General features: G+C 49.9%; 11 protein-coding genes, 1 long non-coding RNA gene and 2 pseudogenes across 33 annotated transcripts; 5 read left to right on the top strand and 9 right to left on the bottom strand.

Moving 5' to 3' along the window:
- Positions 1–879: 879 nt before the first annotated feature.
- LOC113911977 lies at positions 880–11,485 on the bottom strand. 2 transcript variants are annotated; one of them, XR_003516652.2, is made up of 4 exons: positions 11,076–11,485; positions 9,679–10,240; positions 8,982–9,154; positions 880–945 (listed from the first exon to the last, which is right to left on the bottom strand). It is a non-coding gene; the product is annotated as an uncharacterized LOC113911977 (long non-coding RNA). The 2 variants fall into 2 exon arrangements; XR_003516654.2 differs by having other exon boundaries at positions 10,114–10,240.
- Positions 11,486–11,592: 107 nt separating this feature from the next.
- ZNF683 (zinc finger protein 683) lies at positions 11,593–22,036 on the top strand. Its single transcript, XM_027618109.1, is given in 9 exon segments — positions 11,593–12,047; positions 14,337–14,405; positions 15,020–15,140; positions 15,773–15,977; positions 17,404–18,056; positions 19,575–19,703; positions 20,740–20,878; positions 20,881–20,940; positions 20,943–22,036. Coding segments are annotated over 9 exon segments (1,566 nt in total). The 5' UTR covers positions 11,593–11,964; the 3' UTR covers positions 21,050–22,036.
- An 815-nt stretch (positions 22,037–22,851) lies between these two features.
- On the top strand, positions 22,852–49,232 carry CRYBG2 (crystallin beta-gamma domain containing 2). Its single transcript, XM_027610688.2, is given in 25 exon segments — positions 22,852–23,023; positions 25,095–25,164; positions 26,732–27,423; positions 31,965–33,186; positions 33,189–34,592; positions 35,037–35,084; positions 35,161–35,273; positions 35,437–35,566; positions 37,443–37,582; positions 38,409–38,535; positions 38,779–38,814; positions 39,149–39,229; positions 39,231–39,275; positions 39,277–39,287; positions 39,447–39,573; positions 39,880–40,019; positions 40,117–40,243; positions 40,456–40,488; positions 40,584–40,696; positions 43,854–43,983; positions 45,294–45,433; positions 45,793–45,916; positions 47,462–47,620; positions 48,789–48,948; positions 49,056–49,232. Coding segments are annotated over 25 exon segments (5,577 nt in total). The 5' UTR covers positions 22,852–22,907; the 3' UTR covers positions 49,145–49,232.
- Positions 49,233–62,444: 13,212 nt separating this feature from the next.
- On the top strand, positions 62,445–62,917 carry LOC113937020 (annotated as a pseudogene).
- Positions 62,918–65,416: 2,499 nt separating this feature from the next.
- UBXN11 (UBX domain protein 11) lies at positions 65,417–86,594 on the top strand. 8 transcript variants are annotated; one of them, XM_027615845.1, is made up of 15 exons: positions 65,417–65,520; positions 69,524–69,629; positions 70,420–70,445; positions 71,073–71,171; positions 73,344–73,444; positions 73,936–73,990; positions 74,451–74,524; positions 76,759–76,885; positions 82,936–83,150; positions 83,459–83,536; positions 84,503–84,620; positions 84,751–84,854; positions 86,049–86,122; positions 86,197–86,337; positions 86,418–86,594. In XM_027615845.1, the coding sequence occupies exons 2-15, from the start codon at positions 69,559–69,561 to the stop codon at positions 86,584–86,586; spliced, it is 1,452 nt and encodes a 483-aa protein (XP_027471646.1). In that variant the 5' UTR covers positions 65,417–65,520; positions 69,524–69,558; the 3' UTR covers positions 86,587–86,594. The 8 variants fall into 8 exon arrangements, with proteins under 8 accessions (XP_027471646.1, XP_027471477.1, XP_027471565.1 ...); XM_027615676.1 differs by having other exon boundaries at positions 70,980–71,171; XM_027615764.1 differs by having other exon boundaries at positions 70,417–70,445.
- A 715-nt stretch (positions 86,595–87,309) lies between these two features.
- Positions 87,310–88,868, bottom strand: SH3BGRL3 (SH3 domain binding glutamate rich protein like 3). Its single transcript, XM_027612293.2, has 3 exons — positions 88,693–88,868; positions 87,866–88,033; positions 87,310–87,742 (listed from the first exon to the last, which is right to left on the bottom strand). The coding sequence occupies exons 1-3, from the start codon at positions 88,738–88,740 to the stop codon at positions 87,677–87,679; spliced, it is 282 nt and encodes a 93-aa protein (XP_027468094.1). The 5' UTR covers positions 88,741–88,868; the 3' UTR covers positions 87,310–87,676.
- A 1,162-nt stretch (positions 88,869–90,030) lies between these two features.
- On the bottom strand, positions 90,031–123,021 carry CEP85 (centrosomal protein 85). Of its 4 annotated transcripts, XM_027576833.2 has the most exons (15): positions 122,887–123,021; positions 116,574–116,649; positions 112,653–112,805; positions 106,119–106,435; positions 105,741–105,848; positions 104,794–104,927; positions 104,250–104,367; positions 103,090–103,275; positions 98,713–98,865; positions 98,336–98,487; positions 97,103–97,217; positions 96,160–96,210; positions 93,588–93,695; positions 92,199–92,424; positions 90,031–91,751 (listed from the first exon to the last, which is right to left on the bottom strand). In XM_027576833.2, the coding sequence occupies exons 2-15, from the start codon at positions 116,626–116,628 to the stop codon at positions 91,591–91,593; spliced, it is 2,037 nt and encodes a 678-aa protein (XP_027432634.1). In that variant the 5' UTR covers positions 116,629–116,649; positions 122,887–123,021; the 3' UTR covers positions 90,031–91,590. The 4 variants fall into 4 exon arrangements, with proteins under 4 accessions (XP_027432634.1, XP_027432613.1, XP_027432622.1 ...); XM_027576812.2 differs by having other exon boundaries at positions 105,741–106,435; XM_027576821.2 differs by lacking the exon at positions 112,653–112,805 and having other exon boundaries at positions 105,741–106,435.
- A 1,296-nt stretch (positions 123,022–124,317) lies between these two features.
- Positions 124,318–124,789, bottom strand: LOC113913287 (annotated as a pseudogene).
- Positions 124,790–144,661: 19,872 nt separating this feature from the next.
- CATSPER4 (cation channel sperm associated 4) lies at positions 144,662–158,669 on the bottom strand. Of its 3 annotated transcripts, XM_027625576.2 has the most exons (11): positions 158,538–158,669; positions 158,360–158,434; positions 157,786–157,929; positions 152,663–152,764; positions 149,894–149,991; positions 149,600–149,720; positions 149,245–149,378; positions 147,496–147,670; positions 146,497–146,708; positions 145,962–146,127; positions 144,662–145,308 (listed from the first exon to the last, which is right to left on the bottom strand). In XM_027625576.2, the coding sequence occupies exons 1-11, from the start codon at positions 158,604–158,606 to the stop codon at positions 145,255–145,257; spliced, it is 1,350 nt and encodes a 449-aa protein (XP_027481377.1). In that variant the 5' UTR covers positions 158,607–158,669; the 3' UTR covers positions 144,662–145,254. The 3 variants fall into 3 exon arrangements, with proteins under 3 accessions (XP_027481377.1, XP_027481393.1, XP_027481384.1); XM_027625592.1 differs by lacking the exon at positions 144,662–145,308 and having other exon boundaries at positions 145,986–146,127; positions 146,488–146,708; XM_027625583.1 differs by lacking the exon at positions 144,662–145,308 and having other exon boundaries at positions 146,004–146,127; positions 146,465–146,708.
- A 753-nt stretch (positions 158,670–159,422) lies between these two features.
- CNKSR1 (connector enhancer of kinase suppressor of Ras 1) lies at positions 159,423–168,884 on the bottom strand. 5 transcript variants are annotated; one of them, XM_027578731.2, is made up of 21 exons: positions 168,731–168,881; positions 166,701–166,858; positions 166,415–166,596; positions 165,723–165,807; positions 165,363–165,404; positions 165,163–165,267; positions 164,557–164,616; positions 164,377–164,445; positions 163,933–164,034; positions 163,781–163,851; positions 163,628–163,701; positions 163,367–163,473; positions 163,259–163,289; positions 162,760–162,932; positions 161,604–161,677; positions 161,373–161,444; positions 161,033–161,106; positions 160,796–160,857; positions 160,614–160,713; positions 160,349–160,530; positions 159,423–160,091 (listed from the first exon to the last, which is right to left on the bottom strand). In XM_027578731.2, exons 1-21 carry the CDS (start codon positions 168,780–168,782, stop codon positions 159,822–159,824), a joined length of 2,145 nt encoding a protein of 714 aa, XP_027434532.1. In that variant the 5' UTR covers positions 168,783–168,881; the 3' UTR covers positions 159,423–159,821. The 5 variants fall into 5 exon arrangements, with proteins under 5 accessions (XP_027434532.1, XP_035583287.1, XP_027434540.1 ...); XM_035727394.1 differs by having other exon boundaries at positions 164,377–164,616; positions 168,731–168,883; XM_027578739.2 differs by lacking the exon at positions 164,557–164,616 and having other exon boundaries at positions 168,731–168,882.
- Positions 168,885–175,629: 6,745 nt separating this feature from the next.
- Positions 175,630–176,608, bottom strand: ZNF593 (zinc finger protein 593). The gene is made up of 3 exons (XM_027578770.1): positions 176,318–176,608; positions 176,019–176,081; positions 175,630–175,927 (listed from the first exon to the last, which is right to left on the bottom strand). The coding sequence occupies exons 1-3, from the start codon at positions 176,515–176,517 to the stop codon at positions 175,786–175,788; spliced, it is 405 nt and encodes a 134-aa protein (XP_027434571.1). The 5' UTR covers positions 176,518–176,608; the 3' UTR covers positions 175,630–175,785.
- A 1,405-nt stretch (positions 176,609–178,013) lies between these two features.
- C4H1orf232 (chromosome 4 C1orf232 homolog) lies at positions 178,014–181,105 on the top strand. 2 transcript variants are annotated; one of them, XM_027574653.2, is made up of 4 exons: positions 178,014–178,097; positions 179,052–179,135; positions 179,223–179,320; positions 180,733–181,105. In XM_027574653.2, exons 1-4 carry the CDS (start codon positions 178,014–178,016, stop codon positions 181,031–181,033), a joined length of 567 nt encoding a protein of 188 aa, XP_027430454.2. In that variant the 3' UTR covers positions 181,034–181,105. The 2 variants fall into 2 exon arrangements, 1 of the variants encoding a protein (XP_027430454.2); XR_003516596.2 differs by lacking the exons at positions 178,014–178,097; positions 179,052–179,135; positions 179,223–179,320 and adding an exon at positions 180,393–180,445 and having other exon boundaries at positions 180,733–180,998.
- A 416-nt stretch (positions 181,106–181,521) lies between these two features.
- On the bottom strand, positions 181,522–185,395 carry FAM110D (family with sequence similarity 110 member D). 4 transcript variants are annotated; one of them, XM_027614679.2, is made up of 2 exons: positions 184,763–185,257; positions 181,522–183,499 (listed from the first exon to the last, which is right to left on the bottom strand). In XM_027614679.2, the coding sequence occupies exons 1-2, from the start codon at positions 184,790–184,792 to the stop codon at positions 182,546–182,548; spliced, it is 984 nt and encodes a 327-aa protein (XP_027470480.2). In that variant the 5' UTR covers positions 184,793–185,257; the 3' UTR covers positions 181,522–182,545. The 4 variants fall into 4 exon arrangements, with proteins under 4 accessions (XP_027470480.2, XP_027470488.2, XP_027470494.2 ...); XM_027614687.2 differs by lacking the exon at positions 184,763–185,257 and adding an exon at positions 185,303–185,395 and having other exon boundaries at positions 181,523–183,499; XM_027614693.2 differs by lacking the exon at positions 184,763–185,257 and adding an exon at positions 183,721–183,929 and having other exon boundaries at positions 181,523–183,499.
- Positions 185,396–201,619: 16,224 nt separating this feature from the next.
- PDIK1L (PDLIM1 interacting kinase 1 like) lies at positions 201,620–216,018 on the bottom strand. The gene is given in 4 exon segments (XM_027576799.2): positions 201,620–205,673; positions 211,551–211,852; positions 214,473–214,581; positions 214,583–216,018. Coding segments are annotated over 4 exon segments (1,290 nt in total). The 5' UTR covers positions 214,721–216,018; the 3' UTR covers positions 201,620–204,932.
- Positions 216,019–230,528: the final 14,510 nt, after the last annotated feature.

Genomic DNA, 230,528 nt, shown 5'->3' with positions numbered 1-230,528 from the left:
TGAGGCCTCTGCACCTTTCAGAGGAAGGAAGGGTTCCGGCTGAATGAGCAGAACTGAATTAGCCTAAGTGTGCTAGGAGGAAGGCTGGAAGACAGGCAGTGAAGTTGGGGGAGGCTGCAGGTAGCAGTTAGCCAGGAGTTCTGGAAGCAGTGTCCAGGGCTGGACCCGTAGCAGAGGACAGGGTGGAGGGCACTGAGAGAGGCAGACTGCTGGGAGATGGGAAGAAGCTTTGCACTAGGCTTGGGGAGATTCATGGACGAGGCTGCATGTTGGAGGCCCCATATTAAACTCCTGATTTAATGTAAGACACAGAGCTCACCCTGTGGGGCCTCCTCATCTCAAAGGGAGACCAGGACACGACCATCTAAGAACTCCTAGTCAGATGGGGGAGACACAGACCCCACTCTTGGGGATCTCACACCCTGATCTTCTCACCACTAACCTTGCCCCCTCCTCCTCATTCTGTTCCCTGATACCCCTCCAAATGTGATTGGGCCTTCAGACCCTTGGCTCGTCCCCCATCTGTCCAGGAGGCCTTGCAATCTTGCACCAGGCGACATTTCTTTCTTTTTTTTTTTTTAAAAGATTTTATTTATTTGACAGACAGCAAGAGAGGGAACACAAGCAGGGGGAGTGGGAGAGGGAGAAGCAGGCTTCCCGCAGAGCAGGGAGCCAGATGCGGGGCTCGATCCCAGGACCCTGGGACCATGACCTGAGCCAAAGGCAGATGCTTAACGACTGAGCCACCCAGGTGCGTCACCAGGCACATTTCTTAAAAACAGCCTCTTTTTCACTCAGCGTCTGGGGGTTTCCTGGAAATGGGGTGGTGCTGAGTCTGCTTCAAAGTGGCCAGGCGTTATTTTGGAAGGTGACAACTTCCTCCTGTCTACCACAGCCCCCTTCTGAAGCCTCCACACCTTCCAGCACCCACAGCGGCTCTGACAGCTGACAGGAGGAACCACAGCACAGAAGCTGAGTCAGTCTGCTCAGGAAGGCCACAGGCGGCGGGGGGGGGGGGGGGGGGGGGGGGGGGGGGTTTGGGGAGCTAAGTCCCTGCTTGGCATGCCCAAGTGGGCACAAGGTGGGAGTGCTGGACCAGCAGGTTCTGATGCCACAAAAGCAGTCACATCGCCAGAGAGTCCTCTGCCCAGGAATCTGTCTCTACGGGGCGCTGAGCAGCAGATCCCCGGAGACAGGCATGAGCCTCTCTTCTTTGCATCCATTTTAAGGCATGGAAACTAAAGAAATGACTTGAAAAAGCTCCCAGAACAAGTCAGTGACAGAATTAGGCTAGCACCCAGATTTCCCACTCTGTCCTGTATCTTCTTTTCACAATCCCAGTGATCCTTGGTTAGGAATCCATGGAATACAGAATTTTCTAAAATGTTTTTTGATACTTCAGGTAGTATTCTATTTATTTTTATTTTTATTTTTTATTTTTTATTTTTATCATGGAGTATTCTAAAATATAATCAAGGTTAGTGATATTTTTTCCCTTTTAAAATTTATTGGAAAAACATGTCTGTAATAAAAACGAAACACATTTCTATGATTGGCCTTGCTGTGCCATAATCCTTGCCTTTAAATGGTACGCCATGCCCAAGCATTGTGCATGCCCCAACTGTAATGGCAGAAATCCCTCACCACACTCTCTCCAAGGCCCCCCGCTTCCCATGGCTTGCCCCCAGGCAGTGACTGAGCAGGCAAGGACTGAAAGCCAGGGCCATCTTGGGAGACAAGGGAGTCCTCTGATGGGCAACTTTGGATTGAGGACACCCACTTGACTCTGCTAAAACTTTCTTAGAATTGCACCACAGTCTAAGACTTTTCCTGCCCAACCTACCTACCTTCCTTCCTTTCTTCCTTCCTTCCTTCCTTCCTTCTTCTGTCCTCCATCCGGGTCTCACTGGCGCCATCTTCAGCCGGCTTCCTCCAGCTCCTTACCCGTTTTCTCTTGCAAGTCTTTCCCCCAATAAATCTATCCCACATTTAATCCCCTCTTGACATTTGCTTCTGGGAAGACCCGAACTAACACATCACTAACACGTCAAGAATTCCTACAAGCTTCATGAGCTTTTCCCCGATGCAGAAACACATTGTTTCATTTCAACAAATATTTCTTCACTTTCATCTTAATGCATTCTCCAGCCACATACTGAATTGCATTTAAGATATTTGGTCATTTTACTGTGTCTTGCAACCAGTCTTATAGTTTCAGTGACTGTGGTACTCCATGCTTACTGTCTATTCAAAATAGGGATACATTTTTTTATCATTTTTTAAAAAGATTTTATTTATTTATATTAAGAGAGAGAGCACAAGCACAGGGGAGGGGCAGAGGGAGAGGGAGAAGCAGAAGCAGACTCCCTGCTGATCAGGGAGCCCTACTCGGGACTCCATCCCAGGACTGTGGGATCATGACCTGGGCCGATTAACCAACTGAGCCACCCAGGTGCCCCCATTTTTTATCATTTCTTGTAGCAGTTAATTTTTGACACCTATTGTTTTGTGAGAGACTGGGATGTCTCCTTTAATCTGGAGGTCATGACCTCCTGGTAGTGTTCTAATATATTACTTTATGAGTGTCCTATGGGAAATGAGTTTGTGAAGAACTGGCCCAAACATCTGGAACATGTATACCTTCTCAGTTCCTGACACTGCTCGGGGCAATGGGCTTTAGCTTCCTCTGGCTGAGGGCAGGCAGAGTCCAGCATTGCCATAATCCCCAGGGAACAAGTCTTCCAGAATCTGTGCCTGCCCACCCTGTGCGGAAAAGAGGATCTTCAGTTTTGTCAGCTACCTTGTGTTGACCTCTTTGGTTTTCTTTGACGTGTTAAGAATGACCAAATCTAGGGGCACATGGGTGGCTCAGATGGTTAAGTGTCTGCCTTCGGCTCAGGTCATCATCCCAGGGTCCTCGGATCGAGCCCCGTGTCCAGCTCCTGGCTCAGTGGGGAGCCTGCTTCTCCTTCTCCCTCAGCCTCTCTGCCTGCTCATGCGCTGTCTCTATCTCTGTGTCTCAAATGAATAAATAAAATCTTTTAAAAATAAAAAAATAAAATAAAATAAATAGAAATCTTTAAAAAAATTTTTTTAAAAAAGAAAAGAATGACCAAATCTAGAGGTGATAATACCATTGGATACCTTGGGGTTTTGATCAAGATGAGTTGGGTTTTTGTTTTGTTTTGTTTTGTTTTGTTGTGTTTTTTAAGTAGTCTCCACGCCCAGTGTGGGGCTTGAACTTATGACCCTGAGATCAAGAGTCATATGCTCCCCTGACTGAGCCAGCCAGGCTCCGAGGAGAATATTTTTGAGTTAACTCAAAAATTTGTTTGTTTGTTTGTTTTTTTAGAGAGACAGTTCGCACGGGAGCGGGGTGGGAGAGGGAGAGAGAATATCAAGCAGGCTCCATGCCCAGCACGAGCCCGACATGGAGCTCAATCTCACAACCCTGAGATCATGACCTGAGCTGAAATCAAGAGTCAGACACTTAACTGACTGAGCCACCCAGGTGCACCTCAAAAGATTTTTGCTGTGAATGGTGTCTTTAAATTTCTCTCATATATTTTCCAAGGTGTTTTCACAAATTGCTCATTTAGTTCTTAAAAAGACTGTGATTCTTAGAGTATAGTCTCTGGAGTTAGGCCTGGGTTCAAATTCTAGCTTGTTATGTAAACTTGGGTCAATCATTTAAAATCTCTGAACCTTATTTGCTTTTCCAAGGAATAGAGATGCCATCTCCTCTGGCAGGATGAAGTGAGGTCATGTACATTAGTCGTGGGTGGGGCAGGGGCTGCCTCAACAAGGCCTCACAGGCTAAACCAGGGGGTCTGGGAAGCCACTGAACATTGAGTCGTTAGTGACACAGAGAGCTGGCCTTGTCTGATGTGGATGGGCAGAAGTAAAGCTCCCTGCTCTGTATTCCCTCAACGCTTTCTCTGTCTCATAAAGCTCTTCATTATTATCCCTTATTGTGGTCTTTTCTACCCAGATGGGGAGATTTGGGGCGGCCAGAAGTTGTGGAGTCTACTGAGGTTCAGATGTAGTGGGCTGACATGAGTCCAGGGAGCCTTTGTGTACAAGGACTGCCCCCAGGAGGATGAAATGGCCAAGACACTGAGCCACTGGGTCTGATAGGCCAGCAAGCCTACTTGTCGGAGCTGAAGGAGCTGCTACCATGAGGGGCTCTGATATATCAGGGAGCAAGCAGTGCTGTGTTTCTCCCCTTTGTTGACAGAGGGGCACCCAAGTATGAGAGGGATATTCTTCCCATTACTGAGAGCACAACATGGCTTTGGTATGGTAGGCATGAATTGTTGGCTCAGTGATTGGGGAGCCGCAGGAGACAGTGTCCTTGGCTTCCCATGGAGATAACTGGTGGCATCCCGCAGGTGGCATGTTTGGGACCCCACAAGGCCATCCCCAAAACTTCTCAGAAATAATCCCCCTGACAGTTTCCATTCATCCAGCCTTTTTTCTGGGCAAAGGGCTGGGTTAAGCACTTTCCATGCACAGCCTGCTACAACCTTTGTAACAACCCCAAGACTTAGATCTGTTACTAGTCCTGTTTTGCAGATCAGGAAACTAAAGCTAAGACATGCAGAGAACTTGCTCAAGGTGAAAGCTAGTGTGGCAGAGATGTGATTTGAACTCAGTCTGGTTGACTCTGGGGCCTTGGGCTATTTACCAAAATACTGAATTACCTACCCTGAGGAGAAATAACTGAGGGAGATTTCAAGGTTGGCTGTAGTGCCTTGCTCACCTCGCTGGGCTATTATGAGATTAACAGGCTATGACGGGCATGAAAGCATCTGTAAGGGGTCAAGCCCTAGAAGGGATTATTGTGTCCCTTGAAAGAAGAACAAGAGATGCAGGAACCCAGAAGAGCTAAGCTCTCCTGCCTCCAAGCCTCTGCCTAGAACTCTTCCTCCTCTTTGCCTGCTTCATTTATTCATTCAACATAAATTGATTGAGATTCACACCAGAAAAAAAAAAAAAGCCTCAAATCTTGACCCTGGGCCCTGAGCAGACACTGTTGCAAAAATGGCTGACCTCTTCACTTTTATCTTCCAAATTTTGCCCAAATGTATGTAGAGCAGAACCATATTCACACACGCAGGTCCTAACTGCAAGGGAGTCTGGGAAATGTAGTTTTTTTTTTTTCATGTTCTACCTGTGTCCACCTGTGCAGTACAGGAAGGCAGGCTGGGAGGAAGCAAGGGCTACGCCACCATTTCCACCACCATTTCTGCCAGTGCAGAGTTTGTGCATTGAATTATTTTGTCCGGGACCTGCTCTTGCTCACATACCCTTAGACTGATGGTGTGGGGATGCTGACATGCAGGTTTTAATGGAGACTTCATTAAGGACTCATTTCTTGGAGCTGCCATTCCCGCAGGAGGCATTTATGGGAAACTCTGAGAAGATGTCTCAATGTCAGGAAAACAAGAATATATTCATTTTTTTTTCTTTTTCTTAACAGCTCTAAGATATAATACATTTTGCAATTCATCCATTTAAAGTGTGCAATTCAGTGGTTTTTAGTATATCCGCAGAGTTGTGCAACCACCACGATCTATTTTAGAACATCCTCATCACTGAAAGTAGACTCTCCCCATTTGCCCCCAAAGCCCCCTGCCCTAGGCAACCACTAATCTACTTTCTGTCTCCATAGATTTGCTTGTTCTGGACATTTCACATAAATGGAATTGTATGTCAGCTTTGTGACTGGCTTCTTTCTTTCATTTAACATAATGTTTTCAGTGTTCGTATTGTAGCATTTCCATGAAGGAAATACTTCATTCCTTTTTATGGACGAAGAATATCCCATTGTATGAATATACCACATTTTGTTTATCTGTTCATCAGTTCATGGATGTTTGGGTCGTTTTACAACTAATGCTGCTATGAAAATTTGTGTATAAGTTGTTGTATGGACATATGTTTTCAATTCTCTTAGGTGTATATGTCTAAGTAGAAATGCTGGGTCATATGGTAACTGTTTAACTTTATGAAAAACACCAAACTGTTTTACACAGTGGCTGCACCATTTTGCATTCCCACCAGTAATGTATAAGGATTCTGATTTCTCCACATTGAGCCAAGATTTGTCTTTTATATATACTAATATCATATATTTTTAAATTTATTTTTTATTTTTTATTATTTTTAAAATTTTTAAATTGAAAAACATTTTCTTTTTCTTTCTTTTTCTTTTCTTCTTTCTTTCTTCTTTTTTCTTTCTTTCTTTCTTTCTTTCTTTCTTTCTTTCTTTCCTTCCTTCCTTCTTTTTTTTAAAGATTTTATCCATTTATTTGACAGAGAGAGACAGAGCAAGAGAGGGAACACAAGCACGGGGAGTGGGAGAAGGAGAAGCAGGCTTCCCGCCGAGCAGTGAGCCTGATGCGGGGCTTAATCCCAGGACCCTAGGATCATGACCTCAGCTAAAGGCAGATACTTAATGACTGAGCCACCCAGGCACCCCTATTTTTTTATTATGTTATGTTAATCACCATACATTACATCATTAGTTTTTGATGTAGTGTTCCATGATTCATTGTTTGCGTATAACACCCAGTGCTCCATGCAGAACGTGCCCTCTTTTATACCCATCACCAGGCTAGCCCATCCCCCCACCCCCTCCCCTCTAGAACCCTCAGTTTGTTTTTCAGAGTCCATAGTCTCATGGTTGTCTCCCCCTCTGCTTCCCCCCCTTTATTCTTCCCTTCCTGCTATCTCTCTTCTTTTTTTTTTTTTTTAACATATAATGTATTATTTGTTTCAGAGGTACAGGTCTGTGATTCAACAGTCTTACACAATTCACAGCGGTCACCATAGCACATACCCTCCCCAATGTCTATCACCCAGCCGCCCCATCCCTCCCACCCCCCACCACTCCAGCAACCCTCAGTTTGTTTCCTGAGATTAAGAATTCTTCCTATCAGTGAGGTCATATGATACACATCTTTCTCTTGATTGACTTATTTCGCTCAGCATAATACCCTCCAGTTCCGTCCACGTTGTTGCAAATGGCAAGATTTCATTCCTTTTGACGGCTGCATAATATTCCATTGTATGTATATACCACATCTTCTTTATCCATTCATCTGTCTATGGACATCTTGGCTCTTTCCACAGTTTGGCTATTGTGGACATTGCTGCTATAAACATTGGGTCAGGCACCCCTATTTTTTATTCTTTAAAGATTTATTTCTTTTAGAGAGAGAGAAAGCACAAGCAAGAGGGGCAAAGGGAGAGGGAGAGAGAATCTCAAGCAGACTTCCCATTGAGCACAGAACCTGATACAGGGTTTGATCTCACAACCCCCAGATCACAATATGAGCTACAACCAAGAGTCGGACGCTCAACTCACTGCACCACCAGGAGCCCCTATATATGTATATTTTAAAGTAATCTCTATACCCAATGTGGGGCTTGAGCTCACAACCCCGAGATCAAGAGTCAGATGCTCTACTGACTGAGCCAGGCAGGGTCCCCTTATTATATATATATTTTTAAATTGCAACCATCTTGGGGCACCTGTGTGGCTCAATCAGTTAAGCCTCTGACTCTTGATTTTGGCTCAGGTCGTGATCCCAGGGTTGTGAGATCCTGCCCTGGCACTGGGCCCCCATGCGAGGTGTGGAGGCTGCTTGGGATTCTCTCTCTCTCTCTCTGTGCCCCTCTCCCTCTTTAAAAAAAAAAAAGGGGGGGAGGCACGTGGGTGGTGCAGTCAGTTAAGTGTCAGACGCTTGGTTTTGGCTGGGGTTGTGGTCTTGGGGTCGTGAGATCAAGCCCTGAGTCGGGCTCCATGCTGAGTGCAGGGTTTACTTGAGATTCTCTCTCCCTTGCCCTCTGCCCCTCCTGCTCGTGCTCTCTCTCTCTAAAATAAATAGATTTTTTTTAGGATTTTATTTATTTATTTGACAGAGAGAAATATAGCAAGATAGGGAACACAAGCAGGGGAGTGGGAGAGGGAGAGGCAGCTTCCCCTGAGCAGGGAGCCTGATGCGGGGCTTGATCCCAGGACCCTGCGATCATGACCTGAGCCGAAAGCAGATGCCCAATGACTGAGCCACCGAGGCGCCCTATCCATTCATCTGTTGATGGACATCTGAGCTCCTTTATTTTTGCTACTGTAAATAGTAGGTAAACTAGACTTTATAAAATTAAAAACCTTTGTGCTTCGAAGGATTCCACCAAGAAAGGAAAGAGTAGCTATAATAAAAAATAAAAGTAAAATAAGTGTTGGCAAAGTTTTGAGAAATTGTAACACTCAGACATTGTCGGTGGGAATGCAAAATGGTGCAGCTGCTGTGGAAAACAGTTCAGTAGTTTCTCAAAATGTTAAACAAAAAACTACTATATGACCCAGAAGTTCCCCTTCTAGGCATATACCCCAAAGAACTGAAAATAGGTGTTCAAGCAAGCACCTGTATATACATGTTCATAGGAGCATTAGGATGGTTGTAATTTTTAAAAAATATAAATAAGGGAACCTGGCTGGCTCAGTCCATAGAGCATCTGGTTTCTCTTACTCTACATGTTGCCAACACTTGTCTTTCATATAATAATATATATATATATATATATATATAATATATATATATGTATATACATACATTTTTAAAAAGTAATCTCTAGGGGCACCTGGGTGGCTCAGTTGGTTAAGTGACTGCCTTCGGCTCAGGTCATGATCCTGGAGTTCCCGGGATCGAGTCCCGCATCGGGCTCCCTGCTCAGCAGGGAGTCTGCTTCTCCCTCTGACCCTCCCCCTCTCATGTGCTCTCTCTCTCTCTGTCTCTCATTCTCTCTCAAATAAATAAATAAAATCCCCCCCCAAAAAAGTCATCTCTATACCCAGTGTGGGGCTCAAACTCATGGACCTGAGATCAAGAATCGGATGGGGATATTAGTAATTCTTAACATAAAAGATTTTTTTTAATAAAAAAATAAAAAATATAAAAGATTTTTTTTTTTACCTTGAAAGATTTTGAGGAAGATTAAATGAGATGATTGTCAAGAGGCTTAGCATGTAGGAGTCACTCAGTAAATGTACCCCTTGCTTTTTCCTGGCTGCACAGTATTTTGTTGCATGGATGCACATAATTCCTCTGATAGTGGACATATAGGTGGAATTCAGTTGTTCCATTTCCTGCAAGGGTGCAAAGGACATCCATGTGCACAGTAGGTAGCGTTGTGTAGTGGTTAAGAGTCTATCAGCCCTGCTGGATTTGAATCCAGTGTGTGTGACCTTTTTTTTCGCCTCCTATTCTCTTGGAATGGTTAAGATGAGGGGATGGGTGGGATGACCTCGGATGTCGTTTGAAGACATCTCTTAATTTTGTGCCCAGGATTAGAAGGTCACAGGTGGGTGCAGGGGAAGATGCAAGAGTCTTGAGGCCCGCTCTGCAGATGTGAAAGCTGGTGCACCCTATCTCAGGATCTCCTCGCCCTAGGGTGTGAAGCCAAAATGAACTCATTGCATTTGACAGACTGTTCACGGAGATGAGATAAGTGGGTGTCAGGCAGGGGGAAGGAGGTGTCAACCGCAGAGCAAGTGAGGTGAGAGCATGGAGCTCCCCACCCTTAACCCTGTCCAGAGTCATAGCCCACACTGCTGCTTAACCCTCTAAACCAAAGACAGTCCCAGATCCCCTCCTGACCTGGATTCCTTACCTGCTGTCCTTCTAAAGTATCCAGGCAACAGAGCTCCAGGACCCATGAACTGAGCCAGCCTGGAGCTCAGCTGGTTGGCCTCAAGGTTGGAGGTGGCCATGGTTGTGGGTTGAAACTTTTGAGGTTTTTAAAGAGGAAGTAGGGCATTTGCCTGTGGTTCCATCGTTTCTCCCCCTTACTGCCTGAGCCAGCCTTATACCCCTGGCTCTACTTTGCTTCCCAAAGTAGAGTGTGCCTGTTCTACTAATAATAAGTCCTGAGACTTGCATCCCACTTTCTATTTCAGCAACATCCAACAAGTCTGTGAATTTCCAAGGTCTAGGTCATATTCCCATGGGCTATATTCCCAGCGACCAGTCCAATGCCTGAGACATAGTTCTCATAGTCCTGAAGGGAATCCAGACTCTGCTGTACCACACTTGTGGCTCTTTTTACCTCTTCAAGGTGCCCCCCTAGCAATTCTTCCTTGAGCTCTCCTTCCTCTCTGGGACACGGCATTCCCAACCTGGGTCATGTGATCTTGAGTCAGTCATTTTCTTTCTGCGAGTTTCAGTTTTCTTGCCTGTAAAACAGGAATAAAAGCATTCATCTTGGAGGCTCATTGTGCTGATTGAGTTGAGCAAAACATGTTGAAACGCTTTGCAGGGTTCCTGGCACATGGTAAGTGCCCAAATGCCAAAAGCTATAATTACTGTGGTGTGAAGACTGGCATGGGGGCAGGACAGCATTGGGTGAGTGCGGTGGTCTCCAACTAGGGGCTAAAGAATAAAACGGAATGTAGTTAATCTTTCCAAGTGTGAGGCTCAAATTCTGGTCTTCCAAAGTGAGCCAGGAACATTCATCACAACTTTAATACTATTAGGAAGCTGACTTGCAGATACTTGCCTAACTAAGCAAAGATTGATGTACAATATTAATATTAACCCACATTTGTCAAGTGCTTGCTTTGGGCCAGGCACTGTTCTAAGAGCTTTACATGAATTAACTTGAGGAATTCTCAAAAGAACCCTGTGAAGCAAGTACTCTTATTATCCTCATTTGACAGAAGAGGAAAGAGGCACAGTGAGGTTAAGTGACTTGCCATAAGGTCACAGAGCTGGGATTAAGTCCAGCAGAGCAAATATTCTTAATCACTCCGCATATTACTTCCGTATGGGGGTTTTTTCCAGTCTTGCATGGAACAGGGAAAAACTGGGAGTCCACAATACAGGAATGCCACATAGTTTGTCCATCCCTGCAGAGGAATACTATGTAGTCAGGAAAAAGCAAGAGGCAGCTGTGTATGTTCTGCATGAAATGATGGCCACAGTAGACTGTTGGGTAGAGAGAGCGCTGCACAACAGTATTTGCATCGTGTAATCCTATTACATAAAAAGAAAATGAAAACGTTCACTTACTTGTTTGTAGGTTCATAGGTAAACGTCTGGAAGGATAAACACTAAACTATTCACACTGGCCACGGGGAAATTGTGAGGGGGGAGCTTCCATTTTTGTCTTTTTATTCACTGCTGTTTGAAATGTTTACCATTAGTATGTTTTATTTTGTCATTAACAGAAAGAGGAAGAAAATAAGTGTGCATGAGCCGGGAGCCTGACGAACTCTGTCCAGCCCTCCAGCTCTTGTCAGAGTCCTCTCTGGTGTCTCCCACTGACCCTGGAATCATAGGCCCCAAATCCTATTTCCCCTCCACAAGCACTTCCCCAAACTCCCTCTGCTCCCTGAGGGCTTGGCTTGGCCTGGGTCTCTCATCTGGGTCCAGGCATCTACCCAGGTTCCCTGGCGAGGAGGCTGTCATCCTCTGCCTGTGCCACCCACCCCAGGGATGTCAGATGTGGTGACATCACAGTTGGGCTAATGACATCATAGTGGACCCGGAGGCTGACAGGACAGAAGACCTAGCAGGGCTCAGGAGATGGGAGCAAGGAAGGGATTGGCAGGTAGAAGCTGTTTAGGGCGGGAACTTGAGGGACTGTGTCCTCAGCCTGCCTCCCAGGACATTCCTAGCTGGGCCTTTCAGGGATTGGAGATCCAGAAATCTCCAAGACCACTTCCCTTTTTGTTTCTAACCAAGAGGTTGTCCAGACTTTTTTGAGAATTGGGAGCAGAGTGTGATGCCAGGAGGGGGTGGAGTTGGCAGGTGGGAGATGGAAGCCAACCGTGTGTGTGACTCCTCCTCGGGAGGTGAGACTAGGGCCTTCTGTGGGTGCCCCCCTGTGATTCCAGCAAGGCGGTAGGGGAGGCAGGCTTGTGGCCTTGGAGGCTGGGAGGGCTCCAGCTTTGGGCGCATGGAGTTTGGGTGGATCAAGACTGCAAGGGGTGCTGCAAGCTCCTCCATGAATCTGGGAAAGGCAGGAAGCTGTCTGTACAGGTAACTAACCACTCAGATCCTTGGCTCTTCCAGCCTGAATCCTGTTGCTTCATCTTCTGTTCTGGGCATATATTATGTAGGATTCTTTGTTTAAGCTATAGAAACCCTTTCAGGAGGATTTAGGAAAATTAAGTCCATTTTGAGGCGCCTGGGTGGCTCAGTCGTTAAGCATCTGCCTTCAGCTCAGATCATGATCCCAGGGTCCTGAGATCAAGCCCCAAATCGGGCTCCCTCCTCCGCGGGAAGCCTGCTTCTCCCTCTCTCACTTCCCCTGCTTGTGTTCCCTCTCTCACTGTGTCTCTCTGTCAAATAAATAAAATCTTAAAAAAGAAAAGAAAGAAAGAAAGAAAGAAAGAAAGAAGAAAGAAAGAAAGAAAAAGAAGAAAGAAAGAAAGAAAGAAAAAAGAAAAAAGAAAGAAAGAAAGAAAAAAGAAAAGAAAGAAAAGAAAGAAAGAAAGAAAGAAAAGTAAGTCTGTTTAAAAGTTGTTGAGGAAACTCCCAGAATGTCTGGAAAGGCTGCAGAGGCAGGCCTGGAGAACAGGCTGGATCAGAGGAAGCTGGGAGCCCCCAGGACCACACGCCTCAGGACCAGCCCCGAGAGGATTCTGCCACCTCCTCTGAACCCCTTTCTCTCCTCTGCTGCCCTGGAAGCCGATGTGGCATCATGTGCAGAGTGGAGTCTCCACGGACCTGCCACTTCAGGGCCACTGACTTCTGATCCTGTCTGGATAGGGGTATCCAGTTGGCCCAGTCGATGTCATATGTCTGCATCATGTGCTTGGATAGGGAGGTCGGAATTAAGTGTGTGGCCACTGTGACTTTTATTTTCATTATTTTTTTAAAGATTTTATTGTATTTTATTTTTTGGCTTTTATAGTGGGAGGTGCCTTCTGCCTCCCTGTAGACTCACGTGGGGGGAAGCTCCACAAGCTGGGCATCCAGAAAACCCAACAGATGTCTGCACAGGAAACAAAAATGAGTAGACAGGGGTCCCTGTCCTTGAGACACTCCCAGACATGCAGGAGTCAGTTATGTGGGAAGATAATTATGATAGGAAGTGAAGGCAGCCATAGTGGAGGTGATCAGCAGCCAGGGCCGGGGTTGGCAGAGAAACACTGATAACACGGCTCCGGCCCATGTCGGAGAGTCCAGGATGTCCCCGTGTGCTCCAGGCCACCTAGATGTAATGGCTGGGTGGAGTTTGATGACTAGTTGGGGCTGTCACACTGGGCCAGACTGTGTGACACAGACACACACCAACTGGGCAGAATTCGAGTCTCCAGAAATGGTGCACCTTTTCTTGCTCACAGAAGTAATGAAATTGCTTGGCCTAAAAAGCTGCTTCCTGGCTAATGGAGCTTCTCTGTTGATATCTCGTCATGCCCTACAAGCATTTTGCAATGTCCTTGAAGTACCTCTTGTCCCTGCTGGGGCCTCAATGCTGTATCTGGATTAGAGAAAGGGATTCTCGGGATAGGCAGACCAGAGTTGGGACAAGAAAGAGGAAGGTGTATTTGCTGCTTCGTGGGCTTCTGCTCTGTGAGACCAGATTCCTACTCTCTTCTCTGCTTCACCCCATGTCCTTCTGTGTTGCCTGCTCTGTGTCTGTGCCCGTTCCAGTCCCTGCATCACCATCACTGTCTTTGCTGTCATCATCATTGCCTGTCTCTATCTCGGCTGGGCCCCCATCTCCAGAGGGACCCCAGCTCCAGCCTTTCAGCCCTGCTCTGTCCCTCTTGGACTCAGCCATCTGGGTTCTCTGAGAACCAGACACAGCAACCCCCACCCCACCCCACCCCACCTCCACACACTGACATTCCAGTAGCCCCAGTTCATGGTGGTCCAAAATCAGCACATTGTCCTGTGGAGTTGTCACAGCTGGTGGGCAGCTTCCTCTCATCAGGTCTTGCAGGGCCCCCTGCCTTCCTGTCTACCCCCTTCTTCCTATTTGAAGTGGCAACTTCAAATGTAACACCTTCCTGTCATCTCTCATACTCACTGGGGCCCCAGCCACAGTGACTGTCCGCCTGCCCACCTCCTTGCATCCTCCAGAGGGAAGCTGTGCAGAGCCAGGTGAAGAGCCTCATGCAGGCAGGTGAAGGGCCTCTGCTGGGCAGGGCTGGGAGGAGTCAGGGAAGAGAAAAAGGAGACCGGGTTTTGTAAGGCCAAGATACTCCAGTGAATGTGCTAGGGCCCCAGGGGCGCTTGAGAAGGAGAGGAGAGGAGAACGGGAAGGAACCGTGGGCACTTGGTTGAGCTGAGGTGGTCCCTGTGTTGTGTGGCTTTCAGTGAAAGAAGGTGGAGAAGCGGGGTGCTAACTGAGCAGACAGCAAAGGAATCAGGGCATCTTCCTGTCAGGCAAGTCAGGGGACCCAGAGGGTTCTTGGCCTACTCTCTCAGACTGTCCCTGGTGAGGGAGCTGAGCCTGGGCAGTCTGGGTGGCACCACCCTAGGGCTTCCTCAGCTGCCCAGAAAAGCTGTGTGGATGATCGAGGGTGCAGGAGCACCCCTTGATGGGGGGGGGGCTGTGGTTGGCAGAGTCATGGAGGCGAAGTCCCTCCCAGCATGGAAGGGAGTGGCTTCTCAATTCCTGGTGTCCTCCAGGAAATCTGGAATGTTCCTTCAGGTCTCTGAGCTCACTTAGAAGTAACCTCCATGAGGACCTTCCTCTCTCTCCTCTTCCCTAGGGATGATGATAAGGCCAGCTCTGCTCCTCCCCTGACTGTCTCCATTCAACCCTCTTCTGGCACCTACCCAGAGGGCATCACTGGCCTCTAAATGTCAGGACCGAGTCCTTCCCACATCAGCCTGTCCAGCCCTCGTGTTTTGCAGACAGGGAAACTGAGGCGAGGAGGGGCAGTGACTGGCTCAAGGTCACATGATGGTTTAGTGGAAGGGTCAGCTCTAGAAGCCAGGCTCCTATTTGGAGGTCCTTCACTGCTCACCGGTGACTGACCTGTCTTCCCAGGTAGCAGGGGCATGAAGGGGGAATCTGCTCCAGACTTGAACTGTTGCCACAAGGCTAAGGCTCTGAGGAGTACAGGGGGCTCCCTGTCCTGCAGCCTGGACTTCCAGCTCTGCCCAGGTGACCAGGTAAGGAGGGATCTCAGCCCCATCTTTGAGGTCAGCCCGATTATGGAAGGGAGAGGATGTCAGGATGAAGTGGGGGAAAATATTTAGGGACCAGATGCCCATTGTCCCCTGGTCCTGAGCAACCCTATCCCACCCAGCAGTTTGCGGGGATGTGCCCTTGAGGTGCCAGAGACCCTCTCTCATGCCCCAGGGGTCAGAGTCCGCCTGCGGGGCATCAGAAGGGATAGGGCCTGTAGGACGCCTTCGCTCAAACCATGGCCTGGGCCCTAGGGAGGGGAACCCAGGGCTATCTTGGAGGGCTTATAGTCTTTGATGAGGATTTTCTCCGAGTTCATCTTGGCTCCATTCGAAACACAGCTGATGGTCTGAGACCCAGCGGGACCAGGACAGTCAGGAAGGGAGGGTATGTGAGGGGTTCTGGAGGGTAGGGGAGGGCAATCCTGGGATGGGCATGAAAGTCCCTGAGGAAAGAAATTTGTGACTGAGGGATGGGGAAGCCATTTGAGTGGCAGACGTGGAGGGCGGCTTTTAGCTTCTCCTCTCCTTTGGAAATCAAACTGGAGCTGGGACCAACCCAGGGACACAGGTGCCCCAGGCTCCCACCCCCAAGCCCCTTGCCTCCTGCCCTCCAGGTCTTCTCAGCTTGCACGCCACTCTCCGACACAGTGGATGCCCATGGCTCATCATGTCCCAGCTGGCTGTACCCCTTGCCCCTGGCACCAGCCAGGTCTGCCTTGCTGACCTGTCCCCAGGGCCTGGACCTATATCTGTGCACCCTGCAGCCGACACCACCGAGCACAGCCCCACAGAGTCTTAGACGTGATGTCTTGAGCACAAGTAAGCCCAGGGCAGAGGACTGCACCTGGATGGAGGCCGGAGGCGGGAGAGGACTCTTAGTTTCCAGGACAGGAAAGGGAGGGGACCAGTGTCACCAGTGAGAACAGAGCCTTACACTTTGGCTTGGAGTCCTGGCCTTGGTCCGGGATGGGTGGGGGGGGGTGGGTTTCAGGGCAACCCCTAAGCCACAGGAGGTGGGCAGGGGCTTTCTCGGGTAGGGAGATCTGGAGTAGGTGTAGCCAAAGTCCCGGGCATTGAGGATGGTGCTTTGGCTGCCTAGAATGTGTGAGCTGGAGGGGTCCTTATAAGATAGGGGCGCTGACTGGGAGCCAGCGATCGGAGGGCGGAGTCCTGGTTCTGCTCTTTCTGGCTCTGCGACTTCGGCCACATCACTGAGTCCCGTTTCTTCTTCCAGGTGAGTAGGATCTGTTCTAGATTTGTTGCTTTGTAATGCACCGTTTCCTTACACACTTGTGGCCTCCTGGAGGGCGGGAACTATGTGGCCACGTCAGCACGGAGCGCAGAGTGAAGCGGTTCAGTGAGGTTGGTGGAGTGAATAAATGAGGATTCAAGCAGACAGTCTACTTTGTGGCATTTTTTCTTTTTAGTATCTCACTTTACATCCCTCCTGGCTTATCTCCCCCCTCCCTGGCTGTTGCATCTCCACTTCCCTTGCTAGCTCTTCCCTACTTACCTCCTAAATATCCCCACGCTCTGAACTCAGTCCAGAGCCTTCTGCCCGCCCCTGCTTTGGTCTCCTCTCTCCTCTGCTTTCCCTCCTCTCCTCTCTTGGCCACTTCAGGGAGAGTGGCACAGTCTTGATAGGACTTCCTGCAATCAGGGCCACCGTCTATGCTTGTGCTATTTGCTGCCATACCTACCGAGCCTTTTGAATGTGGCTCGTGTGAGTGAGGAGCTGAATTTTTTATCGTACTTATTTTAACTAATTGAAATGGGATCACATGTGTCAAGTGACCACCAATTTTGGACACAGCAGATCTAGCTCACCCTTAGGTGGTCTCATCAGGCAGGGCTCCTGGCACTGAAATGTATGTCTTCAGCTTGGATGTCTCCTTTAAACTCCAAACCAACCAACCAACCAACCAACCAACCAACCAACCAACCAACCAAACTCCAGACCAATTCATCCAGCTGCCTACTTGACTTTTCCACCTGGGTGTCTAAAAAGCTTCTCGAATCATTTTCTCTCCCTAAAATTGTTGAGCGCTGCATAAACACTAGCTGCTTTTGTCGGCAAGTGCAGACCAGGGAGGCTCAGAGAGGGACAACGCCTGCCCGGGTCATCCAGCAGGCTTGCAGGCTAGAGCACTCCCCCACCCCGAGCTCGCTAGCGGCCCGGTTAGATGGGGAACAGAACTTTCCCCCAGGCTGCAGGGCCCTGACCAGTGTTTCTTTTCCTGCTCAGAGCACCAGCCACCAGGGCTGCAGGCCGGCTCCACTGATGAGAAACTCATGGCCAAGTACCGTGCGAGCAGGGACAAGAGGGGAAGCCAGCAGGAAAGAGCCAGCGAGGGGGCCCTCCGCCCATCATTCTCTCCTCACAGCGGCTCTTTGCCAACCCCCTGCTCCTGCCCACTGCCCACTCCCATCTCCAAAGAACTCCCATTCTCCCTCCACTCCTTCTATCCTGAGTACCCACTTCTGCCTCCACCGCACCTGTTCACCTATGGGGCCCTACCTTTTGTCCAATATCCCCTTCTCTTCATGCTGCCCCCAGGCCCTTCCTACCCCAACATGGCTATGCCCAGCTTGCTGATGAGTATCAATGAGCCCGGGCACCCTACTGCCCAGAGGGAGACACTGTATCCTTACCCAGGGGCCTCCCAAGCCTCTGGCCAAAGCCAACCTTCCCAGGCCCAGAGTCAAGGTCCTGGAGCTGCCAGGACCCACTCCCCAGGGCCAAAGAGCGTGGGCAGGGCGGCTCCAGCAAGGCGGGCGTCTGCGGGCTCCCGGCCAGGCACCACAGCTCTGCCTTACCCACTGAAGAAAGAGAACGGCAAGATCCTGTACGACTGCAACGTGTGCAGCAAGAACTTCGGACAGCTCTCCAACCTCAAGGTATCTGCCTCCCGGGCTCCGCTGGCTCCCCAAAGCAGCCTTCCATGACCCCCTCCTACCCTGCTTCCAGAATCAAGGACCTGAAAGCCGGAGCAACTCCTGGGCAACCCCTAGGCTGTGATCTGGGATGGTTCGCTTGGCCCCTCACTGTCATTTTGCAGAGAGGAGATGCAGGACAAGATGGCCACCAAAGTCCTCTCCACCCTAAGAGACTGTCTCTGGGGGCATCTCATTTCAGTCAAAAATGGGGAAACTGAAGGAAAGGTTTGCCTGAGGTCACTTTGATTTCACGGTGAAGTTAGGCCTTGATAGTAGCCTCTCAATGTCGAGTGCAAAGCCCTTTCCTGAACAACCATCTTTCTAGATCCCCAGTTAAGCCTCCTCTTGCTTATTTGTTTGAAGGTCCAGTGGGGGAGATGGGTAGATTTTAGTGAGTCTAGGTCACAGACCTGACAACCAGCCTTTTTCACATGGGATCCTACAAAGCAGCGTGTTGCTGTTGGTGTCATCATCCACACCGCCCAGCGGGAGCACCCGGGCCCACCTCTCTGTGTCAGCAAAGATGGGGATCTATGCACATGTTGGCAACACTGAAGTTGAGGAAAAGTTATGGTTGTTGAGGAACGGCCCTTCGGGGTCCTCCAGGGTGTGCATTCTTAAGCTTTAATGAGATTCAAACCTGGAGAGCTAGGAAACATGCAGATTCCTAGGTCCCAGCCCCAGAGATTTTGATTCAGCTAGTCCGGGGCAGGACCTGCGAATCTGCATTTTTCGCATGCTCCCAGGTGGTGCTGATGCTGCTGGTCTGTGGACCACACTTTTTTTTCAAGATTATTTATTTTAGGGGGCGCCTGGGTGGCTCAGTTGGTTAAGCGTCTGCCTTCGGCTCAAGTCATGATCCTGGGGTCCCGGGATCAAGCCCGGCATTGGGGGGGGTGTCCCTCTTCAGCGGGGAGCCTGCTTCTCCATCTCCTTCTACCTCTTCCCTCTGCTCATGCTCACTCTCTCTCAAATAAATAAATGTGTGTGTTTTTTTAAAGATTATTTATTCTAGAGAGAGAGTGAGAGAGAGCAGGGGGAAGGGGCAGAGGGAGAGGGGGAGAGAGTCCAGGCCAACTCTGAGCTAAGCATGGAGCCCGACGCGGGGCTTGATCTCACAACCCTGAGATCACGACCTGAGCTGAAGCCAAGAGTTGGTCGCTTAACCGACTGAGCCACCCAGGCGCCCCTGTGGACAACACTTTGCGCAGCACTGCTCAGGATATCTATACATGGGCTATCCCTTACCTAGCCTTCTGACCACTGTCACCTCCCCTCCCACGGGGCACCAGAAAGAGTGAGGGTAACTTGGAGAATGGAAGAGAGGCCCTGAGGGCAGTGATAGGGTAGCAAGGGGATTGAGAATCCTTGATGCGAAACAGGGGTCCTGTGGGATTGTGGGGAGAGATTTGGACAGGATCCCAGGCCCTGCTGGAGGGTTCTGGGCAGTTGGCAGCCTTTCTCCCACACCTGGCTCAGGTCCATCTGCGTGTGCACAGTGGGGAGCGCCCATTCCAGTGTGCCCTGTGCCAGAAGAGCTTCACCCAGCTCGCCCACCTGCAGAAGCACCACTTAGTGCACACTGGGGAGCGGCCCCATGAATGCCTGGTGAGAGCCTACTTCCCCTCCCCTGTCCTCCTGCAGGCTGGTGAGTAGTTCCAGGCCCCTGGACAGATGGCCCCTGTAGCCTCCATTCACCAACGCTCCTGAGCAAGTGGAGACGGGACTGGAGGCAAGGGTGGAGGCAGGGAGGGAGGTGAAGGGAGGTAAAAATGACCTGTCAGCCTGGAAGGGCCAGAATGTGAGACTGGAGGTCCCGCCCCAGGCCTGGAGTGAGGAATAGAGATGTACGTCTACGGGAGGAAGATGATAAAGCTGGGGAGTCCTGGAGAGTGGATACCCGTAACCTGCTCCCCAGGGTTGCTGGAGAAGTAAAGGGCCTCGTGTGTGCAAAGTACACAAACACCACAGATAACAGCTCGATGTTAGCTCCTTCTCCCTTTGAGTCTTGCTACATCCCTTGGGAGGTCAGAACAGCAGGAATTCTTTCCCCAGTTTATAGAGGCAGACATGAGAGAAGCATCGTGGTTCTAAGTCTGGGCTACTCGGGTTCAAATCTCAGTTCTCCCTCCAACTTGTGTGACCTTTGGCTAGTGGCTCTCCTCCGCTGAGCCTCTGCTTTCTCACTGTAATAGAGGAGTTATACTAGGACTTAGTCCTCCTTCTCCAGGGTCCCGGGGAAGACTCTGTGAGACCAATTCCTGGCATGCGGCAGCTCCCAGTAAATGTTAATTACGCCCACGAAAGCTGTAGGCCCATGCTTAAGGGTCCTATCTGATGATCTCATTCAGTCCATCATACCTCTGAGGTTAGGGATTAATAGTCACATGTTACCAATAAGGAGAACGAGGCTCAGACAGGAGATGGCACCTATGCAAGGTCACACAGGGAGTAAGAAACAGGATACTAACCCAGGTCTCCCTGGGTCCCAGGGAGAAATCATCAGGGAAATCTTCTGGGCCAGCGTTACAGGCAGGTGGTGTGGGGGGAGGGGTGCCGGGGGCGGGGGCGGGGGAGGGGGTTGGAGCAGAGATCCTGAGCCAGCCCGGTGGGCGGAGCTGACACCAGTGCCCATTCCCACCAGATGTGCCACAAACGCTTCAGCAACTCCAGCAACCTCAAGACCCACCTGCGCCTGCACTCGGGGACCCGGCCCTTCTGGTGCAGTGTCTGTCCCCGGCGCTTCACCCAGCATGTTCACCTGAAGTTGCACCACCGCCTGCATGGCCTTGTGGCCTAGCACACACCCACCTGCCCTTGGCGTCTCTTGCCTGCCTTGCCCGATGGCAAGCCTAGATCTTGCAGCGCTGCCATCGGAGAGGCAGACGGGCTGGGGTTTGGAAAAGGTCAAGGTGTCCTTGGCATCTGGGGGAAAGTATGGGCAGCCAGCCTGAGCCCTGGTGCCAGGACTGCCCCGGGGAGGGGGCAGGAGCCGAGCAATTAAAGGATTTTCTCTATGGCGAGTTGAGGCCTCCCAGACTTCAGCAGTGGCGGGGGAGCGGGGAGGGAGGAAGCAACTGTGTATCTGTCAGACTTCACACATTACCTAGAAGCAGGTCAGAGAACCCAGCCAGGGAGAGCTTGTGATGCCCGCTCACGGGGTGGGTGCTTGCAGCCATCCACATCAGCTGGATTTGGGTCCTTCTCCGTGTCTGGGACTTGACCCTCCCATCTCAGCTTGCCAATGGATAGTCCAGCCTTCCAGGTCTCCGCATGGTGCAGACTACACTGCCAAGCACTGGGCACACTGCTCTCTTTCCTGAGCAGATGTTCCAGCACCTGCCCAGATGTATGTCTGCTGCTTCCCACCACCTTCCTGTCTCACAGCTCCTAGGAAGCCAGTGTGCCTCCTTAGCTGGTACTCCTTGCCATGGTCAGGTAGGTGGCGTGTGCTTCTCCCTCTGTACATGCCAGGATCTGAGCCCCCCCGTTGGGGGTAGAGGGGCAGGAACACAAGGTCAATGTCCATTCATGACTCAGAAACACGAGGTCGTCCTGTGTGCCAGGACCACTCACCACAGAAGGCAAAGGGCTAAGGAGGTAGGAGTCCACAGAAGGCGTAGAGGCCCTACGAGGAGTATAGGGAAGAACTGGCAAAGAGAAACTGAGGAACTAGGACCCTCCTAGTGACCTTTCTCCCTGCAGTCCCAGAGGATCCCCTCAGATGTGCAAGGTATTCTGCACCCCCGGGGAATCGAGAGTTAGCATCAGGTGGGAAAGGGTATTTACTGCCTGGGAAGCAGGAGACCCAGGTTATAATCACAATAAACAGTAGCTATTATTAAATAATAATAGCTGGCCGGGGCGCCTGGGTAGCTCAGTTGGTTAAGCCACTGTCTTCGGCTCAGGTCACGATCCTGGAGTCCCAGGATCGAGCCCCGCAGCATCGGGCTCCCTGCTCAGCAGGAAGTCTGCTTCTCCCTCTGACCCTCCTCCCTCTCATGCTCTCTGTCTCTCATTCTCTCTCTCTCAAATAAATAAAATTTAAAAAAAATAAATAAAATTATTAAATATTAATGGCTGGCCAGCTTCCAGCAGGGGCCTCCATTCGCGCCCCCAGGGGTTTGAAAGCGACTTCGCCACCCGGGGACTGGGAGAGCTTCGCGCTGTGTCGGACGCTCTCCAGGAGCGCGCGAGTACTCTCAGGAGCCCACCGCGGCGGGGCAACGGCGGGGTCGGCTTCGGCCTCTCCCGTCCCCTAATCAAGGTCCGGGTTTAAAGCCCACACCGTCACCCCTTTGGCCCTGCGCCAGAGGCCAACCCCTCGGGCTAGGCCCCATCCACTCGACAAGACCATGCCCCCTCGTGTCTTGACCTCGCCCCCGCGTTCTAGCCCCTCCTCCTCGGGGGGAGAGACGACCCTCGTTCAGCCCCGCGTCCGGCCCCCCGCTCGCCCGAGTTTCCCCTTTCCTGCCCACCTCGTGCAAGGCCAGCTTGGGGGCCACTCGCCCCCGGTGTGCCCCTGGAGCCTCCCGAGACCTAAAGAAGTAGCGCGGACCTTGCCGAGAGCACGGCAAGAGCGGGGAGGAGAAGTGGGGCACAGGCGGAGCGACCCCTGCAGAACGCACCCCGTGTCCTGGGGCAAGGGCCGCCTCTGGGTCAGTCCCCCGCCCGCACGGACTGCGGGCGGGGCCGCTGTTTGTTCAAGCGGGCGGGCCGGAGAAGGCGTTTCTCTGCTGAGGAGCGGATCCGGGTGGCCCTCGTGGCCCCGGAGCGCTGTGGTGCCCGGGAGCCCGGGGCCTTGCCCTGCCCATGGCCGAGGGGCACGGGAGTCTGGGGGTGCGCCTGGCCCGCGGCTTGGCGAGACTAGGGCTCCGGAGGGAGCGCCGGGGGAAGCGGACCCCGGAGGAGGCCAGAGCCCGGGATAGGTGAGGGGGATGGAGGAGGGCTGCAGGGGCGCCCCTGGACCCTAGGGGTGAGTGTGTGTGTGTGTGTGTGTGTGTGTATGTGTGTGTGTGTTAGAGGGTAGTGGATGTTCAAAAAAGCGTGTATGAGTGTCGGAGAACATAAAAATATACGTGTCAGTGTACCACGATTTTGGATATATGAATGTGAACATGGTCTTTAGAAAGTACCTGTGCTCTTTTGAAACTTTGGAATAACTTTTGCAATTCCCGAAGTCAGGCGACGGCCCGTGGATAATGATTTCCTCTCCAGAGCCAGTTTAAGGGCAAACGTAGGAGCTGCCCCTGCCCCTGTGGACTTTGTCACGTCACAGGCCAGTTTCCCTCTGGTCTGCATTCCCTTTGTCGTGAGCATGACAGGCACCTGCTTTGTCAGAGACGGCGCTGCGTTTGCCCTCAGATGCCACGGGGCCGGTTTCCCCTGTCATCCCAGACTGTAGTAACAATAAACCTTTATGTGCCCCTTGCATCGTGCCTTACCTGGATTACCTCATTTAATCCTCATAGCAGCTCCATGAGGCAGGTAGTTCATGTGATTCAGTTGTGGAAACGGAGGCTCAGACAGGTGAAGTCACCTGCCCAGTCACACAGCTGGGAAGTGGTGGGGGCGGGGTTAGAGCTTAAGCAGTGGGACTCCAGAGCCCGGGTCCTGAAGCACTGGGCTGCTCTCTTGCCTGGGGAGATTTCAGGACCGCCAGCCAGGGGGCCAGACTTCCGTCCTCACCCTAGGTGCCCCTGGCCTGGTCACCTTGAACAAATTGCTTCCTCTCTCTGAGCCCACTCACTGATAGCTACTGTCTAAGTGGAAGGAAAAAGGCTGTGGATGGCAAAGCTGAATGGCTGGGAGGGGGCTAGTGAAGAGGCCCCCAGTGGCTCACAGGCCCTGTATCTGAAAAGAGCATGGAATGTGCTCACAGGCACCGGGTGTTATGTGTCTGTGTAGTTACCAGGCAATTTGTTCTGATCTTATCATGACACAGCTGTCTTTAGCAGCCCTGGGAGGGGTGGGGTACCTGAGGCCTGGGCTGGTGCAGAGGGAGAGGAGGGGTTTGTACTGCTCTCTCACACCAAAGGGGGAAGAGAGGGGAGGGCCTAGCCACCCTGGAAAGCCTGGAAGCCTGGGTGCCCCAGGGGGTTACCCACACCCTGCCACTGCCCTGCCCGCCCCCACCTGGAAGCCACGCCCTCTCCCATTACCCGGTCCGGCAGGAACCTGCCCTATAGGCCCCAGTGGCACTGCCCCTCCCTTTCCCCACTTGAGAGGAGGCAGGGTTGGCATGCTGGTGAGTCAGGGGTTGGGAGGACAGGGGAGGGACTGTGCATGCTCATGGGTCAGCGTGATGATACATCCCATGCGCGCACTTGTACTGGGTTCTCACCAGATGTGGTAATGGGACTCCAGCACTAAGGCACAGGCCTCTCTGAGCCCTGCTGATTGCCTTGGTGGGGGGGGGGGCGGGGAAGGGGGGGTAGGCGGTCAAGGCACTTTTCCCCATATTGCCCCCATTAGTGCCACGATGTCCAACCAGCCTTTGGAATGGGACGGTCCTAGTGCCTAACTCCCAGGCTCACCAGCTGTGTGACTCCAGGCAAGTCACTTCACCTTTCTGGGCCTCAATTTCCTTATCTGAAAAATAGGGACATAATATCCACCTTCTAGGATTATTGTGAAGCTTAAAGGAGATCACGTGAGCGCCATACCTAAGGCTAAGCCTGGCGCTGGGAGGGCCTCAGCAAATGGCAGGCTTTGGAATTATTGAGGCGCTGTTCTTTTTCTATATTCTGGTCCTGCTACAGACCTAGTCCCCACTCTTGTCTCAAGCTCATCTCCTGTCTCTTTCTCTCTTTTGGGGAGTAGACAGCTGGGGGAGGGAGCAGAGGGGAGGCTGCTGCATAGACCTTGCCCCACTCCTAAGGTTTCAGGAGCTCGTCCTGCCTATGTGCCCTGAGAGAAGTAGGGGAGGGCCCCAGGGTCCAGTCTGAGGGTGGGAGGGGAAGAGGCTACTTCACTCCTTTCCCTATGCTTCCTTCCCAGGCCCTGGGGTGGCCGGAGCTGCCCTGACCTAGCCCAGGGCCTGGGCAGCACCAGCAATGTCAGCCTCAAGGTAAGAGAGAATCGGAAGGGGTGGGAGGGGAGGGTGGGGGGTCAGAAGCTCTGGGAGCGGCTGGGCCGGCCCTGAGAACCCTGACTTACAAGTTAGGCACCTGGAGCTCTCTAATCCTCCCTCTGCCACTGATTCACTGTGTGACCCTGCGGAGATCACTCCCCACTTCAGTTTCCCTATCTGCAAAATGGGGACAAGAATGCCGCTCAGAGTTGTTGTGAGAAGGAAAGTCATGGCTGGAGGACATCCAGCAAGGGGCCTAGATGCTCCAGAAGCCTGAGCTTCCTACTCAGTGCCTATGCCCAGGAGCCCCCTTTCTGCACTCCCTCCTTTAGCTTGACCTTGTCTCCTCTCTGGACCCTTTTCCCCACTTCCTGGCACGGAGCCCCAGCGGTGAAGCTGGGCGGTGGTTTAACCTTCTGGCCACAGTTTTCCCATCTTCAGTGGGGACTTGAGCCATGGCTTGAACGGTAACAGGGCGTCCTCCCTTTGGAGGAGCAGAAGGCCTCCTCTGGCGGTGGCTCAAGCAGCCATGTGTCTGTGGTCCTGAATACCATTAGTAATTACACGCATTTAATTGAGTACTCATTATGTGCTGGTTCCTCTGCACGGCTTATCTCATACCATCTTCGCAGCACTCCCAGGAAGCAGGTGCTGTTATTATCATACCCATTTTACACACGAGGAAACTGAGATTGTGGCTAGGAGGTAGCAGAGCTGTGATTTGAGCCTGGGTTGCCTGGCTCCAGGCCCCCATATTAATCATGGTGCCCTCCTGTCTCTTGAGGTATTTGGTCCCTGGGGAGCAAGAGGCTGCACCTATTTCACAGATGAGTAAATCGAGGTATTTGGGATCAAGGGCCCCTGCTAGGATTTTGACCCCAGACTTGGCTCCTCTATTGCCAAGGACACAAACCTGTCCCTGAAAATTAGTGGTTTGGGAGCAGTGTCCGTATGGCCCTCTCCCCTCACTCCCACAGCCAGGCTGGGCTCCAGGGGAAGATAGCAGATGGAGGTAGGTTTGTCCCACTTTCAGGGGAACCCTCTTCCCTGGATCCCTCATGGCCCAGGTGCATCTCTATGCCCAGGTGCCTCCCAGGCGTGCTTGGGAATCTCAGGCTGCGAGGGTCCTGGGGTGGCGGGGGTTGGCTACAGGCTCTCTGGAAGCCTGGAGTGGGCAGAGGCCATAGACACTCGTACCAGGCACGTCCATGCAGCCCCTAATCCCCAGAGAAGCTGCTGCCAAAGGGCCAGAGGACTGTGGATGCCTGGGAAGGTGGCAGTTGGCCTGAGAGTTGAGCCCTCACTGAGTGACTTTAGTCGAGTCGGTGTCCTCTCTGGGCCTCACTTCCCTCATATGCAGAATGGAAGGCGGTAAGTGAAATGCTGAGCGCCTTCCCAGAGCTCTACCCTTTGTCCAGTTCTCGTGGCCCTTAGGGCAGCTCTGCTTGGTGTCAGAGCCCCGTTCAGCTTCTGCTGTGCCCAGGAGGGCAGTCAAGGGTGATGAGGGTGCTTGGAGGGTAGGGAGAAGTGCTGTCACCAGTCCCCTGCCTCTGCTTTCCCTTAGGCCCAATCCCACAGCTGCTCAGAATGGGACCTTTGGGCAGGGAGCCGTGGTTCCTGGCTTTGGAGGAGACGACACAGCTCAGGGCAGCCCCCTCAGCCCCTGGGGCGCCTACAGAGGCCAGCTGTGGGCAGTGCCTCTGACCTGGCCAACTATGTCTCCGTGGGACTGGAGAGCCCCTCATGCCCGGTGCCAGCTCCTGGAAGTTTGGAGCAAGGAACCCCAGGCTGCACTTGCCTGCAACCCCCAGGCACTGACCCCGAGGTGCCTGTGAGGCCTGAGCCACCAGGCAACCTGGAAAACCTGCTGCCCCGCCCAGCATCCTTCCCCACGGCAGCGCGGGCAAAGGGCAAGGCTGTCACACCAGGGCCAGCCCTGCCACATCCAGCCCGGACCCTACACCAGTGTCCCTCTGCCAGGAGGACCCGCTACCACATCACTGTCACCCTCCAGGGGCACCGGCAGGCACCTGGGGAGGTGGGTGGGGAACCTAAACCGGCCCAACCAGCTCTCCACCCCTGCGGCCCTGAGGAATCCAGGGGCTGGCAGGATCCTCCCCAGGGGCCCCGCCCCGTCACGGGGTGCCCGACAGACCTGCCCCCGGAGCCCCGGCTGAGCGCCCCGACGCATCAAGAGGCCACAGCCCAGCAACAGGAGCGCTGGGCCCACTGGACGCCCGGGTCCCCACACAGACAGTGAGTAGAGGTCGGTCCCCACATGGGGCGACAGCGGGAGGGGAAACTGGCCTGGCCGCCCCCTCTTGGGTTTCTGCCTGGTTTCTGGGCTTTTCCCACTCAAGGCCCATTCATTCAGCTCCCTGAGCATGAGCTGACTCTGCCATCTCCTGCCCCCCTGCTCTGTGCTCCTCTCCCTCCCCTCAGCCACAGGCTACCTCCCAGGGACTATTGCCACTCTTCTCCTCTGTCCACCTGAGGAGAGGGATAGCCTGTCATGGAGGGGGTGGGGGAGGGTCACCTTCTCCTCAGCAATACCCCCCACAGACCCAGCCTGGGAATAGGTGCCCAGCCAAAGGGCTGGGTGTCCTGGGAAAGCTGGAGTGGCAGAGGCCATAGACACTGCTTAACCTCTCTGGGCCTTGAGTTGTTGAGTAGATTTGCAGGTGGAGGTGAGGAAGGAGGAGGTGGTCATAGGACATGCTTTGAACTCCAGGGAGTTGGGCCACCCAAATAGCAGGGATGCTTGTTACTAACGCCTTAGTCGCAGCAATAATGACCCCACCTGGCCCTTGGGTGGTGACCACAGGAACAGGCACGAGGTTCCCAAGCCTCAGTTTTTATTTGCGTTGAAATGACTCTCCTGGATCTGCCTGGTAGGCCCAGAGGTAGAAGGGTGGGTCCCCTAGAACTCATTGAGGAGGGGGTTATGTCTCTAGGGCCACCAGGAAGGGGCACTGGGGCTCAAAGAGGGCTCTGAAAAGTTCCTAATGATGATGGTGGTGGCTGTCATTTCTCGCTTGGTTTTTCGTTTTGTTTTGTTTTTTTTTAAGATTTTATTTATTTATTGACGGGCAGGGGGGCATAAGCAAGGGGAGCTGCAGGCAGAGGGAGAGGGAGAAGCAGGCTCCCTGCTGAGTAGGGAGCCCGACACAATGCAGGACTCCATCCCAGGATCATGGGATCATGACCTGAGCTGAAGGCAGATGCTTAACTGACTGAGCCACCCGGGGCCCCATGGCTTGTTTTCTAAGCATAATTCCTTTTATTTTTATTGTTTTAAAAGATTTATTTATTTATTTTAAAGAGAGCGAGAAAGAGAGAGAGAGAGAGCAAGCATGCTTATATAGGAGGGAGGGGCAGAGGGCGAGGGAGAGAGAGATTCTCAAAGCTGACTCCCTACTGAGCACAGAGCTGGATCCCACAACCCTGAGATCATGACCTGAGCCAAAACCAAGAGTCAGAAGCTTAACCTACTGTACTACCCGGGTGCCCCCTAAGCATAATTCTTTTAAATCCTCAGAAAGCCCCATGAAGCAGGACTAATCTCGTTGCCTGCCCCCATTGCAATAGGGAAACTAAGGCTCAGGGAGGTCATATCACTTGCCCAAAGTCAGCTAGAAAGTGAAGGAAGGGGTCAGAACTTGAACCTGGATGCTTGTGCTCTGAGCACCACTTTCTCCTGCCTCTCCCAGAGGCCTTGCTGGCCCTGTGCCGTCCGTGGAGGGTTGAGTGGTTGCTGTACAGGGTTTTCAGTGACCCCGTGGAGATGGATTTGGCAGCATCAGGAATGCCCAGGCCCCGGAGCAGGAGTCGGGGTATGTCATCCTGTCGCAAGAAAGAGAGAGAGGTGAGGCCCAGGCTGGCTCAGGGACCTTCTCGGGTGCCCCAGCTGGGAGAGCAGAGAGAGGGAAGGTGGACAGAGGAGACAGGCCTTGGAGAGGAGAAGGAAGAAGCAGCAGGTTTAGCTGAGGGGACTCAGGCGCGACCTGCCGCTCCCTGGCTATTTTGGGACAAGGTAGCTAATGACAGACTCTGGCTGGAGGCGAGGGGCTCACTTAGGCCGGAAGCCGACCTCCGGGGATATCATCCCTTCTGTGACCCCTTTCTGGGGGAAGCATTCCTGGGTCAGGATTGGCCGAGGTTGGGGGGGCGGGGAGGTAGGGCACAGTCGGGGCTGCCCGTGGGGCTGTGTAAGACGCGCATGCGTTCACGTGTGTGTTTGAGGGCAGGCGGCTTTCACGAGGAGGAGGACTGCGAGTTGACCGTGTGTATTGTGAATGTGGACATGTGTCACTGTGTCTGTGTGTTTCTGGGTGTGTGTGTATGTGTGACTCGTGTGTCCCCTGGGTCTCTGAGCGTGTGTCACTGTGTCTGACCGAGTCTGTGTAGGTGTGCGCTGGGTTGGTGCCCGTGTGGCGCGGTGGGCCCGCGCCGGGGTCCGTCTTGGTGTCAGTGTGTGCCTTTGTGATGCAGCATGTGTTTGTGAGCCTGTGGGCCTGTGGACTGGTTTGGCCTAGTTTGGGGGTGACTCACAGGTAAGCGGGGAGAATCCAGGACTTGTTGGGTTAGACCACGCTTTTTCCCACACTCCCCCCGCCCCCTCCTCAGCCTCTCCCTTTCCCGGCCCCACACACCTTGTTTGGAGGTCAGAGTCACCCTGCCAACAGATCCATTTCTGGTCTGGGGCCCTGAGGAAGAAAGGGCGCTGGGAATGAGGACTTCTGCTAGCCTAGGAGAGGCGTCCTGGGCCATTGGGGTGTGTCTTCAGAGCAAGGACGAAAGGGAGTGCTATGAGCAGGCAGATTCCAGCGTAGTTTGAAGAACACTCTAGCAGTCATGACCCTCCAGGGATAGGACAGGTCAGCTGTCAAATGGTGACCTCTGTATCCGCAGAAGTGTGCAAGCAGAAGCCAATGACCACGTGTTTATGGAATGAGTGACTGTCAGGAGTGTTGTTCAGGGGCTGGGCTGGCTTGAGAAAGGCGTGGAATTTTGATGGCTGGGCGGTCATTTACAGTATCTGATCTGATGACCGATGGCTTCCTTTGAAGCTCTTCTTGTTGCTTTGCCAAAACCAAGGGGGCCTTCCAAATGTGGTTCCTGTTTTTAGGTCCAGTTCTTTGGACCCCTGGACTCCTAGGATACCACCTTTGGGTGAACCAAACCAGGGCCCAGCACATCACTTAACACAATTAGCCCTGAATGAACGAATCAGTCAATCAATTAATCGATGACTTAGAACCCAGGCTCTGCCACTTAATGCCCTTGGGGGCAGGGAATCTCAGTGAAATCCTAGTTATTATTATTATTGCAGAAATAAAGAGGAGACTCAGTAGGGGGCTCAGTGAGCAGGTGAAGTTCCTTGGCAGTAGTCCCAGCAAGCAGGACAAGGTTCTGTTGGAAGAAAAGGGGCTCCTTAGTGAGGATGGGAGGGGGTCGTGGCCTCGGGCAAAGGGCTCTGATCTAGAGCCACAGGTGTCTGGTTGTGTCCTGCTCTCAGGAATTCTGGTCTGGGGAAAGGTTTGGGATTCATGTCAGCTCCCTACCTTCCCCCCACGAAGGGCTTTTCCAGGGCCACTCAGACCCTGTCAGAGCTCCCAAGGTTCCGGAGTCAAGTCAGGCTTCCCTGGGCCTCAGCCCCTTTCATCTCTGTTCCTCGTAAAATCTGAGTCACTGCTAGGGCCACAGAGCAGGATCAAAGTTCTGGGTTCCACCAGCTTCTCAGGAGAGAAGAAGATAGACATGGGGGAGGGGAGGTGGGGACAGGGGTGCATTTCTGGCCTTAACTTCCCTTATAAGTGGCCTGGGGGCTGCCTCTTGGAGAGGCGTGGCCCTGAAGACAGGCTCGACCCGAGGCTGAGGATGAACAGCCTGACCTCTTGGGTCCTTGGGATCTCAGAATAGGATTGTCCTGGTCAGCACAGCCTGGAAGTTGGAGTGGGGGCTGGGTGGTCCCTCCAGGACTACTATGGCCCCCTTTAAAAGTAAACCTCCAAACCATAGAGTCTTGGTTCACCAGATAATTATTACATTAGGGAGTTTAGTACGGTGGTCCAGTGCTTAGGGTTGGGGGTCAAGTCTTGCGTCTGCCACTGTGTGATTCTGGTCAAGTTTCTTAACCTCTCTGAGCCTTTTTTGTCCTCATCTACAAAATGGGAATGTTTGTTTATAATTGATTCCTTGAGGTATCAAATGCATGGGATTCTTCTGAAGATTCAGAAGGACAATGGACAGAAAGCAGTTAGCGAGGTGCCCGGCCCATGAAGCTTGAAGGGGAGAAGTGGCTGGCCCAAGGTCATCCAGCTAGGAAGCGATCGGGTCAGGGAAACTCAGCGTTGCCGGAAGCCACAGCCCATCTTTCCTTCCCTTCCCTTATCATGGTCATGATCAGGGTCAGAACAGTCGCCTGGTTTTCTAGTTTTTGGCTTCTGGAGGACTAGACCCAGGGCTCCTTGGGCAGAGTTACAGCCCCATCCATAGACCAGTGAGTCCAACCCATAGGCTTTTTTGCTCTCTTCCTTCTCTCTCCTTCCAGGCTCAGGCCTCAGCTTCACCCCTTGAAGGACCCTGGCATTGGGGGTCGTCTGAAAGTGGGGAGATGGTGGGAGAGCTGCGAGCAGCATGCCCATTTTACAGATGAAGAAACAAAGGTCCAGAAAGTCAAATGAGTTGCCTGGGGTGACCGAGCCTGAGCTTGGCAGGGGTCATTACTCTGTACTGCCGAGAGCCACCCTCCCCACCCCCTGACCCTATCTCTCTTCTTCTGGCAACATCTGCAGGGAGCTGAAGCGCAGGGAGCTGAGGACACCTCAGGACAGGTTGCTGGGGCCCAACATGGAGGAGGCATGCGGGCCCCCGGCTCAGGCTGAGGCCCCAGTGGTGAGCACCATGCTGATGTGGCGGCAGCCGCCCCCTGCCCAAGAAGAGATGAAACACCGTTTTCACAAGGTGTCCCTGGTGTCGGGGGAGCAGACAGAAGGCCCCTGGGGGGAGATGTTTGAGTACAGCCACTGTCAAGAGGAAGTCAATGGCTTTGCAACACGGGAAGAAACGACTGTAAATTACCAGGGACCCCGGGATGGGTCCAGCTCCAAGAGCTGTCAGAGCCATGGGCCCATCTTTTCTAAGAAGTACACGCTACTCCCTAAGGAGAAAAGGCCAGTGGGAAGGCTGAAGGAGGCCGGAGGCCAGGGTGATGGCAGCCCCCCAGAGCCCAGGACTGAGCCAACACACCCGGGAGCCGTGGCCAGGACTGAGATTTTGGTGCCCCTGCCTGGGCCCCGTGAGCCAAGCCCCCACCCAGGTGTCAGTCTCATCAGCGGGAGCCCCCGGATCCTTGAGGAACGTCGGGTGACACGCACCGTGCAGACCACCGTGGTGGTGGGAGGGCACGTGGAGCGACGGGTGAACAGCTCTGTGACCATGGGGCCGGTGCCGTCGGGTGAGGCCCTGCCGAGGGGCCGCAATGTTGTTCGTGCCATACGGGCGGTGGTGGTGAACCCCCAGGCTGAGGGCTCACCAAGCCGCAGTCAAGCCCGGGAGCTGCTAAGTAGCCTTGTGCCTGCTGAGCGTAGCCCCCCTGCCAGCCGGCTTCCCAGGCCTGTGGCTGTTGTGCCAAGGAGTCCGGGTCTGGGCGGCGGCACAGGGGTTGTGGGCTCAGGGCAGCTCCCTGAGACAGAGATGGCAGAGCCAAAGGACAAACCTGCTGTGGTCCCTGCACGCATCCCAGAGGATGTTCACCCACCTCAGAACCAGGATGTCCCTGCAGCTCACCCAGACCAAGCCCAGAGCAGAGCCCCAGATTCCAGAGCCCATGGGGTCCTAAGGGTGCAGGGAGCCTCCAGCCCCACCCAGCCCCCTCTCCAGATTTCTCAGGGCCATGCACTGTCACCCTCCTCTCCCAGACGCCAGACCCGTACCCCCTCCCTGGACCCAGTCCGCCCCCCAGAGCAGCCTGCAGTGCCCACTCACCCCAGGACCCAGCTCACTGTCAAGCCCAGGGACCCCTGGCCCTGCCCTCTGTAAAAAGGGAAGGGTTCACAGATCCCTCTCCCGCCACCATCCTGCCCGAGGTGAAGAGCGAGGTGGTTGTTACAGTCCCTGGACAGCCTCTTCCTCCATCCTCTACAAGAAGGAAGGCAGTGCCAAGCTCAGGAGGGCTTTCTGCTCCATCCTCCCCAAGGAATAAGTTTGTTCAGGACTCTGAAAATGTCCCTATCTTCTCCCTCAACCAGGAAGAGGTAGCGCAGGGCCCTGGTGTCCAGGCTGACCCATCCCCCACCCAGAAGGAGGTTGTGCAGGGCCCTGGTGCTCCTGCCGCCTCATCCCCCAAGCCAACCAAGGTTGTCCAGGTCCCAGAAGGCAGCCCTAGCACCCAAAAAGAGGCTGTCCACAGTACTAACGGCGGCCTTGCTTCTTCTCTCAGCAAGGACAAGGCTGTTCGAGGCCTGACTGCTTCCACTATCCCATCACCCCAAAAGGAAGAGGCTGTTGAGGGCTCTGAAGTGAGCCCCATCTCATCTCCCACCCAAAAAGAGGTTGTCCAGGGTTCTGGTGCTTTTGCTGCCCCATCTCCCACCCAGAAAGTGGCCATCCAGGATGCTGCTCCTCTCCCTGCCCCCTCCTCAGGGGGCAAGGTGTCCCCCAGCCCAGGAGGCCCACCTGCTCCAGCGCTGATGGGAGTAGAGGCCGGCCTGGAGTCCCAGCTTGTCCCTGACTCCACCGAGGGCAAGATGCTCCCAGAGACATCCAGGGAGGAGGAGCTGGCCCTGGCTGCTGACCTGGAGATTTTCCTGGACACTCTGCGGGGCATGGAGCCCCCCGAGATCCTCCGCACTCACCGGCTGCCACGAGCCCCCCGCTCCTCCTACCTGGCTATGTATGCTACGCTGCCCGCCATCGAGGAGGACCAGCCCGGACCAGGGGTGCTGGGACCCAGCCCCCAGGAGGCACCCACACTAGAAGACAAAGAGGGGGAGGAAGAGGGGGAGGAAGAACCAGAGAACCCCTACCTAAGCGACGATGAGAAGCTCCAACGCAGACAGGAGAAAGCCAGGTCCAGCCCCTCCTGGGACTCTCGCCCTGCGAGGCCCCCCCAGGTCTCTTGTTCTCCTCTGGAGATGATGAAGAAACATGTAGCAGATGCCAAGGGCCCCCACCTAGAGCTGGGGCCAGAGTGGCAAGCAGGGGGCAGGCCCCCTTCCCGTCTTGGAGGCAGCCTTCTCTTCGGTGGTCTGGTGCCCACCACGCAGGAGGCCCCCGCCTCGGAACCACTGGGCACAAAACTATCAGCTCTGCCACCCCACATGACACCGGGGCTCAGGAAGGTGCCAGGACAGCTGCCCCTGCTGTGCAGCGAAAGGCCACTGTTGGAGAAGCCTGCTTGTGCCCGGCCCCCGGAGGGGTGGGTGAGTAAGGCCTTCGATGAGCAAGGGAGGGCTCCTGGCCTCACCTGGGGCAGGGTTTGGATGATATGAGGATCGTGGCACTGGGAAGAGAGTGTCCAGAAGCCAGAGGCTTGGGTCTGATGTCTAGTTCAGTGTGATCTTATACAAGCTACATCTTTCTGGGCCTCAGTTTCCCTATTCACACCGCAGAAGGCTTGTGATGTGGAGTCCAAAGGGCTTAGTGGCTCTGATCTCTTGGAAGCTGGGGAAGGGGAGTGATAGGCATTCACCCCCTGGAATGGGGTGATGAGGTTCCTGGAGGTTGGTGACATTCTCTGTGGGCCAGCTCTTTGGGAGTGGAGGCCAATAGGGAACATGTGGGATCCTTGGAATGACAGGTTGTAGGGAGGCAGTAAGGAGTCCACACAAAAAAGTAAGACTTTTTATCACCTCCCTCCATGCCAGAGCCCAGCATTGAAGACCCAGGGCAAGCCGAACATCAGGCCTGGAAAGGTAAGGCGGCGGGAGGCCATGGGGGAGGCAGGGAGCTGGGCACAAGGCCTGAGGATTCCCTCTGCGTCCTCTCCAGATGATCCTCTTCTCAGAGCCTGCCTGCCAAGGCAGCAGCAGGGAGGTCTGGGAAGACATTGCCGACACCTCCGGCTGGGCCCGCGTGGCCTCCGTAAGGGTGGTTCGAGGCTGGTGAGTGCTGACTGCCAAGGCGAGGCAGGGGGCTGCTTGTGGACCTGGGGGATGTCAGGGTGGTGAGAAGTACCTAGGCCAACCTGGCAGAAACCCCCTCAGCCACCCTGCTTTGTGGCTACCTCCTCTCCCCACCAGTGACCCTGGGTCTCTGTGCCCACAGCTGGATGCTCTACGAAGAGCCAGAGTTCCGGGGCCGGAAGCTGGCCGTGCCTGAAGGAGATGCGGATTTAGGAGTCTCGGGGCCAGCGTGGAGCACCCAAGGCATTGGCTCCCTGAGGCGGGTTGTCTGCGTGAGTGGTTGGGAGTGGGCGCCAGATGTTGCCCTGTCTTCCCCAGGCTCCAGGCCCTGAGGAGGGGGACAGCCCCAGGTGCCTGGAGTCGGAATGGCCGGAGAGCTCATAGGGGTGAGGAGCCTGAAGGGGGCTTACTATGGATTCCTGACCTCAGAGCCCAAACCTGTGGAAGAAAGGAGTTCTGGGTGTGCTCGGCCTGGCTTGGGGACACAGGGAGCAGACAGAGGCCCAAGCCCCAGCTTGGGAGAGCAGCCTGCGGAAAATTTGAGCGGGACTTGGACACGGGTTCAGTTAGAGCAACAGAAATGGCTGGGAGCGAGGCTGTGGGTGCCGGCCCCCGCCCCCCGCCCCCGCCCCGGGCCCAGGATCTCAGGCCCAGGGTCAGACCCAAGGTGCTACGATGTTTGTTCATTTGCTCACAGATACTGGTTAATGTCTGCTGTGTGCCAGGCACCATGCCAGGCAGTGGGTGGGTGGAGGAGACCTGCTCTCTGCCCTGCAGGACTCGTGGTCAAGCTAGGGTATGAGGGTGGGACTTGAAGCAGGAAAAGCATATAATCAGATTAGGGATTTATAAACATTCCTCTGGCTGCCAGGAGGAGAAATCCAGGACTCAGGAAGACCAGGCAGGGCTGTGATTTCCAGGTGAGGGGCACATCTGAATTTGAAGGGAGAGGTGTGTGGTTTGAAAAGGCACAGTCAACATGATAGTTTCATATCTGTAAAGTGGGAAAAAACAATACTGTTTTCGTACCACAGATTTACAAAACTACCAAATTAAGCTTGACAAAACCGTCTTGGCCACTAGGGAGAAGAGAAAGCCCTAACTCTAAAAGCAGGGCCTATCAGACTTTTTTTTTTTTTTAATTAAAGTACATATAACTCCAAGACGGAGCTGTTGCAATCCTCCTGGTAAAAGGGCGAGAGCTGACGAGTCTTAACCAGGGCAGTGGCCCAGCTATGCCAAGGAGGGAATGGTTTTGAAAGCCTCTCCAGAAATACACAAATGTTTGTGGACAGTTTAGTGTGAGTTTCTCACAATAAATTCATCTTCATGTAGGAAGTAATGAGATAGAAGAGAAAAAACGAGAGCTCTGAAGTCAGGCGACCCTAGTTTCATTTCATTCATTCCGCATGGATTGGGGGTGCCGAGCGTGTGCCTAGGCTCGTGGGAGGTGCTGGTTGCAACAGTGAACAAAAATTACATTGCTCTGTTCTTTGCCCTGCTACGTCCAGGCTTTGTGCCCTCAGGCAGGCCGCCTAACTTCGATGAGCCTCACTTTCCTAGCCTGTGAATGGAGTAAGAATGCCCATTGGGAGGGCCAACTGAGACAGAGTAGAACATGCCCTTAGCGCAGTGCCTTGCACTCAGTAGGGGCTTCATAAGCGTTTGCCGAAGGAGCGAGGGAATGAAATGATCTTAGCGGGAGAGAAACACTCAGAATGCCGAGAGGATCCTCTGCTGCCCGGGGTGAGATGCAGGTAGGAGCCAGTCTGGACTAGGGCAGGAATTGTTTACAAAGGAAGAGTCAAAGTTAGACTCAGGAAAGAGCTGTCCACCCTCTTCATCTCTGGGTTGGATTATCAGGCTACCCAGAGGCAAGGCGAACGGCGTATGGCACTTGGCAGACTCCTGCTGCGAACTTTGGTCACAGGTACCAAAGGTCGAGCACCAAAGAGATGGCTTTTCTCAGGCTTGTCTGGCGCACCTTGCGGAGAACATTCCAGTCACCCTCTGGCTTCTGTGGAGATGGCCACAAAGGTCTCCCAGGAGTGCCCTGCTGGACAGTCTTGGGAAAGCAGTTAGGGCGGGGGTGGGGGGTAGTCTCTGAGGGGGGCTGTTTACGCTCCCTTTTCCACCTCTCTCCTGCAGGACTACATTAGCCCAGAGATCATCTTGTACTCTGAAGAGGGCCTCAAGGGGGAGCAAGTGAAGCTAACGGATGCCTTGGAGGACTCCCAGGACCCGGAGAGGCCCCTGCAGGTGGCATCTGCCACTGTCTCTGCAGGACTGTGAGTCAGGGCAATTCTGGAATCCCTTCATTTAACATTCATTGTGCTGGGTGCTGGGGACACAGAGGTGACAGGACACAACTCCTGCCCTCAAGAAGTGCTTAGTCTACTGGAGGGGACGTGCAAGTATGAAGGCAGTGGTGATCAGAGTCCCGGGATTGGGGAGCACAGAAAAGCACCAAACCAACCCGAGGTCAGAGAAGCCATCCTGGAGGAGGAGACACCTCAGCTGGGATGAGGTGGCTGCAGAAGAATCTCAGCATAATGAGAGCAGGGCATGAGGGACTTTCTATGTTTTGTTCACTACTCTCTCCCTGATGCCTGAAGCAGGGACTGGCATGGGGTAGGTGCCCCTAAATATTTGTTAACTGAATGGGGAAGATCTAGCAGACGGAACAGCACCCGCAAAGGCCCAGAGATGAGAGATCTAAGACTTGAAAGTTCAGTCTGGCCCAGGAAAGCAGCAGGTGGGGAGATGTGAGGGCCAGGAGTATAGCAGCAGGACAGATCAAAGGGCCTCGGTGCAGCTGGACTATATTGTGGGGCTAACGGGGAACTACTGGGGGCCCCTAAGCAGGTATGTGTGCAGGAAAGAACTCTCCAGCTGTGAGAAATTAGAGCGCGCCAGGCCAGAGGAAGGGGGATGGATGGAGTGAGTGGTTACTGCAAGAGATTATGGGGGTCTGAAATATCCTCCAGCGTTGACTTGATGGGGGCTTCTTCCCCTAAACCTTCTTCTCCCCTCTAAACCTTCCCCCCATCCACCAATCTGTGTCCCTGGGTATCTGGGCTACAGCTGCCTTTCTGCCTCCTCCCCCCCCACCAGGTGGTTGCTGTACCCCAAACCCTTCTTTGAAGACACTCCCTGCATCCTGGAGCCTGGAGAGTACCCCACCTCAGAGGCCTGGGGTACATCAGACCCCAGGGTGGGCTCCTTGAAGCCCATGCGACTGGTAAGGGGCAAGTGGTCACAAGTTACCTCGTCCTGCAGGTTGGGGGAAGAGGCAGGGCCTGGGGGCCTCCTGCTGAGAATGGGATCTGGGAGAGGGGGAATTAGCCCAAGGGCTGGGGCAGAGGGAAGACAGGGGGTTGGCCATTTTCAGGGGTCTCAGGATCAAGTAAATCCTGGATTACCAGCCCCATCTGTCTTCTTCCTTTACCTCTGGGCTGGTGTCTCAGCTCTGTCTCCTCTGCAGGGCTGCCCGAGTGTGGAGAAGCCAGGGGAGCCCAAGGTAAGAGTCTGCGCTGCAGGGTCAAAGAGGGCCTTTGGGTGGGATGTGAATGTGCGTGTGGCTCTCATAGCCTGGACCAGAAGACAGGGGAGGAGAGTGCTGGGGAACAGAAGCTGGGTTTGGGAGGGTGGAATCCTATGGGCTCACTGGGAACTGGCTTTTGGTGTGTAAGGAGGTTAGAGGTAAGAGAAGAGACAGGAGTTACCTAAGAGAATGGAGCTTAGTGAGAGTGGGAGGACTTAGCTCTGGGGCCAACTATCCCTGGGCAGGGCCTCCCTGGGCTGGCTGGGTGTGTTTCAGTCCAGATGGCTCCCCACCACCCTCTTTCCCCCAGGTTGTGGTTTATGAGGCCACAGGCTTTCAGGGCCAGAGCTGGGAAGTGAGCAGAGACATCTACAACCTTCAGCAGCCAGAGGGACAGCCAGAGCCCCCACCTGGCCTCTGTGGGGTCCCTGCGAGTTTCTTGGGGGCTGGTGAGGACTCTGAAACTTTTCTCTTACTTCATCCTCCCTTCTGGCCTCTACAATGGAGGTTGGGGAATGGCCCGGGCTGCCTAAGGGTGGGGGCAGCTGTCTTACACATCCGTGGGCCTTCCTGAACAAGTCTGTTTGTCTGCCTCCGCCTTCCCCCAGCTGGGTGGGCTACCAGAAGGCAGGCTTCCGGGGCCACCAGTATCTGCTGGAGGAGGGGGAGTATGCTGATTGGTCACACTGGGGAGGCTTTGACGAGAGGCTGACCTCCCTGCGGGTCATCCGGACGGTAAGCAAGGGCAATTGGGCCATCCCTCTGCCTGTGGCCACAGCCAGACATCCCCCCCCGCCCCAGCCCCCCCCCCCCCCGCAAGTACAATCTGTTGAGGGAAGAGTTTGTGTCCTCTTTCCCAGTTCTCCAGGGCACCTGGAAGTGTTCCCTGAGGTCTTGCCCCTTGCCTTCGGACTGCTCTTCCCCAGTCCACACTGATCGCCTCACTGCAAAGTCCCCTGGTGGGCTGCGTCCCCGGGGTCTGGGCACTCCCAGGGATTTCCGTGGGTGGGCAGGAGAGACCTGACTATCCCTGGGGCCCAGGACTTTGGGGAGCCGGCCGTGGTGCTGTTTGAGGCCATGGACTTCGAGGGGCATGGCGTGGAGGTGAGAGAGGCATTGCCGGACGTGGAGCTGGCGCGACACGGCCCCCACACGCAGGCCATCCACGTGCTCAGCGGCGTGTGAGTGACCCAGGCTCCGGGAGCGAGGCGGGCCAGGAGCGGTTTCCTCGGAGGAGCCGGCTCCGCCCCGCTAACCCGGGCCCCGCCCTCCCTGCAGGTGGGTGGCCTATCAGAAGGTGGGCTTCTCCGGGGAGCAGTACGTGCTGGAGAAGGGCGTGTACCGCAACTGCGATGACTGGGGCGCGGGCAACAGCGCCCTCGCCTCGCTGCAGCCGATCCTGCAGGTGCGCGCCAGCCGCGGGGGGCGGGGCCCTGGGGGCGGGGCCCTGGAGCCTGGGCGGGGCTCACCGCTGCGGGGAGCGCGGGGGCGGGGCCTCTGAGAAGGGGCGGAGCTAACACGGGCCTGAGCGATGGGATTGCTGTGGAAAGAGTTGGGAAACTGAGACTAGAGGCTGGCACCCTCCTTAAGTCGCAAACCTTTGGGCCCTCCCTCCAGGTCGGCGAGCACAATCTGCACTTTGTCTCAAAGGTAAGGAGCTGGTGCGGGGCCTGTCTCCTCTTCCCTATTCTCTCTGTCTCACTCCATCGCTCTCCGTTCTCAGCTCTTCTTGTCTCTACCTGCAGATTCAGCTTTTCTCCGGCCCCGACTTCCTGGGCGACCACATCTCCTTCGAGGATGACCAGACCTCCCTGCCCGCCTGCTTCCAGGTCCAGTCTTGCCGTGTCCACGGGGGCAGGTGAGGACGTGGGGGAGGCGAGAGGCGGGGCGCACCTGCCGCACCTGCCCGGAGCGCTTAACTCAACTTGGAAATCCAGGCTGCTGGAAGGTCTTTCTTTGAAATGATTTCTTTCCTTCGGCTTCCTTGAGATGAGCTATTCTGTCCGGAATCATTCAATCTTAAAGGAAACCAAGCAAAATAAAGTTTTAATGGAAAACGTAAAACTTGTAGGTAGTATAGGATAAAGAACTCCAATCTTGTTTCATCTATCTCTCTGCCTTTTTTTTTTTTTTAGTGGAGCATTTAAAATCCCTGACCCAACATAAAATTTTACAGGTAAATACTTAAATATGTATCTCTAATAAGAAAAGACTGTCCCCAACCCACATAGCCATAATTTATTATCACAGCTAATAAACAGTGGTTTGTTAGTATTACCTAATACCCAGGCCATGTTCAGATTTCTCCCGTTGTCTTAAAAAAGTGCCTTTGTGAAATTGATTTGTTTTTCTCAGGATCCAAACAAGGTCCACACATTGCTTTTGGTCAGTTTGGTCTTTAATTTATAGCAGTTCCGCTCCTTTCTTTTTGTTTTATATCATTCATTTGCTTAAAGAAACCAGTAGGGGTGCCTGGGTGGCACAGTTGGTTAAGCCACGGACTCTTGGTTTTGCCTCAGGTCATGATCTCAGGGTGGTGAGATCGAGCCCCCCAGGAGCCCTGTGTCTGGCTCCATGCTGGGGGTAGAGCCTGCTTGAGATTCTCTCTCTTCCTCTCCTTCTGCGTCCCCCCTTCCCCCTCCCAAAAAAGAAAAGAAAACCAATAATTTGCCCTGTAAGTTTCCCATCTTCTGAATTTGGCTTATTGCTTTCTTCGGGTGCCTTTTTTCCCTTTGTGTCCGATATTTCCTGTAAACTGGTAGATCTGGAGACTTGATGAGATTCGGGGTGTTTTGTTCTGTTGGCAAGACTATATAGGTGGTATCCTGTACTTCTTACTACATTACCTCAGGCACATGCCTGGTTGTCCCACTTTTAATGATATCAAGATCCCTACATTGTAAGATATGCCATTTAAACAAAATAAGATTTGTCATTTACCTCTCACCTAATGGTATTAGCATACAGTGATGATAATTGCCTAGACCCTCTATTTCTTTAGAGGTTACAAAATGATGATTTTAAGATTTTTGGTATTCCTTCTACATATGTTGGCTGGAATACCTCTATAAGGAAGAGCTTTCCCTTTTCTATTATTTGTTTACCCAAAATGGTTTATACAAAAAAGGCAGTTTGATCCTTTCCCAAGGATCAGTTTCTCTTGATCAATTTTCAGAATAATTTCTGAATTGGTGCTCTAGCAACCTCTAGAGCTAATGAGATATTTTTTAAGTATTGTTATGAACTCATGGATTTCTATGTAATTGAAATGCCTCCGTCCATTGGAGTTACTATTCTTTTGTGTGCTCTAATCATTCTCTCTTTGACAAAGGGGAGCCCCTTCAAATTGTCTGCTTCTGATGTGACTCCAGTAGTTTTTTTTATAATTTCCTTGTTTTCCTGGTACAGTAAGTTGCTCCAGGATCATTTTGTACATTTTTGCCCTAAACTTGGATTTAATTATCTGCCAAGGGACTCCGATTCCAATGGTATTTAGATGGAAGCTGGATGTTTCCAAAAACTATAATACTAATATTACTAACAGTAAAAAGCAGTGAATGCTGTTTGAGATTTCTCTGTGGTTCTTTTTGTCCTCAGGACATTCACCAACATCCCACTTGGTATGTGCAGTTCAAAATATCATTTTTAAGACATTTGAAATAATACTTTTTGTTTGTATGGTTATGCCACCAACCTGATATACAGTTAGGTTCATTTATTTTATTTAATTTATTTAAATTTTTTGGAATACTTTCCATTTTTACTTAATTGTTTTTTAATTACATGACAAATTTACAGTGTCCCTGTCTTAGCTTGGGCTGCTGTAACAAAATATCATAGGCTGGAAGACTTAAACAACAGGAACTTATTTTGTCACAGTTCTAGAGGCTGGGAAGTCCAAGGTCAAGGTGCAGGCCCATTCTCGGCTCCCCGGCGAAGGCTCACGGCGAAGGCTCACTTCCTGGCTAGCAAATAGCTGCCTTCTTCCTGTGTCCCCATGTGGTGGAGAGAGCGCTCCTGTGTCTTCCTCTTGTACAGGGACAGTATACCCATCATGAGGCCTACCCTCCTGACCTCATCTGAACTTCCCAAAGGCCATCATATTTGAGGTTAGGACTTCAACATATGAATTTTGGGGAGACACATTCAGTCCAGAGCAGTTCCAAAGCTAAGTCAATCAGTAGGACCTATCTCTAGCCCTATGATCTTTTCCCCTCTCTCCCTCATAGGTAATCTTTTGTTTTTTCAGTGTTTAGGTAACTCATCCATTGTTTCTTTTTGAAAATATAAGGGAATATACTCTCATATATAAATTTGTATATAACTATAGAAACCAAATATATGTGTTGCCCCCTTCCCCCGTTTTCTTACACGAAAAGAAGCGTACTACAACCTGGCGAATACTAAAGACCACTGAATTGTACACTTTAAAGAATGAAGTTTATGGTATGTGCATTATATCTCAGTTTTTCAAAAGGGAAGCATACTATAAACACTGTTCTGCCCCTTGTTTGTTTTTCCTTAACCGTTTGGAGATCATTTTATATCCCTTTAAGAGCTCTTGCTCATTCCTTTTTACTGCTATGTTATTATACTCTACATTCTTAGTTTAATCAACTCTCCCCTGTTAATGGACATTTAGGCTGCTTCCACTCTGCAATGGCCACCAACACTGCACGGAGAACTTTGTGCATGTGCCATTTCAGGTTTTTGAAGGAGGTTTTGAGATTCCAAGAAATGGGATTGCTGAGTGATTATGCATAGAGTTTTGCTTCATATTACCAAATTTCCCTCCATAGGGGCAGTATGATTACATCCAGTCATTTCTGAAGGCTTGGCCTCAGTCTCTTGCTGCAGGGCCTGTTCATCCTTGACCTCCCATGGGCTAGTTGGGGGGGGGTTCACAATCAAGTCTGCCTCCACTCTGCCGCATCTCAGAAGGCCTGGCAGGCCAAGCACAGGATATGACAAGCTCAGATACCTCCTCACATCCCCCTACTCTTCCCCTTCCCCAGCTGGATCCTGTTTGATGAGAAGAACTTCGAGGGTGACCAACACATTCTCTCCGAGGGCGAGTTCCCCACTCTCACAGCCATGGGCTGCCTAGCCTCCACAGTCCTGGGCTCTCTCCAGAAGGTACCCCTGGTGAGTAACTTTGTCCAGGTCCAGGCAACCCCTGGGGCAGGAGGTGCTGCTGAGGGCATGCCGGGTACCGGGTCTCTTCTCACTGTTGGCTAGGCTGCTGGAGCTTGAAGCCAGTCATCGTCAGAACCACCCCAGGTCCCTCCGAGCCCGTGGCTTCAGAGGCAGTTTGACTTTACTAGAGATTTATTGAGCGCCCACCGTGACAGGTCCTGGGGATGCTGAAATAAGTCAGACACAGCCCTGCCTTCGAGGAACCCATGGCCACACTGACATAAAGATGACAAGGCAGTGGTGTGACCAGATATAGAGGTGGTCTGAGGACAGGAGGGACTAGCACCCAGGTGATCTGGGGGCAGGGGCCGGACTGCGGAGAGGGGCTTCCGTGTGGAAGGGAGCGGGACAGAGAGCTGGCTCCGCTGTGTGGGGAGTTCGGGTGGGTGGGGACAAGGCAGTAGGGTTGCCACTCCAGTAAGGGGCGGGGGGGGGGGGGGGGGGGGAGGATGGACCCTGGGCCAGGGAGGAGATGGAGGGAAGCGGCCTGGCCATAGTAAGGAACCGGAGTCTGGAGGAAGGGGTGGGCCAGGCACGGCAGCCCAGCAGACGGTGACCACCGAGCTCCAGGCAGTGTGTAAAAGGCTTCCCCTGCACTTAATCTGATGAGCTTTGTCACTGCCGTCAGCTCCCTTCTCCAGATGTGAAACGGAGGCACAGAGAGGCCGTGTGACTTGTTCCAGGCCCCAAAGGTGGTGACAGGCAGAGCTGAGTTCTCCCCGAGGCAGCCCAGCTGCAGAGTCCAAGCTTTACAAGTACACGTTGGGCTCTGCCGGCAGACAGACCTGGTTCTGAAGCCCAGCTCTAGGGACTTGAGCAAGTGGTTTGATCTTCTCCAGACTCAGTTCCCCTTCTGTTAAGCAGGGATGATAATAACAGCACCTACCTTACAGGGTTGTTGAGAAGTTATAGTGAGATCAGGTAAAGCACTTAGCACAGAATGCGGCGGGTGGTAAGCCCTGAATACATGAGAACCGCTATAATTACTGCTGTAATTACTACTCTTAGAAGCACCATTAACTGGCACTGGGAGGAGGTTTGAGGGGGCCATGGGGGGCCCACTCGGGCACATGCTGCATCTGAGAATCTGGGGGACACCCAGCTGCCAGTGTCCAGGAGTCCAGGGCCCTGTGGGGAGGAGCTCAGGAGGGAAGAGGGCCTGAAATACGGATCTGGGGATTGGAGTATCTGGAATTTGGGGCCGAGGTGGGGGCTGGGGCTCTCTCAGCCTCACCGCTTTTCCATGCCCCCGGCCCCAGCACTTTTCAGAGCCCTCCATTTTTCTGTATGGACTGGAGTGCTTTGAGGGGAAGGAGATCGAGCTGGACAGGGAGGTGCGCAGCCTGCAAGCCGAGGGCTTCAACAACCACGTGCTGTCCGTGCGGATCAGGGGGGGCGTGTGAGTGTGTTGGGGGAGCTCAAGGGCAGGGGCTGCTAGGGAGTGAGGGCTGGGTCCCTGGCCTCTTGCCCCTTTCCATTCCCTTCTACTCCCTGCCCCCAGCCAGGAGGGAGGGAGAGGGGCAGTGTGAGGAGGGCCTTGGACCCCAGCCTGGATCCTCCAGGACCCTCCTCTGCCCTGCAAATCCGAAATCCACTTCCCGGCCCCCCTCTCCTCCCTCGGGACCCTAACACCAGGCAGAGGAGTCTCAGCATGAGAGAAAAGGAGGTGGAGAATGTTCTGACATCTGTGCCTCTCCTCCACCTGTCTGTCTGTCTATCTGTCTTCCTCTCTGCATCTCCGGCACCTGCGGGGCCCAGCTGGGTGCTGTGTGAGCACAGTGACTTCCGGGGCCGCCAGTGGCTGGCGGGCAGCTGCGAAATCACCAGCTGGCTGACGTACAGTGGAACGCAGAGGGTGGGTTCCGTCTACCCCATCAAGCAGGTGCGTAGCGAGTCAGCTTGTGTGTCTGTGCCGGTCTGTTGGGCCGTGTGCGTCCCATGTTTCCCAAACTCAGCATTTGGGTACTTTTGTCACAATTTTACCACATCGTCGTTCCTCCTGAACCATTATCTACTTAATATTTTTCTCTAAACCAACTCACTTTTTCCCTTTATCCTTATGCCAGGGACTGATATCCATAAAATCATGGGTTTGATGTGTGTGTATGATTTTTCTTTAATTGGCATTATAATAAATACATTACCATTAAATTTTTAGCCATCTGTTTACCCACTTAGGACTAAAAATCATCACATGTGCCTCCCTCTGGGAAACACTGGAACACCTGGAAACACTTGGGTTTCTCCAGGTCTGAGAGCGCATGTCTGGACCTGCTTCTCACTTATGTACATGTGCGTTGATGTGGAGGCATGGCCATGGGGCGCGCGCACTCCCTCTCGGGGTGTTTCCGTGGCTGTGATGTTATTTGTATCCATGTGTCTGTGCTATGGAGGTGATGTGGTTGTGTGGGAGGTGTGTATATGACTACACGTGCCTGCTTTTGTGCCACTGTTGAGACAGCGTGTGTCCTTGTATGAGGATCTTTGTGTGGCCCCTAAATTCACAGACTCTTAGGACAGCATTGCTAGAAGAAAGGTTGGAGGTTATCTCTGGCCCCCACATTTACAGGTGGGGAAATAAAGGTCCACAGAAGTGGAAAAGGATTTGCTCTGCAATCTTGAGCAAGTACTGTACCTCCATGGACCTCTTTAAAATGGGGATAATGTAGGGGCCACCTGGCTGGCTCCGTCGGTAGAGCGTGCGACTCTTGATCTCAGGGTTGTGAGTTCGAGCCCCACGTTAGGTGTAGAGATTGCTTACAAAAAGCCCCCCCAAAAAAATCTTTAAAAAGAAATAAAATGGGGGATAACACATGTGATGGAGTTGTCTTGAGGACTGAAGATAAATAATGTCTGTAAAGCTCTTAGAACGATACTTGAGTGGGTAAGCACTCAGCACACGTTAGTGGTGGTTCTTCTATTATTACCATCACCACGATCCAAGACCTCTGGCTGATCTGTGGCAGAGCCTGGTCTGATTTGTGACAACGGGGTGTCTGCCCCACACCCGGGCCAGTGTTTTTCTTCAGCACGGGTGTGTGTGCGCATGTCTGTATACCTACCCAGGCAAACATGGGGTGTGGAGTCAGCTGGCAGGGGGGCTGCATGTGCATGGCTGCGTGTGTCTGTGGGTTTGTGGCTGCAGCAAACTTCTGCCCAACCACGTGGACCTGGGGCGTCTCTGCCAGTGTGTCCCTGTGCATGTGGCTGCGGGTGTCTGTGGTCATGGGTGTGCACCACGGATGCACCCCTGATACACGTGTGTGAGAGAAGAAGCAGGGCCAAGGAAGGCTTCAGGGCAGGAGGGAGGGCTTGGGGGGCTGGGGATACTTGTGGCTCCCGAGCTGAGGGTGTCGGGTGCCCAGCTGGGAGCATCCCTGCCCTGGGGACCTCTCACTCTCTGCTCCCCCTGCCCACCCCCCCCCAGCGCCGGGTTTATTTCCGCCTCTGGAATGCCGCACTGAGGGGATTCCTGGCGGTGCCAGACCACGTGGAGGACATGAAGGCAGGCCGTGTGGTGGTCTCCGAGCCCCAAGCGGGAGGCAGCTCCGTCTGGTACTACGAGCGTGGGCTGCTGAAGAACCAGGTACTGGTTGAGGGACTGGGACGGGAACACTAGAGCCCCAGGTACTCGAAGGTTCCCTGCGTGGGGAAGCAGGACCTGCCTTCGGGCCAGAGAGACAGAGAGAGACACACACCTACCAGGACCCTGGGGAGGTGGGGAAGACTGCGGGCTCTGCTCCCCTGGGCCGTGTGGGCTCTTCTCTGGGCCTCAGTTCCCCATCTGCAAAACGAGAGCATTGAACCAGATACTTCTAAGGGGACTCCCAGCTCTGATATCCTGGGACAGACCTTGGATCCTATTAATAAGGATAGATTCACTCCACGAACATTTCCCGAGCACCTGCCCTTCCGAAGCCACATCGTAGTGGGGGAGAGACAGAAACCATTTAAATGAGTAAAATACCTCAGTACGTTAGGGGACGAGAAGTGCATGAGAGGAAAAATCAATGAAAGGGAAACAAGGAGTATCAGTAGCTCTGACAAGGGGAGCCCTTCCTAAGAAGGTGGCATTTGAGGGAGGCAGCCATGTAGGTATCTGCAGGAAGCATGCTCCCCGCAGGGGGAACAGCAGCGGAAAGGCCCTGAGGTGGGAACCTGCCTGGCAACAGGACTAGCCGGCTCCCCTCACGGGAGGCAGTGAAGGGAGGGAGGGAGGGAAGTAGCAAGAGAGAGGAGGTCAGAAAGGTTACGGGGGTGTGGGTCTTTGTAGGCCACGGAAGGAGCTTTGCTTCTTACTTGAAACGAGAGAGAACCTGGCTCTGTGGCAGGTGCTGTGGTAAGCCCTCTACATGAATGCCTCGTATGATTCTCAGAGGGCACTATGGGGCAGGTCTTACTCTACTCTCTGTTTTATAGGTGAGGAAACTGGAGAACAGAGAAGTTAAGTAACAGGCTGAAAGTCACACAGGCAGTTAGTGTGTGGAAGCTTGTCTGACGCGAAGTCTTGTGCTTTGGGAGTCAGTCACAAGAGGCTTCCTGGAGGAGCTATTTTTCCAGAACTTTTATGGTTTTTCACATGGACTGCTTGCATCAGCCAGCACTCAGAGGTTCCCATCCCCAGGGACTCCAGTGCGCAGAAGGATCAAGAGATTTGCCGAGGGTCCCAGTCCCTGAGAGCCAGGATTCAAAGCTGGGTGTGTGTTAAGGGTGTCGGGTTTGGCCGAGTCCCTGATGACCTCCTGGGGCCTCAGGTGGCCCCTACCATGAGCCTGCAGGTGATCGGGCCCCCCAGCACAGGCTCCAAGGCGGTGCTGTGGGCTGAGAGCCGCCTGCCCCGCCAGACGTGGAGCATCAGTGAATCGGGCCACATCTGCAGCCAGATGTTTGAAGGCCGGATCCTAGATGTGAAGGGTAAGGGGGCCTGTATGTGGGAGAAGGCACCTGGGGGGGGGGGGCTGCAGCCAGTGGGGTCCTCAACAATCTCTGACCATCTCCCCATCTCTCACCCCTTCCCCCAGGCGGCCGGGGCTATGACCAGGACCATGCGGTGCTGTGGGAGCTGGCCAAGGACCGGGCGTCCCAGATCTGGACCGTCCATGTGCTCTGACCGCCCCATTCCCCAGCCCTGGAGGCTTTCCCTGGGATGGAATGTTTTTATAGGTTTTTTGTTGTTGTAACATAAAGCTGTTTTCTAATATGCTCCGAGGCGCCCTCATCTTTGTGCACCTTGATATTTGGGGATGGGGTGAGGATTTGTTCCCCTGCCTTCTTTGCCCTATACTTGCCCTCCTTTCCTCCCAGCTCTGGTTCTGGGGCTCAGGTGTAAGGCCTCCCTCGGCCACCAGAGGGAGCCCTGGGCCCAGACGAACTGAGGAGTGTGGTCTTTTATTGCTGTCACCCCAAATGATGGGTTCCAAGAGCCGGCTCTGAGCCAGGTCCAAATGGGTCCCCTGAGCTGTGGGGCACAAACAGAAGCCAACCCCCTTGGTACCTGCCCTCAGAGAACTCACAGGCTAGTGGAGGATTCCAACAGGTAGGGTGATACACTCAGTGGTAGGGTAGGAAGGGAAGTAGAAGGATGCACAGAGGAGGAACCTGAACCACTTAGGGGCACAGGGCAGGCCGCTGGGAGGAAGGGATGCTCAGCTGAGATGTGGAGGAGGGGAAGGAGTCAGCCAGGCTAGAGGGTGGCAGAGGAAAAGTGTTCTAGGGATGCAGATAAGTCGAGGGGTGAAGACTTGGAAGTTCAGTGTGAAGGAGTTGCAGCAGGCCAGGCAGGAGAGGTGAATGGGAGACACACCCCCAAGGACCTTGCCCACCAGCGTCCCTCTTAATTTCCCCCAACCCCGGTCTAAAGGCCCAAAGGTTTGGCATCTCAGGCAAAGAAGCCAGGACAGGGAGTCTGGGTTCTTAACCCAGCCTAGAAAAGGCAGGACATAGAAGAGGAACAGCTCCCTCCATCCCCCGATCTAGCAGGCACTTCTCAGCCCCTTGGTCAAGGTCCTCTAGGAAGAGACAGAGAAGCTCAAGGCCCCTGGGGCCTTCTATGGGGCTCCCTTCCCTCCTTGCAGCTCCCAGTACCCCCACTGCAGACCCAGGAGGCTAGAAGTGGTTAGAGCAGCTGTGTGTCCTTCCTGCCTTCTCAGCCTGGGTTCAGTGGGGTACAAGTGGACGGCCTCCTCTTCATCCTTCTCAGCACCCCTGGTGGACCAGTGTCCAGTGTCCGGTGAGGACAGGAGAGTGCCTGTGGGGCTGAGAGCCCAAGAGCCTGAGGGAGTGAGTCTCTGAGTCTGCCATTCTGAAGACACCCAGGTATAGGGTGAGGGACTCTCTGAGTTTCTGCAACTGGGGATGTCCAGGGGCAGGATGGGGGTGCGGGCCCTCTGGGACTGTCATTCCCAAAAACCCAGGGCTGGGTGAAGCACATGCAACTAAAGAGGCTGGCAGATTCTGGGCCATGTCCCTGCAAGGTGATCCTGAGGGGAGAGGCCTCCGCCCTGGGATTCTGGGGCGGGAACGCTAGGGTAGGAGCTCTCTGCTGCTACCTCTCCTGCTGATGGGGGCAAGGGAAGATCCTTGGTGCTGCTGCCAACCAGGCTTTTGGAGCCCAGCGATGTGCAGTGACCACACACAGGACCCCACTCCAAGTACATGACAACTTTATTCATCCCCAGCTGGGTGGCGCTTGCCCCTCCATAGCTCCAAGGCACTGCCTCTCAATTCCCACAGCCTGGGCATCTCTGGCATCAACCCCTCCCGGGGACGTGGTGGTGGTGGGGCGGGGGGGCTTCTCTTGCTAGTGATGGTGGCAGATGTCTAATGGGGCCCGGGGCTAGGGCAGAGGCATGTCACCTCAGCTGAGGTAGAAGAGCTGGATGAGGGTGTTGGCCAGGAAGAGAAAGACACTGCCACCGCCCAGGTTGCTGAGTGCTGGGGACACACTCTTGGGTTTCTTGGTGGTGGCAGCCGTGGTACCATTTCCCAGGACTCCAGTTTCTACCTGCAAGAGAAGTGGAGCAAGCTCAGGGGCTTTCGAAGCTCAGGTCATTTAGAGACCTAGTGCCCCTACCCTGATACAATAGTTCTCTGTTCTCTGTCCCCCGTGACCACGACTTCTGCCACAAGGTCCTGTGGGGACAGGACCTTCCTGCCTTGACACAGGCAGGGTCAAAGGCGGTCCCTCCCCTGCCTCCCATGGAAGCTTCCTCTCATCTCCGCCAAGCCACCAGCGCCTCTAGCATGTGGGAGACAGGAAACTGTGGTCTCAGCCCTTGACCTGACTAGCTGGGCTAGGGGCTTAGCCTCTCTGAGCCTGCTTCCTCATCTTCTGAAATGAGCCCATCACAGTCTTGAGGTCGTGTGAGACAGGGGTGGGGAGAAGAAACTGGCAAAGTGTGGGTGGGCGAGGAGGTGGGGAAGGTGTGACCTCTTGCCCGAGGAGATCGCCAGATGGTGATCAAACTGTTCTCAATGCTTGACCAGTCTACAAGTAAAGCTGCTCCTGATGGAGACGAAGCTGTTTTTGATGGTGATCAGGCTGTTCTTGATGCCTGATCAAGCTGTTCTTGATCTAGAACTTGATGGCTCTGGTCTCCTATGCGGACTAGCACCCTTAGGGCACATGGGATGCTCCCAAGCTGCCTCCTGGAATAGCAGTTGATTTTGAGACTCCAGCTGTTTCTGGAGTGGGAGATTTCTATCTTCTTTGCATTCCAGAACACACAGGCTTTTCTGCCTGGGGTGGTTCCCTGCTATCTCCAGGACCAGATCTGGCTCCCCTTGAACCTGTCCTTGCCCCTTCCCAACAGGGCCACTTCCCAGCTTCCCTGGGGATTGATGCCATCCTCGCTCTGAGCTGTCTCCCCAAGCCTCGTCATTCCTATTCCACATCACCCCCCCGTGGGCCTCACTGTGCCTGGCACCCTGCGAACGCTCCCCAGCCTCAAGCAGTCTGTGCCCAGCCAGAAGGGCTGGAATGCTGGGACCAGGCCCCCTGAGTCCTGGGTTCTCCTGCTGGGACCCTCTGTTCTCCTGGAAGAAGGCTGAATGCCCAGGAGCCTGCATTTCTTCCCTCCCCTACCAGGCAGGTCTGGGGAGTCCTGGGTGGTGGTGTCAGGGTGCTCCAAGGGGCTGTTCTTACCTGCATCAGAACCAGGAGACTGATGGTGAGTAGGAGGAAGAAGGAGCCCTTCATCTTTGGAGAATTTTGGTGGCTGTCTTGGTAGCAGCTTCTAGAGATGAGCGCAGGCTTGTCTGCAGGCCTCTTGGCTTGGCTGCTTTTGAACCAGGAGGCAGGGGAGGCGGGGTAGAAGCAGGAAGAAGGAGGGCCTATGGGTGTGGGGTGGGGTGCTTCTACCTTTCTACAGACCTCATGACTGAGGACACCAGGCCCTAGGTTCTAAGGCCCACTGTAGATGGTAGGTTCTGGATAGGGACTGAAGGAAGTGTCGGGATGGGAGGTGGGCAAACCAAGGGAGCCTCTGTGGGCTAGTGAGCAGGGCCCTGAGCTGGGCGTCTTGCAGAATGGGGAGTGAATCTTGGTCTAATTACCTATCCACCCTGAGACCTGGGCTAGCAACTGTGCCTCTCGGAATCTTTAACACCAAGAGCTGCCAGAGGATTAAATGCAATATAATTAAGAATATTGGAGCAGGGGATAGGAGCTAAAAAAGAGGCTGAGATAGGCTTAGGTTTCAAGGTAAGGTTGTAGCTGGCTCCACAGTTTCAGAATGAACGTTTGGGGACCATGAAAACTTAGGGTTAATAGATTTCTGCGAAATCAAAGGAGCACAGCTTTAGGAATCCGGAGACCTAACTTCTGGGTGAGCCCATTCCCTCCAGGCCTCAGGTTTCACCTTTCAAGTGAGAAGACTGGAGTGGATGATTATTTTAAGGCCTAGAATTTTGTGATTTGGATACAGAAAATAGCAGATGGGTAGTTTGTATTGCTGATCTTAACAATGAAACAGTTATTTGATCCAAAACGGGTTTATTCGGGAATAGAAGAGAATTGCAATTCAGGGCCAGCAAGCTACACCAAAACCCAGAGGCTAGCCCAACAAAGGAGAGAAACCTTATTTAACGGAGAAGGAGGAGGAAGCTGGGAGGAGTTGTTTTGAACAGAAGTCTAAAGGAGAGAAGGCGGCAAGTCCAGGGTGGTGGTTTCTCATTGGCTGAGCTGCTGGGGTGGTCTGCTTCCCTTTTCCTGTTGGGGCCTGTAACCGACAAGTCTTTCTGTAATTGAGGTTGGGTGATATGGCCTGAGAGCTCCCCTGCTGGCCTCTCCGCTCCATTTTAGTAAGGTTTCCTTTTCTTTCCACACTTCCCTCCTTGTGATCAAGATCTTTCTCCAAAAGCATCCCTGATCAAGAGTCCGGTTTTCCTAATTCAGTGACCTTTTGTCCCCCAGTGCCAGAAGGGGCCTTCCCTCGGGGTCATTTCCCAAATCAAGGAAATTGTACAGGTTGGAAATTCCCATTTGAGGAAGGAGGAGGGGAAGCAGGAGAACTATCAGGCACTTCCCACCTTTAGTTCACATTTATCAAGAACGTAGTATCGGAGATCATCTCCTTTTTGGCTATATCATTTTAGAAAGGTCTGGCAGGCAACAAGTACAGAATCAAAAGTAATACGACAATTCCAAAGATACAATTTGTGGTTCCAAACCAGGACCCTAGCCCTGAAAGTAGCCAACTGAAAAATATTGGCATTTATTCCAACATAGGGGAGAAAAGTTCCCCCTGTGGAGGCAAACCCCCAATGACCTATGCCTCCTGGAAGTGCCTTCTTAACTTGGCCATGAACGTAAAACAGTGAATACCGCAAGGGCCCTTTGAAAGAATTCACAGAGGGCATTTGTGAAGACACAGTGCAGGTATGACCATGAAGCAATAGTTGGTTAAATTTTTGCAAAACAGCAAAACTTCAAATATGTTTTTAAAACGGTATTCTTGGGGCGCCTGGGTGGCTCAGTGGTTAAGCGTCTGCCTTCGGCTCAGGTCATGTTCCCAAGGTCCTGGGATCGAGCCCCGCATCGGGCTCCCTGCTCACCTTCCCTTTCTCGCTGTCTCTCTCTCTCTGTCAAATAAATAAATAAAATCTTAAAAAAAACAAAAACCCACAGTATTCTTATCTCAAAAGGACTCTTTGACATGAAATGTGTTATCAGTAATATAGCTGGTAAGGCTGTAAATTCAGAAAATATGAATTTGGATAAGAATTCAGAGTCTGTTAAGAGTTCACATGAAAAAGAGAGACTTTTATGAATCCTGAACCTTCTAACAGGCCTAGTCTGGACATCTTGGCAACACTGTCGGATGTAGTCGGCTCAGACTCCGGGAAATCCTGACTTTCAGGTCACCAGGTGGTGGGCGGGTCCAATCAGGGTTTCGTGCTTTCCGAACTTGTGTCATGTGAATCCAAGAGTCTAGGCCCGGGAGTTTGGCTAGGAACACCTGAGAGGGGCCTTTCCCGCGAGGTTGAAAAGTCTTTCTGGAATGTCTCTTTTCCAATAGACAAAATCTCCAGGTTGCAGGGTATGGTGTTTAAGGTCTTCATCTCCCAAGAGCGCAAGATGAAAAGATTGCTCTACCAAAGCATGGTTATTCTATTTCTTTATTTATTTGTTTGCTTATTTAGAGAAGGTGGGGGGAGGGGCAGAGGGAGAGGGCGAGAGAGAATCTTAAGCAGGCTCCACACCCAGCATGGAGCCTGACCTGGGGCTAACAATCACAACCCTGAGATGGTGACCTGAGTCAAAATCAAGAGTTGGACACTTAACTGACTGAGACACCCAGGTGCACCAGCATGGTTATTATTTGTTTAATTTAATTTATATTCAATTAGTTAACATATAGTATATTATTAGTTTTAGAGGTAGAGTTCAGTGGCTGATCAGTTGCATAGAACACCCAGTGCTCATTACATCACATGCCCTCCTAAATGCCCATCACCCAGTTACCCCATCCCCCCACCCCCCTCCCCTCCAGCAACCCTCAGTTTGTTTCCTATAGTTAAGAGTCTTTTATGGTTTGTCTCCCTCTCTGATTTTGTCTTATTTTATTTTTCCCTCCCTTCCCCTATGATCCTGTTTTCTTTCTTAAATTCCTCATATGAGTGAAATCATATGATAACTGGCTTTCCCTAATTGACTCATTGCACTTAGCATAATACCTTCTAGTTCCATCCATGTCATTGCAAATGGTAAGATTTCATTTTTTTGATGCCTGAGTAATATTCCATTGTATGTATATATCACATCTTCTTTATCCATTCATTTTGTTGATGGACATCTGGGCTTTCCATAGTTTGGCTATTGTGAACATTGCTACTATAAACATTGGAGTGCAGGTGCCCCTTTGGATCACTACGCTTGTATCTTTTGGGTAAATACCTAGTAATGCCATTGCTGGGTCATAGGATAGCTCTATTTTAAACTTTTTGAGGAACCTCCATACTGTTTTCCAGAGTGGCTGCCCCAGCTTGCATTCCCACCAGCAGTGTAGGAGGGTTCCCCTTTCTCCACATCCTCACCAACATCTGTCATTTCCTGAGTCATTAATCTTCGCCATTCTGACTGGTGTGAGGTGATATCTCATTGTGGTTTTGATTTGTATTTTCCTGATGCCGAGTGATGTTGAGAATGTTTTATGTTTCCATTGGCCATTTATATGTCTTCTTTGGAGAAATGTCTGTTCATGTCTTCTGCCCATTTCTTGACTGGGTTATTTGTTTTTTGAGTGTTGAGTTTGATTAAGTTCTTTATAGATTTTGGATACTAGCCCTTCATCTGATAAGACATTTGCAAATATCTTCCCCATTCTGTCAGTTGTCTTTTGGTTTTGTCAACTGTTTCCTTTCCTGTGCAAAAGCTTTTTAGCTTGATGAAGTCCCAATAGTTCATTTTTGCCCTTGCTTCCCTTGCCTTTGGAGACGTGTCTAGAGAGAAGTTGCTGCAGCCAAGGTCACAGGGGTTGCTGCTTGTGTTCTCCTCTAGGATTTTGATGGATTCATGTCTCACATTTAGGTCTTTCATCCATTTTGAGTTTTTTTCTGTGTATGGTGTAAGAAAGTGGTCCAGTTTCATTCTTCTGCCTGCGGCTGTCCAATTTCCCCAACACCATTTGTTGAAGATATTCTTTTCTGCTTTGTCAAAGATTAGTTGACCATAGAGTTGAGGGTCCATTTCTGGGTTCTCTATTCTGTTCCACTGATCTATGTGTCTTTTTGGTGCCAGTACCACCCAGCGTGGTTATTTTTAATGGAAGAAATTACGCCTTTACCATATTGAAGTACAACTTCTTTTATTAATTGTGGGTCAAAGGAGGCAGGGGACAAGTGCATTGGACCTACTGTAACTATCTCAAAGGGTGAGAATCTATGTGTTCCCAAGGGGGTGGATCTGAGATTTAGAAGGAAAAATAGCAGTGCGTCAGGCCAAGGTATTTGGAGGGTTTCTACAAATTTGCCAATTGAGTTTTAATAGTGCCATGTTCGACTAGCCCTGAGGATTTAGGATGGCATGGACAATGAAAGTATTGCAAAACTGGCCAAACAGCACAGACTTGTCAAAGCACCTGCCCAGTAAAACGGGTTCCCCAATCACTATGATGTTCAGGAGGGGTTCCCCAGATAGGGATAATCTTTTCTAACAGAATTTTAGCCACAGAAGAGGCAATGGCCTGTCTACAAGGGAAGATTTCAATTCAGTGAGAAAACACACAAACCATGGGGGCACCTGGGTGGCTCAGTCATTAAGCATTTGCCTTTGGCTCAGGTCATGATCCCAGGGTCCTGGGATCGAGCCCCGCATCGGGCTCCCTGCTCAGCGGGAGGCCTGCTTCTCCCTCTCCCACTCCCCCTGCTTGTGTTCCCTCTCTCGCTGTGTCTCTCTCTGTCAAATAAATAAGTAAAATCTTTAAAAAAACCACACACAGACACACACACACACACACACACAAACACACACACAAAACAAAAAACACCCCACACAAATCACGACTAAAACATATTTATATTGACGAGACAGGGCAAGTGTCAAAACTCAAAGGTCCATTGGGCCATTCAAAGTGTCTGGGAGCAGTGCCAACAGATTGTATTTTGGATAGGTGGGGCAGGGGAGGTAGGCTCTATGGATTCTGCCAATATCAGTTGAAGATTTTGCCCATAAGAAGGGTGGTACCTGATCCAACAGGGACTAATGATCATTGTCCCCAGATTCAGCTATCGTGCCATTAGAAGTAGAGCAAATTTAAAAAGTCAAAACTCATTAATTCACTTGCTTAGCTATTTTGATGGCTACCGTCAAATTCTAGAATTATTTCCCCCTTTTGGGAGAAGGAAATTCTGGCATGGTAGTTCTCTCAAGAAATCTTGGCCTGGGCGCCTGGGTGGCTCAGTTGGTTAAGCGACTGCCTTTGGCTCAGGTCATGATCCTGGAGTCCCGGGATCGAGTCCCACATCGGGCTCCCTGCTCAGCAGGGAGTCTGCCTCTCCCTCTGACCCTCTTCCCTCTCGTGCTCTCTATCTCTCATTCTCTCTCTCAAATAAATAAACAAAATCTTAAAAAAAAAAAAAAGAAATCTTGGCCTGATGGGGTGCCTGGGTGCCTCAGTCCGTTGAGTGTCTTGATTTTGGCTCAGGTCCTGGTCTCAGGGTCATAGAATCAAGCCCTGCATTGGGCAGAGCAAGTCTGCTTGTTCCTGTACCTCTGCTCCTCCCCACACTTGTGCCCTCTCTCTCTCTCTCTCAAATAAATAAATAAATAAAATCTTAAAAATAAAATAGAAATCTTGGCCTAATAAATGAATAGAGACAGAAGAACTTCAGAGAAAAAGGTGTGTCTCTCAAAGAGGCAAAATGAAAGAGAATAGGTACAGAGGAACTTGTTGAGGTTTACTAGAGACCCCTCCATTTGAGCTGTTTAGTACTCCTTGCGCAGGGGACAGACTAATCTTTCTATCATTCCAGTTCTAGTGTATGTGCCGCCAAAGTGAGCAAACTGTTTTAGTGCCCCAAGGCAGGTGCTCTTTTATTGCAGTGGGGCTGAGCACTGATAGTGTAGGGCTGGTATCTCTGTAAGGACAGAGATTCACTCTCATTCTAGAGAGTGGTTACTCTGAGCTGATAGAGGAAGGACTGGGAAGAGCCTCTGTAGTTCCTCAGAGCCCCGACAGTGGGAATTGGGAGGACATTGGAAAGGCTGGCTAGGGGGCTAAAGATGCCGGGGGGCACTTGAGTTTGTAACCATCTTTTCTCCAATGTCCTGGCCCTTTGCAATAATAGCTGAAACTGGGACATTTTTTGGTCTTGTTTAGGGGTCTGATTTGCCAGAGTGGAAAATTAATTTTAGCAGTCTTTCTTTTAGGTGACTCATCCAGGGTGCAAGTGACCTGGTTTGCCAAATTAACTAAATCTGGAGTGGACAGTTTCCCATTCCATCCTGGTCCTTTTAACTGAAAGAGAAAGATCCTGGTTCAGCCCATTAATAAAGAAAGTCTCCCTGAGAGGATCCAGCATCTAAAGGAAGACCAGAGTTTTCTTTGAAAACAATGTGAAGTTGATTACGATCGTCATGAACAGGTTCATCAGACTTTTGTGTGCAAGCCTGAATTTTGTCCCAATTAAGAGGCTTGGGGAAAGCTATCACCATTGCTCAGTGGAGGTTTTCAGCAAGTATTCTAGCCATAAGTTAGGGGCTTGTTTTTTTTAAATCCTGTTCATGATATGCCCATCAGGCAAGTTTTAGCCAAGGTTTGGTCTGGTCCTCAGCAACAAACTAACTGATATAAATCTGAGAAACCAGGTTGGTAAGTTTGAATAGCTATTAGTTCTTCAGCAAACGTATGAGGGTCCTCAGTCAGTTTCATAAGAAACCCTTTAACTATGGCTCACAATTTGGCCTTCATCCAGGGAACAGAAGACATTGGGGGTTGTCTGAATCCTCAGAAGACTTAACTTTAAAGGGACTGTGTGTTTGGAAACAAAGGAAACGGGGGAGGGAAAAAGAGAGGACTCATAAGCCCTTTTATCTTTAGTTGTTTGTTTCCCTCAGTCCAGAAATTGTGCTTTGTAGAGAGGCAATTTTAGATTCCTGACAACATTTGGAAGCTTTAAAACAGCAAAAGAGGCATTTCATGTCATTTTGACAATTTCAGAACCATAGCTGTTCAATTCAGTTTTGAGAAAAGTAAGTTTGGGGTGATTGAAAGCTCCCCATAATGAGCATTTGTGTTCCAAATTACTTTTGATTAAGTGATCCATTTAGTTAGAAATGCACATGAAAAGGGACTGAAATTTTTAAACATAAAACCAGCTGGGGTGCCAGAAAGGGGGGATGCACTCTCAAAGCATTTTGATTACTGGGATCCCAGTTCTTACAGGCTTTTCTAGAGGGGGGAGAAAAAAATCCTAAACAGCATAGTTCCAATAGGAATAGCCCAGTTCCCCAAAGCATTCAAACCAAAAGCCAGACAAGTACTCTCAGAAAGGACAAATCCTTAAAACAGATCTTGAATAAAGCCTGGAGAGCACAAAACACAATGAGAGTGGAGCTCAAATTCCAGCAGAGACTCACCTTCAAGCTCCAGTGTCAGTAAGAAAGCAGCGAGCTCAGTGGTCACGGTGGGTACTGGCACCTGCTCGCTCACCAGCCTTGGAGTTGTTGGGCAGTGGGGAGGGGATAGGGTCGTCTCTGGATCCCACTTCTGACACCAGGTGATGTTAACCTTGAAAATAAAACTGTCAGTTATTTTACCAGCAAAAATGGGTTTATTTGGGCATAAGTAGAGAATTACACTTTAGGACAAACAACTTACAGCAAATACCATAGGCTAGTCCAACAAAGGAGAGAAACATTATTTTATGGAGAAGAAGGAAAAAGTTGGGAGGAGTTGTTTTGAACAAAAGTCCAATGAAGAAAAGCATGAGTTCAAGGTGGTGACAGTTTCTCATTGGCTGAGTTGTTGGAGTAGTTGTTTTCTTGTAGGAAATGCAATATACCCCTCTTCCTGTTAGGGCCTGTAATTGATGATTCTTTCCTGTGGACACTAATTTTCTTGGGGTCCGCAATTGACAATTCTTCCTGTAATTGGCCTTGAGTGATATGGCATGAGAGCTCCCCTTCTGGGCCTCCTGACTACATTTTAGTGAGGTTTCCCTTTATTAATTTTCACAGTATCAATCTAGGATGGATGGGAGGAGGGCTAGGGGAGAGACAAGCCGGTGACTAAACTGTAGCAGAAGGGATTTGGAGTGGGGATGGCCATGAAGTCCCAGGGAGGGGTGGAGGATGAGATAAATCACAAAGCTGCTTAGATGGTGCTCTATTCTTTATACATTCTCTCACTTTATTCTCTCAGTGGGGCTCTGCGATAGACTTTCTAATTATCTCCATTTTCCTGATGAAGAAACTGAGGCTTAGATATTAAGTGACCTGTCCAAGGGAGTAAATGGTGGAGCCAGCCTCATTTGAACTTGAACACAGGTCTATCTGAAGCCACAGCTATGTATGTAACCTCTGCGGCTGCCCTAGAAGTCACTGATTCCCTGCCCCTCTCCCTCTTCGAGGATCCAGTGGTTGTCCCTGAAGCCCAGCTCTAGCCTCACCCACTCACCCTTCCTTTGTCTATTTTGTGCCTCATTCGCATGCCAGGTAGTAAAAGAAAACCCCTCTACTTCCCTTCTATGGTTTTAAGCCTCCTGTTGCAAGCTTTAGAAAAACCTGGGTGGGCACTTAGGGGCCTCCATCCCCGGCTAAAAGGAAAGAAAGAAAAAAGAACTGAGAGTGAAAACTGGTGAGAGAAAGCCAGGAAGTGGGGAGGGAGGGGGCAGGAGTCTTGAGGCCCCTGGAGGGGTGTTGCTTCAGGAGAGAAGCAGGAGGAGCCCTCAATTACCTATCACTGGGGTCTAAGCCCTGGGAGGGAAGGGAAGGGGGTTGCTGCACATATTACAATATGGTCTGCCCTGCATCTTTCATCCCCACTAAGAGAGGGCTGTGATCTAACAGTACCACAGAGCACCTTAAGGTAAATCTTCCTCCACCCGTCCATCCATCTGCCCATCTACCCATCCATCCATTTCAGGCAATTTATTGACGCCTACTGTGTATCAGGCAAGATGAATGAGTGAGGGTCTCTTCACTTTAGTTCATAGTCTAAGAGGAAGACGTATACTGTAATAATCACAAAACTGAAGAAGAAATGCCATAATGGCAGCAGGACCATTAGAACGCAGAGTGTAATTCTGCTTGGGAGGAGTGGGCGTATTCATGGAGGAAGGAACACTTGAGCCAGTCCTTGAAGGATTAAGGGGGATTTTCCCAGGGGAAAAAGGCAAAGGTGGATGTTCTCACTGGAAGGAGAGGCCTGAACATAGGAGAGAGCATGATAGTTTCTGGAACACTGAGAAGGATGGAGGGCATCCTTCTGAAGGCCCTAAATGCCAGTCAAACTAGAGATGGTGGGGCATAAAAATGCATAAATCAGCCTTGATATGGGTGGGAAGAGGGGAAGATGGGAGAGATGGCCAGGGTTTTATTCTGAAAGGAATGTATGGACTTCAAGGACTTCTCTCTCCTTTATTATTTACCTTTCCCTCCTCAGCTGCTGGGACCCAATAAACTCTTTAACCCCAAAGGGGTCATAATTGATAAGGGTCTTTCAGGAAATGGCCTAAAAGCAGAGGACTCTGTCCATTCCCAAGAATAGAGACTTCCAGAATCAGCTAATGCCAGGTCTGGGGTCTACTTCCTCATCTTGCATGTGGGTAAACAGGCCCAGAGAGAGCCTTGGTCAGGACTTCCCTCCTCCCAGTCCAGAGTCGAGTGTCCCCCACCCCAGATGTCCAGAAGGAATTCTTGGAAGCTAGACAGAGTGGCCTCTAATGTCCTCCCAACACTCAAGTCCCATGTGAGCCTAGAGACCTTGCAAAGATTTCCAGCACCACCCAAGATGAGGGATAGTGAAATCTAAGAAAAATAACTATTAGGTGAGCTTAGAATCTAGTTTTGTTTCCATAACTTTGTTTCTGGAAAACACCTTTTTAAAATAAATAATGTGACAATGTTATGAGATTTAATTTGCACAATAATCCTATGAGGTAAGGGGTGCCTGGGTGGCTCAGTCGGTTAAGCCTTTGGCTCAGGTCATGATCCCAGGGTCCTGGGATCGAGCCCTGCGTTGGGCTCCCCTCTGTACAGGAAGCCTGCTTGTCCCTCTCCCTCTGCCCCTCCCCCCTGCTCATGTTCTCTCCCATTCTCTCTCTCAAATAAATAAATAAAATCTTTAAAAAAATAATCCTATGAGGTGGGTTCTATTAGTATCTCTATTTTATAGATAGGGAAACTGAGGCTAGTGAAGTAGCTTGAGCAAGAACAGCCAGCTACGGGGAGGCGACGCGCAGGAGGGAAGATGGAAGACTACCAGGCTGGCGAGGAGGCTGCTTTTGTTGTTGATGAAGTGAGCGACATTGTAAAAGAGGCTATGGAGAGCGCGATCCGCGGCAATGCCTATCAGCACAGCAAAGTCAAATCAGTGGACCACAAACGTCGTAGAACAAACTTTAAGCCAACTCACCAAGCTGGGAAAGCCATTTAAATACATCGTGACCTGTGTGATTATGCAGAAGAACGGAGCGGGCTTACACACGGCCAGTTCCTGCTTCTACACACGGACAGCTCTACTGATGGCTGCTGCACCGTGCGGTGGGAGAACAAGACCATGTACTGCCTCGTCAGCGCCTTCGGGCTGTCCATCTGAGCCTCCTGCGTCTGCGCGATCCTCCTCTCCCAGCGGCCAGTGGGGGTCCAGCGAACACCCTTCTCCTTCTCTTCAAGCGTTTGTCGTGGCAGCCACGACGTTGACGACGGCCAGGTGACTGCCCTGTTCTGGGAACAGCACAGCCACGTCCAAGGACGGTCACCCTAGGTGCTCAGGCCTGTGCCGCCACCCGTCTTAACTCTGTTTCTTTTCAAAGGTGCTAAAAACTGAAATCTGCTAGTTTAAAACTTTCTCTACTCTTTGGATGACTCAGATACACTAATTTTCCATACTTTATACTTTGGTTAGAATAATAAATAATTCCACTTAAAAAAAAAAAAAGAACAGCCAGCTACAAGTGACAGATCCCAGCTTTATAGACTTGGTAAGTTATGCTGACCCATAATATATCCTCGATAAATGATGGCTATAATTATTTTCCAAGTTTCTATGTGAAAATGTATACTTGTTTTATAATAAGGCTCTGACTTCTCCCAATAAATGTTTTTTTAAAAAACTAATAAAATGGCCTACCAGGGTAGAGGGCTCCCACCTCTCTCACATGAACTAGGTGTTTGTTGAGTGTCTGCTTCTCCAGGATCTTAGGCTGTGCTTCAGGTCCTGGGTAGGAGGGAGGTATGTGGTAAACCCTGATGCCCGGGTAAATGCCAATCCATGCTCCCCAGTCTTGCTGAGGAGGGAGGCAGTAGGCAGACCACAGCAGGGCTCATGAGGCCAGACCACCCCCTGCCCCCACCTCGCACGCTGTTGATCCTTGCTTACCTTCAAGAGCAGAATGAATATAAACAAGGTGACAATATAAAGTTGCTGACCGTGGCTCCAACCCCCCCAAAACACTTGGCCCAGCATAACCTAAAGGTTTCTCAACTCATGTATCTCAAGCCCCAGAAAGCCTCAGGGAGAAGCTCAGTGGCAAGAGGGCTCTCCCACCTCTCACTTCCAGTCACACTTTCCACCTGAACCCCTCCCTTCGGCAGTGGGCCTGTACCACCTGCCCCTTGGCCTATCTTTGCTTGCCTGTTTCGCCAAAGTGGGAACTTCTAGAAAGAGCACAGATTCTGGAGGCAGAGTTCTGGGGTTGAATCCACTTTTACTGATTACCTGCGTAGTCCTGAGCAAATCTCTTCACCTCTCTGAGCTTGTTTTCTCATCTGTAAACCTCATAATGTTGGCATCTGGCACTTGGAAGGCACTCATTAATTCGTAGCTCCCTTCAGCTTCCAAATGGTGTGTAAGGAATGCCTCAAGGAGCTGGCCCTCCCCTGACGGCAGTAGATTAGAAAGTCAAATGGTTATATTACAAAGTGCAGTCTGAGATATGCAAGAGTTTTGGTGGTTGAGCCCAGGTGTAAGGAAGTTGGTGCCTGAGAAGTCATCTATTTTTAGATCGTCACCGCTGAAAGGTTTTGAGATAATGATAAAGAGAGTTAAAAGCCGGAAATGTTTTTGAAAACTTGCTCTGGGGGGCGTCTGGGTGGCTCAGTTGGTTAAGCAACTGCCTTCGGCTCAGGTCGTTTTCCTGGAGTCCCGGGATCGAGTCCCACATCAGGCTCCCCGCTGAGCAGGGAGTCTGCTTCTCCCTGACCCTCCCCCCTCTCATGCTCTCTCCCTCCCTCTCTCTCTCATTCTCTCTTTCTCAAATAAATAAATAAAATCTGTTAAAAAAAAAAAACTTACTCTGTATGGGTGTTTGCTAGGTACTGTGAAAAATTATTTCATTTAATCCTCAGGGCAACCATGCGGGGTGGGTATTATACCCATTGTATGGATGAAGAAACTAAGGTTTGCTTGCTCAAGGACACACAAGTCAGGCGCCAGGACTCCCGAGGCCAAAGTCCATACTCTTAATTAAACTGCCTCTAGTTGATCTAACCTAACATCTTACTTTTTTAGATGAGGCTGGGGAGGGGAAATATCTCACTCAAAGTCAATGTCTTTTCAAAAAGCAAAGTGAGGGGCACTTGGGTGGCTCAGTCGTTAAGCGTTTGCCTTGGGCTCAGGTCATGATCCCAGAGTCCTGGGATCGAGCCCCACATCGGGCTCCCTGCTCAGCGGGAAGCCTGCTTCTCCCTCTCTCACTCCCCCTGCTTGTGTTTCCTCTCTCGCTGTGTCTCTTTCAAATAAATAAAAATCTTAAAAAAAAAAAAAAAAGGCAAAGGGAGTCTCACCTGAACTTTTACACAAAGGAATTAGGATTGGAGCATCCCTGTAAGGCGCCATCTGGTCAAGAAGTGAGCAGAGAAATTCGGATTTAGGAAACACTTATTAAGTGCTTGCATCATTTCAATTCATATTCAAAAAAAGCCCCCCGAGATGTGATGTACTGTACTGATCAGATGGGGAAACAAGAGACTCAGAGGTATAATCTCCCCCCAAATCAATTTTGCAAAAACGGCTGCACTGTCGGATTACACATTAAGGTTTCAGAGCCTTCATGAATCTAACTCCAGGTTCTTTCCTTTCTCGGGGTGGAGACTGGGGGCTATAAACGAACCCTCCATTTCCCTAGGCTCCGAAGGCGTTCACGGCGGTGGATTCTGGGATTTGCCGTATCCCGCGAAGAGTTTAGATTCGTGGGCCAATAGAATTCGAGCACGGGCGGTGGTTCCCTGCTGGGACCCTTGAGAAGCGCACGGGTCCTGGTCGCCCGGGAAACCGCGTGACAACAAGATGGCGGCGCCGCGGGACGGCTCCGTGGCCGTGCGTGGTGAGTCCCGGCTCAAACCTTTGCGGCCCCGGAGTCCCGCACGCAGGCTGGGGCCCTCGCCCCGAGAGCCCGAGGACCCGCGAGCCCCGCGGCCGGGGTGGCCCAGCAGGCTTCCGCGTCCTGGGAGCGGCTTCGGGCCCCCAGTCTACTGTGGCTACGCGAGGAGGCCGGAGGAGGCGACGCGGTTCCCAGGGAGGGGTTAGGTCGTGACTGAGGTCGCGTCGTGAGCGCTTCCAGCTGGAGATTGAGGGCTTGAAGGCGTGCAGCCGGCCGGGCCTTGTCGGCGCTGGAGAGCACTGGGGCCCGGCGTGGGTTGTGCGAATAGACCGAGTAGGTGTGCCGGAGGATGAATCAGTCAAGCACAGCCCTGACTTGGGTTCTAAAGATGGAGGGGCATGGGACCCAGCTTTCCTCGCAAAGCCCCGGCCTGAAGGGAAGACAGTCTAACCTTTATGAGTCTCCAGCCTGAGGGGGAGTCAATAGTTGGCCCCTGGAAGCCCCCATGTGAGGGGAGTAGACGTGGCTCTATCCTCAGCGCCCCCCCCCCCCCGCCGCCCGGGTCTGAGGGAGGAGGAGACAGTGCCGCGCTCAGGAGTCCCCAGACTGATAGGGAGATGCAGTCATCACCCCCAGGGGTCTCTTATCATCCATGGGAAAGTTAATCTGGAGACTGTGTTGGATTGGCCTGAAGTGAGACTAGAAACCGGGAAGCCACTTGGCGGCCATCGTGACAGCCCCAAGGAAGGGCAGGGAGAGCCCCACGAGGATGACCAAAGTGGGCATGGAAGGAAGTGTATGGGAGACACTGCAGAGTCTAACCTGCAAAGTCTGGCGATAGATGGGTTTAAGAGAGGAGGAAGGAGAGGAAAATGTTGTGGTTGGATGATGGGGTCCGCTAACGAAGGGGGAAGTGGGAGGAACTTAATTTGAGGGAAGGTGTTGGGTTTGGTTTGGGGACCAGGTCCCTTTTTTTTTTTTTCCTGTGATAGCTTTGTTGAGATAGAATTCCCATACTATTCACTTCAGCCCTTTGAAATATAAATTTCAACAGTTTTTAGGATATTCATGAAAGTTGTGCAACCATCACCACAATCAATTTACACATTTTCATCTGTCTAAAAAGAAACTCTGTACCCTTTAGCAACTACCCCCATTTACCTCCCAACAGCCTCCAGCCCTAGGCAACCACTAATCTATTTTCTGTCTCTAGATTTGTCCATTCTGACATTTTATATCAATGGGGTCATAACAATACGTGGTGTTTTGTGACTTTCCCTTAGCATAATGTTTTCGAGGCCCATTCATGTGGTGACCTGACTTCCATTTCTTTTTATTGCCACATACTACTCCACCTTGGTAAGGATATACCAGACTTCTTTATCTGTCCGTTGGCTGATGGACATTTGAGTTATTTCATATTATGAATAATGCTGCTGTGAACATGTAGACGAGTTTTTGTGTGGACATAAGTTTTCATTTCTTCTGGGTAGGTACCCAGGAGCAGAATTGCTGAGCCATAAAGTAACCTTTTGAGGAACTGCCAGACGGTTTTCCACCGCTGCCGCGCTGTTTTCCATTCCAGCTAAGGTTCCGATTTCCCCACCTCCTCACCAACACTTGTTAACCTCTGTGTTTTTTTAAACTAGTTTCTTCTGAGGGGTCGTTATGGTGATAAGAATTTGGAGATTGATTGTGGTGATGGTTTCACAACTCTGTGAATATACTCAAAACCACTGAATTGTCCTCTTTAAAAGGGTTAAGTATGTGAATTAGATCTCAATAAAGCTGTTTTTTTTAAAAGGTCAATACTGTGTGTTTCCATTTATGTCACATTCTTGAAGTAAGTAAACAGTAGTGGTTGCCAGGGGTGGGGGATGGTATGGGTGTGACCAGAAAGGGTTGGCATGAGGGCGATCCTCAGGATGAGGGAATCTCTGTGGTGGAGTAGTTCTTTACCTTGACTGCAGTTACCTGGAATGTCCATGTGGGTGACAAAGCATAAAAGGATACACAAATGTAGTGTCATTGTTGGGAGCAACTGGGTGAAGGGCACACAAATCCCCTCTGTACTATTTTCCTAATTTCCTGCGAATCTATAATAATTTAAAAATAAAAACTTAAAATATAACTAAAGAACAGACAAAAACAAAAAAAAGAGGAGTTCGCCCAACCAAAGGAAGGGTGCGGGTAGGAGCGGGGATGCCATTCCAGGAAGGGGTTCCAGGCCAGGAGAGCCACGTGTGCCAAGGCCTGTGCATTTGAGGCAGATCTGGCTCAAGTTGGGGGGGGGGATGGAGATGGGGGAGTGAGGTCAGGAGACGCAGGCAGGGACCTGATCATCTCTGTTATGGAAATTTGAATTTCTTTTCTCTGGGCGAGAAGGAGCCATTGGGAGCTTTTAGCAAGGAAGTGACATGTTAGCTTTATGTTTCCGAAGATCCCTCAGGGAACTTCGAAGTCCCCAGGCTGGAGACTGGTGCAGGGAACCAGGAGGGGCTGTCACACTTGGCCACACAAACCATGAGGATGCCTGGACAAGACAGCAGGGACAGGGGCAGACTAGGGGCAGATCGGGAAGGCCGATGGTGGGGGTGAGGACACGCTAGGCCTGGGGCATGAGTCCCAAACTCTGAATGAAGACAGAGAAGCTGCCTCCAGGTGGCACAGCTCCCCTTGCTGGGCAGCTTCAGGGGCAGGGGGAGGCCATGCCGTGCATTTTCAAAGGGCAGCTGCGTTGGATTTGTCCACAAAAAACTTGATTCAGGCCCTGATGGGGGTCTTTTGGTTCTAGGGTTTCTAGGTATTAGCCACATAATATACTTAATTCACTGAATAGAGTAGTGGCCTTTCATTCCATCCCTGATGTACCTTCATCTTTCCAGAAGGAAGAGAGAAGGAAGGGAACGAACATGTATGAGTGTCCTCGGTGTATAGTAACAAAAGCCACAACAGCCACATTAAAAAAAATTCTTCTAAGAGTTTATTTAATATATATATTTTTTATTTTTAAGTAATCTCTACACCCAACGTGGGGCTCACACTCACAACCCTGAGATCAAGAGTTGGAGGCTCCACCGGATTGAGCCAGCCAGGTGCCCCCACAATTCACTTTTTTTTTTTTAAAGATTTTATTTATTTATTTGTCAGAGAGAGAGAGCACAAGCATGGGGAGTGGCAGACAGAGGGAGAAGCAGACTCCGCCCTGAGCAGGGAGCCCGATGCGGGACTTGATCCCAGGACCCTGGGATCATGACCCGAGCTGAAGGCAGATGCCCAACTGACCGAGCCACGCACATGTCCCACACAGTTCACATTTTTAAGTGCTTCCTTTCAGCGTGACACTGAGCTATGTGCTTTATGTATGTTATCTCTGAATCCGCTTGATAACCCTACCTGTCTGGTACTATCACCATCCCTACTTTATATCAAAGGAAACCCAGGCACAGGTTAGCCTGGTGGACGGCAGAGCCTGTGCAGAGCCTGGGCTCTTGACCCTTCCACACGGACTGTGCCTTGGTCGCATGCTTCCCTTGGTTGCCCCTCTGTGGCTCTGAGAGTCAGAGTGACAGCTGGGTTCTTGTAGGAGGGGACGGGACACTTGAGCTTTGTGTCAACCAGCTCCGTGAAGGATGGATAAAAGCCCCAGGCCTTCTAGGTAGTCTTGTGTCCTGGCTCTAAGTTGGGAAAATCCTGGGCTCCTGGCCCACCTCTGTTCCCCCCACACACACACACCCATCGCCCTTGCCCAGCCAGGCCAGGGGCCTCCAGGATCAGAGCAGAGAGCAGGATATCCAGAGGATCAGGCCGACATCAGGCACAGGGATCCTGAGGCCAAGCTGCCTCCAGAAACCTCTACAGGGGCGGTGGGAAGAATTGAGGGGTGCTGCTCCCTGGACAGTCCTCCTTCCTAGGAAAAGAAACCAGGGAAGAAGATGTTTCCCTGGTCCTGAAGCCCTGGGTCCCCTCTCAGCCTGCAAGGACTGACTTCCTTCTTTCTTCTTAGGGAGTTCCTGACAGCTAGAGTCTAGAAGTAGAACTATGAGCTCCCCTTTGGCCTCCCTTGGCAAGACCCGAAGAGTCCCCCTGCAGTCAGAGCCTGTGAATCCAGGGTAAGGAACCCACCTCCGGGAGGGGGGGGGGTGGTGGCGGTGGGGGGTCTTTGTGTTCACGCCCCTGCCTCCTCTTGGCCCCTGTGGACTAGGAGAATGGCTCCTAGTGTCTCAGGGAAAAATTGAGGAGTCACATAGCCTTCCTGACCACCGTATCTTTCTCTGTATAAATTCTTCAGACAGAGAGGCTCCACAGCATGTCCGAGCGAACACGGGCTTGTGCCCTGTGCCAGGGGGTGTGCTGGGTGGGAGCGGCGCAGCCCCTGGGTACGCACTGTTCGGGTGTCCATTTGCCAACACCGATGGGCCGGCGCCACGTGCTGGGCCTTCAGTAAAGGGAATCCTTTTACATCTGTTTCGCGCTTTCATCCTTTTGAAGCATTTTTTTACCTCTCTCCTTGCTCTTCTGAACACCGCTTTGAGTCATTTGAAGGCCAGGGAGATCTAGGGCAGCTTTGCGACAGGCCTGGGGTCCCACAGCCATTTCAAAGCAGAGCTGGGGCTGGGCTCCTGGGCTCGGGAGCTCTTGTCTTCTGCCCAAACCTCTGCCCTTCACCCCTTCCCCGCCCTTCTCCGCTGGGATGAGGGGACACCCTGAAGCCTGTCCCTTGGCTCGCCCCAGTGCCAAGGATGGGTTTCGGGGAGGAGATAGCCTCGGGAGGCAGAGGCCCAGCCTCCATCTCGTTTAGGCTTGGCTGGGCACCTAGTGCCAGAGCCGCTCCCCTGATGACATTCCAGAGGGTCCTAACTTGTCTGTCTTCCTTTTCCTTCCTGCCCGGGTTCCCAGCAGGCGAGGGATAAAAATCTACGGAGATGGTAAGTGCAGGTTCTGGCCTCTGTCCCCCTCACCTCGCACCTGCGGGGTGTCCCCAGGGTCGTGCTGATGGAGAGAAGGAGCAGGCTGGTGGCCTCTTTCAGAACAGCTGGCCCGCCTGCAGCTGCCCACGCCTCCCTGAGGACAGGACTTGTGGCAGCTCCCTGATTCAGAGGCCCCGCGCCCTTAGCAGAGATGTCAGTGCTAACGTGGGAAGCCCACCACTCACTGTGGGCTTGGCCGGTGGGTGCCAAGAAGCCATGGGCGTCAGACCCCAGCTCTCCTTCCCCTGACAGCCTCCTCCAGCCCATTACCGCCTTTTCCCCCAGAAGCCCCATCCTCGCTTGGAGGCCCCGCCTCCTGCAGGCTCAGACCTTGCCATCCCAACCCCATTCTTGCTGCCACCGTGGGGCTGGCATCGGCTACTCAGGTCCTCCCGGAAGCCAGGCTGGGAGAATTGCAAGAAAGCCTGCTCTGGTTGGATCGTTGCTCCCTGACATCCCACTTGTTCTATCTGTATACACGTGGGGGTACAGAGTATAGGCTGCTTCATCCGGGCCAGAACCCAGGGTCCCAGTTTCCTCTGGGCCTCAGCCCCCGAACAGTGACCTGGGGATCCCTGTCTGCAGAAGACGAGGCGGACGTGCTGAATAACGGACTTGGCTCAGAAGAGAGGATCTCTGTCCCTTCCTGCTATGGCAGTGTAGGTGCCCCTGTGAGTAGACAAGGTGAGAACAGAGGCCTAAAGGGGTCTGGGTCCCCAGGAGCAGGAGAGGGTCTCAGAGAGGGGGCGAGGCCCAGAGAGGCATGGACCGACCCTTGCCTGCTATGGGTGAGCCCCCGGCCCCCAGACAGCCCTCCTTGCCTGGCCTGCACTGTCCCCAAAGGGCTGTGGTGACCCCGATATCAGAGGTGCCCAGATGGGGCTCACCCGGCAGCTTCCCAGAGGAGGGAGGGTGGAACGGGCCTGGGCACCGGGGAGACGTGGGCAGGTAGGGTCAGAGTCCTCTGCAAGCCCGGAGGAGCTGGGGATGAGCCTAGAAGTTTTCCCTAGCTGTGATAACCTTGGGTAAGCAACATTCTGTCTCTCTGCGTCCCATTTCCTCGTCTGTGAGGTGGGAGGCATTCCTCCACCCAACGCCTCTCCGCGTGATAGGACAGGGAATTGAGGTGGGAAAAGGAGACCAGAAGAGACTGACCCCACAGCCACTGAGGCACACAGTCAGGATCTCCTGCAGTGCAGCTGGGGACACTTTCGTTAGCAACCCCAGTAACTAGCTCCTCCCCTTAAGGAGCCATCCCATGCGCTCTCTGCCTCTTCCCTGGCGTCTGCCCCTCACCCACTCTCAGCCAGTGTCTGTCCCCACCGAGGTCACAAACAAGGACTTGCCTGTCCTGTCTCCCTTCTCTGCACAGCAGCATTCCACACGGGTCACCGTTCCCTCCTTCTCAGAGTGCCCTGGGCTCGTGGCCACCACGACACTGCTCTCTCGGATTTCTTCCTGCCTCCCAGGCTCTTTCCTCTCTTTGATCGCTCCTTCTTTTCCTCCCAGCTTCTCAGTGTGATGCTCCTCCCCTGGGTTCTCCCCCCCACCCCACCCGCCTCAGTGAGCTCATCCACGCTTTATGCACAGACCGGGTCCAGATGTCTGTATAGCCGTTACAGAGCTTTGACTACAAGGCAGAGAAAACCCTTACTCAGCTAGGATGAACATTGAGGAGGACTTGCTGTCCCGCATAGCACAAAGTCCAGGAGGCAGCTCCAGGGTTGTTAATCCGTCCACTCAAAGACATCATCGAAAGTCCAGGTTTCGGGGCTCAGTCAGTTAAGCGTGTGCCTTTGGTTCAGGTCATGATCTCAGAGTCCTGGGATCGAGCCCCAAGTCGGGCTCAGCAGGGAGTCTGCTTGTCCCTCTCCCACTGCCCCTGCCCCCCACTGTGCTCACTCTCTCTCTCGCTCTCTCAAATAAATAAATAAAATCTTTAAAAAAAAAAAGTTCAGGTTTCTCCATCTTTCCACTGAGCCATCCTTTGCATGTCGGCCCACATGGCTGCGTGGAGACCAGTGCAGATGCTGCTTCACGCACGGGGCAGCCTGCAGGGGAAGGAGAGGGCCCGTTCCTCCCTCTGTGCCTCTCTTGGTTTCTTTTCCCCAACTTTTTATTTTGAAGAATTTCTAACCTATAAAGAAATTAAAATAATCGTATAGTGAACACCCCTATGTCTGCCAATCTAGATGCAACCATGAGCGACATTTTGCCACTAATTTGCTTTCTCTCTATCCACATACACCTATGTATGAATGTAAATATATATATATTTTTGATGAACCATTTATAAGTCAATTTCAGATATCATGGCATTTCACCTCTGAATGCTTCAGTGAGCGTCTCCTCCGAATAAGGGAGCACATGCCCCCGGTATAGGGATGGCACCCAAGAATGCGGATGACTCGGCGATGCTCTCTGGCCCCTCTTCTGCGCTCAGATTTCCTGTGTTCCAAAATTAGCTCCTAGCTATTGTTTTTCCTGATCTAGGTTCTAATCTGGGTCATGCACTGCATTTGATTGTTACAACGCTAGAACAGTGTTCTTGCCTTTCTAAAAGGTGACACTACTCTTCTAGGAGTCCTCAGAGAGCCCACATGCAGCTCTGGGTGCTTGCTTGTCCTCCGTGCTGACTCGCTCCTCTATCCACAGTGTCCCCGTAAACCGAGGCGCTCTGTGGGGACAGCGCGCGCTGATACAGGCGAAGTATTTTGGACAGTCTCTATTATCTAAGTGGCAGCTACTATTACTACTCTTCTTTCTGCTTCTGGGGACCCCTGTCCCCTGCCACTGGACCCCCACACTTCAGCCTCTGCTCTAGGCCTGGGCTCCAGGACTTTGTCTGTTTGGCAGTCCCCGTGTTACATGACTCGGAGCTGGTGGCCACCTTGACCAGGAAGATGCGGGATCTGGAGCGGCAAGTGAGGTCTCAGACTGATGAGCTGCTGTCCAAGGTGGGACCCCGGCGGGGAGAGGGCCAGGGTCTGGTCTGAGGGGTGGAAGGGCCTAGGCTGGGGAGGCCAGTGAGTTTACTACTGCAATAGGCCAGGGCAGGTGGGTTCTAGAACCATCTGTCCCACTGAAGCTCCCAGTTCAAGGGCCAGGTATGGCCTGGAGCTGATCTGGGTCCCTGTGACCTTGAGCACAGAGGCTAAGGGTCTTCTGTATGGCTGAGTAAGGCCAGGAGCCTTGGACGAGGTGGTAGCAGTGGCTGCTGGCGCGGGGGTCCTTGGGGGTGCTCCCCGCCTCTCCTCGCCACAGTGGAACCACAAGGGTATCTGAGGGATAGGAGCAGTGGCTGTGCCAAAGGGGGGCAGGGGCAGGGTCTTTAAATTCCCCAGTGCCCCCCAGAGGCAAGAAGTTTGGGTCTTCCCATCTGGAAGGGGCTCCCTTGCGCTCTGAGAACCCCCGGGTCTTCCTGTCCCTCCTTGTCTGGCTGCTGCAGGATCGGAAGATACGGGCCCTGGAGGAAATGGTGCAGACCCTCCAGGAGCACCAGGGTAAGAGGCTCTCTCGGTGGGCTGGGCAGCCTTCCTGGGGCACCTCCCCTGGGCATCAGGGCTCCAAGAGCATCAAGCTGAGCCCTGTTGTGGGGCCTGGACAGCCGAGCCCAGAGGGTGGCCATGACACACCAGGACAGTGCCGTCCTCTGTGGGACTGAGTCCCCGGCGTGCGGACACAGCCCAGCCCTGAGCACCGGGCACGCCATCAAAAGTGTGGAGGACCACAGCCCCCTCAGGAGCCTCAGGGGCGTGAGGTTGGGGGGGGGTGGTCTCCTGAGGGTCCGGGCCTCCCCTCTCAAGGTCGCGGGAGAGGCCAAGAGGCAGTTTTCAGGGGGACCCCTCGAGTTCTCAAGGGGCAGCTTCTCCAAATGGCCCTGAGGGCAGGGCGGCGGGCAAGGCCGCAGGTGGTCTGGCCGCCTCCCTGCTGGGCCCCCACAGCGCTCCGGATCTTTCCCAGCAGGCCCGGTGCCGGAGCCACGGGAGCTGGCGACCACGTGCTTGCGGCTCCAGCGGCAGGTCCGCGAGATGGAGGTGAGGGAGGCGGCGGCCCAGAGCTCCCTGCGGAGCTGGCTCTCGGCCCCCCTCCCGGGTTTCCCGCCTCAGGACTGACCCAGTCGGAAGAGCCAGGGAGGGGTCTGGCGCCCTGACCCTGCCGGCCCCTGCCGTCCTCCTCGCTCTCGCCGGGAGCCTCTCCGCTCCAGCCACGGGCCTGCCTCTGGGTCTTTGGCCACCTCGAGCTCTTCCCACCTCAGGACCTTGGCCTATGCTGTTCCCTCTCCCTGAGAAGTTTGTTTTCCCCACCTTCCCCTGGCGAGTCTTCACTCATCCTCAGTCTCAAATCGGGGTGGGGGCCCTTCCCAGGGGGCCTCACTCTCCCCCGTGGGACTGGGAGCTCCACGGAGGCAGGGACCGCTCTCCTCCTCCTCATTGCTGCACAGCCAGGACCTAGGGTAGCTCCCGGCCCTGTGTGGTCACCGAATGGTCACGGCCATCCCCTGCCTCTGAACGTGGCGTCTCTACTCACCAGGTGCCACCCGTTGCCCCCACTGACGTACCCATTCACACAGCAGGACCTGAACTGTGGGGACCGTAGGCTCAAGGGAGGGTCCTGGGCACACAGGCCTCCTCAGTGCGCCCCCCGCCCCTGACGACTGCCCCCCGCCCCAGAAGCTCTTCCCTGGGTCTAACCTCCCCTTCTCCGCACAGAGCTGACTTCCAAAGCCCCATCCGGACTTAGGCCACAGAAGTAGCCCCCAAGCCACAGCTGTGGCCGAGGGCGCCCGCCTCCTGGGCCTGTTCTATACCTGGGGCTGCCTGAGCAGCCTGCTGAGGGTGCCAGCAGCCTGGGGGGCTTCTCTGAGTGGCTGCCACGGGGGCGGGGGGAGGGCCGTGCCCACAGCTTCAGGGCAGACGGTCACGGCTCCCTTGTTGGCGGCATTCACACACTGACTACTTCATTTTACTCACACAAAGCATCTCTGTGTGCCAGGCACCCTGCCAGGCGCTGGGAGGTAGATGTGGTCCCTGTCCTCGGGGCTGACAGGCTGGAGGGGACAGAGACATAAACAAGGACACAGATACACAAGGACAGAGCGTACGCTGAAATATTTAGATATTTAGATGGGTGACAGGATAGAGGCGAGCTGGAGTTTGGCCCACCCTGCAGGGTGGCAGCGGGCGGATCTGGAGGATGAGGGGGGACCCGGGAATGAGGATCAAGGCAGAAGAGATGCCAGGCTCCACGTCGTGCCACACAGACTTGCACGGGCGTGGATGGACAGCAAGAGGGAGGAGAGGCGGCAAGGGCCATCAGGGGGGCTCGTCCATCCGTCGTGCGGGGCTGGATTCCGTCCTCAAGGATAGGAGACCATGGGAAAGTTTGAGAGGCGTGGACGGGGAGGCTGGTGGAAGCGCAGTTTGAGTTGCCAGGGGCGGTGGCGGGGGCTTGAGCCAGAAGCTGGAGCAGAGTGGAGGGACTCGAGCCTGCGTTGCAGGTGGCGCTCAGAGGCCTGCAGGGGTCATGGCTGAGGCCCAGGTGGAGGGGGTGCCGTTGACTGAGACTGGAGATCTGGAGGGGCAGAGGTTTGGGAGGTGGGGACACGGAGTCATGGCCGTTAGAGATGAGTCCATGTTGAGACGCCTGCTAGATCTCTAAGCATGGACGGCTGGAAATGCGAAAGTGAGACGTGCCGAAGGGCTGACCACGGAAACCCGCTGGGTTTGGCACCGGGCAGGCCGTCGGTGGCTGCTCCTGAGCAGTTCCAGTCAGTTGTGAGATGGGGGCCAGTGGGAGTGGGTTCAGGACGGAAAGGGAGATGAGGAAGCAGCAACAGGAAGTGTAGACAAGTCAGAAGTTTTCCTGTGGCAGAGGGGATGGGAGGCCCAGCCCTGCAGAGGCTGCGTGTGGCTCACCGCGTCCTCTCCGTCCTGCACAGCCCGTGTCTCTGCCCCTCCTCCACTCAGGCCAGACACACTGCCATCAGGGCCACCTTCAGGGAGGTCCTCCTGGCCCCAGACACTGTGCTTTACGAACTCGATGTGAATGATCTTAACTGAGTCCTCCTCACACGCTTATGGGGCTCCAGGAGGTGAAGTGGCTTCCCGCGGTCGCAGCCGGGAAGCAGCCACGACCCTGGGGGTGCATCCCTTCTGCCCTGTGGGCCCTGGGAGCTGAGGCCTGAGGCTGGGCACCGGGAAGCTGCTGGCTGCTCCCTGAGGGGCTGAGCTGACCACGCCCCCCACATCTGCCCCTTCTTTCCATCCAGCGGTTCCTCGGTGACTATGGCCTGCAGTGGGTGGGCGAGACCGTGGACCAGGCGGACTCAGACGACCAGTCAGACTCAGAGGATGGCAAGAGGGACTGGATGACAACCAAGAAGTTCTGGAAACCAGGTAGAGTCGGGGGTCCGCCCCTGGACCCTCCTACAGAAGGAATTCTCCAGCACCACCCTGGGCTAGCAGCTGTCCAGAGGCAATGTCATTCGTGCCCCTGACCCAGGAGCAGGGAGGACATCAATGACCACCTGACCTGCCACCGCTTTCTTCCTCTGGTCTTGCCTCCGACCCTCTGCTTGCTCACCTTTCAAAGGCTCCAGAGACCCAGAGGTATGAGGTGTAAGAAGACCTCATTTGTCTCAGGCTCCATAGCTTACAAAATGTTGTCCAAAGTTTTTCAAGAACGAGTCCTCTGCTTTGGAAGCTGCCCTCAGTGCCAGGCTCGATCCCCTCTCTGCGTTCCTTGCTTGTAGCCAGGCCATTGACCTCTCCCTGTTTCTCCGGGACTCCCTCATTCTTTATTCTGAACTTGACTGCTCAGATCCAGAGGAATGCACCCCACAGATGAGGGGCCCTAGAACTGGCCGTTTCTGAAAGCCAGGTCCATTCTCTTCAAAGAACGGAGGTGGTTGCTCAGAAGGTACTTCTCCAGGCTCTGGAGCCAGTCAGACCTGGGTCCTCATCTCCATTCTACCTCCCGTTCCAGGTGGGACTTGGGCACGTGACTTCTGTTCTCTGAGCCTCTAGTCCCCATCAGTAAATGGGGGTGTGCTCTTCCTCGCAGAGTTGAAGGAGTCCGCGGGGTCGATGCGGAGCACCTGGCACTGACCTTGCATGTCATCGGCCCCACAAGTAGGGGCTTTTCTTGTTTTCCACAGGCAGGTGGCAGTGGCAGCCTCACAGGAGCGTGGATGAGCAGGGCTCCCGAGGGGAGTGTTTGGAAAATGACAATACGGTCTTGATTTCATAAGTTTCAAAACACGAGAGTCCCGCCTCCCATTCAGGCCTGACCTTTGGCAAGATCCCCCCAGATCTCAGGGCATGACTCCCTCACTGCTTTGCTCTAAAAACATCACTTCCCACTTGTACACCACTTGTAGCTCTCAGAACGTTTTCATACATAGCCTTGACATAGACCAGGGGTTGTTCCATTTTATAGATGGGAAACTGAGGCACTTAAGAAGTCTGGAGACTGCTGAGTGAAGGGGGCAAGACTTAGGGCCAAGAGCCCGTTTAGGAGGTGGTTCCTGTCATCCAGGCAGGAGATGAGATGATGTCCAGCGGAAAGGTGATCCTGGCAGGCACCACGAGGAAGGGCAGGGCAGATTTAGGAGGTGGAATCCGTGGTCTCAGTGACTGCATCAGGGAGCAGATAAGAGGAGTCAGGGATGGCCCTGGGACACCCCATCCTGGGTGGGAGGTGGAGCCCTGAAAGGTGACGTGCTCTAAGAATGTTCCAGGGTCTAGCGCCAGAGGTCTGTTGCCACTGCCGGCCGGAGGGCAGCCTTGCTCCTGGCTGGAGTGGTGGGGGCGGTGGGGGGGTGCCGCCCGGCCCCTTTGGGGGTCAGCCCAGATAGCTGGTTTCCGGACCTGGTTCAGTGGGCTCCTACCCTCTCTCTTCCGAAAACAGAGCAGCCCTCATTCTGCTTGTGTTGTTTGTTTATGCTCCGAATAAGCGGGCTCTGAAGCCAAGTGCTTCAAAGCTAAAGTAACGTGAAAACCACTCGGCCACACGCTCCCTCTGTGCATCCTTCTCTTGCTTTCTGCTTCTGGGGGCCCCAATTTAGTTCTTTTGCCAACTGAAGAACATGCTCTTCATTTCCAGCAGCTTTTCCTCCTGGCACCCCTTCTCTTGGCTTCTCCCCTCCCCCCACCTTTGTCCCCAGATGCCTGGCTGCTGCTGCCGCAGGGCCCTCAGGTGCACAAAGCCCGCCTCTTGCTGGCCCTGATACTCTGGCGCATTTCTCTGGCTCTCCCTCTGTTGGCGACCACTCCCCATGGGCCCCAGGGCCCCAGGCGGCCATGGAGCGTGGGCCGGAGCACCTGTATGTATGGGGCTAACCGGTCTAGAGCCAGGATTCTTGCCTTGGGGAGGAGGGTTCTCTGGCCCATGAAGGGGACCCAGCAAAGGGGAAGCCTTGTAAGGACTTGGCCTCAGGCTGGATCATTCACCCCTCCCCACCCTCCCCACCAGTTAACTGAGCATTAAATAGGATGCCAGGTGCTTCAGGGTATGCGGAGACTTGAAACGGACAGTCCTGCTCTGGTGCAACCCGTTGCCAGGTGCTGAGCCTCAGGGCTGAGAGCTCCTTGCTCCCCCTTCACTATCCCCTCAGAGCTTTCTGACACTCATCTCTGTCCTCTCTGAGCTCCTCCTCCCCCTTCCCTGCCCCCTGTGAACTCTTCCCCCTCCTCCCCATCCCCTCTGAGCTCCTCCCCCTCATCCCTGTCCCCTCTGAGCTCCTCCCCCTCATCCCTGTCCCCTCTGAGCTCCACGTCCTCATCTGTGAAATGTTTCATTTGATGCCCAGGCCACTGAGAGCATCGAATGCCGTAGTGCACATGGAGGTTCTCGCAGGCCACTGATGGTGGATGAACGATGACTGAGCTGTGGTTGCTTAGCCCCTGTCAGGCTGCAGAGTGCCTAGCACGTGTGCAGCATCGGTGGGGGTACCTGGGTGTCCAGGGCTGGACAGTCCAGCATGCTGGGACAACCCTCTGCACAGGATGAGGTAGGGCTGGGTGGCACAATACTCAACCGTGGGGGCCAGAGAATTGGCCGTGACCCTGGCAGTGACCAGACTCTCAGGGCCTGATTTCTTTCCACCAGCTCTGCTGAGAAGCAGAATGAATGTAGGTCCCCCAAGCAGGGCCAGGCTTGTGGACGTGTGGAGATAGCCGGTCTGTTTCCTGTCCAGCCTTTGCGTGAGGTGTGGGGACAGGCATGCTGGAGCCCCAGGGCACTAGCTTGGTATTCACAGCCGCAGGTGGCCCTTCCTGCAGGTGTGAGGAGCCAGCCCAGAGCAGGCCTACCACTCAGCTGCTGAGAGTGGCCGGGTCTGGCCCTCCTCTGGGCTCTGCGGCCTCTGCAGCGGTACCTAACCCCATGCCATTGTCACTGCTGTCACCCTGTCTCCTTCACTGAAGTACAAGCTTGAGGAAGGCAGGACTCTGGGTGTGGGCACAGCCATGATTGTCAGGGCCCAGCGGAGCTTGGACGCTCCAGACATACTAGTGCGATGGAGGGAGGGAGGAATGGATTCAGTATGTGCTTCTTGAGCACCCATTCTGGGCCAGGCCCAGGGCTGGATGTTCTAGCCTACATTCAAGGAGTGCCCACTGTGGTTGGAAAGACAAGCAACCAGAAAAGAACAACAGCCTGGAATTAGTGCCGCACTCTGGAGTGGGCCCAAGGGCTCTAGCTCAGGAGGCCGAGTCTCCGGGACAGGGGCTCCCAGCAAGGCCTCTCAGAGGAGGTGGTAGGTGAGCACCCTGTGCCAGTGGTGAGCGAGAGGGTGGGTTGTTACTGACAACCACCACCGTCTGCCAGGCACTTCCTCTGAGCCTCACAGTCACCTGTGAAGTGGGGACTTTTACTGTCCTCATTTTATAGAAGAGGAAGCCAAGGCCCAGAGAGGTTGGCCCACTTGTCCAGGATCACAAAGCTTGGAAGCAGTAGCCCTGGGAGGATGGCTCCAGAGAGTGATGGGGGAACAGGTTGATGAGAGGATGGGGAACCTGGGTTCTAGGAGTCTCAGGCTTTGGGCTAAGGAGCTTGGTCTTGATCTCCATGCCTCCCCAACTCCCCTTTTTAATAAACTCATGGGCACTCAAAGTTGGATGAGGCCTCAGAGATGATCTCTCCCCGCACCACACCCCTCCTTAGACAGGGACCCCAGGGAGCAGTGTCCGAAGGACCAACACCGAGAGGCAGCCTGCGTGGTCACTAAGAATAGAGGCGTAGGGTCACCTGGGCCCCGAAAGCTGCATGACCAGGGGCATGTCGCCTTACAAGGCCCCATCTCCTCATCTCTAAAACGGGAGCGCTAATACCTGCCTCTAGGTGCCCAGCACGCAGTAAACACTCACTGAGTCGTCCTTACAGTCAGTTCCCCCCGCTGGATCTTGCTGGATGGGATAAAGGTTCGTATTCTCTCCCATTCCATGGACGGGGGAGCTGCAGCTCAGAGAGGAAATGCCTCAGGAGACCTCTGACCTGCCTTATGCCATGTGACCTGGCCATGGGCCAGGCTTCTGTGGCACACTCCCCGCTCTGTGGTGCTGATGCCAGGCTTCCTGCCTTATTCTCGGGCCTGGTTTGCCCGGAGCTGCGGTTCTGTCTCCCGGGCCCCTGGTCTCCCTGCAGGCTACTGCCCCAGGCCCACCCCGCGTTGACTTCTCGATGCCTTAGCCCCACTAGCTGAGAGCCTCCAGGGCTGACTTTATCAGCAAACTTTTTCCCTCTAGCTGCTTCTTGGCATCCTCCCTGGGCTTCCACTTGCCCCTTCCACTGTCCACCACCCCATGTCCTTCAGCTCCCTGGAAAAGCCTTGGCTCCAGGATGCAGCCGGCTTGGCAGTCAGTGTATCTGAGTGGTCCCAGGGCAGCGTGGTGTGGTCTCCGGGGGCCCAGTCTTCTGACCTTTATAGGCCTCGCTTTTCCTGTCTGTAAGAACATAGGGGTAGGGGCAGGAGTTCAATGAGACGAGGTTTTCTGTTGTTATTTTTAGGTTTACCAGTGTGTTCGGAATGTAGTTCATTGTTAAAGAGAAAAGTGGCTTGATATTGTTCTGACTCATACTGGGGATGCCCAGGATGTTCTTTAAGTTCTTCTTGGGCACCTCAGGAACTCCAGGGGACCCCAGGAGGAGGTGGGGGGCAGGTGCCACCCCTACAACCTAGCAGATGTAGGGAAGGGAAGGGAGGTGTCCAGCTGGTTCCTTGAGCAGCCACAAAGGCAACAGGAAACCAAGCCACCCACATCTCTACTTCCTCGGCACAGCCACCACACCTCCAGAGCCACTGCCACTGCGAGGAAAGGAATTGGGCCCCCCGAGTCCTAACCCACATCCTGCCACATCTTGGCCGTCCTGGTACAAACAGGAGGTTTTGTAGAGTTATGCCCCAGGGGATGACTTACTTGGGAGCCAGGTCCCTTCAAGGACCGACAACGGGCCCCCGGCCTGTCCCCCTCCAGCATCACACCTGCCCTCCTGCCTTTCTGTTCTGGCGTCTGTTGTAACTGTCCCCGCCACCCCCTGAAGCTTAGGCACACCTGTGTGTGCAACACTTTTCAGAAGAGAAGGCCAAAGTGTCTGTCAGCTTCTCAACAGGGTGTGTGACCCAGAATTAGTTGCACAGGCCAAGGCCTGCCGCCTATCTGTTCCATCCAGCAGCTGTCCCAACAGCGCCCCCCCGCCCCCGACAGCCATGTGTCCCTGCCCCAGCCTCCCCTTCCTGATGGTGCGGGTGGGTGGGAGAAGCAGACTCGAGGGTCAGCCCCTCCTCTAATTTGCCAAGTGACCTGCGGCAGCTCATTTTTCATCTCTGTGGACCTCTTTCCTCGTGTGTAAAATGGAGATAAATGACTCCTGTGTCAGGGCCTCTGGGTTGGGCCGAGGTCCGTTTGTGCGAGGTAGAGTTGGTAACAATAGCGCACCGGGCGGAGTGCGTGCTTCGAGCTGGCCCTCCCGGTCACCGTCCTGGGCCCTCGTGCGGGGCGCTGTGGTGCACAGCCTTACATGACCAAGGTCACACAGGTGGAAGCTGAGGAGTTGGGGTTTGAACCCAGACAGATGATTCAGAGCTGACACAGGCCGAGCTGGGGTCGGATCCTGCTCCTGCTCCATTAGGAGCAGCCATTAGACTTCTCTAACCCGTGGTTTCCTCATCTGAAGAACGAGGGTGATCACAGCCCTGACGGCAAAGGGGTTGGTATGGGGAGAGTGGCGCAAGAGGTATTAGGGCCCAAGCATAAGGTGAGTGTTCAGTAAAAGGTAGCTGTTAGGTGGCGGTAGCTGTCTATCTGTCCCCGCCCCTGGCCGGGTGGCCGCTTTCGGAGATGCCAAGGCCACTGCTTAGCGTGGACGCCAGGGGCCATGGAAGTCAGGGCTGCTGGGGCACAGCTGCCATGAAGAGAGGCTCATGGGTGTTTATCTTCTTTGCCAGGGGACTCACTGGCGCCCCCCGAGGTGGACTTTGACAGGCTGCTGGCCAGCCTGAAGGATCTCAGCGAGCTGGTGGTAGACAGTGACACCCAGGTGACACCAATGCCCGGTGGAGCGCGGCTCCATGTCCTTGAGCCCATCCCCCTGAAGCTCTATCGGAATGGCCTCATGATGTTCGATGGGCCCTTCCGGCCCTTCCATGACCCCTCCACACAGGTAGGAGTGGTGGGGAGGGGGGGCGGGCAGGCCGCTCTGGTGGCCTTGCCCCGCCCTCACTCACCCTTAGCTGGAGATGGGCGGGGGGGGGGGGGGCGCAGCCCAACCCGCCCTCCACAGGTACCCAAGCCCACGTGCAACTTGCAGAGCGCACCCCCAACCCCGCCCAAGTCCTGGGGCCCTGAAAATGTCCAGAGGGTGATCCCCTGGGTAAAGCCAGGGCTCAGGGCCCGCCGGCCAGGCAGGAAGCAGGGCAGGAGGCACCGCACAGGTCCAGCCGGGCCTCACTCGTCCAACCCCTGCCACAGCGCTGCCTCCGAGACATTCTGGATGGCTTCTTCCCCTCAGAGCTCCAGCGGCTGTACCCCGATGGGGTCCCCTTTAAGGTGATGGGCTGCTCCTCAAACCACCCTGTGTGAGGAGCTCGGAGAGGGTGGGGATAAACAGCTTCCTCGGGCATCACCCGGTCTGAGGTGGGAAGCCACTACCCACCTGCGGGAGCCCCAGTCTGGTGACGTCTGGGAGGAGGGTGAGCCTCTGCCAGCCTGGCTGAGGGAGCAGGGAGGCTGCTGGGGCCACAGTTGCTCCGTTAGCCAGGGCGGCGGCCCGAGGCTAAGCAGCCGGCAGTGCCCCCTGCTGGCACCCTAAAGGCACAGGCTTCAGCCTTGCAGGGCCACTGCCCTCCCCATCCAGGACACCTTGACGGCCTGGGGTTCCCGAGGTGCTCTGCAGAAGTGGCCTGGCTTGCCCCAGAGGCTCCTGAAGCCACCTAATGGGAGTGGCAGGCAGTGCTACGGGGGGCAGATGTTGGGACTGAAGGACAGGGCATGAGCCAGCCCCCTGCGGCCAGGGGTGGGGCGAGGTGAGAGGAGCCGCGCGGTGGCGGGAGCTCGCGAGCAGCATCCCCGAGGCGTGCGTCATACCACAGCAAGGGCATGCGAGGGGGTGTGCACCGCCACCACCTGGGCTTGGAAACCGTGTGAGTCATGACTGGGGGCGTCTGAGACAGGCCATGCCCTCTCCTAACACCCTGGTCCCTTGTTTCCTGGCTGTTCCTGAGAGGGGCTGTCTGGGAGGATGTCAGGACAGCGGCTCCAGCTGACATGGTGAGGGGTGTTACAGGAACCGGGCCCAGGTGGGGGACAGTAGCGTGAACTGCAGCTCTCCGGCCCTCTTGGGGGCCTCGGTTTCTTTATCTGTAAAATGGGGATTACACCAGACTGTCCCTTGAGCCTATTCCTGGTGGGGGTGGGGGTGGGGCACGGGGAGGCCTCGGTTTGAGCGAGCAAGTGTAGGGTGGAGCCCAGGGCTGAAGGTCTAGGCCCACCGCTGTCGCCCTTCCTTCTTGACAGGTGAGTGATCTGCGCTATCGGGTCTACCCAGAGAATGGGCTGGACCCGTTCCCAGGTGAGGGCCGCGTGGTGGGCCGACAGAGGATTCACAAGCCGCTGGACAGGATGGAGCGCCCAGGTGAGCTTGGCCCTGAGGCTGAGCCCAGTGGTGGGGCACTGTGCAGGACAGGCTCCCGTGGCCTCCTCCACCCATCACCCATCACTCACAGTCCCTCCCCTGGCCAAGGCTCCGAATGCACTCCCTGCAGGCTCCAGGATGACTGCTGAGAAGTTTCTGAACAGGCTTCCCAAATTTGTGATCCGGAAAGGCGAGGTGATTGATATCCGGGGGCCCATCCGGGACACCTTGCAGGTGAGGCCAGCGCTAGCTCCCCCAGCCTTCCTGGGTTCCCTGGCCCAACCTACAAGAGCAGTGGCTTGTCTGGAGACTCAGGCTCAAGGGGCTGCTGAGGAGGGCCTGGATGGAGAGATGAGGCTCTCAGGGGAGTTCCGCCATCTCCTGAAAACAATCTGGGGAGGGCTCTGGGCTGGCACCCAGAGAGGGGCTGGGTTGGCAACCATGTGGCGGTAAGAGGGGGAAAGTCGGAGTCTAGGGCAGGGGTGAGCCCACGGCCTGGGCCACCTCCTTGAGGTCCAGACCAGAATACCCAATTTAGTCCTGGATCCCCCTTCCTGGCCCTTAGAACACATCATCCTCCCTCCTCCCTCCCCATCCTGCTGCTCCTCCCCCATCTTCACCTGTGAAAGGTACCAAACCTCAGTTGCCTACCACTCTGCCTCCTTCACTCCACATTGCCAAGTCCTGTCTGATCTGTCCATCTCTAGCACTCCTCCCGAATCAGTCTCTTCTCTCCGTTCCCACTGCCCACCATCCTAGACTTGGCCCCGGATGGCTGTTTCAGACAGCTGCAGTAGCTTCTCACTGGCCTGCCACCCCCACTCCTGCCTTGCCAACTGCCCTCCCCCAGCAGTCTCTGCGCTTCTGTAAAACATAAATTGAATCTGGGTCTTCCCCGTTGAAACCCTCCAGTGGTTCTTGGGTAAGGCCAAGCTCTTATCCTGGCGCTCAAGGCCCACCATCCCTTGTGGGTCCTCTTCCCGTATCTAACCTTCTCTGTCTTCCAGTCCAGCCTGATTCTCAGCTTCAGCCATGTGAACTGCCAACGCTTTTTCAAATGTACCATCTCCCAGAGAAGGTTCCCCTGACCAGGGGTTCTTTCCCTTGCTCCCATTCCATTTCTAGGGACTCCTCATCCTTAGTCACAGCTCAGGTGTCATTTCCCCTGGGAAGCCTTCCCTGACCCATGCTGGCTTAGGCCTCTAGCCCAGTCATTGTGTGGGGTTCTCTCCCCCACTACCCTAAGGGAGCTTAAGGCTTCTTAGGGGAATGATGGGGCTGCCTCCCAAAGCTTCCCTTCCATTTCCTCCCCCTTTGACTCACTGGTCTCATCCATCCTTGGTTAGGGAGAAGTCCCCTCTCAGGGTTGGGGGAAGGGTGTCTCTGGCAGGGCCCAGGGCTCTGTCTCCTTTCATCGATGCTTTCCAGAACTGCTGCCCATTGCCTGCCCGGATCCAGGAGATCGTGGTGGAGACACCAGCCTTGGCGGCTGAGCGGGAGAGGTGAGGGCAGAGTGAAGAGGTGAGTCCCTTGGGGTTGGGCCACCAGGGGGCACTGATGGCCTCTAGGCCCACAGGAGCCAAGAGTCACCTGAGTCAACCGCGCCACTGCTCTCCATGCTGCGCATCAAGTCTGAGAATGGTGAGCAGGTTTTCCTGCTGATGATGAGGCCTGAGGACACTGTTGGTGATGTTCGCACCCTGCTCGCACAGGCCAGGTGTGCACGGGGTGGGGCTGGCAGCTACAGGGGGTCTCTGGCCCCAGGACCCAGCCTGATCCATTCTGCCCGGTCCTCAGGGCTGTGGATGCCACCACCTTCGAGATCATCAGTACATTTCCACCCACGGTCTACCACGACGACACGGTCACACTGCAGGCCGCGGGCCTGGTGCCCAATGCAGCGCTGCTGCTTCGGGCGAGCCGGGCCCCACCGCCTGCTCCAGGACCCGGCCCCTACTCCAAATAAAGCGCCCTCTCCCACACAGGCTGCTCCGTGAGGCTCTCTTGGCGGGGCAGCCCAGCTGGACGCCAGGGAAGGCCAGGGGGCCCAGCTGGGCCAGGGAGGGGGCGGTGCCGACCCGCCCCCCTCTGTAACTCGAGCCCCAGCTGGCGGCCCTGGCTGCTGGGTCTTTGTCTTCTAGGTTCCTCTTTCTCCCCACAAGGGCTAAACAGATTCAGTGGAGGGAAGGCGGGCTCCAGCCCAGCCTCAGCTGGTGTGGAAGAACCTCCCGTGCAAGTGTGCCACCGGCAGATCCCCTATGCACAGATAGGCACAGAACCACAGCACATGGGGACACTTCTTCAACTTTCTGCACAAAGCCACTGTCCCCAAACTGGCAGAACTGCAGCTGTGAACCCACTGCCATGACACACACTTTGAGCCAGTCTGCTGAAACACGGGCAGGCGGCCACATGGCCTAGACACATTACCGACTGGCATACAGATGTGCCAGACTCACCAAGCGGGGCGTGTCAGGACACTATCACATGCGTGTGAATCAGGAGGTGACCCACCCACATTGTTTCCAGAAATGCAGGTCCGCACAGTAATGCACGTGCCAGACATACACCCACATACGTACACAATCACACACACAGTTGCCACGCAGAAGACCGCTCAACCGACCTGCCCACAGGAGCAGAGCCTCAGCACAAGCAAGGGCTCAGGTCATATCAAACAGACACAGCATCAATGGAATGGGACATTTAATTGTCTCTAGGGTGCTCCCAGGACGGGGAATGCGGGGCCTTTGGCAGAGCCCTGGCTAATGGAACCAACAAAGGCACCCATCAGCCAGTGCCAGGCAGGGTGGCAGCCTCAGGGCCTGGCTGAGGACAGCCAGCACCTGGGCTGTTGCTTAAGACAATTTCTGAAACTAGTGGGTAAGGAATGTTGCCTTTGAACAGAGGAGAGGGCAGGAGAAGGGGCTTGGGTTGCGGGGGGTGGGGGGGAGCGATTCCAAGGTCAGAAGGTTAGGAATAACAGGGAGTTGGTCCTAAGGTCCTTCATGGCCGGGCGGTGGCTGGGGGAAATGTGGTGGCGGAGTCCAGTGGGCTCAAGCCAGCTTCAGGAACTCCTGCAGTGTGTTTTGTTCCACAGCCTCCACGAAGAGCTCATAGTCCTAGGGGAGGGGAGGGGAGAGATGGTCACCTGAGTGTGGTGTTTTGTCTCAGGTCTGACTCTGACTTCTGACACAGGAGAAGTCCTCCTACACTTCCCCACTCCCAACCCCCAGGGCCCATACCCCACAGTACTGGTCCCCGTTGACAATCTGGGGTGGGGTGGCCTTGGGGTTGCCTGCCAAGGTTCGCATCTCATCCCGCAGGGCGTTGTCCTGGGAGATGTCCACTAGCTGGTACTGGATGCGCTTCCCATCCAGGATGCGGGTCACCTCGTTCTGCTGGGACTTGATCTGGGGGTAGAGGGCGGGCAGGGGTTAGTGAGCAGGCTGGAGGATGCATGGGGGAACCCTGGGCAGAAAGAAAGGGGCTGTGGCCAGTAGTTTTTGTCTCCCTCCACACCCTGGGCCAGCGTTCTGGCCACTAGGGAGTTAGGAGGATGAGTCAGACTTGCAGTGGTGCAGGATGAGAGGGACCACCATGCGGAGGGGACTCATAACGAAGAAGGGAACTGGGATAAAGTTTGGGGGTGGGGGGAGAACCAGGAGCTCAGCGAGGGGAAGGCAGGGCAGGCTTCGGTGGAAGCTGGTAAAGGGCCACCCCCGCCCAGGTACACACAAAGTGGAGGAGAGGAAGGGCACAATCAAGACCAGCTCGGAGTGGTAGTGGGGTTGCAGAGAGTGCGTGCCTGAGCGACGGGATGGGCGTGGGCAGCTTGTGCTGGGGCTGCGAAGGATCCAGGATGCCCAAAGGAGGGGTTTGAGCCTCGGAGCCCACCTTGGGACCCGACCCGGGAGGCCAAGCCCCGCATCTCGTCGCCCTTCCCACCCCACCTCCGTCCCGCCCCCGCCCTTGGGGTGGTGGGGGTGGGTCTCGGGCGCCGGGCCGTAGCGCCCAGACACCGCCGCCCGCACTCTCACCCCACCCCAGCGCGGCCCGGGTGTGCACTCACTTCACGGGAGCCGGTGACCGACGTGCTGTAGACGCGCAGGCCGCTCATGCTGTGGCTGGACGGGCGAGCCGACAGGCGGACGGACGGCTGTAGCGGCAGCTGCACGGCCTGGAGACGCCGCCGCCGCGCTCGGGAGCGGTTTCCTTCCTGCTCAGCCCGCGAGTCACCGCTCTCGGGACCAATGGGCGGCGCGAGCTGGCGTGCGGCCGGGGCGGAGCCTGCGCGACCCCGCCCTGCGCACCGCTGGCCCCCTCCCCTCCCCCCTCAGTGGCGGGGCGCGCAGAGGACCCCAGCGCCGCGCGAAGCCGCCCTCTTCGGCCCTTCCCAGATCTGGGGCTCAGTGTGAGGCGGGGGAGGGGCCAGGGTGGCCGGAAAGGCCAGGGAGAGCAGGGGTGACGGTGTGGCAAAGGCCGCCTCCTCAGCCTCCCCGGGGTTTGCTGCACCCAACTACCCACCCCTCGTGCCACGATAGCGCAGCGCAGCTCTGAGCTTTGAAGGCTTTGGCTGTTTTGAAACCTACAGTTCGCTGGCTAGGGAACCTCACTCCAAGGGACCCCTTTCTACAGCCCCCCACGTGACCCTCACATTTGGCTAACCCCTTGCCACACCAAAGCAGGGACAGCCCCTGCCCCCAAAAGTTCCTCTCCACTAAGGCAGGTTGAGACAAGGAAGGGCGGTGGCCAGAGACAGGGCCACACCCTCAAGGCACCAGATGCAGACCAAGGTAAGAGGCTGCTAGCTCTAGAAAGGGTGGAGGCAGAGCCTGGCCCACCCTTGTTAAAGATCCACACACAGTGTTAGGGTGGCTCTAGCTCAACCTCAATCCCAGATGGCATTCTAAAGCTGCTCCTGCTCCCAGAAAAAATCTAGGGGGTTCAGAGGCAGCGGACTCTAACAACCAGCCCAAATTTGGAGGCGTGGCTGGCTGTCTGGGGTTGGACATGACTCCCCTCACAAGTTCTCCCCAGGTCCAGGGTAGAATTGCAGCCCAGGAAGAGAACCCCAGCTCCCTAAGGCAAATAGGCCCTGCTTGGCTCCTGAGAAGCCACTTCCTCACAGCAACCTAGAGGCAGCTACTTCCTCTCAGAAGATTACTGAAACTCTTTCCAATGAGACTTGCTCAATGACTCAGGGCAGCTTCACCCAATAGAAAGTGGTGTGGGAAGAGATACTTGTCCCCACAGAGAACAGAGGAGCAGAAGTGGTAGAAATACAGACGTGAGGCTGGACCTGCCAAAGGTCCCTCCTTGCTGCCATCTGGGGAACTTGGCTAAACACCCAGGCTTTGGCTCCAACAAGCCAAAATGAAGGGTGGAGTAAGGGATGGTGCTGATGGTGATGGAAAACTGAGGAGTTTGTTAAATATTTTATTTTGTAATCAAAATAGGCAATACAAACCAGTTGACATAACAAGGATTCATATAAATAACTGCTTATAAACTTTGAGGAAAAATACCCGTGAGCATGGTGGCTGGGCTCCCAACACAGGGTGGAGACCAACCAGGCAGCTCTGCTTTTAGGAGGCAGGAAGGAGCCCAGAGGCTGAGGGGATGGCTGGGTGGGGCTGTTCTGAATGGAAGGGATACATCACTCCATAAATAAGACACAAAATTGTAAAAACACTTAAGGAGTCTCATTCAGACCCAAGAGTGAGGTTCAGGATACTTTTCTGACGGCTCAAAACTTACCAACAAACTCATAGTGGCTGGCTCCTGAACTGCTCAGTGCTCCTGCATACCCTTACAAGGCCCTGGCTTGGCCTCGCTCCAGATCTAGTGGAGGCCTGGGGCCAGCCCAACAACCAGATACAAACAATTGTGTTTGAGATGCTCCCTAAATGAGGAGGCAAGAGAAACCAGAAAGCATAGGATCCAAAGGCCCCAAACAAAACCCAGCAAATAAGGAAAGCTATACCTTAGAGCCAAACTATACTGAGTACTCTGAACTCTCAAAAAGCCCCAGAGCAAGAAAGGGAAAGGACCTGCCCCCAAACAAAAGAGAGGCACAGTCAGGGCTGGATGCCATCCCTTAGCCCCAGGAGGAGGAGGTGAGCAGCCTGGCAGTTGCCCTGTGGTATTCTAGGGGAAAATCCTACCCAAATCCAGAAACATAAAGAGGAGTTTACAAGTACCTCAGGACTGGCCTGAGAACAAAAGAGAAGGGAGCTGTGCTAATCATGTGGCCAGGGCCCCAAGGGACAGGGCAGCTGGAGAGTGGAGCATCCTGTAAAATGGCATGACAGCACAGATGAGGGAGGCTTGGATATAATCCTTAGGCCAATTCTAGTGGGTACTTTGCTAATAAACAGATCACCCTGAGGCGTCTGTGAGAACAAGAGCCCTGAGAAAGCAGCAGTGGGACCAGGCCTAAGAATACCCAAGAAAGCCAGCTCAGATCCCAGGCAGGCTGGCCTATTGGCCTGAGAATTCTCACATGGCCATCGTGTCTGGTACTCAGCCTTTCCAGGCCCTTCTACTGAACTCTGGGCATCAGCACGACCAAGGTATGGAGTGGGAATGAATGTGGATCCAACCAAGAGGATGGAAAAGGGAACAGAGCAGCCTGTTTACCTCTGACATCAGCCTGGGGCTGGAACAATCTGTGAGGACTTATCAGTCAACCTGCAGAAGTTAATTAGTAACTCACCCTCAAAGGGTAAATCAGGATGACAGGACAAATGCAATCCAACAAGGCAAAACCAGTGTGGGACAGGGCAGGCACAGTTCCTTAATCAGCCCTTGGCCCCAGATGCAGGTTCTTAACCCCCTCCACCCCTTCTCTCTGGGAATAGCAGCAGACAGGAGGCAAGAGATTGTCAGGGCAGGACCTGCCAGACTGGGCACTCAGCAGAGCAGATCTTCCCTGGGGGAACAGAGCATGTGCCACCCCTGGCATTCCTCACTGTGTGACACAGTTTTCTCCCATATCTTGGGCATATCTGTCTGACATGGTGGTCCTTAAGTCCTCGATGTCACGGCGCAGCTGTTGAACCTCTTCTAGTTTCCTCTTGATCACATCCGGCTTTTGCAAATCCAGCTGAGTCCCCGGGTGCTGTGTAGCTGAGTAGGAGAGCATTTCGAGAGCATGTTAGTGAGTCAGTTAGGAGATGCTTTCATGTGGAGGGGGCAGGATGGATAAGTAGCTCTTTAAGGCCAATGATCTGGGGACATGGCACGTTGCTTTGTTTGTTTAAGTAGGCTCCATGCCCAGCATGGAGCCCAATGCAGAGCTTGAATGCATGACCCTGAGTGAGATCAAGACCTGAGCTGAAAACTTGCTGCCTCAGGACCATTTTCTGTTCGTCCTGCATTCAGGTACCCATAAGGATGCCTGTTTCCAAAGCAGATTTACTGTCTACTTTGCTAAACACATAAACTCCCAGGGGGGCAGTGACCAGGCCTACAAAGCCTTGTTCACACATTACTGTAAGGATGGGAAAGTTGGGTGGGGGTGACAAGAGAATGAGAACCACTCTCTCCTGGGTCCCAGACGGCCTGAGAACTCACAGTGAATGCCCAGGAGCAGGGAGAGATTGGGGTCATGGCCCTGGGCCCTCTGGGTCACAATGCTACAGACAGCCTGCAGATCTTGAAGGCAACTGGCCAACTCCTGGTGCAGCTCAAATGCCAGCTGGGCTGTGTCTGGTGAAGACGGGGACCCTGGTTGGGCCTGGCGCAGGTGTTCCTGGAGTGTCAGATTCTTCTCAATCAGGTCCTGGTTCTGCACTGAAAGCTGAGCAGACAGATGGGCAAACACATTAACCCAGGCCCAGGGAAGGGCAGAATATCTGTACCTGTGTGTGGATATATATGAGTCATAGGTGATATCAAACCCCCACCCCCGCCGCCGCCACCCTTACCACCAGGCTTAGTACTCCCCCCCCCCCCCCCCCCGTCAATATTGGGCCTAAATTCTCCTACAGGTAGATCGGGCCTGTAGGGTTCCAGCACTGGAGAGGAAACTACTACCCAGCAGACTCTGAGTCATCAGCCTGCAGGTTTCTGTTCAGGAACCAGAGATGATACTCCCGCCCCTCGGAACTCTATCTGAAGCCAGTCCCTCGGCCAACTCTGTTAACCAGGCTATTAGAGAAGGCTTAACGTGAACTGTGAAATCTGAGGAGACACTGGTTTCAATCTCTCCCTGCCACCCTGACGAAAGTGGCCACCAGCCAGCCTGATCAGAGCGTGTGAGAGGAATAAAGGGGGCAAGAAAGACAGTGCACAATACAGCTAGCGGCCGGCCACTGGGTTCGGGGGCTGGAGAACTAGGAACCTGGAGAACACAGTGCTAGAAAGTGTCCTGCCTGTCTTTTCACACCTTCACCTCAGTGGTGTCAGGCTTCTCCTACAAAGACCGGCTACTCAGGTATGTCTGTGTCTCCTTCCCTCCCTCTCCCTGAACAGCTTAACCCATTCTCCCCTTCCTACCTCGATTCCGATTTAAAGATGGAATACAGTTGCTTCTCCAGTCCCAGCCCTTCACCTACACTGGGCCATGTGACAATCCCAGCTCTGAGAGACTCCTTCCTAGGTCAGTGAACTTGGTCACCCCTTGCTGACAGCTCTGTTTATTACATGAGGACCACCAAGCTCTCAAGTCTTCTTGAATCCTTCCTCCCCAGCCCCACAAACCTGTGGCTACAGGAAGACAAAGGGAAAGAGACTGACTTCTAACATCCCAAAAGCATTCCTGGGTAATTATGGCCACTCTAAGATGGGCTTAGGACCTTTAATATAAAGGATGGTGCAATGTCCCTTCCCATTCTTCTGCCAAAAAAGCTCAGCAGGGATGTCTCAAACATGAGGGCTCTTGTGGCAGTAGGGATGGGGAGGGTTCACAGAACAATCAGGTTTGTGGAGGCAGTACCGAGAAGCCCAGCTGATGCCGCTCACCTCCTTCACGGCTGTACGCAGCTGCTGCAGAGCTGTCTCCCTCCGCTGGGCCTCCTCTTTCAGGGCCTGGCTTGTTCCTTCTTCCTGAGCCACTTCTTGCTCTAGGCTCTGAATGGTATGATTACACATGAGTAACAAATCTGGTTCAGACTGCATCACCTCTGGCCTGGACTACATAATAAAGCCCCACCCCACCACACACTGCTAAGAGATTATCTTAGGACAGCCCTGATCTGCTACTTCCCTTTGAAACCCTCCTATAAGTCACTGACCACATACCCACTAGAGGCCAGCTTCTCAGCAGGGCATTTCAGGCCAGTTTGGCCCTTACCTACTTTTCTAGCCATATCTCTTTTTATCTTCCACACAGCCTCCACTCCAGTCACACCAAATGACTGAACAGCCCTCATTCCCAAAGGCTCCAGCTCCAATGCTGTTGCGTACTCTCCTTCCCCTGTGCCCAGGCTACTCTTCTGCTCTGCCCGTCACCCAGGAATTCTTCAAGGCCCACCTGAGCCTTCCTCAATCTGCAAATCAGATCCTATTAATCGTACTCTCGCCCTGCTACTCATACTTCCGTCACGGTTCATGAGTACATTTGTTGGCTGTGCACATGACTCCCCCCTCCATTAACTTTCTTGAGGGCAGGGAATGTCCACTCAGTTGAGTTCAGTATTTACTGAGCACTTACTGTGACAGACACTGAGGATACGGACAATACCAAACAATACCTGTCTTTGAGGAGCTCAAAGCCCTTGAGGATACTGTATATTAAATGCTTCTGACAGAGATAAAAGGTAGGATAGTGCTTCCACAGGCACCTCATCTAGTTAGGAGGGAGGGGAAAAGAAGTGTGTGTGTGTGTGTGTGTGTGTGTGTGTGTGTAGAGACACGGTCAGGGGGAAAGAGGGAGAGAGGGAGAGAAAGAGAGAGAGAGTGTGTGGGTGTGTGTGTAGGGATGGTCAGGAAGAGGGGGGAGCTTTTTATGTTTGCTATTTTTTGCCTCTCATTCTATTCATTCCAATCCCTCCCCCCAAATTTGAAACTTATTTGAATCAAGTATTTAAAAATTTTCTGAATTTTCCATTTTGTATTAATAAAAAAATGTAACTTCCAAAAGAGAACATCTCATCACCATGAAATACCCTAGGCGACCATTGTGAATCTACCCAATTCCAGCAAATTCACCTGATACTTTAATTTGCCTCAGGAGTTTCATCATGGGTAAATGTACCACTTAAATGTTGGACTTTTTCAACCTCTGTGGAACCTCTGGGTTCCAGGAAATGTATCTGAGATCCATTAAAAACTCTACCAAGAATCTGGGATTTTAAATGGGTATAAACAACTCACTAGGCTTGACTCTCCTTACAGGACTTGAAATAGGGGACCCAGACAGACACAGCCTGACCCACATGATAGGGCAAAGGCAGAACTGCAGCTTTGAGCTGTTCTCAGAGTGAGTGCATTTCACTTGTTTTGGTGTGAAAACTCTTTTAGAGTCCAAAGAGAACCTGAGTGAACCTGCTTTGCTTAGGATTTCTTGGAGAACCCAATTAAGGACCCCCCCCACACACACACACATACACACACGCTCTGGCCCAAAATAGAAACCAGGAGTCATCTTTAATTTTTCCTTATTCTTCAACTCCCTACATCTTGTCAGTCACTGATTCCTCTCAATTTTACCTCCTAAAATTCACTTAAATCTGTTCCCTCACGTCTCCTCCTTGCTATGCTGCCTTATGCCAGGTTCCTTCATCATCTCTCACCAGGATTTCTGCAGTAGTCCACCAGCCTCCAGCCTCGCCTCTCTCCAAATGCCACTCTTCTTTCCACACTCAAGCCTGAGTTGCAGACCTAACCACATCACTCCCAATTAAATTCTATAGTAGATTCCCATGGGTGGCTCAGTCAGTTAAGCATCTGGCTCTGGATTTCAGCTCAGGGCACTGATCTCAGGGTCCTGGGATTGAGCCCCACATCAGGCTCCACACTCAGTGGCGAGGTCTGCTTGAGATTCTCTCTCTCCCTCTCCCTCTGCCCCTCCCCCTGTGAGTGCTTTCTCTCCAAAATAAATCTTTATAGCAGATTCCCATCCCCTAGCAGAATAAAAGCAAACTCCGTTCGAGTTAGCCCAGTTTCCATGCACCACCTTACTTCGACAACATCAGACTGCTTGCAGCTCTGTGTGCAAACTCTGCTGTCATGCCTCCATGTTCCTGCCAGTGCTATTCCTTCTATCTGGAATTCCAAAAGCAACCTATCCAGCTCTTCTTTGCCTGGCTAACTCTTCCTCCTCCTTCCAGGCTCATGATCTCCAGAAACCCTTCCTTAACCTCCCCTGCTCTCACTGACTCTTCTATGCTCCCCCAAAGTAACACGGACATTGCTCTCACAATACTGTGCTGAAACTCCTTCCCAGTAAGATTGTAAGCGAAAAGCATTGATTGCATCTCATTCTTGCTATACTCCCAACAACTGAGCAAATCGTATGACACAGAATAGAGTTGGCTGAATTCTAGAGATTCCATCAAGTCCTGCCTACCATGTCACAAGGACACCAGCTCACCTGTACTTGTGAACGCAGCTGATCCATCTTCTGCTGTTGCTTCTCCACAATCTGAAAGGCAAAGTTATCAAGGAAGGCTGTAAGCACAGGCTGACAGTGAGGTCAGAGGGCAAGAAGCTGCACAAGGATCTGTGGTCTGGCTATTGGACCCACTGGCTATAGCCAATCCACAGTGAAAGCAATTAGCTCCGCTTACAGAAATATAACCCAGACCCCCTATCCCAGCTAACCACCTGCACACTTCTGTGTTCTACTGACAAAGAGGTTTAAACAGGAATGTAGTGTGGACTTATGACCACTACTGGGGGGACCCACCCTGATGACTGTGGGCCAGTGGAATAAACTTTATACATAACCAGTTTACATTTTAGTTCTTTAGTAAATGACATGACTAAAAATTCAGTTTAATGAAGTCTATCCTATCCAGGGCTGTGGTGGATGCTATTATTTATAGCTTTGGTCACACTGTCTAAGGAGAGAACCTGAACAGGCCCAGTTTTCTGTCCTTTGAGACCTCAGGTATTCTCTGAACCATTTCTGGGTCTTCTGTTTTGCTGACTTGCCATCAGTCTCACCAACAGGTTTGGAGACTTTCTTCTCTACTGAATTAGGGCCACCCCACTGGTTAGAACTCTACCCTGTGTAAGAGGTCTGTATGGGGTCTAAGCCATGAATGAAGTGCACCAAGCTTCAGTGCACCATTTTGGAACACCTAGTTTGGATGTTCAGAAGCATATCCTCCCCTAACTCTGCGTGCCTGTCATAAGGATAAATATCTAAAATGCAAACATTATGCAGTGGTGACTTCTCAGAAAAGGGAGGAAGGTTCTAGGTAACAGACCTTAGGTAGCCTAGGGCCAGAAATTCATGGTTCCTTCTCAGTACACAATCTTTTCTTTCCTCTCAGCCTGCCCTCTATTACAGCCTGGACACTCTCAGTCACCTTTCGGAGGGAATCACATTCTTTCTGCCAGGACTCCATTTCCACTTTTGGACCTTCTCCCTGTTGGGCTGGATCTTCTCCACTGGCCTCCTCCACACACTGCTTATCTTGCAGGCTGAAAAACAGCGGCCTCTTCAAGAATTTTGCAGTCAGACAGATGTGGATTTGACTCCTGGTTCTATTATTTACTGTATATTTTGGGGTAAGACACTTCAGGCGCTTCCAAGCCGTAGCTGGGGATAATGTTAGGTCTGTTGAAACATAGGGTGTGCCACACACAGGCTGCCTAGTGTTAGTTCCCTTCCCTAGAGGCCAGCATCTATCTAATGTGCCACCAATTTTCTACCTGCCCAAAGCTCTTTTATATTTGTTTTGATATTTAAAAATAAACATTCATCACAGGTATTTAGATTAGAAAAGTCATACATGTATACTGCAGAAATTTTGGAAAATACAAAAAAAAGCTTTTTTCTTGGCACACAAAGTCTGGGGCAGAGTCAACTTTGACCCCAATCTCTCTTCTGACTCCAACTACTGGTCTCCTCCAATGGATCCCCACAATCACTTTCATCATGGTTCATCTGCTGAGATAAACAACAGGGTCACTGTGGTTGAATATGGGATGAGAAATCCAATCCAACCCATTAGAAACTGGATTTGGTTCAAGAGGCTGTTGAAACACAGCCATCACATTTTCAGAAACTGCAATTAATATGGAAGAGGCTCTCAAGACACTCTGAGAGTACACTATGGCATCCTGCTTTGTTCTTAGAACCTGTTGTGACCACCGAGAACAATCCCTAGGGCTGAAGAGAAATAGACGTTCCTGGTAGCCTTGAGCTTACAAGGTTCAAAATGTAGATAACCCCCTTCCTCCCCAGTCCTTAACACCAAGATATGCTTTTGCAAATATACAGATAACTAATTTCCCAGTTTATAAAGTGGCTCCCTTCATTCAACACATACATACTCAGGGATTATTATCCAGTATTATCATGCCAGGCACTGAGTTGGACCGTCCAAAGGATAAAATAACAAGCCCCCACTGCACCACTACACCATCCACTCTCCATCTCAAAGGCCTATTCCTTACCCATAAGCAGCTTTCCTATTACTCACATCCCAAAGAAATGATGCTCAGAAAAGTAAAGTGATTTGCCCAAAGACACACAGGTAGTGAATGGGGCACACTTAGCTCTCTACGCCTTTCCTCAATCACACTGGGGTATTTACCTATGTCTAGTGGAGAATTCTGCTCCTTTCTGTCTCAGGCTTTCCAGTTGAACTTCCTTCTCTCTGCAGGCTGCCTGGGTCTCCTCCAGCAAACTCTCCAGCTCAGTCACTCTCTCCTGCAGCTCTGTACTCTTCAACTCAGAATCCTTAAGCTGAGAGACAGGATCCCATGCTTAGGTCAACAAGCCAAGGAAGACTGAGTATCTCAAAAACTTTGCAGTCCAGTTGCAAAGTTGAAAGATTTGAGTCTGGACATGACTCCTTTGGGTTTTTCCTTTCGGGAAACCAGAGTGTAACCGCTTACAGCAGAGGCTGAGAAAATGCCCCTGCTTGGTTACTCTCTGCTTGCCCCAGGTACGCCCAGACATTGCTGCTACCTGCTGGCTCTGCTTCTGATGGTCTTCCAGGGTGGGCAGGTCAGCCAAGTAGCGCTCCAAGGTCTCAATACGCTGCTGCTTCTCCCGGTTCTGTTCTGATTCCTTCTGACATTTCTTTTTCAAATTATTGATATGCTTATCACGACCCTTTACCTAGGGAAAGAAGTGTCAAGAATCTGTCTCCACTGACTCCTCTAGGACCTTGAACATCACATTTTTTCTGAAGTGACCATTGTCTCTGCCCTTAGGGCTGTAAATGTTGTTCTACTGCAATGAAGGCAGGAGGGTGATCAAATTTTGCCATTTAAGATTAGGGCATAAACTGCAGAGTTAACACACCTGAATTTTCCAAACAAGGGTAGGGAAGAAGGGCTCCTTGGGCAATTTTTAAAAACTGGTAGCACTTCTATATACAGGCATACCTGGGTGACACTGCAGGTTTGGTTCCAGACTACTGCAATAAAGCAAGTATCACAATAAAGCAGGTCAAATGAATTTTTTGGTGTCCCAGTGCAGGTAAAAGTTATGTTTATACTATACTGTAGTCTATAAAGTGTGTGATAGCATTATAGCTAAAAAACAATGTACATGTCTTTTTTTTTTTTTAAGCTTTTATTTATTTGTCAGAGAGAGAGCGCACAAGCAGGGGGAGTGGCAGGCAGAGCAGGCAGAGGGAGAAGTAGGCTCCCCACAGAGAAAGGAGCCCAACGCAGGACTCAATCCCAGGAGCCTGGGATCATGACCCAAGCTGAAGGCAAGCACTTAACTGACTGAGCCACCCAACAATGTACATGTCTTAATTAAAAAAATATTTTATTGCTGGGGTGCCTGGGTGGCACAGCTGGGTTAAGTATCCAACTCTTAGTTTGGGCTCAGGTTATGATCTCAGGGCCATGAGATCGAGCCCCGAATTGGGCTCCACACTCAACATGGAGTCTGCTTAAGATGCTCTCTCCTTCTCCCCTCCCTGACTCTCTCTAAAAAATAAATCTGGAAAAAAAAAACTTTATTGCTAAAACATACTAATCATCATCTGAGCTTTCAATAAGTTTTTCTTTTTTTAAGATTTTATTTATTTATTTGAGAGAGAGAGAATGAGAGATAGAGAGCACGAGAGGGAAGAGGGTCAGAGGGAGAAGCAGACTCCCTGCCGAGCAGGGAGCCAGCCCGATGTGGGACTCGATCCCGGGACTCCAGGATCATGACCTGAGCCAAAGGCAGTCACTTAACCAACTGAGCCACCCAGGCGCCCGAGCTTTCAGTAAGTCTTAATCACTGATCACAGATCACTATAACAAACATAATAATAATAATCAGAAAGTTTGAAATATTGCAAAAATCACCAAACTATGACAGAGATATGAAGTGAGCAAATGCTGTTGGAAAAACGCCACCAACAGACTTGTTCTAGGTAGGGTTGCCAAAAACCTTCAATCTGTAAAAAATGGCAGTATCTGAGAAACACAATAAAGTGAAGCACAATAAAACAAGGTATGCCTGTTAAAAAGAATTTGTCTGGTTTTTGTCCTGGGTTCCTGGTCTGGGAGAAAACTTCTAAACTCTTAGAATTTCCCAAATAATGGTAGTGTCTTTGTTATTCATAGTGGTCTGGTCTATCCCGGTGAGACAATGCATTCTTCCCTAAACACCACACGTGATTTAAAGTTAAGCAATCATCTGGAAGGGTTAATGAGACTCTAAACTTCTTGAGAGAAGGAGCTGTGTCCATTTTACTCATTATCGTAGCCCCAATATGATGTGCCAAACATCGTGCTTGGCACAGTGTGGGCACCAACCAAGATTTGCTGAATGGAGGCTTTCTTCACCATTATGGTTTTTTCTTTGGCTTATGAAAAAAGGATGCTGAAGGAAGCAAGAGAAAGCAGAGAAAAAGGCAGATCTACTGATGTCAAAAGGAAACAGACCTAATTTAATCCAAAGACAAGAAAGTACTTAAGAGTGGATACCTGAAAATCAGCCAAAGGCTTTATTCCTGGTATAACCTGTACACTTTCAAGTTCTAAACCAGTGATTCTCACATTTTAATGTGCCTCAGACTCAGCTGAGAAGCTTACTGAAACTGCTGATATCTCTTGAGTCTGGAATCTCCCTCATCTGATTTCTCCAGAGAATAAATCTCCAGTCTCTTGTTGGGGAAATCTTTGAATTAAAAAAATGGTGGATTACCCACAGACGTTTATTTCCTCTCCCTTCCAAAGCATTTCTAAAATGACAGAAAGAAAATAAAGTACTAATTTTTAAAAAGTTAATAGAGGGGCGCCTGGGTGGCTCAGTCGTTAAGCGTCTGCCTTTGGCTCAGGTCATGATCCCAGGGTCCTGGGATCGAGCCCCGCATGGGGCTCTCTGCTCAGTGGGAAGCCTGCTTCTCCCTCTCCCACTCCCCCTGCTTGTGTTCCCTCTCTCGCTGTGTCTCTGTCAAATAAATAAAATAAAATCTTTAAAAAAAAAAAGTTAATAGAGGAGGAGATAAAAGCGTATGAGAGATTTCAAGGTGTTTACAGAAGATGAAAGTAGACAGGAGATAAATTACTTAGAGAAGAGTTATAACCTGTAGTGGGAGTTACAGACAACTTGGAAAACAATGTGCCCTTCACACCGCACAAGTACCTCTGTACTCAAAGTACCAGGTACGTGTGAGGCAGGTATCAGCCACAGATCTGAAAATAGGGCACTCACTGAAAGTCTATATACAGGTTAGCTGGATACCATTTTTACCCTAGATTTCCCCAATAGGAGACTGGAGGAAATTTATTCTCTGGAGAAATCAGATGAGGGAGATTCCAAACTCAGGGATATCAGTCACAGTAGAGAGAGTGCAGCACTGGGTTCAAACTAAGTATAAGTAAAAATCTATGTACAGAACTGTGGGACTCTAAGCCTAATCTGTTTCTCAATATTGAGGTCCTGAAGGCCAAAAGCATTCTTGTCCTCAGCCTCCCAACTAAGCAGCAGGCTGAAGATTGATTCTTCTTCTGGAGAGAGTGAGATAAGACATTCAGATAACTAATATTTGAGGGCTCCCAAGTGAGAAGGCAGTCTAAATCTGACTATCCTATAATGCAGTCCACCAGGAAATTACCATAAACCCAGAGCTTCTATCCAGCTTTTAAATACTTCATTCTTAAACACGAGTGCCCATTCATTCAAGGATCACCAAGCCTCTGACATGAAAGACACTGAAACAAAACAAAACGTTCTGAAAAAAAAAAAAAAAAGAAACAACACTATAAGTAGATGTAGACATCTCAAAAGATAAAATCAGTATCATCAGAGACAGAAGATACTGCACCCATGAAACAAAAACGGCAAAAACCTCAATACTACTACTCAGAAATACAAAGGTATATGTCAGGAGAAAAAGGGTTAAAGATAGAAATCTCTGTGGAGTGGGGTTGGGTACAGAGCTACTAAGTTTTATTATAAACATACTGGTGTTTGATTATCTAACTTAGATACATGTATTCTGACTAGAAGTTTCTTTTTAAACAAGCCTCTAAGTCCTTGCTATACTAGTACCACCGACATCAGCTGGGAGCTTGTTAAAAATGCAGGATTTCAGGCACACCCCACCCCAGAAGTATTAAATCTGGATCTGTGTTTTATTTTACTTAAGAAAAAAAGAAAAGATTTTAAGTAATCTCTACACCAAACGTGGGGCTCAAACTCACAACCCTGAGATCAAGAGTCACACACTCCACCGACTGAGCCAGCCAGGTGCCCTTAGATCTGAATTTTAAACAAGATGACCCAGTGATTCTTAAGCACATTAAAGTTTAAGAAGCACGGCTCTGGTTGATTTTGATGCAAGTGGTCCAGAACTAAACATTACTAACTGGTTCCCCAAGAACATCTGCATTAGAGCAAGCTGTGAAAGAGAAGCAAAAGATTTTAAATCAGCTCCTTCTATGATGACCAATCTTACCCTAAGGCAATTCTAAGGTAAAAATGTAAAAATTCCCAAACTGGCTGCATACACGGAATTCTTTTCTAATTTTTAGGTAGAATAAGGAAAAACCAGGCTGAATGATGTAAATTTACCACAGATGTTTAAACATCTTACAACAGTACCATCCGGTATGACTGCACAGGCTGGTTTTCTACCCACGTCAGTTGGAAGCCCATCACAACCTGGGGCAGTGAGGGATGTTCTATCTGTGGCAGTTTTGTGGAGATGAAGCAAAAGGAGGGGTGCCATTTCTAGCAGACCAGTCCTGCACGAAAAGTCAATGTAGGATCTCACCCAATTGGTTCCGCCTAGTTCCAAGAATGGGGGCCAGAAACAGCTTAGGGTTCGGCAGGAGAAGGCTGACTGCCAACTCCTTTGTGAATCAGAAAGCTACCAACTCCTTAGCTCACCCTTTCTTCCTGTTTCTTCCCCTCCTCTGAGTGCTTCTGCAACGCCACTTTGAGTGATTCTCTGATGAGCTGGATTTCAACTTCTGAAGCAGACAGTTTCTTTTCAAGCTCCATCTTTTCTTTGCTCAGGGCTTCTGTCTTCTGTGCAAACTGCGCACGTAAGAAAGTGTTCTCTCGCTGCAATTCCTGCATAAAGATTCTCAATACATAACCGTTCCTCACCCTCATAGCCCCATGTACTTTACTTATCCTCGGTCTACTTTGTGGTCAAATATCATCCTTCTCTAAGAATTTCTCCAAGCAGTGCTTCTCACAGTGTGGTCCTAGCACTAACATCTTCAGCATCACCTGGGGATTTGTCAGAAATAAAAATTCTTGAGCCCAACTCCCAGCCCACTGAATCAGAAACTCTGAGGATGGGGCTCAATAATCTGTGTTTTAACAGGCCGTTCAAGTGATTCTGAAGCACACTCAAATTTTCTCCTCTACTCATTCTCTATATGATCTTGGGCAAAAGTTCATCCTCCTTCTTGGGCCTCAATTTTTTCACCAGTAAATTCGAGGACTGAACTAGATTTTACATAAGGGCCTTTCTCACTCTAACATTCTGATTCTATAAGATAGAACACTGTCTTAACAGGCCCACTAGGTGACAAAGCCAGTACTATCATCTGTCTAATACCCATCACTCAAAAACCCATATTGCAGAAGAAGTGAACAGAGCAGGCTTTTTAGGAGCCACTGCCCTCAGTGAAAACATGGCTTCCTTTAGTTGCTCCTAGACACGGAAAAATTAAAAAATGAGTATGGCTCTAAATCCCATTACCTCTGCCTCTCCCTCCATTTGGCTAAGGCTGGTAGATTAAGACTTCTCAGAACATCACCCAACTCTAGAACCTTATTATGTACCTTGCTCTATCTTCATTTTCTCCCAAGTATGTCCTGACACCAAGACATACCTGATTCTACCCGCGAGCCTTCTCTGCCCCCACAAAGGCAGAACAAGGGATGCATTATAATTAGGATGCCTACCCATTAAGGGTAAGAACACCTTATATCACTTGATCCTTTTTCTATCTCCTGGATACCTAGCAGTACCAAGCAAAGGGAAGACACTGAGTTATGACAACCAGAATGCCATTCTGGCTGCCAATGCTTACCTGAAGCCTCAGCAAGCAGACATCCCCAAATGGGGCAGGGCGGCCCAAAACGGCACTGTGGACTTGCAGTTCACTTTCCCGTACTTTCTGCTCCAGCTGAGAGATGTGTTTCCTCTGCCTGCAAAAGCCAGTAGAATGAGGTCCAGGGTCCTGACACTAACCCACTTGCAACATGAGTCCCCACTTTCCTTAAGTGGTTACAATTCATACTATGTAAAGCAAAGGCCTTGTATCTGAGTAATACTGTTTTGCTGAAGGAGGAAAAGCAAATAAGAAAGCTGACTTGGGGGAAATGAGGAAAAGATCAGCTACAAAGAACTGGCTGCCCACTTTAGGCACTCCCAGAGTCCCTGCAGAGGATACACAATTAGCCCGTCCCATTAGTCAGATATAGGACTAGGTTGCTTATCAACCTAGCTCTACCAGGAGGCAAGGCATGGACTCAAACAGAGAGGGATGTGCTACCCTTGGAGACCTCATTAGGTGCCCTCAGTGGGGACTGGGAGAGCAGATACTGGTCCTAGGGCACCCCTTGACCTCTTACTTGTCAATGAGGAGCTCCTTTTCCTTCAGAAGGTGTTCATTACTGTTTAAGATGCTGATCCACTGTGCTGGTTCTAACGTGGGCAGTGATGGAGCAAATGCAGCGGGATGGTGGCAGATGGCTCCATTCTGAAGCTGGAAGACAAGGAGGCCCAGAGGGGCTTGATCTTGACCCACAGGCACCTGAAAACACCTGAGCAGTACCCAGCTGGGTCTCTAGTCAAGGCTCACTTTGGCTCAGCCTGAGGAGGCCCAGTGTTTATGAAATAATTTTAGCTCTGATGCATGACTGGAAAGAACCTGCCAGGGAGACTTCTGCCAACTGGACACTCCCTGCTCAAAAAGGCTCTAGTTTCTAAGAAAAGGTCACTTATCTTTCATTATCTGGCAAGAGAGGCAAACCAGGAGCTAAGATGTCCTCACCAACCAGGAAAGGAGAATACGTCTTGCTTTTTTCCTTCCTTAAGCAGCACAAGGCATTTTTTTTTTAACACAAAAATTGGTATAATGGAAGAAACACAGGAGTTTAGAGATAGTTTTTAAACCCTAGCTCTGCTACTTACCAGCTTTGTGACCCTGGACAGATTACTTATTCTAACAACCTGGTAAATTTCTACATTTATCTCATCAAAGTGCTACAAGGATTAAATTAAGATTCTGTATGTGAAAGTACCTAGCCTAGTGACTGGTACATAAGTACACAATAAGTGTTAGTGTCACATCTTTTGGGGTCTTCTGTTGTAACCCTCTACTCTGGAGGACCTATTTGGAGTTTAATTAGACAACCACCATATTCAATGGTATTCACAAGCCTTCATTTCCCATCTATAAACATCTTACATCTTTCTTACAAATGTTTTCTTTAGAACCAAAACTTACAGGACAAAACCTATATAGTTCTAAGATCTGCAAAGAACCCACCAAATCCAAGGAAAGAAGGACCCCTACCTGCATTTGTTCCATCTGTAAACGGATCAACTCCAGCTGCTGCCGACAAGTGCTGAGCTCACAAGATCGCTCACGGGGGTGCCAAGGGTCAGGGTTCGGCTGCCATACCTGAGAGGGTAGAGGCTTGGAGAAGCCAGGAGCAGGCTGGAGTCCCAAAGGGAGAACTCCACTGCTATTAGGGTGAGGTCCATTCCGCTCACATACCACCCCACTGCCTGGTGCCTTTTTGGTCTCAGGCAACACTTTGTATAACTCCTTGTTTGTGTCAGCTCTTGGGTTGTGAAAGTGGACTTGGTAGTGAGGATCTGAATAAAGTGTCTCCATCATTGCCGACTGATTAAGGGTCGACTCCATACTGGGAATATCAAACTTCCTCACCTCTTCTTCTCTTTCATGGCCCACCGCTGGAAACCAGGACTGCTCAATTCCATTTTCTCCAGTAGCACCACAAAGATACATGAAATCTCTAGACAGGCCTGTAGAACGTTTCATTGCACCAAGGTCTCCATTTCTTGTCATCCCCACACCTTCAGCCCGCCCTGACAAAGGGAGTTTAGAGGAAGAGAGTCCAGCAGGTATAGAATGTGGCTTGGCAGGAGAGGTCCCCAAAGTAGAAGGTATCACATGGGCTGTTGGAATGGTTATGTGGCTTTTGATGGGCTGGAAAGAAGGGCTGCTACTTGAGCTACAAAAATCTGTAAAGAGAATAGTCTTCCATAAGTCAAAACTGAAGCAGCAGGCTTTCTTGAGTTTGGCTGCTATGCCAGATCTTCCCTGCCTGTCCTGAGACCAGGCAGAATAGACACTATCATCACAAGTATCAGGCAGAAAGGCAACCTAACTGAGAAGTTACGTGTATTCTAGGATCTCAAATGCCATCCGCAAGGTAAACCAGCAAAAGGCAACATTTAGCTTTACTTTTAACTTACACCCTGTCCTTTTTATTTGAAAAAAATCTTGCCAGTAAACAAACAAAGCTGAAAAATCGAACTTAAAAACAAAACAAAACAAAACAAAACAAAAAAACACTTACTTAAGGGAAATGGATTAGGTCCTACTCTTCTGGGAGCTGGGCAACTCTCAAGCTATAATCCAATCCAATAAGAATATTCTTTCCAAGGGCTGCCAGAATCCTCTGTGACCTCCAAAAGCTTCCCAGTGAAGGTAAGCAGTGAATCTAAACTATACGAAGAATAGGCAAAGTGGATAGTGCTGCTCTGTATCCAGGACAGGGAGTACAGCATCTGAATCAGGATTCTATTCTCTCTCCCACACACCAGACTTGACTGCCTGGATATGTGAAGTTATTCTTAGTAACTCTCAGGTTTCACTCCAGCACAGTGAGCACTCTCAAGTGGGTACACACTGAAATCCTCTATTTTATATTTTGCCTTTCACTTCCCCCTTGTTTATATCCAACTGTGACTTTTCACTTTTCTTTCACACTGGATTTATGCTTCCTTTAGCTCTTGCCTGGTTTTGGGAGACAACTCTCTGATTAGACCTGCTGCAGAAGGTACACATTTCTATATTATTTCCAACTTTCAAGCGCTGCTCTTTAAAAGACTATAGGGTCACAGAATTAATGTGCCAACGCAGTGGGCTGCAAGCAAACAACAAGATAGGAATGTGAGGAAACATACCTGTTACCTTCAGCAGAGAGAAAACTGAGTAACGGGACAAGGAATATAAATATCTTCCTTTTTCAACTATGTCCAAACTAAGCACATCTACCATGGAGAAGACTGGACTACCAATTTAATTCATTTCTTTTTTCTTTCCATCAACCAACACAGAACAGTCAGCTAATGAGGACAGATACTATAACCTTTCCCAGAATTACCACAGATCAGCTACCATCTTCTCATATGGGTTTGTAAACAGCTCTTTAAAAACATGGACACAGGGCACCTGGGTGGCTCAGTAGGTTGTCAACTCTTGATTTTGGCTCAGGTCATGATCTCAGGGTTGTGAGACTGAGCCCATCGGGACTCCATGCTCAGAGCAGAGTCGGCTTGAGAGTCTTTCCTTCTCCTTCTGCCCCTCTCCATCCCCCCCCACCATCTCTAAAATAAATGAATAAATAAAATCTTAAAAACAAAATAAAAAGGGGGACACCTGGGTGGCTCAGTCGGTTAAGTGTCTGACTCTTGGTTTCGGCTCAGGTCATGATCTCATGGCTACGGAATCAAGCCCCACATCAGGCTCTGCGCTCAGCACAGAGTCTGCTTCAGATTCTCTCTCCCTTTCCCGCCCACATGCACGCTCTAATAAATAAAAAAATCTTAAACAACAAACCCAGAAACAACCCCCCCCCCCAAAAAATGAAAACCATGGACACATCAAATTGTCCCTTATAATGTATGGGATAAGACAAAGTATCTAATTTTCTATACTTAGATGATCTTGGGGATATATATATAAAAGGCCATACCAAAACAAAACAACAGTAATTTCTGATAAATGTGTCTGCCTCTAAGGACCAAGAAAGAACATTTCAGAGGCAAAGGACACAGTTTTTGATGTCCCATAACTTATACACAGGAATAGTCAACAGGCTAAGGTAGACTGTGGTGATGAAAACTTCCAAGAATAGTAAGCTCCCTATGTGAAATCCTCTGTAATGGCACCATAATATCCACTCTTACCAAGGGTCTCTGCTCTCAAAGTATAATTATGGCACAGAAGACAGTGAGGTTATGGCATACGAGGGGCTGCTATTACACTGAACTTTGTAACACCTCCTTCCATTCTCCACCTACAGCATCACCCACTCTCAAGACTCACCAAATTCTGAGTTTTGAGCCCATAACCAAAGTAGTAATGCCAAAACCAAAGCCTGGAAAGGTACCAAATGACCCGGGAGAATTTGGTTTTCCTAATTTTCTAGGACTGTGGTCCATCCACCAATAAAAGAATAAAGTAAAATCTTTGTCAGCATGTCACTTACCTATTAGGTTTATCTATTTATAGTAAGGAAACTGGCAATTCTGACAAACTGCTATAAAATGTCAAGTTACACCTTAAGTCTGATTTGTATTTTGAAACATTTTGAAGAAAATAACAATACTCATTTTCAGAAGGGCCACTAACCTTCTACAATTTTCAAAGACTTTCAAAATTTAGTGTGGGATATGTGATTTTTAGAGAAGTCTACAGTTCTCAGAATCATTGGGGTTTTGGCACTTTTAAGGATATTCGTATTTCTAAATCTCTCCTCCTCAACCATACCCTCTGCCCCGCTCCCTAATTCTTTCTAACCACTCTACTTTCTTGGTGAGGGGTAGATTTAGCTATTGCTAAATGTTGATCATTTCTGTCTATATCTCTTACTGGTTTATGAAAGTAAGGTAGTCTAAACTAAGACAGTAACTACTGCAGTCTTTAGCAAAAAGCTGAAAACCTTCTGAGCTCTCCAGTATCCACCTCTACCCCAACCCTTGAGAGTCTTCAAGGTAAAACATTTTAATGAAGGGTGGAATCAAAAGCAAGCCTATTCACTTTAAAGATGCAACAATGAAAAAAAAAAGATGCAAAAATGAACTATATTTTATACCAGGCATAAGGGTTCTTGTCAACTGGGCTCCAAATAAAACCAAGCTAGATGAACAAAATGAGCAAGGATTAAAGACCATCGTACATAACAAACATGGCAGAGAAGCCAGCTTGGATCCTTTATTTAATTTTTAAAAAGATTTATGTATTTATTTATTTAGAGTGTGTACATGTGCAAGCGGGGGGAGGGGTAGAGGGAAAAGGAGAGAATCTCAAGAAGAGTACGCTGAGTGCGGAGTCCGATGAAGGGCTCAATCTCACAATCTCACATGATCTCACCCTGAGACCATGACCTGGGCTGAAATCAAGAGTTGGACTCTTAACTGACTGAGCTACCCAGGCGCCCCACCTTGGATCCTTTAAAAAAAAAAAACACACCAAAACAACAAGCACTACATCAAGGCTACTACAATTTAAAAAGAATGTACTACACAGGAAATATATCCCCCCACAAAGAAATAAAAAGCACAAAATCTGTGTAACAATGTGATTGAATTAAATAGAGCCACTCAATTCAACAGGGGGAAAATCTAGACCATTGTTTGATTTTTAAAAGATCTATTATTTAGTCAAAATGAAAAAGGTCCCATGACTGCACATGTAGACAAAACCTTAACAAATAACTACACTGACAGTAACACTTGATTACACAAGTGATAGAAAAAATACTACAGCTGGGAGACCTGAACCTGACTAGTTATGTGACATTAGGCAAGTTACTTAATCCTTAGGGAATTTTTGTTACTCACCAGCAAAAAGGAACTGGATTAAATGATTTTCAAAGTCCTGTCTACAACAAAATCTATGATTCAGTTCTACTCAACATTTATGAGCACCATGCCCACATACACAGAGCTATCAAACTATTAAAATTAAATGTCAGGTGTCTACGAGTCAGTACTAGTAGATATCTGCTTGGGGTTTTTTTTTTTTTTTTCATTTCTATTTTCAAAGATTTCTATCCTTTTCTTAAAAAAACAGCTTTACTGAAATATAATTCACATAATATTCAATTCACCCACTTGAAGTGTATAATTCAATGATTTTTAGTATAGTCACTATTGTGTAACCATCACTACAATCAGTTACAGAATATTTTACCAGCCCAAAAAGAAACCCCTTACCCTTTAGCAGGCACATTCCATTTACCCTAACTTCCCTAGCCTTGGACAACCACTTATTTTCTGTTTCTCTAGATTTGCCTATTCTGGACATTTCACATAAATGGAATCATACAGTATGTGGCCTTTTGCGTCTGGCTTTACTTAGCATAAATGTTTTAAAAGTTCAACCATTTTTGTAACATGTATTAGTACTTCATTTCTTCTTATTGTGGAACAATATTCTATTACATGGATATACTACATCTGACTATCCATTCATCAGTTGATAAACATCTGGGTTGTTTCCATTTTCTGGCTACTATGAATAATGCTGCTATGAATAACAAGTTTACCTGTGGACATATGCTTTCCTTTCTCTTGAGTATATAGGTAGGAGTAGAACTGTTGAGTCATAGGGTAACTCCATGTTTACCCTTTTGAAGATCTGCCAAACTGCCTTCCAAAGCAGCTGCAACATTTTACACTCCCACCAGTAATGTATAGAGGCTTCAATTTCTTTACATTCTCACCACCCTTGTTAATCTTTTTCGATTATAGCCATCCTAGTGGGTGTGACATCTGATAAAGTACTAAAGTGACTAGTTTTGTGACTTTAATCAAGTCATCTAATCCTCTGAAACTCAGCTTTCCCGGGGTGCCTGGGTGGCTCAGTTGGTTGAGCGTCCAACGCTCGGTTTTGGCTCAGGTCATGATCTCATAGATTGTGTTATCGAGCCCTCTGTAGGGCTCTGCACTCAGCAGGGAGTCTGCTTGAAGATTCTCTCCCTCTGCCCCTCCTCCCACTAATACTCTTTCTCTCTCTCAAATAAATCAATCTTAAAAAAAAAAAAGGAAATTCAGCTTTCTCAGCTGTAAAATGGAAATAATACTTCATAGAGTTCTTAAAGATGTTAATGAAAAAAGTTTAGCATAGTATCCATCAAAGTATTTAATAAATAGTTATTAATTATTATCATCAGGTCCTCTGCCCTCTAGGAAATCACTCTCTAAATGAAAAAATAAAATACTCTTGTGGTGCTTGGCTGGCTCAGTCAGTACAGCAGGGGACTCCTGATCTCAGGCTCATGAGTTCAAACCCCACACTGGGTATAAAGATTACTTAAATAAATAAAATGTAAAAAAAAAAAAGAAAATACTCTTGTAAAGCACTGTCTGGCAGTTATTACTTAATTTAAGTGCCCCCAAAATGGCAGACATAATAAAGATACAAGATTGCAGAGAGGGAGGGGTGCCTGGGTGGCTCAGTAGGCTGAGCGTCTGCCTTCAGCTCAGGTCATGATCCCAGGGTCCTGGGATCTAGCCCTGCAACAGGCTCCCTGCTCAGCAGGGAGTCTGCTTCTCCCTCCCCCTGCTCTTGTTCTCTCTCTCTCTCTCCCCCTCTCCCTCTCAAATTAATAAATGAAATCTTATTTAAAAAAAAAAAAGATTGCAGGGCACCTGGGTGGCTCAGTCGGTTAAGCAACTATTTACTGTCTTCAGCTTAGGTCATGATCCCAGAGTCCCAGAATCGAATCCTGCACTGGGCTCCCTGCTCAGCAGGGAGTCTGCTTCTCCCACTGACCCTATCCCTTCTCATGCTCTCTCTCTCTCAAATAAATAAATAAAAATTTTTAAAAATTAAAAAAAAAAGATTGCAGAGAGGGAGATCAATAATGGGTAGAAGGGATGGGAAGTCTTGTCAGACTAGACACTAGATTTTGAAAAATAAGATCAGCATTGCTGGGAAGGGCAAGAGAGGGTGGAAACAGCATAAACGGGCCTGGATTAAAGAAGAAAAGAGCTCAGATATCCAAACAACAACAACAACAACAAAAGTTCTGTGCTTTTTCATCACACACTGAAACACCACACTTCGTAACGTTAAGAAATGTCTGAATGGGTGGGGTAGAGCCAGATCACAGAACTAAGGCCTCTGAACTTTATCCTCCAAGTAACAGAAGTCAAGGATTTATAGGAAAGGGATACTATGAAACCAGGCTTTTAAAAAGATTAACCTGGCAGTAGAGGGAAAGTTTTGAGGACAAGAAACCTATTAAAAAGTTATTTAAGATAGGACAAACAGTAAAAACTGAAAGGAAAGGGCCAGATGTAAGAAACATGGAATAAAAATAATCAAGCAAACTCCTTGGCTGAAGGGACTGAGTTATGAATATTCTGGAAATGACAATACACCTGGAACACAATCTGAAAATGACAACACATATTAGTAATCAAAGCATTAATCCAAACTTACCCTCTGCAATGTCTGAGCATGATGTGCCAATGGCTGTGTCCCCGCTGTCAGCTACACTTGAGCAGCGGCTGAATCGACTCCGAAAAGCCTCTGATATAACTGGAGTCTGCCATTCAGTCCCCAGGGAACTACCCTTTTGAATTCCACTGGAACCTGAAACAAGTGGCATTTCCCATCTTTAGTGTGAACCAGTTGATGTAACCCCATAAGACTGTTTAAATAAAGCACTTAAACCTATAAAAAATAGGATCACTCTCTCTCCTATGCCCATTTCAGCTTCTCTGAGTTAGTTAATTTTAAATGGAAATAGCATGAGAGGTGAGAATGTTCACAGACAGAAATAAGACTTACCAAGAACCCAGGAATACTAGGAGAGAAAACAATACCACTCAACAGTAGCTACCATTTTTTGAAACCTAGAAGCCATAACACTTTACCAACATGATTTCATCTACTTAATTACTGAATAGCATCATTACCCCTATTTTACAGAGGCTAGAGCTGAGATTTGAACCCAGGTTGTTTTGATTACAATATCCACATTCTTTCCTCTTACAGGATTTCTCAATAGGTGCTTTTGGCATACAAGGCATGACAATTCTTCGATGTGTAGTCTATACATGTCAGGATGGTTTAGCATCCCTGGTCCCTATTAAATGCCAGTAGCAGCCCTAACCCTATCCCACCATCACTGTGAAACATGAAAAGACTCCGTATGTTTCCAAATGCTCCCTAGGGTAACAGGCAGTCCAGTTTCTTGTTGAAAACCATTGCATGGGGGTGCCTAGGTGGCTCAGTCAGTTAAGCATCTGACTTCAACTCAAGTCAAGATCTAGGGGTCCCAAGATCGAGGAGTGTGCTTCTCTCCCTCTGCCCTTCCCCCCACTCATGTACATGCAGGCATGAAAGAAAGGAAGAAAGGAAGGAAGGAAGGGAGAGAGAGAGAGAGAGAGAGAGAGAAAGAAAGAAAGAAGAGAAAGAAAGAAAGAAAGAAACGTAAAGAAAAGAAACAGAAAGAAAACCACTGCTTGACTGAACTGGGGTACCCTGTGGACAGGGTGAATCCAGAACAAGATAAGTCTTAAAAGTCAATCTGAAGAGTTTAAGACTATTTTGAGTAGAATGCAAAGAAACCACTAAAATTTCTGAGTCGGTAAGACAAAACAAGACTGAGGAGATTTATTTAACGTTATTAGCTTGCTACTTGAGGGCTAGTAGGTAGCAAGTGTTTAATAAATACTTGATTTACTAGTATTTACTGTTAAAAAAACACTATAATTTTTCTAAACTGAATCTGATGATCCATGCAAATAGACAAAAACGTAATGATAGCTACTTATGCATTTAAAATGTCAGAGTTTTAGTTGAAATCAGAAAACAAGGTTCTACAGACTCTTTGATTTAGTGGGAAGCAAATGATATTTGAACACAAATCACCTTATTCTCTTCTTCCAATTTTAGTGCTTCTCCCATATTTTTAACTCACTTTCTTCTAATTTTGCTACCCTCTGCTTTCTACTGAAGGCACTCTTACTCTCACCAAGGACTTATTCTTGCAGTCACAGTGGACTGCCTGATGTGAAAGAATCTATATACACTATAATAATCTTTCATAGAAGACATACCCAAGAATCAAAGCTTCTGATTAGCATAAGATTAGCTGGTGTTACTATCTGTACTAAGTATAATTCTAGCTAGAAGGAAAGAAATTTGACTTTTTGGTAAGTCTATATGGTGTTATCTCTCTAGTCAGTAGACAAATTTCCAGGCCTTTTGAAATAATGAAAATTGATTGAGGGCCTCTATTACCATCTTCCTGGCCTCTTCTTGTTACTACTACTAATCTTGCATTCTTTACCAGTACCACTTTTCTATCTGCTCACTTCATACATCAATTCTGAAGAGATATTTGCTAAAATAAAAATGCATTTTGGGGAGTGTCTGGCTGGCTAAGTCGGTAGAGCATCCAACTCTTGATCTTGGGGTCCTGAGTTCAAGTCCCACAGTGGGTATAGAGATCACTTTTTTTTTAAATTTTATTTATTTATTTGAGAGAGAGAGAGATCACAAGCAGGGAGGAGGGGTAGCAGAAGAAGCAAACTCCCTGCTGAGCAAGAAGCCCGATGAGGTACTTGATCCCAGGACTCCAGGATCACGACCTGAGCTAAAGGCAAACACTTAACTGACTGAGCCACCCAGGTGCCCTAGAGATCATTTAAAAAATGTATTTTGGTATAGGTATAGAGGCTTATGCTTATTTCAAAATTCAAGTTTGAAAGCTTAAATTTTTTTGTGTTATATCACATGTCCTATCACCAATATCTTTACCAAAATATTTTTTATTTTTATTTTTTTTAAAGATTTTATTTATTTATTTATTTGAGAGAGAGAGAGAGAGAGAGAGTATGAGAGGGGGGAGGGTCAGAGGGAGAAGCAGACGCCCTGATGAGCAGGGAGCCCGATGCGGGACTCGATCCCGGGACTCTGGGATCATGACCTGAGCCGAAGGCAGTCGCTTAACCAACTGAGCCACCCAGGCGCCCCAAAATATTTTTTTTTAAAGATTTTATTTATTTATTTGAGAGAGAGAGAGAGAGAATGAGAGATAGCATGAGAGGGAAGAGGGTCAGAGGGAGAAGCAGACTCCCTGCTGAGCAGGGAGCCCGATGTGGGACTCGATCCCAGGACTCCAGGATCATGACCTGAGCCGAAGGCAGTCGCTTAACCACCTGAGCCACCCAGGCGCCCTCTTTACCAAAATATTAAGACCATTATTAATCAAATGAGAGACTACTGAAGACAAAGCCATCAGAAAAGCAGTGAGGTTTTTGTTTTGTTTTAAGATTTATTTACTTGACAGAGGGAGAGAGACCACAAGCAGGGGGAGCAGCAGAAGGGAGAGGGAGAAGCAGGTCTCCTGCTGAGCAGGGAGCCCGATGTAGGACTTGATCGCAGGACCCTGGGATCATGACCTGAGCTGAAGGCAGATGCTTAACTGACTGAGCCACCCAGGCGCCCCAGAAAAGCAGTGAGTTTTGTTAGAAATTGCTACCTCCCCCAAATTTGTGTGTTATAACATAACTGTCATAAGAAATTATACAATCCAGCCCTAAAACAGTGTATGGCATATAGCAGATGTTCAATAAATATTTGCTGAAGGAATCTTGGACTGATTCAACAAACGTTTTTCAAAATGCTTAATCTATGCAAGGCAGCATTCCTAGGAGAATATAACAAATATCTAATAAATATCTGCTGTAAGGCACTGTAGTATTTTAAAGTTAAATAAAGTATATCCTTAGTTGAAAAAATGTACCCCTCTTCATAAGTACCCCAGGATTCAAAAAGCTATTTTTCTATCCTTTCTATTTAAATATACCATATCTACTTAATTATCTATTGAATGTATATATTTATATATATATATATGTTTAACATATATACTTAATATATCCACTTAGTATATCTACTGAACTTTCAAAATCTTGTCAATCCATTCTAAAGATAAATTCCCGAGTCTCTAGTGACATAACTGAGACTTGGCATCCAAGAAGAATTCCAATCTTTGTGGGCTAGCAGATGACTGACCCACCCACAGGACTACAAAGACAACACAGAACACAGTAATTTATGCTGTGTTTTTCTGATTTCAAATGAAACTATGTTCCAAAGTCATTCTGTTCCTTCATGTGTCCTCCCCTCCCAATCAATCATGTGGTCTTCTTGGAAGCCATGTAGGACCAGAGATAAATAGTTGTTCTTTTAGAGAGGCCTGTTTTTCTGTTCAATATAGCCTCATGTTATTTTTGTTCTTTAAGTACCAGCATTTCAGTGAATGTTTGTTTGCTAAGTATTTCCTTTAAAGGAAATTTTTCTGTTATGAAAAAACAGAGCAAAGGTCAGAAAACTTTGACTACTCACCTGGTGAAATGGCATGAGAGAGCCTCTCACTTGGGTATTTCTCCTGCATGGCCATCAACACTGTTATTTGGGCCAACTGTAGAATGAAGGAACAACCAGTCAGATCTCTCCATTATCTTTTAATTCCTTGTAACTCGCTCCTATTCAACTGAACTGTCAAAACCACATAGGATTCGTCTTCCACATGTTTTGCTCAAGATATTTTTAAAAATATTTTATTTATTTATTTGAGAGAAGAGAGTGAAAGCATGAGCAGGGGGAGGGGTGGAGGAAGAGGGAGAAGCAGACTTCCCTATGAGCAGGGAGCCTGACGCAGGGCTCAATTCCAGGACCCTGGGATCATGACCTGAGCCGAAGGCAAATGCTTAACTGACAGAGCCACCCAGGCGCCCCTCCTAAAGATATTTTTTAAAGCAAAGCAACACCCAATTCTCTATCCTACTTCTCTTCCTAAAGTAAGGGAGAAAATCTAGAACCAAATGGAGACTCTCAATACTGATCTTATATGTCCTAGAACCCCTCAATTGTTGCAAAAATTAAAAATAATATTACTTTTTTTTTAAAAGATTTTATTTATTTATTTGAGCACAAGAGGGAGAGAGCATGGGCGTGCAAGAGTAGGGAGGAAGGTGGGGTGCCTGGGTGGCTCAGTCGTTAAGCAGCTGCCTTCGGCTCAGGTCATGATCCCAGGGTCCTGGGATCGAGTCCCGCATCGGGCTCCTGCTCCGCAGGAAGCCTGCTTCTCCCTCTCCCACTCCCCCTGCTTGTTTTCCTGCTCTCGCTATCTCTCTCTCTGTCAAATAAATAAATAAAATCTTTAAAAAAAAAAAAAGAGTAGGGAGGAGGGGCAGAGGGAGAGGCAGAAGCAGGCTTCCCAGTGAGCAGGGAGCCTGACAACCCCAGGCTTGATCCCAAGACCTTGGAATCATGATTTGAGCTGAAGGAAGACGCATAATCAACTCAGCCACCCAGGGGTCCTATAACATTACCTTGAATTAACAAACTTTACCATAGATTTCCTCAGCCATGGAAACAGGATTGGAGAGTGGGGTAGGGAAAGAACTAAATAACCAAACCAACAATGAGGTATTATAACTTCAATTATGATTAACATAAATTCTCCAATTCCTCCAGTAATGAAAGTTAATTATAGGATGTACAAATAGAATTCTTGGTCATAACCAGAACCCCAATTCTCAGCTGGGAACATGAGATTTTCTTCCCATTTCCCTCCTACTTCTTAGAACATTTATATTTATTCTAATGGTAGGCTGTGAGAAGTCAGCAAAAGTCTGATTACTATCTGTGTAAACAAAAGCCTTAATTAACTGTAACTAACAGTAGCAAATAATAACATCTTATATTTGCATAGCACCTGAGAGGCATGGCAGTCAGTACAGGGAAGTGGTTCAGAGTATGTGCTTGTGATCAGACAGCTTGGGTTTGAAGTCTGACTTAATTAGCTGTGTAACCTTGGGCAAATTTCATATCTCTGTACCTCAGTTCCTTCACATAAAAATGAGGATGGGGGGCGCCTGGGATGCTCAGTTGGTTAAGCGTTTTGCTTCGGCGCAGGTCATGATCCTGGGGTCCTGGGATCGAGTCCCGCATCCAGCTCCCTGCTCAGTGGGGAGTCTACTTCTCCCTCTCCTCCCCGCTCAAGCGATCTTTGTCTCTCTCTCTCAAATGAATAAAATCTTTAAAAATAAATAAATAAATAAAATAAAAATGAGGACAGGGGCGCTTGGGTGGTTCAGTCGGTTGGGCACCCAACTCTTGATTTCGGCTCAGGTCACACGGTCTCAGGGCTGTGGATGGAGCTCCATGTCAGGCTGCGCATTCAGCAGGGAGTCTGCTTGAGATTCTCTCTTTCCCTCTGCCCCTCCCCCTGCTTGTGGGCATGCACGCACTCTCAAATAAATCTTAAAAAAAATAAAATAAGGGTGCCTGGGTGGCTCAGTTGGTTAAGCGACTGCCTTCGGCTCAGGTCATGATCCTGGAGTCCCGGGATCAAGTCCCGCATCGGGCTCCCTGCTCAGCAGGGAGTCTGCTTCTCCCTCTGACCCTCTTCCCTCTCGTGCTCTCTCTCTCTCATTCTCTCTCAAATAAATAAATCTTTAAAAAATAAAAATAAAAAAATAAAAAGAGTGAAAATGAGGATAGGAGTGCCTGATTTTTATTTACTTATTTGACAGAGAGAGAGAGACAGCGAGAGAGGGAACACAAGCAGGGCGAGTGGGAGAGGGAGAAGCAGGCTTCCCGCTGAGCAGAGAGCCCAACACGGGGCTCAATCCCCAGACCCTGGGATCATGACCTGAGCCAAAGGCATATGCTTAGCTTAACGACTGAGCCACCCTAAATGTCCAACTCTTGATCTCAGCTCAGGTCTTGATCTCAGGGCTGTGAGTTCAAGCCCTGTGTTGGGCTCCATGCTGGGTGTGGCACCTACTTAAAATAGTAACAATAAAAATAAATAAAAATGAGGATAAAGACAGGACCTAATTCATGCTAATTCATTTAGAATTAACTCACAACAGTGCCTGACACATATTAAGTGCTTAATTATGTTATTATTATTATTACTTGGCAGTTTACATCAATAAAAAGTGGCATATGGTCGTCCCTGGAAGATAAAGTATGAATTTAGAAACTGAATTTGTAAGAGTCCCCAAAGAGTTTGAGACAAACTCAGTCGATAGATCACAATTCTTAGACGTGAAATTCAACTTTGGTGAGAAAACAAAGGCGGGCGCCTGGGTGGCTCAGTTGGTTGGGCGACTGCCTTAGGCTCAGGTCATGATCCTGGAGTCCCGGGATCGAGTCCCACATCAGGCTCCCTGCTCAGCGAGGAATCCGCTTCTCCCTCTGACCCTCTTCCCTCTCATGCTCTCTCTCATTCTCTCTCTCTCAAATAAATAAATAAAATCTTTAAAAAAAAAAAAGAAAACAAAGGCTATATGGGTACTATTTCTCTAATGTGCTTTACTGACCTCTATAGTTCTCTGTTAGTAACAACAACCCAAACCCTTGCTGATTCACTGCATCTACAACAGAAATGGTTAACACCCACTGAAATCCCAGGTCTTCACATAGTGGGTAAGAGATGATCAGTAAAAGCTTCAATTTATGGCTGTTATCATTTAGTGTGTTAATGGTGACATGAAAGGATTAGAGCATCTACCCAGCAGTGATATCAAATGGTCAATATCAAACTCCTTTTCTTCACTCATTTGTTTAAGGCATAACAAAATGGTAGTAAAGGCCCACTGGACTCTGAGACCTTTCCAAATTCAGAGGAGTTAAAAATAGGATGACAAAAGAACTCTCAGTTAAACAGAACTACTCTATAACTCGGCAATTCCATTCCTAAGTATATGTTCAAGAGAAATAAAAACATGTTCACACAAAATTTTGTACATGAATGTTCACAGTATCATTATTTATAACAGCCAAAAAGTAGAAAAAACTCAAATGTCCATCAACCGATAAATTCCATTTATATGAAATGTCCAGAATTGGCAAATCCATATAAACAGTAGATTAGTGGTTGCCAAGGACTAAGAGGAGGGAGGTAGGGGAACGGGGAGTGACTGCTAATGGATATGGTGTTTCTTTCCAGGGTGATCAAAATCTCCTGAGATTAGATAGTGGTGGTGGCTGTACAAACTTGTGATTGTACTAAAACCACTGAATTGTACACACATAAAACTGAATTTTATTGTACATGAATTTTACCTCAATAAAAAAAAAACAACTCCCACAAGGAGTAAAACAGTATGGAAGAGATAGTTCTTTTTTTTTTTTCTTTCATAAGTAGGCTCCAAGCCCAGCATGGGGCCCAACACAGGGCTCAAACCCACAACCCTGAGATCAAGACCTGAGCCAAGACCAAGAGTTGGACGTTTAACCGACTGAGCCACCCAGCTGCCCCTGGAAGAGATAATTCTTGACTTTTTCCTACTAAGTTCAGAAGTAGATGAGCTACTGATGGAAGTTTTTAGGACCATTTGAAGGACATAAAGATTTCCTGAGATAAAAGTGAGAGATAAGGGACGCCTGGGTGGCTTAGTCAGTTGGGCGTCTGCCTTCGGCTCAGGTCATGAATCCAGGGTCCTGGGATCGAGTTCTGCATCCGGCTCCCTGCTCAGCGGGGAGCCTGCTTCTCCCTCTGCCTGCTGCTCCCCCTGCTTGTGCTCTCTCTCTCTCTCTGACAAATAAATAAAATCTAAAAAAAAAAGAGAGATAAAAGAAGTACCAAAAATAACCAATTATACAGCCAAGAAAGGTAAGAGTGAATGGAAGCAGACAGAAGAAATACACAACACTGATGGTTTCTTTTTTTTTTTTTTTAAGATTTTATTTATTTATTTGGCAGAGAGAGACACAGCGAGAGAGGGAACACAAGCAGGAGGAGTGGGAGAGGGAGAAGCAGGCTTCCCGCAGAGCAGGCAGCCCGATGTGGAGCTTGATCCCAGGACCCTGGGATCATGATCTGAGCCAAAGGCAGATGCTTAACGACTGAGCCACCCAGGCATCCCTTAACATTGGTGGTTTCTATCTTCAAAGCCCTTTAAGCTACCTAAGTATTCATTCAACAAATTTAACATGTATTGAGTACTTACTACCCACAAAGCACTGTGCTAAACACTCTATTATAGGTATAATGTCTTACATTTAATGCTCACATCAAACCTATGAAGCAGTAACTATTATTACCCTTATTTTATGGACAAAAAAGACGAAGGTTGAGAGAAGTGAAGGTCATATAGTTAGGAAGAGGCTTCAAAGCCAGGACTGTGCTCTAATGCTATTGAGAGTCTAGTCAGCATTCTTTCTGTGTGTGACAAAAAGAAATAAAGTTAAGAAGGCACCCTAAGTTGGAGTTTCTGCTTCAGACACAGCCAGAGGTGCAAGCCCCAAAGTAGTTAAGAGCAGGGACAGCTCATACAATTTCTTCACGTTGCCCTTGGTCACCACCCAGGCTCTATTTCCCGAGGTGCCACCCAAGAATTAGGTTTTGACTGTTGTAAGTACTTCTCCCCTTGAAGAATTATGTTAGTGTGGAACGTCACACTTGGCAGCTGTTGAGAACCACATCAAGACAAGAGAGGATTTGAAGGGATACATAGCTGACAAAAGCGCATTAAGAATCTCACACCATGGCACTATTTTCATGACCTTGATCATTCATTACACCAGACCTAAAGAAAGAGAAGCAAAAACCTTGCCAAGAAGTTTTTTACAAAGTTCTGAGACATACAACAACCAGACTATTATAAAACCTACAAGGCCTAAGGGCAGGTCATGAGGCATGGTTATCTTAATCATCCTGGTGTCATCACCCCTCCCTACCTAGCACACAGTATTCGATTCATCAACCAAAATTTACTCAGGGCCTACTATTCGCCCGGCTCTGTGCCATGTGGTGGAAATATTCTGGTGTAAAAGACAAACGGGGTTCTGATCTTCCTGTTTTAGCGTGATGAAGTGCCGAAAACCCTCTATTGCACAAATTCGCTGGGTGCTCTAGACAACCTGGATGCCCCTGACGTTTTAGGTCAGATAAGTCTTTGCTGGGGGGGCCGAGGGGGGGCGCTGTCCTGCACATAGTTGGATGTTTCACAGCAGCCCTGACTTCTACCCACTAGATACCAGGAGCAATCCCCGAGTTGTGGCAACCGAAAATGTCTCCTGACACTGTCATATATCCCGTGCGGGCTGGGAAACTCCAGCCTAGCGCCTTCACAAGAGCCGCCTGTCCCCCGAACCCTAAGTCTCTATTCATCCCGTAACCCTCAGCCCCAACTTCCCTTCCTCAAGGAGGGCTCCCTGCCCTCTCGGACTACACCGGCGCCTTCTGCCTAGTGCTGTGTACTTCTCCAGCCCACACCACGGAGTGCTAACCGAGTCGTCACCCGGTTCACGTCTACTCTTCTCCCGGGACCGTCTGCTCCGCTAAGGCAAGCAACGTGCTTCCCGCCGTCCCCTCCCCCGGCGACTGGCACAGGGCCTACCCTTTACAAAGGTAAAGCAACTGCTGTGGAGTGAACGATGGAGAGAGCCACGCGAAGAGGGCGGGAAGGCGAGCGAGTCGCGAGGGGGCGTGTGCGGGGCATTATTTTAGGAAGCCCAGCGGGTGAGAAACCCAGAGGGGAAGGGCTTAACAGCCCCGCGCATGCGCTTCATCTTCCCGCGGCCCCCGAAGAAGGTAGGTCATGAGTGTCTGGGGCTCCTCTGGGGCTCCTCCGGGGCCCCCTGAGGTGAGGCGGAGTCTCCTAGCCCGACAAGGGCTCCCGAGGGGAGGAGGACTTACGTAGGGCCGAAAGCGGGCAGCGAAATCCCTCACACAGGGACGCCGACTGCGGCCACCGCGTCAGCCGCGGGCGGCGGTTCAATCCCTCAACTCGCCTAACGGCCGTTACACACCCACCAGGCCGCGCGCCTCAGAGCGCGCGCCGCTCCGGCCCCGCCCCTTTCTGCCCGCCTGCGGCCAATCAGGAGTCGGGCCGCGCCCGTGTCCCGCCCCCGCACGCTGCGCTCGGCGCCGGGAGCGGACGGATCTCTCTGCGCATGACCCCACCACTGCTCAGAGCCTTCTCTTGAGTCCCTAGCCGGGTCTTGCATGTGGGTGGAGCCCTAGTCCCCCGGGTCCCGGGTGGCTTGCTGGACTTGGGCGGTTCGAGGAGCTGGAGGCCAGGGAAAATCATTCGGGAGCTCCAACACACACACCTGCCCCACCCTTCTCCCGTTCCCCACGGCCTATTAGTACTTCCACCTGAAATGAAGCAGGGGGTCACGTTGTGGTCCCGAGTTAGGATGTGGCCTAGGTCACTGCCCTGTCAGGGTTAGGGCTGTTTGTGGCTGGGGTCAGGGCTTGGGCTGGGTTAGGGTCAGTGGTCAGACTGTGACCAGGACTCAGGTTGAAGGGTAACAGATCGATCTTGCCTCCCTACCGAACCTCGGTCCGCAGGAAAAGAACTAAGTTCATTTGCATTGATATATACTTAAGAATCAGACTAGGGAATTGTTAAAAGGAGGAACAAAGTCATCAGCCAAAGGATAGTGAAAAATTCCAGGCTTCTGGAAACCTGACTTGGGAGGGAGAGGCATAAAAAGTTGTGTGATTTCTTAACTTTGAAGAACCAGACTTAAAGAGAGTTAATTACTAGATGAAATTCACTCTAGAGTTAGGACTCTGGGGATGTGCTCCAAAGTTCTATTCCGCCCCACGCCCCCGCCCCCAGCTTCATATAACATTTTAAGGTAAGCATACAGAGGCATAAAATAGGTTTAATGGATAATGAATCTGGGTATGATGTGATAGATGCATTTAGGGGGTATTCTCTGAAATTAGGACCAAATGCTTTTGTTAAGACATAAGTGGTAAGGATAGGCATCTAAATGAATAAATTTGTGGACTAGTGGGTAGGAAGTAGACTGATGGGTGGTGAAAACATCTACTCGATTGCTTCTATTTCTTTTGTGAAAAACATCTGTGAAGAGGGAGGGAACAGGGGCATGTAGAGGACTGAGAAGAACTGGGAGGATTTGAAGAGCTGATGCAAAGAATGGAAGACAAACTTGACTGGAAACATAGTGGTAGTACTAAGATTTAAATTTACAAATGACAAATAGTGCAGTTGTACAGTTTTCTCCAATGGATTTTTAAAAAGATTTATTTATTTATTTTTATTTTTTATTTTGTTTTTTACAGTCTTGAGGTCTTTTATTTTCTTTACATTTCTCATGCCATAAATTCATAGGGAATAGGTTCCGGAAGTTCGGGCTCTTTTCCATTAGTTCTAACAAAGTGTGCTTCTTTGGGTGGGGCAGGCTGGTGCTTCAGTTGAACCCAAGGACCTTTCTCTTTGGCTCCCTTCTTTTTCTGGTCATTTTCCTTCACATGCTTCAGGAAGCTGTCTCAGCTCTTTGAGTGTTTAATATGCTCAATGCGTACATTAATGCTCTTGGCAAGAATCTTGCCCTTAACTTGTTTGTTTACAACAATGCCAACAGCATGCTGAGTAACGTTGTAGACTCTTCCAGTTTTGTGGGGCATTCCTTTTTGAACAGTGCCAATTCCCTTGATGTCCACAATATCACCTTTCTTATAGATTTGCATGTAATGTGGCCAAAGGAACAACTCCATGTTTTCTAAAAGGTCTAGAGAACATATAGCGGGTACCTTTCCTCTTTCCCTTTGTGTTGGTCATTTTGGCGAATTACTGGAAGATGGCGGGCGGTTCCTTAAGATTTTATTTTTAAGTAATCTCTACACCCAAGAACTCACAGCCTGATCAAGAGCCGCATAGTCCCACTGAGCCAGCCAGGTGCCCCAAATATCTGTATTTTATTTTTTTAATTAAAAAAAAATTTTTTAATATTTTATTTTATTTGTCAAAGAGAGTGCGTGAGCATACATGCACAAGCAGGGGGAGCGGCAGGCAGAGGGAGAAGCAGGCTCCCTGCTGAGCAGGCACAAGGCGGGACTGGATCCCAGGACCCTGGGATCACCACCTGAGCCGAAGGCAGACGTTTAATTGAACCACCCAGGTGTCCCCAGATATCTGTATTTTAAAAGTAACTGCATTATCATATTGCTAATTTTCCCAAATGTGAATGAGTCTTCATATTTTAACCAAGATTTGGTGTTAATTTCAGAGAATATTCACAATCAATTTTTAGTAAGAGATAGTCTTAAATCTTCAGTTACTCCCTTATTTTAAAAAGAGCTGGGGGGCGCCTGGGTGGCTCAGTTGGTTAAGTGACTGCCTTTGGCTCAGGTCATGATCCTGGAGTCCCGGGATCAGTCCCGCATCCGGCTCCCTGCTCAGCGGGGAGTCTGCTTCTCCCTCTGACCCTCCCCCCTCTCATGCTCTCTCTATCTCATTCTCTCTCTCAAATAAATAAAAATCTTTAAAAAAAAAAAAAAACCTGGGGCGCCTGAGTGGCTTAGTCGTTAAGTGTCCACCGTCGGCTCAGGTCATGGTCCCAGGGTCCTGGGATCGAGCCCCGCATCGGGCTCCCTGCTCAGCGGGAAGCCTGCTTCTCTCTCTCCCACTCCCCGTGCTTGTGTTCCCTCTCTTGCTGTGTCTCTCTCTGTCAAATAAATAAATACAATCTTTAAGAAAAAAAAGAAAAAAAAAGACGTGCTGCAAGGGGTGCCTGCGTGGCTCAGTCAGTTTAAGTGTCTGGCTCTTATTTCAGCTCAGGTCATGATCTCAGGGTTGTGGGCTCAAGCCCTGAATTGAGCTCTCCAGCTCAGCAGGGAGTGTGCTTGAGATTCTCTCTCCCTCCCCCTTTCCCCATTCCATGGTTGCGCACGCATGCTCTCTCCAAAAAAAATAAATAAATCTTAAAAAAAAGACTTAATGAAAATTTAATGTCAATGGAAAAAATAAAAATAAAAAAATGTCAATGACACTATCACCTGACATGACTGAAAAAAGCCAGATATGTGTCACCTTAGCTTAATCAAAGAACATGAGAAAACTAACTGCATCTTAGTTTTTTTTTTTTAAGATTTTATTCATTTGACAGAACACAAGCAGAGGGAGCAGCAGGCAGAGGCAGAGGGAGAAGCAGGCTTCTCGCTGAGCAGGGAGCCCGATGCGGGGCTCAATCCCAGGACCCCAGGATCATGACCTGAGCCGAAGGCAGACGCTTAACCGACTGAGCCATCCAGGCATCCCTGCCTCTTAGTTATAATCATATCATTAGAGCTACCACTTTTGCCTCTGCATTCGTGTTGTCTAATGGCTTATTTTATAAGCATCTATTGTTACACAGCACAGAGGCTTCTTTCATGTGGTCAACCAAGTATAGTTTAAGTTCAATAGCTTCCTTGTTTACTTTTGTTTCATTCTATTTTCTTTTGGAGATATTTAGTATAGTCAATAATATTTTGCCTTTATCCTTCAGTGTATATTTTATTTTTTTTATTTTTAAAGATTTTATTTATTTGAGAGAGAGGGAGAGTGCACGAGGGGCGGGGGAGGGGCAGAGGGAGAAGCAGACTCCCCACTGAGCAGGGAGCCTGATACAGGGCTCAGATCCCAGGACCCTGAGATCATGACCTGAGCTGAAGGCAGATGCTTAACCAAGGCAGATGCTTAACCGGCTGAGCCACCCAGGTGCCCCCAGGATATATTTTAAATAAGGGCATGGGTTAATGCCTTCACCAACAGGTCTATTTAAATAGTCTACTCATGGGCGCCTGGGTGGCTCAGTTGGTTAAGTGACTGCCTTCGGCTCAGGTCATGATGCTGGAGTCCTGGGATCGAGTCCCGCATCGGGCTCCCTGCTCAGCAGGGAGTCTGCTTCTCCCTCTGACCCTCCCCCCTCTCATGTGCTCTCTCTCCCTCATTCTTTCTCTCAAATAAATAAATAAAAAAAAAACTTAAAAAAAAATAGTCTACTCATGGGCGCCTGGGTGGCTCAGTCATTGAGGTCATTGAGCGTCTGCCTTCGGCTCAGGTCATGATCCCAGCGTCCTGGGATCGAGCCCCACATCGGGCTCTCTGCTCCATGGGAAGCCTGCTTCTCCCTCTCCCACTCCCCCTGCTTGTGTTCCTGCTCTCTCTCTCTCTCTCTGTCAAATAAATAAATAAATAAATAAATAAATAAATAAATAAAAGCTTTAAAAAAAAATAGTCTACTCATAAATAAATAAACTACTCCAGACCTATAAAGTGAACCTGAATTCCCAACGAAATGTAAATACTTGTATGCTGATTTAATAAATGTGTGACTTTGGTGTACATAAAAAAATATGTATTGATCATCAGACTTAATTTTTTTCAGGAGCTGTGAAAACATTAAATGACAAGAAAAGTTCTTGCAAATGAAACGTTAGGACTGTTAGATTTAGCTTTTATTGTTGTTTGTACCAAAATATTTTCCCAAGAAATTAATTTCCAAAATGATCATAGATATCAATCAAAAGTAGTACTTCAAAAACAAAACAACTAACAAAAAGAGGCCTTCTTGTGATTTTGTGAAAGTGCCCCCTCTGTCAGCTTACAAAAACCTGTCCTGTTTCCTGGTCCATACACCTACTTCCTGCACTCAACTGTCCTTTCTGTAAGGTCCAAAGACTGTGTCTTATGTACTGTTGAGTCCCCAGGGATTAACACAGGAACTGGTACATAGTAGATTCCAACTCATTTTTGAATGGATAAATGATAGTAGCACAAACACTGCTCCCTATATCCACCTCTACTAGGAAGGGGGGGTGCTTATGAGGTCAGAGATAATTAATAGGCAGGATAATAACATATGGAATCATTTAATCCTAATTCTGAAATTGAATAGCTCTTGCCCATTCTGCAGAAGAAAGGAGACAGGACAAGTTGGCCAATGCCCAGGAACCTTCCCTGGAACCAGAGTCATACAGTCCCTGTGTTGAAGCAGAGATCATCTGGTCAAAGTCTTTCACATATAGGGGAACCAGAACGTATAGAGAATAAAGTGACTTCTCACATATATACATATCCCGTTCCTCATAAAGTGCTTAAGCTTTGTAGTCAGATTACACAGAAAAGGAGAGTCAAAGTAGAATTCCTTGCTGTTTACTGGCCATTCTTTTTGCCCAGCCCCCTATCACATTGAGCAGCCCAATCCTGCCCTTGGAAGAGTTCCAGAGATGGGAAGGGATGGTGGGATGAGGAAACACAGCTTGAAACTCAGCAGCCACATTTCTTACCAGATGGTAGTTGGGACACGCAGGGTTCCATCTTCACTCCCTAACAAAAGGACAGACTACTTCTCTCCCTAAATCTTCCTCCACCCCACCCTTACCTCAATGAAACTAGAAGCCAAGGGCTAGAGTTGGGGGAAATATCTGGGCAGGATTTTATCCCAGCATCAAGCCTATCAGAAGAAAGATAGTCATCCAGGCTCCTGCAGGAAAGAAAGAAATGATTACAAATAGGATGCAGTGGCTTTGGGAACCTGGGAAACTTTTTAGGCTTAGATATTCCACTTTGGGGGATTATTTAGTAATCCATTCATGCATTCTTTCAACAAAGCTTTCCTGGGACCCACTGTCCCAACTCTCTGACAGTCCCTCCCTTAAATTGGGGGTGAAGCAAATGGAGTACAGGGATGAAATGCACTCTCTAGTTTAATGGGAACCCCACTCAGCCCCCCTCACTTATTACCTGCCTGACCCTAACCCCTAGTCTAAGTCATTTCTGGATAGTCTCAGGTTCTGATGTGTTAAACTCTAACTGTGGCTACCAACAACCCCACAATGACAACTCTGCCATGTACTGCTGAGTAAGCTTGAGACTTGGAGAGGGTAACTGACTTCTCCCAAGTCACACAGAATTGAGCAGAGACAGGATCCAAGACCAGCGCCAGCCAGAACCCAGTATGCACCCCCAGACCCTGGGGCGCCTACCAGAATTTTACACCAATCAATCCCTGTGCACCAACCTGCCGAACACCGGCTGCTGGAGGCATTGGACTCTGAAACCACATAGAAAGAAAGATTGAGCTTGAGGAACCATCCTGACAGGATTCCCATTGTTTCATCAAGATTGAGAGAAAGGGCTGACCCTTTGTTGAAGCAGGGCCTCAGAAGGGTGTGATGATGACCCTTTTGCCTCTAATTTGAATGGACTTACTAAGATAGGCTTTCCCCGGAGGGTCAGCTCTTTGGAAGACTCTTAGGGAATAGAAAGAAGAGACTATTCCAGATCGGCAAGGAAAATATACAAAAGCAGGCTGGCACAAGGGACAGACAGACTAGAAGAGTGAACTGGTGTGGCAGGAAGGGTGGGAATGGGAGGAGAGGAGTAGAAGTTGAATGAGGACAGGATCTGGGAGGGGAGGGGCCCCCTCCAGAGCAGAGAAGAAACTGAGGATATAGATTTGGGGAGGATATGGACCTGGATTGAGGGAGGAGTGTAGGACAAGAAGGTAGGAAGGATCTCAGAGCAGGTCAGTGGGAGGTTCTGCAAGAGGAGTCAAGGAGGGCGCCTGGGTGGCTCAGTCGTTAAGTGGCTGCCTTCCGCTCAGGTCATGATCCTGGGATCCTAGGATCGAGCCCCGCATCGGGATCCCTGCTCCGCGGGGAGCCTGCTTCTCCCTCTCCCACTCCCCCTCCTTGTGTTCCGTCCCTCGCTGTGTCTCTCTGTCAAATAAATAAAATCTTTAAAAAAAAAAAAAAGAGGAGTCAAGGAGGCCCCTAAATGACCCAGTTACCGCTTATCCGGTTGGGCCCAAACACCATCCAGCCCGCGCCGCTCTCCAGGAGCTCTTGCGCCGGGATCTCCCAGGTGAACTCTACTGCCTACAGGTCTGCGGGGGACACATCATAAGGGTAGCGAAGTCCCTCCCAGCCCCAGCCAGGGAAGGCCTTTGCCGGAGACACCAGGGAGCTAGGTGTGTTCCCCAAAATCCCGCCCCTTAGGTCAATCCACTGGCCCCTTGCTCCACAAGCCCCACCCTCGGTTCCGCCCCTGACAAGATAGGCCAATCCCCAACTCCTCCGTCCTCCAGGCCCCTCCTTAGTCCCCCCCCCAGGGCGGTGGCATTGGTACCTTGCTAGGCGTCTGGCTCCCCAGTGGCGGTCCCCAGTGGCCGCCCCCAGCGGCTCCAGGCGGAGGCTGCCGCGACTGCCTGGAGACCCGAGGGCTCCCTGCTTACTGGCTGGCACGGGTGTCCTTCCCGCTCGTCACACAAGGTCACTCGGCTGTGCAGGTAGAACGTGTCGTTGGTCACGAAGTGGAACGGGTTGAATGAAGGCCAGCGTCACTGGCAGAGAGGCCCCGTTGGCCCGCAGCCCCTGAGCCGCCAACCGGGTTGCTGGCTGAGCAGCTGGAGGGGAGAGGCAGCGTCACTTACTGTTTGGAGTCCTGGCTTGGGCCGGCTGTGTGGACGCAGAAACATTGATTTCCCCCTTTTCGCTGGTGCTGTTTGAGTGTAGATGCTGCGTCTCGTACTGAGAACTTTACATGTATTATTTCATTTCATCCTCACATCAATCCTAGGAGGAAGACTATACTTTTGTTCCCTTCCCCTTTGTTTCTCTCTCTTTCTCTCTCCCCTGACTCCTTTCTTTCCTCCCCCTACTTCCTTCCTTCCTTCCTTCCTTGCTTCCTTCCTTCCTTCCTCCTTCCTTCCTTCCTTCCTTCCTTCCTTCCTTCCTTCCTTCCTTCCTTCTCTCTCTCTCTCTCCCTTCCTTCCTTTTTCTTTCTTTCTTAAAGTTTGCTTGACTGGGCATAGTTTATCAATCATCACTTATAACAATAATTGCTCCAAACTGAAAAAAAGAAATCTCAGTTATTGGTGGCAATGTCGGGATTGGTGGGCAAACTGACAGACATAGAAAATTCTGAGCTAAGGGATTAGGGGATAGTGGTCTGAACTGTCCACACTATTGTCATGGTGACTTTTTCTTGAGGTGACAATAACTTAAGTGTAACCCTTTCACTATAACCAGTAATGTTTGGATAGGCCTGTGCTGTAGAGTCCATGGCAGAGAGAAATTCTTACTATGGTCCTTGGGAGAATTAGGGAACACGAGTGAACAAAACAGACCAAAACCTCCTATTCTCTTGTGGGTAAGGGGAGACAGTAAATAACTTAATTTTAATTTTTTTATTTTTTTAATTCAATTAGCCAACGTATAGTACATCATTAGTTTCAGATGAATCACTTAATTTTTAAAAAAACAAATGATCTCATATAATATGGCATATAGTTAGGAGGTGATACATAGAAGAAAGAAATTGATTTAGAATGGATGAGTGGAGAGTAGTAGTTGCAATTTTAAATAGCATGGGCGGGCTAGGCTTCATTGAAATGGTGACATTTTAGCAAAGACTTGAAGGAGATGAGAGTTTGCCCTTTGGGTATCAGGGAGTTGAGGGTTTCCAGAAAGAGCAACCAGCCAATGCAAAAGTCTAAGGGACAGCAAATTACTTACCCACTGAGTTACCTGTCTACACAGATGCTATCTCCTTGTGAGCATTAGGGAATCACCTGTCTAATCTCTGTCTCTTGTACGCCCCGAGGCCCATTTAGTCTTTTTACCCCCATGGTCTTTATTTCCGGGGCTCAAGCTCACCATCAGTAAATCCATTCCAGGTTCCACTTTGATTGACCCCCCCCCTTTTTTTTTTAAGGAAGTGAGGACACTGAAGCTCACAGAAGTTAAGTGGGTTGCTGAAGTCTCTTCAGCAGCCTGGCTGCTGTGTCCGCCCACACCTTTAATCACTAGGTTCTCTTTCCTTCTGACAATGGAAGAATTACATGCTAGGACAGATTTGTGGTGTTTCAGGACCCAGACTCTGGAGCATGAATAGACCAACGGCTGTGTCCTTGGTCATGTTATTTAAACTCTCTGAACCCTCTCTAATCCCCTCATCTGTAAAGTGGAGGAAATAATACTTCCTAGGGCTGTTTTCAGGAATCGGTGAGGTAATGAATGATTCACTGTGCTCTGTGAAGATTTGTTAATATTAATGAAATACAAACAGCTCCTAACCTAGACCGCAAGCTGTTGAAGGTAAGGACTTGGCCTTACTTATCTCTGTGTCCCCAGCATTTAGCAAGTTCTGACACTTACCAGTTGTGTGAACCGAGCCTCAGTTTCTCCATCTATAAAATGGGAATAAAAATTATCTCATACAGTGGGTTGTGAGGCTTAAATGAGTTAATATATGTGAAGTCAGGCGCCTGGGTGACTCGGTCAGCTAAGCCTCCGACTCTTGGTTTCTGTTCAGGTCATGATCTCACGGTTGTGAGACTGAGCCCCGTGCTGGGCTCTGTGCGCAGTGCAGAGTCTGTTTCAGATTCTCTCTTTCCCTCTCCCTCTGCCACTCTCCTCTCTCTCTCTCTAATAAACAAATAAAATCTTAAATATATATATATATATATATGTAGTAATTTGAACATGCCTGGCATGGAGTAAATGCTATGTCAGTATTAGCGATTAAATGTCATGCATGTCAAGTATATTACATAGTGTAGAGCACTTTGAAATGTTAGTTTTTGTTTTTTACATTTATCATTGTAGGCCCTCAATAACTGTTTGAGGAAAAAATAAAAGGAATGAATGTCATTTACTGGCTGTAATCTTGGGAGAGAAACCAGCCCTAACTTCCTTATGCCCTAATTTACTCATCTGCAAAATGGGAATGAGAATACTACTTGCATTCATTCAACAAACGTTCACCTTTGAGTGAACTTATGTTCTCTTACTTACTTACATAAGCACTTACGTTCTCCCAGTGCTTATGTACCAGGGATAGAGAGGAAAGTCACAGGATCTGTGCTCATGGGTACGAAAGCAGCCTGCTAGGAGGTTACCGTGGCCTGACAGACACTTACCTCTCCTTCACAAAGTGGTAGGTGGACTTAACAGCACCAGTCCTGGAGATGTTGGTGCTGGCAAAGACCTCACTGGCCACGGAGGCAAATCTGTCTGGATCAATGCTTGTGGCTCCGAGGACCACATAGAATGGCTTGCCAAGAGGATTGGTCTGTTCTCAAGTACAGTTGAGAGTTGAGAGTCCGTGAAGATGCCCAGGATGACAACGACATCTCCAGTGCCCAGAACATGGATGGTTCTATATCTGGAGAGGGACAAGAGTGAGATTCTCACCATGAAACCACAGAGGGAGGGATACTCACTCACCTTCTGCCTTGCACCCAAGGTCACTGAGCACTGGTAGCTAACCTTCCTCCTGGACTTCCTGAAAAATGAGGGGCCACCTAGGACCCTTGAAGCCATCCAAGCCAACCTACCCCATGGCAATTTACATAAACAACCCATAATGCATTACTTCATGGAAGCATCTTTTTTCTTCCACTAATGCTTTGAGTTTCAACCTAAGAGGTACCTATGATTGGTGGTTGGGCATGGGGGGCCAACATCCTGAGAGTGATGACTCCTTCTGCCTGGATTAGACGTAGCAATGAGAACTCTGGAAGCTTCACAGGGCCCAGCCTGAGAGGCAGCTCATAGGAAAGAACTCACGGGAAGACCGCTGGGTTAGACTGGGTCTGGCTGACGTTCACCACCAGAAGGTATGTGCAGCTGAAGCTGAGCCTTGTGCAGTCAGTACTGATGAAGCCAGGGTGAATCTGCAGGAGGGGCATCTCCAGAGAATGAAGGGCGTAGCTGTTGTTGGTCTAGAAAAAACAGGGAGGCAGCCATTACCCTCACATCTCCAGGAGAAACACCATCTCCTGTCTTCATTGGCTGCAAGTTGTTTATTTAAATAAAAGCAATGGCTGAAGTGAGGTGCCTGGGTGGCTCAGTCAGGTAAGCGTCCAACTCTTGGTTTCAGCTCAGGTCATGATCTCAGGGTCATGGGATGAAGCCCTGTGTCCAGCTCAGCGGGGAGCCTGCTTGAGATTCTCTCTCTCCCTCTCAGTCTGCCCCTCACTCCACTCGCAGGCTGTCTCTTTCTCCCCCTCTCTGTAAAGAAAATACATACATACATACATACATACATACATACATACATCTTTTAAAAAAACGTAATGGCTGAAGTTTACTGAGCATGAGCTGTGTGTCAGGTATCGGCGCCTGATCACAACTCTCTGAGGAGAGTTCTGTTTATTAGTTCCCATTTTACAGAAGAGTAAATTGAGGCTTAGAAACTTAAAAGACTTGCCCAAAGCAAGTAACAGAGCCTGAGTTCAACATTTCTCTGATTCCAGAGCCCATGTTCTTCACCTGTGTGCCAGTGGCTCTCAAATTTCAGTGTGCATTTTAGAATCCCATGGAAAATAGATAATCACCGGAGTGCTTGTTAAAATTGCCAAGTCCTGACCCCTACCCCAAGATTTAGATATCTTTTTGGTATTTTATTGTTTCCAGAGGATTTTTTTTTTTTTAGAGAATCACAATGAGGTGTTTTGTTGATATAAATACTGCAGTTTATTAAAAAGAATACTGATAGAGAGTTCTGGGGGCATAGTTCTGGGGACTTAGTTACTGTACACTGAAACTGCCAATTCTGTCCCATGACCTAAGCAAGACACCCCATGATTCTCTGGGTGGCAGAGCTAGAGATAATGGTAGACACTAGGAGGAACCAAATCACCCCTTTAGGACAAACTCTGGTTTTCAAAGTGATCTCAAGAGATCTAGAGCCTCCCTTGAAGGGGCATGAAGCCCACCTACATGTTGGAGAGAAGCTGATTCAGCAGTGAATGCTTACTCCTCCCCCATTCAATCAGAGCTGCCCTGTTTTTATATATTTGTTTTTATATTTAGGTTTTATGTAAGATCTCTTCCAAAGAAGGGAGGTGGCAGCATCAGTGAGCAGTTAGGAGCACAAACCAGCTCTGGTAATAACTGTGTGACTTGGGAAAAATCTGACCACTTCTCTGAGACTTAGATTTTCATCTATAAAATGGGAATGTCACAGGATTATTGTGAAGATTTAACGATAGTGCATATAAAAAGACTTTGATGGGGCACCTGGGTGGCTTGATCGATTAAGCGTCTGCCTTTGGCTCAGGTCATGATCTTGGGGTCCTGGAATCCAACCCCACATCAGGCTCCCTGCTTAGCGGGGAGCCTGCTTCTCCCTCTCCCTTTGCCACGCCCCCTGACTGATGCTCACTCTATCTTGCTTGCTCTCTCAAATAAATAAATAAAATCTTTAAAAAAAAAGACTTTAACCCATAGCCCCTGGCAAGAAATTAATAAATATTGGTTGTGATTGCAGTTGTTATTATTTTAAAAGGTTGTGTGGCTGTCAAGCTTGGAAACCAATATACCAATCCATCAAACATGGTACCATTTATAAGGGTGTTCCCAGTGTGATGGAGGACAACATGGTCTTTTCCCCAAAAAAGAATTGACTCCATTCCAAAGAATTATTCCTCAGTCAAATAGATGTAAAGTTATGACTGGTGCCCAATCACCCATTTCTCAGTCTTCTCCACACCCCACCCCTCCCGCACAGACTCCCCCATTCTTATCAGGCAGCCCCTCCCAGCTTGCTTACAGAGAGGCACAGTCCACAAGTACCCTCTGTCTTCTCCATCATGAAGACCTGCACATGGCGCCCTCCATCTTGTTGACACTGGGACATTCTAAGAAGGTACCTTCCCTCAGGATCCAATGGTGAGTCTTCAGGAAGCGGCTGCTCAGGACCACCTCAGTTGTCTGTGCAGGGCCACCTATACCAGGGACAGATCTGCAGGAGGACCAGAGCCAGTGCAAGGGCTCCTAGGATGATGATATAGAAAAGTGTACTTGTTCTAATCTGCATAGAGGAGACACTGTGGGGCTATTAGCCCAACCCACCATGACTCCCTTAAATGAAGACTCCCCTCATAGGACGTGAGACCCTTACACCATGATGGCCCTGGGTGGCCCCAATCCCTGGCTTCGGCTGACCCACTCACAGTGTCTCCTAGGAACTGAACCTAAATTAAGAAGGTGGTATAAAGCTTGAGATTCTGAGACAGCCATTCTCTGTCATGCGTGCTGAGAGGTGGGGGAGCCAGTGTGTGGAGAGAGGAACCAAGGAGGTGCAGGTACAGAATGGGAGAGAGAGAGACGCAACTCCCTGGTTCCTGCCACTTTCACAGTCCAAGTCCTAATCTCTGGAGAACCTGGTTGGAGCCTATCCTTGGCCTCTAGGAGACAGCTTTTTTTTTTTTTTTTAAGATTTTATTTATTTATTTGAAAGAGCACAAGGGGGAGCGGAAATGGACTCCCCGCTGAGCAGGGAGCCCAACATAGGGCTCTATGTGGGGCTCCATGTGGGTGGGCCTCAATGTGGGGCTCTGACATGGGGCTTGATCCCTGGACCCTGACTTAACTGACTGAGCCACCCAGGCACCCCCAGGAGACACCTTATAGTAAATCCTCCTGTCTTCCCTCTCATTCCAACAGGTAGCCTGGGCCTTGGAGTTTTTGAAGGGCCTAAACTGTTTGAAGTCAAGGACTCTTTCTGTCTCCTAAAGGTTGAATCTGAAGAGACAATGCTGGGGTGCCAGGCTGTTGTAGTCCATGGAGTGTGTGGCTCTTGATCTCAGGGTTGTGAGTTCAAACCCCACGTTGGTTGTAGAGATTACTTAAAAATAAAATCTTAAAAAACAAAAAATGAAGAGGGGCACCTGGGTGGCTCTGTCATTAAGTGTCTGCCTTTGGCTCAGGTCATGATCCCAGGGTCCTGGGATTGAGCCCCGCATCAGGCTCCCTGCTCAGCGGGAAGCCTGCTTCTCCCTCTCCCACTCCCCCTGCTTGTGTTTCCTCTCTCACTGTCTCTCTCTGTCAAATAAATAAATAAAATCTTTAAAAAAAAAATGAAGAGACAATCCTGAGGGAGGGAAGGGAGGGGAGTGAAGGGAAGGAGGGAGGAGGGAAGGAGAGAGCTCCTTTGTGAGCCAGGAGGAAGGGGCGTCAGCATCTTCAAGTCCTCTTTAAGACTTTTTAGTCTCATGAGCCAACAAATTGTTTTATTTTATTTCATGGTTTCAATTTTATTTATTTGTTTGTTTGTTTGTTTGTTTTGCTCAAGCCATTTGGAGTTGGGTTTTCTGCCACTTGCAACACACGTTGTCCTGATACATGTCAAACAGTGATGCTTTTGGGGTGACAAAAGAGAAGTTAATGCTTAACCCTTCCCTTCTTTCTGTGCCTACTCTTTCCACGCTTTTTTTTTTAAAGATTTTATTTATTTATGTGTGAGAGAGAAAGCACAAGCAGGGAAGCAGCAGGCAAAGGGAGAGAGAGAAGCAGGCTCCCCCCTGAGCAGGGAGCCCGCTGTGGGACTCGATCCCAGGACCCCGAGATCATGACCTGAGCTGAAGGCAGATGCTTAACTGACTGAGCCACTCAGGTGCCCCCTCTTTCCACACTTTCTGTCAAATTTGGGATGAGATGTTTAAAAGTCATTGAAAAGCAAAACGTAATGGAGATATTAGTGTTAAGCATTTCTGTACTTGTTTTATTATATTGAATTTTAAGACTTTTCTCCCTTTCCTTTTTAAAAAAAGCTCACCATTTCTGTTTGGGCAGGCATGTTTGGTCAGAGGGACAAGTTACAACTTAACGGCAGGTGCTCTGTACCAGTGTTTGTTCAGCGGGACAGGGTGTGGGTTAAGTCAGTCACATAACTTTCTGCTATTGCAATCAATAGTATGTTGTGATACAGAGTACCAAATAATAATATCAATAAAGCTAACCCTCAAACACGAATGCTATGCAGTAAATGTGCTCTTATTATCCCCAGCAGAAGAAAATGAGGCATAGTTCAAACCCAGACAGTCTATCTTGCAGAGTCCATATTCCTACTAACCTGGGAAAACAACACAAAAAGAAAAGCTGTCTCTTGTTTCTCTCTCTGTCAAATAAATAAACAAAATCTTAAAAAAAAAAAAAGAAAAGGAAAGGAAAGAAAAGCTGTTTCATTCTCTGTGCATGAAAACACAGGATATACTTCGTAATTTCTGTGGGGGGATACATACAGCATTTTACAAGTGAGCGCACTACCCTGGTCTCACCAATACAGTTTGTTGACAGGGGGATAATCTTCTAATGAGCCAGCACCTACACAGGGCTTTACTAAAACCCCCTGGGTTGGACTTGTCACCCCAGTCACTTCTGCCTGCCCAGCTCTGCTCTGCTCTCATCTGAATTCCTCTCCTCTGCAGCTGGGTATATTCCAAAGCGCTGCATAAATGTTCCTCAGAATGAGGAGTCTAGGGACAGATACACTTGGGAAATGCATCGGGCTTCCGGCTCCGTGGAAAGCTGCTTCTCCCTCTCCCACTCCCCCTGCTTGTGTTCCCTCTCTCACTGTCTCTCTCTCTCTCTCTGTCAAAAAATAAATAAAATCTTTAAAAAAATATGATTTTTAAGGGAGTCATGGTAGATAGTAGAATAGTAAAGGCTCTGAAAAGTCCTGCAGTCAAGAAACCATTTTGTTTAATCCAGTAGTTTCCCAATATATTTAACAATAACCCCACCCTTTTCTGTGTGTGTAACATCTGTTGAAATCCCAAAGCACTGGTGTCCCACAAAACACATTTTGGAAAACACTGGCCCCAAGTTAAGCACTGCCTAGTTTTGAATGCAATGGAAGCTTCATTCCAAGGCTGGATTATCCAGTGATGAAAAGAAGTATTTTTTGAAGGAATCTGGTATTTTAAAAAGCAGAGTAGTCATTTTAGGAAAATCAGAATTTGATAAAATTTAAAGGTCTGGGAGTTAGAATTACTTTGACAATGACAGACATATGTTTGGAGGACACCATCATCTTTTTGGTTCTAGGACCCAGCTTCTGCCCTGCCAGAGGGTGAGCCTGGGATTTAGCTGCACCACTTGAGGGAGGCCCTGTGAATTCAGCCTCTCTGTAATATCTGCCACACTGGTGTTGTCCCAACAACGATCTGGCCCCTCCTGGCCTCTGCTGGGGCTAGAGTTCCTTCCTTCGGGAAGATTCATTCTCTGGTCAGTTGGGGCCCCAGGGGCTGGGGGCTGATGAATTGTCCATGCTACCTCTGCTACAGAGTGAATTTTTATGCCCCCCCCCATCCATATGTTAAATCCTAACACCAAATAACGATGGTATTAGGTGGTAAGGCCTTTGGGGGTGATCAGGTCATGGAGATGGAGCCCACATGGATGGGATTAGTGCCCTTATAAAGGACACCCCAGAGAGCTCCCTTGCCCCTTGTACTATGTGAGGACACAGAGAGAAGACAGTTGTCTATGAACCAGGAAGTGGGCTCTCACCAGTGCTGGTGCCTTGACCTTGGACTTCCAGCGTCCAGAACTGTGAGAAATAAAATTCTGTTGTTTATAAGCCACCCAGTCTGTGGTAGTTTGTTCCAGCATCCTGAACTTATTGCCACAACCTCATGTGCTCAGCTACCTGTCCTCTTACTAGAAAAACCACCTCTACCGCAATGGACTCTCCAGATGCCAATGTCTGGGCAAACCTCACTGGCCCTCCCATAGCCACTGGACACACATTTGTCTGGGCCTTCCTAGGGTTATGATGTCCACTCTGACCCCTGCCTCTTCTTTGCTGTACAGACATGAGCTGCTCAGACTCACCTGAGTGGGTGTAGTAGCTGTCATTTCACATACAAACTCCCCCATCAGTGGGTACTTGTCCAAAGCACAGGCTCTGGCTCTGGGACTACTGCTCTGAGTGCGTTTAGGGGAAACCTGACTGGAGCCAGTCATGTCAGAGGACTTTGCTGTCCCCAAGGAGCTGCGGATGAGGGCTGTCAAATGAGCAGCTGCTGTCTCAGGTGACGGGGCTGATCCCACTGGCCAGGAAGGTGTCTGTGTGGCAGGGCTGTGATGTTCCTCACAAGGGCTATTCTCGGGGCTGGGGGTGCAGCTGTAGTGTCTCCTTGCTGAGTCCCAGACGTGGCTGTTCCAGGAACAGTCGTCCCGAGGATGGTCAGGGTTAGTGAAGTGGCGTGGACGACTGCACTGGTTGTCATGGGTAGAGATTCTTTTTTTTTTTTTTAATGTTTTATTTATTTATTCATAAGAGTCAGAGAGAGAGAGAGAGAGAGGCAGAGGCAGAGAGAGAAGCAGGCTCCCCGCCTAGCAGGGAGCCCGATGCAGGACTCGATCCCAGGACCCTGGGATCATGACCTGAGCTGAAGGCAGACGCTTAACCATCTGAGCCACCCAGGCACCCCATGGGTAGAGATTCTTTCACATCAGTGATCTTGTTCAGTGTCGTCTGGGAAATCGTTGTGGCTGACTTCTCAGACACAGTGGCTGTCATGGACCTCACTGATATGATGTCATCACCCGGTATGTTCAATGCTGTTAGAACTGTGATCATCGTGGCTGATATCTGAGAGTCAGTGGACACTGATGATTCCAATCCATTGATTATGGAGCTTGATGCTGATGGGGCTGTGGTTGGAGCCCTGTGATTCTATTTTAGGGCTTAGCTGAAGTGGCCATGCTAGACAAGGCTGTGTTTTTGGATCTCTCCTCCTGAGTCTCAAGTATTGGGGTTTTCTGCTCAGTGGGACAGCAGAGCTGTTGGCTTGTGGTGAAGTGAGAGGAGTATCTGGTGTTGTACTCTTCTGGGACGCTGACATTGCTGTCCTCCTGATTGTTGCTGAGGGCTTAAGTGGAACCACAGAGACGTTGTCTCTCCCATTGTTGGTTAGAGCCAAGGTTGTCAATGAGCACGCTATAGGCCCCTTAGGGACAGAGACTTTTGTGGAGTCTGCTGTATTTGACTCACCCCCTTGGGTTGTAATAGTAGTGCCTGTAAACAAACAAACAAACAAAAAGAAACCAATACACCTGTTCCCTCCACCAATCCAGAGTTCTTTTCAAATGTTCTCAGTTGACCAAATTTGGAAGAGTCGATAAAAATCATATCAACATCAACTACATTATTGCCGGCTCACATTCATTTATGTGCCAGCTCTGTGCTAATAGATCTTAACTGATGCATGATCCTCATTCATCTTAACTGATGAATTTCACTAGTGCTGGCAACTATGTCTCCTTCTGCTCCATGACTACTCTAGAGACAGAGCAAAAGATGGAAATCTTCAATTGCATTTGGTCTTTGGTATCTGGATGCCTTTTTTGATGCGAGTTTCCTACTGCATTGAATATGGTTCTAATAATTTTTTAAAAGATTTTATTAATTTATTTGACAGAGAGAGACACAGCGAGAAAGGGAACACAAGTGGGAGAGGGAGAAGCAGGTTTCCCGCTGAGCAGGGAGCCCGAAGCGGGGCTCGATCCCAGGACCCAGGGATCATGACCTGAGCCGAAGGCAGACGCTTAACGACTGAGCCACCCAGGCATGCCTGGTTCTCATATTTAAAGATATACATTTTTTTTGGTATAATGTGATCCCTAATTGCAATCCAAGTGCTTCATTTAATGCAATAGCAGTCCAGGATACTTTTGACATCATTCAAATTTCACCTTGTCCAAGTAAGGTGCTGCTCCAAAGCATAAGCATTGCTGCATTGAATCCTCACAACCAACCTGAGGTAATGATTATTATTTCTATGTCAGATGAAGAAACTGAGGTTCAGACAGGCAAAGAGATTTGTGCAAGGTCACACAGCCAGGAAGTGGTGGTATTGCATTTGAAATGAGGTGCATTAGACCCAAGAGCCCAATATCTTCCCTGTTGTACTGCACCGCCTTGCAAAAATAGAGCTTCATTTTCATTGTTGAGCCAACCACTCTCTCTAGAGAGAAAGGCCCAAATCAGCTATGCTGAGCTGGGTCTCTTGGAAACCTTCCTCTTTCCCCTGGGCAGTGGGCAGAAATAGGTCCTTTACCCGATACTCTTGTCATTGTATCCTTAGCACAATCGTCAAAGGACTAATTCCAAAAATTGGAGGTGACCCAACCCAAGTGGCAGGCTCATCCTTCCCACAACCTAGCTCTGAAGAGGCACTGACCTTTGTCTTCAATTCTGCCCCCATCCAGCACCTGCCCCTTCCACACCCCTCTTTATTCTAGCCCTGTGCAGAGCTAAGGGGTCACAACAGGGCAGGAGAGCTGGCCAGAATGCATGGAAAGAGTAGGAGGACCTACGTTCTAGACCCAACTCTATTACTGACTTGCTGTTTAATCTTGAGGAAGACCCAACCCTCTTAGTTCTTCCATGTCCCCCTCAAAACAGTGGGGGGCTTGGGCTCAATATTGTAGAAGTCCTCTAAGCTCTAGTGATCTGTGGTTCTATTTGCAACAAAAATCCTGGCTATAATGAACAGATGTCACGCCACAGTGGTCTCAAGTTTTTATTTGCAGGGACGGATGTTTCCACTGGATCTGATTTTATGGTGGTTGTTTTTTCCCCGCATGTGGTTAACCAGTTGTCCCTGCTGCCTTATGGAAAAGTCTATCCTTTCCTCATTGATTTGTCATGCTATTTGTCATTTATGTATCCAGACCAATTTCCATGCTCTTTCATTTCTTTGGTTCGCTTGTCTATCACTACACCAACATCATATTATCTTACTTTAATGTAAATCTCAGTATCTGGTAGAGTGAGTCTCCCATCTTGCTCTTCAAAATTATCTCAGCTATTGTTGGCTTTTGGTTCCTCCCTGTATTTTAGAATCTGCTTATCAACTTCCACAAAATCCCTGTTGGGATTTTGGTTGGAAGTGTGCTACAATTATAGATTTGGCAAGAATGGACAACTTTATGATAATGAGGTTTCCCGTCCACAGCAGTTTTTTTGAGAAGCAGTAGAGTGTAGACTGGCCTCTGAAGTCAGACCTGGGATAGAATCCCAGCTGTGATAAGGGACAAATCACTTCAAGTTCATGAGCCTCAGTTTCCTCAGCTATATAACAGGAATAATAATAGTACTCACTTCACTGATGGTCATGAGGGTTAAATGAGATAACACCTGTAAAGCACTTAGCATGGTGCATAGCATATAGTAGGTGCTCAGTAAGTAGAACCTGCTACTGGTAATGATTATCCCCTCTGCTCCTCTCACCAAGATTGGTATCTGCTTCCTGGGTGCTTTGCCAAGGTTACGTCTCTCTGGCAAAATTATGGATTCATGGGAGTGATGAGACCTACATTTTCCTGCCACCTCCCAATATCTTCCCCCATACTGTCCTAGGAGCTCAGGATCCAGGGCTGCGCTCCTACCTCAGGTTCAGTGAGGCATTGGAGGTGGTAGCTGTTCTTCGTTGGAGTAGGGCAGGGGAGGGCAGCAGGGGTCCAATGCCCTGGACCCCCAGTTCTGGGCCATCTTGAGAGGGAACTACCCAAGCTGTTGACCTGGCACAGACGGGAAGGATAGACAGCAAGGGAGAGACAGCTGGGGTGACAGACAAGGTGGCAGGAGTAGACAAAGCTAGCATTCTGGAAGAGGATGGACGAGCAAAGCCAGAAGTCCCTTGGAGTTTATCCTGTCATGCTCCTGCCTCCAAATTCATTGGTGTCCCAAGCCATTCAGACAATTTAGGGTCGGGGCGGGTGATGGCTGTACTCACATTATAAGATCTTCTTGGGGACCCTACCTTCTGTCTCTTTTTTTGTCACCTTCTTCCCCTCTCTTCTGGTCTGTGAGAGCCCTCAGAGAAGGACAGATGGGAAGGGAATAAGGTGGGTGCTCACCAGGAAGACTGAGGGCTCCATCCATAAGAAATAGCAGTAGCAGCAAAAGTCACCGGATGCCCATAGCCCTGAGGTTGATGGGCTTGGACAGCACTGAGCTCAAACAGGGGGACAGACAGCAGCTCCAAGACAGTGAGGCACTGCTGGCACTGGCACCATGTCTCATCTGCCTGCTGAGTACACTATCACCCCCGTCCCCAGGGGTCCAGACCCCTTCCTGGCTGGCCCGGGCCTTATAGGGCTGGAACCCATGCAGACAAGAAGGGGATGGAGGGTGAAGTTTCCCATCAGCTGCAATGAGTTGGCCTCTAGGGACTCCCATTCCAACTGGTGAATATCCCCAAGGCCCCTGTCAGCCTTTGTTGACCAGCTGGGCAGAACTCTGGGCCTTCCAGCCTTCCCCCCAACCCAACATCAGGGAATCTGAGTCTCAATGACATGGGTGATCTTACTGGTCTCCCAATACTTGGGCTAAGAGCTGCAGCTCAATCTCATCCTCTCCCCACTACACAGATGGGGAAAATGAGGCCCAATGACTTACCCAAGGATGAGAAGCCAGTCCTCCAAGGCAGCTCTTCCTAATGCCTATGACTGCCGCAGCTTTCTCAGACTCTTGCATTCCTAGCTCAGGAACTTGCTGTGGCTCTCAATAGTCTTTAGTGTGAAGGTCCCAAGGAGACCTCAACAGGTCCCAAGTACGCCACCAGATCTCATTCACCTGACCCACAAACTCCTCCTACGATCTTCCAGCAAGCTCCAGTGTTCCTCTCCTCTGGAAAGCCTGCCAGGAGCCATGCTTTGCCAGTCATTCTCTATTGCCCCAGGATAGAACTGCCTGTACCTGCATGACTGGTCAGTGGTGACCTCAACAGACTAGGGTCCCCCAGAATGAGGACCAGTCTTCTCTATCTTCGGGCTGTCTCCTTCATCAGACGGGGGCTCCCAACCATGAGAACCAGATGCCCACCCCCTCCCCCACCAAAAAAAATTTAGAACACTAAGGGGAGATTACATCCCTACCATTAAGTCGGGAATTTTCAGGGTACATTCTCTCTCCCATTAGACTGGAAAGCTCTAGAGGGCAGTCAGTAACTCTCCCATCAGACAAAGAGGCTTTTGAGGGGAAAGATCTGTCTTGCCCATCAGCCCTGGGGCAAGATTGCCCCAAGTTTGGAGATCCACCAGTCAGACATATTGATCCCAACACAAAACTTTATTGTCAATACATAGATGCCTGGCCCCACTGGCCTCACCTTTCTCCTCCTGGTGCACTTGGGCCCCAACTAGCTCTGGCCTAAAGCAGGGGGCCAGGGAAGTCCATCCTTAGGACAAATCCTGGCTGCCTTGGCTAGCACCCCCCTTCTGTACTCATTCTTTGCTGCGGGGCTCCCTCTCTAATCCAGCATCCTTGTCCATCTGAATTCCTCTGGACCTGACGCTCAGACACAAGCCCTGGAGATGCCACCTCCTTCACAGCCCCAGGCATCTGCCTAAGTGTAAGGGAGAAGATGGGCTCAGGCCAGACTGTGCCAAGTCACGGAGAGATGCAGGAAGATGCAGGTGGGTGTGTGTGCTCAGGCCCCTTGGCTCCCATCCTGCCTCTCAGCGGCTGGTCTTGTGTTTGTTAAGGAGTATGTTTGTGTTGGATTCCTGAACCTGCAAACCAAGGGGTTTGTCAATCTCCCACCTTCACATGGCAAACGCCCCTCACTCCCCTCCGCTAGCTTCAGCAGTGAAACCACCAGGCTTGTCTGATTCTGGCTGCCTAGTGTCCTCTCCAAGCTTGGAAACCCAGGCTGTGGACATTCACGAGGCTCCAGGTCATTCTAACCCAGTCAGGTGGTGTGGGAAGCAGAGAAAGAAACTAAGTAATGAAGGTGTGTGCCTGTTTCTCCCTAGAAGCTTCCTCCCTGGGGAGGAGGCTGTTCTGATGCACTCTAGCGGGAACCCAGGGATCCTCTGCCCACGGTGCGCCTAGGTATCTGCCACCAGGCAGAAACTGAGCTGGTTCAAGCCACCCTAAGAAGGGGTAGGTTTGAGGGTGTCAAGAGACTTAAGTGACTCAGTGGGAGGAGGCTGATGGGGGTGGGGGGCAGAGCCTCTCCAGGGAGGAAAGGGTGGAACTTAACGGATCAGAAGTGGCTGCTGGCTGCGCGGTGCCTGAGAGTCCAGGCAGGGGATCAGATCTTGGAATAGACAGAAAGTTTGACTAATGGGGCAGAGGCTGGGCTGGGCTGGGCTGGGCGGGGGGTGGCTAGGGGGCAGGGTGGGCGAGCACTTATTGGGTAGGAGAGGGAAGCTGCCTGCACCTTTTCCCTGTTGATGAGCACTGTGATCAAGTCTTGCTGGCAAGTCATGTCGCGGATGTCCAGGGAGGACCCGCTCACCACCGACAGGCTCAGTGACAAGTGCTTCTGCATCAGCTCCTCCTCCTGCTCCTGGTTGAAGCGGATGGAGCGGACCTCCTCCACTATCCTGGGGGCGGAGGGGTGAGTACTTTCCGAGGGCTGAGGGAGCTTGGGGCGGGGGGGGGGGGGAGGCGGAAGAGGGGGGTCTGCCCTCCCATCTCTTCCCGGGCATCCACCCTGCTTCGCCCTCCCCCTTCGCTCCTATGGAGATCCAGGCCAAGCTGCATGCTCATGTGAGATGGATGGAACCAGAAGGTCGGATTCTAGCTCCTCTACCCACAGACCGCCCCCCCCCCCCCCGCCCCACAAGTCATTTAAACCTCTCTGGGCCCCAGGGTACACATTATAAAATGGTGAGGGTGTGAAGCCAGAAGAATCTGAGGCTCTGCTCAGCCCGGACTCACGGGACTCGGGGTACCCCCAGTACCCGCCCTACGTGTTGAGCTCATCTCGGATCTTCTTGTACTGCATCAAGTTCTCCTGTATTGCCTCCAGCACTAAACAAAAGTTGTCACAGGTGTTTTCTGAGAGGTTAGACAGGTGGCCTCCCGACAGCGGCTCCTGCGGGGCGCCGGACATCTCCAAACGGGCGACCACACAGTGCACCAGGGGCAGCTCGTTACCTCCATCCAGGTCCTGCTTGCCTCTCTGCGAAGACAAGAGACAGACAGCTCAGCCGGCACCCCTCCCCCAGGCCCTTCCTGCTTGGCTTGGGGGAAGATGAGTCTCTTAGGACACCAGGGTTCTAATGCCCCGCATTTCAGCTCTAACCAGTCTTAGCCCCGCTCCTCTGCTGTGGAAGCCCAACCTCAAATGCATAAGCCCCTCCTCTACCTCTTGGAAAATTCTCACCCCTTTTCAAAACTTAGCACCCAATTTCACTCCTGATAAACCCTACCTAGCAAACTTCTTTTTTTTTTTTTTCTACCTAGCAAACTTCTAAAGCCCTACCTACTCTCAAGTCATAGCCCACAACCCGCAACACTTTGGGAAGTACTGCCCCCTCCACCCCCACCAGCTCTTTGGAAGTCCTACCCTTGAATGAATAGCACTGTAGCTAACATTTAATGAAGTCTACGTGTGTGCCAACTACTGTTCATTTATCCATATAATTCTCATAATAGTCCTATGAAGGAAGTACTATTATTATTCCCATTTTACAGAAGAAGACATCGAGGCTTAGATTGGTCACCTGCCCTAAGGTCACCCAGCCACTCAGTTTTGAGTTGCCATAGAAACCACACATCTAGGAAATCCACACCCCTCAGATGGCACTCAAGGTGGGGGATGCTGCCCCAGGTGTCAGGCTTGACTTTCTTCAGGCCCTTGAGCATGCGAGCGTGTACATGCACGTGCACACACACACACATGCATGTGCTCAAGTCAGCACTCATGCGTGCACCCTCCTCCCCTCTGCCCTCCCCATCCCACTCACCTCACTGAAGTTTATCTGATGCAGTTGCCCCTGCTCTCCTGCCTTTATCATTTGCTCCAGATTGGTGGTCACCACAACGACCAACAGGTTGATGCCAATGAAGGCACCGATGGTGATGAAGATGGCAAAGTAGATGGCGCCCCCAATCTCCATTGCGTACTCTCTTGTCTCCATCCTGGAGATGGCAGGCAGAAGCCCCATCACCTCCCTGGCCCTTTGAGTCTCAATTGCCCCATCTATGAAATGGGGACGTTATCTCAAGACCTACTAGGACTTCTGCTACCTCACTGCTGGTGGGCAGATCTAATGCCTGCTCTGACTGTCAAAGTAGCTGCTCTTGGCTGAGCACCTGCTATCCTGTCAGAAACAGAGCATGGGCCTCAAGCCAGCCCTCCACGGTGGGGATTTGTACATTGGCATTATCAGGTTTAATCTATTGGCTATACTCTTGATTCATGTTTTTCTTATTATCAAAAGTAATTCAAGCTCATTATAGAAGGATCAGAAGGAAGAAGAAAGATATACAGGAAGAAAGCCCAGCCACTCTTAATACCTTATTATGAATCTCCCATAAAATATTTTCCTAAGTAATAAGGTCTTTCTCCCTTTCTCTCTCTTTACACACACACACACACACACACACGTGTGTGTGTGTGTGTGTGTATATATATATATATGTGTGTATATATATATATATATATATATATATATATATATATATACTCTGTGCCAGGCTCTATGCTAAGAGATTTATACAGCTTTTCTTATTGATCCTCACAGCAATTCAGACATAATTAATTATTATAATTCCCAATTGGCAGATGAAGAAGCTGAGGCTCAGAAGAGATGAAGTAACTTGCCCAAGGTTGCACGGCTAGTGTGGTGGAGCAAATACTCAAAAGCCCAGTGTCCAGTCTATCTTTATGGCACACCCTGTGATTTTTTCCACCACCTACATCATACTGGGTAATGCCCGCAGAAGCCCTTTGCCAACTGTGCTTCTGCGCTCACAAGAGATAAAAAGAAATCAGTCAGGGGGACCCACTCCCCGGAGTGGACTGGAAACAAATAGGGTTTACACGAGAGACAATGGACTCTGAGAAACAAACTGAGGGTTCTAGAGGGGAGGGGGGTGGGGGGACGGGTTAGCCTGGTGATGGGTATTACAGAGGGCATGTTCTGCGTGGAGCACTGGGTGTTATGCACGAACAATGAATCATGGAACACTACATCAAAAACTAATGATGTAATGTATGGTGATTAACATAACAATAAAAAATTTAAAGAACAAATAGGGTTTAGACGTAATGGAAAAGAAGTAAAGAACAGAACCTGGTGGCCATCTGTGGCCAAAAATGACCTTGGGCAGCGGGTCTATGAATGAGTGAAATGAGACTCTAAGTTCCCAGGAGTCCAGGCAGCTTGGTGGGCTCAAATGTGGGCTGGGAGGCTGTCTTGAAACCACAGATCTGCTCTCTTGCTCGACGCCTCCTCGCTACCCAGCTGTTTAGCGGGACAGGACATCTTCATGAACAGGTCTGTGGTAGGACTTTTAATGGGTGGAATTTCAAAGGGGACAAGCCTTCAAGCAGACCAAGGCCAGTCCTAGGGGGTCTCCTTTTCCCTGATTTGAAGCCCCAGGCAGTCCCCTCCTGGTGGGCCATCCTCCTCCCAAGCCCTGGAGCTCCACTCCCACTGCCTTGCCGCACTGGGGGGTGGGGTGGGGACAGACACCCCGCAGGCACTCACTGAAAGTCATTATAGATGTCCACCCAGCCATCTTGGGTGATGCAGATGAAGAGAGTATACAGGGCAACCTGCATGTTCTGGAAATGCATGGGCACAAATGCACCAAACAGAGTGACCCCAAACACGGAAAACACCTGCCAGAGAGAGACCAAAGAAGATGCCTGAACTTTACTCAAGGACCTGGAGACAGGACGTGCAGATGCCATGCAAATGGACGCTGCCAAGGGAATCCCAGGGACTCAGGCCCAGAGACCTCTCCTCCTCTCCTCCTCTCCGACACCCCACCCCCATCCCCAATGACCCAGGGGCCCTGGTCAGGGAAAGGGAGCAGCTGGGAGTAGGCGAGGGCACTGACCAGCATGAAGAAAAGGATGAGGGCCATGATATTGGCCATGTCGGGTACCGACTGCAGGATGACACGGATGATCCGGGCCAGAGGCTCCACCGCCATGCAGACATGCACCAGACGAAGCGCCCTGCAGCACAGCCTCTCAGGGGTGCCCCTCAGCCCCTCCCAGACCCCTCCTCCCCACTGCCCCCTGACCTGCCCAGAGGGTAAGAGATGATCCCCACCCCCTGTCTTCCCCCCCCCCTCCCCCCCCCCCAGTCTGGACATGTTCCCTTCTTTTCCCCAGAGTTCCCAGCTCACCTGAGGGTATAGGTGATAGCATTGACATTGAGTTCATTAATGAAGAACCCCAGGAGCAAGATAAAGATGATAAGGAAGTTGAGGATGTTCCAGCCGTCCTGGGGGTGGTGGGGGATGGGGGGGTGGGCCAGCCCCAATGGGGTGTATCAGGCCCAGCCCGTGGGGACATCCTGGGTCTGTCCTCCCACCAGCCCAAGGATGGGGGGCTCAATGTTCCTCTCAGGGCAGCGCCAGTCATCTGCCATCCACTGCTGTTACTTCTCCTGCTGCCCCCCAAATATGCCACAAAACATCCAGGCTTACTCGCTGTCTCATATGCGTGTCAACAGCCAAGTGCAGTCTGAGACACACAGTGGAGACTCTCACAAACACACAGCTGATTCCTAAGCTGAGCACCCACCTTGGCTAGTGCATAAGATTCTCAGCCTTGCTTCAATTCTCTTGTGCTAATGAAACCCTGGGGCAGGCCCCCTGGGGCACCTGGCTGGCTCAGTAGAGCGTGGGACTCTTGATCTCAGGGTCATGAGTTCAAGCCCCACATTGGGCATAGAGCTTACCTAAAAAAACAAGAATAAAAAAAAATAAAAAATCATTGTTAAGAACATGTAGTCCCCCCTAACTGCTGCTGAAAAGAAATTGCAAGAAGGTATGAAGGAGGAAATGTTTTCTCTTATGGAACAGATTTCTGCCTGCTTCCTAGGGCTAGTTCTGAAAAAGTGGTGCATTGAAACGTTCACAAAAAGCATGGTACCTACTCTCCTCTTGAGTGTGGAAACATGTAAGTATGCACCAGCCCATTCTATTTTCTCTTAATAAACATCCTTGCAAATGTTGTTTGCACAAAGCAGTCTTTAAGACATCCAGATTTCAGAAATGTTCTGGGTTCTACACTCTGTGTTCTATGGAGTGAAACCTCTGGAAAGCTTGTAATTCTAATTGGTTGTCCTGGTAATGGTAATGGTAATGGTATTTATTTATTTTTTTTTAAGATTTTATTCATTTACTTGAAAGACAGCAGGAGTGGGGGGAGGGACAGAGGGACAAGCAGACTCCCCACTGAGCGGGGAGCCTGGATGTGGGGCTGATCCCAGGACCCTGAGACTATGACCTGAGCCAAAGTCACTTTTTTAACTGATTAAGCCACCTAGGCACCCCCTGGTAATGGTATTTAAATGATACTTCCGGGACGCCTGGGTGGCTCAGTTGGTTAAGTGTCTGCCTTCCACTCAGGTCATGATCCCAGGGTCCCGGGATAGAGCCCCACATCGTGCTCCCTGCTCAGCAGGGAGCCTGCTTCTCCTTCTCCCTTTCCCCTCCCCCCCAACTCATGCTCTCTCTTGCTCTGGTCTCTCTTGCAAATAAATAAATACATAAATACATAAAATCTTTTAAAAAAATAAATAAATGATACTTCATTTTTATGAAAGTATAAATACTTGATAGTTTTTAAAAATATTTTATTTTTATTATTTTTAATTTTTTTAAAAGATTTATTTATTTAATTGAGAGAGAGAAAGAGAGTGCATGGGGAAAGGAGCAGAGGGAGAGAATCTCCAAGCAAACTTCCTGCTGAGCACGGAGCTGACATGGGGCTCGATTGAGCCGAAACCAAGAGGATTTTGGCTCAGTCAAATCAAGACACTCAATCCACTGAGCCACCCAGGTGCCCCTGAAGATTTTATTTTTAAGTAATCTCTATACCCAATGTAGGGCTTAGAACTCACAACCCTGAGATCAAGAGTTGCATGCTCAACTGATTGAGGCCCCTGAGAGGTTTTTTAAAGCCTCTTCTCAAACATGCCCAAAGGCAAAATAAATACCTTGACTTCAGAAATCACTTGACTGGAGAAGTCCTATTGAAACAAAGCTTGAGTCTTCACCTCATTTAATGTAGCATTAAGACCTGTTCCTGGGGCGCCTGGGTGACTCAGTCTTTAAGCATCTGCCTTCGGCTCAGGTCATGTAATGGGGGGGGGGCGGGTCCTGGGATTGAGCCCCGCATCGGGCTCCCTGCTCAGCGGGAAGCCTGCTTCTCCCTCTCCCACTCCCCCTGTTTGTGTTCCCTCTCTTGCTGTGTCTCTCTCTGTCAAGTAAATAAATAAAAATCTTAAAAAGAAAAAAAGACCTGTTCCCACCCAGATAGCTCTCTGACACTTTCCCGAACAGGGGTCAGCAAGCTATAGGCTGTGGGTCAAATCTGGCCAGCAGCCTCTATTTTTGTAAGACCCTCAGGCTAAGAATGGTTTTTATATTTTTAAATGGTTAGGGGGCAAAAAGAACATTTTGTGATATGTGACATATAACGTTCAAATTTCGGTGTCTGTGAATAAAGCTTCCTGGGAGCACGGCCACGCTCACCGTTTGTCTGGATTGTCTACAGTGCTTCTGTGCTCCATGGCAGAGGTGAGTGTTTGTAACAGACACTGTATGGCCCACGGCCCTTTACAGAAAGTTTGCTGACCTCTGCTCTTGAATCCTATAAATTAAGGTGGAGACTCTCAAACCCATTTCTCAGGTAAGGAAATTAAGGTTTTCCCAAGATCTCAGAACTGGGGAAGGCTAACCCAGGGACTGGAACCCAGGGAGGCTGCACTTCTAGGACAAATTATTTTCTGCTGCATCACAGACATCTCAGAAGTAGTCTCTCTCTCCACACCACATACACACACACACAGACACATTCTCACCTTGTTGGGCCAGAAGCACAGGGGTGGGGTGCAGTCCCTAAGGAGGAGTTGGGGCAGTAGCAGGGAGGGCCCAGGATCTCACCTTCCAGAAAATCCAGAAGCCATTTAACCAGCCGAGGAGAACCTCACAGATAAGGATGGTCAGCACTATGTCATCTATGGTAGAGAACAACTCATAGTGTTTCTACATGGAAGACAGAGAAAAAGACAGGGGCCGAGAGGTCAGGGGAGCAGAGCCCAGGTGAGGCCAGGGACAGGGGGTGTCTGCAGGGGAAGGAAGGCTCATATTCCTGCTGCTCTTCGTCCTCAGCATCTTTGCAGCTCCCTTAAGAGCACATTTTCCACGTACACCTGCCATTCATGTTAGCATCACCATCATTCTACAAAGTAGATTTTACTCCCATCTCACAGATGAGGGATCAGAGAGGTGCCCAAGGTCAGACAGTTAGCAATAAAAACTGTTGTCTGGCTATAAACCTTTGCTCCTAACCTCTAGAGTAGGGATATGTGAAAAAGAGGGCTTGGGGGGAGGTGGAACAGGCTCCAGGAGTGGGAAGGAAGGGCCTGGCCCCTTAGTTGGTGGACACCAAGCCCCACCCTTCCTTCTCTGGTTGTCCCAACCACTCCTGCTGCTCCAGCTCCCGAATCCCCCAGGCAAGGCCTGGCCAAACCCCTGCGTATCCCCCACAGTCATGGGTCCAGCTCCCTGGGTAGGTTGATGGATGGATGGATGGATGGATGGATGGATGGATGACTTGATGACCTTGAATTCTTTTCAAAATCCAACTCACTTTCCCCTAATCGCTCATGAAGCTGTGACCCTACTATAGTTTGTGACCCCATTTACAGCTCCCAGAGCCCCCTATTCCACCCTGACAGTTACCAAAGTCTTGTAAGGACTCCTCCCTTCCTTCACTTCCATGGCCAACAGACTCAGTGCCTCAAGGCTCATTGCCACACACAGAGTCCTCCTGGTCCCCACACCTTGCCGTCACCCGTATCCACTGGCCAATGAGAGGCTGAGCAGAGCTTCTTAAACCCCAATGGGAGGTTAAGATTATGGGCTCCCTACCTGTTCCAAATTCCCAAAGGGCATCACAGGCCAGGGATGTCTGTCTACAACAAGGAAGGACTTTCTTTCCCATCATCTGTCTCCTCAGCTTCATCCCGCTGGCCCTGGGAGGCAACAGTGAGTGAGCTCTCCTCACTATTTACTGCAAGAGCTTCCTAAATAGTCCTCCTGCCTTCTCCAAGTCATGAGCATCTATAGCTAAATCAGAGTTGCTTCCTCTACCCTCAAGCCTGCCATGGCTCCCAATGGCCTGCAGGGTCTGAATCAGGTCAAAACCTGTCTGGCATTCACAGGCCTCTAGGATTTGACCTTCATGGACACGTATCCTCTACCAGGGCCTTTAGCACTTTTGACTGGGACCCACAGTAAGATTGATGTATTTTGTATTTCACAGCAGAGGACTCTGTCTCCCTCCTGCCCCCGCCCTCCCTCTCTCTCTCTCTCTCTCTCTCTCACATGCACACATACAACTTCTATTTCATTCTTTTTCACTCTACTTCATTCTATCTCAGAATGCTGATTTCTGCAGTCTGAACCAATCTCACGATGCGGGAGGGGTGGAAGCTGTGCTGCAGTCCACTCATTCTGCCATCTTGGCTATTGGGTTTGTGCTTCCACCACACCGGAGGCCACTCTTGTCAAGGCCACAGGAACTAAACCCACGGGATGCTCCGCGACCCTTCTTTGGCCTCCTCTCTTGCCTCTTCTGGCCCTGCACCTCCTCCCTGGCAGCACCCCAGCACGTTCTCCCGCGCCCTCCCACGCCTCTGGCCACCCCTCCTCAGTCTCCTTTCCTGCCACCACCTCCATCCTCTGTCCTTCACTGGGAGGCTCTCCTCAGAGCTCTGTCCTGGTGTTCTTCCCTTCTCACTGGACACCCTCTCCCCAGGTGGCCTCATCTCCTCCTTTAGCTTCTGGCAACCATCCACCCAGATGCTGTCAACCCTCACGTTGCCATCTCTGCCCCCGACTTCCCGGCAGGGTTTCAAGAGTTGACCTCTAACCTCTCCCTAGACATTTCTGTGTGGATATTGCCCCGGCCCCTCCAACTACTACCCTACTCAACCCAAACCGACCTCAGCGTCCTCCCCAGACCTGCTCGCTATCCCGTGTCCCCCACATCCCAACACACAGCACCGTCCCCACACAGTTGCTCAAGCCAGAAATGTAACTCCTTGCTCTCCCTTTCAGTATATGTGTGAGAGGATGAGGTATGTTAAACAGGGTAGCACCTATTAAGTGTTCACTGTTTGTTGTAAAGAAAAGCAATCAGGGGGTGCCTGGATGGCTCAGTCGGTTAAGCATCTGACTCGTATTTCGGCTCAGGTCATGATCTCAGGGTCCTGGGATCAAGCCCCGCATCAGGCTTCCCGCTCAGTGGAGAGTCTCTCTCCTTCTGCCCCCTCCCCCTGCTCGCTCTGTTTCTCTCCCAAATAAATAAATCTTAAAGAAAGAAAGAAGAAGAGGGCGCCTGGGTGGCTCAGTTGGTTAAGTGACTGCCTTCGGCTCGGGTCATGATCCTGGAGTCCCGGGATCGAGTCCCATATCGGGCTCCCTGCTCGGCGGGGAGTCTGCTTCTCCCTCTGACCCTCTTCCCTCTTGTGCTCTCTGTCTCTCATTGTCTCTCTCTCAAAAAAATAGATAAAATCTTTAAAAAAAAAAAAGAAGAAGAAGAAAGAAAGAAAGAGAGAGAGGAAGAGAGAAAGAGAGAAAGAGAGAAAAGAAAGAAAAAGAAAAGCAGTCAGGAGGCCCATGAGAAAGAAAGAAAGAAAGAAAGAAAGAAAGAAAAGAAAGAAAGAAAGAAAGAAAGAAAGAAAGAAAGAAAGAAAGAAAGAAAGAAAGAAAGAAAGAAAGAAAGAAAAAGAAAGAAAGAAAGAGAGAGAGAGAGAAAGAGAGAAAAGAAAGAAAAAGAAAAGCAGTCAGGAGGCCCATGAGAAAGAAAGAAAGAAAGAAAGAAATAAATAAAGAAATAAAGAAAGAAAGAAAGAAAGAAAGAAAGAAAGAAAGAAAGAAAAGAAAGAAAGAAAGAAAGAAAGAGAGAGAGAGAGAAAGAGAGAAAAGAAAGAAAAAGAAAAGCAGTCAGGAGGCCCATGAGAAAGAAAGAAAGAAAGAAAGAAAGAAAGAAAGAAAGAAAGAAAGAAAGAAAGAAAGAAAGAAAGAAAGAAAGAAAGAAAAGAAAGAAAGAAAGAAAGAGAGAGAGAGAGAAAGAGAGAAAAGAAAGAAAAAGAAAAGCAGTCAGGAGGCCCATGAGAAAGAAAGAAAGAAAGAAAGAAAAGAAAGAAAGAAAGAAAGAAAGAAAAAGAAAGAAAGAAAGAGAGAGAGAGAGAAAGAGAGAAAAGAAAGAAAAAGAAAAGCAGTCAGGAGGCCCATGAGAAAGAAAGAAAGAAAGAAAGAAAGAAAAGAAAGAAAGAAAGAAAGAAAGAAAAAGAAAGAAAGAAAGAGAGAGAGAGAGAAAGAGAGAAAAGAAAGAAAAAGAAAAGCAGTCAGGAGGCCCATGAGAAAGAAAGAAAGAAAGAAAGAAAGAAAGAAAGAAAGAAAGAAAGAAAGAAAGAAAAGAAAGAAAGAAAGAAAGAAAGAAAAAGAAAGAAAGAAAGAGAGAGAGAGAGAAAGAGAGAAAAGAAAGAAAAAGAAAAGCAGTCAGGAGGCCCATGAGAAAGAAAGAAAGAAAGAAAGAAAGAAAGAAAGAAAGAAAGAAAGAAAGAAAGAAAGAAAGAAAGAAAGAAAGAAAGAAAGAAAGAAAAGAAAAGAAAGAAAGAAAGAAAGAAAGAAAAAGAAAGAAAGAAAGAGAGAGAGAGAGAAAGAGAGAAAAGAAAGAAAAAGAAAAGCAGTCAGGAGGCCCATGAGAAAGAAAGAAAGAAAGAAAGAAAGAAAGAAAGAAAGAAAGAAAGAAAGAAAGAAAGAAAGAAAGAAAGACAGAAAGAAACAAAGAAAGAAAGAAAGAAAGAAAGAAAGAAAGAAAAGAAAGAAAGAAAGAAAGAAAGAAAGAAAAGAAAGAAAGAAAGAAAGAAAGAAAGAAAGAAAGAAAGAAAAGAAAGAAAGAAAGAAAGAAAGAAAAAGAAAGAAAGAAAGAGAGAGAGAGAGAAAGAGAGAAAAGAAAGAAAAAGAAAAGCAGTCAGGAGGCCCATGGATTCGACTCCTAGAGAGCTTTAGATGCACGGGACCTCTTTTACCCATGGCCCTTGCCCAGGTCCAAGCCCCATCATCTTTCACTGAACATCACAACACAGTCTGCCTGATCCATCTTTTTCCATTCCCGACACCCTCCCTTCTGTGGTTCGCCCTGTGTGAAGTGTAAGTTTTCTAAAACACCTATCTGGTCATGTTATTTCCATGCTTTAAACCATTCCCTGGCTTTCCAATGACCTAGGATAGAGGCCATCCTCCTTAAGATAACTTAAAGACCCTCCACCAGCTAGCTGCTGACCACCTCTCTGAAATCATCAGCTACTGCACTGGACATTTTTAAAATACCAATTTCAAATAGCACAGTTCATGTATGAAGTATACTCCTTGTAGGAAATTAAAACATCAAGAATAAGAACAAAATCATACTGGACTTCAAGATGGACATACATAACTTGTTCACAAGCTGTTTCTTCCACCCCCAAACACTCTTTCCCACCTCCCTCTGCCTGGCTGACTCCCACTTACTCTTTATTCCCACCTGAAGCATTCTTTTCCCCAGGAAGCCTTCCCTGACCGTACAGATTAGGTAGGTTTGATGCCTGCTTTGAGCTCCCACGCACTCCACGACACTCAGGCATCCGTAATGACATGTTTGTGTCAGCTGTGATCATACCTAGGACCCTGGCACTGAGCGATCTTCTCATAGTGACTATTGATTAAAATGGGATACCCTCCCCCACCAGGCACCCATTTGTCTGCCTCCGCTCACATCATTTTTCTCCTGCCCTCTCTCTCTACAAATCCAATGCTTTCCTCACATCTGGGCGCCCTCCACCATGAAGTCTTCCTTGATCTCTAGTTTCCTTGAAGGTGAGAGCTGACAGGCCCCTGAAGAACATTCAGTGTAATCATCATGAGCAAATGAGGAGCCTGAGGCCCAGAGAGAAAAGTGCCTTGTCCAGGCCCCTGTTAGATCAGCGGGGGCAGAGGTTGGGCTGGAGTCCCACCTGGCCAAGGAAGGAGTTGGTGCGCAGAGCAATGGTGATGGCGTTGACCACCAGCAGCAAGGCCAGAAGCAGCTGGAAGGCCGGGTGTCGAAGCAGCTGCTTGACATACATGCGAGTGATGAACTCCTGGATGTCCCAGGCATCCTGGGAGAGGGTGGGGGACCTTCCTTCAGGCAGGTGTCACCGTGGGAGGCCTCTGCCTGGACGTCTGTTCTCAGTGAATGGGGGCCCCTAGGGGAGGGCCACTCTAGGGGGAGAAGTTGCCAGAGAGGGGTCTTGAAATGGGGGAATTGATGTAGGGGTCACTACCTAAATGGCCACTGAAAGGGGGTGACTGCTGGGGAATCTTTGTGAGAGTCATTGCAAGGGAGACCCTTAGGGGCTCTGCTGGCGAGCGACGGTCATTATCTAGGGGTTCCTGTGGAGAGCACTGCCAGGCGGGTACTAACAGGCCATGAGGGATCACCGCAGGGGTCACTGCTGGGGAGGTGGCCCCTGGCCCGCGGGAGCAGCTGCAGAAGGGTGACTGTGGGGTGGGGGTTGCTGCAGGCTGCCGCCCCAGCCCCCTCCTTACCTTGGTGCTCATGATGTCTTGGCGGTTGACGAGCACTTGCTCCTCCGGCCAGGCATAGGGCTCGTGAGCAGCCCTCTGCGAGGGTGAGCAGGGGGCCCGTCAGTGCAGCCACGGGCCCCCGCGCCCCGCCCCTCCCTGGCATGCCCAGCTTAGGTGCACCGAGGCGGGGGCCACCTACCATGACATTCAAAGGTTTAATATTGGTGTCGGTCCACTGGGGCCGCCAGCTGTTTTGGTTACCTAGCATAGCTCTCAGTCTCCTCCCACCCGTCAAAGAAACTTCATTCCGAGTGGTCTTGCTCCCCCTCGTGGTGATATCATAGAGGACTCTGTGACCTCCAGCTGTCTGCATTCCACCAGGGAATTCTGATACCACTGACTCCGCTCGGTAGCCCACGGAGGAAGCCAGGGACATTCAGGAGCTGGGCTGGGGTTAGAGGTCAGAGGCCGATGGGAGCAGGTTAGGTCTCTTGTGCAGCCTGGATGGAGACACAGGGACACGTCCCTACTCTGGGTCCAGGAGCTGGAGGTGAGACTGGAAGGAGAGAAGAGAGATGCTTGGCCCGGAGGCCCTCCTCCCAGCCAACCTCAGCCTGTACCCCTCCCCACCGGCTCCACCGTCCACAGCCCCAGGCTCCAGGGCTACCCAGCCTGTCCTTCCATGCAAGGTGTGCTTCTCCATCTGGAGTGAAAGGCTGGTCTCTGTTTCTCTTTGTGCCCCCCTGGGGATGGGGCAGGAGAGCACCCCCTGGTCTCCGAAGGGCTGGGAAGAAATGGGCATACTTGGAAGCTCTCACTAGCCATGGATCAGCAACCCAGCATCCTGACAGGCATACACTTCAGCTACAGGGCCCAGGCCACTGGTGTGCACACATGGTGGACTAGTTACCAAGACAATCTAGTTACCAAGTTAGTTGCCAACCACTAGTTACCAAGACTAACTAGTTACCAAGACTAGTTACATTCATGTCCTTCTTATACTTTCCATTCTTGTGCCCTCCAGGAGCAGATTTCTGGTTCTAATACGGAAGTCAAAGGCACATGTAGATTCATTTTAGATAAACTGATTTTATTTTGTTGAAAGTGTTTGTGTAAAATGAACACCTATACAAGACCGGTTTGGGGAAGGGAGAAGGGCCAGAGATGGAGGGGGACAGGTTTGTGCCCCCACGGGTGGGAGGATGATGTGGGAGAGAATTTCTTTCAGCCCAGCTTTCCGTTCCTTCATTGGTGAGAGAGGATGACACAGATGGATGACACTTCACTTTACCCCACTCTAGGGGAGGGAGGAGCAGAAATGGTGGACGCATAGGCAAAGGGGGGCCTCTGGGGTGACACAGGGACTAGCACTACTTCTAGCCTTGAACAGAACCCGGGGGTGCTCTGTCCTAGAGATGTCAGAGGCTTGGGGGCTGAGGTGGTTCTCAAGGCCAGAGGTCAGGAGCCAGGGTACTGACCAGGGTCAGAGGTCAGAAGGTCGGAGGTTGCTCTCTGGGGGCAGGGGGCAGAGACAGGACTGCTCCTCAGGGTCAGGGGGCAGGGGGTGGGAAGACTGTTCTCTGGAGTCAGAGCTCAGGACTTGGGAGTGGCCCTCAGCCTGCACCACTCCCCAGCCTCCCAGGCCCTCTGAGTAAAGCTCTTGGTTCTGTTCCTTCCACTGTCGGAACTTCTCTCCCGTCAGCTCGGGGTCACCTAGCACTTCCTCCAAGGCCTGCAGCTCCTGCAGCTTTGCCTGTGAAGAGAGCGGTGGCTAAGGCGCCATGATCACCCAGGTAGAGGGGCAGAGCCCAAGTCCAGAGCTCACTCTGGAGTCCAGGGCTTAGAACCCAGCACCTGGCCCAGTCTAGCCCTGATCCTCACATTGGGAGGCTGACTCTGAGAACCTAGAACTTGGCCCAGTCCAGAGCTAAGCCCAGAGCTCAGGGCCAGGAACCAGAACCAAAAGCCCAGAGCCCCGTCCTTCACCATGCCCGGTGCCCTCCCGCTGACCTTGAGCGTGCTCTGTAGCGCACGCACGCGGTGTACTCGCTCGTTGAGCTGGGGGTCTCGGTTGCGCCGCATGAAAGAGCTCCGCCACTGTTCATGAGTGAGGGGCTGCGGCTGGCCCAGGAGGGACACGCCACCCTGCCTCAGCCCCTGCACCATTCCTTCCAGCGCCCCTTCACTGGTGTCTGCGGGAGGGGCAAGCAGATGAGGATGTGCCCATCCCCGGTCCCCCCACCCTCCATCTCAGCTCTGAACCCCAGCAGAACACCTGTTGGTGGGCCAAAGGAAGTCCGTGGGCTGCCCTGCGTGGGGGTGGCTGTGGGTGACGTGTCTCCATGGAGTGGACTCCAAACTTGGGCTGGGCTGGGCTGTGGGCAGGGTAGAAGGAGAGGTGGGTATCATTCTGAGCCCTGTAGCCTGTTATCCGCTCCCCACCGGTCTCCTACTCACCGAGGCTGAGCGGGACCCAGCCTCATCGTCAGGGTCTTCTGCTTCTGTCTCACTGTAGCAGTCTGCGGGGGATGGGTGGTGGGTGGGGCGGGTGGAGCCCATGGGGAGCCCACTGAGCCTCACAGGGTTTTGGGAGGCCAGGGAGCAGGTTAGAGCATTGGAGCTCCCAGCCCCCATTCCCGGAAAGACAGAGGCTCAGCTGAGACCTGGTGGGAACCACCCCTGTGAGACACCCACCTTCCTCTCGGGGCAGGGAGGCCTGCCCTGGAGACTGGTACTTGGAAATGCAGGTAATGAGATGGCGTACCCACCTGTGGAGGGGCAAAAGGGTCTTGCAGTTTTCATCTACTGTATGCCAGGGGATTTTCACCTGTATCATCTTCTAACTTAATCCTCAGAGCACCTCTGAGAGCTAAGAACTCTTATTAACCCATTTTATAGATGATGAAACGGAGGCTTGGAGAAGTGAGTGCCTTGATCAGCTACTATCAGAGAGCTGGGATCAGAATCTAGGTTCCTGAGCCAGGCTCGCAAGCACTCACATGGGAGCTGGGGGGTCAGGGGGGGTGGCACTCACATGCTCAGATCCTCCAGGGTATCAGCAGCGAAAATGAAGGGTTTGTACACGTCATGGGTGAGCTGGAACACACTGTCAGGGAGCAGGGGCACCTCACTCAGCCTGGCTGTGCCCACCCAGAACCCGTGAGGCTGCCCTGGGAATGCAGCTACCTGCTGCCCCCCACCCCCCACTTCGTCTCTCTCCCTTTCTTGCCCCACTCCCCCGGTGTGTCACACGCCAGGACTTAACTATTTTTTCTTCTGATCCTGTCCACTTTCCAGACTGTAGTTGGAAACATTGATGAGGCCCTCAGCCTTCTCATCCTGGGGGGAATCACAGTGTGAGGGTCAGCTTGCAGCCCCATTACCCTGGAGGCCCAGTCAGCCTCCTGGGGGGAGAGAGGGGAGAGAGTGGCTCTTGGGCTCTCCAACCACAAATCTCCCAGTGCCGGGCACCTGGGGGGCTCAGTAGGTGAAGCGACTGCCTTCGGCTCAGGTCATGATCCTGGAGTCCTGGGATTGAGTTCCGCACTGGGCTCTCTGCTCAGCGGGGAGTCTGAGTCTCCCTCTGACCTCCCCCCTCTCATGCTCTCTCTCTCTCTCTCTCATTCTCTCTCAAATAAATAAACAAAATCTTAAAAAACAAAAACAACTCCCCCCAAATCTCCCAGTGCCTAGGGCTCAGGGCAGGAATCTGGGGTGGGGGCAGGGGGTGTGACCAAGGGGAGCCTCTGAGCCAGGAAAGGGGAGCCAAAGCTATCCAGGAAAACAGCCACAAAAGAAAAGACTGCTTATGCATTTGTTCTGTTTTAGAGACAGAGGAACTGCTCCATACCCCTGAGCTTTGCAAGCGCTCTTCTCCCTTCCTGGTATTTTCCTCCTTTCCATCTGACTAACTGATTTCTCAGGGGGCCTTCTCAACTCCAGGCTGGACTGTCCACGTCCGCTGGGCTCCTATCCATCCCTGGGCTTTTCCTTCATCATAGCGTGTGTTCCCCAAGCTGTCCTTGAGGGTGCACGCATCCTCCCCGCTACCAGCCTGGAGTAGCAGGGCTGTCCCAGTCTGCCCTATGTCCCTAGTATGCAGCCCAGAGCTGGGGACACAGCAGGCACCTGAATGCTCACTGAATGAATAAGCAGGCTAGACGGAGTAACAGAAGAGGAAGGGGAGGTGGGCAGAGCAAACGGGACTCTCCACACGGCCCGTGACGCCTTTCTCAGCCTGCTTTCACGCACATTTCCATTAGTTTCTTTCCAAAGAGCGATCTCGTTTTCCAGATAGGGCTGGGGGCGGGGGGGGGGGGCTGGGGGCTGCCTGTGACCACAGATGGGGGCACTAGCAGAATAAGGACAAGAACCGTGGCTCTGACCCCCCTGCGGCCCCGTGCGTGTGGCGGGGGGCTCACCTGGGGCTGGCGGTACCAGTAGAGCGTGTGTCTCTTGAGCACAAACCAGCAGCGGCGCCAGCGCGGGCCCATGAAGCCACCGGGCGCCTTGCGCAGCAGGAGCCAGCCATCACAGTCCGGCTGGCCCAGCTCCCGGCACGACACCCGCCGGCGACTCAGTCGCGTCGCCACGCCTGCGGGAGCACGGCACGGCCCAGGGGGTTAGGGGCTGGCCAGGCGTCCTGGACCCCCAAACCTGCTCCCTGCCCCCCCCCAGCATTCCCAGCTGATCTTTCTGAACCCATTCTCTGTGCTTGAAATGTTAGAGGTGTCTCCCTGAAGCAGGGCTGACTCTTCCGCTTTAGAGACGAGGAAATGGAAGATCAGAGGAGCCCAAAGTCACAGAGCTGGTGAGAGGCCCAGGCTGTGTGTGAAATGGGAGGGGTGGTCTTGCCAAACACTGGAAAGACTTCGAAGAGCTCGTATCAGGGACCCCCAGCCAGTCAAGTACGTCTCTCACCTTTTGATTTATTCCGACCAGAAACAGGACTCTGAAAAGGCCATAAGCAGTTAGAGAAGGGTCTGGGTCCAGAGACACACAGCCCTCCTTGCTGAGCCCTCACCTTACCTTGTCAGGCTGTTCTGGACCTTCCTGAGCCTCTGCTACCCCTGCGGGCAGTGTGGCTGGGGGCGCAGGGAGAATGGGCCGGGACTCAAGGTCAGGCGAGGTGGAGTCTGTCAGGAGGGAGGACAGACAGGAGGGTCCATGAGCCCGGCCCCAGGCTGGGCAGTAAGGTGAGAATGTCAGAGTCGGCGGGGAGGGGTCAGAGCCAGGCATCCCACATGCCTTGCCCGGGGCATCTGCCACCTGGTGATACTTTGAAACTACCTGTCCAGGTAGGGCTGGGTGCAGGACTCGGGTTTGAAGTCAGGTCAAAGGCAAAGACGTCTTTGGATGACGCCCTGGGAAGAACAAGGGGAGATGGAGACGAGTGAGCCCGTGGCAGCACAGCCCAGACCCACCTGCGGCAGAGCCTGTTACCTGGGAGACAGTGGGGTGAAAGCCAGTGAGGGGCTCGTCAGCTGTGGGGAGCCCGGGACTGGAGGAGGGGTCTGGGGAACAACCAGAAATGGTGATGGAGCTGATGATAGGGGTCTGAAAGCAGGACGGGGGCAGGGCTGGGGGGCAGGTACCTGTGGAGGGGTCTTTGGCACGGGGACTTTCTTCAGCACTAAGCTGACCCCGGCTGGCTCCCGCAGCAGCTCCCTCACCACGTTCTTATGGGGCCAGCCCACCTGGACGGGGCAGGGGGCAGGGGGCAGGGCAGGCACCCTGGGCTAATGCAGCTGCCCAGGAGGCTCCGGGGTAAGCCAACAGCCCTCACCCTCGCCCTCAGCCTCCTGCCACTCCTCCTCCAGGAGGCCTCCACCAGCCCCTTCACCTTGGCTCTGCCAAGGCCCCTGTGACCTGTGAGAGCTGGCTCATTTCACAGACAGCAGCTCCCACAAGCCTGGTCTCCACAGGGCTCTCCCCAAGGGCCCCTCCCCACCCACCAGCCCTGGGTTTTACTCAGTGGCCCCTGCACCTCCCCTGCCTCCCCCCCCCCCGCCCACCGTGTCCCTCTCCTCCTCACTCACCACCACCTGCTCATTGACCTGGACAATCTCGTCTCCAGGCAGGATCTGCAGCTGGGAGTCAGCAGGGACCTGGTATGGGGGGGGGGGCCTCACAGGGTTCGCTCTCCAGGGGCCTGAAGCGGGCTCACCTGGAGGGTAGGGCCTCAGGGTGGGCAGCTGAGAAGGGCGTGGGATTCCCACCTGGGTGCCCACACGGGACACGAAGTGCAGGCAGTTACTGGTGGTGTGGACTTCCAGGCCCTGCCGAAGCAGAGGCTGCAGTCACTGAGAGTCCTCGGCGGGCGGAACTTGGGGGAGAGCTGGCCCCAGGTCAGCACTGGCCGACTTGCTGTGTGACTTTGGGCCTGCCACTCCTCTCAGGGTCCCTACCTCTTCCTCCAGTAAGGGCCGGAGGGAGGCTGGGCTTGCTGACTAATGAGGTCTGAGATTCTCAGCAGCCCTCCTGAAGGGATCAGCGGGGCTGGGGCAGGACAGGGGCAGGAGGGGCAGGGCTGGGGGCTCTGGTGTTCTCAACTAGTCAAAGATTAAAGCAAGGAAGTCCGCGTCCTTTCCCCAGTCCCCTAACCTGCCACGTCTGTGTCCCAGGGCTGGAATGTGTCACCTGAGACCACACCAAGCCCCTCAGGACTGGAGAAGGTGCTTAAGGACGTAAGACCCCAGGAAAGTCCTCTGGGCCTTTAACAGCTGCACAGAAGAGGCCCTCCAGCCATAACAGCACAGGATTCTGTGGGATCCTAGACCCACATTTCAGGGCCCAGACAAGGCTGCCAAGAGGTCAGAGCTCACCAAAGGATGGTCCAGCTGCACGCGCTCCAGCACAGCCCTCTGCTCCAGCAGCTCCTGGGGGCTGCAGCTCAGGATGTGGTGGCAGATCCTCGCCACGTGGCTGCACTGGGGGAGGGGCACAGGAAGCTGAGCCTGAGTCCCAACCCCTGCCCCCCGCCCCCTGCCACCCCAACTCCCCACTCAACCAAACCCACACTCACAATCCCCAGCACTCTGCTCTCCTTCTCGGCCGCCGGAATGTCCTGGAAGTAGAGAGGGCCAACAACAGGTCCTCAGAGCTTTGGCTCCAAGGTCTTGTCCTTCTGATGCCAAGCCCCAGAAATCACCATACATGCCCTCCCCCGCTCTACCCTTCCCCCAGAGTCCAACTTCCTGAGCCGCCCCTGCCAGCTAGAAGACCCGACACCCCCATTGCCCCTACCCCATGGCCAGGCCTCCTTTCTTCCTGCCCCTGCCTCTTCCCAACCCCCATACCCAATCCTGTGCTGATTCACAGATTATAAAAAGCTCTAGCCTGACCTGGTTTCTACGGCCTGGGCCAAGGCCCTTGGTTCTCCTACCTCCTGCAAGGCCTGGCCCAGCTCCCCGCACAACTCCCCAATCTTCTGGCAGGCTGAGAAGTCATTTAAGTGGGAGAAGAGGTATCTGGCAGGGGGAAGGATGGTAGGGGCAGTGGTTAGGGGGCTGTGATGACGAGTCAGGTCATGGAACCACTCAGAGCCAACTACTCATCTGCCACATGGGGAGAAAGAATATCTGCTTTGACGGGTTTCACTTGGGGTAAGGGAGATGACTGATACATCAACAGAGCTTAGCACAGGACTTATCTGTCGAGCGCCTAAGACATGCCAGGCCCTGCTCTAGGCACTGGGGGAGACAGACCTTACCCACACGATTACATCAGTAATGAGATAACTCAGCTGCCGTGAAATGTAGGGAGCTCTGAGAACCTACAACAGGGAAGGCTTCCCAGAGGAGCTGGCATTGAGCTGGGACCTGTGGGACATGCAGCAGTGGTTGAAGGGAGTGGAGAAGCCCTCTGTGCAGTGTTAGGATGGTTATGATTACAAGCTGGGGGTGGGTGGGGACCCAGGCGCCCTGGCGCCCCTGCACAGACCAAATAACCTCTTTGCCCGGCTCCACAACATCTGAACAACAGCCGAGCTCTGTTCTTCTCTCCCAGGCCCTGAAGGAGGCCAAGGATGAGAAGGGGCCCCTTACCAGTTGGGGTCTCAGGAGGAGCCCAAGGTACCTGTTGAGCCAGAAGAGGAGGGTCCGGGCCTCATGCACCAGCTCCACAGCTGCGCTGAGGACATCAGCAGGGGGCTCGGCACAGCCTTCCAGGTGGCCTTGGACTAAGCTCTGGAAAGCATAGGTCCCCTCGAGCAACCCCTCGGTCAGGCTCTGAAGGTTCTCTGTCTGTAGCCCAGAGCTCTGTGCCAGAAAAAAGGCAGGTTATTCCCTGGCAGTGGCCAGCCCCCCATCCGCAACCCCCAGGTGGGTGGCAGCTGCAGCCAGTGTGGCCACCATTCACTCACCAGGGCCCGGAGCTGTTCTACCGCTTCCAGGATGAGCTCCTGGTGGCCCACAGGCCACACGGTCAGAGCCTCAAGGCTTCGGGGACAGAGCTGGAGCAGGTACTTGCCAGAGAGCTCCCAGTCCTCAAAGCAATAGTCCTGCAGGGAGTCATCAAGGCCTGGAGGGAGAACAGGGGTGCCGTGGCCTTTCAGGCCACTTCTTCACGCCCACAAAGCCCTTTTCCCTCCCATCTGTTCCTAACCACAATCCTGGGACCCAGGCTATGTTCTGCCCATTTCACAGATGGGACTACTGAGCAAGTAACTTAATTGCTCTGTGCCTCAGTTTCCTCACCTGTGAAATGGCAATAATAAAAGCACCTACTTTCTGCTCATGTGGGTATTAAATGACAGGATGCATGTCAAGCGCTTGGCCCATTCCCTGGTTCATGGTAGACAGTAACAGCCGCCAGACTTTACCCTGATCTACAAAGCCCTGTAAGATCAGGCCGCCACCTGCCTCCCCAGTCTCATCCCCTGGCACAGCCCCTCAAACTCAATACTTTAGATCCAAAGCACTAACTCCCTGTAGCTCCTGGAATGCTCTTTTGTCTCAGGGTCTTTGTATGTGCTATTTCTTCTGCCTGGATTGTTCTAGCTTCTTCACTGCCCCCCCTTTTAATCTAACTCCCCTCAGGAAGCCTTCCATAACTCCCCAGGGTGGGTCGGGGGCTCTCTTGCTCCCACTGCCCCTCAAGCTCTGGGCCATAAATAACTGTTTATCTCGAACTCTAGCCTATACCTGGCACAGGATAGATAAGGCAGACTAAAAATAGGAATAATATCTATTGAAAGCTTATTGTGTGCTAGGCAAAATTTTAAGGGCTTTCTACATATTAACACATTTCGTGCTCACTGAATGTAGAAGATAATGACTATTGTTATCCCCATTTTATAGGTGGGAAAATTGATACAGAAATTAAAAAGCGTGCTCACTCTTTGAAGGAATTCCAAGTCAGGCTCTGTCACTGGGGAATGTGAGTGTCATCAATAGCTCCCCTTCATTCCCCGTGTGACATTAAGAACACCGGGCTGGGAATCCCTGGACTCCACGGCTACAGCCTCCGAGCAGCTCCTTTGCCATGGACAGTGACGCTGTTGTGCTGCCTTCCTCCCCAAAGTCCCACACAGGCCAGGCACCTGCCAGGATTGTCTCATTTTGTCGACCTCATGAGATCATTGCTGACTTTCTCATCTTATGGATAGAGAAACTGAGACCTCTGGTCGCAGAGCTGGTGAGTGGAGGGGCGGGGCCTGGAACTCAGCCTGGGAGTCTGACTCCAGCCCTGAATCTCTGCTTTTCAAGGGCTGGTGGCCCTGAGCCCTGGGCCTGCCAGCAGCGTCCTCCGTTCCCCTCCACTCCCTTGGGAGCTTCCCCACCCGGAAGGCTGTCGGACTCCCCTCCCCTCTCCCAGCTGCAGTCTGGGCCGTTTCCCACCCATCGGGGCTCACTGACCGGCCAGCACTTCCTCCCCCCGCTCCCCGAGGCCCCCTGGGGCTGTGCCGACCCCTTCGGTCTGACTGGGCCTTCCTTTTCTCTCTCTGGGAACCTCAAGGTGGGGAGAAGGGAAAAGACAGGAGGACCGGCCCTATTGCAAAGCCCAAGCAAATCACTTCCTGGCTCAGTCCGTCAGTTTCCGCTTCTGAAAAATGGGTTTAATAATAGTCCACTGAGCCCTGGGGCGGAGCGAAGCTAAAGACTTAGTGGGCGTGGGCGCACGGGGGCCGCCCCTCTGTGTTCCTGACACAACCACCTACTCCCCGCCGCCACCCTGGCAGCCCCTGGCGATGCTGGGGCGATGGGAGACCCCCTCAAGTTCTCAGGGCCCCCGGGTCATCCCGTCGATCCTTCTGCCTAGCACAGTACCAGGTACCTGGCAGAAGCTCTGTAAATTACTTGTTGACCCACCAACTGACAGACCTGGCTCGTCCTTTTTCCTTTCCCTCTCGCGGTCGCAGCGCCCCTCAAGCCCGACTCTGCCCAGGCCCACCTCTCAGCCAAGCTGCCACCTTCCCGGGGGTCCAGGTCGCTACGGGCTCCATGGCCGAGACCGCCCGCTGGGATCCGCTCCCGCCGGGTCCCGCCCGCGCAGGAATTTCCGCTCCTGGAGTCCCGCCTGGGGAGGGACCGGGGCTGGGCGCTGGGCGGAGCCACCGGCATACCTGGGCCCAGCTTGGACCGCCAGGTGAGGCGCTGCCACCGCCATTGGCCCGCCACCTGTCCGCCTCCTGCCCCGCCCTTCAGGCGTCCTCGGGCTCCTGGGCGGCCCGACCGGAGGCAGTGCCACTGGTGTGCGACCCAGGCGGCTTGGGAGCGGTCCGGGATCCCGCCCCAAACTGCACTTTGACCTTTTTTTTTTTTTTTAAGATTTTATTTATTTATTTGAGAGACAGAGAATGAGAGAGATAGAGAGCACGAGAAGGAAGACGGTCAGAGGGAGAAGCAGACTCCCTGCCGAGCAGGGAGCCCGATGCGGGACTCGATCCCGGGACTCCAGGATCATGACCCGAGCCGAAGGCAGTCGCCCAACCAACTGAGCCACCCAGGCGCCCTGCACTTTGACCTTTAGGCTCCAAGAAAGAAAAGGAAGGAAGGAAAGAAAGGAGGAAGGAAGGAACGGAAGGGAAGGAAGGAAGGGTCAGAAAGGTGAGCAGGAAGCGCAGCAGCAAAGCACAGAGATGAGGGAGTCAGAGCCCTGGCTGCAGATGTCCGTTCTGCAATTTGTTAGCTCCTTGACCCTACCCACCCAACCCACCCAACCCACCCAACCTCAGTTTGTCTTCAAAATGGGCTGTTGTGCATAGTACCTGCGTTAATAGCTCTAAAACTTTTTGGAATAGGGGTTTTTAGTTCCCCTCTTTTTTGGCACACAGACCCTTCTGCAGTCTGGACCCTTTCTCAGAATAGTGCTTTTGGAAGCATTAAAAAAAATGCTGAAGTTTACAAGGAAGAGAATTATAACCAAAATATATTTAAAACACAAATTTACGGGCTGCCTGGGTGGCTCAGTTGGTTAAGTGTCTGCCTTCAGCTTGGGTCATGATCCCAGGGTCCTTGAATCCAGTCCCACATCAGGCTCCTTGCTCAGCGGGGAGCCTGCTTCTCCCTCTGCTACTCCCCCTGCTTGTGCTCTCCCTCTCTCTGCAAATAAATAAAATCTTTAAAAAAATAATAACAACACACAAATTTATGATTGGGGTGCCTGGCTGGCACAGTATAGTGTGCAACTCTTGATCTTGGGGTTGTGAGTTGGAACCCCACGTTTGTTGGGTGTAGAGATTACTTAAAAAAAAATCTTAAAAAAAAAAACCCAAACACCACAAGCCTCAGCAATCAGACAACAAAAGAAATAAAAGGCATCCGAATCGGTAAAGAAGTCAAACTCTCACTCTTTACAGACGATATGATACTTTATGTGGAAAACCCAAAAGACTCCACCCCAAAACTGCTAGAACTCATACAGGAATTCACTAAAGTGGAAGGATATAAAATCAATGCACAGAAACCATTTGCATTTCTATACACCAACAACGAGACAGAAGAAAGAGAAATTAAGGAGTCAATTCCATTTACAATTACACCAAAAAACTGTAAGATACCTAGCAATAAATCTAACCAAAGAGGCAAAGGATCTGTTCTCAGAAAACTATAGAATACTCATGAAAGAAATTGAGGAAGACACAAAGAAATGGAAAATATGTTCCATGTTCATGGATGAGAAGAACAAATTTGTGAAAATGTCTATGCTACCTAGAGCAATCTACACATTCAATGCAATCCCTATCAAAATATCATCAACCTTTTTCACAGAAATGGAACAAATAATTCTAAAATTTGTATGGAACCAGAAAAGACCCTGAATAGCCAGAGGAATGTTAAGAAAGAAAGCCAAAGCTGGTGGCATCACAATTCCGGACTTCAAGCTCTATTACAAAGCTGTAATCATCAAGACAGTTTGGTACTGGCACAAAAACAGACACATAGATCAATGGAACAGAATAGAGAACTCAGAAATGGACTCTCACCTCTATGGTCAACTCATCTTTGACAGAGCAGGAAAGAATATCCAATGGAAAAAAGTCTCTTCAACAAATGGTGCTGGGAAAATTAGACAGCCACATGCAGAAGAATGAAACTGGACCATTTCCTTACACCATACACAAAAATAGACTCAAAATGGATGAAAGACCTAATGACAGGAATCCATTAAAATCCTAGATGAGAACACAAGCAGCAACCTCTGTGACCTCAGCCGCAGCAACTTCTTGCTAGACACATCACCAAAGGCAAGGGAAGCAAGGGCAAAAATGAACTATTGGGACTTCACCAAGATAAAAAGCTTTTGCACAGGAAAGGAAACAGTCAACAAAACCAAAAGACAACTGACAGAATGGGAGAAGATATTTGCAAATGACATATCAGATAAAGGATTAGTATCCAAAATCTATAAAGAACTTATCAAACTCAACACCCAAGGAACAAATAAGTCAATCAAGAAATGGGCAGAAGACATGAACAGGCATTTCTATAAAGAAGACATCCAAATGGCCAACAGACACATGAAGAAGTGCTTCACATCACTCAGCATCAGGGAAATACAAATCAAAACCTCAATGAGATACCACCTCACAACAGTCAGAATGGCTAAAATTAACAAGTCAGGAAACGACAGGTGTTGGTGAGGATGCAGAGAAAGGGGAGCCCTCCTACACCGTTGGTGGGAATGCAAGCTGGAGCTGCCACTCTGGAAAACAGTATGGAGGTTCCTTAAAAAGTTTGAAATAGAGCTACCCTATGACCCAGCAATTGAACTGCTGGGTATTTACCCCAAAGATTCTGAAGGGGCACCTGCACCCCAGTGTTTATGCAGCAATGTCCACAATAGCCAAACTATGGGAAGAGCCCAGGTGTCCAACAGATGAATGGATAAAGAAGATGTGGTGTGTGGGGACGCCGGGGTGGCTCAGTTGGTTAAGCGTCTGCCTTCGGCTTGGGTCATGATCCCGGGGTCCTGGGCTCGAGTCCCACATCGGGCTCCTTGCTGAGCAAGGAGCCTGCTTCTCCCTCTGCCTGCCCCCGTCTCTCTCTCTCTGATAAATAAATAAAATCTTAAAAAAAAAAAAAAAAGATGTGGTGTGTGTGTGCGTGCACACACACACACAGGAATATTATACAGCCATGAAAAAATGAAATCTTGCCATTTGCAACCAGGTAGATGGAACTAAAGTGTATTATGCTAAGTGAAATGAGTCAATCAGAGAAAGACAACTATCACATGATCTCACTGATATGTGGAATTTGAGAAACAAGGCAGAAGATCATAGGGGAAGAGGAAAAAATGAAACAAGACGAAACCAGAGAGGGAGAGAAACCATAAGAGGATTTTAATCGCAGGAAACAAACTGACGGTTGCTGGAGTGGAGGGGGGTGGGAGGGATGGGGTGATTGGGTGATGGACATTGGGGAGGGTATGTTTTGTGGGGAGCACTGTGTATTGTGTAAGACTGATGAATCACAAACCCGTAGCCCTGAAACAAATAATATATGTTAATAATAAACCCCACAAATTTATGATATAGTAATGTGTTTATTAGCATTAAATAAGACTGTCAAGTTAAATTTTCCTTTTCTAACGATATCAGCGTGGTGTTGTTCAACTAGAAGAACGCTAAACTGTGGGGTGGTCTTTGACTCACCTCTTTGCACAAATTTATCGGTTAACAACTAAACATAGGGAATGCAGGAGTGTAATGGAGAAGCCTGGGTCACCAGTGTGAGAACAGGTAGATACACCATTTGGTCACTGATCCTCTACTAGGCCTCGAGGTGCCCAATCAATGGCAGCTACGTAGCAGGAGTGTCTGAAAGAGTGTGATTTAATAGTGGGTTAATAACTATCATGATTTTTCATGAGCATATACAATACTGAGATAGTTGAATAACTCTATCTTGATATAAAAATATCTGTGATTTCAATAGGTGGCAAAGCCACAGATACTGCTGCTATGTCAATCCATATAGAAGGAAATGGTAAATTTTGGTTACAGGTCAGTGAAAAATATATCATTTGTTCCCATTCAAGTTTATGGGGCCCCTAAATTCTGAATCCCAGTTAAGAGCCTTTCTCTTAGAACAAGTCTGAAACATACTGTTTGTAGTTGTCACCATCACCACCATCATCACCATCATCATCCCAGGCCAGGAGACTCCCAGGACTTCAGAATCAGACAGAATCAGTTCCATCTGCTGTGTGACTGAGCCTAACCTCAATACCTCTCTGAACCTCTTTCTTCCTGTCTAAACAGGGACACCTAGACCTTAGCGCTATGAAGATTTCCTTGAAGTACTTTGAAATCTGTCCCATGGGATAGATCTGAGTTATTATTGCTTTAATTTTGTGGAAAGGGGCCTGGCCCTCTGACTGTGTCACTTTGGAATGCCTACCAGTGCCCCAATACCCAGCCTTCCGAGTCTGTCATGATCTTGCCCTCAAATCCAAATTCTGCACTTGGCCTATGGATGGCTAAATGTAGCGTGTGTGTTTCAGTTGTCATCATTTAATCATTTCACATACAAATCCAGTTCTCTGGAACTTGGCCAGCTCTACTGACCCTTCCCCACCTTCACATGTGGCATCAAACATGAATGCAGATTGTTGGCTGCTTCTTTCAAGGTCCCCGCTGGTCCCTGCAGGCCTTGCTCCCTCAGTGGTGACCCAGTAGGCTCCAAATGTGCAACATGGCCTTCACCTCTCTGGTCTCCTCCTTTGCCTCATGCTTCCTCACACCCTGCGCAGCACGTGTCCCTTCATCACTCCTCCGTGCTGCGTCCCCCCTTTCACATTTCTGCCTCTTCCTTCAACAGCCTCCCTGTGGCACTGTGGGGAAGCCCAATAAACACAGACCCATCTCCACCATCCTGATTTCATCAAACGCCTACCCTGAGCCAGTCAGCCCCTGCCCTCCCTGAACACGCAATCCTGTAGGGGAGAAACAGACAGGAACTTACCACTTAGGGGAGTACTCACGTGCTCCCCTAAAAGGACTGGGGGCCTCACATCCACAACCTTGCCTTTATTTTGTGCCCCCAGCACCTGGCAGGGCTAGGCAGGTAAGGGTAGAGTAAATGGTAGCTTCTATTTTAAAGGTAGTTTTATGAGTTTATAATAAAAGTTACTTCTGCACATTTATTGTAAAACATTCAAAAGTTAACAGTAGGTCATTATATCTCTATTCCATTCCCAAGTGGGAACCACTGTAAAGTTTCCATTCTCTATGTAGGCAGATACTCCACATGCTATTCTGAAAATGTGTTTTTTTTTTCATTTTATGAGACAGTCAATACCAAATGAAATAATATACGGTCACTGCTTAGAACGCTGCCTTACACGGTTGGTGACTGTTTCTTAGCATGCCATGGATGGCTTTCTTAATCAGTATATACTAATCTCCTTTTACTATTGTCCCCAAACCAAGAATAGGAAAGTCCCTGCAGGAACTTCATCTTGGAGAAAGAAGTGATATGTGCCTTTCCCCAAGGTAGGGGCCGTTGATCCAACAGAAACCAAGTGAAAAGGCTTACCAATGTTTGGGGGGGGCGGGGGGTTAATAAGGCACCCTGCCCCTCCCTTGCTGAGGACTCACTGGTGATATCCAACCATCTGAGGGGTAGGGACAGAGCCAGGACCAGGGCTGGGGAGACCCTCCTAGTACCTGGTCCAGGTCTAAGACTCCCGAGCGCTGCCAGGGAAGGCCTCTCCTGCCTATCCAGCCTGGCCTCCCTGGTGAGTGGGGGAGGTGCTGCTCAGGCCTGATGCTGATCTCTCTTGACAGCTGCTCCTGAGGCTGGCAGGACGGGCCGGCCAGCGGGGGAAGGGACCAGATTTAAAGGTCCAGCTGCCCCGCCCCCTGCCAGACCTGGGAGGGCGGACGCTGGTGAGCATCCTCTGAGGCATGGCTCTCATGTATATGAGAGATCAGAAACCTCTGTGCCCTGATTCCCGCTCCTGGGTATCATGAACATCACTAGCCCTAATTCCTGCTTCCCACCCCACAGGCCGCCAGGGAGACTAGTGGCACCTACCATGAGATTCCGACGCCTGACCCCTGGCTACTTCCGGGTACTACAGGTAAGTACCTCTCACTGATGGCTTCTGCCACCGGCCCCCTCCTTTTCCCCAGCGTTGCTGGGCTGACCCCCAGCAGCCAGGCTGTCACGTTTCCTGCCGCCTGAGCCGCCAGGGCCCAGATGGGCAGTGAAGCGAGAGGGATCGGGGTGGAATCTCCCTGGGGCAGCAACAGCATCCATATCTCCTTCACCCAGCTGTACCTTCTCAGCTCCTTCCCACCCTCTACCTCCCCGGAAGTCTCAACTGACCCCTCAGATGGACCCTCTGTGTACCTCCAGATGCAGATAGCTGGGGAGCTGAAAGCAGAGCCCCGGAGCCCACTGGCTGGGGTTGTGGCTACACTGCTGGCCGTCCTTGGATTGGGAGGCTCCTGCTATGCTGTCTGGAAGATGGTGGGGCAGCGGCGGCCGCCACAGGCCTGAGGATAAAGTAGGCGGCCTCTCACCTGGGTCCTGGGGAGGTGACTCAGCGGGGGCTGCAATCTCGGGAGCCCATTTCTTTTCTGAGGGCCAGTCCCTGCTCTCACTGGGGAGCAGGACAGTATAAATCTGATCCTCTCTCTCCCCTTCACTGACCTGGGCTCCATCTGGGGGCTCCAGCTCAGATGCCAGGACCCCCGAGGGAAGGCAAGGCTCTAGGTTCCAAAGCTAGACCAAGTGGGGAATAGACACCCTAGGCCCTGTAAACAAGAGTAGCAGAAAAACCCCACAGGGCAGGAGCTGGGGGGAGTGGACTGGAGGTTAGAGAGTCAGAGGCAAGTCTTCTCTATCCAGTTCCTTTATTGGGGGTGAGGGCACCCAGAAGAGGCCATCCACTCCCCAAACCCAGGGCCAAAAGAGGTTGGCACAGTCTCTCCCAGCCTAGCCCTTGCCTCACTGTCCATGGGCAGCTCCCCTGCCTTGCATCCTCAGGTCATGTCAGGGAGTTGTGTCCATCTCAGGGACCTCAGTGGATACTTCTGTGGGCACTGCCAGTCGCTGGGGGGTCACATAAGAGCCCATTCCCGCTGCCCTGTCAGCCTCTTCCTGACTGTAGGGCTCCACGCTCAGCTGCTTTAGCCTGGGAGAAAGAAGAGTGAGAGTTGGGAGCCGACCAGATGCAAGCCCTGTCTGCCCAGCACTCGTCCATCAGTCTTCTCCTTACTCCATACCTTTTCTTGTGGTCTTTGGATCGGAAGTGGGTCTTCAGGGTGGCGGAATCGATGAAGTATCTCCTGTAGGGATGGGAGGTGGGTAATAAGAGTGAGGTGATGCCTCTCAGGTACGCCTATCTCCCTGAACCTAGCTCTTCCTGACGCCTGGCTGCGGTACTGAAGGGATGGGAGGCCAGCCGACCCACGGGTCCCACGAGAAGAGACCCCGCGCGTCCCCGGGCCCGGACCTCACGCCCCAGTCCCGTCCCGCCTCGCCTACCCTTCTCCTCCCCAGGCCAGGCCCGGCCGAGACTCACGCGCAGGCCAGACAGCGATGCAGGCCGCCCCCTGGCAGGTCGGGGTCCGGCGCAGAGCCCGGGTCTGGCCGAGACCGTGCGGGAACCTGGGGCCGCAGCTCGCGGTGAATCTCATCCAGGTCTGGCCGCCGCCGCTTCGCCTTCATCTGGCGGGCCAGGGAGTGGGCTCGGTGCGCACCCGTCCGGCGGGAGCGACCCATGGCCTGTGACAGCGGGGCCAGGAGGCCCAGAGCCGGGTCGGACGCACACGTGTGGGAGCTTCCGGATTGTTGGCTGACGTCACGTGACGCCCGGGGGGCCGAGCCGGCTCCTCCAGACCGCCTCAGATGACGTCACTCGCGCGGTTCGAGTCTTGAGCGCCCCCAGGCGGCCGTTAACGTCAGTGACGGAGCGCCGGGCGGGGCCCTGAGCAGCGTCATCAGCCGGGGGCGACGCTATTGCTGGGGAGCGCTTGGTGGTGCGTGCCCCCGGGGGATTCCGGCCACTGCCCTCCAGTCCTGCCTGGCCCAGCCTGTCTCTGCGCCATCCCTGGGCAATATCACCCCTTGCTTGTTTCTAGATCTTAGACTCCGCTGTTAGTGGGGAGAGGGAAAATGCTTTGAGCATCTCTGGGAGGCACTGAAAAATGTCTGTGATGTGAATAAATGGATTAATGAGAAAGAGTAAGTTTGCGATCCCGGACCCCACAAGGATTCGTGAGGTACCTCCAGTTCCTGACAAAGCCCTCACCACTTCTCACCGTTCCCCACTTAATTCCCTTGGATCTCCAGCCTTCATCCACCCCCAGCCAAATCCGTGAGCAAGGAGTGTTCCTCCTCAGGGAGCACAGTACTCAGGCATCCCCTCAGACTGAACGGGGGGGTCAGCTCCTCTCACAAGAAGAGAAAGTGCTCATAGAAGGACCTCTCATCTTTGCCCCCTTTCTCTGAGCCCTGGACTCCCAGGCATGGGCTGGCAGCAAAAGCAGAGATACAGCCTAGGTGTTGTGTGCTCAGAGTGGGGAGAGGGCCAGACGGCTTTTCCCCATTCATGGGATCCTGGTGCCTTCCTGGCTGACCAGAGGAGCTCAGCAATAATTCAGGGACTCCAGCTCTTTGGAACCTGTTGCCAGGAAACAGGGCGACGTGCACGTGCATCCCTGGGGAAAGGAATCAATTTCCAGCCCAGACAAAGTAGTGAAATGTAAGCCCAGGGTGCCATCTGGGGGCCTTGGGACCTCCTCAATCCAGTTCACAGCTGAGTGGGGATATAGAGTGGGCCCTGCTGAGGGCACAACTGGTATGGCTACAGCCATACGGGCACCAGTGCGGGTCTTGGGCCCAAGGACTTTATAAATGGACTTTTGTGAATGAAAACAGATTTTTCTGGAGCCATTCCAAGAGATCCAATTCAAGTACCTGTAGGGCCAGGAAGGAGGCCTCCATAGAGATGTCTTCATTATTCTTGGCCAATATGGGTCAAGACAAGGGGCTGAGGCCACAGAAGCCAGCTCTGTCTTGTCCCCACCCCAGACTCTAGATCAGGTTCACCTGCTGGGCACTGTGCCTTCTGGGAAGGCTGGTGCATCTTTAATGAAGTCACCTGATCCCTGGGACAGGCTCTCAGCCTCACCAAGTTCCTGGAGCCAGACCCACTGGGTGCCCACTGAGTCACTGCCTTCCTGAGCTTGGATGCCGGGTCTGTTTCCCCTGCAGCCATGAACCAGGCCTTCTGGAAAACCTACAAGTCCAAAGTGTTACAGACCCTAAGTGGGGAATCTGAGGAGGACCTGGCAGAGGAGGTGGGTAGCATCCATGCTTGCTGGGTGGGTCATGGCAGAGGGGCAGCAGGAGTGAAAGGTACAAGGAAGGGCAAGGGACAGCTCTGGGAAGAGGGCATATTTGTGCAGAAGCCATTGGCACATTCAGGGATGACAAACGGCATGGTGCAGAAAGCCAGGGTATTTAAGAAAACTGAAGAAGAAGATTTGGGGGCCACCAGAAGAATGGTCATTGTCTGCAAAGATCTCAAGGGTTACCGCATGGAAGAGATCCTTCCAGGACCAGTGGGCAGTAGCCACCCGGGGTACATGGGGCTTGACAACTGGCATCCATGTAGAATGCCCCGTGAAGTTGTATGGGTGGGTGTGAACTGGAGATAGACAGGGCAGGTGTGTGTATTTGGGGCATAAGTCTCTTCCTGAGGGCCTCTGTGAGGGCATTGGCAGGTGTTTTGTTTGTACAGTGTGTGTGTGTACAGCTCTGCCTTCGTGTCCGTGGATGGGTGGAGAGGTGTAGTGTGCTGTAGGTGGGCCTCTGTCTGCATTGGTGTAAGTTCACAGGTGTGAATGGTATAACTGTGTACGTGTCCTTGTAGAGGTGCCTCCCAGCACGGACATCTTTGCACAGGTGAAGAGGTATAGTCGTGTGGAGGCATGCTCACGTACAGGTGTGTGTCTCCATCGGCACGCATGCCCTTGTCCGCACACTTTTGGGTGCGTGTGGATATGTCTGTGGGTGAGCAGGTGTGTGCTCAAGGGTTTCTGCAGGGGTCTACTATACAGGTAAGATATGGGACTGGTGGCTTTGTGTAGAGGTATACCTGTCTGTATTTATGGAGGGTGTGAGCGGACGAGATGGGTGTTGAGGTGTGAGGTCTTGGGGTGCCGGGGTGTGCATACCAGGCTAGCAGTGGGCGAGGGAGGTCCCATTCCTCTGGGGCCTCTCTCATGCTGGGAGGGGGTCTTGTGTCCCAGAGAGGGAACCCAGCGTTAGCGGAATCTGAGCCGGCAGAACCTGCAGAAGAGGCTTTCCATCCCATGTCAGAGTTGGCCCGCCGGGTGAGTTTTCCCTTCTTCACCCCAGCCTCGGGGAGCCTGGCAGAGGCCGCTGTGACCCCTTGCTGACTCCCAGCCCCTTCCTCCCAGGTTCAGGGGGTCGGGGTGAAAGGTTGGCTGACAATGTCGTCTTTGTTTAACAAAGAAGATGAGGACAAGCTCCTGCCCCTGGAGCCCTGTGCCGACCAGTACGTGTGTGTTGGTGGGGGCTGGGATGGGCCTGGGGTCCCCCTTCTCCTGTGGGCTTTCCTTCTGGTCTATTTGTCTATCTTTCTGACCAAGGAGGGAGGGGGAGGACCAGCCCCAGGCTGTTTCCGTTTCTCTCATCAGGAAAGAGGCCAAAGCAACCTATCTGGAGTTCAAGTTAGATCTCAGGAGGACTTTAGGGCTGTTGGGATTGAGGTGCTAGAAGGTACTTTAGACTCTCTCTCTCTCTCCTCCCCATCCGCATGGGAGGGGTCCTCTCCCTACAATCAGGAAACAGAATAGAGAATGTTTAGGTGTTGAGAACAGAGGGTGGTCCAGATCCCAATGCTGGTCTAAACCCTCATCCTCCTAGGGAGTTTGTGCCAGACCCTCCTTCAAAGATTCTGATTCCGCAGGTGTGGGCTGAGGCCTGGGATCTGTATTTGCAGCTTGCTCCTGAGGACCTGAGGCACACTAGTTTGGTTAGGAACCACTGACTTAAGAAAGACTTTGATGCTGGGGTTTAGGGGATGGGACCCAGGGCAGCTCCTTTCTCCTAGCTCTATTCTAGTACACACTCCCTCTCTGCCCTTTCCTCCAGCCCAGTCGTACCCCCTTTCTTTGACACTCCCCTATTCCTTTCTCCCCTGGGGTCCCCCTGACCCACCCATCTCTCCAGCCCCAGGGCTTCCTGTCACCCTCCTGGCGCTCATCCCCTGTCCCTCCCAGAGCTCCGAGGACTCCTTCTCAGATCTGAGGCTCCTACCTCAAGACTCATCCCCCCTCCTTGACTGCCCTTCTCCCCACATTCCCTGCCACTTTCCCAGCCCTTCTCCCCACTAAGCCCTCGTCTAGGCCTTTCTCATTTCCTTGGGTCTACCCGTCCTTCTCTCCAGTGTTTCCTCATTTTCCCAGTCCCCCTTTCTCTCCATCTCAGAACCTCACCCCTGCCCCCACCCTGCCTCTTTCCTTGGGGCTGCCACCCTGGCTTCCCGGACCCCTCCTCCCAGCGTCTGACCCCGCCCCAAGCGTCGCTGGGCCCCCCCCCATCCGGGCTCCTCCCACAGCTCTCCGGGCTCCTCCCACAGCTTTCCGGACTCCTCCTGTCAGGCTTCCCGCCTCTGGCGGTACTCCTCTCCCCGAGTCTTTCCCAAACCCCTGACCCCGACTCTCCCCAGGAGTCCTGGCCTCAGCCCCTTCTTCCCAGACCCCTCACCTAATCCCATGACCCTGTCCCACCCCAGCCCCCTTTCCCTGTGCCTCTGAGCCCTCCCGGGCCTCCAGTCTCCCGCCCCCCCCAAGTCACCTGACCTCCCTCTGGCTCCTCCCGCCCCACTACTAGCGCCTGCACCCCGTCTCCCCTCTTCGTCCTCTCCTCGGGCCTCGGCCGGTGACACCCGTCCTTCTCCCGCAGCCCGCTGGCGGCGCGGTCCACCTCGCAGGCGGTGACGGCGACGGAGACAGAGCCGCGCGGGCCGGGATTCTGGGACGCGTTCGCCAGCAGGCGGCAGCAGCAGCGGGCGACAGCGGCGTCCATACTGCGCGGCGCCGAACCCAACGCGGAGCCAGACCCCGAAGCCGGGGATGAGGTCGCGGAGGAGGCTGCCGAGCGCCCCGAGCCAGGGGAGGCCGACGCCGTGGTCGGCTTCCAGTGGGGCTTCCTCACCCACAAACTGGCCGAGATGAGGGTGAAGGCTGCGGCCAAGGGCGACTAGCAGGCCGGCCCAGCTGGGCACCCGCTCCTTCCTTCCCCAACCCCATAAAGACCCTGACCCGACACCCCGTGTGACCGCGTGCCTTTGTCCGGACGGCACGGATGACTGCTTTTGGGCGGGCAACCTCAAGGCAGGGTCCAGCTCAAAGCGTCCTCCCCCCCTCCCCCCCAAGCGTAGGGGGAGGAAATGACCAGACAGCCCTGTTGTCAGGGTAGATTGTGTCCGATTTAGGGTACAGCTTTACAGAAACCTGAGAAACCCCAGAGGGCAGGCCCCATCGCCCTGTTCAGCCTCTTAACTCGACAACCGTTGCCTGTGACCCTGCTATATGCACCGTCCCTGTACTAGGGGAAGGTCAGGAGGCTAGAGACCTGGAGAGGGAACTCAGACGACCAGCGGGTCCCACAGAAGGTGACAAGTTGAGGCACAAAAATAAGGCTGTACTTGGGAGCTCGGAGATGATGCCGACTGGGGGATTCCGGAATTTCTGAGGGGGAATGAATACATGTAATCTTAGAAGGATGAGTGGAAAGAAAGGAGAAGGTAGCCCAGGCAAAGGGAAGAGGACCCTAAGCAAAGACTTGAGGTGCGGATGTGTGAGGCAAACAAGTGACCTTGTGTGTCTTTGAGGGAAAGGAAGACAGTGGCCCGATGTGAGGCTGCGGGTTAACAAAATCCTGGTTTGAAGGGTCCCTTCCTTTACTGTCCTCAATTCTGGATTCTTCCTATCTCAGCCCATTCATAGCTAGTAACCAAAAGGGGGCAGCAAATCTCCAGGAATGGGGGCTTTTCGGCCGGGGGACCCCAGATTTCTGGAGCAGACCCCTCCCCCAGAACTCCCCAAACACCCTATTCCTGACTCCCAGATCTAGTTTGGACCGACCTCGGGGTCGGTGGAGGAGATGATCATAATAGAGTTAGTACTAATTCCTTAGTGGTCTTAGTGGCTGTCGTTTATTGAACACTTTCTATATGCCGGGCACTTTGCCGTGCGTTTTGCGACCATTTCAAAAATACTTTGATCACCGAGGGGTGCAGCTCTGGTTCGGGGAGGTTAAGTGCTTGCCCAGGGTCACACAGTGAGCCTGGAGCCCGCATTCCAAAACCCACGCGCGTAACCCCGCAAGCCCGCCCCGCCCCCTCCCTCATATCTGCTCTCTAATCCAACATCACGACTCCTTTAAATAACGTTTTGGTTTTATTCAGCAGGTTCTCTGACCTCCCACCCCAGGCTTCTCTCCCCAGACCCGGCCTCCACAGGGGCCACGTTAGCTGCCCCCTCCCCCTCCGTCGTCGGCTCTGGGAAGGGCCTTCGGAATTCTTTTGTCCCATCCTCCCAAGGTTCACAGGGGGAAACCAAGAATCCAGAGGGAAGGGCTCGCCTAAAGGCACCCGGCGCGTCAGAGGCAGGGCGTCCCTGCCGGTGCCCGGGCCCAGCCCTGCGCCCACCCCTTAGCCCTCCCCGGGCCCCGGAGCCGGGCCTCCCCGGAGCCCGCTCCCGAGCGGCCGCAATCACACCTCGGACTCGCGCGGCGGGCCGCGGGCGCGCTGGCAGCCGTACAACCACTGGATGACGCGCGCGTTGCGCTCCACCACCGACACCGGGGGGCGCCCGTCCCGCGCCGAGCCCGCCGCCTCTGAGCCGCCGCCGCCGCCGCCGCCGCCGCCGCCGCCGCCGCCGCCGCCGCCGCCGCCGCCAGCACCGTCCGGGCGATCCGTGTCCCCGTTGCTGGACGTCCAGTCGCTGGTGTCCCCAGAGTCGAGCGGCGGCGACGTTCCGGGCTGGGAGCTGGCGTCGGCGCCCCAGCTCTGCGGAGAGAAGCGCTCAGCGCCCAGCACCTCCACCAGCGCCCGCTCCAGGCCGCAGTAGTTGAAGAAGCGCTCCTTCTCCGACAGGGGTAGTGAGCAGGTGGGGCACAGCGCCCGCTTTCCTGCTGCTTCCGGGGCATCTTGGGGCGCGGCCCAAACTCCAGGAGCCGCTGGTCGCTCGGTTGGGCCCGGACTGCTCGAGGTGGCGTCTCGGGGGGCCCCCAGGAAGAGGCGCCGCACCAGCCCCTGGCCCTTGGCGTTCTCTTTGTTCACAGAAGCCTTGCAGTCCCGCTTCTGGCGGTAGAAGATGAGGGAGTCAGGCCTTGGCAGCCGCCGGCCGCTGCTCCGGCGGGCAGGCCTGGGCGTCCTGGGCGATGCAGGGGCCCCCAGCTCATTGCAGGGGTGCGGGGTGAGCGGTCCGGGACCCCCACGCAGAGCTGGCTCCTGGCGTCGTGCTATCACTTGGTGTGTCTTGACATACTTGGCTTTGTCAGCCTCCAGCCTCTCCGCTGCGCTGGGGGTCCGTCCCCTGGACGGGGTGGAGGGAGAGGCCAGGATCATCTCAGCGGAGCTGGGTAGGATTGTACCCCATAAGCCACTGGAAGTAACGCAGCTAGTTGAGGAGCCAAGAGTAATTGGCCCGGGACTCCCTGGTGCCTACAGGGAGAGAGGAATGGTCAAGGAGAGAGGAGATGTCCCTGCACCTCTCCTTCAGGCATTCCCTAGAATAGGATCAGCCAGCCACCCCTCCCCCATCCAAATCAGCCTTACCATGCCTAAGGGGCAGAGAGGCTCAGACCACCCCTTCCCCCCCCATCCCTCAAAGACATTGAGCAGGAGCGCCCTGGTCACCCAGAAACATGCCCCTTGGAGGTTACCCCAGTCTGGCCACAGAGCCATGCCAAGCAAGCATCAGCAAGTGGGACACTTGGAAAAGGAAATGGGGCTGGTCCCGGCTCAGTTCCCGAAAGTGGCCTCAACCGGAAAAAATACTTCTTCCCAACCCAGCAACTTTGAGTCCAAGACAAGAAGGCTCCCCAGTCACAGGCTGGCTCCAGGAGGGCCCACCCTTCCCGCCCCCAAGCACCCGAGGTCAGGAGTATAACCACAGGGTAGGAGCCTCCAGTAATTGCAGCCAACTGCCCTGCCCAGTCCCAGCAGGGCCATGGGGAAAGAGAGAGGTGGTGACCAGGTCATGTCAGCCAGCGACCTACCACCTCGGTACTCCTGCCAAGGGAATTCCACAATGCCCGCCTGTAAACACCACCTCGCCTACCTCTGCATTTCCATTTACAGAAAAGGAAACTGGTAGAGAGGAAGGGGCTTGCTCAGATCTTACTGAGAGTTAGGGGCTGGGATTGAAACCCCAGGCTCTAGCCTTGCAGTGCAGAACTAGTTCAGATGGCCTGTCTCAGGGCTGAGCAGAACTTCCCTCTCATGTTTTGCTTCTCTTCTTGCTGCTGTAATACTAAGCAATTTCCATTAGACATGGGCCTTTTGCCTCGCTAAAAAGTTCCTTCCACAGATTCTTCCCAATAACCGGCCCTCACAGAAATCTGCCCTCAGGGCCCCTGCCCTCTTCTCATCCTGAGACCCTGTGACCCTGGTCCGCCACCTCCCCTCTGCCACTGGGGAAGGGGACCAGGAGGGGTTGTATATCAAGAGCCGACAGTGCTGTTGGCAGTAACAGAATGGGCCACCCACACGGCTCCGCACACCCCATACCACCCCCGCTCCCTCCTCCCTGAATCCTCCATTCAGCTGAAAGGGACACGTAAGTTCTGGGGGCTGACAGGACCTCCAGTCAGGAGGCAACAAAATAGCAGAACTTGCCAGGGATGGGGGGAGGCACCCCCAAGAGGCCTTGGAACAGAGACCCTGCCAAACCCCCCACCCCAGCACACACACACACACACACACCCTTATCCGGTGTCTAGTGAGCCAGTCCATAGGTAGTTGGTGACTGCGAGCCCAGGCAGCAAGGAGAGCCCGGCAGGGCCCTCCCTCCTGGCTCTCAAGAACTCTACCAGGCAATGGGTCAGATTCCAAGGTCCCAGGAGGGCACTGTGCTTGTCTGACCTTATGAGTATCCTCCCATCCCTTTCTCCTCCTCGCAGCCCTGAGCAGCAAGGCTATAAAAAGTCCCTAAACACAGGGACCAAAATAGTCTGCCATCCACTGTCTCTTCCCTGCCTCCTGGGTTGGCTCTGATGCTCGACCGCAGATGTTCCACCCTAGAAGGCCGGCAGACATCCCTGTGCCCTCTGTCCCTTTGCCCACCTTCTCCCAGTCCTGTGGTTAGTGGTCTGAGCTTCGCCCAGGGCTTCAGCTCCGGACACGGACTGGGGGGGAGGGGGGGACTTGTTCACTGGCTTGGTGCCAGCCTCCCTGCCCTTGGGTCCCTGAGTGCCTTCCCCCCGCCCCCCCCGCCCCCGGGCCCTGGGCTGGGGATGCACTCACCGAGGCTGGATGCAGGGGTCCCTGGGCAGGACCAGACAAGGACAGGAGGGACAGCAAGGACTGGAAGGAACTTTGGTGGCAGCCAAACCTCACTCTCCACAGGAAAAGGAGAGAGAGCCTCCACCCCCCCCCCATTAACCCTCGCCTTCCTGACCCGGAGCCTGGCCTCCAGTTAACTCCTTCCTGGTCACAGTCGCAGCACTGGAGAGGACCTCTGGCCCAGGTCCGCATCCTTTATTTTACAGATGGTCACACAGGCCCTGACAGGTTAAGTGATTTGCATGGAGGCACAGTGAGCTTGGGGTACAGCCAAGACCCAAGCAAGGTCTCCTGATTCCCTAGCTTCCTCCAGAGGCCTGGGGTAGGGATATGCTCTTCATGTGGGGTCAGCCCCCTCTTCCAGGCCTTGGCAGAATCTCTTGGTTAAAAGAGGAAGGCAGAGCAGGGTTCTAGCTGACTGTGCTTGTTTTCCTCTGTAGCAGGTTTAGGCCTGTCCTGGCTGGGGTGTGTGGGGGGTGGCAGGCCTGCTCTCCCTAGGGGTGAGGCCAGGAATCTGCAGCCCAAGGGTGGGAGCATTGGTGCCGCGGATGTGCAGGGTGAGCCTGCCCTAGCAAGTCTTGGCATGACAGTCACTTCGGAGCCCTCTGGAGGTGCCTCTGCCCAAGGTCCTCTGATGGCCAATGGGATTGGCTGGGAAGAGGGTGATGAAGGGATGGTTCTGGGGCCAAGCCGGTGTCTTTGGCCTCCTTTCTGCTTTGCCCCACTGGGGACTTCTCGAGCTGACATCTCATGTCTCGAGGGGGAGCTCTGTCCCCACAGTGCTGGTGTCCGGTAATCTCCTCCCCTCTCCCCAGTAAACTGCAGCACCCAGAGCTCAAAAATCAACACCCTTGCCAAGGGGCCCCTGCCCCCCTCCTAGCTGGGCCACTCTCCACAAACCCCTTCCCTTCCCTTGTAGAACTATTAATGTTTGCAAAGCACATTCACACCTGTGCTCTTGGATCTCCTTTGTCTCTCCCAAGAACTGTAGAGGGGGGCACCTGGGTGGCTCAGTTGGTTAAGCGACTGCCTTCGGCTCAGGTCATGATCCTGGTGTCCCGGGATGGAGTCCTGCATCGGGCTCCCTGCTGGCGGGGAATCTGCTTCTCCCTCTGACCCTGCCCCCTCTCATGCTCTCTCTCTCTCTCATTCTCTCTCTCAAATAAATAAATAAAATCTTTAAAAAAAAAAAAGAACTTTAGAGGGGGGCCCAGTAGGGGTGACTACCCCACTTAATGGATGAGGAAATGGGATCTTGCCAAAACCCAACTCCAAAACCACTCTTTCCACTGCACCCTCTGCCTGTCAAGTAAGATAATGAGTCTGAAAAATAGGGAGGCCCATTTGCTGGTAAGAGATTTTTACCACCTAGTTAAGGGAAGGTTTTTTTGTTTTTTTTGTTTGTTTGTTTATTAGTCCATGATAGTTCCATATTGTATTGTTATGTTATGTATCTTTGCAAAATACTTTCATCTACATGATCACAATTCATCCCTGGGACAATCTTTGGGAGTAGTGGGTTTTACTTCCCATTTAACAGCTGAGAATACTGAGGCTTAGAGATGTGAAATGATCCATCCAAGCTCACACAATGAGACTAACACCTAACTTTTATTGGGGGATTAATATATGCTAGGCACTGTTCTGTGATTAACACATTTAATCCTCAAAACAACCCGGTGAAAGGGGTACTTTTATTCTCCTAATTTTACAGAGGCAGGTTGGGGTGCAGGCCCTGAGCACTGAGATCTGGCCATGAAGGGGTTAAGTGTGAGGCCGGGCAGGGCCCAGCTGGGATGCTGTCAATGGCAGGAAACCTGGCCTGTGAAGGAGGGGGAGGATGGGGCTGTTGTGTCTGACTTGATGCAACCCCCATCCCTTTGGTCTTAAAGGAGCATCTGGGTTGGGTGGAAGGGCAAGCAGAGTGGGGGTGGGACATGGGGGGGTGGGCTTCTCAGCTCTTTTCTAGGGACCAAGACAGATGCTAGGCTACAGAAAGGGGGGATTCAGAGTGGACTGCAAGTGCCGCCCTGGGGCAGCCCGGGTCTGAGGAGGTTGACTACAAATGACCCCGCCTCCTTGCAGGAGCAATCCCTGAGTCAGAGGGGGGAGACAGCGCCAGACCTCGGAGCACCCAGTCAGAGAGGGGAGGCGCAGCTCTGCCCTCAGGAGTCCAAGGTGGGGGGTGGTCAAGGAGCCTTGCTTTCAGGAGCTCACAGTCTGAGGGGTGACAGTTCCCTGTCCCAGGATGCCAATGGACACAGACCCTCTATCTTACTGGCAGAAAGGCTCCTGGAGGAGAGGTCAAACTGGACTGGCTTCCGGCTGGCTTCAGGGGTGAAAGAATCCTTGGGAGGGGGGAGATGATGAGGCAGAGCTACAGCTGCTGGCCCTGCTGGTCTCCCAGTTACACTTGCCAAGAACCGGATCATCTGCCTTTCTGGTCACAGATCCCTAAGGAGATTTGTGCTAGAGCCAGGACCTTGGGCCAGTGGGAGGCCAAGTCTGAGAGAGGTTTCCTTCCTATTTCCAGGCTCATTCCCGGATCACCTTGATGATCCATTGGAATGGGTCTGAGTCAGAACTGGCTCCTTCCGGAGGAGAGAGTGGGGAGAAGGTGGGGGGAGGGGATGGGGGAGCAGCTCTGGTCAGTGTTGGGAATAATGAGATGGCTCAGTGAGGCCTTCAGATCCAGCCTCACACCCCAGATCCACAATGTTCCCTCCCCTAGCAGCCCGCTACAGCCCCCTCACCACAGCCACCCACACCTCGGCCCTGCCGTAGATGCTAACCAACCCTGGTGTAACCACTCACTGGCGGTGTGGCCTGGAGCATGAGCTTAACCTCTCTGAGTTTCCTTTGGTGTAAAATGGGAATGAGCGGCATGAGGAAGTAGCGGCTGTGGTGCCTGAGGAAGCCTCTGGTGCCTTAAAGTGCTCATAAATGTTAGATGAATCTGCCTTTTAGCTCTCGCCCAGCACTGACACCTTCCTGACACCTCCGGCCTCAATCTTTTCTCTAACCCCATAGTCTCAGCTGCTGTCAACAAATCATTCTGAACACTGCGGTGTGCTGTGAGGTCAGCAGCTGGGTCAGACACGGTTTCTGCTCTCAGGGAGCTCAGCCTGCTTAGCGGTTGGCGGGGGGCAGCGGTGGTGGGCAGAGGCTGACAGACTGATCACAACTCCAGCCAGGGCAGGGCTTCTGTGATGGAGGCCAACGAAGCAGGGGACTGGGGAGGACGTTTGTTCTGCCAGAGAAGCGGGGGTGGGGGTTGGGGGGGTTGGGCAGGGGGTAGGGATTTCTGGCCTGGCTGGGATGGGAGGTGGGGGGTGGGGTATTGGGGGAGGGATGGTGAGAGCTACAGGCCTAAAGAGGCAGGAGTGTCAGGGTGTCAGTGAGGGCAGGAGGTGGGGGGGTGTGGGGAAGGGGAAAAAGAGTGAGGCAGAGGGAGAGAGAAGGAGAGGAAGAGGGAGGGAGAGGCTCAGGGGGGCTGAGAGGGAAGATGGGGTGCAGAGAAGGGATGGTTTCTGTGAGGAGATGCGTGAGGTGGTGGGGGTCCTGAGAAAAGGCAGCTCAGAGGAGAGACGGGGCTTCGGGTGGCGTCTGGCTCAGTGAGCAGGAGGGTCTCAGGTTGACGTCGGTGGGGCCCCGGCACCACGGGAGGGGCCCCCTCCGCTGGCCCTGTGCACCCCACAGAGATTAGAGCAGCTATTCTGTAATTCGGGGCCTTCCGTTTAGGAAAGAATCTCAGCCACAACAATAGCCTGGCTCTCGCTCTCCGGGTGAGGGGTGCGGCCTCTGGGCAGAGCCAGCGCCCCGCACCCAGGCGGGAAGGGGGGAAGATCATGGGGGCGTGGAGAGGAAGGTGTCGTTAAACTTGTTTGTGGAGCACCTCCGTGTTGCCAGCGAACGAAGTGAATAAGAGATCAGATTTCTGCTCTCGCAGCGCCTACAGCCTGGTAGAACGAGGAAGACAAGTCCATGTAATGTGCGCCATGTGCTGGGCGCTCTGCTCAGTAGGCACCTTCTTCTCACGCAGCCCCCACGCGAACGCGGTGAAGGAGCGGCCCAGGCGGGCAAAGTAACTCAGCTGGGGTCACACAGCTGGCAGCCGGAGAGCGGGGTCTGCAGAAGAGCTCCCAGCTCTCCGCACCGCCCCCCCCCCCCAGCAGTACCTGCCACTTCGGGTCCTACGCTCCACTGCTCCCCCTACCCACTGCCTGCCCCCTTGAGGTGGAGCCTAGAGTCTTCTGCACGCAAGCAAGCGAGGCGGGAAGGAGGGCAGCCCCAGCTGCTGTGCTTACCACCTCCATCTCCTTGCCCACATCTTCATCACCACCTCCTTCATCCCCACCTCCCACTGCTATCCTCAGCAAGGTGCCTCCACATCCAGTGCCAGGAACAAAACCCATCCGGTCTCGACCCAGTGCAGTAGGGAACACGTGGGCAAGAAATGGGGATTCTCGTGGAATGCAGCGGCAAGAAATCTATCCTCAGGCAAATACTGACAACTACACGTTCATAATGCCATGTTGAAAAATATGTTTTTGATTTTTTTTTAACACAGAGAAAGTCATGAAAATATCAAACATGACTGCACTTAATTATTATTGAACATATATGGGTATTTTGGCCAAAGGCCAGCAATACTGGATGAGTAAGAAAATAAAGATGTGGATAATTCACAAATTGTTCCATCTTTATTCCATAAAATCTATTTTTCTTGCCTTGATTTGAACAAAATTACTAAGTATGTTGCTATAATGAAAAGTTTCAGGGGTGCTGACGGGCTCCATCATCAGAGCATGTGACTCTTGATCTCGGGGTTGTGAGTTCAAGCCCCAAGTGTAGAGCTTACTTAAAAGGACAAAAAACAAATTTAAGAGGAGCGCGTGGGTGGCTCAGTTGGTTAGGCGACTGCCTTCGGCTCAGGTCATGATCCTGGAGTCCCGGGATCGAGTCCCACATCAGGCTCCCTGCTCGGCGGGGAGTCTGCTTCTCCCTCTGACCCTCCCCCCTCTCGTGTGCTCTCTCTCTCTCTCTCATTCTCGCTCTCTCAAATAAATAAATAAATAAAATCTTAAAAAAAACAAATTTAAGAGTAAAATACATTGTTTAATATTGCAAGATATTCCTCAGCCATCATATGTTACTATTGCAAAAACCATCTACACATTGGAACACTTGAAGTAGAGCAAGAAAATGGATGCTCAGCACTTGCTGGAAATAGGACCTTCTCGCCACAGCGTTCCTGCTCTCTGAGAGGAAGGATTTGACAAGAGAATCCCTTTGTTTTACCTAGGGTCCCTCACCACTCAGTCTTCTCCACACCCTGAACCGTGGCTGTCTGTGATGTCAGCAGCAGTGCAAAGCTTCATGGTATTTGGATGCAGTGGTCTTTTGTTTTAAGGACATAGAGCAAGAAGTGTGGAGAAGTGCTGTGTCGCCAGGGCTGAATGGTGTTAGGTATGAGAGCAGATATTGAGAATTACAGCTTATGCTGTGTAGCACCAAGATCCTTGGATGGTCTTTAATAAATGACTTTTGGGGTGATTTTGATATTGGGGCCCCTTTGAAGGGCATGGATCCCTCTAGCTAGTTCTAAGGGTGGCACTGAGCTATGGCCAGGAAGGTGCTATGTCACATTGAACATACCTGATGGTGGGGACCTACCCTTCTGTATAAGAGGAGGGTAATTCCCAGAGAAGGTGGAGGTTGAGAGCTGGGCCGATACCCAAAAAGGTGAGTATTATAACCATCACCCCTAATACCACCATAGCATTGTAACTAACACCTTAGTGTTACGCCTGGATTATAATTGTCCCCCCCCACCCTCTTCGCAGTCATTGTCAGCTTCTCTATGGTTCCTAGCACTGTGAACATCTGTGGTTTTTGCCATTCAGCAATTGCTCTCATCCTACCCTGACCTTGGCCACCTGTGCTCTCAGAGTGGCATAACTTGACTCGGAGTGGGGTGCTTGACCTAGGCTTGGGTCAAAAAGCCTATCGCATTTCTCTGGCCCCACTACTTCATTTAAAGATGGACATGTAACTCAATTACAGCCAAGGGGACTTTTGCTGAGACTGCGGCGGCAAATCTCTCCCTTCCCTGCCGTGTCAAGAACCTGGGCAGAGCGAGCTCAGAGGGTCCAGCCTGCCCAAAGACTGAGTCAGCAAGAGGGAGCAGTACTGAGTCAGAGCCAGTGAAAACCCGACCTTGAGGAGTAGGGTTTCTGTGTCTGGTCATATCTGAAGCAAACCTGTAGTGGGGAAACCAATACCTTTTCTTTTGGCTTAACCCTGCCGGGTTGGTTTTTCAGTCAGTTATAATCAAAATAAACTGGAAGGAAATACATCATTCTCTCCAAAACTAGGGTCACCTTCATCACATGCCTGTAGCATTGGCCATGAGCAGCCTGCCTTTGCTTACCATTGAAGCCCATCTCCGCACTAATTTCTTAGGAATGCTGAACAAAGGCCTTCAGGTTTGTTGCAAAGCTGACTCAAAAGAGCAGCCGCCGTTCTCATAAGGAGTCAGGACCCCAAAGTTCTGGTCCTGACTTTGACAACAAACTCACTCTTGGTCTGGAGCAAGTCGCTCTCTCTTGCACCTCAGATTCTGATCTGTTCAAAGGAAAAAAGTGGATTCGACCAGTGGTTCCCCAATGCTATTCCTTGGTGGATTCCAATTGGCTACATAAAATTTACCTGTGGAGCTTGCTAACAAGACAGATACCAGACCTCTGCCCTTTGGAGAAACTAATTTAGTAGGTCTAGTGGGGAGTCAAGAAGGAAAGAACATAACAGTGGGTCAGACTTATTTTATTGATATAAATGCCCTTACTAGAGATTCTAGATTTAATGTGTTACCTCTTGCAGCTGAAAGTAGCTCTAATATGCTTGTTTAGTTGCCCAAAACTGGTTTCAACATGGCCCATATTCACTGAGGTTGAGATGTCAGCATTTCTCTGGTTAATGTGTATCCCATCTAAGAAGATAGGAATGTTGGAGATATATCACATGAGGTTGCATATATTTCCTAATCTCACTGAGTACATCCCCCAAGAGGGCTCAGAGGGTAGTTCTTCACCCAGGTGTTGAGGTAAGTGTTAAGTGAGAATAACACCAGTATCCTTGAACATTTTTATGGTGGCTGTCCTCTGCGGTTTGGGTATACTGGGAGAGGCACTGCTGAGATGGGCTCCCTGATTTCATTAGGGGTGATTGGGTCCTGAAGGAGTAGAGGCCAAGCTGAACTTGGCTGAACTGCCAGAGTCGAGGTGGACACTTTCCCTGCAGGCTGAGGTGCTCAGTGGCATGTTTTCACTTGCAGGGATCTTTGATCAGAGTGTCCTAGGAATGAAATAGATGAGCAGCTTATTAGATATCCTTGAGTTATATAACAGAAAAACCTCCATGTCTTGTGGCCAGCCTAAAGTGAATTGTTGTCCCAATGCAACCTCTCGGCCTTGCATCTGATTTCCACATCCAAGCCAATTCACAGAGCTGACGTCCCCACTGAATAGGAGGCCAGATCCTTAAGGCAGGACCCTGTGGCACTGCCACAAGTGGGTTGTATGTCTTCAATGTATGTCTTCCTCCAAGGAAGGGGAATGGGAAAACTCAGACCTGTTAGGCGTGACTAGACATTGACTTGGAATTGACGCTGATATCTGGGAACCGACGATTCAACATGTCTGAAACGAAACTACTGATCTCTTATCCCCCCAGATCCACCTCAGCATCCTTCCAATGGCTCAGACCAAAACCTCAGAGTCATCTTGGACACATGTCTTTCTTTCACATTCCACATCTAATTCATCAGCCACATCCATTGGCCTATCTTCAGAACACATCCTGATTTAAGTCACCTCTGTCCCACCCCACTCCTACCACCTTGTGCCAAATGCCTCCTCTCTTGCCTGGATTGCTGTAATAGCCTCCAGGGCTCCCTCCTGAGCTCAGCCCACCCAGCAGCTAGATCAATCTTTTAAAAGTGGAAGTTAATCATGTTGTCACTTCTCTGCTCAAATTCCTGAAAAAGCCTCCTCCTCTAAGCCAAAGTGCTCAAAGGCTAGCAAGGCTTTTCGTGACCCGGATCTTACCTCTGGCTCTCCTCCCTCTCACCCACCCTGCCCCAGATACTTTGGCCTCCTGGCCTGTTCCTTGAACACATGACCATGTCTACCTTAGGGCTTTGACCCTCTGCCTGGAATGCCTTTCCTTTAGCTCTCTCCTGACGTTCCAGCTACAAGTAAGGGGGCCGTCCCTGCCAGCCCTAGTGATCTGAAAGAGATTGGTGGTCAGGAGCCTAGGCCAAGCCCCCTCCGTCACTTCTTAGAGACTGACCCAACAAGCCTCTGAGATTAGGCGAGCTTGGCATTGTGAGACACAGGCCACTAGTGAGAGTTTTGTTTCCAAAGTATCCCACTCTACCCTCCAATGTCTGCAGGAAGCACAGGGTACCTAGCGTTTGAGCAAAGTATCCCAGGCGCGTCCACCAGAGGGCAGGCTTCACCCTTCAAGAAGCCTTCCTGATCCGTCTTCACCTACGTACGGACGCTGTTTTCCGAGCTCCGATAGCCCCAGGGTCCACGCTGCTGCCTGGCATTACTCTGCACTCCCTGGACATCCTTGGCACTGCTATTCTCCCTGCTGCCCACTCCAATAGTTATTTACCTTGATGCTTGGTGCTTTGTAATACCAGTTAACCGGTAAGAGCAGTAATTCCTTCATTTATATTTTTTCCTGCAGTTTATGAAATATCGTCACATACATTATTCTCATTTGGTTTACAAAGCAACTTGGAAAAATAATTTATTATATAGCCACTTTTTAGAAGAGGTAACTGAAGCTCCCAGAGGTGAAGTGGCTACACTTAGTGAAGTCACATAGTGAGTTTCTGGTGCGGTTATCATTGACGTCTCTTAGGTACTTGCTATATGCCATGGATGCTGTACAAGCTGGCTTGTAGTTTAATTCTGCAGTGATTGTGTCCATGAAGTATTGACAGCAGGGGTAGACAAGCAGATGACTGGAATGTATAGAGCTTATTAATTATACGGTTCAAATCTCCCATGTTCTTACTGAATTTTTGTTTGTTTACTTGATCTATCAATTAACTAAGATTGGTGTGTTAATATAGCCCATGATGGGATGGTGGCTTTCTCCAGTTCTCTCTGTAGCATTTTGAGGCTATGTTATTCGGTTCATACCAGTTTAGAAATGTTCTCTTTCCCCCACTCTGGTGAAATGAACTTTATCATTATATAATGACCCTCCTTATCTCTACTGATGCTTTTTGCCTTAATATCGCTTTTATTTATTTGTTTAGCCTCGTATTTCTCTCCCCCAACTTTGTCAGTCTGTGTTCTGATGTTTAGACCTGCCTTTTGTAAAGAGAACATCATTGGATTTTGTTCTTTTATTTGGTCTGACATCCTTTATCTCTGAACTCATTGAGATTAATTTATTTTTACTTACTTTTCTCGTCTTGCAATGTACATTGTAGTTTTATACTTTTTCCCAAAAATTTTTTTTTAGGATTTGTTTATTTGATAGAGAGAGCACGGGTGAGCAGGGGGAGGAGGAGAGGGAGAGAGAGAGGGAGAGAACCTCAAGCAGATTCCCGCCTCCCCTCCCCACCGCCCCATCTGCCCGCCACCAAGCCTGACAGTGCTCGATTGCACGACCCCCAAGATCATGACCTGACCCGAAACCAAGAGTTGGGCCCTCAACCGACTGAGCCACCCAGGCACTACCCCTCTCTATTTTTTTAAAGACATTTTTGGGATCCATCCCCAACCCTCGCCTCTGTTCTTTTAGAAGTTATAGGCTCTATGTCTTTCAACTGTTACGTTGGCCATTCTAACCTAATGACTAGTCTGCGAAGTTTTCAATTTCAGTTAGCATATTTTTTCATTTTCAGAAATTGTATTTGGTTCTTTTTCAAGTTTACTGGTTCCCACATAGTATCAAGCTTCTCTTTTATTTTTTGAACATATTAAGGTTATTTTATATTGTGTGTCTGGTGATTCCAATATCTCTGAAGGTCTGTTTCCATCGTCTCTCAATTCTACGTGTTCTTCCTCATGGTGCCTTGTTACCTTGTGTGTTTGGTTCTTTTGTACCGTGAGCTGCTCATACTGCCTAGAAATTTATAGGAATTATTTGAGGCCTGTGTTGACATCAAGTTCCTCCAAAGACAATTTGCATTTTCTTTCGGTCTGTGCTGGTACTACCAACCCACACCACTTTAAATTAAATTCTTTGCTTAAGGATTTTAGGATTACATAAGTGATGTGATTTGACTTCAGATTTCATGAGGGACCTGGCTTGCAAATTATGAAATCTTTTTTTTTTTAAGATTTTATTCATTTATTTGACAGAGAGAGAGCACAAGCAGGGGGAGCAGCAGAGGGAGAAGCAGGCTCCCCACTGAGTAGGGAGCCCAATGTGGGGCTCAATCCCAGGACCCTGGGATCACGACCTGAGCTGAAGGCAGACACTTAACTGACTGAGCCACCCAGGTGCCCCGCAAATTATGAATTCTTTTTTTTTTAAAGATTTTATTTATTTATTTGAGAGAGAGAGAGAATGAGAGATAGAAAGCACGAGAGGGAAGAGGGTCAGAGGGAGAAGGAGACTCCCTGCTGAGCAGGAAGCCCGATGTGGGACTCGATCCCGGGACTCCAGGATCATGACCTGAGCCGAAGGCAGTCGCTTAACCAACTGAGCCACCCAGGCGCCCCAAATTATGAATTCTTAAAGAAAATTTAATTTTCCCTTTTCCTAGGGCCAAAGGTGATATAAGGAGGTTTTAACTGTCCTTCCTCCGGGTGCCAGTGTTTGCTACATATTGGCCCCTGTGCTGTGATTATACCCTTTGGGGTCTCCTATTAGTGTTCCCATCTTGGAGAGGCCCTGGGCTTTCTCTGTCTCCTGTGTCCTATGCAGACAGGGAGGGAGGATGTTATGGTGTCCAGGCATTGGCAGGCACCCTGAGGGTTAAAAACAATTTGGGTATTTATTTTCCTCTCCACTTCATTTTGGGGCTTGGCATACTCCTAACTTTGATGGCAGCTCAGCAGCATAGTAAAAAAGAATTAAAAAAAAAAAAAAACTCCATACAACGTTTTAATTTTTTTCATCAGGAGGGTCACTTAGGTCTCTAATTCACCATATTGTTGGAAAAAAGTTTAAAACATGGATTTCATGATCACAAGTCCTATTTGTTTTATGACATTTTATAGTCTTTTAATTTTTAATTATTTTTATTTTATTTTTTATTATTTAATTTTAATTTTTATAGTCTTTTTATACATTTTAATGTAATGGGTTTTATATGGTATGATTGTGTATATTATTATTTATAATGATATCATTTAACTCTCACAACTAACCCAGAGAGGTAGATTTCGTTATTTTATCTTAATTTATTTTACTTCCAGTGTAGTTAATATACGTACGATGCTATATTAGTTTCAGTTGTACAATATAGTGACTCAACAGTCCCATATTTACTATGGAGAGGTAGACATTATTATCTCTATTTTACAGGAGAGGAAACACAGGCTCTGAGTTTTGCCCAAGGTTGCACTAACTATATGGCTAAACAGACACTTAGCCATTGGTATTCACACTCCAAAGGTTTTTGGACCCCCTTAAGAATCCGATGAAAGCTCTAGATCCTCTTCCCAAAAACAGGCACACTGATACAAATACACTAAAATTGCAGGGGGGCTGAGATCCTACGAAATCCATCCATGGATCCTACATGAAGAACCTGTGTGCGTTATAATGCTGAGAGCAGATGCAGGAACAAAACGACACATTCGTTTTTTAGCTTTGATCACAGGTTCATATTCCTCTGCCTGTCTTCAAAGACCCTTCGCATTCTGATCCCACTGTCTTCATCTATTCTCTTTTTCCTGACATGCATTCCCTGAAATAGTCCTTTTGGGCATCTGCATGATCTCTCTTCAGTTCGTGGCTTGGCTCTGTGCAGTGAGAAGCAGTGACTAAGATCACAGGCTCTCACAGCCTGGGTTCAGATCCTGAGCAAACTGTAGACCAAGGGTGGATTATCTACCCGCTCTGTGCCTGTTTCTTTACCTGTAAAATGGTGAAGAGCCGTAGGTACTTTGTAGGGCTGTGGGGATTCTATGAGTCAATGCATGTAAAGCACTTAAAGTAGTGTGTGACTACAGATATATTTGAGGCGGTACTATTATTCTCCCCTACAGAGGGGGTCATTATTAGTTTCCTACAGCTCATTGGTAAAGGAGGAGAGGATTCTTGTAAATAAAATAGTTTTGTTATTAGTTTTTTGAAAACAAACATTGTCACTTTATCTTTTTTTGTAGTCTCAAGTTTTTATTTAAACTCCGGCTAGTTAACATACATAAATAGTTTAAAAAGTATCTAAAAAAGTCCAGGGCACACAGTGGTGCTAATTTCTTGAAAGGCAATTTTCCTATTGCCATCTTAAGAGGGCAATAGCGCTTTCTGTACTGGAGGCCTAGGGCTTCACTTGCCCCAGTGGAGAGACAAATGCTTTGCTTTTCAAGTCTCAAGGGCAATGAAATGGCTCAAAGAGTTGAAAGACAGGGAACAAGCAACCCTACCCACCTCGGCAAAGGTGGGATCTCCTGAGACTGAAGGGATGGACGTATGGCTGATTTCTGTGAGAATTGAGCTCCAATAGTGACCATGGCAGCGAGATTTCTGACAGGATGGAACGGGACTAAGGCCCTGGTGTTTGAGTAGGGTTGGCCTAGGGATTTGGGCAGTAAGCATCTCAGAGAGTGGCCAGAGTGAGGACCAGAGGACTTTCTCCAAGTCTGGTGGATGATTCTGAAGAAGTTCCATCTAATCTTGGCTGTTCTAGAAGGATGAAAGAACGTGATGCTTCTTATCTCTTGGTGTCTTTGAGGAAATTTATAGTGATACACTGTGTGTTTTGTTTTCTCAACCGAGGGCAGGGATGTGTGACCTTCCTTGGTAAATCTCATAATCCTTTCATTAGTAATTTTCCATGTTGAATTGACTCATTGAATCTTAGAACTGGAAGGGCTCTTAGAAATTATTCCTAGTTAGTGCTGACAGTAATTAATTATTATTAAGGCAGGAGACACCACCCTATTGGACTCTTTTGGTCCTATGTCCCTAAAAGAAATCCTGAAATCAGGAAGTTTCTTCTCTAAGGACGGGCCCTAGGCTGAAATTTATCCTCAAAGAACATGTAATTTATCCTCAAAGAACATTTTCTTCTCTACAGCCCATTGTAGCCCACAGGCACTGACATTCCTTTGGGAAAGACTAGAAGAACCACTGGTATTGATATGATTAGAGCAGAGGGGTTGCGGGCCCACCAGATCTCATCAGCCTCAGGAAGTCCTGCCTGCTAAACTGGAAAAGGCAGGTCCCAAGACAAGCCTGTGGAGCAGGCCCATTAGTTTGTGAGCCAGCTGGAGAAGGACAAGAGCCCCTGCAGACACAGTAGTGTTCTGACAAGCCGACCTACAAAAGAATGGTTGTCGTTGTCAGTCAGTCAACTCCAGTTGGCCGATCTGTGACTTAGCTTTCCGATCTCTTTTGTGTCCATTCTTTTTACAGTGTCCATCCACTCCATGTACCCTGCATCCAGAGGTCTCATGCAATGGTTCCTTATGTGACTAGCATAGTGGTTCTTAGTCTTTTGGACTTCTTTAAGAATTTGCTAAAAATTATGAACTGTCCCCATGGAAAATGGATATTCACATAAAATTTTGCTTATAATTCTAGTGGGTCCACTGACTAGGCTGTATTCCTTCACTGGATTCCTGCTTAAGAAGACCCGCCCTAGAATAACGTACCTGATAGTGATTTAATGCATGACGTCTTCTGTTTCTCAGAAATACTGTTGCATTCTACTATGAGGCAGACAGAGTCTGAAAGTGAAGATAGGTACTTGAGTTTGGGGTGGGGTGCTGAAACGGGTCTCTGCTGTTGGTTGCTAGAAGGTAAGTGAATCTAAAAAATATCAACTATACTATGACGTTTTCTCCCTATCCCACAATCTGACCAATACTGTTTCAATTGTAATATTTTACCATTTTCACATTAGAATCACTATACTTAAAAAATATTAATGTGAGTGCACTACCTACTGAAATTCTCACTTTATTAATATGAGATGAATCCTAGGGATCAGTTTTTTAAAAAATTAAATGACTTTATTGAAGTATAATTGATGTAAAGTGCATAAATTTAAGTACAGTTTGGTGAATTCTGATATATGTATGAAACCCATGAACATACCCATCATCCCCAAAGTTTCCCCTGAAATCACAGGCAAACATTTTCCTGAGGAGAGGATATAATGCTTTCATCAGATTCTCCCAAAGGAGAGAAGAATGAAAGCTATAGCTGAAGCCTGGCTCATTGAGAATCCATTCATTCATTCATTCAACATATTGTCAAAATCGGAACACAATTAACAACAATGACTACCATTTGAGAACTTAATGTGCCAGGTATTATGCCAGGAACTTTACGTGTATTATCTCTGACCCTAACAGAAATTCTGAAATGCACATATCATCATCCCGTGTACCATCTCCGTTTTACAGATGAGGAAACGAAGGCTCAGAATGAAGTGACTTGCCCAATGCCACATATTAATTATGTAGGTATTTGCAAAAGCTAGTGTTTAATAGGAGATCTGCAACAGCAAACCTATCCTTTAGCCACTAGGCCATGATGCCTTCAGTAATACCAAGTTGCCTAACTTCTGCTCAGAACAAGCTAAGCCTGAAATACCAAATACCAGGGCTGAGCAGGAAGTGAAAGAGTGAAATCAAAGACATCTTTTTTTTTTTTTTTTTTAACGATTCCCTTCTAGGGGTGCCTCGGTGGGTCAGTCATTTGTCTTCGGCTCAGGTATGATCCCAGGATCCGGGATCGAGCCCCACTTTGGGCTCCCTGCTCAGCAGGAAGCCTGCTTCTCCCTCTCCCACTCCCCTCTGCTTGTGTTCCCTCTCTTGCTGTATCTCTGTCAAATAAATAAAATCTTAAAACAAAACAAACAAAAAAATTCCCTTCTAACCAACGAGAAATAATTGCAAAAGAGAAAGTACTGCCTTTAAAAGACGCAAGACAGCTCCGTGCCCTCAAGAGGTGTGGCAGGGAGGTTTTCTCAAGTAGGGGTTATCATCTAACCACAAACCAACTGTCTGTCATTACACTGCATTTTAGAGGATACCTATGATTGGTTGACTAAGAGAGCAACATTTGAATTTAAAGAAAAGACCAAAACAACCAGGGGTCATTCCTTCAGTGAGAAAGATGAAGCTTTGTTGTTAAGAGAAAACTCCAGCTGGAGTCTGAGATTAGGTACTAAAACCCTTAACACCATTACCTCACTAACTGGTATTATTACTCTTCATTTCCTCATCAAGAAACCAGTCTCTATTTTAAGTAAAACCCACGGAAAAGATTTGTAAAAACCATGTGAAGGCTCTTTGTAAACTGCAAAGGATTACAAAAAGCTAGTAAATGCAAATATTTATAGTTTAAGATGCAATTTAAAAAAACCTAATCTCTAAATAGAATGCAAAATTTGCCTGTCTACAAAGGCTATGCCAGGACAAGGTGGCAGAGTCAGAAGCAGCCCCAATTCTTGATGCCTACTTTCCTATTTGTTGCTAGATCACATGTAGCATTAATGTTTTCTGTCTCCCATTTGTCCCTCTGCTGGTCCTTGGGACCACTAAGTGCACTGTCATCTTCAGTACTTTATTCTGGAGAAGGCATCCATATAAAACCTGTAAAAGAGGGTGCCTGGGTCGCTCAGTTGGTTAAGCGACTGCCTTCAGCTCGGGTCATGATCCTGGAGTCCCGGGATCGAGTCCCACATCGGACTCCCTGCTCAGTGGGGAGTCTGCTTCTCCCTCTGACCCTCCTCCCTCTCGTGCTCTCTCTCATTCTCTCTCTAATAAATAAATAAAATCTTAAAAAAAAAACCTGTAAAAGAAAAAAGGCGGGCCAGATGACTTTATAGAAAGGAAACCATGCTTTCAAGTTATAGGTTGAAAAATTACCTCCTCCTGGTATATTTACTATTTCATTCTGAGTCTGGGATGCATCCTCATCTTAATGAGATAGAAGGATTAATGGAAAAAATCATTTATTTCAGGCAATACAAGTTCTTCTGACAAATAAAGCAAGATAGTAAGCATTAAACTTTGAGAACTTGAACGCTGAAAGAAATTCCTATAATTCAGAGTCCAGAGTGCTGACCATTACAGAAATTCCTATAATTCAATAATCTTTTCCTCAGCAATAGCTTCTATTACAGAAAGTTTCACTTAATAGGTGAGGCTGAGAATGACATTGTTTCAAATTTTATACCCTCTATTTTATGTTCATGAAGTAAAACACTACAGAACTAGACAGAGCCACCAAATCAACAATATAAAATTTTCAGGGTGTTGGGTTTTTTTTGTTGAAACTCACTTTATTTAAAAAAAAAAAGTCATGAACAATAAATTACAATCATTTCCCCTTTTATAAATTCTTCATAAAATATATTTGACAATTTTAAAAGAAAATCTCAAAAGTTGCTTTCATTTTTGAAGTGCTGATGACTTATTTTTTGACCATTTTGTCATGCTGGTGAATTATTTTGTAGCTGCTACAATAGTTTGATTGATAAACATTTTACAATTAAAAACAACAACAACAAAGAGGAAAAAACAGACCAGCAGAAAGAACTATTCAGTGTGCTATTTATCTGACACTTAACACTTACTTCATCATAATGACAAAGTATCCCTTAGCACCAAAAATCTACAGGAACTCCGTCTAAGTGACAACTAGTGCAAAATAACATTCTAGGAACTAACTGTACAACCCCATATTTTAACTGGCCACAGCTGCCTATAAGCTTATTTGAAATATTTGGTCTTTTTTTCAATTAAGACAAATTTCATAAAACACTATAAACCATGGCAAGAGACTCTGAGGAATAATTGTTTATTGAGTACCTATTATGGGCAAGGCACTGTGCACAAATTTTTGCTTTCATTTTTCCTTTAGCAAATATCCAGGAATTTTCAAGTATCATCAACCTTCTTTTATTTCTTACTCCTGGCTGGAAAAGGCCTGTGGCTATATGCCATTTTTAAAACTGTCATTTTACCAACTGACCTTTAGTGCTGAGCTCACAGTAGGTACTGAATAAATACCCCCTGACTGAAAAAACAAAGACAAAGAATTTACTATCATTTTGCTTGGTATCATAGACTATTTTAGAATACAAGGACTTGAGAAAATTCCAGGAGAAACTTCCCGATCACCTCATACCTTTGCTGCCAAAGAAAGAAAGAATTCACCTCACAGGTGAAATCTTTCAAAATAAATGATAATTGTTAACTATTTCCAATGAGGCAAGACCAAAAAACTATGTACTTAGGAAACCATGGCTCCAAGCACACAGATATTTGAAGAGCAAACGCACTGGCATACTATCACCTGAATCATCATGAATCTCTATCGAAGTGCAATGTTACTGATGCAACATTATAATACTTTTCACTTCCAGTAACTCAATCCCCTTGGCCAGATGTGTTACAGTAATTTGGTGATCCAGAGGGTCAATTATCATGAGGTTCCAGTGTATTTCCACCTCTCATTTCCAAAAAATGTCTTGTATTTATTAGCTTGAAAGTGATGTTCAAAGTATATGATTTTTTTATTTTAAAAGGTTTTATTAAAAAAAAATAAAAGGTTTTATCTCAATAAAACCTTTCAGTCCAAATTTTAAACTTCCAGACCAAGTAACGCATAATTCAGAATTTTACATACTCTTAATTTTTTGTGCTTTTTCACCTTCTCAAGTTCCCAAACACATTTTAAATAAGGAAAAAATTATGATAGCAAAATTCCAAAGGTTATGGAAGTTCAAAAAAGCTGAGGAGACACACTGGGTGTCAACTACGCTTGAATTAAAAAAAAAAAAAAAAACCACGACTCAGAAAAAAAAAGCTGAGGAGACCATGCAAACTATTAACAATTTCAGTATTCTAATACTTTTTTTTTTTTTACTTTGACCAAAGATTCTAGTGCTTTATAAAGACTAACCTAGATACAATGGTCTTAAAGTCTATCTAACCTTAAAGGCTAATATTCTGTTTTTAGCAAAACTTTGCTTAGATTTTAATTATCTGCATTTATAGGAAAACAAGTTGGAGACAACCATATAGGGTGAAAAATCAAACTAACTTCAATTAGAGTAACAGTCTACTGGTTTTTGACATAGACCATACCAAGTGATTGTATACAATCAATAACTTTAAAGTTTCTACTTGAAAGATATATTTGATGCTACAATATTTCATTCATTTGCCACGCTGTATAGGTATCATCTCCCACTTCAGAAAAAGGTAATCAACATTTAACACAACCGTATCACCATCATTACTGTGTTAAATTAGGCAAGAGAAAACAGCATTAGTGCCAAAATGAAAGGAATTCCAGTGATTAAACAAGAGACCGTATCAGGGCAGGCAATGTGAGGGTAGAGCTCATTTGATTTCTTCAACTTTATGCTGAGGCTTAGATAGTCTTGAAATCAAAACTTAATATATCAAGTAGGATAGTTCATATATTGCAAAGTTTTCAGAAACAGAGGAATCCTGTGTTCAGATTTCTATCAGACTGCAGATGCTCAAGTGCAGACATGTTCCAGTGCAATGGTTTAATTGGTTAATTGAATGCTTGGTTACCTAAAGAAGGTATGACTGAATCATCAAGGTCCTTGCCAACCTGCTACCACATGATTGCATGGCTAATTCAACTCCTGCAGCTATAGGGCACTGGAGAGCTCAAACATACTTCAGCAGCTTTGGATCACTTAATTTTGTTTATGTTTAATCGGATAATTGTAGACCCTCCAAAATGATGCCTTAAAAAAAGCTGTATAATATTACAAAAATAAAAAGTGTAGTATGATTTCATTAGAGGGAGGGACAGGGTAGGAAGATGAGGGAAGGTTCTTTTATTTTTCATCACTGATTTCACCAGCAAATTTCAAAAACCCAAACCTACATCAAATAATTTAAACAGAAGTGGCATTTTCTTCATATGGAATGCAAAATGCACACATTCACATACTTACATATACATAAATATATACATATATGTTTCCTTTACAAAGCTTCAAAGGTTGCATTGCCAGCATGCAAACCTCTTCTTCCATGGAAATTCCTAATACTGACAAGGAATGTCTAAAATACTTGAGACTTATTTCCAGGAAACTGGACTTTCTTCTCTTCTTGGCTCTTAGAGAATTTTCCTGCCAAACTTCTACCAATGATCATTTTTAAAAATGTACACCCACATTGGTAATACACATTTAAAACATACTAACAAAATGGCCAGCTTGGACTTAAGAAAAACGAGGAAAAAAAACACCCCACAATAAAATCTAAACCCTTAGAAGGTGGAGTTTAGCTTTTTATATTCTTTTTCAGCCACATTATGTTGTTGCATCACTGTTAAAACATAAGCAGCATATCATCCAAGATATTTGCAAACAATATATGTGTCACGTTTCCCAGCTGCTATCTTTAAATGCAATTTGTACTAATCTGAGTTCTAGTTCAAAAGCATCTGGACGATCCTGAGGGTTTGCAGCAAGCATTTCCTTAATCAGTTGTTTCATTCGCCCATTCATAGACTTTTTCTTCACAGGAATGAGAAGTTCCATTTTGGGATTTTCCAGAAGCGCCTCTCCAACAGGCACAATCTCAGTTCCTTGTTTTACATAACTCCCCAAGAGTTCCTTCTTTGTCTCTGTGTCTATGAATGTGATCCTTTCCAGCATTGCCCAGATGATAATCCCCAGAGCAAAGATGTCAGCTTTTGCTGTGTAATGTCCCTCCCACACTTCAGGAGCCATGTAGAAATCTGTTCCACAGGCTGTGGAAAGGAAACACTTGTTTACACTGACAGGTTCTTCTGGATTCTGCCCAGAGGCTGAACAAACTTTACTAAGACCAAAATCGGCCACTTTCAGTGTGGGCTCCAAGTCACTGGTATCCAACCTGCTTTGTGAAATCAGGATGTTATCAGGCTTAAGATCTCGGTGGATGATCTGGTTTTTATGCAAGAAAGCCAGAGCACTGCTCAGCTGAAGCATAAAGCTGGTGTTAGTTTTACGATTGGGTTTCCTGGACAATAGATACTCATTCATATCTCCGCCGTCACAAAAATCCATCACAAACCACAAGTAATAGGCGCTTCTGGGATCAAAGGCAATTTCTCCTTTTAATGAAGTCTCTACAAGCTATAAAAGGGGGAAAAAACAGATTACAATAATCTGCACAGTTTATACAATTCAGCTACGGAAAAAGAATAACTGGTTAATAAGCTGGACTCCCAATTTAAGTGGAAATCCCGTGAATGTTTTATTTGGTCAGTGCTTTCATAGGTGCATTTTATTAAATTTCAGTACTTTAAACTGTCACTTTGCCCCTGATGAATACATACCAAATCTCTAAGTCAAGAGGTAAAAACTTATTTGAAAATAGCTTTAGGGGCACCTAGCTGGCTCAGCTGGTAGAGCATGGGACTCCTGATTTCAGGGTCATGAGTTTAAGTCCCACATTGGGCATACAGCTTACAAAATCAAAAACAAACAAATGCTTTATTTTGAAAAATGTCCAACTGGCTATACATTTTCTGCATGTGTTAATGGAGCTGAACTCTACCTACCTAGCCAATAGCTTCATGAAAAAATTGACATTTCAGCAGCTAGTAGACCTGGGAGATTGCCAGCTGGAGTATAAACATCAATTAGGAAGTTCTATTCAATTAAACTGCCTGAAATATGTTTCTTGTTCACTGGACATACACTATCAACATTATACAATTTGTAAAATTAAGAGAAAAATGATCAGGAACACTAGTTGTTAAGGAAATAAAGCCTTCCTGTAGTCACTGATAAAAATAAAGACTGCCATTATTACTTGATAAACTTCTACAGGCAGAATGCAAATATACTGGGGGCGCCTGGGTGCCTCAGTTGTTAAGCATCTGCCTTCGGCTCAGGTCATGATCCCAGGGTCCTGGGATTGAGCCCCACATCGGGCCCCCTGCTCCGTGGGAAGCCTGCTTCTCCCTTTCCCATTCCCCCTGTTTGTGTTCCTGCTCTCGCTGTGTCTGTGTCAAATAAATAAATAAAATCTTAAAAAAAAAAAAGAATGCAAATATACTGGCTCTTTCTATTACTGTATGGCTTCTAAAAAGCAATTTATAAAAAAAATTTTTACATTTTGATATAAAAATTCAAATCTGAGTTTGTATTTCTTTTTTTTTAAAGATTTTATTCATTTGAGAGAATGAGAAAAAGAATGAGCAGGGAGAATGGCAGAGGGAGGGAGAGAAGCAGATTCCCTGCTGAGCAGGGAACACGATGTGGGGCTCATCCCAGGACTCCGGGATCATGATCTGAGCTGAAGGCAGATGCTTAACCAACTGAGCCACCCAGGCGCCCCAGAGTTTGTATATTTCTTTGCTACAAGCTGAAAACCTAGAATAAGTTGCTATTTTATTTGTTATCATTATCAAATTATAACTCTATTAAATGAAATTCAAGACTATTGATTACTTTACTGAATATGAACACCATTCTAAGATACAGCATAAAGTGCTTTGAAAGCATTTGTCCCATGGTGCCTTTTCAGACCCCCTGAATAGAAACTCAGTAGGGAAGCTGAAGAGTTGTTGAAGAATGAATGAACTGCTAATTTTACATTTAAGTCTACTTGTACTTCCTCTTATCATTTTGGAGGGCAGAAGCAAAGAACACCTTTTCACACCATCTCCCCCAATGGCAAACAGCTGTAATTGCAACTGTCTGCAGATGTCTTTTTTGCATGCATTTTCTTTGTTCCATGTGTTTGCCAGTGAGCCAGAAAATGAAGACTAGAAAGGTACAGATCACACAATTACTTACCAGGTGCACTGTTACTAAATATGCTGAGATTAAAGACCAGTGCCATCACTCTTCATTTCCTCTCTTCTTCTCTTTACTCTCAAAAGTAAACTTCCTAAATAGCTTTGAGCAACGCAAAGTCCCAGCATTCAAAGAATGGTTTAGAGTAAGGCCAGATAGTAAATATTTTAGGCTTGACAAGCCACATAAGGTCTCTGTTCTGTATTTTTCTTTCTTTTCTTTATTTCTTTTTCTTAAACAACTCTTTAAAAATGTAAAAACTATTTTTAGCATCTGGGCCATATAAATACTGCCTGAGGGCTATAGTTTGAGGGCTGCTGGTTGAGAGAGCCCAATCCGCTTATTTCCATGTGTAGAGGATGTCATCGGCCATTGGTTCTCTTGCCTAAAGTCCTTCAACAGCTTCCCTGTTCTCTCAGGATACAGTCTAAGGTCTTTAACATGGGTTATGGGATCCTCTGACCCTGCTGATCTTTCTAGTCTCATCTAAAACAACTCTCCTGGCATAGTACAGTCTTACTATCTTCTTTCAATTCTTAGAATGCTTTGTACTGGGTGCCTGGGTGGCTCAGTCGTTAAGCGTCCGCCTTTGGCTCAGGTCATGATCCCAGGGTCCTGGGATCGAGTCCCACATCAGGCTCCCTGCTCAGGAGACCTGCTTCTCCCTCTCCCACTCCCCCTGCTTATGTTCCTGCTCTCGCTGTGTCTCTCTCTGTCAAATAAATAAATAAAATCTTAAAAAAAAAAAAAAAAGAATGCTTTGTACTTTTTGCTTCAAGACATTTGTATGTACAGATCTTTCTGGCTGGAAAGTTTTCTCACTCACCTGGCTAACTCCTCTTTATCCTTCAAGTTTCAGTCGAAACAGTTCATAATTCCTGAACTCCAGGTTATGTCAGGTTCTCTATCATACGCTCCTATTATCATTCTGTACCTTTCATTCATGGTACTTAAACAAGTTATATAGACTGGCCACTAAGTTCCTATGTTGAGGCTGTATTCTGTTATTTGTTTTACATTTTCTTCTAGGTAAGTTTTTTAGCTATTAAGAACTGACTTAATCATTCAGAACAAGGAAAATATCTAGAAAAACATGGAAAAAACAAAAATCTGTGTAGAGAATGGAGAAAGCCATGCATAGGGACTCTGTGGTCACACTATAGATTTAATTGTTTTTACCAGATGTAAATTTAGAGAAGGCACTTGCCAAGTGTGTTGATCAATGTCTTGTTAACTAAATAAATTCATAGAAAAGACAATTTGAATAGAGCTACCTATTACTGAGTACTTCCTATGTGCCAAGTATTATACCTGTATCATCTCTAATTTTGACAACTTCCATAGAAGGTAAAAATTATTATTATTTTACATCTGAAGATACAGATGCTAGAAGAGATGAGTTATTTAGCCAAGATCATACAGCTAGCAAAAGTGCTACAAGTCAAACACAGGTCTATCAGCCTTTAAAAAGATAAAAGAGAGTACTAAATAAAAAGGTGCTTTAGGGGCGCCTGGGTGGCTCAGTTGGTTAAGCAACTGCCTTCACCTCAGGTCATGATCCTGGAGTCCCGGGATCAAGTCCCACATCGGGCTCCCCGCTCAGCAGGGAGTCTGCTTCTCCCTCTGACCCTCTTCCCTCTCTCGTGCTTTCTATCTCTCATCCTCTCTCTTTCTCAAATAAATAAATAAAAATCTTAAAAAAAAAAGGTGCTTTAGATTAAAAAAAATCACTGAGTCAAGTCTGGAAGTACTTTACATATTATTATGCTTATTATTTTTTTAAATAATCTCTACACCCAACATGGGGCTCAAACTTACAACCCCAAGATCAAGAGTCGCATGCTCTACTGACTGAGCCAACCAGGCACTCCAATACTTTACATCTTAAAGCCTTCAAAGACCACCTAATATCTAATTACTATAAAGGTTGCTTGATCTGGACTCAAGGATACCATTAGCACTAAGTCATATATTTAAATGTCTTTGTATTTGTAGACCAATTCAATGGCAAAGTTCATCAAGGTTCTATCCACGTTTAAGAGAGAGTGTGGTAAGAATGTTTCTAATATTTTCTATCAGTGTAATTTACATACTAAGCACTTTTTTTTTTAAAGATTTTATTTATTTATTCGACAGAGAGAGACACAGTGAGAGACGGGACACAAGCAGGGGCAGAGGTAGAGGGAGAACCGGACTCCCCAATGAGCAAGGAGCCCGATGTGGGACTTGATCCCATCATGACCTGAGCCGAAGGCAGACACTTAACAATTGAGCCACCCAGGTGCCCCATACTGAGTAGAAAAGTAAACAATAAATGGAATAGAGGCTAAGTAGTTGTGCTTTACAGTCACTGTCTTTTTTTTTTTTTTAAGATTTTATTTATTTGTGAGAGAGAGAATAAGAGAGAGAGAGCACATGAAGGGGGGGGGTCAGAGGGAGAAGCAGACTCCCCACCGAGCAGGGAGCCCCATGCAGGACTCAATCCAGGGACTCCAGGATCATGACCTGAGCCGAAGGCAGTCGCTTAACCAACTGAGCCACCCACGTGCCCTATAGTCACTGTCTTAAGAGGTAAAACTTCAGGATATAGCATGCTAAACTGCAATATAAATTAGGTTCTCAAGATTGATATTTGTTCACCATATAATGAAAGCTGCAAGTTTCTAATGATAAAGATTAATGTGTTTGTTTCTTTGTTGGTCCTGGTCCAAAAGCTTCTGTTGTTTTAAAATCATACTTCTGTGCCCTGATGGTAAAATTCTGAATTTAGACATACTCATGGAAAGTTGTTTCCTTTTCCAAGAATGACTGGACTTAAGAAATTTTTCTCTGGCCTTTAACTAGCTATGTCTTAAGTATCTTTTCTCTTTAGCAAATATAGGCCTACTAGAGATTTTGATCTATGCCAATAGCCAGCCAACCAACCAACCAAGTAAATAAATAAATAAACAAACAGGGCGCCTGGGTGGCTCAGTCGATGGGCATCTGCCTTTGGCTCAGGTCATGATTCCGGGGTCCAGGGATGGAGTCCCGCATCGGGCTCCCTGCTCCGCGGGAAGCCTGCTTCTCCCTCTCCCACTCCCCCTGCTTGTGTTCCTGCTCTCGCTCTATCAAATAAATAAATAAAATCTTTAAAAAACAAACAAACAAACAAACCTTTCTCCTATGTTAATGCTTTCCCCAGGTCTACAAAAAACGTAATTTGAAGGCAAGAGTAACTTGGAAGTTTTAGCAGTCAGATAGTCTCCTACATTCAGTTCCCAATTCTGCCAACTGCTGGTATGTGACTTGGATAAATTCATTATCTATTCTAAGCCTCAGTTTCTTCATTTGTAATGATGATAATAATAGTACTACCCTCACAGGATTGTTCTGAGCAACTGCCTTTAAAACACTTAGCACAGAGTGTGGCTTTAAAACACTTAGCACAGGGCTCCTGGGTGGCTCAGTTGGTTAAGCGACTGCCTTTGGCTCAGGTCATGATCCTGGAGTCCCGGGATCGAGTCCCACATCGGGCTCCCTGCTCAGCAGGGAGTCTGCTTCTCCCTCTGACCCTCTTCCCTCTCGTGCTCTCTATCTCTCATTCTCTCTCTCTCAAATAAATAAAAAAGTCTTTAAAAAAAATAAATAAAACACTTAGCACAGAGTGTGGAACTGAGTAGGAACCCAAATGTTAGCTATTAGCACTATTAAAACATTCTAGTGCTATGCCACATACTTCATGAAAATTAACTAGAGTTGCATGGTTAAGAAACCACACAACCCTCTAAAACAGCAAAGGCTTATATTCAAATCAGTAATTTATAAAGAAATGCCCAAATTACCTATATGGGTACTGCTATTGATTGTGGAGTTTTTCCTTTTCTTCTGGGTTCAGTTCCAAAAAACTTGATTTCAAATAAGTGAACTTATTAGACTCTAATCTTGATCACTTCTCTAGCTCCTATGTTGCCCCATTCCCATGTAGATTGGCAAGTACCATGGCGTAACAGGTGGCTTATGTTATTTTTAGGTATTTGCATCATAGGTTTAAATAAAACCTTGTTTTAAAGCAAACATCTACTTAGTTCTTGGCAGACCTTATCTACTCCTAACTATATAAATACCTGCATTTAAAAGTAGAAGCTCATCTGACTCTTTTATTCCTCTTCTTGCTGACCAATACTAAGTTCAAGTTATTTCTATTTCCCATTCAACCACACATACCTGTAAATAAAGGGAAGAATTAGAGCCATGGGACATTTTTTGCACCATCCCATCTTTCTGTAGGATGCATTCCTCCAAGTGAATCACATTTGGATGTTGGCTCTTGATACTGCTTAGTGCCCAGAACTCACGCAGGGCTAGTTCAACATTTTCAGGTGCATGGCATCGAATTTTCTTCACTGCCACCCGTGCAGAAGTCTTTCTGATGACTGCTTCATATACAACACCGTAACTGCCTCGGCCTACCTCCCGTATTAGATCGTACTTTGGCTGGCTACTCACCATCTTCAAGGTCAAAGTTTCTGGAAAAATCAACAAAGTGTTCTGTTGAAATTAAGTATACTTACTGGCTTGTATAGCTTCTTATGTATGATTTAATTATCTGCCTCACTGTTTGCAGTGCTTGCAAGATATTGGATACAACTTGGGCAAATCTAAATATTTGAATAATAATAATAATAAAGCAGCTAACACTTTGGTAGTACTTACCATGTATCAGGAACTGTTCTAAGCACTTTATAATATTAAATTCATTTGAGCCTCACAACGTTATGAAATAGATACTATTATGGTCATTTTATAGATGAGAAAACTAAAGCACAGAGAGTTTAAGCAACATGCCTAAGGTAAAACAGCTACTAACTGGTGGACCTGGGTTTTGAAACCAGGCCATCTGGCTCTGCCATTCATAACCATAACCATTACACTATACTGCCTCTCATACAAACTGCTTCAAAATATTACTGTTAAAAATAAACCAAAAAATTCATCATTCTCATTTACTGATCATGAAAAAAGAAACTCCAGCTTCTCCTTAAAGCTGACACACACAAAAGTTCATAAAATTGTCAAAACAAAAACAAAAAAACCTCACAAGTTAGAAATACAAACACTTGGCTTGTGCTTAGGGACTGAAAGTGAACCAGATTACATATAGAATTGAAAATGTGGGTTGTTTTTTTTTTTTAAAAAGTAAACTGTGTATGTCCCTATTTTAATTTCGTTTATGTTGGGGCGCCTGGGTGGCTCAGTTGGTTAAGCGACTGCCTTCGGCTCAGGTCATGATCCTGGAGTCCCGGGATCGAGTCCCATATCCGCTCCCTGCTCAGCGGGGAGTGTGCTTCTCCCTCTGACCCTCTTCCCTCTTGTGCTCTCTGTCTCTCATTCTCTCTCAAATAAATAAAATCTTAAAAAAAAAAAAAAAAATTTCGTTTATGTTATTTCCTCATTTCCTGCAAAATAAATGAAAATAAAGTCTGTGGAGAAAAATGGTCCTCTAAAAATAAAGCAAGGTACGAAGAATATTGTTACCTTTCTGTTGCTAAATTTAAACAACAGCTATTTAGATATAGGCCATTTTTGCCACCAAAAACTGTCCTCCGACGGTTCTTTCAAATTCAACTTGATAAATCATTTAAAGGCAGAAGCAAAGGCCCCACACAGAAATGCTCATGAGTTGAATCAAGAAAGTCTAAAGTGTGCCACATCATTCTCCAAAGAATGTTAGGATTCTAATGAGCTTCAGGAGCAAATTCTTATTTGTAGATTGCCACGATGGGCAAGAGGCTGTCCAATCTTCATAGTGTATAGTTTGGGGGAACAAGAAGCTACTGACTCTTGGGCCTGAAAAAATGGGTACAGCCACTTTAAGTCCATAGGACAGATTTAATAAAGAAAATGAAAGCTTCTGAGATCACTTCTTAGTCCCACTTCCCCTAACTGGAACCCCCCTTCAAATTCCGACTGCATTTCCTAGTGTCTGATATCCTGCCACGGAGTCCTTGCCCCAGGTCCACAGTAGACACTCTTTCCTGCTCTCCGTGGATCACCAATTACTATCTGTCTCAAAGTGGCTCCTGTCTTGCAAGCGGCCCCATACCCACACACGAAAGAGCACCCAGTAAGGCGGAGGGAGGGCGTTTATGAAATCCCTGGATGCGAACCCAAGCGAGCGGCCGGCACTTCCCGGGCCCTCACGCCCGCCCCGCTAAGCCAGCGCTCGGCGGCCGGCCCGCCAGGCCACACACCTGCCGGGCCCGGGAACGGCCAGTCCTGGGCAGAGGTGCTGTCCGACGCGGCGGCTCAGCGCCCCGCTCATTGGCCGAGTATCAGGCCCTCCCCCTCCCCGGCGGCGTCCAGACGAAACCCGGAGGGGATCCTCCCGGGGCCCTTCACTCCGAGGAGCCAGTCCTGCGGCTGCCTCAACTCCTCGTGGCTGGCGGCTGAGGCCCGGGGCCTGGGGAGGAGGCCGCAGCTGGAGCCGGTGGCCTGAGGGGTGCGGGCCGGAGGCCTGAGGAGCGCGGGGCCTTCCCTAGCATGACTCCGCTGACAGGTCTGTGACAGGCCTCCCGGGGAGGGAGGCGCATGCAAGGCCTTCGGCTCTGCAGCAGGGCCTCCGTGCCAGGCCTCAGGGCCAAATTTACCTCAGGATAGCCGCCGCCGCTTCTCCCTCTCACGGGCTCTGCAGGCCGCCATTATCGGGCAGCTCGCGCCTCAGCCTCCGCGGCCTCCAGTCAGAGACCGGCGCGCGCCCCCGTGGTGCGCGCGGACACACCCCCTTACGCCTCGCGGCCCCGCCCCCCTCCGGCTTTCCGTAGCGCGAGCCGGGACGCCGAGCGTCATCCCTATTGGGCGCGCGCCCCGCGCTCCGCCGGCCTCCTCCCTCTCCCGCGGCTCGCAGGAGCCGGGAGTCGCCGAAGGTGTGCGCGCTCCGGAACGCACCACTAGTGCCCCTCCCCGCAGGGGTGGCCGGGCCCGGGAGCGGGGAGGCCGCTGCCCGCCGGGGCTCGGTCACCGTCCAGCCGCAGCGGGCGCGCACGGCCCGCGGGCCCCGGGGATGGTCTGCGGCAGCAGGTCCGGGCCTGGGGGTGCGCGCGCCCGACGCGGCCTCCCCGCTCCCTCCCCGCCCCCCTTCCCACCTACCGAGCTGCGGGCAGGTGTGCGGAGGTCGCTGGGGCGGAACGCCTGGTGCATCTTCTTCGGCTCGGGCCTGGGGTGCCGGCGGGACGCGGAGCTCTTCGGCTGGCCCGCGGGGAGGCGCGGCCGGAGCTGGGAGGCCTGGCGTCCGCCCCGCCGGGAGGGAGGCTGCACCTTTTGTCAGAGTCACTGAGCCATGTTTGCGGACGGTGCAGTTGCCCAGGCGGCGGCGGCGCGGGACTGGGTGCGATCATCTGGGAGGACGCCGTCCCCTGCCCCGCCGGCGCGGTGGTATCTCCCTTAAAGAAGCCGGCACCTCATTGTTCCCGGGCCGCGGCGGCCGGGAGTCGGGGGCGCCCTGCCCGGCGCGGGGAGGAAGGCGCGGCGGCGCCCGCACCTGGCCGCTGCCCGCCCGCGCAGGCCCTGCCTAGCGGCGTCCCCCGCGCGAAGTCGGGATCCAGCCAGCGCGCGGCGACCGGCGGCGGCCCGAGGCGGCCGGGGCCGGGCCGGACCGCGAAGACAGCCGTTCTCGCGGCCCGACGGACCGCGGTCTGTCAGATCCCGGCACGCAGTCGCCTGACAGCCAGCCCGGGACTGTCCGTGACTCAGAGCCTCGGACCAACCCATTATTCAGTTAGTTACACAGATCAGTGAGCATCCGCCAGAAACGTCCGGCCCTTCTTCACCAATTTATTCTGCACCTACTATTTGTCAGTAGAGTGGTTGTTCCTCCTCCTAGTGCTGCAGTAGGCACGCTGTGCAAAGAATCCCTGTCAGCGCCCTCAAGGATCAACCACTCTCCCGTTTTATTTGCTGTCCTCTATTTATGGACCTTCTCCTTAGAGTCTGGGACTGGGTTAGGTCTTTAAATTAGCTTTTCTAATCCTGACCAAATCCCACAGGTTAGGCTTTATTGCTAACCTTTGTTTTTACACGTGAGGAAACAGACCTCTGCCTTATTTGACTAAAAGTTGTGTAGTTTTTTTTGGAGGGGGGGTGTACCTGCCTTGAATACCCACTGTCCTGGTATAACTCCCCCGCCAAAAACCCAACAACACCCTGCTCTATAATCTGTTCAGACTTTTGTTCCGAGTGCCATCTACCAGTCTTCAGCTCTCTGCTGGGGATACTGATGCCAGCCAGGGTTAGTTTCTGCCCTTGAAATTAGAGGGAAACTGTAGAAGGCCTTAATACCTGTGTGGGTAATTGATCAGAATCAGGAGAGGGGTTATCTCTTTTGGTCAGAAGAGCCTTTTCCTTTTGTTTGTCTCAGTTATTAAATATAGGAGTCCCTCCTCTCAAGCTGACTGCTGAACTGAGACTTGAAATCCAACTCCATAACCCCGAAGATAGGCTGACTAAAGATTGTGATGTGGGTTCAGTTCCTATGGAGTCTGAAGCTTAAAAAATTGGGGGTGTTTTCTTTAGGAAAAAGATCACAGAATGGCCCCATGAACACATTGCTGGGGCCTTGGAAAGTATCTTTGTAAGGGAGTCTGCTTAAGACTCTCCCTCTCCCTCTACCCCCGCCCTGCATGCTCTCTCTCTCTAAATAAATAAATAAAATACGTCTTTAAAAAATTTTAAACAAGCCTAGGATCATTTTATATCTGAGTTAGCAGAATGAATGAAGTATGTATTTTCCTCTTAAAAAGTGTGTTTTCTACTTTCTGCTGAAAAGGCCTAGAAACAATCACCAATCCAGTAGTAATGAACACCCCTAATGCACAGATTTGCTCTCTAAACACCATTTGCCAGTTTTAAAAACATTAAAAATTTAGCAAAGAAAATCAAGACTCCTTTGATAAATGGCTGGATCCAGATCTGGAGCAGGAAAGATGAGGTTGGGTCATCTTGTGTCTGGAAGCCAGGAAGCTATCAAAGACTATTGGGGTCATGTAAAAATGACTGAGGAACCAATATGAAGGGCCCTACTGGCCTAAGATGGAACAATTTGAGGATGAAAAGAAAAATAATGACTTCCGTTGATCATAACACATAAAATATAGAAGAACCCATTAATAATGATACTTAAGGAAAACAACACATTGTTATCGATGAAGTTTTATAGTGAATCAACAATTACTCTGAACATTGATAAAGAGAAATAAACATTTTTCTGGTCATTGATCAGTTACAGTGCATGTAACCAAACAATAGCTAAAAGTTATTTTTTGTAGAAGAATTCTAACTAATAAATACAAAAGAAATGGTAGGATTAGAAAAGTATGATTTTGCAAACAATAAAATAATTAGTCTAGGTGACAATCATGAAATGATGCTAAAACAATTGGATGAAAGGTGTTGGGGAACTTTGTAATGGAGAGCTTAGGCTGACACTGCTGGAACCCAGTGACCAAACTTAACATTACCAAGAGGGGAATTCAGCGCTCTCCATGAAATATTGCTGCCTTAAAAAGCAAAAAAAGAGTCTAAGCCTAATCAAGCCAAGATCTAATTACCAGTTTACCAGAAATCAGGGGGATAGACAGATACCATAATCAGCCCAACTCAAAATGTGGGACATCCTACAGGACAAGTGACCTGGTTTTTGCAACAAATTCATGGCATGAAATTACAAAAGGAAGTTAGAATATTAAAGTATAAAACTCAAGACACGTGCCAAATGCGATAACCTTATTTGGATCCTGATTCAAGTGTGCCAACTGTCAAAAGGCATGTCTGGTGCCAGCAGGGAAATTTGAATATGGACTGATAGATTAAGGTATATTCTTTTTTGTTAGATGTGATAATGACATAGTGCCTGTGGAAATAAAAGCCTTGTTCAATTAGAATGAAATGTTGATGAGTTATAGATAAAATGTAATGAGGTTTGGGCTGTGCTTTACTATTCCACAAGCAGTATAGCAAACAAAAAGAGGGAGGAAGTTGGCAAAATGTTGACAGTTGTTGAAACCTGGTGCTGGGTACATTGGGGTTCATTACACTATTCTACTTATGTATATGTCTGAATATACAAGTTGATTATAACAAGTAGGCAGTATGCTCAAAAAATGAAACGTCAGGGATAGGTGGGAACTTGGATGTAGCGATCCTGCCCCCTTGTGGTAGGTTCCATTGGTACAGCTACTGCCCCAGCCTTAAAGGCAGGTCTGATTTCTCAGAGCTGTCAAGAGTCGGCTTAAAAATCTCCCAAGAACCCTAGGAAATGGGTAGTATTAGTATACCATTTTAAAGGTGGGGAAAGGGAGATTCAGAGGGACTCAGTAAGTTCAGTTTCTAGTAAGTCACTGGTAGAGCCAAAACTCCAGGTTCCAAACCCCATAAATTGCTGTGTCCCTAGACTTTCCTTTTCCTATCTGAACAAAGGGGTCCCATGAGAAGAGGCAAGTGGAGATGCCCTAATTAAAATAGGTCCCCAGGAAGCAGATCATCGGGCAGCAATTTCCCCTATAAACTACAGAAAAATATAAATAGCTACTATAAATGTAAATAAAAGTAGGTATTATTCATATAACCCCCTGTGCCAGCACTGTACTAAGTGCCATTTATACATGCTCTCACTCTGTCTGCATAGTTATCTTGTGAGGCATGTACTATTATTACTTCCCTTTTACAACCGAGGAAACGGAGTTTCTAAGAGGACAAAGTCACATAGCTAGGAAACATGTGAACTGGGACTTGAACCCAGGTCTGACTACAGGACTCATGTATTTTTTACTGAAATTTTTTTGAGATATGGTTTACATACAGTGAAATGCTCACATCTTAAGAATATAATGCTTGTGTTTTTAACCCCCGGTAACTATTATATCCTGCTTGTCTCACTTTTAGCGTGAAGACAAATATTAATTTTTTTGTGGATAGTTTTTTTTTTAAAGATTTTATTTATTTATTTGAGAGAGAGAATGAGAGAGAAAGAGCACACATGAGGGGGGGAAGGTCATAGGGAGAAGCAGACTCCCTGCTGAGCAGGGAGCCTGATGCGGGACTCGATCCTGGGACTCCAGGCTCATGACCTGAGCCGAAGGCAGTTGCTTAACCGACTGAGCCACCCAGGCGCCCTTGTGGATAGTTTTTAAAATTTTTTCTATGTAGGAATGGGAGCTATGAAAGAGAAGAAAATGGTCACGAAAGGAAGGGTGCATGGGTAAGATCAAAGGTCACAGTTCTGCCTAGAACAGATCATCCCGCTGATGATTTTTTTTTCCTTGTAGGAAAGGGTGGCTCCTATTTTTATCTCCTCTCTTCTTTTAGAAGACTCTCCATCATGCCCTCTCAGCTAGTTAAACATATAATTAAGTCAGTGGATCTCAAATGGGGCAGTTTGCCTTTCAGGGTGCATTTGACAATGTCTGGAGACACACTGGGAGGGTAGGTGCTCCTTGCGTCCAGTAGGTAGAGACTGAGAGCTGCTACAAGGCACAGGATAGTCCCCCACCACAAAGAATTATCCGGCTTAAAATGTCAATAGTGTGGGAACTGAGAAACCGTGATCTAAGTGACAGCAGTAGACTCGCTATGCAAACGCAGCTTCAGGGCAAATCTCAGTCTCCTTTCCCCCCAGATCTCTGGTCCTAAATTCCTCCTCTGCAGAAATCCTGGAGGCATCACTGATGTTTCATCAGAGACCTACTACCCTCTGAAGTCATCGTACCCTGGGCCCGCCACAAGGTGTTACCAACATGCTGCCAAATTATTAAGAACGAGTAACCAGGTGTACCAGTGACTGTTTGGGAGAGCACTTCCTATCTTGCCATAGCAGGGAGAATCCCCACCCATGCTCTCTCCCACCTCCTTCCAGCCCCAACTCTGTAGGGGGAGGCTGATGGAGAAACTCCTTTAAGGAGAATGCCAGCTCTGGCACTGACATGCTCTGTGAACTTGAATAAGTCTCCTTGTTCCGTGCCTCAGTTTCTCCATATACATAAGGGGTCTGACCAGCTCATCTCTACAGATCCTTCCAGCTCTGCCACTCTTATTCTTCAGTCCTAACCTCCACTATGCTTGTACCAAGAAGACTGAAATGCTTATTTCTGATCCAGCCCCCAAACTGGTGATTTAGAGGCCCAGGAAAGTCATGTGCCAGCCACAACTCTAGCTGTTGGGTCTTTGGATGGGTCCTAGTTGTCTCCTCAGTGAGGACTGAGAACAGCTGGAGCGCTGGTAATTAGGACCAAGCTCCACATCCCCTGCCCTTGGTGCCAAGAGCTGCTGCTAGGGGGTATCCCCATCAGATAGCCATGATGGTTGAGGAGTTGAGAGCTGCAAGACAAGGTCCCAAAAGCATCTCAAACTGAGGATTCATGAAGCTCCTCAGCAGATACTAAGATGTTAGAGCTTCGGCTGCCTTTGACCCTTCTGGATGCTGTGTGTTACCAGGGCAGAAGCCCAACTCAAACTGGCTTAAAGGGAATGGTTGGCATGTGTGTCTGGGAAGAATTGAGATGGGAGTATTGGTTTCAGGAAAGGTTTGATCCAGCAGCTCACATATCACCTAAAGACTCAGCTTCCTCTATTCTGCCTTGCACTTTGCTGACTACATCTTAAGGCTGGCCTCTCTGATGGGCCCAGGTGGTAGGCAGCAGTCCTGGGGATTCAGCCTCAGGAGTATGCACCTGCGGGAATGAGAAAGTCAGTTATTCCATTCCTCAAACAGTCCTGAGGTTGCGTCTTTGGACCTGATTGGCTCATTAAGGATGATGCACCTTCCTTGACCAAACTCAGTGTCCTGGAGGATAGCGCTTATTGACTGGCAGGGGCAGCTAGCAAATGTCACTACAATACCCCCCCTGAAGAGTCACTAGTGCTTGGCACATGGTGGGCACTTTATTCATTCATTAAGCCAATGATTATTTAGTGAGTACCTACTATGTTCAAGAAATTATGCTAGCTGCCGATGAAAAGGCAGTGAACAAGAGGACAAGGTCCCTGCCCTCATAGTCTAGCAGGGGTGACAGACACCTAAACAGCTGAAGACAGTACAAGGTGATTAGTGCCAGAGGAGGGGGCCCTACATTGTTCTTACATGAAAGAGGACAGGGGGTCAGGGAAAGCTTTTGACAGGAGGTGGCACTTAAATTGAGACTTGAGGGTCATAGTCAGATACTCAGACACTCCTTCAAAGTGACATTCTTTGAATGTTTGGTCAATGGTCATTTAGAGCAGGGGCTGAGTGCTGTTTGGGGAAAAGGCAGAACCCTACTTAGCTTCCCAATGGTCCTGAGCAACTGGATCCTGGACAAACTTGCAGAGTGCATATAACAAGACAAAAAAGGCCTGCTACTCAGTGGAGCACAGGGTGTTACTTGGGCTCGCCCCCGACCTCCCACCTCCAAAGCCTTACCCATGTTTTCCTTCCAACAGCATACAGAACTGTTGAGGCACTGTGCCAGGCGCTGGCGAAACATGCCCCGGGGCTGGTCTCACTGAGCTCACCTTCCTCTTTACTTCCACAAATGATCATGCAGTGAGACACAGAGATGCAGTTGTGCAAAGTGCTGCGAACAAACTCTAGAGGCCCAAGGCTTGTTAGTAGGCAGGGAGTGGGGGTAGGATGGTGGTTTGGGTCATGGAAGGCCTCTCTGAACATGTGACATTTATGCTAACAAATGACTGATGAGAAGCAATTAGCCAAGTGAGCAGTGGAGGGAAGGGATGTGCCCAGCTGCTCTTCCAAGCCCCGAGTTGGAAGTTTAAGTCAGGAGTTGGGGGAAGCGTCAGAGGAAGGAAGCTCCATTTGCAGCTACAGATAGAAGCCTGTCTCCAGCCCAACTTTATCGGTAACAAAGCTCAGATCTTCAGCAGGTCATCTGTCTGATTCCCGTTCCTATTTCCCCGTAGGGCCCGACCCCAGTTGAAGGGGGACAGAGGTGTGATGATCAGCCTTAAAAGGCCAACACAAGGCCGTGGCCAGATCCTGCAGGATCTTGTAGACCATGTTATGGATTTTGAGATACAAGTAAAGGGTCGTCGAAGTTGGTTTTTTAATTGTTGTGAAATATATATAATATAAAGTTGACCATTTTTAAGGATACGGTTCAGTGGCATAAGTACATTCACCTTGTGGTGCAACCATCACCACCATCCATTTCCAGAACTTTCTCATCTTCTCAAACTGAGACTCTGTCCCCGTGAAACACCAGCTCCCCATTCCCTCTTTCCCTCAGCCTCTGGCAACTGCCAGTCTACTTTCTGTCTCTGTGAACTTGACTACTCCAGGTACCTCATAGAAACACTGTATGATATTTGATAGTATTTGTCCTTTTGTGTCTGGCTTCTTTCACTTAGCATAATGCCTTTAATTCATGTAGCTGGCCTCAGCGTTTCTTCATTTTAAGGCTGAATCATCTCCCGTTGTATGTATACACCACATTCTGTTTATCCATTTATCTTTCCATCACCAAAGGGGTTTAAGTAAAGATTTTAAACGGTATCAGATTTCCAGTTTAAAAGATCATTTAGGGGGCTGCCTGGCTGACTCAATTGGTGGAGCCGTATGACTCTTGATCTCGGGGTTGTGAGTTCAAGCCCCACGCTGGGTGTGGAGCCTACTTAAAAAAAATTTTTTTTTTTTTTAATAAAAGATCACTTAGCTGGCAGGTGAAGTTTGGACCAAGCGTGGCAAGAGCTGCAAAGGTCTAGGCCAGAGGTGATGGTGGTGGTGTGGTCTTAGACTGCAACCAGGAGGGAGGGGAGAAGTAGATCTATGGGCAGGTGGGAGATTGCACAAGATCTGGGCTTTGGAAGTTTGCCACGGGAAGGAGGAACCATCGAGAAATGCTGGGCTGACCTCAGTTTTCCTTAAGGACACAGATCTGAGGGAGTCCACTGAGCTGCAAATGAGGTGTCCTGTCTTCACAGTTCAGTGCTTCCTTCTCACCAGCTCTGCCTTCTGGGGAACACAGACTCAGCCACCGAGAAAATTCTTCGTAATTTGGCTTTCCTTGTGGCCTTCTAACAGAAGGATGGGATGCACATTCTGGTTTACTTGACTATTCCATGGATCTTCGTAAATTCCTAGATTGATAGCTGCCTTAATGATTGAATCTGACTCTGCTGCTTGGTTATTGTTAATCCATCAATGGAAGATGAATCCCCAGGGTACCTGGGAGGCTCAATCGGTTAAGAGTCCGATTCTTTATCTCAGCTCAGGTCCTGATCTCAGGGTCTGAGTTCAAGCCCTAAAAAAAAAAAAAAAAAAAGATGAATCCCCTGATTCCCTTTTTAGTGTGCTTCGAGAAGTCGGGGTTCTGACATTGTAAAGCTCAGCCCCAAACTCAGGACCAAGAGATATCCTGTCTTGTGAGTCCTTCTCATGCCAGTCAGACTTGTCATGAAGACACCCTTCTGTATTATAAGCTGAGAATTCTAGCTAATATTCTAGGTGATTCAAGCCGAGAAGGCAGGTGACTGAGCTGGACTCCGCTGATGCTGTGTGCCTTGCTTTTCCCACTGCTGATGGAGCTGTGCAACCTTCTCGGGAAGCAGTCTATCCATATTGACTAAATACCCTTTCAAAAATCAATCTGACTTCTCAGAGTCTAGGCTAAGGAGATAATTAAAATGTGGCATTCCGGGCGTCTGGGTGGCTCAGTTGGTTAAGCGACTGCCTTCGCCTCAGGTCATGATCCTGGAGTCCCGGGATCGAGTCCCACATCGGGCTCCCTGCTCGGTGGGGAGTCTGCTTCTCCCTCTGACCCTCTTCCCTCTCATGCTCTCTATCTCTCATTCTCTCTCTCTCAAATAAATAAATAAAATCTTTAAAAAAAATAAAAAAAAAGAGTCTCTCTTTCTAAAAAAAAAAAAAATGTGGCATTCCCTGTAGCACCACTGATAACAGTGAGAAACTAAAAGCAAAATTTGTGTCCAATAATATATCGATAGGATGGAATATTCTACAGTCATTAGAAAAGCGGCATTCTCAAAAGAGTGGATCCTCTTCTTAAACAGGTGAAATTGATCTATGTGGAAGTGGGCTGGTTATTGATGCGGAAGGTGAGGGAATCTTCTGGGGTGATGGAAGTGTTCTGGATCTTCATCTGGGTGGTGGTTACATAGATGAATATATGTGTAAAAATTCACTGAACTCCATGCTTCCTATTTGTGTTCCCTATTGTATGTGATGAGACCTCCATGTAAAAGCATGAATTCTTTTTTTTTTAAGATTTTAGTTATTTGAGGGGCGCCTGGCTGGCTCAGTTGGTTAAGCAACTGCCTTCGGCTCAGGTCATGATCCTGGAGTCCCTGGATCGAGTCCCGCATCGGGCTCCCTGCTCAGCGAGGAGCCTGCTTCTCCCTCTAACCCTCCCCCCTCTCATGTACTCTCTCTCTCTCTCTCTCTCTCTCATTCTCGCTCTCTCAAATAAATAAAAAAAAAAAGATTTTAGTTATTTGAGAGAGAGAGAGAGCAAGAGAGTGGCAGAGGGAGAGGGAGAAGCAGACTCCCCACTGAGCAGGGATGCAGGGCAGGGCTGGATGCAGGGCTTGATCCCAGGACCCTGAGATCATGCCCTGAGCTGAAGGCAGATGCTTCACCGACTGAGCCACCCAGGTGACCAAAAAGCATGAATTCTGAAGGCAATGTAGCAACACCCTCTAGAATGTAAGGTCCTGGAGAGAAGGGGTTTGTCTGCTCCTGTTGGTTGCTGTATGCCCAGAGCCCAGAACACTGCTCAGCACAGAGCAGACCCTCCGTAAAATCCTACTGAATGATTATAGAAAATGTTTAGGATAAAATGTTAAGTGAAAAACAAGTTCCAGGGCACCTGGGTGGCTCAGTCAGTTAAGCTTCTGCCTTCAGCTCAGGTTATGACCCCAGGGTCCTGGGATTGAGCCCCGCATCAGGCTCTCTGCTCAGCGGGGAGTCTGCTTCTCCTTCTGTCTCTGCGCCTCCCCCTGCTTGTACGCACACACTCTCTCTCAAATAAATAAGTCTTAAAAAAAAGAAAGAAAGAAAGAAAGAAAGAAAGAAAAGAAAAACAAGTCCCAAGTTTGCAAAACTTTTCAGCACACTGTAATTACAGTGTTGTAAAAATGACAGACAGGAAAATAACTGGAAGGAAATACAGTGAAACGGTGTTGGTGTTTGTGTGGAATGGCGGGATATGGAAGATGATTTTTTAAAGTTTCCTTGATGAATGTCTCCTTCCCCTTCTGTCTGTTATTCTGCATGGAACATCATTTAGAAATAGCAAATGGTGGAGCGCTAACACTGAATGAGTGCTTACTCTGTGCCAGGCTTCTATGCTTAGAGAAATGTACACTTCACATTTTTAACTCAGTTAATTTTCACAACAACCCTATGAAGTCGGTATTATTTATCCCTATTTTACAGATGGGGAAACTGAGGCACAGAGCAGTTCAAGAATCTTCCCAAAGCTACACAGCCCTAAGTAGGCAGACCTGGGAGGGAGGCCCAGCAGAAGGTTCCACTGGTTAAGCCACAACGATGCCACACTGCCCCTGGAAAGCTAATGTCAAAAGCCCAGATTCGAGACCTTTGGGACTATGAGCCCCTGAACAAACGGACCTCTTTGCTCTCCTCTCCCTGTGATCCTGTCTCTCCCAAATAGTCAAACACCTCAAAGGAGTGAAGAGGTGAACGTGAGCTAGAGAACCAGAAGCAGAAGAGGTGAGCAGAGGGGTGAGCCAAGCGAGTTCTCCCGGGTGCGGGGCGGGGCAGCGGATGTTCCCATCACCTGACTCCCCATGCCAGAAGCCCAGGGAGGGCCCCTCTTCCAGGCTGGCCCTGCCCCTTGGGGCTATCTTGAAGCCTGGTCCTGCAGTCCACCAGAAATGTGGCTTCCTGGAAGTTCATCTGCAGCGCCACCACCCCCCCCCTCCCCACGCTGTACCAGTCCACTGTGCTCCTGGAAGTTAAGGGAACTGGGCCACAGTGCTTCCTGGCACCTGAGCAGGACACCTGTCTGGCTCCACCATCCATAGGAGCACAGGCTGCTGCTGGCTGACAGATCTGAGTTCCTGCCCAGCAGCTCCCCTGCTGTGTGGCCTGGGGCAAGTTACTTGACCTCTCACCAGCCTCAGTGTCTCTGTATTGGAAATGGAGGGACTAAAGTACCTGAGGGGATTGAACACAACAGTATGGGTGATGCTTTCGGCAGCATGGCACTCAAACCAGGGTGGCTTTTGTTATTATTATTACTATCCTGCCGCCTTCCTCCTCTTCAGGGTCATGGAAGGCTTGGAGAGATGGGCTGAAAGGCATTCAGACGTCTTGGCCGCCAGTAGGGAATGCCTTTCTAATCAGCACAAATGTCAGACTCCAGTTATTAATACCCTGCCGGCCCCACCAGCTCTTGGATTGAGCATTCTGAAGAGGAGGTGCAGAGGTGGGGAGGGTGGATCTGGGGAACAGGTGGCTGAGGGCTGGGGAAGGAGCCCTCTCTCCGTGAAACAGCCCTTCCCAGACTCGCAGGCAGACTTGGCCGGTCCTGGGGCACCCTCCACCTGTGGTCTAGGGTCTGGGAAGGTGCGAAATTCCTGCCTGAAGCTGAGCTCCAGGCAGTCAGATTCTCGGTCCCCCAAGGGCACAGCACTCTCCTTCCAGGAATCTATGCTCTGAGGGAGCAGGGTCCCCCAGTTGGGCCCCCAGAAGAGACAGACTCATGGAACTGTGGAATGTTGATGGTGGACGGGGCCAAGGGCACCCCCGATCTCCCCGACTGACTTGGAGCTCAGCATCTTGGACAGAGCTGGGTGACGGGGGACATCTACATCCTCAGCTGTTCCCTGAGAATAATAATAATTTTCAACCCTTTCACGTAATAGAAACATTTTCTCTTAGCTGTTGAAAGAACGAATGAAATGATTCATGTCATCGCGGCGCTTAGTGCGCGGTAAGTGTCCAGCCAAGAGCGGATGTCGGGAGCCCAGTCCCTTCATCTTATACATCACTTCTCATTCCTTCCTGCGTTAGCGGTAGCACACCTCAAGGAACAAAGATCTTTCAGGAATTTCCCGTTTCCCTACCTGAGCTAACAATTATATCAATGAAGACTTCTTTGTTCTCTTATACTGATTTTTGAAAAATTAATAACTTTTTTTAGAGCAATTTTATGTTCACAGCAAAACTGAGCAGAAGGTACAGACAGTCCCTGTATATCCTGTTTCCCCCACTCCCAGCACCCCCCACTCCCAGCATCCCCCACTCCCAGCACCCCCCACTCCCAGCATCCCCCCCAACAGCATGATGCCCCAGTGTGGTACATTTGTTACAATCAATGAACTGGCATTGACAGGACATTATTACCAAAGCTCATAGCTTACATTAGAGTTCACTCTTGGTGTGTATGAGTTTTTTTTTTTTTTTTAAAGATTTATTTATTTATTTTGAGAGAGTGAGAATGAGAGAGAGAGAGAGAGTACATGAGAGGGGGGAGGGTTAGAGGGAGAAGCAGGCTCCTCGCTGAGCAGGGAGCCCGATGCGGGACTCGATCCCGGGACTCCAGGATCATGACCTGAGCCGAAGGCAGTCGCTTAACCAACTGAGCCACCCAGGCGCCCTGGTGTGTATGAGTTTTGACAAATGTATATAACATGTATCTTACTGTTACAGTATCATATAGAATATTTTCACTGTCCTGAAAATTCCGTGTACTTCACCTACTAATCTCTCCCTCTCCCCAAACCCCAGACAACCGCTGAACTTTTTACTGTTTCCAGACTGCCTTTTTCAGAATGTCATACGGTTGGAATCATACAGTACATAGTGTTTTCAGATTAGCTTCTTTCACTTAGTAATATGCCTTTAGATTTTTTCCATGTCTTTCTGTGGCTTGATAGCTCACTCCTTCTCTCTCTCTTTTTGTGCTGGATGATATTCCACTGTATGGCTGTACCATATTTTATTTATCCATTCACTTACTGAAGGACATCTTGGTTGCTTCCAAGTTTTGGCTATTATGAGTAAAGCTGCTATAAACATTGATATGCAGGTTTTTGTGTAGACATAAGTTTTTAACTCATTTGGGTAAATACCAAAGAGCATGATGGCTGTATCTTATGGTAAGAGTATGTTTAGTTTTGTAAGAAATTGCCGGACTGTATTCCAAAGTGGCTGTGCTGTTTTACCTTCCCACTGGAATGAATGAAAGTTCCTGTCGCTCCAAATCCTTTGCCGGCATTTGGTGTTGTCAGTGTTTGGAATTTGGGTCATTCTGATGGGTGTGTCGTGGTATCTCATTTTTGTTTTAATTTGCAAGTCCCTGATGGCATATGAGGTTGAGCATCTTTTCACATGCTTATTTACCATTTGGATATCTTCTTTGGTGAGCTCTTCAGATCTTTTGTCCATGTTTTAATTGAGTTGTTCATTTTCTTATCGTTGACTTTTAAGAGTTCTTTGTAGATGTTGGATCACAGTTGTTTTTTTTTTTAACAGTTCTTTATCAAATATGTCTTTTGTAAATATTTCATCCCATCTATGACTTGTTTTCTTATTCTCCTGATTAATTTTTATTAATGATTACATTTTTTCTCGTGATTAAAAGAAGTTTTCTTATAAATATGCATTACATGAATAGCATACGGCTTGGTTTTCCCAGTGCCTTCACCTATGAGGGACCCCACTTTTGGCAGCTGTACCAGGCAGTGTAGCATCCTGCATGTTCGGTATTGTGGCCCAGGGAGGGAGTGTAACTTTCTTGAGATTGCACAGCATATTCACTAGGATGATATATGCATCCCACGTGACTAGCCTTCCTAGTAACTGACAACCGTCTTATTTGGTCTGTGTGAGATGCCTGGAATGCCACTTCTTTTTTCTTGACTTTAAAAAAAGTTAGATAAATAGTCATGTGACAACAGCAGGTATTTTTCAAAAAGGAAAATAATTAAAAAGCCACCCACAATCATGCCACTTAATAAATCAACCATTTCACTTTTCTGAACATGTTGTCTCTCGAGCAAATTTGGGACGAGGTGTGCCCCCGAACTGTCATAGTGATCATCTTGGTTGCTTTTTTTTTTTTTAAGATTTTATTTATTTATTTGTTAGAGAGAGAGTGTGTGGGCGAGAGAGAGTGAGCTGGAGTACAAGCAGGGGGAGCTGCAGGCAGAGGGAGAAGCAGGCTCCCTGCTGAGCAAGGAGCCCGATGCAGGGCTCGATCCCGGGGCATTGACATCATGACCTGAGCTGAAGGCAGCCGCTTAACTGACTGAGCCACCCAGGCATCCCCTTGGTTGCTTTTTTTACTTTTTCCAGGTTTTAGTTTTCAAATGATATTTTAGAATGGCTGCTTAATATTCTATTTGTTACTTAAACATGCCAAGCTCACTGCTGCTCTGTCTGGAATGGGCTTCTGCCTGGTTGCCACGTGGCTGATCCTCCAACACCATTTGGGTCACCTCCTCAGGAGGCCTTTCTTGAATATCTTATTGAAAACAGCCCCCCGGGACACCTGGGTGGTTCAGTCACTTAAGTGTCTGCCTTCAGCTCAGGTCATGATCTCAGGGTCCTGGGATCGAGCCCCGCGTCGGGCTCCCTGCTCAGCAGGAAGCCTGCTTCTCCCTCTGCCTGCCCCTCCACCCCCGCTCTCTCTCTCTCTGACAAATAAATAAATAAAATCTAAAAAAGAAAGAAAGAAAGAAAGAAAGCAGCCCCATGATTACAAGTCTCTCTCCAACCCATTGTCTTATTTTCTTTTTTTGGTGGCGTTTATTACCAACAGTAACTATCTTTATTTTTGTTTCTGTCTTCTCCCAACAGAGAACATAAGCTCTGAGAACATGGAACTTTTCGAACTTACTTGCTCTGTATCTCCAGGTCTACAACAGTGCCTGGCACATAGTAGATCAAGAAATATTTATTTATTTATTATTATTTTTTAAAGATTTTATTTATTTTTTTGACAGAGAGAGACACAGTGAGAGAGAGAGAACACAAGCGGGTGGAGTGGGAGAGGGAGAAGCAGGCTTCCCGCTGAGCAGAGAGCCCCATGCAGGGCTCGATCCCAGGACCCTGGGGTCATGACCTGAGCAGAAGGCAGCCACTTAACCGACTGAGCCACCCAGGCGTCCCAATAAATATTTATTTAGGGGCACCTGGGTGGCTCAGTTGTTAAGTGTCTGCCTTTGGCTCAGGTCATGATTCTGGGGTCCTGGGATCGAGCCCACATCGGGCTCCCTGCTCGGTGGGAAGCCCGCTTCTCCCTCTCCCACTCCCCCTGCTTGTGTTCCCTCTCTCGCTGTGTCTCTCTCTGTCAAATAAATAAATAAAATCTTTTTTTAAAAAAAGAAATATTTATTTAATTGACTCAAGAACTCAGAAGACCGTGGTTTTCCAAGTGGGTCATTGACTATCCAGTTTTTTTAGGTTATTAGCTTATTAGGTGATCTTGGGAATCAGTGTATCGAGGGGTTTGAGAGGAGGGTTTTGGGTTCCTCTCTCACCTCTGTCATTTGCTAACTTTGTGATGTTGGCCAGTATATTTAACTTCTCTGAATCTAGGTTTCCTTATTTGTAATGAGGGTAATATTAGTGCCTACCTCATAGGGTTACTGCGAGGACTGAATAAAAAGAATGCATGGAAAGTGCTTAGCACGAAGCACAGGAAATACAGAGCGAGTAACACTGGCCACCTACCACCCGCACCCTAAGTACTCCCAGGCATTGTCTCCTGTAGTCCTCAAAACTGCCCTGGTTATAACCATACTTATTTTGTGAAAATTCATTGAGTTGCACATTTATTTGTATACTTCTCTGTACTTGGATTATAGTCAATAAAACGTTTGCTTAACAACAAAAAGTCTATGAGGTAGGAGCTGTTATCCTCCCCACCTTACAGATGAGGAAACTGAGGGTCCAAGAGGTAAGTTGTTGGCTCAAGCACAAGAGAGTAAATGGTGAGGCTGAGGTTCCAGCGCCTGTGCTCTTGACCACAGCTGTTAATGCCCCACTTGCCACCTGGCCCATCCAAACACTCAGTCAGAGGTAGCTTTTATTATTAACATTTCACACTTTCGTTGTTTAAAATTTCTCTTTTATTTTAAATAATGCTTCAGAGTATATCTTTGGGCATTTATAGCTTCTCTCTGCTTTTGAATTATTTCCCTTAGATAAAATCCCAAGGATAGAATTAA

Source organism: Zalophus californianus, chromosome 4 (assembly GCF_009762305.2).
Source record: "Zalophus californianus isolate mZalCal1 chromosome 4, mZalCal1.pri.v2, whole genome shotgun sequence".
Taxonomy (NCBI): domain Eukaryota; kingdom Metazoa; phylum Chordata; class Mammalia; order Carnivora; family Otariidae; genus Zalophus; species Zalophus californianus.
This window is presented reverse-complemented; position numbering and strand designations above follow the sequence as displayed.

Bases quoted from the DNA above. Each gene is read 5' to 3' on its own strand.
- UBXN11 (XM_027615500.1), top strand. From the start codon at position 69,559: ATGAGCTCCCCTTTGGCCTCCCTTGGCAAGACCCGAAGAGTCCCCCTG. The intron at 83,151-83,458 runs GTAGGAGTGGTG...CCCCTGCCACAG, and splicing joins TCCATGACCCCTCCACACAG to CGCTGCCTCCGAGACATTCT. The intron at 84,621-84,750 runs GTGAGCTTGGCC...CACTCCCTGCAG, and splicing joins GGACAGGATGGAGCGCCCAG to GCTCCAGGATGACTGCTGAG.
- SH3BGRL3 (XM_027612293.2), bottom strand. From the start codon at position 88,740: ATGAGCGGCCTGCGCGTCTACAGCACGTCGGTCACCGGCTCCCGTGAA. The intron at 88,034-88,692 runs GTGAGTGCACAC...CTCTACCCCCAG, and splicing joins CGGTCACCGGCTCCCGTGAA to ATCAAGTCCCAGCAGAACGA. The intron at 87,743-87,865 runs GTATGGGCCCTG...CCCCTCCCCTAG, and splicing joins ACGGGGACCAGTACTGTGGG to GACTATGAGCTCTTCGTGGA.
- CEP85 (XM_027576812.2), bottom strand. From the start codon at position 116,628: ATGGCCATGCAGGAGAAATACCCAAGTGAGAGGCTCTCTCATGCCATT. The intron at 98,488-98,712 runs GTAGCAGCAATG...CCTGTCTCTCAG, and splicing joins ATCAGAAGCAGAGCCAGCAG to CTTAAGGATTCTGAGTTGAA. The intron at 91,752-92,198 runs GTGAGTTCTCAG...TCTCCTACTCAG, and splicing joins CCTGCTCCTGGGCATTCACT to CTACACAGCACCCGGGGACT.
- CATSPER4 (XM_027625576.2), bottom strand. From the start codon at position 158,606: ATGCTAGGTAACCAAAACAGCTGGCGGCCCCAGTGGACCGACACCAAT. The intron at 157,930-158,359 runs GTAAGGAGGGGG...ACCCTCTCCCAG, and splicing joins AAGACATCATGAGCACCAAG to GATGCCTGGGACATCCAGGA. The intron at 146,709-147,495 runs GTGAGTGGGATG...TTGTCTTCGCAG, and splicing joins ATCAGATAAACTTCAGTGAG to AGAGGCAAGCAGGACCTGGA.
- CNKSR1 (XM_035727394.1), bottom strand. From the start codon at position 168,782: ATGGAGCCCGTAGCGACCTGGACCCCCGGGAAGGTGGCAGCTTGGCTG. The intron at 164,035-164,376 runs GTGAGTGAGGAG...TGCCCCGTCCAG, and splicing joins AGGTCAATGAGCAGGTGGTG to GTGGGCTGGCCCCATAAGAA. The intron at 163,702-163,780 runs GTAACAGGCTCT...TGTTCTTCCCAG, and splicing joins TTCACCCCACTGTCTCCCAG to GGCGTCATCCAAAGACGTCT.
- ZNF593 (XM_027578770.1), bottom strand. From the start codon at position 176,517: ATGGGTCGCTCCCGCCGGACGGGTGCGCACCGAGCCCACTCCCTGGCC. The intron at 176,082-176,317 runs GTGAGTCTCGGC...CCATCCCTACAG, and splicing joins CATCGCTGTCTGGCCTGCGC to GAGATACTTCATCGATTCCG. The intron at 175,928-176,018 runs GTATGGAGTAAG...TCTTTCTCCCAG, and splicing joins TCCAAAGACCACAAGAAAAG to GCTAAAGCAGCTGAGCGTGG.
- C4H1orf232 (XM_027574653.2), top strand. From the start codon at position 178,014: ATGAACCAGGCCTTCTGGAAAACCTACAAGTCCAAAGTGTTACAGACC. The intron at 178,098-179,051 runs GTGGGTAGCATC...CTTGTGTCCCAG, and splicing joins AGGAGGACCTGGCAGAGGAG to AGAGGGAACCCAGCGTTAGC. The intron at 179,136-179,222 runs GTGAGTTTTCCC...CCTTCCTCCCAG, and splicing joins TGTCAGAGTTGGCCCGCCGG to GTTCAGGGGGTCGGGGTGAA.
- FAM110D (XM_027614674.2), bottom strand. From the start codon at position 183,742: ATGGCTCTGTGGCCAGACTGGGGTAACCTCCAAGGGGCATGTTTCTGG. The intron at 183,500-183,613 runs GTAAGGCTGATT...CTCTCCCTGTAG, and splicing joins CTCTCTGCCCCTTAGGCATG to GCACCAGGGAGTCCCGGGCC.